The sequence below is a fragment of the Grampus griseus genome (genome assembly GCF_964374135.1).
Source record: "Grampus griseus genome assembly, chromosome: 4".
Lineage (NCBI taxonomy): Eukaryota > Metazoa > Chordata > Mammalia > Artiodactyla > Delphinidae > Grampus > Grampus griseus.
Window position 1 is genome coordinate 42,607,982 of NC_138997.1, and position 288,358 is coordinate 42,896,339.

General features: G+C 36.4%; 1 protein-coding gene across 2 annotated transcripts; it reads left to right on the forward strand.

Annotated features, from left to right (window-relative positions):
- Positions 1-1,298: 1,298 nt before the first annotated feature.
- Positions 1,299-166,942, forward strand: ANTXR2 (ANTXR cell adhesion molecule 2; the record flags this gene model as incomplete). Of its 2 annotated transcripts, XM_082652808.1 has the most annotated exons (17): positions 1,299-2,046; positions 2,700-2,771; positions 4,806-4,877; positions 19,357-19,438; positions 19,930-20,037; positions 20,171-20,239; positions 21,027-21,107; positions 37,844-37,904; positions 39,743-39,841; positions 42,174-42,243; positions 57,863-57,941; positions 75,012-75,107; positions 96,006-96,050; positions 96,889-96,981; positions 102,308-102,475; positions 102,792-102,872; positions 162,916-166,942. In XM_082652808.1, the coding sequence occupies exons 1-17, from the start codon at positions 1,895-1,897 to the stop codon at positions 162,952-162,954; spliced, it is 1,467 nt and encodes a 488-aa protein (XP_082508934.1). In that variant the 5' UTR covers positions 1,299-1,894. The 2 variants fall into 2 exon arrangements, with proteins under 2 accessions (XP_082508934.1, XP_082508933.1); XM_082652807.1 differs by lacking the exon at positions 162,916-166,942 and having other exon boundaries at positions 102,792-102,941.
- Positions 166,943-288,358: the final 121,416 nt, after the last annotated feature.

The following is a 288,358-nucleotide window of genomic DNA, read 5'->3' on the forward strand; positions in this document are numbered from 1 at the left end:
GCTAATACTTATGGAAAGTTGGAGCAGCTGGGAATGTTTCCCCCTCTAGTTCTTGGAATGGCTACCTTCTTTGTGTTAGTCATCTAGCTGGTCATTCTCTATCGTATTACCATATATTAAATCTCTGCAAACTACCTTCTAATACAGACATTTACTTACGTATTTTTGTCTGTTTTTCCTCCTCAACCAGACTGCAAGCTTCATGGAAACTGGGGCTTGTCATCTTTTTTGGAGCCTTAACTCTAGGTCCTAGAACAGTGCCTAGCACATAGTAGGTACTTAATAAATCTTTGTTAAAGTGGCAGGTTTCTATCCTCAGAGAGCTTGCAAATCTGGTTGTATGTCAAAGATTATGTAAATGAAAAGTTAAATACTCAAGACAACCAATATAATTGCTAAGACAGTATGTGATTAGGTAGTATATGAACTTTTGATCGTAAAGCCTTGATTTAATTCAAATGAAAAGGAGGAGGTGACACTTCACATTACTGTCAATTATTGGTGTTTATACCAGTGAGATTGGTAGCTTCTAAAAGCCAGTTTCTGTCAGGGGAAGGCAGGTGTCACAGGTGTGGTGGGGGAGGAGGTTGGGAATGCAAAATGAGTAAGCAGAGAATCCGAACTCCTGCAAACTTTTGCTCTTGCACAGTTTGGCAAGGGTGGCCTAGCTTGCTGCAAGATGCAACGCTTAATATCTGGAGCTTGAGATAAATGACAGTGGGATGAAATATTTTGAGGTACAACTGTCCACTGCTGAAGAGTTCAGTTCCCACCCCCGACCCCACCCCCATTCCCACCACCATGCTGGTTTCTAGGCTTGGTGAGATGAAACAACCAAGTAGGTTTATAGAAAAAGAGGAAATTGCCTTTCTTAGGTAGCGGTGCAGCAAGTGTGCTTGTGGTCATAGGGGTGGGGCAGAGTGCGGGGGGGGGGGGGCATCGCCTCTCTTGGGATGGCTGGACTTCAGTTTCCCAAACCATGGCGAGGGCTGCTCTGCACAGCTGCTGAAATAGGCCGAGGCTGCAGGATACATGGAGATGTTTAGTTTCTAGAGGACATCTGTTTTTCTAAACTACTTATCCCCTTTCCAAAAACTGACAAGCGTTAGTCATCTTCAGCTCGGCACGAACCCACAAGCGTGCGTGTGTGTGGCTCGGCGGCCTTCGGATCAGGCCCCGCCCTCGGGCGCACACTGACACTGCGGGCACCCGGCCAGATCGCGCTTTTGGCCTGCTGTGAGTGGCTTCTCCGGAGCCACCAGTCCCGGGGCCAGTTCAGCCTCCTCCCCTAAAGGGGACCGCCCGGCTGCGCTGTGCCGGAGTGGAGTACGAGGAAGAAAGTTTGGAGTGCAGAGCGGAGTTGGGCCGCCAGAGGAAGGGAACCAGAAGAGAGGGGTTTCCAGTCCAAGTTTCCGCGGCGGCGGCCGCGTCCCGGGGGTGCCTGTCCCGCTTCGCGCTGCAGCAGCCGGAATCGAGCCCTCCCGGCGGACTGGAACTCTCGGTCCGGGTTCCAGACGGGCGCTAGAGGCTCGACCAGAGGCCGGGGAGGAACTTCTCTTGCAAGCTGTCGCCGAGGGCCCTTATTGTCTGCAGGAACTCTCCGGAATCGGGAGAGGGAGGACTGGATCGCTCTTCCACTGGGATTCGTCAAGAGTTCCGGCGGCAGCTGCGGCGGTTGCGGAGTCTCCCTTTGTCCTCCTAGGACCTCCCTCCTTCCTGGTCTCCCTCCTTCTGTCAGTTAGTAGGTCCTGCTGACCCAGGCGCCGGCGCCCTAGCTGCTCGCAACCCCCCACCCCAGGGTGCGTCCCTGGTAACTCCTACCACCCTAGCGTCGCCACCGAGTCGAGCAGAGGGGGCTGTGAGCAGGAGGGAGTCGCAGACCCCTGGCCGCAGGATGGTGGCGGGGCTCTCCCCGGCGCGCAGTCCCGGGAGCTGGCTGGTCCCCGGGCTGTGGCTGTTAGCTCTCAGCGGTCCTGGGGGGCTGGTGAGCGCCCAGGAGCAGCCCTCCTGCCGTGGAGCCTTTGATCTCTACTTCGTCCTGGACAAGTGAGTGCGGGAGAGAGATGCAGGGTCTTCTGGTGAGAGTGGCACTGGGTAGTGAGCTGTGGCTGGGGAGGCTGAGATGTATGTGCGACCTGGGGAGGGGTGTGGGTAACCCGGTGATGGGTGCCCTGTTGCTATCTCTGTCCGAAAAGCTAGCGCTTTCGGATCTTTGCGGGCTGCGGGGTGATAGGAGGATCCCTGAGCTGCTAGGCTCGCTGGGAGATGGGTACTCACTGCTGGCCAGTTGTGGAGTTTCTTGGGAAATGGGAGTGCGGCCACTTGGGATAGCCTTCTGCGACCCTGTAACCCAGACGAGACTCTTTCTCGGCCCCTCTGTCCTCAGCGCCTCACGCTGGCTAGAGTTTGCCTGGTTTTATCCTGATCACAGCGCTTTCATTGTAGCTAGGCAAAGTCTAAGGTTAACATACCCAGTGTGGTTTACGTTTCCTTCTAAGGAAAGCTGTGTTTATTTTGAAGAGCTGGGATCCTACTCCAAACAATTAGCAGGCAGGTGGTCCCTGAAGATGGGTTGATTTCCTAGATTCTCGTAGTACCTAAGTTTCAGATGCTGACGCTGTTACTTTGCTTGAAGAAGAGATCGCATTAGGCCCCAGTAAATGTGTTGCTTTTATGATCAGTTCAATTTCCTTTTTCAGGTCTGGGAGTGTGGCAAATAACTGGATTGAAATTTACAATTTTGTCCAGCAACTCACAGAGAGATTTGTGAGGTATTTCTCCCACTTTCCATTTCTAAGCAGGGGAGTTTAATGTGGAGGGAAGTTGGAAACCATTTGCAGGGAAAGCCTTTACTGAAATGTTGATTTTTAAGTGCCTCAAGGTCTTATCACACACATGCTGTTATTAGGACAGCCCTTCAGTTGTTGAGGGCTTTTTTCATCTGGATCCCAGAAACTTGGCTCAGGCTCTGGGGAAGTATCTTCAGATACAATTACAAATGTCTTTTCCTTTCTGAATTTTCATCTGTTCTGAATTTCAGTTATGCTTTCTCATAATTTACCACATTAAAAATTTTATGCTAATAGTATCCATAACATAGTTTCCTTTCCATACAATTCTTAGCATTGTTGAGGTCCTCATTAAAAAAATAATAAGTGTTGGTAAACTTCAAATGAACACATGTTAATAACCCACTACCAGGAAAGACACTTGTGTGTGTTTAAAGAAACGACTTGTGTTTACGCAATATGTGGGCGTGTGGCTGGTTTAAAATTTAACTGTTCTATATATGCAATAAGCCTTACTAGGAAAGATTGGTTTCTCTCCTATAAAAAGCATAACTGCTATGAAATCCAGCTTACTCTCTTATTTAGAGGTAACCAGGAATTAGTGGCATCCCTATTTAAAAATAACCTTAGGACACTAGTCTTTTGAGGCTTTTTTTTTTTTCTCCTTTTTTTTTTTTTTCAGAAGAAAAAATGCAATGAGCAAATGCAAGTTTATCAAGATAATGGAAAGGACATGAAAAGGAGCTGTATCATTAAATATTGCTTCTTTCAGTCTTGTTAGCCCAAATGTTTTCTGTAAAACAGGCTTGGATGATCAAAACATTTTGAAAGTCATGTTGCAAGTAACTTCAAACAATCTGTAGAGGCCTAGGCAATCCTTGCTTTTAGTTATTGGCAGCAGTAAGTTTATCCCTATAAAAATGTATGCTTGTCCATGTTTAATCATCAGTCTCCTGCTTAAGAAGCCAAGTATAACACTCATTTCTGGACAAGGTCTGAGGTAAACTTGTCTAGGAGAGAAAAATAAACAAGGCCCTATATCCTTAAATGTCAAAGGCAGAAGAAAGAGTTGTTTATAAATTTTCTGATTTAATCCAAGAGTGTGCAGAGTCCCATAAATTTTGATCAAAAGCAGTGGGTCATTTCAGTATATTTCCAAGAAGTGGGGCTCTTGTTTGGTCTGGTTTACAAATTGGAATTCTATAATACACAGTTCTCTGGTTCAAGTTTAGTTGCTCAGTTACTAACCAACAGTGCATTGTAGAAAGTAAATAAAGGGTGACTGCTGAAGAGAATGACTTTTCAAGTATGTATAACCCTTTGATACCATTCTGCTCTTCAGTTTGTAGGTCTTACTTTCACATCTTCAGTTTCAGATCTTAGTAAGAGTTGCATAGAGTGTCTTCGAAACTAGAACCATTCTGTGAGATCAAGGCTTAAAGCTTAAAAGGTGTAGCTAACCAGGGCAGTTGTTGCCAACTGGAGTGTGATATTTGAGACTTGGAAAATTGAAAATGTGATTTGTTCTTCTGTTTCACATTGCCCATGACACTCTTTAAGTAATCTTACTTCAGGATAACTTCTGTATGAACTCCTTTTCATAGCTGTGGTAGTTAAATCAGACGGACTGCTCTCCAGCCCTAAAATTGCTAATGATAATCACTCTGAAGGGATTGGCCTCCTAGAAGGAGATGAGATAGAACATCAAAGGAAGAAGCACTTTCTACCAAAAAGTTTTCCATTGGCCTACAATTCATCTTTCTAGTTAGCCTCTACCTAAACAGTCCTATGGGTCAGGGAGGAGTGCTTGAGTGCTGAGAAGCACTGACTAAATCCAAAATGACATATGCAGTAATGTTGAGCAGAGTTAAGTGTATCTGCTTAGGGAGTTCCATTTAAAAGAAGCCTGAACCATTCAGTGAGACTGATTTTAAATGAGACTCCCTAGCTATACATCTGTATTATATCAATATTTCTTTTAAAAATGTTTTAACTGCCTCTTTTCTTATTTTGCAGCCCTCAAATGAGATTATCTTTCATTGTGTTTTCTTCTCAAGCAACCATTATTTTGCCATTAACTGGAGACAGGTTAGTGCATTATCGTTTCACTGCAGGCTTTTAGTAGAGACTAATCTTAAAGGAATGATTGATATTTCCAAGTGGTGATTCAGGCCTCTCAGTGGAATCAAGCAAGTGCACAGACAATTTCGTTCTCTTCACTAATAGAGGGAAAAGGAAGTATGAATAATATAAAAGAGCAGGTAATCTGAAAATCGATATCATTCATATTGGCTGTGGAATGTACAATGAAACCCATATCTCTGCCTTAGTTGTGTATTTACTACCTCCCACTTTCCCCCTCTCTGTTCCCCTCTCTGTTCTACATCTTTCATGTTTAGATGTAATATATTAATCAACCAGGAATTGGAAGAATTTTAGAGAGGAGAAAGATATGGATCCATTTGGATAATCTACTAGATTGAGCAGACGTCCTGAATCTCCAGTCTTACTCTGAGGTCCACTGATGCTGAATATGTTTACCTTTATAAAGGAACTTGCTTTCATTTGTGTGTGTGTGTGTGTGTGTGTGTGTGTGTATGTATTTTTTTTTCCCAAACCAATATCATAGTATTTTATATGACCATTTCTGTGTCATTTGGACCCATCACTGTGGCAAGTTAGAAATAGTCTTTGACATATTTTAAAGAGTGGTTCTTTCCATAGTGGGAAGGGAGATTTTCTACTTCATTTTTATGTCTACTTCATTTAACACAAAGTATGCAAGATAGTTCTTGCTCAATTCTTGTTGAATAAATGAATGGGTTAGTGTTATTTTGAAATCAAATTTCTCCAAACTGTAGTTTTAGCAAGGGAGGCTGTTGTATCTTTTTTCACATATGTGGATTTCTGAAAAGTTTTGTCTTTAAAGTTTCTTTTTTTTTTTTCCTTTAAAAATGTCAAGAGGGCTTCCCTGGTGGTGCAGTGGTTGAGAGTCTGCCTACCGATGCAGGGGACACGGGTTCGTGACCCGGTCCGGGAAGATCCCACATGCCGCGGAGCGGCTGGGCCCGTGAGCCATGGCCGCTGAGCCTGCGCGTCCGGAGCCTGTGCTCTGCAACGGGAGAGGCCACAACAGTGAGAGGCCTGCATACCGCAAAAAAAAAAAAGTGTCGAGAAAGCATAATATTTAAAGGAACTCAGGGAGATAACATTTAAAATTCACATAATTGATTTGGAAAATCAATCAAACTTCTAATTTCTTTGTGCTTTAAGTTTTACTTTTCCTGGAGAGGAAATCTCTCTGTAGGTGGGGAGTCCATCTTATGACCTCAGTCTCCTCATTTATATTTCCTCTCATACATTTTTATGTGCATCTGGGTCTCATCAAGGGCCAGAGCAACAGTAGTCCCTAACAACCCATATACAACAGCTTTTTATACCATTGATATAACAGTCCTTGCCTTCATGAAAAGAAGTTTTCTCTATTGCCCAGCTTAATTTCCAAAGAAACAACTTTTGATTCAGCCTATCCATTAGGACAAAAAAAGAAACAAGTTAACATTTATGGAGTATGTATAGAGAAAAGGATTTAGAATAATGCCAGACACACAGTAGACTCTCAGTAATTGTCAGCTGCATACATTGTGCCAGGTTCTCTGTTAGGTACTTTACATGTGAATCCTTCAGCACTTTGATAAAGTACAGTCACAGGTCGGCAAGATTGGTATTGCATAAACATGCATGGAAAGGGCTTAAATCATGTTCATCTCAACCAGAGATTCTTCCCTTATCATTGGTTGAATCTGATAGGGGAGAGGTTAGAATGGGATAAAGAAGCTTCTATTTCAAAAGGCAGCGTAATGTTGCACCTAAAATTTGCTGAACCCATTTACTTGCCAAATGGTCATGGACAAGTTACTTAACCTCTTTATGCCTCAGTTTTTTCCATTTATATAATGATGGTGATGGTGGTGGTGATAATAATAATACCTACTTCATAAGATTGCTGTAAGAATTAAAGTCAATGAATGTGGAGAATGTAGGAGAGAGTCTGGCATATGTGTATTCAAGAGATGAGGGCTCTTATGTTGCTATTATTATTATCTGCAACTAGGGAGTATGTAGTATTTTAATGATCAGGAGGAATTATGCTTATATAAAGGGATTATTATCCTGCTTGAAAGGATTTATAATAAAATTCCAGGAGGAATTTTAATAATGCTACTTGCACTTTTTTTTTTCCCCAATATAGTTGGCTCCTCTGGTTCTTTTTAAATAGAAATAAGTTCAGTTTTAACAAATTGCACGATTTGGCACGTTGCATTACTTTGGGGTGGCAGAATGTACACTGAGAAGGCCTGGGTTAGAGCTCCAGTTTTGCTACTTACTGATTAGAGACTTGGGGTAAATCATCTACTCAATGTGTTAGTTTTTATGTTTATAAACTGCAGACATAATCTACCATGTTTTCTTAAGAGATTTGTGAGGATCAAAAATAAGACAATGCATAGAAAAGTTTTTTGTATACCACAGAACAGTCTGCCCTAAAGGATTATTTTCTAAACCTAGTTTTTCTTTTACTAATTTTATTCAATTAAATCAATGACTTTTCAAATTTCTATGGTCCTCTATATTTGGATATAATGTCACTTTTCGTCCGTTATACAATTTTAAGTGTGTAGAAACCATTCACATATTTAGATGCAAGATCACTGAACAGATGTTTCCACAACTATTGGGGATCCTTGTTTCAAGAGCCTAGAAAGGGGAATTCTATGTATAAACTTTCTCGATGTCACACTAAGAGATCTGAGTGCATGGAAAATGCAAAGGTCAAATATAGCAGGTTTCACAATTTTGGTTCTATTACTTATAATTTGTCAGTACCTTGGTAAATATGAGAAGTACCTCTTTCATGTTTCTCAGAGTGTTGCTAAATATTTTCAGTAGAGATGAAGCAAGATTGGAAGACAGTAAGTCCTTACAGTAGGGCTGTGTCTTCTGTTAGGGTTTCAGCATGAATTCGGTACTATGTAAATGCATGAATAGAATAATACACATGGCAAGAAATGATCAGTTATGCATTTAATATACTCATGATTTAAAAATATTATTATTTTGAATAATTCAATTTGAAACACTCTCTTTTTTTCTTTTGCCCCCATGATTTTTATCTTCCATATATCTGTTAGTCCATCCATCTACCTACCTACCTACCTGCTTTGCCTGCCCTATCTGTATATGATGTATTGAGCATTGTAGACTCTGGAGGTAACACAAGGATGAATAATCTATGTGACAGTAGGGGACTGTTTGTGTACACAAACACATACACAAACACATATAGCTCAGGGCTGTATTATAGGATCAGGTAAGAGAAAAGTGCTGACTGTTGATTCAATATGGAAATATCCAACCTCTCAATATTAGAGAATTTGAATCAGGACTAATTTTAAAGGATATTCTTAGCTATTGTGTTGGGGGTAGTGAATTATGCTTAGTTCTGCTTAATGTAATCTTAATGATGTAAAAGTGAGTTAATCGAAAACATTTAGTGAACAATTATTATGTGCTAGATATTGTGCAAAATGCTTTCCATTCATTACTTCACTTAACCCTTATATCAACTCCATGTAACAGATACTGTTATCTCAACTTTATAAATGAGGAAACTGAAGCTGAGAAAGGTAATGTAACTTGTCCAAAACACACAATTAATCAGTGGTGGGCAGTATATTAGCCAGAATGGTCTCTTAAAGCGTAAAGTAGATCATGCCCCTCTTGTGCTTAAGACAATCTAACGGCTTAGGATAGAAAGCACACATTTCCCAATGGCCTAAAAGCCCTACCTGCTTGCTCACCCAAACCTTTCCTACAACATTGTATGCCATAGCTGTGTATACTGGCCCTCTTTCCATTCCCTGAACAGATCAACCTTCTCTCTGCACTAGCAGTTTTGCTCTTTGTCTGCCCCAGATCATCCCCTGACCAGCTCATGCTTGTTATTGAGGCCTCATCCCACGCATCACCTCCTTTGAGAAGCCTTTCCTCACCATCAGGTGTAAAGAAATCCTGCCTCACCTCCCTGGTAACGTCTCACAATACTCTATTTAGTTATCACTTTTTGAAATTGTTCTGTTAATCAATTTATTTTATCTCCATAACCCTAATGTAAACTGCATGAGAGCAGAGGGCTCCTCTTTGTCTTGTTTACCTTCACCCATATATCTAACACCTAGAACAGGGCTTGGCCCATAGTAGATGCTTGTAAATATTTGTTGAATGAATGATTGAGTTGGTCTGACTCTAGAACCTGAGTTATTAACTGCTATCATATATTTTCTCTCCTTGAGAGGTGATAAATGATGACTTATATTTGCTAATTTTCTCATTTTTATTGTTATAGATCAGTTACAAACATTTCCAACTCTCTTTTTGATATAATTGTCCCCAAATTGAAAAAGTCATATAATTGTTTGACCTGAGAATAATAATCAATTACTTAGGAAAAAATATTCCTTAGGCAAACTTGTGGGAAATTAAAGAGAAGTCGTTTGATTAAATTTATATGAAAATTTAAATAATATACACATTTCTATTATTTGAAAGGATTTCTTCTAATTCCTTTAAATCTGAATTAAAAATTTACTTGTGATAAAATAATCTTTTATAAGAGTTGGCAATTTATAAATTGGTTCATTCATTTTGCAGTGAAATTTGTCAGTATCTGTAAAAGTTTAGAAGTCTGTTATCAGCAATTCTACTTTTTAGGACTATACCCTACTGAAATACTAGCACCAGTGTGCAAAGATAGGTATGTGCAAAATTAAATACTGCAGCATTGTTCATTATAGTGAAAATTGTAGTAAAATCTAAATGCTCGTCAATTGATGATACTATAATAAATTTAGACATAGAATGGGATACTATACAGTCATTCAAAAAATTGGAAAATCCATATATATCACCATGAAAATATATCTAAGATATACTAATTGAGAAAAGCAAGTTGCAGAATACTCTGTTAAAGATGATAAATCAAAACAAACCAAAAATTTACCTGTTTTTATGGTGTGTGTGTGTGTATAATAATGAATGCATGGAAAAAAGTCTGGAAGTTGAGCAACAAGTTGCTAACAACAATATTGTCTTAGCAGTGAGATTCAGGGTGGGGAGAGCCTTCATGTTTTTAATTTCCATACATCTAGGTTATTCAATTTTATTTCAATGACAATGTAATACTATTATTAAACAAATATTTAAATTAAAAATAAATGTTATTGACTTCTGTAGCCAGAGACAGCTATTTTGGAATCAAAATGGAACTCAAGGGTTGGAAAGAGTAAGCATTAGGAATAGAGCATATTCAGCTGTTAACTTGGAGGATCCTGAAGGCTCCTTGTTAAAATGAAAACACCAGGATTGGACTTTGGGTCAGAAAGACATAGGAGTTGTATACTAGCTGTGTGACTTTGGACAAGTTATTTCACCTCTTGCTGCCCAATTCGCTTGTCTGCTAAAAGGAGCTAATCATTCCTACCATATAGAAATGTTGGGGTGATAAAATGCATGCAATGCATGAGAAGGCCTAATTGATGACTGGTTGGAAAGGAGACTGAGGTTGAAATGAGATTTGGAGGTTATCATTGTACCGCACCATCACCATCATGTGTCATGATTCTGGCAGAAGTTTGGAGAAGTCAAGTGACTTTGCTCAAAGTGACACAGCTAAGGAGTCAGAGCCAGAATTCACACCTGGGTGTGGCTCGTGAGCGTGACTACCTAACCACTGCACTGCCTCAGACTCTCTCTGTTCCCCCCTTCTCCATTTTTCACAATTAGTCAGAATTGTCATAATTCAAAGACATATTCATCCTCTAAGTGTATTCTGTTCTCTTACAAACCAGTGACTCAGTGAGAGGAAGTGACTCTATTGTTTTTGTTTTGATTCTATTAGGGAACTAATTATTCCTGTTTAGAAAAGTCAGTTTTGGCCACACGTTTGGTAATCCTGAGAGGTCTGGGCATGGCAGCATCTTGGATTCTGGTTGTGCATATGTGAACAGTTACTTTCAGTGAAGTCCCATATCTGCTTAATGAGTGTGTTCTAGAAAATTAAATACATTGTTGCTTGTGCCTGGAAGACAGACCTGGCACACTGAGGTGGTAAAATGCAGAGGTTGGTTTCTCGTGGCCCAGCAAGGCATTAAATGGGGACATGGAGTGTAAGCATTCAAGATACAGCAGATGTGAACTTTAGATGTGATCTGTGTACCACACTTTGGTAAGCGTAGACTAAATTGGAGAAAAAATTTTCACGAACCCAGATTGTGTGGGGCATTTTTTAAGCAGATATTTTTGAATCTAGGACTTTACCTTGGATTCATTGGTCTGGAATCTGGACCACAGAGACCTTGGCATATATTGGCTTTAGAGTGACATGTTAAATAAAGAATAAGCAAGTTTTTATATAAAGTACAAGTTACTAAGATGTAACTTGGGATGTATTAGAAATGTTTGTGTCTGGAAAAATCATCTTTTACTCTTTTGAAAACTTTAAAAAAATTTTAAGTTGAGGAGCTAGTAGGGAATAATTTTTTTTTTTTTTTTGGCAATTTGTCCTTCCTACATACGTTGTATAGCAGTATATAATGACGCAATTAAATAGATAGCTAGGATGGGTATAGTATTTGAATGAATGAACAAATTTTCCCACATGTAATTTTTCTAATTTTGTCAGACTGATTAATATTGTGGTTTATTTATGGAAGGAGACAAAAGTAGTAGATAAAGTTCATTGAGCACTTACTATGTATCAGACATTTTGCTAAATGCTTTATACGTAATAGCTCAGGTAAAGTACAAAGCTAAGCGGATTCTAAATCATTTCTATAGACATGAGTAACATCTTGAGAACATTGTTATGTTTCATATTTTACTCAATCAACTAAGTTTTACCTTCCAAGAGAAATTTAATTATGTTATGTAACTGACTAATTATAAAATTCTGGTGTATTCCTACATTTTGTTTGCAGTTTTGTTCATTTCAAGGACTAATATCTCTGGCTAATATTCTCTTGAGGATAAAGAACAGAATTGACCTATGATATAAATACCTATAGCATTTATGATTATGCAGTTATCTAAATTGGCATTTGATAGCGTAGCTGCATGAAGCTTTTAGCTTTTGTGATAGATTGCTCTTCTGTGACCTCCAATGAAACACAGAATACATACAACATATATGCATACACGTGTATACATGATTATACATGTAATATGTATAATATATAGAATATATGTGTATATAAGTATTTTTTATTTAAATATATAATTTAAAAAATCTGGGTTGGGCCTATGGCTTACTAAATTTAACCAATGGAATGCAGCAGACATGAACATGAAACTGAGCCTCCAATAACAATTTGCTCACTGCTCCTCCAGTCTTTACTGTCAGTCTTCTCAAGGTCATTTATCTTTTACCTTAGTCACAATTTCTATTTTGGTTATCTATTACTGCATAATAAACCACCCTAAAATTAGTGGTATAAATACAATTTATTGTTTCTCATGATATTGTGCATTGAATGTGCAGTTCTCATGCTTCACATGTTGTCAGCTGGGAAGCTGGAATGGCTAGAAGAGTTGAAATGACCTCACCCAGGTGGCTCGCAAGTTGGTGCTGGTGCTGGCTGTTGTCTAGGAGCTCAGCTAGGACTGTGGACTGGAGTCTCCATTCTCCTCCATGTGGCTTCTGCACATGGCTAGGTTGGGTTTCCTCCTCTGCATGGTGGTCTCAGGATAGTTAAAGTTTTTATATGGCAGCTAACTACCAAGGGTACAAAAAGGAAACTCCCATGCCTTATTAAGGCTTAGGCCTGGAGTTGGCACAGTAATCATAGAAAAGCACCCCAAAACTTAGTGGCTTAAACAACAATTTTGTTATCTCTCACAATTCTGTGAGTTGATGGCTCAAATGGAAGGTTTCTCTGTCCCATATGATGTTATCTGGTGTGCTATAGTCATAGAGGGTGGTTGTTGATTCTGAAGCACACCTAGAGCTGGAATAACTTGGTTCTCCTCCATGTGACCTCTGCATGTGGCATGGACTTCTCACAGCATGATAACTGGGTTCTGAAAGAGCATTCCAAGAGCAAGTATTATAAGATGAAGGAAACAAAGTCTCTAGTTCTCTTAAGGGTTGGACTCAGCTGTCTAAGAATATCATTGTTCTATTGCCAAGCAGTAACAGGGCTGGGCCAGATTCAAAGGGATGGGGGATAAATTCCATCTCTTGATGGGAGAGTGGGCACATATAGAATGGGAAGGAATTGATGGAGGTCATATTTGGAGATTATCTACCATAGTTTATCAGGAAAGTAATAATGAAATTCCAAAGATGAATCTCTTTCAGAAATAAACAAGCCAGCTTGGAGAAAAATAAAATAAACCTTGTGTGTAACCAAAATAACAAAGTAGATTGGTAATTTTGGCACTGGTCTTTAGATTTTGGTGTAACCCATAACCTATGTCAGCAAATTTTGACTGACAGATTTTATTTACTTTTATTATTAACCTCTCACTCTCATTTCTCTTATTCTTTTATATAAATTAAAACTGTTTATTAGTAACATTAATACTTTCTCTTTTGTTTTTATTATTTTAATATTAACATTATTTCCTTCTTGAGTTAGTTTAGAATAGATGGGCACATTTCCTTTTACCTTTGTGATTTTGAAGAGTATTATTAAATTCAAACTCTCAAAGTCTTAAGAATTAATATGTAAAAATGTGAGAATTGAAGTTTTATTCATTAGAAATGACAATTTTCCTAAAATATTTTAAAATTGTGCTATAAAAGGAATACATTTTAGGATTGTTGGTTCTCAACTGTTCAAGAGCAATACTGAATACTTGTGCATATGATTTGGAGTTTGTCTAACTTAATATAAAGTTTAAAAATTCTATGTGTTTTATGAGGGGCTAGTGAGGGAAGTTCTCAAATGAGGCTCCCAACTATGACAAACAAAGCCGATAATTCCTACTTACATTCCCTTCTATGGGTAAGAGACAGGGGTACCGTGAATTGATATAGACAGTTGGTATTGATTATTGAACACCTAGGTGCCATTCAGTGTACCAACTATTTACATGTAATAGTCTCTTTAATTTTTATAACAACTCCACTACATAAGTACTATCAATATCCCCATTTTCAGATGGGAGAAATGCACGCCCAGAGAAGGTACTTAACTTACCAAAGTCACAAAGTTACTAAGGCTAGTAAGTGTTAGAGCTGGGAATTAAGGTGGCCAAGGCCCCATGCTTGACCTGTGGGTTGTGTTCATGGTTTGATATGTAATGAAAGAACTGAGGGTGAGCTGGCAGATGACCTTGCTCAGTCCCTGACACGTTATGTGTTAAAAGAACAATAACTAATATCTATGTGACACTCACTTTGTACCAGACACTTTATATGCATTAACTCCTTTGATTTTCACAGTAGCCCTGTGGAGTTAGTGTTGGTGTTAACTTTGCTTAACATGAAACAACTGAAGGATGCAAAGGTTAGATAATTGGCTGGAGCTCTCTGGCTCCAGAGCCTGGAGTCTTATCTATTGTGCCATCTGTTGCCTCAAATCCAGCCTGCCACCATTTATAGAAGAGCAACATAGCAGTGCAGAGGACAAACTGTAATGAAGAGGGTTTGTTTTGGGTACTATTCACTTCCTTTCTCCTGTCTATCTCCTCTAACAGTCCTTCTGTACAGGTGCCCACTACTTTCTGAATGCTCAAAGCTGCCAAATAACATTATATTATAAACATGATAGTAGGCATCTAATAAATCTCTATGGAATGAGTGAATGAAAAATCCATTGGGACAGCCATTCTTATTTACATTTTATGGATATGGAAAGTGAACTCCAGGAAGTTAAATAAGTGCAGATGGTTACACGGTTTATTTGTTGCAGAACCAAAGTTTCAGTTCATCTCGGATTTACTCCAATCCCTGAGTCTTCCCATCTCATTCTGTAGCTTTCCATGTAATTCCTTTCTAAGACCTTCTCCTTATTAAAACTTCAGTATAACACTTTCTTCCCTCTTTTCTCTTTTCCTTTCCCCTCCTCCTCTCTGGATCTATATCAAATAATTTCAACCCTCAGTTTACTGAGCTTGCTCACCTTGGAATCAAGAAGAAAGTAAACTGAGTGAACAAAATCCTACTAACAGGGGAGTGATGAATATCAACAATAATGACCATAGTAGCTGCAGCTAACTCAGTACTTATTATGTGCTGTTTAATCATCACAATGACCCCATGGCGTGGGTATTTTCATCCTTATCTTATAGATGAGGAAATGAGATTGGGCTTGGAAATAATCCATGTTCTCTCTGGCTATAAACCATATGATTCCAGAAATTGTATTTTACAGTTTAAAAGATTATCCTAGTTACCCCAAAACTCCTTTGATTGAAGAACTGACTGGAAAAATAGATAAGGAAAAGAGCATTCCAACAAAATGGAAAGGTTTTAAAATTAGATTAGATCAGAGGTTCCTAATTCTGGCTGCACATTAGAATACTATGGGGAATTTCCAAAAAATACCCTGACCCCAGCACACACCAAGTGGATTAGAATTTCTTCCATTAGAGTCCAGAAGAGATTTTTTTTAAAAGCCCTTCAGATGATCCCAGCATCCAGCTCGAGGGAGAACGACACTACATCTGTAGAGATGGGTGTAAAGGTAGCTGTGGACTAAGCATGAGTCATTCTCATATCACTGTGTAGGATCACAGCATTCACATGTGGTAGGTGCTCAGCAAATGTGTGTAGACTGATTGACTGAAACCTGGAAAGAGCTTTAAAATCTGGAAAGTTAAGATGATGCTCATTGAAAAGTTCAGGTTAAATATACAGATATATTTATAAATGTATATCTTTAGTCACAAGTAGAAGGTACTTAAAATTATGCCTTAATTGTGCTAGTTGGGCAAGTCAGAATTTTCTGCCAACCATTTTATTATGCCACTATTTATAAAATACATCTTTATTTTAGTTATGACATCATGCACACCTTCCACAGTCCCAAGTGTTCTATGGATGGAGAAAAGCCCTTGATGTGGCACTGTGCATGGCAGTTGTGGTTTCCTTCCCTTCCCTTCTCTTGTCTTCTTGTCCTGCCTCTTCCCTTTTATCTCTTCTTTTCCCTACTCAGCAGAGAGACTTGAGAGATACTAACAGAGCTGAAAGTGTTAATTTTATAGATTAAAAAAATGAGTCACTGTGTTTTTGTCTCCACCTCCCACCCCCTGCCTCATTCTCTCTTTTCAATCAACATAGTTATAAAGTCAAGAAGAGAGTTGATTAGTCCCCTGATGTTCAGCAACAACAAACAATAACTGCAAAACAGTAGTTTCATATCCTATTTTATTTGTTTAAATTCTGCCTCTTTCCAAAAAGTATTTGAAGCTACACAGAATATAATAACATTGCAGAAAATTAATAACATATAAAAAGAAAATTTAAGATCTTGGAAAAGAGGGTGTAGCAATATGATAACCATATGAGCTTAGCAGAATTTTCTGAATGAGTAAGAAATTTATCATGGGGTTCCTGATAGGGCAAGAAACAGTTTACATAGCTGTAGTTAGCAGAAAGGAGGAAATATATAGTGATCACTCAGGGGTGGCAAAGAAACTTCTGCTGTGTGACCTCATAGGGGACTTTGTGTGTCTTGAGCAGCACCCTTAACGACAGCTTCACAACAAACACCCAAGTAGTTTCGATATTGCTGTTCCTCGTAGCTGAAGACATAACCCTGAAGCCATAAGACTCAGTGAAGCTGATCTTCTAAGATGATGTTGGATTGGAGCTGATCTCCTTAACATACCCATTTTTTTTCTTCTTTTATTTTTTATCATTTTCTCCCTTGCTTTCCCTTAGAGTTTTCTTTAAGTCACAGTATAGATGGATGAGTTGTGTTTTTCACCTGCTACATAATTTTGTTTCCCCCTTAGTTTACCATTTACTAATAGAGAAATTTAGAACTTATTTTTAGTTTCTTGGGATCCTTCAAAGACCCTATCTTATTTTGGTTTCCATTTCCCATTTGGTGACACTTGTTGATGGAGGAGAGGCTGACAGATTATGTAGTTACTCTGGAAAGTGACAGACCAGGACTCAATGTATGTTGATGTTATTGGCTATGGGCAAGGAACACTTTTCTTCTTATGACTCTGCAGCTGTAAAAGTAATGATGCAATTCAGAGCAGCTTAGAATATTATGGTGGCAGGTATGGGTACACATAGAAAAGCAAGAGGTGCTCTGCTTCCTCCGGTGAAATGAGCCAGCAGAGACCTACCTTCCCAAACACTCTGAATCCCACATTTGTCAAGTTCTTTCAGCTTAGAGTCTTCTGCTGGTGTTGTCTGGTCCTCAGAAGTAATGATGAGCTGAATCTGAACTGAATGGAGAAGGTGATTTTCACCATGCAAAATTTGTTTGCGTAAACTTGGATTTCAGTTGTCTTTTTCATTTCTCTTTTGGCAACAAACGTTAATGCTTGAGGACATGCTGCCACTCAGTTTTGTGAAGTACCAAATATTTGGTTTTTATCTGCATTCAGACAGAATCAGTTTCAAGTTGTTTCTGTAGATATTAAAACATAAATATTTAGATAAAACAAGTTTATAAATTATGTAATTTACTCCATCATCTGTGGAATTATGAATTTTTTTCCTATGGTAGATTGAAAAATTTATTGAACACTTACTTTGTAAAAGGCATCATAATAAGTAGTTAGCGCAGAGTTAGGGGATACATTAAAAATAATAGACATGGTGATAGTCCACTGTAAACTTCCAGTCTAGTTAAGAAGTAAAAAAATTAAATTAAATTCATTAAATTATTTTTAAGTAGAATGTTTTTAAGAAACAGAATTATTCAATGTAGTAAAAGTTGAACATGAATATGTTTGCGGCACCTTAGAAAAAAGAGTACATTGAAGTTAGAGATAGGTTCAGAGTAGGTAGATTTTAAACCAAGGATTAAGAGACAATCAACATGGGTTGGTAGAGATGACTGAATTAGGAAGGAGGAAGATTAGGATTATACTTTGAAAGTTGTCTTGTGTTATCTGGAAATTTCTTGAGATGGAGAACTTGTTTGATAATAATTTTCATTACAATATTAAAATAGAATCAATAAGTTACTTTAAAAATGTGAATGTGGCTCTGGTGAATGACTCATTTATTTCAAGTATTGGAAACACAACATTGCAGATGACAGAATAATTTTTTTTTTACTATTTTTGACATTTGTTTTAATAGTGTATGATGTATACATATCATACACATATGTGTATGATATACTTATGTATGTATATACACACACAAATATATATATGTATATAAAATTTTGTATGTGACCCCAGTAAGTTCCTTGATGTTCAGATAATATACTTTTTACAGTTAATTTTTTAATCTATCATCCTCAGGAGTGTGGATGCTCTTCATGTTTTATTTAAAGCATTATACTTCAGTTTACCATATCATGACTTTTTTATTTAGAAAGATATTTTTTTTGCTTCTATTTAAAGGCTAAAATTCTGAAAATAATATTTTTCAGATCTCTCCAGATCTTTTAATTTTAAAAAGAAAATTTGACTTTGTTTTGGATTGTTTTTGCAACACTTGTATTTGTGTCTTAAGATTCTTGTGATTTATTTTCAAAGGGGTGTCTGGAATCTATATTTAAAAAACCTGAAAAATGAGTCTTTTACTTATACACACAAAATAGCTGTTAATATTGTAGTCATACTTTGTTTATACATACTCCATTGAGACAGCTAATTAGTCATGATGAGAAAGATTATTCTATGATTTTTCCTCTTTTTCATTTATATTGTCTCTGTCAAGAACCATTATCATCCATCCATTCATTCATCCAATCATTTATTCTTTCATTTGTTCATCGAATATGTATTAAGTACCTACAATATTCAAGAGAATGAGCTGGTGTCTGGATGGGTGAGAAGAAGCCACAGAAGTGACTAGATCATGAGACTTTGGGAGACAAATATAGGAAATGTTAATTTCCATAAGTAAGGGTTAAGTAACGTGCCTTAGGAATTTGCAGATAACACAAGATTTCTGACTTGTAGGGGGGTGGGGTGAGTGCTGCAGAAATACTTTTTCACTTAAGTTGACCTACTCCATCCTTGTTTTTTTTGAATGCAGGAAAATGTTTACTCCTCAGCATTTAGTAAAACAAATGTGATAGAAGATATCTGTTCTCAGCTCAAAATGCCTAGAATATGCCTGGCTTTTTCAAGACATTTCCCATTGTTAGTACTTTTATTTTTTATGGTTACAATACAGATATTGTTAAATACTCATTAAAATGACAAAAAGTATGAGGAGCTATCTGCCCTCAAAGCCCATGTTCTTTCCTTTCCTTCTTACTAAAGAAACTTTAGTTGCAAAATTGCCATGCTTTTTGAGAGGTGCTTATGATGGTCTTTCTTCATTTTTCTTTTGTTTAATTTGATATTATATTATTTTCAGAGGCAAAATCAGTGAAGGCTTGGAAAATTTAAAACGTGTTAGTCCTGTAGGAGAGACATACATCCATGAAGGACTAAAGCTAGTAAGTTCTTTTACATTTATGAGTATGGGAGAGAATGTTTTCTTACTCTGTAATGAAATAAATTATAACTCTCTAGTAAAACTCAAAGACCCCATTACATGTTTATCTTAAAATTTAAAAAAAAATGCTTTTAGTTGTTCTAGGGATAAGACAGATAGAAAACATTTACCATGGTGATAAGAAAAGTTTGGTTGGCATTTTGCCTTTTATGGAATTTTCCATTTTCTCTATGGCTATATTCAGAGAACCACATTTTCTTTGTGGTTATAGTCAGCCAAGGCTAAAATCTTTATCATTTAAACCCTATACTAACTACTCTATAATGTGAATATATGTATATTTCAAATTAAAATAGTTAACACAAAATACCCTGTTTTAAAAGCCAGTTCATAATATTTTGATTTTGTCAGACTTAAAATTCAGCTTGATGGAACATGCTGGTTAAAAGTTAAGATTAACTTATGAGTTGGACAATTATTCTTCATTTTCAGGCAAATGAACAAATTGAGAAAGCAGGAGGCTTAAAAACCTCCAGTATCATAATTGCTCTGACAGATGGGAAGTTGGATGGTCTGGTGCCATCATATGCAGAGAAAGAGGTGAGTATTGAACTGAAACTGTTCTTTACACCCCAGTGTACTTTGCTGTATGTCTCTGCATGTATTAGCCTGACATTTGAATAATTCACCTCTCTGTCTTCCTCTCTCTGTCCCTCTCTCATTCTCTCAACAGGCAAAAATATCCAGGTCCCTTGGGGCTAGAGTTTATTGTGTTGGTGTCCTTGACTTTGAACAAGCTCAAGTAAGTCCAGCAGATCTGCAGCCTTTAATCTAAATCACATAACTGTCTTAAGGAGAGTTTATCAGATTTTTCTCACTGATGACTTATTATGACTCAAATCAGTCATTAAAGATTTTCTATAAAAATGGCCCCATGTCTTGAGCTCTGGGTTAATAATGTCTGAATTTGACAGGCTTCATTACCTAAGCAAGCTGAAGACAAAGCTCTAATTTTCTTGAACATTTATTCCATTTGAAGGAACTAATATTGGAAAAGCTGTCGGGTTAAAACAATATGCATACTCCTCTTCTTTAACTCAACTGACAAGATTATCATGACAAGTCTTGTTCAAATGTTTTAGTTTGAAAACTCAACTCAGGAGTTCAGGGATTTGGGAAGTCTGTGTAGGAGAAATCTTTAATAATTTTCCCTAAAGAACCAATTTTTTTTCATGAATCTTTGAGGGTTTATGTATTAAATTTATTTCCCACTCACAAAATGATTTTACATTTAAATATTTGGTTGAGTGTGACTGAGGCTCCTGTGTCTCATGACATTTACAGCTAGTAGAACTCTGAGCTGTTTGGAAATTGAAACTTGATGCCAGTGTAAAGGGGCTGTGCCTGATCTCAGTTTATTTTTTTGTGATGCATTTAGAGTAACACTAGTCCCATCACCTTCAGTTCCTGACAGTGAATTAATCCTCTGGTGTAATTTTTCAGGTGAATGTAATTGACATGTAATGAAGCGTATAAAATGTTGTATGTCTCAACCACCTCTCAATTAAAATGTCCTCCTTTTTCTAAAGCTCGAAAGAATTGCTGATTCTAAGGAACAAGTTTTCCCTGTCAAAGGTGGATTTCAAGCTCTTAAAGGAATAATTAATTCTGTGAGTATTTCTCTGGGGTCAGGAAAGGCTCGTAATTTTAGATATATTTTAAACTATAGGAAGTAATCTTGATATACAGCTCAGTGGGTCATTATCTTGAAGAAAGAAGTTAAGAAGGAAGTTTGTTGGGTATTGCAAATGCAGGGAAATTGTAAAAGATCTGGATTTTGTTTGTTAAGTGAGATTTGGTATTAATTCTTGCAAATTGAGCTCTGTGAGCCTGGGTTTGTGATTTCAAGTTTAAGATTTTCATAAGCAGTCTCAGAGCACGCTTTGAGCATGGAGTTCCTCACTGTCTTGATATCTTGAAAGTTTTATGGGCTTTATAGAAGAGTAAAATAAAAATTTGGATTGGAATGTGTGATTGCTTCCTCCTCCAAATATGGTATTTCTTAGCTATCAGTCAGGCAACTCGAACGGGTGGCAGAGTATTTGACTGCGATTGTTGTTCTTTCCATTTTAATGATTAATAGTTTCACTGGAGCTCATAATATTTCTGTTTGGAATTCAGTTGAGCTGCCTCTGGTGATCATTAGAATCCGCGCCATCCTAAACAGGGTATGGGGAAGTGGAGTGATGAAACGCAAAGCAAAACTCTTGGGCTTTCACAGCTGAGGTTTATGTTTCGTTTTACTGCCTTTTGCTAGAAGCACCAGGAGCAGTTGCTATTAAATATTTATGATATTTTGGTAAACAACATCCTAAAATAGAAGTATTAGAATTATTAGAATTAAAAACCTAGAATTAGAATATATTCTCTAAGCCAAAGCTTTTTCTTTAATCTTTGGGTATTTCTTGAAGGAAAAAAAATCTCAGGTTTTTTCTGACATTTGGTTCTGGAATTTAAAATTTGTTTTTAAAAATCATGTTTTTCAGAAACTGAGATTTATTGAATTTGCTTTTGGTAGTATGTAGGCTTTTTTCCTCTTAATAAATGGATCTTTTCAGGAAAAATATACAATTTGATTCTAAAACATATCAGTACGACTAGTGGACAGGCCAAATATAAGTGCAGAATGGAACAGAGATTCAATTATTTTAGGAGTTTACGTATGTGTTTAGTTTCAGGAAAAAAATTCAATGTAAAAAAGTAATAAATACTTTTGTAGGTGGATTCAAGGTACATACTCTACAACTGTGATTTGTTTTACAATATAGGAAAATGTATTGACAATGCAAAAGGGAGGATAATTTGACCCTGTAAAAAACAAATCAGTGTATTGTATTTTAAATAGAATTTTATTGTACTTGGGAATTTGTAATTATTTTTATATTTATACTGGGAAGGAGAAAAGACCTCTGTGGGTTTTCCCCTTTGCAATTTTTTTTTCTCTATATAAAAGGATTAATTCAAAATTCTCCAGGTGACTAACTGGCTTTTGAAAACTCTCTTTTTGTGGGTTATGACTACAAATATCTCCTTCAAAGAATTAGTAGTTGACTACTGGAGGAGATAAAGTTGTTATTGTTTTATTATATTTATTTGTTCAATTTCACTTTTTAAATTTGTATAAGAAAAATTTAGAATGGAATTTCGAACTACAGTGTTTCTCGCCTGAAGTTCTTGATGGACTTTAGCTCAAGTATGTTATGTCGAAAGATTTAGCATGAACTTAGACAAATTTGCGTTATTTTAGCTACACATTATGAACAAAGCCTCTTGAATTTCATCTGGAGGGGGCTGATGGGTATAGCTATCATCTCATTATAGTTAAACTGCAGCTATTTTGTCACAAAAGGAGTTGTAAGTGATCCTGAGCGAAGCCAGACTCTGGGGAAACCCTAGCAGTAACTTGGGAGAGTAGGCAGGTAGACAAATGGAGCATTACAATCAAAGTTGATCTCACTAATGGTTGAGATTTCTATCAACATGATAATAGCTTGGGATTTCTGCCCACTTTGTAGAAATTTAAGGCACTAAATCAAGCACTTTATCTCTCTTCAAGGCAGAGATTGTACCACCTCTGGTAATAGACAAAAGCTGTACTTCTGCCTCAAATTTGAATTACCCTTTATATTTACAAAGTACCATCATATCTTTAAAAATTATATATGGTATTTAAACACATATAGTGTATTTCAGGGTAAGAGCTGAGAGAAGAGAATCTCTCTCTGTTCTTTATGGTTTACCAAACTAATGGGTAACACGGTACTGTGGAATGTATTTACACAAAGCTAAGCAAATGGAAGAAATCAGAAAATTTAAATCTTTCAGATGTTTGGTACTCTGAAGGCAAAATATTTGCTAAATTGATTGATAATTTATTTTTCCTGCTAGAAGTTACTTAAATACATCTGGCATTATTGTCAGTGCATTAATTTCCCTGAAGTTAATCTTTAATTGAGAAAAAGTGATAAATGGTTTTCTTGTTTTCTTTGTCCTCCCTTCCCCTGCCCACTAAAATCCAGTGACCTAGATGGTCTGGTCCCCTTATTGTAAAAGACATCACATTTTGTTAAGGCATAGTTTGTTTAGAATCAATTTTTTAATCAGCAAGGATAAGAGTTTAATTTTGGAGCCTTTCTTCATTATAGTTTTTTGGAAAAAGAAGAAACACTATAGTAGTTCTAACTTTTATAACTTCAAAACAAGGGACTGTAAAAGGCCTTTGTTATGAACATATTAACAACTTAATACCTTTTCTAAAATTTATTTGATTCGGAAAATCATTTTAATGCTCTATTTTAATTTGGAGGGAAATGTATCATTTCAAAATTTTTAGATTTCTATCCCAGCAAACATGATACGTACATAACATTTTTTGTACTGTTGGTTTAACCTCTACTCTTAATTAGCATATATGAGGGTTTAGAATTCATTATCTCAAGGAGGTACTTGTGAAAACCTTTTCCTCTTTTTTACCCTCCTTTTCCTGTTGTATAATGTATTCTTTCATTTCCTCATTTATTGAGCTCTTACTATGTTAGGGCATGGTATTAAGCTTGGAAGAGGGGACACAAACTTATATAAGACAAATTCTTTATTCTAAAGAGGCTGGAAAATGACGATTCGAGGTTTGGAATATGGTGGCGCCCTGAGAGAATTACAAAGTGTGGGAATTTGGAAAAGGGAAATTTCAGTGAGTCACCCTATGTGATAAAAAGGAATCCTGTCATGCAGTTTGTGTTAAAATACCAATATGGCTACAGTAACGTTGGCAGAGAGGTAGAATGAGTTTGGTTATATGAAGTCATGGGAGGCTTTTTGTGGTGGGATCTGAACTGTGCTCTGACAATTGGAGTAGATTTAATTAGAAACAAGGAACACAGAACTTCAGAAACAGCCTGGGCTGAATGGCTAAGGCACAGGAGGGTTTGGCTTGGATGGTGGAATGATGTGGGGGATAAACATTGGTAGGTAGGTTGGATCCAGATTATGGAGACCCTCAAATGTTTGAGTGGTGAAATGGCTCTTTTTGCATAAGTAGTCGAGGAACCATGGAAGATTAATTTAGAGCATGAAATTTATAACAGTGAAAGTTTAGGTGGAATATGCTTATGGTAATGTATGGGATGATTTGAAAGATGAAAAGCTGTGTTATGTCTCTTTCAATAGTGCTTGTGAAACATGGTGAAAGGAAACCTAACATAGTGAAGACGACATGAGATTGGAAAATACGAAGACCTGAGTGTGGGTTCCAACTCTGCCACTGCCTAGCCATGTGACCTTGTGTACCTCCTATAGTGTAATCTCTCTGAGTTTTACAATTCTCATCAGTCAAATGAGGATAATGATATCTATATCAGTGAATCGTTTTGTGAATTAAATTAGATAATGATTAAGAATGATCTAACTCAGAGGGGCTGACTTTAAAACATGTGGTAGGAAACTAGGAATGGCTGGAAGCTAGGACCATGTAGGATGGGATTATTGATCCTTCTGTAGGGTAGTCCACTGAGAGAGATGGCCAACATTCTAAATGATCAATGACTTAGATCTAAAGAGGGGTGGTATTGATATGTGCAAGGATCAGATCTAGCAAATGGGTCGTAACAACAAGGATTTCTAGATGGTGTAGCTGCGCAAAGTCAAGTATCTGGCTGTGCCCTAGTTCTGAATTCTCAGGGCATAGGTCTAGGACCCAGCCAACAACTGGAAAAGAAGATTCAGAATTCCCATGGCAAACGCTATGTAGAATTTCAGAATCCTCCATTCAGAAAAAAGAGCCACAATTCTTGTGGGGGAACTTGTGGTGCTAATTAGTGATTCAAAGTAGAAATGTTACTTTGTTAAGGGGAAACCACAGGCCCAATGGCCTATAGTTCCTTAGGGCTAATTTCAGGCACTGGGATTCTGGGTCTTTCACAATAAAACTAGGTCAAGGACTGCAAGGGAAGCAATTAATAAATTCTCTGCTCTGGTCAGAATTATGTCAGGAACAGGGTGGGGCTGAACCTCTAGGTATGAAACTGTTTGATCTTTCTGAGCCAGGCTCTGAAGCGTCTGGCAAATATTAGCTGGCAAATGCTAGTTGTTGTTGTTAAAATTGTGATGGCTGTGAAAACTGGAAATAAAAAGGTAAATGTGGGAAGCTTTAAAAAATTAATAGAACCTGGGAGCTCACTGGATATAGGATGAAAAGGACGGAGAGGGCAGTCAAGTGTAACCTGGGCCTTCCAACCCTGATAATATGAGTATCTAGAAGCATTGAAAGTGAACGCTGTTTTCACAGAGGGGTCAGAGTGTTAGAGGACAAAGTGGAATTGGGCAGGAGGGCAGGGAGAGAAGGTGAATTGGGCCTGGGAAGAAATCCCGGTGGGGGATGTCACTGAGGGAAGTGGAGATCCAGGGAAATGTTCAAATCAGAAAACTGCAGAATTGAGTCATTCTTCCTCCTCTTGTTCTTTCTCCTCTCCCTTGCCCACCAACACAAGGATATAATTCTGTTTTCCACAGATCTTAGAATTGTTAAACAATTATATTTGGTTTCTTGGAAAGGTGATTGTAGAACTTTTATTAGAAAATAAAATTGTATTCAAACTAGGATAGGTCAGACTAACCTGTGAGTACCATGTGGTTTGTAGTGCAGTGTTTCATAAGGCAGTGCTGTGTAAGAGAACATTAAAAATAAAACAAAACCACGATTAGTGAGTAACAGGGAAAGAATAAAAATCAAAGTGATGTGGAAAAGCCCCTCCTTTTTTTCTAAAAACAAGACCATGAGATGTTTTACTCTTTCCAATTATTTCCATAATTTGTTTTTGATAGCACACCTCAAAAATATTAAGCATAAGAGATAAATCAGTTGTGAAGCTGTTTTTATAAATAACCCTGATCCAAAAGAATTAAGAACACTGCATCCTAGGGGATGGCAGCAAAGTTCCTAAGTGCCTAATGGGGAAGTAAAGGAGCCTAAATAGGAAAGGAATGACTCACACGTGTAGGAAATTTAAATAAAACTGTAATAGATTGTTTACTTTTTTACTGAAAAAAGTAAAATATACATTTAAAAAAGTAACTTCATTCATAATGCTGGAAATATAAGCTTCATTTGATCTTTGGAGCCAAGTTGTTTTTCTCAGTAATACCTATTGTCGTTATTATTATTTTTAAAAAGTATCTAAGAAAGGTGTCTATGTTTTAATGGAATGAGAAGACATTGCAAAATCATTTTCTCTACAGGAAAATCATTTTCATAGAAGAGAGTACCTAATAAACATTCTGACAAGACTTTAGCTTAAATGCTTTTAGCAGGTTCTGCTATGAATGTCGACTGCTTAGTTGTGGAAATGTCTATTTATAAAATTATGGTTTAATGGAAAACCTAAAGTCTGAGCTAACTATAAAGATATATTCACAGGAAAAAAAAAGTCAAACTGGTACAACTTACTCAAAATTGGAAATCAGTTTCTAGGACTCCTTTTAAAAAGGACTGGCTGTAGCATGAGGCTCACTGTGCATCAGATTCTTCCGGGCTTCCATTTATCCAAGGATCTTTAGTACTGAATATAGATAAGGTGTCTCCTTATAACATCTTTCACATTAATGGTTAGGAAGGTTGGGACCATATTTCCCACCTCCTCCTTTTTTTGCCTAATACAGTGTTGGGTTAGTAGTTATTGCCTAATTCATGTTTATCAATGAATGAATAAATAAAATCCATGCTTCTTGAAAATATTTTTATATTTTTAAAATATAATTATGGTGTGTTTAAGCATTAAAAAAATCAACTCCTTTTTTCTGCCAGAAAATACTTTATTTTGAATTGACTTCTGATTCCATATTATTTTGACTTTATCCTCTTATTTATATTCCACTGTATTAAGACTTCTGGTTACAAGTGACAAAAAGCAAGTTCATACTAGCTTAAGGGAAAAAAAAAAAAAAAAGAGAGAGGTATGGGCTTATCTAACTAACTGGGTGGTCCAGAGGAGGAAATTGCCTCAGGTACAGTTAGATCCAGGGAACCAATCCATGTTCTTAAGGTCTCTCTTTGTAAGTTTTGCCTGTGATTCTATTTGCCTCATTCTCTCCTTGTTCCCATGAGTGGCTGTTGAAAGTAATTGCCAAGTGTTTCAGCTTACATGGGCCTCAATTAGCAAGCCCATTGGAAAGAGAGAGCTGTTGTCTCTGGGCATCAGTATATTCTGTCCCAGTTAAGGACTCTGATTGACTCAGTTGAGTCAAGTGCTTATTCCTGTAACAATTACATAGTCAACAAACATATTTGGACCAGCCTGAGTAACATGCCCACCCCTGTGATGAAAGATTGGGAGCAAGGTGGAGAGGGCTAATGATTGACAGCCTCACCAGGACCACATGGAGTAGAGACCAGTTTTCCCAATAGAAAGGGAACACTTCATAGATGTGTAAGGATGAAAAAATGTTCTGGGTAGGGAAGAAAAATCAATAGTATTACAGTTCACTGTACTAAAATACATTTAAAATATTTTTGACATATTCTAATAAGGCACTCCATTCCTTCTAAATTCCAATTAACTAAAAAATACAAATAGAAAATTTGCTTTAAAATAGTCATTTAATTTACTGAAATTTTATAATCTTGACATCCTTTGTCCAATGGTCTATTTGCATTTGCATGATAATTTTACTTAATAATAACATTATTCTTTCCTTCTTTCTTTAGTTGGGATTGTAGTATAAGGAAATCAAATCCATTTTGGAAAAATAATTACAGTTTTTTGTGATATTTTGTGAGAAAACTAAAGTGGTGGCATTAGGTTACATAGCGAAAATTAAGTGCCAAATGTTTGCTTCTTAACATTAATCTGTTGGGCTACAAAAGAAGATGACTTTAGAGCCTCACTTGTTTTTGAAAGCAAATTCAGTTGAGTCGAAGGACATTAAAAAGGGGGATAAAATGGTTAAGATTTATGATTAAATGTACCATCAGTGTAAATTATGATGCGTAAATGCGTAATTTCTCAGTTATATCTCATTTTCCCTCCTGAAATAATAATTCCTAATTTATTTGGAAGCATATTTTTGAACTTACTGTGTTCAAGACACTTTTCTGATGTTGGGTTACAGAGATGGATGTGGTACCCTTGACTTTTCTGAGCTTACAAGTTTTAGGGATATGTGTTTGTAAAGTCAATAGAACTGATAAAGCTTTTTTTTTTTTTTTCTATGCTTGTTGCATAGGGAAATAGTTTATTTGCCACTCTGGATTTCTGAAAAATCAAATAGAACAAGTATAGATTTATCATGCTTGTCAGGTCTATTTCATATTTTATTTAATGAAACAAGGGAGTGGGTAAAGAGGACTAATATGAAATAATATATGCATCAAAATGAAAAACATGTTGGGACTCAATTTCTTTAGATTCTGAACAAATAGTACATTTATTATTACTTTACCCCATAATTTCAGTGCACTTTTTATGGAAAGTCTATTTATCCTTTAGGAAAGCATTAAATGATTATTCTGAGTTTGTGCTGAACAAAAGAAAGGAAAAAAATCAGAGACATATAAACTTTTGTTTCATATCACAATCCACTTTGGGGCGTATTTCTATGGTATAGTGAGAAAGGAAGACCTGCTATTATGATTTGTTATGAAAACGCAACTTAAGAACTTAAGAACTTAAATGTCGTTTCGCTATTTTCTTTCACAATTTGTGATATGGGCATAATTTCACCAACAGTATAATCAGAACTACTCATCTGTTATGTTTGGAACAGAGAGGAGTAAAAGGCAATGATTATAACTTACATTCTTCCCTAGATTTATTAGAGTAAAAGTTTGTTTAGAATTTGTCACTTGTGCTTATACTACTCACTTACTTGCAAAGGGAGAGAAAATCCATATTTAGAAATGGGTCAGTGCAGAACATGCTGTATTGAGCAACTGGCATTTTGGAGCTCCAAGCATTTAAAAAAAACAAACACAACCAAAACACATAACTACAAATTGCAATTGTTTTTCATTGACGTATTACCTCTTAGAGAAAAATATATTTGGTAGGAATGTTTCACACCTAGAGAGAAAATAAAATCATATCTGAATGTTGAAAGGTAAAAAAGCAAACAAGAAAAGATTGTGAGAAACATCTTTCCAGTTGTTTTAGCTGCTTATTTTATGCACATGTGTGGCTAATTACTAAAGCTTCATTTTAGGGAGATCTTTTTTGGGGAACTAATGCTGTGCAGTGATTTTTCCTTATGAGATTTAAACTTGGAATGCTTCATATTTGGGATGAACTCCTGTAGTGCTTAAGCTTCTCAGTGAGTCAGAAAAAAAGTAGCTTGTGTTTTTAGACCTTATTATTATTATTACTGATATTTTCTGACATGCTGTATGTCATGGAAATTAGCAGTTTCTATTTGTTAGGATACACTGAAGGTATTTGTAAATTATCTGTAACGTTCTGTTGTACATTATGTTGTATACTCAAAGTCAGTGTTAGAAAATTATTGCCAGAATGAATATTTTGAATTTTGAATAAGGTTAAAAATGTTGGAGATGTTTGGGTAGCATATTCAATTTAAGTGTGAAGAAATAATCTGTTTTTTGGGGAAAATTTTTTTTATTTAGAATTGACCTTAAAAAAGAAGGTCACATTCATTCAATGGGACTTAATATCCTTTTGCTCTTTCACATATACTATCCAGAATCAGCCCTCTTTTTAAAAGAAGATGCATATCTTAAATTTGTTTCTTTTCATGTTGTTTTTATTGTTTCTTTTTCTGTTTGTTAAAAAAAATTTATTTTTGCATTTGGCTCAATGCCTTATGAGCGCCATTGATTACCAAAATTTGAACTATACAAATAAGTTTTCCTTTCATTGTGTGTGACCAAAGATGTGATTTGATTGACTCAAGTAGCCCCTCATTAAGCTCTGTAATTTTAAATATACTTAACTGTTCATTGTTACATACCCCATTTATTTGTCTTATAGCCAAAATGCTTGTGCTTTTTATTAGAAAGTTTTGCATTTACTCTTCTATTAATTCAATAAATATTAATTGAGAAGCTGCTGTTTATAACATTGTGTTATATACCTTTTATATTAGATTGGTTTTAAATATGAAGTATTATTATTCATTATAAAAGTTTTTACATAGTTTCTTCTGGAATGGGCTCTATTTTCCAAATACAGTATCTTTACCATCACCATTTAGAAATTGCAAAAAATATAGATTTTTAAAATCTGTCTTGGTTTATACTAGTTGTAGGAAGTGGGTTTTTGTTTGTTTGTTTCATTTAAACTGGATGCTTGATCTTCAAATCATAAGACCTAGATATTGCTCCCAAATTCAACATGAACTTCCAAGACACTGTAGGTCCTAAGTAATATTTTACTTCATCCCCCCCATCTTAACTAATTCCATGCTAAATTTTATCTTGGATATAGCCCAACTATAATTCTCCACTAATTAATCCCATTTTATCTTCAATGCCAGAAGAAAAAGGCCACAGCTATATTCATTGTATGCATTTTTTAGGGCCATGATATGGCTTTTACTACTCCCTACATGTTCCATATTTGTCATTATAGCATGTCCCTTATGTAAACATGTTCAGGAACTTACAAGATCTCAATATGGTTTCATATGTATCTTACAGGATACTCAAAATATCGTTGTTTCATATGTATCTTAAAATATCTAAGAAAGAAGAAATCAAGTCTGATGCTATATGGTTGTTTCTGCTATAGATGTTTCTGTGATTAACACTGTCACTTCACCTGGTTATTATTCAGTCCTTATAAAGATCTGATCCTAACCCTATAGTCAAGCAGGATAAGAAATTGCTTCGTGGCCACTGGGATTCTTGGAAGAGTTGTGTCTCTGACTTAGCAGCGGTTCTCACACGGCCACAAATCTTGCCAGATCTGGCTCCAAAGTGCCTATCTGCCCCTTGTTGCTCTGTATGCAAATTGGGCCTTTAGTGAAATCCTGCAGCCTGACCACATGCACTAGACGCAGACTCAATCCAAATTAATTTGGAATATGCCTCGAATATCCAGGGTGAAACACCATTCTGATACTCCAAGTCGAACTTCTGGAAAGGGACAGCACAATGGAATCTACTTTCATCTCCTGCCAAACATCTGTATCTCAGAGAGCAGCAGGCAGAGCTGACTCCTAAGGCTGCATCTCGTCTTTCCACTAACCAAAACTAACCCAGAGGGGGCCATTACCAACCTTATCTTATCTTACCCACTCCCTTGACAAGTAGAGAAATTCATGTTTACGGAGTTCACCAAACTATTGAGAGGATTCTGATGATCTAAATTATACAGAGAACGTATCGAAATTGTATACAAGTTAGAAACAACAGAAAATAAATAGCTATAATTTGTAAGGATGAATGCTATTGTTCCGCCTGCAGTTTTATCCCAAACAACTCAGAAGAGGGGAAATAATTGGATTTTCACTTTCTTATGACATGTATTCAAGACAAATACATCTTAAATAGGATAGAAAGTTTTGATAATGAGAAACGACAGTGACTGTTATAGGGATTAAATATATAAAACCATCTTTAGGCATTTAATTCACAGTTTGGGACAACAAGCTGGAATGTAGACATTTTACACAAAGTAACAGAATTTAGAATTCTATATATTTCAGCCTCTTTTCTATTATAGATTTTTATTGGTTTATGAACACAGGTCTTGCAGATGGTCTTGTGTATACCATCAGCTGCTCTGCCTAGACCTCTCCCTCCTGGAAGTTCACACTTTTATCTCCTACCCAACCTGTGCCCTGTGGGTGTAACTGTAGGCTGAAAACGTTTAAAGACCCTGTGGTTCACAAATACTGGAGGGAAAGAGACTAAGAAAAAGAGTAACAGAGGGACAGACATGTAGGCAGACCTTGTTTTCCAATGTTGGCATCCCATTTTAGAAAATGTTTTCCCTCATGCTGCTTGCGTTTCTTGCTTTTCTAATGTTTATGTTGCCTGCATTTCCATGTATAGGGATTTTCATGGCTTAACAAAATATCCTCCTGAGGCTATAATCCTGTGCAGGTTGTTCGAAGGGTCATGCATTCACATGTTGACATTCATATATTAGTATGAATGCGTTCATGACATGAGAACAGCTATGTTGAAGTAGAATATTTGGGGAGATAGGGCAAACGTGGATCATGATCGTGATTAGAAAAAGAGTGTCTCTGTGTGTCTAGCAACCCAGGTGAGACAATGAGAGGGGAGGGACAAAGACTCATTTAGTCTGTATCAAAAATTTGCTGCTCCACATCAACAAAAAAATAGAGAAAAACCAAACCAAACCAAACAAAATCACCAAACTTCTGCCTTCTGGCTCTGAATGTGCCTTTCTGTTTCCAGGACTCAGGCAAATTCTAGAGTTTTAGAACTATAAAACCTAAATACCACTGACTTCATTACTTTTATGGGAAAAAAAAATCTGTCCTGGGCTTTCCTGGTGGCGCAGTGGTTGAGAGTCCGCCTGTCGATGCAGGGGACACGGGTTCGCGCCCTGGTCAGGGAGGATCCCACATGCCGCGGAGCGGCTGGGCCTGTGAGCCATGGCCGCTGAGCCTGCGCGTCCGGAGCCTGTGCTCCGCAACGGGAGAGGCCACGACAGTGAGATGACACATATAAAAAGTAATTTCAAACGGATTATACAGATTTGTATATAAGAGCTAAAATCAGAAATGTCTAAAAGAAAACTTAGGGAAAAATCTGTCCTAAGATCAAATAACAAATTAATTTTTCTAAGCACCGTTTGATTTTAGTTTCCAAGTGCTTGTTGTGTTCTTATACCAGTATTAGGACCTCTGGTATAGCTTGTTGTTCTGGTAGCCTGGCTTGTCTTTTAGCTTCTGGATGATGCTGAGAAGTAAAAAGTACAAGTGTTTTATCTGTACAAAACCAAATTTGAGAAAGAAAGCAGTAATAAAGTAAGACAGTAGAGAAAAATAAATACATAAAAAGAGAGAGGCCCCTAACCATTTGGGTATCCCATATATTACTAACTCATAGGATGGTCTACAATTTGAATTTATTCACAGTCAGTGGTGTTGGGAACTTTAAAACAAACCTGTAAAACCCCCATAAATAAAGGTGAAAGCTTAGTGACATAATTTTGAAGATAAGAAATAAGTCCGATTTTAGATTGTTTTTGATAGTATAAAAGGTGTCCAGGCAAAACAAGCAGGTGAATTTCACTAGTTTGTTGGATATTAGGTTTTGTAATGGGTAGACCATTTATCACAAATCTGGAGGGTGGCAGAGGTCACTGGTTAGAGGAATGGGCTTTGGACTCAATCAAACCTGGGGAGATCTGGCTCTGCTATTTAAAAGCTAATTGTTCTAGGACAATTTTTTAAAATCTCTCTTAAGTTCCAATTTTCTCATCTGTAAAATGGAGATAAAAATAGTACGCATTCTTAAGACTTGGAAGGATTAATTGAAGAAATTTATATAAAGTACTTAGCACAGTTCCTAGAACATAATAAGCACCCAACAAATGGTAATTATTATTATTGTTAGAAATTCTTTTGAATTTTTGACTGCTGCTAGTTGTACTGAATTTACAAAGTTTGACTTTTTTCATCCGTATTAACATTTGAGGATTTAAAAGTAGGGATTAGGTAATAATGTACATATTTTTTTCATTTATAAATATTCCTTAATACTAATACTATTTTTTAAGTGAACAGATGCTTCAGTAGTATACTATTTTCATGGTGATCATCAAGTTCTTTGCCAATTTATATATATATATATATAATATATAAATGGACTCCAAAGTCTCAAATGATGCAATTTTGCATCTAGTGTGTTGATGACTTAGAGAACCCTGGTTTTATTAATAGCATTTGGTTTGCCTTTAAATTCGTTCTATGGTGCTATTAGCTCTCTTGATGTCAACTAAGGCCGAACTTTATTGGAAACTATTTTCTGTTTCTGTTGAGACTTAATGAAGGCAGATGGCAACACATATTTGAAGAAACATCCTTACAAGGTCCTCTGTTGTACAGGTGATGAAAGTGCAGAGTATGAAAAATAATGCATCAATTATCATAGATGGGACACCTGATCCAATGTTCAGTCAATCAATAACAGTATTTAAGTTGGTAAAAATTAACTAGTGTTTAAAAGTAGTTGTCCCATCTGTCAGTTGTCATTTAGTGATGACAATTTTAATGTAATAGGTCCAGGTTGAGGTCTTGAGCATTTGAACTTGTGCAATTACTTGGCGAGACTAGATTATGAAGTGCTTTGTATTTATGGAAGTGCTTGTTTAAAAATTTAATGTAAACTATTTGCATATGAATATTAAATCACAGCAACTTCTAGTTGTTCTTTTCTTAAAATAGCAACATGGTAAACTCTAGATAGAAAAACCAAATTTAGAGCAAATTTTATTTTCTAAAATGCATACACTTTCTTCTCTCATTTCTTTCCCCACCACATTTTCTTGCTCTCTATTTATCATGTGAAGATGGTTTTGGTGAACTTAGTTTCAAATTACGGGTCTTTGGATTTCCAACCTTTACAATTTTTTGAAAGGCTAGATGCTTTTTCACATAAATTAACTTTATTTTGCTTTATCTTGGTCTTTTTATGATTGTTGATTTGCTTTCTAGATAGACATATTTAATATTCTCATTAATTCAATTAATGAGAATGCATTCAATACATTCAATCTGTATTCTCTAAGCATTTTTGTTGTTGTTGTACTGTGTGTACAAAGCAATGTGCTAGTCTTGGAAGGCTAGCACAGTATAATATGATCCCATTTCTATGCTCAGAGTTTGTCTTCTAATAGAGGAGGTGATTCAACACTCAATAAGATCCTAAGAAATAAAAAAAATCAAAATAAACTTTAGAGAAAGGTAATAGTGTTCTGAGGGGGATTCATCTAGATTTTGTCAGATGGTGATGCCAGTGTAATGACTCATGGTCTAAACTGCTTGTCTTTCAATGAATGTGTTACCTGAATCACTTTTTCATTCAATAATATCATTTCTATAGAACTCATTTTGTTAAAATAATTAAGTATGAATATTAAACTAATGTAAGGGTATTCTTATATATAAATGTATATTATACAAGTTACTGCAAGATGTAACCAACCTTTAGTTATTCTTAATCTCTGCTTAACGTAATTTTTTAATTTAATTAATCTCAGACTTGAATAGAACATAAATTTCTAAATTATCCTGAACTTATTCTTGAAAATCAAAATACTTTACAGGGGATAAACAGGGTCTGACTTCAGAACAGTAGACCATCAATGGACCTTGAAGGTGTTTATTCTCCAGTCTTAAGGAGAGATCCATTAGAATTGATCATTTGATCTTGCTATTAGAACTACCATTTTAGAAATATTATGATGAAATACATCAAATCAAAAGAGGAAGTCAACACAAACATTTGTCTTAACAGTTTGAGATCTGATTTAATTATGGCCAATATTTTTAGGAGAAAGAAAACCAACATAATTTCAGAAATTCACACAGGTCATTCTGGGTTGCATAGTCTTTGACACAGCTTTTGGAAAATCTCTTTATAATTTCTTGATTTACCTTATTCTAAGGAATTTTTAAAAAAAATGATTTCTATTTCCAATAGATGCAATCTTTAAGCCTCTCTCATAATTTTCTTGATGTTCAAAACATTTTTCTGTAATGCTGATAGAGGTGTGCCTAAAATAACTAGTAAAAAGATTGTAAGCTGTAAGATCAGTCCGTTTCCTTAACAGGATTTATTTTAAAATAAATTCTTTCAAGAATTGTCACCAGATAAAATAGATTTGGGGGGCTTTATGTTTTCTTTTGACCGTCCATTTTCGAGGCTCAGTTCTCATTTTTATTTCAAATTGGTCAAAACTAAAGCAATGATACCCCAATTTTGCCAGTTAGGGTATTATTAGCTTCATATTCCTTTGGCAAAACCTTTTTAGCTTCATATTCCTTTGGCAAATCTTTTGTATTCTGTTCCTTTCAGAGTCTTGTTATCTGAATTATGTCAAAATATTTAAAGATGATAGTGATTTGAGATACTTCCCTTCCAGGAGGACACATTAACCTTTGACAATGGTCCTCAATTCTTAAATGAAAAAAGGTACTCACTCGTCAAAGGAGTGTTGATTATCCAAGATAAAATAGCAGACCACAAGGTGTTTGGGCCCTGACAGTCTTTGGGTGACTCTGGAATCTCTTTGGTTATTTATGAGTTTAAATAGACCTCACTTGGAATTTCTCAGATATAATATTTTATTCTATTTGTTTCCTAATTACTAAAGCCTCAATCACTCAGTGAAAAGTGGATTCCCTGGGAAATGACCTTAAAAAGTGCAAATGTTTCCTCTTTCAGAGAGGCATATTCAGCAACAAAAATTCCGTGATTTGACCCAGCTGTATTTTAGAGTCTGACAATTTATATTTCCATTGTTATTAAAGAAAGCACAGAAAGCATTTCTATATCCTGCTACAGTCCTTCCTTCCTGTTTTAGTTATGAGCAGGAGATGCTAGAAACTACTGTACATCATCTGTCTTTAATGTCTGTCAAGAAAAAAATGTCGTTCAAAGATCATCTGGAACTTGTCTGCCTTTGCTAATGTAGTGCAGAGCAGTTCTAAAAATAAAGGCAGGATTGTTGAGTCCATTAGGAGCAGCTTATTTCATCATTGTTGTTTTTCGCTTGTAGCCTTGTGCCTTGTATGGTGGTTTCTGTTTCTCAGAACAAGCTAAGAAGAGCCATTCTTTTCCTGTGCTCTGGGAATGCTGGAGTAGAGAGTCTGTCTTTTTGAGAATAATATTTGGCTCATACAAGGGGCCTGTGTTCTGCAAGTGTAATGTTTGATGCATGTAAGGAGGATTAGCGTCCATGGGAATTGAGGCAGAGAAATTGAATAGAAATGCCAGAGTCAAATAAAGAAGTGTTTATTTATTGATATTCTGTTGAACCTTTTAATAGAAAACATTAAATTAGCATAATTAAATAGGAGGTCTGATTTTGCTATCTTGTTTTTGCCTGATGGGAAATTTTAGTTATCTTTTCATGTCTAAGGTTCCCAGACTTTGAGGCAACAACCCACTTTATCTGTGTTTATCTGTATTTATTCTAATCAAATAAGGGTTCCTACAGAATATAATCTTAGAATATATGCTGAAAGACGACACAGAAATTTCCTAAGAGCTTGGTAGCTATATACAAGATGGTTAATAAAATTTTCTCTGCCATCTATTGAAGTTAAAGGGAGGACCACAGATTATTAGTAACCTTATAATTCACTTTACATGTTATGATTTAGTGCTATACTTTGGTCTTCTTTTTTTCCTTTTTAGATACTAGCTCAGTCGTGCACTGAAATCCTGGAATTACGGCCCTCAAGCGTCTGTGTGGGGGGTAAGTGGTTAGAATTTAAAAATACCTTGTAAGAAGTTGTACTTTTTTCCTAGTTAAAATATACAATTTGAAACTCATGTTGGAAAGAGAATAGCAAAATTAATTTTTTGGCATCTTTTTCTGTAAGAATTTTTAAATAATTCCTTGAAATATTTCTATTTTAAATTCAAATTTTTAAGATTGGAGTGTTATTTTAAATAATGAACATATTGTGCGACAGGCTTTTAAAATCTTCTGTATATTTAGTTCATGTTTGAGACCTTTCCTATGACAAGTAAAATAGAAAATTTTCTCTTTTATCTGATTATACAGTCAGGTATCTGTAGACTTTGAGCTCCGTGCCTTGATGACCTGGCCAAAGTACAGTACATGCCAGCTCAGGGCCCCTAAAGAAGTGATTTATGGGTGGAGGGCAAGAAATAAGCAGGTGGCTTCATCAGCTGTTCTAAGAACAGACTAGGATTTTAGCACTTTCAAGCCATCCACCCCAAAAAGAGTGCGGTTCTCTCTGGCCTATACTATTTCTACTTCAGGTCTTACCTGGAGTTCATTTTAACCTGACTTTTCTTTCAAAAGGAAAAACATTGGGTCTGGTGGGGAAGGAAATGTGCTGTGCAATTTACTGCAGAACCTCCCAACTGCTGGACATGGGATGAAGTTCTACATCTTTTAGACTCCTCCATCAATGATTACTGAGACATTCAAGAGGAACAGTGCATTTGAACATTCCAGAGCGGGATGGCGTTCTATGCATTTAGAATTTTACCTAATCCTCATAACAACACTATTCGACAGTTTTAGAATCCCGGGTTCACGGATGTGGAAACTGAGACAGAGACATGTTCAGTACTTGCTATTAGTAAATATCCTGTTAGACTCTTGTCTGTCTCACTCCTAAAGCTCATGTTCTTTTTCTGAGCCACATTTTAAGTTTCACTTGCACTTTATTTTAACTTATAAGAAAATTCCTTTCATAATACACTGAATGGAGAGTGGCATGGCAGTATTTTCGTCCACAGTTAATTACTCTATGTGTTAGATTATTTCAGATAGGAGGTTTCCAAGAGGATTGAAAGTTGATCACTATTAAAATAGTTGACATACCACCTTGCAACTAAGCAGCAAACATTTAGTTGCCAATCAAAACATTGATTGGCAGCTAAAATTTTCTTCTAGCATATTATTTCACTTTCTAACATTTAGTGACTGCTCCTCTTACACAGAATACGAGTTCAATCAACCTCTTTTACCTATTGGCCATAGATTTTTATTAGTCCAAAATGCATGACCCTTGATGAGTTATAAGTTTGTATGCAACAGAAAATAAAACTGGAATTAAGGATGTGAAGAAGCTGTTAAAGAAGAACTATGTACAGTGTCATAGATTAAAGAAAATATAATGCATGACTGTTCTAAGAACCAGATAATATGAGGCATTAACTTCTTTACATTCTCATACCTCAGTTCCTAGACAAGAGGAAAACAAAGTTTTCTTTCCTGTGGATATTTTCTTCAGGATAGAATTTGGGCAAGTTTGTATGGTATTTGTCTGGGATGACTGTCATGCTTCAATTCTAAAATCTTGGTCACTATTGGAAAACACTTTGTTCAAATAATAAAATAACGCATCTCTACGTGGCAGCGAAGAGTATCTTCACTGTACATACCTGTAGGGTCTAAGAAAGCAAGTAGGACCATGTCTTTGTTGTTATTACTTGGCTGAATAGTACTAAAAAATTCATTCTTTGTACCTTGATACTTTTGTTTCAAGTTACGCTTTTTGTTGTTGTTTTTTGTAAAGTAATGATTAAATTTTTTATTTTTCCTTTTACTTCTAGAGGAATTTCAAATAGTTTTGAATGGAAGAGGATTCAACTTGGGCAGTCGGGATGGCCGTGTTCTCTGTACTTACACTGTTAATGAAACATACACAAAAAGTAGGTCTCCATAATTTCAATATTGCTTTAATATCTCCATAGTATATCAGCATCAAGTGTTTTCCTCTTTTCCCCAACTGAAACCAACTATGCTATATTTTTTTATCAGAGGGGAAAGAAAGGAAGTCCAATGATAATACAAGTAGTAATAATAATTACTTAATAGTTATTTAATAATGGCAACATTTGTTCATAAGTTAATAAATGCTGGACCCCATCCTAAGTAGCCTCATTATACAAATGATGCCCTTGTGGCTGAAAGAGTCAAATAACTTGCCTGTGGTGACACAAGTAATAATGGGCAGAGCTGAGAGTCGAACCCAGTTTTCCTGACTGTACTCTATACGGACTTTATCCACCACCTGATTTAATTGCCTCTTTCTCCAGATTTGTTTCTTGTCACTCTTGCCTGAAAATCTAACTGTCTTGGACTACTCTACTACTTATTGCCTTATTTTATTGCCACTTGTTATCTTTATCTAATTTCCCAATAATTTGTCAGCCAGTTTCCTGAAGACGGGCTTTTTGCCTTATAGATATATCTCCAATGCCCACCTGGCACAGTGTTTGTTGATAATTATCATATTTAGGGAATTAGGTTTTATTTTCCCTCACTTGGCTTTCAAAAAAGGAGAAGATGAGTGTAACATTTTTATCTTCATTTTGAGAAAAACTTCTGCTCTTTAAATAGATCTTAGTATGCTGAGCGTTTTGGGTCTCTATTAAGACATTTTCTCCTCATTGATGATTATATTGTCTTCTAAAATTTTATACAGTAAGACAGATGCTGCAACTCTGTGAACTCTGGTGGAACTATTTTTTGAGAGGTTCATCTACAATTTTGTTGTTTATCTGATGGTTCTAAACCCTCCAATTAGCACAGCTTTGGCTACATACACAGTCACTGCTCCATACTTTGTTGAATTAAAGTGGTGAGGATCTCAGCATGGTAAACGCCATCAGTAATTCCTCTCTTTCTTATTAAGATCATCATTTTGGTAAGGAAAGACAATAATATTAGTAAAAAAATTTCTTCCTAGTGGGTTCTACAACTGAAGAGGACAAAATAATTTTACCGTTTTTATTCAGTAGTCATCTGTATCTAAGCATTAGCTTTACCTTACTCCTTTTGATTACATATTTTAGTTGATTATAATATAAACATATTTTACACATAACTACATAGGATTGAATTTATTAAAGTAACTTTCAAATAAATTGAGTCAGATTGTATTTTCATCATTTGTATTCTAATATTATCCATCTAATTATGTAACTTTTCTGAGTATTTATAGTCTAGATCATTTTTCTCATATACTATTAAAATTGCAAGGCAATTTAAGCATTCTATAAAATGTGTTTATATATTATAAACCCAATTATTTTGGGCTTCCCTGGTGGCGCAGTGGTTGAGAGTCCGCCTGCCGATGCAGGGGACACGGGTTCGTGCCCCGGTCTGGGAAGATCCCACATGCCGCGGAGCGGCTGCGCCCGTGAGCCATGGCCGCTGAGCCTGTGCGTCCGGAGCCTGGGCTCTGCAACGGGAGAGGCCACAGCTGTGAGAGGCCCGCATACCGCAAAAAACCACCCCAAAAACCAATTACTTCATTAAACTCTCGAAAGAAATGTATTAGCCTTTGGACATTTGTCTTCTCTATCATTTTTTTTTTTTTTTTTTAATTTTATTTATTTATTTATTTTTGCTGTGTTGGGTCTTCGTTTCTGTGCACGGGCTTTCTCTAGTTGCGGGGGCCACTCTTCATCGCGGTGCGCGGGCCTCTCACTATCACGGCCTCTCTAGTTGCGGAGCACAGGCTCCAGACGCGCAGGCTCAGTAGTTGTGGCTCACGGGCCTAGTTGCTCCGCAGCATGTGGGATCTTCCCAGACCAGGGCTCGAACCCGTGTCCCCTGCATTAGCAGGCAGATTCTCAACCACTGTGCCACCAGGGAAGCCCTTCTCTATCATTTTTAAATTCTGCTTTTAAAATATATATAATTTTTCCTTGAAAATCTAATATATTGGCAAAATTGAGGGAGAAAAGGTGATAATTTTATAGTATCTACAAGCTGTATGTGAACTTTATCTATATCAAAAAAACATAATTTATGATTTACCAGTACTATATGTCAATGAGGCATATAATCTCTTCCTGTTTTTCATTCTGTGTTCCTTCTCCTCTTTCTTTAGATGAGTATCTTTTTGTTTTTTTCATGCTAATGTATCTAATGTCCCACACTTGAACTCTGATTGCTGCGTCTCCTCATATTTTTAATGAAACTATGTGAGATACATAAAACCCTTTATTGATTAAACGACATTTTATTTTATAGGTGTAATGCCAGTGCGTGTGGAAAGTAATTCTATGCTTTGTCCTGCACCTACCCTGAATGAAGTTGGACAGTAAGTACTTTATGAAAAACATTTAAAAACTTTTTAGCTACAAATTATAAGGAAATGGTCACAAAATATACATTGGTTGTTTTATTTTATCTTTTCTTGATATACAGATTAAACATGAAATAGTAAATCCTAGACAAATCATTCTGGTTAGTACTTTAACTATACATATTCTCAGTAGGTTGAAAAGGGTAAAGTCTGTTTTATCTTGTTTCTTAAATATTGATTAAAAGGCTCTATAAATATTTATCTGGATAGATTTGAGAAATATTGTTAGAGCCTTTAAATAATAAAGCCATAGCCATTACTTTGAACTTCAGAGTATTGAATTTACACACACACACATACACACAGAGTTTCAAAGTGGGATTTTGACTAATGACTGTAGTGTTTAAATATTAAGATTGAAGAGCAAAAGGAACATGGCTCAATAAGGCACAGCTTAGACTAGGAAATATTTGTGCATTAATTTGTGTCCCAGTCCTGTTAAGGAGTATATTTTCATGTTCTTTGGTGTGGCAATAAACCATGATAGCTGGATAAAATAAGGGATATTTAGTTTGGAAGAAGGGCTTTTATTTTAATCACCTATATACAGATAACTTCACCATCAACTTAATATTTCCACGTGTGATTGTTTCCCCCTGCCCTCTCTATTATGCAGGAAATGATTGCAAATAGTTCAACTGTTCTCTTGTCCAACAGTAGTAGATGCAATATGCTTAGGATAATGGATAGGATACAGTTTTCAAGAATCACTATATACTGATCTCAAACCTTCCTCTGGATCAGAGGAAACTAAAATACATAAGGCCCCAATCCAAATCTGGATTAGTGTTCAGAGACTGAAGATTATATTTTCCTTTGTGGAACCTAAGAAAATCATTTTAGTAGTTTGAAGTTCACTTGAGCACTTAACTTTTGTGGATGCTTAAGTATTCAAGGTATCTGTTGGACATCACTTCTGGTCATCCAAGTAAATTGGAGCAGTATCAGTTTTCTATTTGAAATTGATTGAAAAGAGCTGCATAATATAACTTATAAAAGCAAGACTATCAGAATGTATTTTCTTTCTATAAAAAAGTATTCATTTTCTGAGTCATATAATAATCTGGTATTGGTAACATGCTTATGGCCAAATTAGACTGGCCTTGGAATTTAAGGCCCATCCATTTTGTGTGGAGCCATCTGTACCACAAGGGCACAGTGGGACTCAATGGCTTTCTGAGTAATAGCCTTGTATTAGCAAAGATAGATCTGTTGACTTAGAAGTTTGGTCTTATTTTATTGAATCTATAAGTCCATATTGATTCTCCTGATTGTTCTCCCCAGTCTGCTTTCAGAGCTGTCTCCTCTCTCTTAGTCACTGGCAGCTCCATCCTTTTTGTTGTTCAGGTAAAAAACCTTTGACTCATTATTGATCTCTTTTATGCAGCCCATAAGCAAATCTCAGCTCTGATTTCAAAACATGTTCAGAATCCAGTCCTTCCCCACCACCTCCACCACCACCCTAGACCAAGCTACTGTCATTTCTTGCTTAGGTTATTAGCCTTTCAACCCATCTTTCTTCTTCTGTTCTTGGCAAAAGTGATCCTGTTAAAACAGATCAGTTTATGTCAGCCCTCCACTTAAAATCCTTGATATGTGTTCCTCATTACATTCAGAGTGCAAGTCTAATCACTGCAATGTTCTATAAGGTTCTACAAGATCTGGCCCTCACTGCATCTCCAACTTCATCCTCTTTTTGCCCCTTCTGTTATGGTCACACTGGCCTCTTTGTTGTTCTTTAACCACCTGAGCTTATTCCAGTGGCTTGAAAGGCTCCTTCCTTCTTGTCTCACTCTCTCAACTTCAAGTTTTGTTCAATATATCACCTTCTCAGTAAGCCCTTGCCAGTCACCCTATTTAATCATACAATCTTCCCCCTCCCATGAGTTTAACAGTCTCTATTCTCTTTTCATGGTTCACTTTTTCTCCAAAGCATTTAGTTGTTTGTTATTGTGTCTCCCTCCTGCTGGGATGAATTTGGTTTATTTTGTTTCTTTCTATATCTCTAGCACTGACACAATGCCTGACAGATAGTAGATTCACTAAATGTTTGTTGCATGAAAGAATGAATACATTTTTCTCAAACGTTTTGATTTACTATTTATATAAAGAGCTAAAAGAGTGCATTTGATTACTGGGTATATCAGGTAGGAGAAAGATGATCAGAATTCTGTTTGGGGGATCATACCATTTAAGAGGGCAGGAAATTATCTTGACCTTTTCATAGTAATGACTAGTTAAGGAAGACAGCTTACTTTCTTCTCCAAAGTAGTTATAAAATGCAATATACCTGTTCTATCCAACACTGAATTGTTTTCTCTAGAATTTGCCTTGGGGCACAGTCTCCTTTTTAAGAGACTGCCATAGATACTGCTGGTAATCTTTAGTGATTTGTAGATTGGCTAAATACTCAGAAGATGTGATTTCTAAAAATCGTATAAGACATAATAAATATCAAGCACGAGAAAAAATCATTTGTTTGCTTTTTGACATTAATATTTCACCTCCAAGCAAGCTGAGAATGTTTTGGAAAGCGATCTGTCTAAAATAATTACTTTTGCTTCTTTTTTGTCTATCAAGTACATGACACCACTGAGGCAAAATATGTGAAGATTTTATTTATTAATGTATCGGACATTTGGCGACATCATTATTTGTTCTACTAAGTATGTTGCAAGTAATTTGGACCTTTCCTTTGCCTTGAATTTCCTTCAGATACTTTTGTAGGCGATGAGCTCTCTTATGAGATTGGATTAAAATCAACACAACTGAAACAGTTTAGCCTTGTAAGGTGACTGTGCTTAATATGTTTGTCTAATTAGCTTTTGGCTAAGGATTCAAAACCATTAAGTAGCTAGTTAGCCTATGTTTCAAATAAACACATCTTGCCCAACAATGAATGAAAGTTTTTCCTGTGTGAGGGTGACAGATGTGGTGATGGTTCCCCCTGTCCTCTCACTTAAATAATTAACAGCATTCTGGTGAAGTAACCCTAGACAGACAGCCTCAAAGCCAGATGCACAGTCTCAGAGCTGGAGCCATGGACATGTGTCTCGTCTCATTAGTGTGCTCTATCAGTTCCTTTCTCATCTTTATGTTACTTCCTGAATTACATTTTCTTTGAGGATTATTCCTTTAAAAATCCAGGGCTCGTGAATTTTGGTTTGAAAGAGGCTTAACATGAAGATGTTTTACTTGGAGATGGGAACTAAGAATGTAGCAGAGTAGCTAGGACATAGGTTTGCATTTGGAAATTGATGTCGTGGAGTAAACAAAAGTTAAAGCTATCTGGGCAAATCTTATCCAGGTTTATCATTGCTTAGCATTGTTGGAATGGGTCTTTGGAGTCCTTTCTTTGAGAGACATCTCTATGTATTAAATTTCCTTATCTGGTATAGAATTTTAGACTAAAATGAACATATTTTTAGTTTTTAAACAGAAAGAATGTAAAGGTGAGATTGTTCTTTCTGAGATTGTTCTTTCCTATTTTTTTTCATTGGACACAATTTAATTTAAAAATGTCATATGGTTAAACAAATTGTCTTACCTAGAAAAATCTGTAGATTGTTTGGGAGTTAATTTCTGCCAGTGGTTCATTTGATCCAAAATGTCTTAAGTTTGAGTAGGAAGGACTCTGTGAAGCTCTGCAGATCCTACCCTTTTGAGGGCAGTGGCCTCCTGGTGTAATGTGCAGGTGTCACCCGTTCTTGCAAAATGGGCTTATTCTCTGACCCTTGTTTAGGAAGACATCAACAATAGCACAGCTGCTCTGCAATAGTTGAGATCTCAGACCTGTAATTTGGCAAGAAGAACAGAGCAAATTGGGTAAATATACATAAACACATTGTGAAGAAAGAAAAACAGAACAGAATGAACCAGAGCCTGATCCTACAGCTTGTTTGATAGATTTAAGGAGGCATATGGTATAGTTAAATGTGCTTTCAAAAACATTGGCCAGAATCTTCTGGCAAATATGAAATAAATATCTAAATCAGATGAAACTGATAGTATTAGTTCCCTTAAAAGGCAGTGTGGAAAGACAGTTGACAGAGGGTTTAAGTAAGAAGTGGTGGGACATCAGTGTATGTGGAAATTTTTAAGCATCTGATACTGAAGGATCACTGAGATGCATGTGTGGCAGACTTGGGGTTAGAGCCTGACTTGGTAATGGAATCTTATTTTCCTCAGTGTTGTGATTTTTTAAAATATAATTCATCTTGCCTGGAATAAATTAATTCCATTTCCCTTTCTTGGTTTGACAAATTCTGCCTTTAGCACAGCTTCTCACATGAACAGTAAAAGAAATATATATATACCTATATATGTATGGTTATGTGAATTTATTTTATCAATTTGTTTTTTTTGAGAGGGAGACATGATTTTTTTTTATTAGAAAAATTTTTTTTTATTAGAAAAATTCTTTAAAAAACTAAAACACTGAGGTGATGAATTGGTCGTCAACAGATGACTTGGTGGATGAGGCTGCTTTGGCTGCACTGATCTCCCACTTCCTCCCTTGTTCAGGGTCCATGTCAAAGCAACGCCATAGCTGCAGGGCCCCCATCTGGGCTCATGGTTGGACTGAGGACCTGAACTGTGTGACCTTTGAGCTCAGTCACCTTGGTTCGGTACTTACAAATAGCAAGCTGGTTCTGGGCAAAGCCATGACCTGAGATGAGCTCCTTGTAGTGAGGGGACCAGAGGATGGAGCACACTTGGAAGCATCCACAGCACTCAGGCCCCATAGTAGACATTCTAGATGTGAATGTGTCAATCACTGGGTCTCCTTCTAGTTGCCAGGACCTTGGTCTGTCAGGGACACCAAGCTACAGCCTTGATAGCCCCTTGACACTGGGTGAATGTCTTCAGGGGAACCCAGCCACCCATTCCAGGAGCACTAGGCCACATGATGACCAAATATTGTCCATCTGTACACCTACACAATCCCCAATTCCATTATCTTAGTAGCAGGTAATGCAACCATAACTTTATTCTTTCTTCTCTTCCTTATGAGGAATGAGACTGGATTTATTTATTTTTTAAATCATGGACACCAGGACATTTGTTATATCTTTATTTTGAATATAAACATTAGAATCTTGGTGAGATTGGTTAAGGCTGAGGAGCCTCTCAGTTTTTATATTTCTCTGTACCCCTCCCCCAATGGTGGAACATTTAGGTATTCATTCACACAGTGTATTGCTTTCTGATTATACCTATAAATGTGATAAGTTCACCTAATCTGCATTGCATCTCCATCCTAAATTATTATATTCAGTTCTAGAAATTGTCTCTTAAGAGGAACAATAGTTAATTCGAGTACGTCTAGGGTGGCCAACAAAATCTTGCCAAGTGTGAAAATACTGAATTAAAATACTGAAAAAGACACGTTTCAGGTGTGACACATCGGCTATCCAAATGTCAGGTCTGTCATGTGAAAAGATAGATTTGAGTTATTCTTTATTGCTCCAAGAACAAGAGAAAGAAAGAGTGGAAGGTAAAAGAAGGCACATTTCAGCTCAATATAAGAAAGATTTTTGTAAAAATTGGAATCATTTAGTGAGTGTTTTGGTAACTAAAGGTGTTCAAAGAGGGACAGCTATGTGATGATATGGAAGATATTCCTTAAATATGTATTTAAATCCTATTATATATCTGCTTTTAAATTTTATATTATTAGAGTTTTTACTATTACTAAAATATTTGACTTTTTTGGATGAAAGGCACTAAAAATTGAGTGATCATTTTGAAGCATCTTTTTAGTATTTAAAAAGATACACAATGCAGTTAAAATGGGGTTATTTTCAGTATGATGCTGAAAATATTTACAATAAAGGTGTAGGTGTGATGTCCAGTACAATTCTGATACAGCTTTTTTTTTCTTCTGAAATCTAGCAATCTTCCTGACTGCAGTGCTTGTTTTAGTTATATACATATATTGAGTATCTCAAAAAGAAATTATTTTATTCAATTATTTTATCCTTTTACCCCTTTGAAGAAAATATCCTTAAACAAAACATTAATTTATATATATATATATATATATTCATAACTAGAAGTAGAATCTTTATTCACAAATATGAAACCTTATTTTCACCTCATAATTTATTATGCATAAAGCTAACTTTTAAAAAGCTCTGCAGAGTATTAAATAGTAGCACTTGATTTCAAAATATCTTAAGTCACCATAATTTTAATAGCTTTTTGAGTAGTTGCCAGTTTAATTTTCAGTATGTGCAAATTGGAGGTAAATTATTTATTACTTCCAGCAAATGTCTTTCACAATTTTATTTAATTTTTTCATCTTTTTAAATGGATCATAAAATGGCAGTCTTTTATTGGACATCCATAAAGTCAGCAGCAAATAAATACTTTGCAAATAGGTTGCTATGATTGAAATGTCAACCATATTTTCTGCAATATGAAATTTCCTCAGATCAGAGTAGCCCTAACATATGGCAATGAGCTGTTCTCCTGTTCTGGAATTGTCTTACATCTTTAAACATTAAATTAAAGCACTGTGACCATTAGGACTTTGAATTTTATTTACTTAGTTATATATCAGAATACTATTTAATAATTTCTCATGTGGAATGAATTTAGTACCCTTGAATTTAGTTTTATCACTATTTTTTTTTTTTTTTTTTTTTTTTTTTGCCGTACGCGGGCCTCTCACTGTTGTGGCCTCTCACTGTTGTGGCCTCTCCTGTTGCCGAGCAACAGGCTCTGGACGCGCAGGCTCAGCGGCCATGGCTCACGGGCCCAGCCGCTCCGCAGCATGTGGGATCTTCCCGGACCGGGGCATGAACCCGTGTCCCCTGCATCGACAGGTGGACTCTCAACCACTGCGCCACCAGGGAAGCCCTAGTTTTATCACTATTAATTGAGGACCAATTGACATTAAAATGCACTTCAAGCAGTCTTTTTGTTAAGTTGTTCAGGTTTCTTCTATCCTCCTACTTAAATGGTCTGAGGATGGAGCAAAGAGCCGTTGAACATATTTGTAAGCAATTCTAAACAATGTAGAACCAACTTATAGAAAAGGGAGTTGAAGGAGTCCTCAGTTCTGAGCCTCGCCTTCCCTGACCACCCAGAATTATCTGCACTGTGGGCCAGTCTTGTCTCAGAAGAAGGTCTTTCCTTGTCTTTCACGACTTCATAGTCTCACCTCCGGTACTGTTTCGTCTCCAGTGTTACCTCCGGCTCCTCTTCTTACAGTTCCTAGTCAGTTTTCACCATGGCTGGATTCCTGACCCATAAACTCACCTTCTCTAAGCCTCCCTTTTCTTGCTATGAGTTCCAAATCTCCAGACAAGATCTTTCCCTTAGCTTGAAACCAACCAAGTGTCCACTATCCAAATGTCAGTTCATTAACTTGGATTTCCCTTAGGCAAATTAAACCTGAAGTTCCCAAATTAAACTCATGTACTTCTGTTCAAACCTGTTCCTTTCATGTTTCCTGTGCAAGATTACCCACCTTCCTGTGCAAAACACAAACTTTGAAGCCATCTTTAACTACTCTTTCTTCCTCACCTCCTACATCCTATAAATGTCCAAGTCCTTTTTAATCTAACTGCTTAATACCTCTCAATTTTCATTTCAGATTACCCTCATTGACACTATTTGGTTCAGTTCTACTTTGGTCCTTATTTGAAATTCACTGAGAAATTCTTTAAAAAATTTTTTTTTAATTGAGGTAACATTGGTTTATAACATTATATAAGTTTCATGTATACAAATATTAAGTTTTGACTTCTGTATACACTACAGTATGCTCACCACCAAAAGTCTAGTTTCCATCTGTCAGCATACAGTTAACCCCCTTTACCCATTTTGCCCTCCAGCTCTTCCCCTCTGGTAGCCATCAATTTGTTCTCTGTATCTAGGCGCTTGTTTTTGTTTTGTTTTGCTTCTTTGTTTTTATATTCCACATATGAATGAAATCGTACATATTTGTCTTTCTCCATCTGACTTATTTCACTTAGTACCCTCAAGGTCCATCCATGTTGTCACAAATGTCAAGATTCCATTTTTTTATGGTTGAGTAGTATTCCATTGTACATAGATACTACGTCTTCTTTAGCCGTTCATCCATCAGTGGGCACTTACGTTGCTGCTTCTATATCTTGGCAATTGTAAATAATGCTGCAGTGAACATCAGGGTGCATATATCTTTTTGAATTGGTGTTTTTGTATTCTTCAGATAACTACCCAGAAGTGGAATAACTGGATCATATGGTAGTTCCATTCTTAATTTTGGGGGGAACCTCCATCCTGTTTTTCATAGGTGCACCAATTTCCATTCCTACCAACAGTGAAATACACTATGACATTGTTAACTGGTCCTCTACTGTAGAAATTTACTCTTCCAATCCATGCTCTACGATGCAACAAGTGATATTTGTAAAACACAATTCTGACCATATTTCTGCCTGGCTTAAAAACTCATAAGACTAATTCTAAATATCTAAATATGGCATCCTGGGTTCTTCATTATCCTTCTCCTACTCTCCTTTTCAGCCTCAAGCCATATATTCTCACTCTCACATTCTGTGTTGATGCTATATTGAATGGCTTTTATTCCTTGACTGTTCTGTGCCTTTCTTATCTTCCAGCTTGTCAAATAGTGCTCCATCTTCTTGGGTCCCTTTTTAATCTCTTTTCCTAACTAATTCTTGATCATTCTTTAGGATTCATCATAGAGGTGACTTCCTGCAGGAAATCTTTGTTGATGCCCCCGTGCAAGGCTCAGTCGGTTGTAACTCCCACATGATCCTCTAGTACCTTTGTGCTTATACCTATTTTAGTTAATATCACATTTTATTGTAATTGTTCATGTGGCTTCCTTTCAATTACATTGTAATGCTGTGTTTCATTTGTTATTGTAGCCCTATTACCAAGCACAGCCTAGGTTGGCCTATTGTAGGCAATTTATAAATATTGGAGTAATAGACTGAGTGATTGATTGAACTTACTGGCCAACATTCAGAAACCAATTTGGAGCACAGTTTTAAGTGTTAGGTTCAAGCACACAGCTCAACATAGTTGCAGTGCTGGGTTTTATCAAGATAACATTTTGTAACAGGAAGGAAATAGCTTTGAAAATTTTCTTTACATGAACTTGCATGCCATTATATGTTATACTAGGCATTTTTGGAACAATTTAGCTCTCTCTATTTTTATATGGAATTAAGTAGAAGAGAAATTCTTCAAAGTAAACAAAAAAGTATTAGGCAATTATTTCTTTGCTGCAATACATTCTTCTATATTATCTGTGCTGTTTTTTAATTTGGATCTAAAATGTTTATATAAAAGTACCTTGATAGCTGAATAATTTTTTTAGACAAATAGTCAGATGTTACAGTAATTTATAGAGTACCCGCTGTGTTCCAGGCACTGTGTTGGACATTTTATGTACATTATTTTATCAAGCTCTCCTCCCCAAAGCAACTCTGAAATAGGTACAGTTATCCCCCTTTTACACATTGAAGAATGCAAGATTGAGAGGGTAGTGACTAGGGTTCAAACCTATAACTCCTGATTCCCCAACACGTGGGCTGAATCTATTATCCCCTTTTTCAATTTTATTTTATTCTTGGGACAGATAAAGATAAACTCTTTACTCACCTCTCCTTTATGGAATTATGTGAAAACAATATGGCTTTAATACATTTTTGCCCATAATAAAGTTTCTGTAACTGAGAGTATGAGTTCTACTGTCCTAAATATACTAACCAGCAATAAAAGTTATATAGCAATCAGAATGAGAAATCCATAGATACTAGCGCAAGTTACATAAAATATGACAAAACATGATATACGTATATTGGAGTCTTGGGGCAAAGAAAGGTCAAGGTATTGAGTCTGGGTTAGAGGGTGAGATGGGTTTTATCAATCTGTTTGCCAGCAATGGAGTAGCAGAGCTTTGGACAAAAGTATCAGCTCATAGCAGTGCCAGTATCATACCAATAATTTCAAAATTTTTTCTAAAGAAACAACAAAATTTAAAAGCAGAAATAACTTTTAGAGTGTGTTTTCATGTTTGCAACACTTCTGAAAAAATTTCCTAGCAAATATATATACATATAAAAATATACACATATGTTCACAAATAAATATCATATAGTAAATGCCATTATAACTATGAGAAATATGTGAATATAGTAAGAAATTGGAAGAGTGACACTGGAGAAGTGAGACAAAGCTCTCGCCAGTGAGTGAAATTTAGATGTAAGACCCTAAAGCACTTATTGAGAATTAAGGTGGTATGCAGTAGAAGTGAAAGCACTTTGACTGCAGAGCCAGAGAAGTCCAATATTTGGGTAAGTTACCTTTTTAAGCTTCAGGTCCTTTATTTGGAAAATGGAGATAATGCTATAGCCGCCCTCAGTGGGTTGTTGTGAGAATTAAGTGAGAAGATGTGTTAATGTGTTTAGCTAATAGTAAGGAATCGGGGCTTCCCTAGTGGCGCAGTGGTTGGGAATCCGCCTGCCGATGCAGGGGACACGGGTTCGTGCCCCGGTCCGGGAGGATCCCACATGCCGCGGAGCGGCTGGGCCCGTGAGCCATGGCCGCTGGGCCTGCGCGTCCGGAGCCTGTAACTCCACTGTGGGAGAGGCCACAGCAGTGAGAGGCCCGCGTACTGCAAAAAAAAACAAAAACAAAAACAAAACATAGTAAGGAATCGATAAACACTGTTATTATGAGTACTGTTGTTTCTGGTAGTGGTTTGATCGTGCTACTACTGCTCTCAGGAAGGTGAATATTATATTGTTTCAACTGAATCCATGTGTCAGAAGAATCATCCGGTGGCTTTCCATGTCTGTGGAGACTAACTCAGTTTGATCAGACACCAGCTACATTATACTAGACTGAGATTTTAAGAATAATGTGCAAATTGGTTTGGTTGCCTACAAGACCTCATCAGCATGCTATGGGAAACTATAGAAAAGAGTGAATTTTGTTATAAAATACATCTTCTGTTCTTATTCCATTTGGATAAGCATTAAATGTTTCCTTCATTAATTAGAGAACTGGTTCATTTCTGGTGAGTTCTACGTGCCAGATTATAAACAACTTTGGTCAATGTCTACTGATCCCTTTAAAGTTGAATCAATAAGATTACCTGCAACAATCATACATTATTATGAATCCAGTAAACTTCCCCCACAAACCAAAACCATGCTTTCTGTGTCATATGCTTTCTGGTACATGCTTTAAAGTGGAGGAATTAGGATCTAGGAAACATTATTTTTGGATTGAACTATGCTTAATCTTCCAAAAAAACAAAGCAAAACAAGGTACTGAGTTCTGCAGAAAAAGCAAGTAGGTTTAAGTTTTCTTTCTTAAATAAGCCACTTGGCATTCTGTGTTGGAATAGTTCAGAAGTTTAGTTAATTTGATATAAGTACCCCAAGTTCTTGTTCTTTTCTGGATTTAGCTAAACTTTTTTTTTTTTTAACAAAATGTTTTAAAGGGAATATTTTACAAGGAATATTTTTAATAGGAGTAATCCTGAATTTTGAAGAAGAGTTCAGCTAGAAGTTTGCTAGTCCTGTCTTTCCTAGGGGTTCTAGCCCTGTAAGAATCCAAACTAAATATCACATTGAGGGAAAAATACACATTAAGAACTTTCATTTCTTCAAGCCTGTGTGGTATGATGGAAAGAATTCAGAATTTGTGAGAATCCTAGCTTTACCACTTTGGGCAAGGTAATTAACATTTTGGGACCTATGTACCCCAGCTGTAAAACTGTGAAACTACTTACTTTAAGAGTTCTTTTAAGAATTAGATGAGATAATATCCATAAAGTGTCCAGGATAGCATCTGGCCCATGGTAGGGACCGAATAATATTTCTCATCTCCTCTCCCTAGCATCATTACTGAAAATCTTACCAGTGGCTTGAGATTGCTTCCGTTTTATCCTAACTCTCAATAGCTAATAGTATTTGGCACACAACTCAAGGCATAGAGAAGAAATCGTCTAAATTTAGAGTAATTAAGGCAAAGTTTCTGGCTTTTAATTCTTGGAATTTAGAATATTTTGTGAGCATTGGAGCATGGTGTTCTATAGAAGCTAGATTAACAAAATGCTGCCTACTGCTTCCACATTAATAAATGGATAGCTTTGTTTTGTTGGTATACTGATTATTCTGTGGTAATATACTTCATAAACTCTTTTGGAAAAGAGCTGTTTCCTCAATACTTTAAAAACTCCTTGTCATCTTTTTCTCTTTGATATCTTCTTAGAGCTATGAAAAAAAAATCACCTACTGATCCCAAATGATAAATTATTAGAATCTGAATCAATGAAATTATAAATATTTTAATTGTATTATTAGTTGAAATCATATTTTCAGAATGAGAGCTATATTTCTTAGCAATGGACAAAAATTATTCTCCTTTTGTTCTACCTTTGTCAGGATATTTTAAAATCCTGAACATTTACAACAAATGCCTACAAATATGTAAATTGCGTTCCTTTTTTTTTTCATTTAGTTTACTCTGTCTTTCATGATCACTTTCTCTATATTTTATCTTTCAATGGTTTGTTATTTCCATTTTTTAAAAAATTTTATTTTATTGAAGTATAGTTGATTTACAATATTGTGTTAGTTTCTGGTGTATAGAAAAGTGATTCAGTTATACATATATACATTATTTTCCATATTCTTTTCCATTATGGTTTATCACAGGATATTGAATATAGTTCCCTGTGCTATACATTAAGACCTTATTGTTTATCCATTTTATATATAATAGTTTGCATCTTGTAATAACTATTTTTTTAATATCTTTATTGGAGTATAATTGCTTTACAATGTTGTGTTAGTTTCTGCTGTACAACAGAGTGAATCAGCTATATGTATACACATATCCCCATACCCCCTCCCTCTTGAGCCTCCCTCCCACCCTCCCTATCCCACTCCTTTAGGTCATCACAAAGCATTGAGATGATCTCCCTGTGCTGTGTAGCAGCTTCCCACTAACCATGCATTTTACATTTGGTAGTGTATATATGTCAATGCTACTCTCTCGCTTTGTCCCAGCTTCCCCTTCCCCTCTCTGTGTCCTCAACTCCATTCTCTACATCTATGTTTTTATTCCTGCCCTGCCACCAGGTTCATCAGTACCGTTTGTTTTAGATCCCATATATATGTGTTAGCATATGGTATTTGTTTTTCTCTTTCTGACTTACTTCACTCTGTATGACAGACTCTAGGTCCATCCACCTCACTACAAATAACTCAATTTTGTTTCTTTTTATGGCTGAGTAATATTCCATTGTACATATGTGCCACATCTTCTTTCTCCATTCATCTGTTAATGGACACTTAGGTTGCTTCCATGTCCTGGCTATTGTAAATAGAGCTGCAATGAACATTGTGGTACCTGACTCTTTTTGAGTTATGGTTTTCTCAGGGTATATGCCTAGTAGTGGGATGCTGGCTCGTATGGTAGTTCTATTTTTAGTTTTTTAAGGAACCTCCATACTGTTCTCCATAGTGGCTGTATCAATTTACATTCCCACCAACAGTGCAAGAGCTTCCCTTTTCTCCATGCCCTCTCCAGCATTTATTGTTTGTAGATTTTTTGATGATGACCATTCTGACTGGTGTGAGGTGATACCTCATTATGGTTTTGATTTTCATTTCTCTAATGATTAGTGATGTTGAGCATCCTTTCATATGTTTGTGGGCAATCTATATCTTCTTTGGAGAAATCTCTGTTTAGGTCTTCTGCCCATTTTTGGATTGGGTTGTTTGTTTTTTTGGTATTGATCTGCATGAGCTGCTTGTATATTTTGGAGATTAATTCTTTGTCAGTTGCTTCATTTGCAAATATTTTCCCCCATTCTGAAGGTTGTCCTTTCATCTTGTTTATGGTTTCCTTTGCTGTGCTAAAGATTTTAAGTTTCATTAGTTCCCATTTGTTTATTTTTGATTTTATTTCCATTTCTCTAGGAGGTGGATCAAAAAGGATCCTGCTTTGATTTGTCTCATAGAGTGTTCTGCCTATGTTTTCCTCTAAGAGTTTTATAGTTTCTGGCCTTATATTTAGGTCTTTAATTCCATTTTGAGCTTATTTTTGTGTATGGTGTTAGGGAGTGTTCTAATTTCATTCTTTTATATGTAGCTGTCCAGTTTTCCCAGCACCACTTATTGAAGAGGCTGTCTTTTCTCCAATGCATATTCTTGCCTCCTTTGTCAAAGATAAGGTGACCATATGTGCATGGGTTTATCTCTGGGTTTTCTATCTTGTTCCATTGATCTGTATTTCTCTTTTTGTGCCAGTACCATACTGTCTTGATTACCGTAGCTTTGTAGTATAGTCTGAAGTCTGGAGCTTTGTAGTATAGTCTGAAGTCTGGGAACCTGATTCCTCCAGCTCCGTTTTTCTTTCTCAAGGTTGCTTTGGCTATTCAGGGTATCTTGTGTTTCCGTACACATTGGAAATTTTTTTGCTCTAGTTCTGTGAAAAATGCCATTGGTAATTTGATAGGGATTGCACTGAATCTGTAGATTGCTTTGGGTAGTATAGTCATTTTCACAATGTTGATTCTTCTCATCCAAGAACATGGTATATCTGTCCATCTGTTTGTATCATCTTTGATTTCTTTCATCAGTGTCTTATAATTTTCTGTATACAGGTCTTTTGCCTTCTTAGGTAGATTTATTCCTAGGTATTTTATCCTTTTTGTTGCAGTGGCAAATCTGTTCCCTTAATTTGTCTTTCTGATTTTTCATCATTAGTGTATAGGAATCCAAGAGATTTCTCTGCATTAACTTTGTATTCTCCTACTTTACCAAATTCATTTATTAGTTCTAGTAGCTTTCTGGTGGCCTCTTTAGGATTCTCTATGTATAGTATCATGTCATCTGCAAACAGTGACTGTTTTAATCCTTTTCCAATTTGTATTCCTTTTATTTCTTTTTCTTCTCTGATTGCCATGGCTAAAACTTCCAAAACTATGTTGAATAATACTGGTAAGAGTGGGCACCCTTGTCTTGTTCCTGATCTTAGAGGAAATGCTTTCAGTTTTTCACCATTGAGAATGATGTTGGCTGTGGGTTTGTCATATATGCCTTTTATTATGTTGAGGTAACTTCCCTCTATGCCCAGTTTCTATTTCCATTTTTATATTCTTAAACAATGATCTTGTGATAATGGTAATGTCTAGAGACAGGGAAAAGCTGAGTCGGATGGAAGTATTTTCCCCATTTTAGGTTTTTGTGAACATGAAACAATCTCAGCATTTTTCTGGATTAAGGAATTTTTTAATTTAATTCTTTTCCTAAAAATGTATTACTTTAAACTGGAAAAATGACAACAACAGGAATTTCTTCATGTTTCTATTGACATTAATGCTTCTTTTAGGAACAATTAGATCACTTAAGGAATTTGCCTCTGGCTACTAGAACTAAGAAAGAAAAACGCTAAGATAACCGATCAAATGCTTTGACTTTTAAAGTAGACTCTCTGGCTAATTCTGAATAATTTAAGGAAAGAAAAATTTTCCACAAAACTCCAGTTTTTAATTACTCTTAATTATTGTTTCTGCCTTTTCTTTCAGAACTCTTGATGTTTCAGTGAGCTTTAATGGAGGAAATTCTGTCATCTCAGGCTCACTAATAGTCACAGCCACAGAATGTGTAAGTCACTGTTCACATAAAGTTACTTTTTAAAAAATAACTCTCTCCAGAAATAATTTATGGACCTTCAATATTGTTGCATCCTACAGTAAAGAAAGTACAAATAGTAACACTGGAGACCACTACAAGAAAATGTTTGTATAGAAGTTATTGTAGGTTGTTTTGTTTTTTCCTTTAGTCTCCTTTAAAGGGATTTTAAAGAGTATACATTATATTTTGATATTTATAAAATTGAAGTCATATTTAAATATTAGAATAAGGTAGGAAAATGATTTCCAAATGAAACATTTTTTTCTTATAACATTAACTATGTAAAGGAAATAATGTCTTTCTGTTAATGAAGGTTGCATTATAATATCTAAGACATTTATCATGTTTTTTAAATTATTAGTGCATCTTAATGAGTGAGCTTATTATTTTGTCCCTTTTAATGTTGGTGCTTTCTCAAGAGTAAGGAACTTGATTCTGAGAACTTTATAATATCTTGGTTTGAAACTACACTGAAACTATAATTTAGTTAAGATGGTTGATTTGCATTACCTAAGATGCAATATTTGGATATATAAGTTCCATTGATAAGAGAGTGTTTTCCTTATAGTTAATTTTTTTTGGTTTATCTTGACATTAGATTGTTGAACATGAAAACACAAAGCACTAAAAGGAACTGATCACATGGTTGATATTCTTATGAGTGCATTTTCTTTGTTAAAAATATATAAATCAATGCGAAAAAAAAAAAAGTCCTCCCCTTCAAAAGACCAAAATCCCAAACCTAAACATTTTCTCACATCTCATGATTTTTTTTTTAACATCTTTATTGGAGTATAAAGGCTTTACAATGGTATGTTAGTTTCTGCTATATAACAAAGTGAACCAGCTATACATATACATATATCCCCATATCTCCTCCCTCTTGCATCTCCCTCCCACCCTCCCTATCCCACCTCTCTAGGTGGACACAAAGTACAGAGCTGATCTCCCTGTGCTATGCAGCTGCTACCCTCTAGCTATCTATTTTACATTTGGTAGTGTATATATGACCATGCCACTCTCTCACTTCATCCCAGCTTACCCTTTCCCACCCCGTGTCCTCAAGTCCATTCTCTACCTCTGAGTCTTTATTCCTGTCCTGCCCCTAGGTTTGTCAGAACCATTTTTTTTTTTTTAGATCCCATATATATGTGTTAGCATATGGTACTTATTTTTCTCTTTCTGACTTACTTCACACTGTATGACAGTCTCTAAATCCATCCACCTCACTACAAATAACTCAAATTCGTTTCTTTTTATGGATGAGTAACATTCCATTGTATATATGTGCCATATCTTCTTTATCCATTCATCTGTCAATGGACACTTAGGTTGCTTCCATGTACTGGCTATTGTAAATAGTGCTGCAATGAACATTCTGGTACATGACTCTTTGAATTATGGTTTCCTCAGGGTATATGCCCAGTAGTGGGATTGCTGGATCATATGGTAGTTCTATTTTTAGTTTTTTAAGGAACCTCCATATTGTTCTCCATAATGACTGTATCAATTTACATTCCCACCAACAATGCAAGCGGGTTCCCATTTCTCCACACCCTCTCCAGCATTTATTGTTTGTATACTTTTTGATGTTGGCCATTCTGACCAGTGTGAGGTAATACATCATTGTAGATTTGATTTGCATTTCTCTAATGATTAGTGATGTTGAGCATCATTTCATGGGTTTGTTGGCAATCTTTGGAGAAATGTCGATTTAGATCTTCCACCCATTGTTGGATTGGGTTGTTTGCTTTTTTTGATATTGAGCTGCATGAGCTGCTTGTATATTTTGGAGATTAATCCTTTGTCAGTTGCTTCATTTGCAAATATTTTCTCCCATTCTGAAGCTTGTCTTTTCCTCTTGTTTATGGTTTCCTTTGCTGTGCAAAAGATTTTAAGTTTGATTAGTTCCCATTTGTTTATTTTTGTTTTTATTTCCATTTCTCTAGGAGGTGGGTCATAAAGGACCTTGCTGTGATTTATCTTATAGAATGTTCTGCCTAGGTTTCCCTCTAAGAGTTTTATAGTGCCTGGCCTTACATTTCGGTCTTTAATCCGTTTGGAGTTTATTTTTGTGTATAGTGTTAGAGAGTGTTCTAATTTCATTCTTTTACATGTAGCTGTCCAGTTTTCCCAGCACTACTTATTGAAGAGGCTGTCTTTTCTCCACTGTATATTCTTGCCTCCTTTGTCAAAGATAAGGTGACCATATGTGCATGGGTTTATCTCTGGGCTTTCTATCTTGTTCCATTGATCTATATTTTTGTTTTTGTGCCAGTACTGTACTGTCTTGATGATTGTAGCTTTATAGTATAGTCTGAAGTCAGGGAGCCTGAATCCTCCAGTTCCATTTTTCGTTCTCAAGACTGCTTTGGCTATTTGGGGTCTTTTATGTTTCCACACAAATTGTGAAAATTTTTGTTGTAGTCCTATGAAAAACGTCAGTGGTAGTTTGATAGGGATTGCATTGAATCTGTAGATTGCTTTGGGTAGTAGAGTCATTTTCACAATGTTGATTCTTCCAATCCAAGAACATGGTATATCGCTCCATCTGTTTGTATCATCTTTAATTTCTTTCATCAGTGTCTTATAGTTTTCTGCATACAGGTCGTTTGTCTTCTTAGGTAGATTTATTCCTAGGTATTTTATTCTTTTTGTTGCAGTGGTAAATGGGAGTGTTTCTTTAACTTCTCTTTCAGATTTTTCATCATTAGTGTATAGGAATGCAGATTTCTGTGCATCAATTTTGTATCCTGCTCCTTTACCAAATTCATTGATTAGCTCTAGTAGTTTTCTGGTAGCATCTTTAGGATTCTCTATATATAGTGTCATGTCATCTGCAAACAATGACAGTTTTACTTCTTTTATGATTTGGATTCCTTTTATTTCTTTTCTTCTCTGATTGCTGTGGCTAAAGCTTCCAAAACTATGTTGAATAATAGTTGTGAGAGTGGGCAACCTTCTCTACTTCCTGGTCTTAGTGGAAAAGGTTTCAGTTTTTAACCATTGAGAATGATGTTGTCTGTGGGCTTGTCATATATGACCTTTATTATGTTGAGGTAAGTTCCCTCTATGTCTACTTTCTGGAGGGTTTTAAATCATAAATGGATGTTGAATTTTGTTGAAAGCTTTTTGTGAATCTCTTGAGATGATCATATGGTTTTTATCCTTCAATTTGTTAATATGGTGTATCACATTGATTGATTTGCATATATTGAAGAATTCTTGCATTCCTGGGATAAACCCCACTTGATCATGGTGTATGATCCTTTTAATGTGCTGTTGGATTCTGTTTGCTAGTATTTTTTTTGAGGAGTTTTGCATCTGTGTTCATCAGTGATATTGGTCTGTAGTTTTCTTTCTTTGTGTCATCTTTGGTTTTGGTATCAGGGTGATGGTGGCCTCGTAGAATGAGTTTGGGAGTGCTCTGCTGTCTGCTATATTTTGGAAGAGTTTGAGAAGGATAGGTGTTAGCTCTTCTCTAAATGTTTAATAGAATTCACTGTGAACTCATCTGGTCCTGGGCTTTTGTTGGAAGATTTTCAATAACAGTTTCAATTTCAGTGCTTGTGATTGGTTTGTTTATATTTTCTATTTCTTCCTGGTTCAGTCTTGGAAGGTTGTGCTTTTCTAAGAATTTGTCCATTTCTTCCAGTTTGTCCATTTTATTGGCATGTAGTTGGTTGTAGTAATCTCTCATGATCCTTTGTATTTCTGCAGTATCAGTTGTTACTTCTCCTTTTTCATTTCTAATTCTATTGATTTGAGTCTTCTCCGTTTTTTTCTTGATGAGTCTGGCTAATGGTTTATCAATTTTGTTTATCTTCTTAAAAAACCAGCTTTTAGTTTTATTGATCTTTACTATCTTTTCTGTCATTTCATTTTCATTTATTTCTGCTCTGATCTTTGCTGCTATCTTTGGGGCTTTTTTGTTCTTCTTTCTCTAATTGCTTTAGGTGTAAGGTTAGTTTGTTTATTTGAGTTGTTTCTTGAGGTAAGATTGTATTGGTATAAACTTACCATTTAGAACTGCTTTTGCTGCATCCCATAGGTTTTGGGTCATCTTGTTTTCTCTGTCATTTGTTTCTAGGTATTTTTTGATCCCCTCTTTGACTTCTTCAGTGATCTCTTGGATATTTGGTAGTGTATTGTTTAGGCTCCATGTGTTTGTATTTTTTATAGTTTTTTACCTGTAATTGATATCTTGTCTCATAGTGTTGTGGTCGGAAAACATACTTGATATGATTTCAACTTTCTTAAATTTACAAAGGCTTGATTTGTGACCCAAGATATGATCTATACTGGAGAATATTCCATGAGCACTTGAGAAGAAAGTGTAATTTGCTGTCTTCAAATGAAATGTCATATAAATATCAATTAAATCTATCTGTTCTACTGTGTCATTTAAAGCTTGTGTTTTCGTATTAATTTTTAGTATGGATGATCTGTCCATCAGTGTAAGTGAGGTGATAAAGTCCCCCACTATTACTGTGTTACTGTCGATTTCCTCTTTTATATGTGTTAGCATTTGCCTTATGTATTGAGGTGCTCCTATGTTGGGTGCATATAGATTTATAATTGTTATATCTTCTTCTTGGATTGATCCCTTGATCATTATGTAGTGTCCTTCTTTGTCTCTTATAATACTCTTTATTTTAAAGTCTATTCTTTCTGATATGAGAATTGCTACTCCAGCTTTCTTTTGATTTCGATTTGCATGGAATATCTTTTTCCATCCCCTCACTTTCAGTCTGTATGTGTCCCTAGGTCTGAAATGGGTCTCTTTTAAACAGCATATATATGGGTCTTGTTTTTGTATCCATTCAGCCAGTCTTTGTCTTTTGGTTGGAGCAGTTAATCCATTTACATTTAAGGTAGTTATTGATATGTATGTTCCTATTACCATTTTCTTAATTGTTCTGGGTTTGTTATTGTAAGTCTTTTCCTCCTCTTGTGTTTCCTGCCTAGAGAAGTTCCTTTAGCATTTGTTGTAAAGCTGGTTTGGTGGTGCTGAATTCTCTTAGCTTTTGCTTGTCTGTAAAGCTTTTAATTTCTCCATCAAATCTGAATGAGATCCTTGCTGGGTAGAGTAATCTTGATTGTAGGTTTTCCCTTTCATCACTTTAAATATGTCCTGCCACTCCCTTCTGGCTTGCAGAGTTTCTGCTGAAAGATCAGCTGTTAACATTATGGGGATTCCCTTATATGTTATTTGTTGCTTTTCCCTTGCTGCTTTTAATATTTTTTCTTTGTATTTAATGTCTAATAGTTTTATTAATATGTGTCTTGGTGTGTTTCTCCTTGGATTTATCCTGTATGGGACTCTCTGCACTTCCTGGACTTGATTGAATATTTCCTTTCCCATCTTAGGGAAGTTTTCAACTATAATCTTCAACTATTTTCTCAGTCTCTCTTTTTTCTCTTCTTCTTCTGGGACCCCTGTAATTCGAATGCTGGTGAGTTAAATGTTGTCCCAGAGGTCTCTGAGACTGTCCTCAATTCTTTTCATTCTTTTTCTTTATTTTGCTCTACTGTAATTATTTTCACTGTTTTATCTTCCAGGTCACTTATCTGTTCTTCTGCCTCAGTTATTCTGCTAATGGTTCCTTCTAGAGAATTTTAAATTTCATTTTTTGTGTTGTTCATCCTTGTTTGTTTGCTCTTTAGTTCTTCTAGTTCCTTGGGAAATGTTTCTTGTATTTTCTCCATTCTATTTCCAAGATTTTGGATCATCTTTACTATCATTGCTCTGTATTCTTTTTCAGGTAGACAGCCTATTTCCTCTTCATTTGTTTGGTCTGGTGGGTTTTTACCTGCTTCTTCATTTGCTGTGTATTTATATGTCTTCTCGTTTTGCTTAACTTACTGTGTTTGGGGTCTCCTTTTTGCAGGCTGCAGGTTCATAGTTCCTGTTGTTTATGTTGTCTGCTTCCCATGGCTATGGCTGGTTCAGTGGGTTGTGTAGGCTTCCTGGTGGAGGGGACTGGTGCCTGTGTTGTGGTGGATGAGGCTGGATCTTGTCTTTCTGGTGGGCAGGACCACATCCGGTGGTGTGTTTTGGGGTGTCTGTGACCTTAGTATGATTTTAGGCAGCCTCTCTGCTAAGGGTGTGGTTGTGTTCCTGTCTTTCTAATTGTGTGTCATGCAGTGTCCAGCATTGTAGCTTGCCGGTCGTTGAGTGGAGCTGGGTCTTAGCGTGGACATGGAGATCTCTGGGAGAGCTTTCACTGTTTGGTATTATGTGGGGCCAGGAGGTCTCTAGTGGACCAATGTTCTGAACTTGGCTCTGTCACCTCAGAGGCTCAGGCCTGACACCTGGCCAGAGCACCAAGATCCTGTTAGCCACACGGTTCAGAAGAAAAGGTAGAAAAACAAAGAAAGAGGGCTTCCCTGGTGGCACAGTGGTTGGGAGTCCGCCTGCCGACGCAGGGGACATGGGTTCGTGCCCCGGTCCAGGAAGATCCCACATGCCGTGGAGCAGCTGGCCCCGTGAGCCATGGCCACTGAGCCTGTGTGTCCGGAGCCTGTGCTCCGCAGCGGGAGAGGTCACAGCAGTGAGAGGCCCATGTACTGCAAAAAAAAAAAAAAAAAAAGAAAGAAAAACTATAAAATAAAGTTATTGAAATAAAAAATTATTAAAAGTAAAAATAAAAAATAATTAAAAAAAGAAAGAAGAGAGCAACTAAACGAAAAAACAATTCCACCAATGATAACAAGCACTAAAAACTATTCTAAAAAATAAACAAAAAAACCCTCAAAAAATGGACAGACAGAACCCTAAGATAAATGACAAAAGCAAATCTACACAGACAAAATCACAAAGAAGCATACATATACATACTCACAAAAAAATAAAAAGGAAAAAATATATATATATATTTTAAAAAAGAGAGCAACCAAATTAATAAACAAATCTTCCAGTGATAATAATGTCTAAATAAAAAACTAAGATAAAGATAACACCAGAAACAAATTAGATGCAGAAAGCAAACCCCAAGTCTACAGTTGCTCCCAAAGTCCACCTTCTCAATTTGGGATGATTCGTTGTCTATTCAGGTATTCCACAGATGCAGGCTACATCTCGTTGATTGTGGAGATTTAATCCGCTGCTCCTGAGGCTGCTGGGAGAGATTTCCCTTTCTCTTCTTTGTTCTCACAGCTCCTGGGGTTCAGCTCGGGATTTGGACCCGCCTCTGCGTGTAGGTCACCTGAGGTCATCTGTTCTTCGCCCAGACAGGACGGGGTTAAAGTAGCAGCTGATTCTGGGGCTCTGGCTCACTGAGGCTGGGGAGAGGGAGGGGTACGGTTGCGGGGCGAGCTTGCGGTGGCAGAAGCCGGCGTGACGTTGCACCAGCCTGAGGCGCGTCGTGCGTTCTCCCAGGGAAGTTGTCCCTGGATCCCGGGACCCTGGCAGTGGCGGGCTGCACAGGCTCCTGGGAGGGGAGGTGTGGATAGTGACCTGTGCTTGCACGCAGGCTTCTTGGTGGCTGCAGCAGCAGTCTTAGCATTTCATGCCCGTCTCTGGCATCCACGCTGATAGCTGTGGCTCGTGCTCTTCTCTGGAGCTCGTTTAGCTGGTGCTCTGAAGCCCCTCTCCTCGCACACCCGAAAACAATGGTCTCCTGCCTCTTAGGCAGGTCCAGATTTTTTTCTGGACTCCGTCCTGGCTAGCTGTGGTGCACTAGCCCCCTTCAGGCAGTGTTCACGCAGCCAACCTCAGTCCTCTCCCTGGGATCTGACCTCTGAAGCCGAAGCCTCAGCTCCCATCCCCCACCCATCCCGGCGGCTGAGCATACAAGCCTCTCGGGCTGGTGAGTGCTGGTCAGCACCGATCCTCTGTGCAGGAATCTCTCTGCTTTGCCCTCTGCACCCCTTTTGCTGCGCTCTCCTCCGTGGCTCCGAAGCTTCCCCCTTGCCACCCCCCGTCTCTGCCAGTGAAGGGGTTTCCTAGTGTGTGGAAACGTTTCCTCCTTCACAGCTCCCTCCCAGAGGGGCAGGTTCCATCCCTATTCTTTTTCTCTGTTTTTCCTTTTTTCTTTTGCCCTACCCAGGTACATGGGGAGTTTCTTGCCTTTTGGGAGGTCTGAGGTCTTCTGCCAGCCTTCAGTAGGTGTTCTGTAGGAGTTGTTCCACGTGTAGATGTATTTCTGATGTATTTGTGGGGAGGAAGGTGATCTCCGCGTCTTACTCTTCCGCCATCTTGAAGGCGCCACCTCCATCTCATGATTTTATGGTTTTATATTTTAATTTGAGAGACATCCTTCCTCCAGCAAACAAAACAAAGCAACTCAATATTATCTGTAGAGAGATAGTTTGTTTCTTGTTGTAAGAAAACATTGCAGGGAAAACAAGCATCGATATGGACTCTTGGGTCACTATTGAATTCCCTGGATAACTCTTTAACAATGCCTGTTTTTATTTTGAAAATAGCTAGTTGGTTTTTTTCCCCTTTTTATCTTCAATTCATGTTACAATTTATAGGTTTTGTGGATGTTGTAATGTGTAAGTTTCCTGGTTCCTCAGGATGTGGTTGAGATTACAGACATTTGTGGTATATGGTATCTCAGTATTTTGCTCACTGAAATAATGTTCTTTCTCCATCCTCCTTCCTATTCTGTACCTCCAGCTGTCTTTTTTCACCTCTCTTTCACAGAAGCAGAAAACAAATCTTTGTCTGCATCCTATAACCATGCACAGTTTCTGTGTGCAGGGATGCTGAAGCTTAATGACTCATTTGGAATGTACAGGTTGTTTGCTTCCTGGAAAGAGGAAGTCTTTCTAGGTCTTGCTAGTTCTAAGGGGACCGTAACGTGACTCGAGGTGGTTTTAAGAGTAAGGTGATTTCAGAAAAAGGAACATCAATTGTGTCAGAGATGGAGAGAAAGTTTGGCGGCACGTTGTTATATTAAATAAGGCATCTGAATATTTTCCCTTGAGAAGAGATTTAAGCAAAGCCTTGAGGAAGGTGAGGGAGTGAGCCCTGAAGACCATGCAAGGGAAGAGTGTTCTTGCAGAGGGAGCAGCTCGAACAGAGCCTAAGATGGGAGTGTATGTGGCTGGTTTAAAGAGGAGCAAGGCAGCCAGTGTGCAGAGTGGAGGTAGCTGGGGGAGGAGGCCTGAGATGAGTAGGAGAGCATGGAGGGAGGGGAGAGATCATGGAGAGTTTTGTAAGTCATTGTAAGATTCTGAGTTTTTTCTAAGTGAAACAGGAGCCACTGAAGGTGACACGGTGTGACTGTGTTTTAAAAGGATCATTCTGACTGCTGTGCAAAAATAGACTTTGCAGGTAGGGGCCAAAGTGGAGACCTGGAGACCAATTCTGTGGCTAGTTCAGTAATCTAGGAGAGGGGATGGTGGCTCCACTGGGCAGATAGCAAGGGAGATGGTGGGAAGTGGTTAGATTTGAATATATTTTAAAGGTGGAGTCTACCGGATACCTAGACAGAGTAGATACGGGTGTGAGAGAAAGACAATAAGGACAGTTCCAGGCTTTTTCACCTGAGCAACTAGAAAGATGAGTTGTCATCAGGTAGAGACCTTTTTTGAAAAAGATGAGGAGGTCTGTTTTGGAAATGTTGAGTGAAAGATGTCCATTTTTCATCTCAGTGGGAGTGTCAGAAAGGCTGTTGAATACACAAGTCTGAAGTTCTAGAAAGAGGTCTGGATTGGAGGTGCACATTTGGGAGCTGTTGTATGGAATGAAAAAGTCAACCAAATTCCACAGGATTTTTAATGAAAAAAAAAAGGAGCTTTTAGTAGGTAGAGCAAGAAGGGAAGGAAAGCTAGAGAAATGTTTTGTATTTATGGAGGAACCGAGATAAACTGGGTCTTGAAATGAGAGCAGGTCTTAGGCAAAGAGAGAGGAGGGGGGACAATTTTACAGATAAATAGCAAACAGAAATTGAAGGGAGGAGGGACAAATTAGGGATACAGGATTAACAGATATAAACCACTGTATACTGAATAGATAAGCAACAAGTATTTACTGTATAGCACAGGGAGCTATACCCATTATCTTATAAAACCTTTAAAGGAATATAATCTGCAAAAATACTGAATCACTATAGTGTATACTTGAACAGAATATTGTAAAGCAATTATACTTTAATAAAAACTGAGTTAAAAAAATTGAAAGTAGATATATTTGGTTGGGGTAAAAATAGTGGAAGGAAAGCTTGGAAAGAGAAAATTTAGATCAGATTATCCATGGCCAAAAAAAAAAAAAAAAGAGCTTAGAGTTCATCCTACAGGTCTGTGGTTCCTAAACTTCAGTACACAGTGTTAAAATGAATGAAGGGAAGAAAATCTTCCACTTTCATGAGAGACTGAACTCAACTCTGCTGAGACAAAGGGCTAGAGTTTTTATTTTCCTTCCAGTTTTATTGAGATATAATTGACATACAGCACTGTATAAGTTTAAGGTGTACAGTATAATTATTTGACTTACATAACCACGGGATAATTCTTTTTTTCTAATTAGATTTAACCATTATATTGATTTAAATGCAAATATGTCTGGTGTGTGGTAGTAATATCACCATTTTATAGAAGTAGAAAGTGAGAATGGAGCTGATGAGAAAGTACCTGCAGATGTGTGCATTACACCTCTATTCAGAATAGAAGAAGACAGTGGATAATATTATGATAAATACCGCCCTTGTATTTATGTGATACCTAGCCTTTCAGGCATATTTGGATGTGATAATTAGGAGAGATGAAGTTAGTAATCTTATTCATTCTTGGATGATACTTTTGGCTCTTCACAGGCATTTGAAAAGCCAAACAAAATGAAACACCATTATTTAGCAATTGATTAATCCTTGTGGAAATCTCACAAATAAGGAACCTCCTCTGTTCTCCAAGAGCATCCAGGCTCGTTCTTACTAAGGCACTTATGTCACTGGGTTGTCATTTCCTGTTTACTTCTCGGCCTCTCTCTGCAGTCTGTGCCTTGCTCATCGCCTCCCTCTCAGTGCCTGGTCCTTACACGAGGCAGGTGCTCCAAAATTATTTGTTAAAGGAATGAATGACAGTACCGGCATATTCAGTTTAAAAGTAGGGAAACTAAGGTTTGGACTTAAAAGATTTAAGACTAACTAGAATCTGAGGAGGGTTTAGACTTAGGCCGTCCATTCTTTTCGTCTGTCTCAGAAGATCTAAATGTGTCTCCGCTTTAAAACATTCAGTGAAAGATGTCTTTTTTCCCCCCTTGGAGCCACTGCTCTTCTGATTCTTTTAGAATAATAATACTAAGAACAAATTTTATAAGCACTAATTAAGTGCCAGACACATGTGCTCAGCACTTCATGATTTCATTTAATTCTCACCACTCAAGAGGAGGCTATTACTATTACCTGAATTTTACAGATGAGAAAACTGAGGAACAGAGAGCCACCTCCAATCTTTAGTGCACATTGATGCAAACACATTAGAAGATGCTTCTGCTAGTAGGTGGATCCAACCCTCAGCATGCTACACAGCTTGATGAGCAGAATATTGGCTGATTTCAGCTTTTGCTGCCCCCGAGAAAGGGGAGACTTGGAGCCTGGAGGCCCTGGGGTTAAATTGCTTGCTCAGTTTCATAGTCGAGTAAATGCTAGAATTGGGAATTGAACCCAAGTTTGTCTTCCCCTGGCCTGAATACTTGCACAATCTTCCATTCGTTACCAGGTCCTAATTTGATTTATATAAGACAGAGGTTGGCAATTTTTTTCTGTAAAGGGTCAGATAGTAATTATTTTAGGCTTTAGGGGCTATACAGTTACACTACTCAACTCTGCCATTGTAACCCAAAGGCGGCCATAGACATATAAACAAACGGACATGGCTGTGTTCAACATACCATATACACTAGAATTTGAATTTCATGTGTTGATAATATATTTTTCTTTCTATTTTTTCAGCTATGTAACAATGTAAAAAATTTGTTTTAGCTTGCCAGGCATCTTATGAAACAGATGAGCTGATCTGGCCTTTCGGCCATAGTTTGCTAGTTCCTGTTATGGAATATTTCAAAAGAATCTAGTAAATGAAATCATCATCTATTTTATGACTATTTTTTCTTCCCCTAGCTCTAAATTCATGGAAGCAAAATTGTGGAGGTTTAGTTCCCCATTTCTGTGTCTGTTTTATTCTAATGTGGTTGCTGTGATTAATTATTTTCTAGATAGATTGCAACAGGCTATTCACACACGTTTGAAATTTTTGAGTGATTCCTCTTTTCCCATAGTTGTTTTGCAAGTACAGTAGTGACTCTGATTTGTTTTCATACATCTGTTATTCTGTTAGCTAGAATTTCAGTTCTATTTGGCGGAGTGAAGTTTTTCGTTGTACATTATAACTTCCTTTTAATGAAGAAAAGGAAATTAGATGCAGATGAAGTTCAAAGACTGAATGTGTCCAGGATGACTAGAAAATATATTCCTTTTACCCTAAAATCAAGCTCAAGGTTCTGGTATGTCCCCAACTTAACCCTTAAAAGAGTTTTGGCTTCAAAGCCTTGGCCAACATCTGGGTACTAAATCTCCAACTGGACTCCTCAGCTAACTGTCTTTGTAGAAATCTGAAAATGCTACTTGTTCAGAACTATAGCTAGGAAGAATTGATCCAACAAATGGCTGATTGGAAGGTCATCTAACAAATGGATATTAACCCAACAATTGGCCAATTCTCTCTGTTATAAAGAGGATTACTGCTTTCCAGAAATTTGTGTTTCATTATTTTCTTCAGCTGCTTCAGGTGCTACCAAGCCCTCTCAAATTCTATTTTTCAGACAAAGTTGTCTTTTCTTGTTCTTGCAATGAGCCACTCATTCGACCTCCTCTCCCTTCCTGGGCTTTCTTATACTTTCTCAGGAGGTCCTTTCAGAACCCCAGACCAGGCTAGTTCCTGCTTTGCCCTGTTTCTGTTGTACTCTCCTTCCATACTTCTCACATTTATGATTGTGTGTTCAAGGGTTGTTCCACCAACTAACCTGTGGGCTTCATGAAGACTTGTGCAACATTATAGCTTTGGCAGCTTTTTAACTGCCTAGTGTTTAAAGAGCAGCACACCTAAACAGAGGTGAGAGGCTTTTAGTTTCCACCTATGATACATAACTCTGCGTAACCAGATCTAGTTTCATCTGACTCTGCAGCATAGTATCTGCTCATAGGACTGAAATCTGTGTGTTTGACCTTTTCTTAATTTGTTTATAAAGTTATGTGAGCAATGAAATTATTTCCCTTTCATGGCTGAAGTCTTTCATGCTCTGATAACGGCTCTGGCAAATCAAAACAAAGGAACTGGGAAAGCCTAGATTTGTATGCAGTGAACTGAGCTAATGTCTGGGACCGGGGCATCCAGGGCTGTGTTTATGGCAAGTTCGGGTTGCATTAAATTCTTTGCTTACTGTGACCTGTTTTCCATCATGCTTCTCTTAAATGTGATAAAGATTAAGTCTGTAGGTCTTCAGAAAGTGTGTATTTTCATAGTCAGTTTTCTTGTAGACTAATTTTCAGAATCAGTTGAGATAATAATATTATTATACTAAATGTATGTTTGCATCTGGATGTGCATAATGTTTTGTCAGTGTTCCTAACTGGGGCATTTTTGAAAGAAAATCCAAGAATTTTGACTGCCTATCATGGCCAGCCCATCTACTTTATATTCTGTCAGTATGATTTTCCGAATTTCCTGCTCATGACACATTTGTAAAAAGAAAAAACTAACCACTAAACTTTTAGCATATTCACACCCTCCAGTTTCACGTCCTTATTTCTGAACATAGGATTTGAATTCTAAGAAAAGGGAAAAACAAATGTTCATACAACCCTTTTGGAAGTGGTGTGCACAGCCACATGGTGAGCATTTCCATGGATGTCATGGCTCGATCCTCATGTGGGAAAGGTCTGGTGGGGAAGGCTGCATTCATTCCATACATGAACGGTCACAGGTCGGGGTTATCGTATGTAAGACCTCATATTTGAAGGTGGAATCATGAATTTATACATTTGACAACACTTCTCCCATAGGATATCATAGTTTTCTATGTATTTCTTTGACATTCTTTTCCCATTATATTCTTGTTTGTCTAGATTTCAGAGCTTAGTATAATCAAGCCTATGGAGAATTGTATGATTTGTTTGTGAACGTTTAGAATTCTGTGTAGAAAGTTGCACTTTGAGTGTTTTCATAAGTATCCTGATGTGTGCTCTGAATTACTTTCTTTGGTTTTGAGGACAGAGAACTTAGATATTTGCCAGGAAATTTCCTATAAAGTATTTATCTCCTCTCTCTCTCTCTCTCTCTCTCTCTCTCTCTCTGACACACACACACACACACACACACACACACACACACACATGTGCACACGCACACACACACAGAACTTTCTGTGTGCAAGACACTGATTTAGACGTTTAGGTTACATCAGTGATCACATGTTGAGCTTACACTTTCATTCTACCAAACTGTACATCAAGAAGTTGCAAGATGACTGCATGTCTTCTCATTTCTTAAATTTTAAATTAATTTTTTATGGTAAATATGTGGTAACATCTTGAAGTGCCTTAAGAATGGTCTAATAGTAAATATTAGAGCTTCATGAAGATTGTATGTGTATATGTCTGTGTGTGAAGTTTCTGTAGTTATTTTTGTTGTCTTCTGAAAAATAAATTAAATGACATACTCAAGGATTCTAGGTGATATTTTGGTGGTGTCTGTTTTGGTTCATTTGCAACCTAACATTAGTTACATAAATAGCTTGTATGGTTATTCCCTCTTGCATCCAGATGCAAAATTAGAAATCAAAGGATAGCTTTAATTGTTCATGTATACTTGATTCTTAATCTTTTCCTAAAAAAATTTCTGAAATTAATACATGTTTTATGGTCTATGCTGCTTTGAGAATTATTTTTAAAGTTATTTTTTTAATGGATTTACTAATACTGAAGTGCTGTTAGTAATCAACATCTTTGAAAATTGATCTGTTTGGAGATAGTTTCCAAGTCAATATATGGTAATCGCTTTTTCTTTTTTTTCCATTGTGATACTAACAAATGATATAGGGAAACTGTGACACACATTTCAAGATTTTTGTGATTAGCTATACCAAGTATATTTTGCTAGCACTCCCTAAAGTAATACTTTTGAAAAGTACCTTCTCTTCTCTTTTCAGTTATTTACAAATAACTGTTTACATAAAAATCATTATCTCTTTATGCATAGGTTATTATGTATTACAATTCAAATTCCATTATAAAATGTTCTAATTAAATGCTACCACCATTGTTGCTTCAACATCTGAAAGTCTCTTAGCTTTGATCAATCCTAACATTTCCCAAAATGGATTCTAGGAAATCCGAGTTCTATAGGATATTGATAATGTTATGAGAAAAAAAAATTGACCTGTGTTGATATAAGTTGGACTGTTCTTTTTTACTACAGAGCCATTCAGGGCTTTAAAAATATGCTAATGTGTGCAGTGCTTTTTTAAGAGAGATAGCCTGGTTATAGCTTTGCCACAAAGAGTTTATGCTTTGGGAACAACTGACTTTCTTATTTTGTAGCTTAGAAAATGGAGTCCCTGAGAAATTAAACAACTTGCTTAAAATTAGACCTCCAGACTAATATTTTTAAGACAATGCTATTCTAAGATGGAAACTGATAGGTTCTTCCCACTCAGCCTTTCTCTCTGTCAGCTCTTGGGCTAAATGTGGCTGTTGCCTTGACTTCTGGGCTTGTACTACTTATTTGTTTTGAATGATAGGAAATGTATCCCTGAAAAGCTGCCTTATAAAGGCCCAAATTTCCACCCAGACAGTGTATTGATTTATTTACAGTTTTTTTTTCTTCCTTGAAATCTTCCCCTCCCCCCCCCAAAAAAAACCCCACAAACCAAACATGATTACTGGGGATCCTGGAGAGCAGTGGTTTGGAAGAGACAGCTCGTTCTCTTGGAAACTTTATCTCTGCACTAAAAATTCAGCAAACAGTCTTCTTTGTTTTTGTGGCTTTTTCAGTCTTATTTATTTGGAGTTCATTCTCTTAGTAAATAGTTTTAAGTGCCAGACATGGAGTACACATTATTAAGTAGGTTGGGCATAGGTGCTGCCTTCCTAGAGCTCACAGTGAATATAGAAAAGACAAATTAAATAAAAAATTGTAGTTCATCATAAATAAATAAGCAAATAAATCAGTAAATATATTGTGATAAATTCTAAGATTAAAGTACAGAGAACTATGCCTTGTACAGTAAGGAGGGGCATTTTCTAGCCAGAAGGTACAAGGAAGTCTTCCTGAGGAAGTGGCTTAAGCTAAGCCTTATAGGATGTGGAGGTATTTGGTAGAAGAAGGGGGTCAGAGGCAGAGCCCAGAGCAGGGGTGTTAGACCTGGAGGAGATCGTCATTAGAAAGTGAAAAAGCACCAGTGTGGTTCTTGTGTGGGTAGTGAGTGAGCTGCCCTGAGGCGTCTTCTGATATATGAACGCATGAGGTTGCATTCTTTTCTGATGCATACAAGAACAATTGTTGTTGGTTTGCCACCTGATTGGTGATTTTTGATAATCATCTTGTCCTACCATTTAATAATTTTCCATTATCAAAAAGTCTGGGAAAATTCTGCATAAATTCTGCCTAGAGGTAATCATGCTTGTAACCAGAATAATCCTTTCCCAGAGACAAAAGGTAGGGACCGTACAGACCATTCGCACAAACCCAAATTGTGATTTTTCCTATTTTTTTTTAAGGCATAATTTCAAACAGTTTGGAAGATGTTTATACTAATTACTGCCTATCTTAATATACATGAAATATAAGATAAGGAAATTTAATACAAATAGATTATAATATACTTAATATATTATATAAATGTAATAAAGTAAAATATAATATAAATAGGGTATAAGGTAATTTATAGAATTTAAAGGAATATGAGAGAAATCTGGTTTAAGATTATGATGTTTTCTGTAACTTTTTCTGATGTTTCCTTAAAAAATATGTGTTTGGGATTTGACCCTAAATTTTGCTGACATCCTTGTTTTTGTTTTGTGCTTCCTCTAGTCTAGTGGGATTGCAGCCATCATTGCTATTTTGGTGTTACTGCTACTCTTGGGCATCGGTTTGATGTGGTGGTTTTGGCCCCTTTGCTGCAAAGTGGTGAGTGAGGATTTGAAATCTTACTCTTTTTTTTTTTTAAACATCAAGATGTAAAGTAAGGCTGAAATATGAATCAATATTCAACAACAGCAAAGTTTCAATTAGCAAATTGAATTTTAATAGTTTTTGTCATTATAATAAATTGTATTCATGCATGCCAATAAATGTTTATTATAAAACTTCATCACAAAAAGGCTTCAAAGTCAGATTTGGGGGAAGAAGGGGAAAAGAAGGTAGGACAGGTTGTAGGAATAAAGGGTTTTCCATGCAAGTACAAAAGAATTTCAAGAAAATTGAATGATATGTTCTGCTGGATTCATTGAGAGAGGTTGATAATCTGTCAGTTTGTTTGGTTTTTTTTCAGTGCTTATTGAATGTTTCATTACTTCTTTGAAAGATCTACTATTTCAGGACCTTCTCTGTTTGCCTCTTAGAAAAACATTTTAGAAATAAGTCATGTGCAAATGTTAGGGTATCTGTTAAACAGTCACTTTTGAAGTTACGACAGCTGATTTCAGGTTGTGTCATCTTTCATGTTTGAGTCAAACCGCTGAAAGAATATGGGTAATAAGCTTTCTAGCGCTACTGTAACAAATTGCCACACATTTGGTATCAAATTTATTATCTAAGTTATGTAATCACAGATCCAACATGGGTCTCACTGAGCTAAACTGGGTTGAAAGGTATCCGCAGTGATACATTCCTCTCTTAATGCTCTAGAACAGAATCTGTTCCCTTGCGTTTTCCAGCCTCTAAAAGTCACCTCCATTCCTTGCCTTGTGAGCCCCTTCCTCCACCTTTAGAGCCAGCCACGTTGCATCTTTGTCACCATTATTCTGTAGTCACATGTTCCTCTGACTCTGAGCCCAGCTGGGAAAGGACCTCCAGTGTTAAGGAACCATGTGATTAGGTTTGACCCACCTGGATAATCCAGGATGATCTCCTATCTCAAGGTCCTTAACCTTAATCACATCTGCAAAGTCTCTTTGGCCCTGGAAGGCAATTTATTCACAATTCCAGGGAATTAGGATGGGGACATCTTTATAGAGCCATTATTTTTCCTGCCACAGGGCGGAACGTTGAGTAAAAAACATCAGCACGTTTCAAGCAATACAACTTGGATTGTTCAGGCTTCGTAGAAAAGGTTATTCTGAAGAAGCGCTCCTTCAAAGCATGCTACTACCTATTTTGATAATATTCCTTTCCTTATCAGCACTTTATACAGAACTTTATATTCTGTAGGTCAGAGTAGTGTTTTACATAATATTACTAGACTGCCTTTTTCTCCCTCCCCGCTGCTGACTGATTTCCGCTTCCTTGCAACTTCAGGCAGTGCTTTGTATTACTCCTGCATTTATTATTCATTGTACTTCAGTCTGCTTTCATGAGACAACTTTACAATCCTTTATCTCAGAGCAGTTGGCCCATGGAGGAGGCACAGAATTAACTTAGACAACAGTAGAGACAAGAAACATCCTGTCTCTTTGCTGAACTAATCAGTTTCCTGCTATAGCAATTTATGCTCAAATGGTTTCCTGTAGTAATCTTGATTGTCTTAGATATGGTGATTTTAGGCTAGCTAGCACTCTTGAGTCTCAAATTAAAAAGCAAAAAGGTGCCTTAATGTGATGTGTGCTCCTTGTTTTTCTAATTTAAACTTCACAATGGTGGATTTCCTTATTTCATTACTTTGCAATTTCATATAATACTGACCAGAGGGCTCAAAAGTGTCAAAGTGGTATTTTATTTTATATTATTATTATTTTTTTTTGCGGTATGCGGGCCTCTCACTGCTGTGGCCTCTCCCGTGCGGAGCACAGGCTCCGGACGCGCAGGCTCAGCGGCCATGGCTCACGGGCCCAGCCGCTCCGCGGCATGTGGGATCTTCCCGGACCAGGGCACGAACCCGTGTCCCCTGCATCGGCAGGTGGACTCTCAACCACTGTGCCATCAGGGAAGCCCCAAAGTGGTATTTTAAAAGGACGCTTGTGAAGACTGAAATGGGCTTCTTTGGGAGGTTGCTAGATGTACTCAAATGAAGTCTCCACCATCAAATGAGGTATGATAGAGAAGATTCAATCATCAGGTGGTGAGAATAGATCCATTCCATCCCTGGGTCTCTGCAGACTGGGAATCATGCAGTATATTTCTTTATGCAAGGCACAGAGGGACACCATTAAGGCATGTTTTTACAATGTCAGGAGGGCTTCCTATTCTCAGAAGCATCATGAATGCTTACTAATTTCTGCAACTTACTTAATAGAGAGAAACATCTTTATTTTACATTTAGAAATACAGACTGTAGAGCAGCTAGCCCTGAATATGAGCTTGCATTTAGACCTAGGAATAAATGAATCAGAGCATAAAACTTAAACTAGGTTTAAACTAGGTTTAAAAGCAGGGAGAGAGAGAGATTGGTTCAAGATAGTGGAGTAGAAGGACATGCGCTCACTCCCTCTTGCGAGACCACTGGGATCACAGCTAACTGCTGAACAGTCATTAACAGGAAGATACTGGAACTCACCAAAAAAGATACCCCACATCCAAAGACAAAGGAGAAGCCACAATGAGACAGTAGGAGAGGCACAATCACAATAAAATCAAATCCTATAACCGCTGGGTGGGTGACTGACAAACTGGAGAACACTTATACCACAGAAGTCCACCCACTGGAGTGAAGGTTCTGAGCCCCATGTCAGGCTTCCCAACCTGGGGGTCAGGCAATGGGAGGAGGAGTTCCTAGGGAATCAGACTTTGAAGACTAGCAAGATTTGATTGCAGGACTTCGACAGGACTGGGGGAAACAGAGACTGTACTCTTAGAGGGCACACACAAAGTAGTGTGTGCGTCAGGACCCAGGGGGAGGAGCAGTGACCCCATAGGAGACTGAACCAGACCTATCTACTAGTATTGGAGGGCTCCTGCAGAGACGGGGATGGCTGTGTCTCACAACGGGTACAAGGACACTGGCAACAGAAGTTCTGAGAAATAATTCTTGGTGTGAGCCCTCCCAGAGTCCACCATTAGCCCCACCAAAGGGCCTGTAGGCTCCACTGCTGGCTCAACTAAGGCCAAACAACCAACAGGGAGGGAACTCAGCCCCACCCATCAGCAGACAAGTGGATTGAAGTTTTACTGAGCTCTGCCCACCAGAACAACACCCAGCTCTACCCACCACCAGTCCTTCCCATCAGGAAGCTTGCACAAGCCTCTTGGATAGCCTCATCCACCAGAGGGCAGACAGCAGAAGCAAGAACTACAATCCTGCAACCTGTGGAATGAAAACCACATTCACAGAAAGATAGACAAGATGAAAAGGCAGAGGACTATGTACCAGATGAAGGAACAAGATAAAACCCCAGAAAAACAACTAAATGAAGTGGAGATAGGCAACCTTCCAGAAAAAGAATTCAGAATAATGATAGTGAAGATGATCCAGGACCTCGGAAAAATAATGGAGGCAAAGATCGAGAAGATGCAAGAAATGTTTAACAAAGACCTAGAAGAATTAAAGAACAAACAAACAGAGATGAATAATACAATAACTGAAATGAAAAATACACTAGAAGGAATCGATAGCAGAATAACTGAGGCAGAAAAACGGGTAAGTGACCTGGAAGACAGAAGGGTGGAATTCACTGCTGTGGAATAGAATGAAGAAAAAATAATGAAAAGAAATGAAGACAGCCTAAAATACCTCTGGGACAACATTAAACACACCAACATTCACATTACAGGGATCCCAGAAGGAAAAGAGAGAAAGAAAGCACCCGAGAACATATTTGAATAGATTATAGTCGAAAACTTCCCTAACATGGGAAAGGAAATAGCCACCCAAGTCCAGGAAGCGCAAAGAGTCCCAGGCAGGATAAACCCAAGGAGAAACATGCTGAGACACATAGTAATCAAGTTGACAAAAATTAAAGACAAAGAAAAATTATTAAAAGCAACAAGGAAAAAACAACAAATAACATACAAGGGAACTCCCATAAGGTTAACAGCTGATTTCTCAGCAGAAACTCTACAAGCCAGAAGGGAGTGGCATGATATATTTAAAGTGATGAAAGGGAAGAACTTACAACCAAGATTGCTCTACCCAGCAAGGATCTCATTCAGATTCAAAGGGGAAATCAAAAGCTTTAAAGACAAGCAAAAGCTAAGAGAATTCAGCACCACCAAACCAGCTCTACAACAAATGCTAAAGGAACATCTCTAAGTGGGAAACACAAGAGAAGAAAAGGACCTACAAAAACAAACCCAAAACAATTAAGAAAATGTTGAAAGGAACATACATATCAATAATTTCCTTAAATGTGAATGGATTAAATGTTCCAACCAAAGGACACAGGCTCACTGAATGGAAACAAGAACAAGACCCATATATATGCTGTCTACTAGAGAGCAACTTCAGACCTAGGGGCACATACAGCCTGAAAGTGAGGGGATGGAAAAAGATATTCCATGTGAATAGAAATCCAAAGAAAGCTGGAGTAGCAATACTCATATCAGAAAAAATAGACTAAAAAAAAGTAAGAGACAAGGAAGGTTAATACATAATGATCAATGGATCAATCCAAGAAGAAGATATAACAATTATAAATCTATATGCACCCAACATAGGAGCACCTCAATACATAAGGCAAATGCTAACACATATAAAAGAGGAAATCGACAGTAACACAGTAATAGTGGGGGACTTTATCACCTCACTTACACTGATGGACAGATCATACAGATTGAAAATTAATACGGAAACACAAGCTTTAAATGATACAATAGAACAGATAGATTTAATTGATATTTATAGGACATTCCATCTGAAAACAGCAAATTACACTTTCTTCTCAAGTGCTCATGGAACATTCTCCAGGATAGATCAAATCTTGAGTCACAAATCAAGCCTCGGTAAATTTAAGAAAATTAAAATCATATCAAGCATCTTTTCTGACCACAATGTTATGAGATGAGAAATCAATTACAGGAAACACAAACACATGGAGGCTAAACAATACATTACTAAATAACCAAGAGATCACCGAAGAAATCAAAGAGGAAATCAAAAAATACCTAGAAACAAATGACAACAAAAACACAATGATCCAAAACCTATGGGATGCAGCAAAAGCAGTTCTATGAGGGAAGTTTATAGCAATACAATCCTACCTCAAGAAACAAGAAACATCTCAAAAAAAATATAACCTTCCACCAAAAGGAACTAGAGAAAGAAGAACAAACGAAACCCAAAGTTAGTAGAAGGAAAGAAATCATAAAGATCAGAGCAGAAATAAATGAAATAGAAACAAAGAAAACAATAGAAAAGATCAATAAAACTAAAAGCTGGTTCTTTGAGAAGTTAAATAAAATTGATAAACCTTTAGCCAGACTCATCAAGAAAAAGAGGGAGAGGACGCGAATCAATAAAATTAGAAAGGAAAAAGGAGAAGTTACAACAGACACCGCAGACATACAAAGCATCCTAAGAGACTACTACAAGCAACTCTATGCCAATAAAATGGACAACCTGGAAGAAATGGACAAATTCTTAGAAAGGTGTAACCTTCCAAAACTGAACCAGGAAGAAATAGAAAATATGAACAGACCAATCAAAAGTTATGAAATTGAAACTGTGATTAAAAATCTTCCAACAAACAGAAGTCCAGGACCAGATGGCTTCACAGGTGAATTCTATCAAACATTTACAGAAGAGATAATACCCATCCTTCTCAAACTCTTCCAAAAAATTGCAGAGGAAGGAACACTCCCAAACTCATTCTACAAGGCCACCATCACCCTGGTACCAAAACCAGACAAAGACACTACAAAAAAAGAAAATTACAGAACAATATCACTGATGAATATAGATGCAAAAATCCTCAACAAACTACTAGCAAACAGAATCCAACAGCACATTAAAAGGGTCATACACCATGATCAAGTGGGATTTATCCTAGGGATGCAAGGATTCTTCAATATACACAAATCAATCAATGTGATATACCATATTAACAAATTGAAGAATGAAAAACATATGATCATCTCAGTAGATGCAGAAAAAGCTTTTGACAAAATTCAGAACCGATTTATGATAAAAACTCTCCAGAAAGTGGGCATAGAGGGAACCTAGCTCAACATAATAAAGGCCATATGTGGCAAACCCAGAGCAAACTTCATTCTCAATGGTTTGAGAGCATTTCCTCTAAGATTACTGAAAGTGTTTCCTCTAAGATCAGGATGAAGATAAGGGTGTCCACTCTCACCACTATTATTCAACATAGTTTTGGAAGTCCTGGTGATGGCAATCAGAGAAGAAAAAGAAATAAAAGGAATACAAATTGGAAAAGAAGTAAAACTGTCACTGTTTGCAGATGACATAATACTATACATAGATAATCCTAAAAATGCCACCAGAAAGCTACTAGAGCTAATCAGTGAATTTGGTAAAGTTGCAGGAGACAAAATTAATGCACAGAAATCTCTTGCATTCCTATACATTAACAATGAAAGATCAGAAAGAGAAATTAAGGAAACAATCCCAGTCACCGTTGCAACAAAAAGAATAAAATACCTAGGAATAAACCTACCTAGGGAGACAAAAGACCTGTATGCAGAAAACTATAAGACACTGATGAAAGAAATTGAAGATGATACCAACAGATGGAGAGATATACCATGCTCTTGGATTGGAAGAATCAACATTGTGAAAATGAGTATACTACCTAAAGCAATCTACAGATTCAATGCAATCCCTATCAAATTACCAATAGCATTTTTTTGCAGAACTAGAACAAAAAATCTTAAAATTTTTATGGAGACACAAAAGACCCCGAATAGCCAAGCAGTCTTGCGGGAAAAAAATGGAGCTGGTGGAATCTGATGCCCTGACTTCAGAATATATTACAAAGATACAGTAATCAAGACAGTATGGTACTGGCACAAAAACAGAAATATAGATCAATGGAACAGGATAGAAAGCCCAGAGATAAACCCATGCATCTATGGTCAGCTAATCTATGACAAGGGAGGTAAGGATATACATTGGAGAAAAGACAGTCTCTTCAATAAGTTGTGCTGGGAAAACTGGAAAGCCTCATGTAAAAGAATGAAATTAAAACACTCCTTATCACTGTACACAAAAATAAACTCAAAATGGATTAAAGACCTAAATGTAAGACCAGATACTATAAAACTCTTAGAGGAAAACACAGGAAGAACACTCTTCGACATAAATCACAGCAAGATCTTTTTTGACCCACCTCCTAGAGAAATGGAAATAAAATCAAAAATAAACAAATGGGGCCTAATGAAACTTAAAATCTTCAGCACAGCAAAGTAAACTATAACCAGGACGAACCCTCAGAAGGGGAGGAAATATTTGCAAATGACTCAATTTACAAAGGATTAATCTCTAAAATATACAAACAGCTCATACAGCTCAATATTAAAAAAACCAAACAAACCAATAAAAAAATGGGTAGAAGACCTAAATAGACATTTCTCCAAAGAATACATACAGATGACCAAGAGGCACATGAAAAGCTGCTGAACATCACTAATTATTAGAGAAGTGAAAATCAAAACTACAATGAGGTATCACCTCACACCAGTTAGAATTGTCATCATCAGAAAGTCTACAAACAACAAATGCTGGAGAGGGTGTGGAGAAAAGGGAACCCTCTTGCACTGTTGGTGGGAATGTAAATGGATACAGCCACTATGGAGAACAGTATGGATGTTCCTTAAAAAACAAAAAATAGAATTACCATATGATCCAGCAGTCCCATTACTGGGCATATACCCAGAGAAAACCATAATTCAAAAAGACACATGCACCCCAATGTTCATTGCAGCACTATTTACAATAGCCAGGTCATGGAAGCAGCCTAAATGCCCATCAACAGATAAATGGATAGGAAGAAGATGTGGTACATATACACAATGGAATATTACTCCGCCGTAAAAAGGAACAAAATTGGGTCATTTGTAGAGACTGTCATACAGAGTGAAGTAAGTCAGAAAGAGGAAAACAGATATTGTATATTAATGCATATGTGTGGAATCTAGAACAATAGTACAGATGAACCAGTTTGCAAGCAGAAATAGAGACACAGATGTAGAGAACAAACGTATGGACACCAAGGGTGGAAAGGTGGGGAGAGGTGTGGTGGTGGTGGTGTGATGAATTGGGAGATTGAGACTGACATATATACACTAATATTTATAAGATACATAACTAATAAGAACCTGCGGTATAAAAAATAATTAAAATAAAATTCAAAAAAAAAAAAAGCAAGGAGAAGGTAGAGGTAAATTCTGCATTCAGCCCTTTGCAATCTAGTATGTGCCAGTACTGGCTTGGAACTGGGGTCCAGAAATGACTATCATATGATATGGAAACTCACATTTTAATATGAAACACAGAAGAGTGGGCAAAGTGTGAATGGAGGGTTACGGGCACCCCAATAGCAACATGTGTAAAGAACACAAAGGAGGAGGGATTTGCCAGAGTTGAGGGATTGTTTCAGGGAAACCGGATGGAGCTACTGACTCCAAACTGAGTTTTAAATAATGAATAAGATGTTGGCAGTTGATGAGGGACTTTTCCCATGAAGTGTGTGTGGAATTACAAGTTATTTCGGCATGCTTTGGGAAGTCCTAGGCTGAGGCCAAGTGAGCCAGGGAAAGGGAGTGGTGAAAGATGGTTTAGGATCCAGGCGTGAATGCCATTAAGGAGGGCCTCCTATGTCTTTGAGGGAATTTGAACTCACCCTAGGGATGAGGAGAAGCCACTGGAAAGATTTGATCACTGTAATCCCCTGAAAGAAGCTTTGCTTCCTGTATGTGTTGCTGAGGTCTGGTCCTGGTGGGGATAAAGTCTTATCCATCTGAGTTCCATCAGCAATTGAAATGCAAAGCCCGTTACAGGTAGTGCACCTTAGATATGGCAGTGGGGAGGGGAGAGGAGCAATATAGGGGCTGGGGAGAGGCAGGTACAAACTACTGGGTGTAAGATAGGATACAAGGATGTATTATACAACACAAGGATTATAACCATTATTTTGTAATAACTTTAAATGGAGTGTAGCCTTTAAAATTTGTATGAAAAAAGAAATATGGCCTGAGCAAGTATCTCTAACAAAATGTAGAATGTTGGAGTATAAAAAGGAAGCTAAGTGAACTAGAGAAAAATGAGGAGGTGATGTGAAAAGAAGGGGAAAAGGAGACTATAACCTTGTGAAAACAAATCTCTTGAGTGTACCAGAAGGTGTTATGGTACAGTTGCAGGTTATTTATCTGGTTATGTTAGAGAATATATTTCTGCAGTGTCGGTATTAGCATGTGGTTAGTTAAAAAATTTTGTTTTTAGTTGGGGTATAGTTGTTTTACAATGTTGTGTTAGTTTCTACTGTACAGCAAAGTGGAGGTCCCTGTGCTATACAGCAGGTTCTCATTAGTTATCTATTTTATACATATTAGTTAGTGTATATCTGTTAATCCCAATCTCCCAATTCATCCCACCCCACCTTTCCCACTTTGGTATCCATATGTTTGTTCTCTATGTCTGTGTCTCTATTTATGCCTTGCAAACAGGTTCATCTGTACCATTTTTCTAGATTTCACATAAACACATTAATATATGATATTTGTTTTTCTCTTTCTGACTTACTTCACTCTGTATGACAGTCTCTAAGTCCATCCACGTCTTTACAAACAACCCAGTTTTGTTCCTTTTTATGCTTGAGTAATATTCCATTGTATATATGTACCACATCTTCTTCATCCATTCGTCTGTCTATGGACATCCAGATTGCTTCCGTGACCTGACTATTGTAAATAGTGCTGCAATGAACATTGGGGTGCATGTGTCTTTTTGAATTATGGTTTTCTCTGGATATATGCCCAATAGTGGGATTGCTGGGTCATATGGTAATTCTATTTTTAGTTTTCTAAGGAACCTCCATACTGTTCTCCATAGCGGCTGTATCAATTTACATTCCCACCAGCAGTGCAAGAGGGTTCCCTTTTCTCCACACCCGCTCCAGCATTTGTTGTTGTAGATTTTTTTTTTTTCATATCAGCCTATTCAGATCACCTACTTCTTCCTGTGTGAGTTTTGGCACATTGCATCTGTCAAAGAATTGATCCATTTAATCTGTTATCAAATTTGTAGGCATAAAATTGTTTATAATATTCTTTTATTATAATGTTAATATCTGTGGAATCTGTATTGATGTCTCCTCTTTCATTTCTTTTTTTTTTTTTCTTTTTTTTGGTAGATTTTTTTATGATGGCCATACTGACCAATGTGAGGTGATACCTCATTGTAGTTTTGATTTGCATTTCTCTAACAATAGTGATGTCAAGCAGCTTTTCATGTGCCACTTGGCCATCTGTATGTCTTCTTTGGAGAAATGTCTATTTAGGTCTTCCACCCATTTTTGGATTGGGTTGTTTGCTTTTTTTAATATTGAGCTGTATGAGCTGTTTCTATATTTCGGAGATTAATCCTTTGTAAATTGAGTCATTTGCCATTATTTTCTCCCATTTTGAGGAGAAAGTGTTGAGGGTTGTCTTTCATCTTGTGTACAGTTTCCTTTGCTGTGCAGAAGCTTTTTTCATTAGGTCCCATTTGTTTATTTTTGTTTTTATTTCCATTACTCTAGGAGGTGGGTCAAAAAAGATCTTGCTGTGATTTTTGCCCAAGAGTGTTCTTCCTATGTTTTCCTCTAAGAGTTTGATAGTGTCTGGCCTTACATTTAGGTCTTTAATCCATTTTGAGTTTATTTTTGTGTATGGTGTTAGGGAGTGTTCTAATTATATTCTTTTACATGTAGCTGTCCAGTTTTCCCAGCACCACTTATTGAAGAGACTGTCTTTTCTTCATTGTATATTCTTTCCTCCTTTGTCATAGATTAGTTGACCATAGGTGCTTGGGTTTATCTCTGGGCTTTCTATCCTGTTCCATTGATCTATATTTCTGTAGCTTAACAATTTTTAAGCAGCGTTAAATTATTAGGGATCATTTTGCACTTTATCATTATCAGTCATATTACTTTTTCATGGGAAATGAAATGTATTTATTTCAGCTTGGTGTTTTACAAATTTCTTTGGTTTGATTGTCTTTTAAGTACTAGGGCCAAATATTTAACCTTTCAACTAAAACATGATTAAACAGCTTATAATGTCTGTTTTCAGGCACATTTAGATTATGTCAGCAATCACCTCTTTGGGAATCATATGCTCAGGAGCTCTTATCAAGATAGAAATACTGGAAAAAAAAACCCTGAACGGAGGCACCAATATCTGTCACACATTCTTCATTCAATCATTTCATATTTTTAAAAAATATCTTATGAAATAATTTAACCATTCATTGTTCAGCGATTAAAAGTTCACAGATATTTAATTAACGACTCAGAGATGACAGTGTTACTTATATCTTAAGCAGTGGTTCTCAGGTGTTTTTCTGTTCCTAATAACTGGAAGGCTCTCAGAGTAGTAGCTGTCAGATTTCCATTGGTAGTGCCTCTCTCTGAGGGGAAAGGGTGATTGGGTGAGACATCTCCAGGGATCAGCATGGTTTAGGAAAGCCCCTCCATTAGGCTCAATAATGATCCCTAAATATATCCAGGTCTTAATTCCTGGAAACCGTGAATGTTATCTTACATGGCAAAAGGGACTTTGCAGTTATGATTAAATTAAGGATCTTGAAATAGGGAGATTATCTAGGATGACCTAGATGGCTCTAAATGCCATCACAAGTGCCGTTATAAGAGGGAGGCAGAGGAGATAAGACCACAGAAGGGGAATAGGCAGTGTGACCATGGAGGCAGAGATTCAAGTGATGCAGCTTCTAGGCAGGGAATGCTGAAAGTCACCAGAAGCTGGGAGGGGCAAGGAGCAGATACTCCCCTGGCTCTTGAAGAAACAATCAGCTCTTCTAACACCTGATTTTAGCTTTGTAAGACTCTGTTTGGACTCCTGGCATCCAGAACTGTAAGAAAATAAATTTCTGTTGTTTTAAACCACAAAGTTGGTGGTAATTTGTTGTAGCTGCTTTAAGAAACTAATAGATTTCCTAAATGATTCTGATAATTGCCAGAGTTGAGAATCACTGCTCAGGGCTCTTGATTTGGGGAATTCACATGTAATATGTTTCTAGTTCAACTCATTACAAAAACTGTTTATGAAGTACAAGAGGTTTTAAGATGGTAGATGTTTCCACGACAATTAAAACCATTATGCATTCTTTAAAATTAGAATTACCATTCTGTTTTGTTTTCAGTAACTGTAAAGTAAATATGCAATGCTTTACATACTGAGTAGAATTTACTCACTGTTTCAGAGTGACCAGGGATTTGTCGAAGAAACAGGTTTCTAATTTTCAGAAGTATCCAACTTATATATGTTATTAGAACCTATTGACAGCAAAGCTCCATGGTCAGCTTTCTCAGGGTGCTTGTTATTTGATGTAAGAGGCCAGAACAATCCCATTCATATTCAGATACATATCACTACTTCAAGATTATGACAGACGAAGACAAATACCGTATGTTTTCACTTATATGTGCAACCTAAAAACAAAGGAACAAATATAGCAAAACAGAAACGGACACAGATACAGAGAACAAACTAGTGGTTGCCAGAGGAGAGAGCAGGGGTGATGGGTGAAATAGGAGAAGGGGATTAAGAGGTTCAAACTACAAGTTATAAAATAAATTAGTCATGGGGATGTAATATACAGCACAGATAAAATAGTCTATAATATTGTTATAAGTGTGTATGGTATAAAAATATTGAATCACTGTGCTGTACACCTGAAACTAATATACTATTTTAAGTCAATTATACTTCAAAAAATTATGATAGTTCCTAGACCTACTATTATATTTCATAATTTAATGAATTAATAAAGAAGCACATAGTATTTCTGTATCACAGATTTGGTTTCTTGCTTTTAAAAATAGATTTTTACAGTTATATTTCAGTACAGTTGGATTCCTTTTAATCCTGTGTATTTTAATTTAGCTTATTTATTCTGGGAAGGGGTTCATAGGTTCACCAGATTGCCAAAGAGGGACATAGAATAAAAAAGGTTAGAGAAACCCCCCTGCAATAGAATATCTGGCCACCAACGATGCTTTTAATATGAGACTATTTTAAATTTTTCAATCTTTCAGTTCATTTTAATGAGTAATTTCAAGGATAAAGGAGAGAGATGATATCATTTTAAATGTTGCAGAATTGTGTCCTCTGTGTACCTAGGTTTTCCATGACAAATAGGATCTAAACCAGTGATATTTGGAGAACTTTATCTGATGATAATAATAATAGAACCCTTATGCAAAGCTGGAATTTTAGGTGCTACCATTAGTGAATTACAGAGTATGTTGAGTTTGCAAACTATTCCATAAGGGGGAAAGTTTTCATTTTTGTGTGAAGTTATTTCTCACCGTCTGTTTACGAGTCTGTATCCTGCTCATTGAGTATCCTCACATCCATCCTTTAACCGCTTCTCTATAACAAACATCAGCAGCATCCTTCCTTTTCTCTTAAATTAAAAAAGGGGGTAAGAACGGTTAAAAAAATAATGTACTGAATCATGAGTGAGATATCAGAAAATACAGCTCTTTTCATCATTGTTAGCTTAGAATGTATGTTGAGTTTATGGCAGATCTGTTTTACTATCAGGATGGCAGAACTGACAGTCCTATAGTTGCATCATTTGGAGTAACCAGACATTCTCCAGAATTACAGATGTAAGGCTAATGACGTGGGAAACAAAGGCTTTCTGGAGTGTTGTCAATTAGAGTATGTTATCCAGCTGCAAATAAATGTCTAAATATGCTGGAAATGATAAATGTTCACTTTGATCTAGTGTCCTTGGCCAAAGTTCTCCATCTGCAAGGGAAAATTGCAAGCTCATTTTTCCTTAGTGCATTTAAGACATTACAGAAAGATCTCATAAATCTTAATTTTAAAAAAACATTTAAAAAGTTATCTTTTTAAAGCCCAATTTTCTTATAAGTAAGTTGAGCTTTCGTGATGAGGATATATCTGACTGGAGCTCTATGGAATCATTTTCTTAGCCAGCAACAGCTGTGCTGTTCCTTCCAAATAGTAATAATGCTTCTACATTGCACTTGTTTTTTATTGTTGAGGAGGGCTGTTGGTGCCTTTATTGAGTTACTTTGAGAGCAGCCTGATTTTTTTTTAGAATGCACAATAAAACAGAAGTAATTTAAATTTTTAATATGCCTTCGTTACACCATTAATTAAAATGATTTATGTTTGGTTGCCTCCTTGAAATAGAGTGTGTTGTTAGTACTTATTGCTTCCATGGTGATGTTTTCCAACAGAGCATCATTTACAAAACAAGGTATCAAACCCTTGCTGGTCTTAGTTTATTTGCTTTGACAGCAGCACTTTACTTAACTCACACTGTTCTCCCTAGTCCTCATTTGACCTTTAAAATTATATTTATTGTCCAGACTTCCAAGTAGCTATTTATTTGTTCAAAGCAGACTCTTTGAACATTGATGAGTCTGTCAAGGAGGAAAGGAAAGGGAGGTGAGATAACCTCGACTATATCTTGGTCTGGATGTTGAAAGCACCTAACTTTGTGGGATTCAGAAAAGGGCTTCCCAAATATTTATGTCAGAGAATTTTGTATTCATGAGAGGAAAAGCACTACACTTGCTCTCTGATTTTATCAAAAAGAAAGGGAAGGATGAAAGGAAATCCTACATATATTTTAAACAAGTTTTTGTAAACACTAAGAATGATTTGTCTAAGTCTGTGGGCTCTTAGGCGCTTAGATGACATTGCTGATAAATTGGGCATTTGTTTCTGTCACTGGCAAGAACTGGTTCTGAAATACTACTTGATCTACAGTCGTTATACAGTATCTTTTTTTTTTTTTAATCCAAGGCAGTTCACTGTTGACAGTTCTTTTCACTCTTTTCTGAATATTGGAACATATGATTGCATCAAGCTGGCTGCAGGCTCCTGTACTGACATTTTCTAGCTCAAAGAATGCCCACATCACTCGAACATTTGAAAAGTGTTAATGAGCAGATCAAAAGGACTGTTGCCTGAAGCAGCTAACTTTTTTTTTTATTTAAGAAATCGGCTCTCCTCCAAACTGAAATCTTCATTCTAACAGCTAAGTAGATGAGATGTAATCCTCCCTGATGATGATAATAACAAACGAAAAAAAAACTTGGAGAAGAATCAAAGTCTGCATATGGTTCACAAAGTGGTGAAAGTGTTTTCCAGAATCTTCAATACCGAGCTGAAGGATGCTAAGTGGAAAAAATCCTGGCAACTAGGCAATATTATGCCTTTTAAAATCTGCAAATTCTCATAAAATATGGTGCTTATGAATACATCCTTTTCAAAGATGAATGTGTTCTTGCACTATTTAATACAAGAATGGGATTCTCATGACTGTTATTTTTAATGTATTTGGACCAACAGTCAGGTTTCCTTTTCTCCTGCACTAATTTTACTGAAATGTAGAAATATCAGTGGACACAGACTTTTGCCATTTTTGGCTTTGGGGCTGAATTGTTTCAAATTATTTTCACTCTCCTTTGTTACTTATGAAGCTGTGTGGTAGAATGGAGAGAGGGAGCATTTTGAAACATCACACACACACACAAAACTTATTTCCTTTTCCAACATTTCTAGGGCAATGATGGTGGGCATATGAATGAATATGTTATGTTCCTATAAAATGGAGATGATAACATCTATCTCACACAGTTACCATAAATATTGATCTATATCTGTCTATCTGTATCCATCTATCCATCTATCTATCTGTCTATCCATCCATCTATTTAACCATCCATCCATGCATGCATCCCAGCAAGTAATAAACTCTCAACACATCTTAAGCCTTTTCTCCTGCACCCTTTCCCTTTGCAATCCAAACCTTATTTTAAAAGGATGTCATGTGGCAGAGGAAGTTGAACCCAGAGTTTCGAGGAAGATGGACCAGTTTAAATACTAATTCTAATGTTTTCCCTCTGTGTATCCTTGGACAAGTTACTGAATTCAGGCCTCCCTCTCCTTGTATTTAAAATAAGCATAGTAACTGCATAGGATTATTATGAAAATGAGAGAAATATAGAGTGCGTGGCATATGGCAGCACTAATAAATGTCGTTATTGTTGATAGTATTAACGGCACACAGATGAGCCTTTGCTCTGCTTCAGTTTCTGAAAGTGCTATTATTTGTTGTCGTGGTGGTGGTATCTCTTAATTTACTAGGTCAAAATTTGATTTATGTAGAGTATTAAGGGTTTTGTTTTCATTGTTAACAATGTAGAAAATATACTTGCCAGGATTTCAAAATCAATTTAAATTTATAATAAGTAATGCATTTAGTCATACATAAGATTAATTACACATTATTGGAAAAACAAACCCTAAAGTTCTTTTCTGGAATAAGGTGAATACAAATGTATGTAGACATATGGCCTACTTAATTATGTAAAGGCATAGAAAAAAAGACTTGGTGGAAATATTGTGATATGTATTTTGTTTTATCATTCTATTAGAGTTTTCATTTTGGAAAGGACCTACAGTGAATTAAATTTATTTCCCAGATGAAGAAACTTAGCATGGTCTTACATTTTCCCATCTGTCTTTGAGTTCATTAGCTCTCTGACTTTACTGGTTGAAAGAGAAATTTGATACTTCATTTTCTTTGGAACTAGCAATATTTTAGTTTCATGGAAATCTTTCTCTATTGGTTATCATTTATATCTTTTTTTTCCCTCTGTATTTTTCTTATAAATTTAGAGGTTGGCTATGAGCCTTTGCGAACATTCTCAGCTAGTTTCTTCAGCTCACTTTCAATCATATTTTTAGTATCTGTTGTTTGCAGAGCACTTTATTAGGTGCTGTGATATTTTCAAAGAGGGAGAAATGATATTGCCCCTAAGAAATCTACAGTTTTGAGGGGTAATTGAAAAATTCCAAAATAAACATACAAACCCAAACTGATGAAGCATGAATTGTTCAACTGTGCAGCACGTGTCTTGTTTGAAGTTTTAAAGCTTCTAGATAAAGCGATAGAAAGTTGATAGACTACTCTGTAACGGCTGGATGGGACTTAATATGGAAATGGTCATTTTTTGGGGGGTAGCAAAGGGATCTTCAGTCAGCCTGGAGTTAGAGGTACACATGCAGGGATGTTTGTACATAGGGTGTTAGGGTCGAACTACACCGTGCTGAGGCATTTGACCAATGACAATTCAAGAGGTGGCTCATGTAGATGTACTGAAAAAGGAGTTTGCATTTTCCAGGTTGTGGCTTATGATAACAGATAAAGAGTCTCTGATAAAGAAGGCAAAGATGCCTCTCATTATCCTGCTGTGAGTTTGTCACCAGTGGTCATATGAGGATTTTAAATTGAGACTCAGTTTACCCATATTAATGCTAAAAATTGATGCTGTGCAGGATAATCAGCATGATAAATATGACATGAAAAAGGAAGTGTTATGGAGGGGGATTTCTGTAATTCTTAGGAGATATAACATAGAACAGGGTTAGGAATACTATTTAAGTCCTCAGAAATTTATATATCAGTACAAGATGTACACGTAATAAGTAGAGTAAATTTGAAATCCTCACAAGGAAATCAAAATGAGTTCGAGTACATTATACTCAGACTTAGTGGAATGAAGGATGTACCTTGGGCTTTTTCTAGTGAGAGAACTCTGGAGAGCACTTTATGTTAGTTTGTAAAACTGAGTGGTAAGCTTCTTCCCAAAATTCAGTAATTCCTCAAGTTCAGTTGTGGCCACTGGAACCTTTGATCCATTTTGACTAGAGAAACCATCAATTGAGCTTCTATTAGAAAAATAGTGACCTGGCTACATAGGTTAGAATGAAGGATGAGTTAGAGATAGAGGAACAAGCTAGAGGTCTAATTTAGCTACAAATAAAGCACGTAGACATTGATGTCAAAATAAAGCTATGGCAATTATAGACTATCAATCAATGTTATCAATATGTTATTAGTTAAAATGCATAGAATCAAAGTGAGGATTGCTCGGGTGCATCTGTTTTGCCTGAGCACCATGCATTTAATTATAATGGATCGGCCACACTTAAAATGTTATTTATCGGTTCTGGAAACCACATTTTGAGATATTGTTCAAGTGAATATATACTAAAGAAACTGACCAAAATGACCCAATAACTCAGACCGTTACGCAAAAAACGGTTGTGATGTTTCGCTTCCAGATGTGTAAGTTCAATAGATATATGGTTATTATCCAAGTATTCAAAAATAGGAACTGCTCTTTTCTGGAATTAAAAATAGTTGTGTGTATGCATGTGTTTCCACACTCTAGGATCAGGACTAAAGTGTGGAAACTACGGAGAAGGAGACTTTGGCTTCTTTGGGGGGAAAATTTTTCAAAAGATGTGAGTTCCTTGCCAATGGAATAAATTGCTTTGTGAAGTTGTGAATTTCTTTTTATTGCAGGAATTCAAACATAGTTGGACTACAGCTAGGTGGGAATTTTTCAGAAAAATGAAGTTTTGGTTGGATGTGTATTGGAGAAGTTGAAAAATATTGTACTAGATATTTTTAAGGTCCAGAGATCTTGAGTTCATGATTTTAGGTAGTGATAGTAGGAATGGAATGCAAAGAATCCTTCCTTCTTCCCGTGATCTTCCTTCCTTCCTCCTCCTCTCCCTTTAACCGTTCCTCTACCTTTTTTTTCTCTTTCCCACTTTCTTCCCTTTTCTCTCTTCCTAACTTCCTTTCTTTGCTTCCTTTGTGCTAGACACTCTACTAAGTACTGGGAATACAGTGAGGAACAAAGCAGACATAAAATCCACCCTCTTAGAAGTTACAGTGTTTTGGAGTTAGAGAAAATTATCAATTGTGACCAGTGCTAGGGGAGAACAAATAGGCATCTGTACATATTAAGGTAACCTGATCTGCTTTGGGAGGATTGGGGGAATTCGTGGTGGGGAGGAAGAAAAGAGGAAAAGATAGAACAGGAAGAGGGAGAGAGAGAGAAGAATATTTCAAAGAATCTTTTGAACATGGTAAATGATTTGGTGAAGTCATTTAGAAGTGAGAATAAATTATAGATTATGAGAAAATTTTAAGGCTGCAACTTTAAGGAAAGAGTGATTTACTTGAAAGAAACAAGGAAGATAGGAAGAAGAGTTGGCTCTTAAATGAAGCTTATTAGGTTGGTTTTGACCCTGTTGACTGTGAAATATTGATAGATCTGGTTTTCATTGATTGATATTGGACGTGCAGGTTGATAATATGAGTGCTTCCTTTTTATAAAGGAAATGCACCTGTAGCTTGATAACCTTTATTTTATTTTCCCACAGTATTATTTTAAATCTTTATCCTCTCCTGGCATTTGTTTCTGGGCTAAATGTAAAACTTCACAGATTTCTATCCTTCAATATTAGTAAAAAGAACTGGGATTTTATGTTTATTGATAAGACAAAATTGAATTAAACAGAAGGGTTAAATAGAAATAACAGCATTTCTTGTAGCATTCAAAAGTTTGAATGCTACAATGAGCTAGTTCAAGATTCATTCAGATTAAATTACTGTCCAGTTATATCTATGTAATTGTAGTTACTGTTTGCATTTTTTCCTGAGATTTAGATCTAAACTAAAATTTGAGGATGAAAGTAATATATATGAAGAAAATTATGAGTCAATTCACTAAACATTATCAGTAACAACAACAAAAAACTTTCATTATGAAAAATTTCAAACATATAAAAAAAGAAAGAGTGAAATAATGAATCTCCCATGTCTACTTAGTTTCAATGATTCTCAATTTATGGCTAAATTTATTTCATATATAACCTCTTTACTTCCCCACCCCAAATTATTTTGATGAAAATATCAGAATTATATCATTTAATCTGGAAATGTTTCAGTATATATCTTTAAAATATATGCAGTCTTTAAAAAACATATTCATGATAATAGGAATATACCTGAACAGTAGTAATAATTCTTTGATGATATTCATTTTCAGAGCTACTATTGTTTTAAAATTTTAAAACTTTAATGAGATAATTGAAACATTTGACTTTAGATGAAGTGAGGCAGTTATATTTTCAAACAGTTTTTCTTCTTAGTATAGAGACTTGGATGTGTACTCGAATTATCAGACACTACTGGCCCTTGGTCAGTAATTTTCTATCATGATGGTATGAAAGTCCAGATACCCCAGTACCAGTAAAGGTCATTTAAATTTGATCTCAGTCTGTATTCCTCTCACATAAAGAATTAACCACATCAAATTTCATGAAATAATATATTGAGTAACGATTCACAGGAAAGGACTCTTGGCTAAGAGGTTGATTTGTTTCTAGGTTAAAAGGTGGGGAAAGAGAGTATGTTAATTTCTCTATTATCTCATCCAAAGCAAGCTAACTTTGTATTGTCAATTTGTGAAAAAGTCAGTGAATCATAGCAGGAAGACTGTAAATTCCTACTCCATTTGAGTGGACATACTGTAATCTAGTGAAAAATGTTTGCATTAGAAGAGCCACTTAGTGCAAGGTATTTGACAATTTTTGCTCTTGTTATTTACCTGAAAACTGAAGCTATATCTGTATCATAAAGATAAAATGAATGAATGTGCTAGTTAGCTAGCTAGTTAGTCAAAGAAAACCTAGTAGTTGCTAGTTAGTCCAAAGCTAGTTACAAACAAGCCCAGATTCAAAAGGGAGGCATATGTTTTGGGAGGCTAGCTTCATCGGGGACATCTTTGGTGCCACCACAGTATTTTACTAATCTAATTATTTTTATACATCCTTTCTGTCTCTTCCTTGTGCCACTGAAGTTTCTGCATTTGATTGTTTTTTTTGGTTTTATTTTTTTTGGTACAGGTTATCAAGGATCCTCCTCCACCACCACCCTCTGCACCAAAAGAGGTAAATGAGTGCCTAATAAGTGATGTGGGTGTATTTAGATATTATCCCTAATTTGATCGATTACATTGTTATTAGATAACTGTGATACCTATGTATTGACTTTTGAAATTATGAAAATCAATTATATTTTGTCTTCTCATGATTTCTTTCATGTGCTAGAGGAACGGGGCTTTCACACATTGATAAACGTAGACTAGCCATCAGGATAAATAGTACATAGAGATTTAATTTACTTTTTATAGCAATATATCAATAGTTCTGCTGTCACTTGTCTTATTTACAAAAAGTTGGAAGATCCAAGCTGGCAGCTTAAAGATAGTATTACTTTCTTCAAAATGATTATTACTTTTACATTACTCTGTTAGCCAAAATTGTGTTAGCAACAGAAAATATAGTGTGCATTTTCAAAGCTTCTTAACTACCTATCTTTTCAGTACAAATTTCGCAGAGTTTAAATTTACACATACATTGAGGCTTTAAATTATCATCTAAATGCGGTCCTAATTTTAATGTTTTATCTTCTTAACTATGAAGTGATGAATAAATCTGGAAAAACCAAATGATGCTCATAGTTAAGGAGCAACTTCTGGTAGCCTAGTGAAATAAGGTAGATTCCTCAAATTGTGGAATGGAAGGAGTCCTCATATTCTGTAGAGCCTCACTTGAAATTTATGCACATAAGCATAAGTACATCCACATGTGCTATATGTAATTTTTACTATATTTTGTCCATATCAGTGTCATTATTCAGAAAAATATTTAAATGTGAGTTGGTTCTGACTAAGCAATATTTTAAGAAATTAATTAAACTCAGTTTTAAAAACTTGTATCCACATAGGAGGAAGAAGAACCTCTGCCTACCAAGAAATGGCCAACCGTGGATGCTTCTTATTATGGTGGTCGAGGGGTTGGAGGAATTAAAAGAATGGAGGTTGGTATCTTGAAAAAAAATTAGAAGCTGCTAATGTGGAATATGTAGTTTTAGAACTATCAAGCTGTGGAAACTGTACTTTTCACAACTCAGTATCCTAATATCATCCATTTTTACTTAACACTAGGTCTTTTTTGGACAAATTTTTTTTCTATGGAATAATCCTAGCCATTTCAAAACTATTCAAGAAGAACTGACTTCATTAGTCAAAGAACTACATTGATAAGATTTCTGAATTCTAAAGGGCAAAACAAAATTAGGGGTTTTTTTTTTACTATTTTGGAAAAAATTCCTACGGAGAACATGAACTTTGAAGAAGCCAGATACTTAAAGTTGCAACAATGCTTGTCTTTGAAAAGATCCAATAGTTAAGTACTATTTGAGGAGAAAAATATTAAAATATTCAATATCATGGATAAGACCCTATCACAAATGCAGAGGAAGTACATTTAAGGCTTTTTTTTTTACAGGTTTTAGTTACCACTTATGAATAATCATAATTAATATTAAATATCATTTATAGACTATTAAATTTTTAGACTGGCAAAACATGTGGACTAAAATTGAACTTAAATATTATATCTTGAAGATGAAATGAGGTCTTCTTATCACCACAGAAGTATTTTTCAAAGTGATGGATTAATTAATAATAAGCAGGCACTGTCAGCACTGAGCCCTTAACAACAGTATAGATAGGCCAACATCCCACCCGAAGGAGAAATTGGAAGAATTTTCTCATTGATATGGTGACATTATTATTAAACACAGATCCTGGCATTTCTTTCTTATTAGTTATTCTTTAATTTTATTTCTCAATAAGAAAGAATTTTTAAGTGTTTTGCAATCATTGCACGTCTCCTACTGTCATATCTGCTTTGTCCCATTACTGCCAGCAAAAATCAATAAGCTAATTAACAACCTCACAACTGTTGCAATTTTCTTTTCTTTCTTTTTTTTTTTTAAAATTTTTTTGTTGTGCCACGTGACATGCAGGATCTTAGTTCCCCGGCCAGGGATCAAACCCGTGCCCCCTGCAGTGGAAGCGTGGAGTCTTAACCTCTGGACCACCAGGGAAGTCCCACAATTTTCTCTTTTTATACATTTAAATAAAATTCAGATTCCCAAGGAGAATTTCCCATTTTCAACATAAATTTCAGTACTCTTCAAAAGAAGCCCAGACTTACTTAAATGACTGTCATTACTAAAGTGGTTATCTGATAGTGATTCTCATTTTCTTGACCACATTAGATCTTAAAATAATGCACATTTTCCTAAGAGCTTGCCACTTTATTGCTGATATCTTCTGAGACAGGTACCTCATTGCCAATAAGCCATGAAAAAGGCAGGTGCTAGAACTTACTACATTTGTCTTTTGGAGAAAATATTGCTTCTGTGTTTGCAGGTGGGTAATTGGGAATATCAAGCAGTACAAGAGAACATGGTGAGGCTAGCTCTTGACATGGAAGGAAGGTCATTTTCCTTTCATTTGCCTTTGTTGTGTCATTCTAGGATTGGAGAGGTTGGGGAGAGTGTGGACTGGATGTCCCTACGTATTAAAAAATACAATTGTAAATAAAATCATTACATATGAATATCCAAATATGATCTGTCATAGCTTATTTTTAGTTTATTTAGTCTCGTTCCAAAATGTGTGTATAAAAAGATGTATGCAGGGGGAAAAGAGTTTGACAGGAAATAGCACAACATGTTAGTAGCTTTCTCTGAATGGAGTGATTTTCAATTTGTGTTATATATTTCCCTGTTTGTTCCCAACTTATTTGACAGTGAGCATGTACTAATTTATATTCAGAATAATAAACTTAATTCCATTTTGAAATCCACACATATAAAATACCACATGACAATGAGATTCAGATATATTAGTTCTTGCTAAAAACACGAGGAATTGTGGCAGGTTTTTGTTACTCCAATATTCCATGTTCCAAAGATTAAGATCTCTTTCTACAGAAAAGAAAAGTTTATGCATGAGCTACTGAATGGGTTCTGAGTTAAAAGGCATATTATTGGAATATGGTCAAGAAAGCCAAGGGCCCATGGACGTTCTTGAGTAACTCACATTTCATGTTTTAAGAGTTATTGACTCTTTTACTTAAAATGTAAAATTTAATTTAATTTAATTCAAATTTAATTGAAATTTATTTATTTGTGTTTTACTTATTGACTGTTAATTAATGTGAAGTTATATTGCCCTAGCTTTTTAGCTGAAGAAAATTTATGAGAAGGACTCACTCACTTTTAATAAATCAGAGTTCATTTTAGCCATGGATAATTTTGGCTATGTTTTATGTAGTACTCCATCAACGAAATGGAAATGAGAATGAAGAAAAAAATGAGGAAGTAAATGTGGGCTTCACAAAGGGGAAACACAGTATGTAAAAATACACAATAAAAAATAAACTGAGGGACTTCCCTGGCAGTACAGTGATTAAGACTTCATGTTTCCACCACAAGGGGCACAGGTTCAATCCCTGGTTGGGGAACTAGGATCCCATATGCCACACAGTGAGGCCAAAAACAACAAAGAAAAAATAAACTAAGAATTTAGTGCCTTTAGACTTTTTCAAACATCAACTAATTTAAACTTGGAGAGGAAAAATAGAAAACATAACTTGTTTTAAAACAATGCCTATTCAAACCTGAAAAGTATTTTCCTTAAAAAAATTCCTCAGTTTAAACTGGGGAAAATGAAAGGAATTATAGAAATTATGAGCACATCTGAATTAAAGAATAAATCTTCATAACTCAATGTTATTTTAAGCCAGTATAGGGATTTTACCTAGAAATTTTTTCTTCCTCCTAAATATTTAAACACTATTATAATCGCAGTTTGCAGAAAGCTGGAACTGAGCTGATGTTAATAACAGCTGTTAGCACAACTGATCCACAATACCTAATGGCTTCAAATGTGTGTTTCTGCCAGTTCCGCGTGAAACTGTTTTTGTTTCTTTTCTCAATTCTGAAATTGCTCCTTTATGATACAACCTCCAAATATGCTGTGGAAATTATGGAATTTCATTGTTTATCATGAAAGCCAAGTAGAATAGGAAGAATTTAGCTATCAAGCTTGCACTTTTTTTTAAATAGTAAAAAGTCAGATATATTAATTCTGTTAAGGCTGCCTTTAGCAATCCATTCTTGTTATTCTTTTATCCTTTTTGACTATCTCAATGTGGTCAAACTAAAATATTAAAATTTATACATATAAGTGTATATATATATTTATTTGCTTTTAAGAGTTTTAGGAAAACTCTATATAAAGTGTTTCCTAGTTTGAGTGAGATTGAGTGAGAATTGATTGTTGTATTATCTGTGGTGATGGTGATAATAATGATAAAACAGCTACTTCATGAACTAACACAATGGATTTATTTAATGCATTTCCTTTATACCTCAGCAACTATGTATCATATGTTTAGAAATGCAATGTTGGGTCAGAACTCTAGTTCAACTGTCTTCGTGTTCTTTATCTGAGAATGGTACAATGATACTTGGAGGAAGAATATGAGTACCATTACCTCTAGAATATCAGCTGTGAAGGCTGGGTTAGTTAAAATCTAAGTCAAAAATCCATCATTTCTGAATGGATCTAAATTTTACCTACTTATGTTTCTACTCTGAATTACTTCTCTCTGTTACGATACTCATATGTTTATTTGACTATGTATCTTCATTTGTTTTTTATTTTTTCCCTTAAAATTGAGACTTTACAACTGCAGGAGATGTGTCCTGGTTTTAGAGTTTCTTAGTTCAATTTAGATATATCTAAAGATTTTTAAAGTTTTACCTTATCTAGGTGAAGACACTGTGATTTGAAAGAGAAGGTCATTTCTCTGGAAAAAAAGCCAACTATCTAGTTCTAAAGGTTTAATGATATTTAAAACAATTTTAACGACCTCATAAAGAACATTCTAGTACCACTGATAACACTGAAATATACAGATACATTTTAATGACTCAACAGAGTCCACTTGAAATTGAAAACCTACTCTAAAATTGTAGTAAAAAAAAAGGTAAAAACATCTAAGTAAGCCTTATCAAAAAGCTATGAATAGATCTTTCTATGAACAGTAATCATCTGTATTCCTACCCACTAATTCAGGTCATTAAAATGCTTTTAAAAAGCATTTAATCATTTTTTCTTTGTAGAAATTATTCAACTCTGGTGAACCACTGTGTACCCTTCCTGATTCTTTTTAGAGCTTCACTTATCTTTGTCTTCTTTGGTAACATTCTTGGTTTTTAGACTTCTCTACTGTTCCTCGTTGGACAAAGCCTTTCTCCAGGGGCCACAACTTCTTCACATGCCCACACATGAAAAAATTTGGCTAAAATGTAGCCAATTTTCATTGAAAAGTAAAGAAAACATCATTTGACCTTTTTGTTTTCAATGTCTAGGTTTTTCAGAGAAAGGAATCCTCCCAAATTTGTGGAACTCCCTGGTGTCCCTGAATTTTTCTCTTCAAAGCAGAGTCTTTTCAGATTTGTCTTCCTCAATGAAAAACTGATATGTCAAATAACCATACCCATATGAATAGAAGAAATAAAGACTGAGAGCTACTTTACAAGAAGTTGAGAAAAATATATATAATTATTTTATTTCCAAAGGCTAAAATTTAAATCATACTTTTTGCCTTAGTCAAACTTGATGGAAAGTTTGGAAGGAAAAATTAACTCCTTTGTATAAAATATATTTGTAAAATTCAAACCTATTTGAAACTTACTGCACCCTTCAGACTACATATGTTCAAATCCCTGTCCTGCTGCTTACTAGCTGTGTGGCTTTGGGCTCATCACTTAACCTCTCTGTGTCTCGGTTTCCTCATCTGGAAGCAAAAACATAGTATCTATCTCATTGCATTTTTGTATGGATTAAATGCAGCTTGGCACATAATAATCATTCAATAAATGCTAATTATCATCATCATTATCATCTATTTCACCCAGTGCCATCAGTATATACAGGTATGTCTTTAGCTAGAAGGAGAACATACCTAATTAGAGAATAGAATTACACACTGTCATGCATTTTGTATGTAAAACACAAATTAACTCCTTATTTGAAACAATGGAGAAATGGCTGCATCAAATTTAATAGATGCCAGATTTTTATAAAGGATCTTTATTTCTAGAATCTTAATATTAAATACATGAGAAACCTATTAAATCTCAGAAGAGTAGGAATTTGGAGCTAGGATACCTACTTATCTTTGGACTCTGAGGTGGTGAATCAAAGAACCAACTAAACAAGAGCCTGTGCCTCTAGGCCACTATATGTCTGATATCAGTATTTCTCTTTGTTTTAAAGGTTCGTTGGGGCGATAAAGGATCTACGGAGGAAGGTGCAAGGCTAGAGAAAGCCAAAAATGCTGTGGTGACCATTCCTGAAGAACCAGAGGAGCCCCTTAGGCCCAGACCACCTCGACCCAAACCCACACTCCAGCCTCCTCAGACAAAGTGGTACACACCAATTAAGGTGACTGTTCAAACTTTGTGGGATTTAACGGCAACTTCCTAGAGAAAGTGTAATCCTTTTAGTCTCCCTGCCTGCCCCCGCAACCATCTGCAGGAGGACCAAGGTATATCAAATAACAGACATTCAATTTACCTTATAACAACTGAATATTTCTCAGTAACAAGAAACTCCATTTTTGTTATTTATTTATTCGTTAAATTTATGAAAGAAATGAGAGGAGAAAATAAGGCTTTACCTTCTTCATTTTAGCTCATTTATTTAACAAGCAGAGGCCGAGTACATTCCCCAGGTATTTACAGATCACGTTTCCCTTTAGGGTCGGCTGGATGCGCTCTGGGCTTTGTTGCGGAGGCAGTATGACCGGGTGTCCTTGATGCGACCTCAGGAAGGAGATGAGGTTTGTATGTGGGGATGTGTTAGGAAAATAGTGACCGCTCAGGTGTGTATAAGGAAGGGAGGGAAATAATAATCAAAAAGAACCTAAGGTCCTCATTACAGCTGAAGAAGGAATTATTATTGTCTCATGCAAATTCCTATTACGTAGGGTGCTTAATAAATGATTATCTATTGTTAGAATATGTCTTCAAGCCACAGTTTAACACGAGGCCCTTTTCAAGTAACATAAAAATTAAGGTCCACTGTACACATACTTTAATAAGCACACTCAATGCTTCAGCCTTTGACTTGGACGGCGTCACATTCTGTTCTGAGGTTTTTTACCCAGCGGGGAGGAAAGAGTGGGGATTAGTAAGTCTTGCTAACATTTACTAGCATTGAGGCCTGGGGTACATGCCTCAGATCCTCTGTTGCTTTAGGTATAAATAAGTATTTTCCTGCCTTCAAAGTTGATTTAATCTAATTTCTTGAAAATGTGAAAGTGCTTTGAAAGTTATAAAGCGTTATGGACATCTGCAATGGTGAGATACACACACACACTTATGTATAAAAATACATACATAAATACATACACACATATATGTGTATGCATTTTCCCTATCAAGGAAGCCTTTTTTAAAAAAATATTTATTTAGTTAGTTGTGCCAGGTCTTGGGGGCGGCTCGCAGGCTCCTTAGTTGAGGTACATGGGCTCCTTAGTTGTGGTATGTGAACTCATAGTTGCAGCATGCATGTGGGATCTAGTTCCCTGACCAGGATTGAACCTGGGACACCTGTACTGAGAGCACAAAGTCTTAACCACTGTGCTACCAGGGAAGTCCCAAGGAAGCCTTTTTGAGGCTTTTTTATTATTGGAAATTTGGCTAGAATTACTCCAGCTTTATAATTTCTTTAATATATAAGCACTATTTCCTGTTGTATCGATATAAGAAAAATAGTTTAAAACCTTTTCATATGCAACAATGAGCAGGTTTGGTTCAGAGACACAATACTGTTAGTAATAATAACAGAATCTTTTCATTGTGTGTCAACGTGATTATCATTCTGTTTTAACAAGTGCATGAACTTCATTGATTTCAGCTTCAAAGGACATTAGGTTATTCAGGTCTGATGGGCTTTTTTTTTTTAAGGATGAAGTAACTGATGAGATTAATATTTATTTTTCAGTGCCAAGCTATATTTAGTGTTATATGATTCTAGCTAGGTGTTTAAAATACCAAAACATCTAAATTTTTAGATCTTACTTCTATGAGATGGAGGTAGTTTTATAAACATCTGAGTTCAGCCATTTGGAGAAGCAATTTAAGAAAATATTCCTGGAATATTCCCAACAGATCATTTACCCTTTGCTTGGACCATAAGTAGAGAGAACCAGGTGGTTTATGAAGCAGCCTCTTTCATTACCAAACCACTGTGGTTAATAGAAAGTTCTTATATGTAATGAAATTTGTGCCTCTGTTTAAATTAATGCATGATCTGGAGTTCTGCTTCTGGAACAACATATAACAATACTATTCTTCAATATTCTAGACTTCTACTTTGCAGGTTTTAAATTGTTTTCATGTATTATCTTAGTTTTCTGTCCCCCAAGTTAGACATTGGTTCATTTGTTCAATAATTTTCATCTTTTTGAGTGTTGGGTATAGTGCTAGCACTAAAGATGTATTAGCAAAAACAGAGAGTGGTTCCAGCACTCTTGTCAGTACTTTCTGTATTCTTTTAACTCTCATGATTAAAATTTAGTTTTTTGGCCTTTTTTCACTTGTACTAATTTTGACTTAATTCAATAATTTCTGAATTATAAATATGCACAAGTAATGGCATTAGGTGATACTGGGGAGTGGGTACAAACTATAACCTTTGCCCTTAAGAAACTAAAATTTGTTTGGGAAACAAGATACATACAAAAATAAAATTTATTCCAGAATGTGCTCTGGGCCATTTATATGTAGGTGTCAAGTACTCTTGAGTGTATAGAGGAAGAGAGATTAACTCTTCCTGGAGGAATTTGGGAATGCTTCTTCAAAAATACAGGCCTTCTATCTTTGAAAATGAGTAGGGATTCATCAGGTGAAGTTAGGTGGAATGGGTATTTCCACAGATGAAGCATCATGAATAAAATCTCTGAGGCAGCCAAGAATAGTGGTTTGTGGATAGTCTGGGGCAAATATGACCTTCAAAGTCCAGGGGAAGAGAAATTTTTGACAATACTCTGTGATAAGTGTCTTTTGGTGTCCATTTGATCAATCTTGATGTTGTGGTTTATACTTTGTGTCCTATTTAATTAATCTTTCCCTACTCTGATGTCATAAAGATGTTCTTTTGTATTGTCTTCAGAAAGTTTTAAAAAATTTTACCTTTAGTCCATCTGGAATTTATGTCTGTAAATAAGGTAAAGCAAGGAACTAATTTTATTATTTTCTTGTGTGTGTTAAAAGTAAGCTGTCCCAGGACCATTTATTATTTTTATTTATTTATTTTTCCATGTGTTTGTGTTTTTTACGTTTTTGTTTTCCCTGTAATTGATTTCTAATCTCATAGTGTTGTGGTCAGAAAAGATTCTTGATATGATTTCAATTTTCTTAAATTTACTGAGGCTTGATTTGTGACCCAAGATGTGATCTATCCTGAAGAATGTTCCATGCACACTTGAGAAGAAAGTGTAATCTGCTGTTTTTGGATGGAATGTCCTATAAATATCAATTAAATCGATCTGGTCTATTGTGTATTGTCTCTATTTAAAGTTGTGTTTCCTTATTAATTTTCTGTTTGGATGATCTGTCCATTGGTGTAAGTGAGGTGTTAAAGTCCCCCACTATTATTGTGTTACTGTCGATTTCCTCTTTTAGAGCTGCTACCAGTTGCCTTCTGTATTGAGGTGCTCCTACGTTGGGTGCATATATATTTATAATTGTTATATCTTCTTCTTGGATTGATCCCTTTATCATTACGTAGTGTCCTTCCTTGTCTCTTGTAACACTCTTTATTTTAAAGTCTATTTTATCTGATATGAATATTGCTACTCCAGCTTTCTTTTGATTTCCATTTGCATGGAATATCTTTTTCCATCCCCTCACTTTCAGTCTGTATGTGTCCCTAGGTCTGAAGTGGGTCTCTTGTAGACAGCATATATGTGGGTCTTGTTTTTGATCCATTCAGCAAGCCTGTGCCTTTTGGTTGGAGCATTTAATCCATTCACATTGGAGTTTGCTTTTGTAGGTCCTTTTGTCTCTTGTGTTTCCCACTTAGAGATGTTCCTTTAGCATTTGTTGTAGAGCTGGTTTGGTGGTGCTGAATTCTCTTAGCTTTTGCTTGTCTGTAAAGCTTTTGATTTCTCCTTCGAATCTGAATGAGATCCTTGCTGGGTAGAGTAATCTTGGTTGTAGTTTCTTCCCTTTCATCACTTTAAATATATCATGCCACTCCCTTCTGGCTTGTAGAGTTTCTGCTGAGAAATCAGCTGTTAACCTTATGGGAGTTCCTGTGTATGTTATTTGTCATTTTTCCCTTGCTGCTTTCAATAATTTTTCTTTGTCTTTAATTTTTGCCAATTTGATTACTATGTGTCTCGGTGTATTTCTCCTTGGGTTTATCCTGTATGGGACTCTCTGCACTTCCTGGACTTGGGTGGCTATTTCCTTTCCCATGTTAGGGAAGTTTTTGACTATAATCTGTTCAAATATTTTCTCAGGTCCTTTCTCTCTCTTCTCCTTCTGGGACCCCTATAATGTGAATATTGTTGCATTTAATGTTGTCCCAGAGGGCTCTTAGGCTGTCTTCATTTCTTTTCATTCTTTTTTCTTTATTCTGTTTCGCAGCAGTGAATTCCACCATTCTGTCTTCCAGGTCACTTATACGTTCTTCTGCCTCAGTTATTCTGCTATCGATTCCTTCTAGTGTATTTTTCATTTCAGTTATTGTATTGTTCATCTCTGTTTGTTTGTTCTTTAAGTCTTCCAGATCTTTGTTAAACATTTCTTGCATCTTCTCGATCTTTGCCTCCATTATTTTTCCGAGGTCCTGGATCATCTTCACTATCATTATTCTGAATTCTCTTTCATGGAAGGTTGCCTATCTCCATTTCATTTAGTTGTTTTTCTGGGGTTTTATCTTGTTCCTTCATCTGGCACATAGCCCTCTGCCTTTCCATCTTGTCTATCTTTCTGTGAATGTGGTTTTTGTTCCACAGGGTGCAGGATTGTAGTTTTTCTTGCTTCTGCTGTCTGCCCTCTGGTGGATGAGGCTATATCCCAGGACCATTTATTAAAGGTTCTTTTTAAAAAAAAAAAAAAAAAGATAGTCTGGAAGTTGGGGATTAAAACCAGAATGGAAGGTTGGGAATAGACGATAAGAAGTCTTTGAGTTTGGGTAAATTGATATATTTGTGCTTTTGAATGATGCATTGTACTCATTCTTTCATTCATTCAACAAATATTTATCTAGTGTCGAACGTGTACCAAGCACTTTGTTAGATACCAAGTAAATCTAACATTCTTCTTAGATTATAGTGCTAGAATATTTTACATGTTGCCCCAGCAGGTTAAGTCATCATTCATTTTTCCATAATTGAAGAATGTTGCTTCCTTTATTTTGACCAAAGTTTCCTTTGTTTTTTAGTAATTTGGTCACACTTCTGTCTTATATAATCCTAAAGCCTTTTATTCTAACTCTTGGGGTTAAATTGTTTCAAAATTCAGAATTTTTCAGATTTTAGGAATCTGATACAGTCCATATATCATATTTCATGTAAAGCATCATCTCCTCAGCTCATTACTGAGACATTCTGCTACAGAAATATTAATTGTTACAAGTGGATAAATAAAGACCATAAATACTCTCAAGTTAGTTCAGGTCAGGTTTTGGTGACAAACTTAACATAAAACTTTCAGTTGTCAAAGATTTTGTATTTCAAAAATATAGACAAAAGATAGTAAACTTTTATTGTGTTATTAACTAAAATTCCAATATTTTCACTCTTCACCTATAGACATGATTTATGGTTTTTTAGTTTGTTTTTATTTAAATGCAGGACTTTAAGCTTAGTAAATATCAATTGTTAGTGCAATCAATTGATTTGCTTTTCCATCAAATATATGATTCTATATGTGCCTGACACAGTCTTACTTAATCATTTTTCATAGTACCTATTCTTGATGGCTTTGCTGCTTCCAGAATTTTTGTCACTTAGTTCAAGCCACTGTTCAGACCTCAGTGGAGTACTCCATGAGAGCCTTGGTTGTCTAGGTTGACACTCTACACAGTTAATTGACATGAATACGGTAAAGCTAGGAGCCCACCAATACTATAAACTCAGTTTACCATCTTACTCCAAGGATATTTAATAAATTTTGTTAAATAGTTTGCTGAATTTAATTTGTTTAATAGTTTGCTGAACGTATATTTATGTATTCCCCCATCCAACCAAACCAGTGATCCAAAATTATTTGATCATGGAAATTAGGTAAGTGTGACATGATTAGCTCTTTTGCTTCTGATTCTTGCTATGATCCTTTATAATATTTATTATTTTTTTAAACTGGGGTTTGATGTCAACTCTATAGTTACCAGCATATAACTTTTTTCCTTTAGACAACCTGAGAGATCTTTGCCATCCCCTTTCTTTTTCTCATCTCCCCATTTTTCATGTTTCACAAAGATTATTAAGAATATCTGAGTTTCTTTCAACTCCACATCATCTGTCAGATCCTCTTTATTTGATGGAATTAATGCCAATGTAAAATTCCCATCCCCCATACATACATGACTATAACCTGTATTTTTTCAGAGACTAAATTATAGAATTACACAGCAAGAATCATTCTAATACTGTGGCAGAATTAGTGTTCTGTATTTTATTTGTACAACTGAAGAGTCCCTACATTTGTTATATATTTACATTATGTTTTAGGAAGTCAGCACACTGTTTCGGTTGTATGATCTCTAGAATGCTTTCCTTCCCCCACTCCTTCCTTCCTTCCTCCCTCCCTCCTTACCTCCCACCCTCCCTCCCTCCCTGCTTTCCCTCCCTCCCTCCCTTCCTTCCTTTCATTCATCCATCTAATCTGTTTCTTCTCAAATACATTTATCTTCACTATGCTTTCACTTAACACAGTTGCTAATTTCTTATACCAGTTTATGCATTTCTTATACACTGTGCTGATTTTCTTTTTGGCTTCTTCTTCTGAATGAAGTATTTCAATTGCTCTATTCTTTTCCTTATGAACACAGTAAGTATTGTTATTGGTAAGGCCAACCCATGTGACTCTGTGTACTTGTGCCCCAAAGAATCTGAACCAATCATAGGACACTTACTCATAGTAAATATTTGGTTGATTTTATTTAAAAGACTTTATAATAACTGGAATAATCAAATATTATTATCCAAAAAGTAATATTTAATTATTTGTCTAAATAAAATCATGTTTGCATGGTGCATGGCATAATCTGTATTATAGTAGACACTCCAGCATCCCACAAATTTTATTTTAAAAAAAGGACATATAATATTTTTAAAATTCCAGTACTTTTTTTGCTTTAAAGTAGCTTTCATTTGAGAAACTTTATTTACCTAGTAAGAAATTGAGGACCCAGAGGCAGAAAGAGAATAAGGGATTTAGAGGATATTTGGCCCAGCTAATTTTGATGTATGATATAAAGCTGGGGTGATTTGCTTTATCTATGTATGAGAAAAAGACCATGGCTCACTGTTACCTTCTGTTGGTGGTAGAAGTCACCGTGGCTAGTTAGTTAAGCTCTCAAAAATTAAACTGCCTGAACTCTATGGTTTTTATCAATTTAGTTTATATAGACATGGTTTGTCTCATAGGATTACATGGGGTAGAGAAAAATTTAAATTTAGGTGACTAAGATATCCAAGTAGCAGTGTCCTCTAGTTTTCTGGCCATTCTTTGCTTTGGATTTTCTAGGCAAACCAGAGCATAATCGTTGAATGAGAAAGTGTCTTGGAGTTTTTTCTGATAGCTTTAGATAACTAGACTTCCCTATGATTAGGTTCCATCAACATAAGGAAGGGTAAAATTCTGTCTTCAAAGTTACTCCCCTGAAACCAATCAGTACTTGATTAAACTAAGTTAAAATATTGATCTCAAATTACTCAGACTACTCATGAAAGATTTCATAAATACTATATATACGGTATGTGTACTATATATACGGTATATGTAGGTATATATATGTATTGATATTGATTCCACTAAAAAGGTTTGTCTCTGCATATCAAATAGTTCATTGGAACAAATGTTATTAGCTATTCAAGTCCAGTTCTTTTTAAGAGAAACTTTCTTATCAACATATCAATTGGTGAATAAATTTTGCAAATAATTTTGTTATTTTCCTGTGCTTGTAAAGGCTTGTGTATGTTTACTTCTGATTATGCTTCTTATGAAATGTGTGTATGTTATAGGAGGGGTGTGGTGTGTGTGTGTGTGTGTGTGTGTGTGTGTGTGTGTGTGTTTAAAGCAATTTGTACATTGTAGAGATTAGGAGGACTTTTGGAAACATTTTCATATCATTAGACATGGATGCAGTTTGCTTCATACTGTCAAGAAACAAATGAGAATGCTTTCTCATTTCTGAATTTTAAAGATATAGTCACGCTTTTCTTGAAAAAAAAAAAAGACACAACAAACTACACTGCTGGAAAGACAGTAAAACACAATTGTTTTCAGGTTGTGGCTGATGGTTCCAAAATAACACAACCTCTGCCTAATCAACGGCGTGTTTTCTACCTTGGAAACCAATCTTGTCATTTATTTATAAATTGTTTACTGCAGATTCTGCCTCTTGAGAGTTTAGTTTAATAAACAAATCAGCGTCCGTAGGACTAAACCGGGAGTTACGCACACTTACTGTGCAAGTCCCGTCACGCTGAATTTCAAGCCAAATACTCTCCTTTTATGGCTCAGAGACCGCACCGGGCTCATTTGCAAGATTCACCGCTGAATTGAAGTCCTTGATCAAGTAATTGAAGTTCAGGCATCAAGAATCCAAGTGGCGCGAGAGATCTCTTGCTCTGCCCCTCACTCCCGCTACCTATGGACGCCGCCAGCCCCTGCCGAGGTGGCGGGGTCTGGCAGCCGGGCCTGGGCTTTGATTGTGGCTGCAATTCCTCGCAGTCATGAATGTTGCAGCGCGCCGCGCGCTTCCAGGTGTGAGCGAGCAGGTTGTCACCGACATCTGTTTGCAGCGGCGGCAGCGGCCGCCCCGGCCCGCAGGGAGCGGCCGGATTGTCAGCGGAGGTAGTTGAGAGCGGCAGGAACGTTTTGGTCTCACGCTCGCTGCCTGGAGGCTTGAAACACCAAAGGTAGGAGCGGGGGTGGACACAGCTGCGCTCCCTAACTTGCCTTAGGCACAAATAAAGAGATCTAATGCAGTTTGACTCCGTGGCGGTGGGGAGACGAGGACAGAAAGCCACTTCAGAGACAACTTAACGCTGCAACATCTGCCACCAAGTTTCCAGGGAGTGACGGGGGACAGCAGGTACAGATCGAAGTCTCCACATAACCTCCATTAAGCCGTGGACTCTTTTGAAGGGCCTCCATCAAACATGCTGGAGTCCGCAGCAGGAGTTTTGTTTGGTTTTCAAAGCGGTGTTTTGTTTTTGCAATAACAAGGTAATTTATAAATGATGCATTACCATGCGTTCTCCTTTTTTATCTGAAAAGAGAGAGCCAGAGAAGCAGCAAAGCGAAGAAAGAAGAAAGCGCAGCACTAGTTTGGGAGTTGTTCCACAAACCAATTAAATCTCCAAGGAGCTTCCTGTCTGTAATCGAGGTTATGTTAACCTTCAGACCGCAGTCCCTCGTTCACCAGTAAGCAGACAAATTTAAATACGGCAATAAAAGAATCCTAGTGATAGTAACATCTGTGAAGTACGCCCACTATGTCTGTTTTTAAACTTAGGGCTTTTTATTACATGGAGATGAAATAGAATTAGATTTTTTCCAATGTATTTCATTTTTTAGTAAGACAAAATTTAGAAAATTGCATTGACTTTTTTCCCCATTTATAAAGGTTTCATACTGATAGTTGGATATTAAAACTCAAAAGTAAGAATCACACATTAATGGAAGCATTTTTCTCTTTTGAGGAAGTTCCCCCTCTACCACCTAGATCCAGCTGGAAAAAAATTTAAGGATTTGTATAATTTTCGCTGGGAATATTGCAAAAACTCATAATTGTGCACACACACATCTATGGCATAACAGATTTGGTTAAAATATTAGTCTGGCAAGTAAAGCTCCAGGGTATGGTAAGGTAATAAAGATTCCATGGTCATGTAAACTTTTATCATTAATAATATTTAGGCTGCCTCACCTGAGGAAATAGCTGTGCCACCACTGAGATAAAGGAAAGATGCTGACTTGAAGGTAGCCTTTGGAGTGGGTGCAGCTGGAGAGCCATGGCCTGGGGAGAAACGCGGGCATGTGGCAAAGTTTTCATCAGTCAGTGGTGAAGTAAGCAACATAAATGCATAGTGAGTTTCCAATTAACCTAAATTTATTACGTGGAGAGGACTTATGTTAATTGTGCAGATATTTTCATTTTTTTAAATGATTGATGGTACTTTTATAAAGAAAAATGTTCATTGTAACAGAACTCAATGCCAGTCCTCTGATTTTTAAACAATCTACAGAAAAAAAAAAAAAAACCCACAAAAACCCAACCTGAGACCATAGGTAGCACAGGTTCGTTTAAAAGGCACCACAGAAGCCTGATAACCGCAGTGGCAGATGATTCAGGCTGGACCTCTGGCTTACATTTCCAGTTCTAGATTTATGTTCACTCCTCTGTCAGTCCTGCTTCTGAATTCTCATGCTCAAAACAAATGGCCTCACCCTCTTCAATGGCGGCTTCCTCAAGGATTCTTACCCTCCCAAGGATCACTCTGAACTCTGTCATGCTTACAAATCACCCAGTGCTCTGTGCTATCAAACCACTTCATCTTCAGATTGAAGAAGCATCTGGAAGGCAGAGATTTTGTGCCACACTGCCTTTAAGTTCCCCATCACATTTGCAAAACATAAACCAGTTGTGTGTGTTTCTGAGCAGTTTGAAACCTTCACTCAGATGATTTGATATGTCAGATGTTTTCAGTGCTTGGAATTATGATGCTAATGACTGCATTCTTTTTTTTTAAATTTTTATTCGAGTATAGTTGCTTTACAATGTTGTGTTAGTTTCTACTGTACAGCAAAGTGAATCAGCTATGCGTATACATATATCCCTTCTTTTTTGGATTTCCTTCCCATTTAGGCAACACAGAGCATTGAGTAGAGTTCCCAGTAGGTTCTCATAGTTGTCTTTTTTTTTTTTTTTTTTGCGGTACATGGGCCTCTCACTGTTGTGGCCTCTCCTGTTGCAGGGCGCGCAGGTTCAGCGGCCATAGCTCACGGGCCCAGCCGCTCTGCGGCATGTGAGATCTTCCCGGACCAGGGCACGAACCCGTGTCCCCTGCATCGGCAGGCGGACTCTCAACCACTGCGCCACCAGGGAAGCCCCGTAGTTGTCTATTTTATACATCATATCAATAATGACTGAATTCTTAAACTTAGTTTTTCGATTCTATGAAAATATTTTGTGTCCTATAGCCAAACTTTGTAATAGATTTTAGGTGCTGTAAGATAGCCCTTTATTTTAGCCTTATTGACTCCGTTCTATTGAACACAAAATGCCACAGTGCTTTCATACTTTTCCTTTTTTATACTTAAATGAAAGAAAAATATCAAAAATTTTAAAAATTGTAAAGTGATTGCTTACATTTTATTTCTATAAGTTCTGAAATTTTGTATGGTCCTTTAGGCCAATTATGTTGCAACATCACTGGGAAAAAGTACCACTAGACTTTTCTATCCCTTATGTTACTACCAGTATCTTTCATTCTTATTATCTCTTGTCAATATATTTCAGGGCATCCTTAAAATACCTTAACTATCCCGTTTAAATTAGTAGAAGGGATTAACTTTAGTTTATACATATTTGAAAGGCAAATTTTTACTAGAATAACTCACGTCATGAACACGCCATTGTTACAATTCCACTGTCTGATTTATGAGTGTGTGTGTATGTGTGTATATTTGTATGTGTGTGTAAAATGTTTAATATAAATATATGTGTATATATATTCCTATAGAACATATTTTCTCAGTGTGTATGTCATCAACTAATGTCTGTTTTGGTGGAAAATAACAAATTCGTGAAATAGAGTGCTTTTTGATGCCATTTCATAATTTAACCAAAATCATCTCTTAATTATGCATATAAGCTGGCAAAAGTGTTGACTCAGTTTGGTTCCCTAAAGTGAAATACAGAATATGCAAATTTTAATCATTTAAATTACCAAAAAAGCTTTATTTTTTTCAGAGAAAGTATAAATAGAACTTAGATATTTAATTGGCTTTTTACCTCTCTGATCCAAAATAACTTGTATTTAGTGGCATCATATACATGTTATGTATTAACTTATAAGTTTAGGTAGAGATATTTCTTGGTTAATATTGATCAACAACGCTTTGATAATCGAGACAAAAATTATTAAATTAGTTTAAATATCCTCAAATTAATGCACTGAGTTTAGAAATAAACCTTTTTTGTCAACAGTGAGCACACTAAAAGAATACTTTGAAAATATCAAGAGTTAGCATTGGTTGTCCAGGGCTAAGTATATTATTTTCTTAGGGTCAATATACAGCTTTGATGTTGAGCCCCTTGAGGACATCAGTTAAATCATCCAGTTGGGAGCAGAAATGTCAGCAAAGATAGAATTTTTTTTTTTTTTTTTTGAGGTAAGCAGGCCTCTCACTGTGTGGCCTCTCCCGTCGCGGAGCACAGGCTCCGGACACGCAGGCTCAGCGGCCAATGGCTCAAGGGCCCAGCCACTCCACGGCATGTGGGATCTTCCCGGACCGGGGCACGAACCCGCGTCCCCTGCATTGGCAGGCGGACTCTCAACCACTGCGCCACCAGGGAAGCCCAAGATAGAATTTTTAACCTTTCTTTTCCTGTGACTGAGTACTTTTTGTGTAGCCTTTATTTAATTTTAATTACAGAAGATTAGATTTGTAATTATTTAAATAAATCATTTTAAAATTTCTAATAATTTACAAAAATCTATATTATTTTGTATATTTTAAATATTCAGTTTTAAATTTAGAGCTCAAAGGATATAGTCCAAGGAGGGGAAAAAGTACATTATTTTGTAGACAGTTTATTACTTTAACAGAGTGAATAATGATGGTGTCTTTATGTCTACCAGACCCCCATTTATAAGTTTAGTTTAAGGCAACCTGCATAACGCAGTTAAGAAAATCGGCCTGAGTAGAAAGCTTTTATTGCCCCCTTTTAAAAATGAATTTATATTAATACATTACATAAATATATACTTTTAAGGAGAAATAAATGACATTTTGGCTAAATAGCTTTCATTTCCTTTTCTTTTTCCAAATAAAATACTATAATTTTTATAATATACACTTAAAATCTAAGTAAATCATCTTTAAAATTGCTTCACATAGGGCTTCCCTGGTGGTGCTGTGGTTGGGAGTCCGCCTGCCGATGCAGGGGACACGGGTTCACGCCCCGGTCCGGGAGGATCCCGCATGCCGCGGAGCGGCTGGGCCCGTGAGCCATGGCCGCTGAGCCTGTGCGTCCGGAGCCTGTGCTCTGCAACGGGAGAGGCCACAACAGTGAGAGGGCCGCGTACCGCAAAAAAAAAAAAAAAAAAAATTGCTTCACATAAACATATATTCTCCACTAATTCTGCTCTAAATCAAATCACAGCCTCTAACATTTGAGAAATTTGAAACTGTTGTAAACTTTGAGGTATAAAAAAATGATTTACTGTTCAAACTTTGCAACAAATTATGTTTGAGTGCAGTGGACATTCACTTGTTTACCATTTTATTTATCTGACTTTGGATTAAAAATTAACTGTTTTTTTATTTCAAAGGGTTATAAGAAATTTCTTTTTTTTTCTCCTAATGCTTTTTTTTTTCAGTTAATGAAATTGGGATAGTTTGACAAACTCCCATTTCAAAATAATTTTATTCACTGATTATACTTCATATCACTCACTCTAGAGAGCTCTTTTCACTTAGAAAATATGTGAAAAAAAGATGGTTCTAATTTCCTAAACTTTAGAGTCCCATGATTCTTCTTCAAAAGCAGGTTAGTGTACTGAAAATAATACATATTATATATTGAATATTTTTTCATAATCCTGTCCAGTATCAAGCACATTTTGGTTTGCAATCACACACATATCATATTATATCATATCCTATCTTAACTGACAGAGTCAGTAAATCTGTAAAACATACTTCAATAAAAAATTAAAATAGCACATTTATATACATAGCATACAGATAAGAGGTCGAGAATAAAGAGCAATTACTCTCCAATTATCTTTAACACTTTCATTTCTCTCCTTTCTTCTATCTCCTAACATCAGTTGATTCCTACAGTTTAACCCTTGACCTTATGTTTTCTCTCATCCTACTTTCTCTAGAGACCATATAGAGTTTCACTGCTTTGCTATCATCACTATACACACCATTTTTAGACAATTCTATCCTCCCTCCTCCATTCTACTTGCATGTCTTTGAAAGCTTATATGAATTTTCATCTTGGATGTCTTATTGTCACCATATTCTCTGTGTTTAACTGGATTACTGTATTCCTTATGTATGGCTTTCACATTTTAACTTTACTGCCAGTTATTCTAATTACCCTTCACCTCATGCATCTAAGCTGAGGCCTGCAGACCCCATGGTTTCCACAATGCAGTGAGCAGCGTTAAGACCTTAACCTTCTAAATCTGGGTATGATGTCCTATGCCAAAAATTCTCAGTATTTCCCTATAATGTGCACAAGATGTTGATTCAGTGAACAGGATTGTGTGTACTAATGTCCCTTTTAGTTTTATTATAATTGATTAAAAGTAAAAATGAGCTGTGAATGAATTTATGCGTAAACTCTACTGATTCTTAAGCGATACATCATTTTGACTTTGTAGAACATAAATGTTTTTTGTTATCAGGACTTATTATTGTATCTTCATGACTCCACCCTGAAACTAAGCTAAGACATCAGAGCAATTCTTAAATTAGACAAACTTAAATTATCTCTTATAAAGATATGGCTGAGGATGCTGATACATAAAAATGCAATTTCTGTGGAGCTAAGATTTATCACTTTGGGATGATGATTAATTTTTAATTTATAATTAAATCTATTGAACATTTTCTGAGTTATAAGAACATGACACAATTATTTTCTCTTAGGTTGAATTCTGAATAGATGAAGGCTTATAATTTTTATTAATTCTCTTTATCAGGATATGTTATTTTCTTACTTGCAGTTGCCTTTTTCTCATTTTTTTAAAAACAGATTTAATCTTTGTTTCATATTTGGTCCAAGAGAAGTTTTCAGTGATTGAAATTCTTGTAAGATATATATTTATCCAGGTGAAACCGTACATTGCAATGTCAGTCTCTCGCATTATCATCTTCTGTCCAGGCCTACATGTGGCTTATGCCAGCTCTGAGCGTCTCATTAGTCCAGTTTATAGAAACACTGGCTTCTCAACAGTGACAAGAAGGCTGGTGACTGAACTCAGTCCCTACTCTCCAGAAGAAGTGTGATGGCTTTATTTGTCCTCTGAATCCAGATTTATGAACTAGTCCTATGCTCTTAACTAGATTAGTTTCTTTTCCATTAACTGCTTAAAGTAGGGCAGCTGAGTTCTTGTGTGTAAATTTGCTAATGTCTACTTCGTTAATCTCAGATACAATAGGCAGCAGATAACAGGATCAAAGTTTCAGGACCTCAGGTTTTCATGCTGAAATAAGCATGGAAGGGTCAGTGGAGTGGGGAATTGAAGAGATGGGAGGAAGTGTTACATTGGGGAAAAGGGGCTGACTTCTGTCATTAATCTTAATTAATTGCCATGAGTTTTAAATCTGAGTTATTAATACTGAAGTTAAGCCCTTAATACACTGTTCATGCTTTGGCATCAGATGCTCTTTTATAAGATGAGAGGTTTAGGAGAGAGAGAGGAGTGTGTGTGTGTGTGTGTGTGTGTGTGTGTGTGTGTGTCTTACATAAATATTTTCATTTACATCTTTCAAAGATTTCCCTGGGTTAATATTCAGGCCTTCACCTTTTGACAGTTACTATAGGGCAGTTAGGAATTATAGACAAGTAACAATAAATCCAAATAAAATTCCTAGGCATAGCAACAGCCGTAAATGTGAATAATGTTACTTTCATGTTTACCAGCATACAAAATACTTCACTGAAGAGGAAATGTCAGATTATGAAATAGAAGAAGGGAAGATTAGGAGCAGAAAGGGGAAAAGAAGCAAATAAAAAAGGAAAAAGGAATGAAGAATGGGGAAGAGGGCTTCCCTGGTGGCTCAGTGGTTGAGAATCCGCCTGGCGATGCAGGGGACATGGGTTTGTGCCCCGGTCCAGGAAGATCCCACATGCTGGGGAGCGGCTGGGCCCGTGAGCCATGGTCGCTGAGCCTGCATGTCCAGAGCCTGTGCTCCGCAATGGGAGAGGCCACAACAGTGAGAGGCCCGTGTACCACAAAAAAAAAAAAAAAAAAAAAAAAAAAGAATGGGGAAGACATTATTCTTCTGAAAAACTTGCAGGCAATAGGAGAATTAAATGTTTATTTAAGTAATAAACTACAAATTGTATGTTTGTATGGTTCCATATTCCACTGTTGCAAACCTAATCATTGGGAATTAAACAGATTGAACCTTGAAATGACTAAGCAGCCTTTCCTTAAAATTCTTATTTTCTCCCCACTGTGGCTATTCCACTCATGTTTGTCAGGTTTATCTCCCTTTACTATTAAATCTATGTTATTATTCCGTGATACTTTTCAGTGTGAAACTACAACTAACTGTATTAATTGTGAGTATTTTGGCTAGGGAGGCTATGAAAAAATGGCTTGCAGTTCTTCCAGGGGAAATCTTCCAAAAGCAGATAAGGCTTAAAGCTTCAGAATTATGATTTCGGAATTATATTTCAAATTCTCCATGTATTTGGGCAAAATGAAAATATCTGTAATGAAAATATACAACACACTAAATTAATTTTTACAAGTATATCTTACTTCTGATGACTGTGAACTAAATTTCAGTAGCAAGTTATAGCCAGTGACTTAAATATTATTGTCTACAAATTTAAAATCACAAATTTGGTTTTGAGATATATTATGTTTACTCTTTTTTTTTTTTTTTACAAAAGTTTATTCTTAAATGTACAATAGGTTCCAAGACAACACTTCATTCTAGCTATAGGTGGCAACAGATGTTATGGCAGGGAATCCAGATGTTTAATCCAGATGTTTAAACAGGAATGGAACTAAGGATTATCATTGCCTCAGGCACAAGGAACAGCTCGAGTTTCTTTTGCTCCTCCTTCTGTTTCTGCTTGAATGCCTTATCTCGTCCATCTCCTTGGCTTGCTTCTTGGGCTGCTTCAGGGGCTTCTTCTTGCCACCTCCGCGACTATGTTTACTCTTTACAGCAGTGCTTTCTTCCTTTTATGATTAGCTTTAAATATAAATAAGATAAAACATGAAAATGAAATAGCATTTCTTTATCTACCTATTTATTTTTGCACACTGGAATTATTGGAGAGACAATGCAAAAATCTGCATGTATCAAGAGTTTAAATTTTCATTTATAGGCAGTGGAGAACCAGTAAAGTTTTGGAGCTGGGTAGTAACATGACCAAATGAAATTTGGGATAGGAATGGAGATAATATGTGTTTTTCTGTACAATTTTACCTGGTATCAATGCTTTTATATTTATATCTAGTCTTTCATCATGAGTTGCAAAAAGAATCATATGAAAATGATGATATAGTAAGCCTGATGGATTGTCAAGTGGTTAAGTGGTTTCTTGGATAAAATAACACATTTTGCTATTAGAAATCCCATTTTTTTTGAACACCAACTTAGGTTTATTAGCTAAAAAAAATAGAGATTCATGGCTTCATGTTTTTTTCCTGATTTGTCAGGGGCCTAAGGATCTTCCTTGCTTCTTAGGAACATTTAGATAGGTAACTGAAGCTCAGACTGGCAATACAGAGGTACGTGAATGCATGTATTTATTCACATGTGCATGCATGTGTCAGGGTTGTTTATGTGTCTGATGGGGTGAAAGCACGGCATTGTGCTTGTTGAGAGCACTCATAATTTCAGGAAAGAGGGGACACTTTCTCCTCATGGGAAAGACTTAGGACTCAAATCCAGCTAACAGTCATTGAGCACCTACTATGTCTTAGGTATGTTCAGTTAGGTGTGGTCAACTCTTAGTGCTAAGAGTTAGGTGTCATTTTATTCCCATTTTATAGGTGAAGAATACGAGACTCAGAGAAATTTAGTGCATTTGCCAAGGTTACACTGCTGAAAAATAACAGAGCCTAGATTCAAACCCAGGTTTTATTTATTTCCAGTCCAATGAGTGCCCCATCGTGCCATGTCATCATTGTCCAGTGCGGCACTTTATTCTTCTCCCTGTTCAGTCAGTAACTGAGTGCATTAGGGCTTTTATACAAGTAGAGAAGTGCTTTCTAAATTTCCAGCTTTGAATCTGATTCTCTTGGGGCCCAAATGATCAATTTTTATCTATGTCTGTATCCATAAATTGTTTTAGCATGTACAGTTGAAATTCATTCCACAGCTGGTTGAATCTGCAGATATAGAAATCGTGGGTAGGGAGGACCAACTGCTTTGCCATTTCATATAAAGGACTTGAACATCAGTGGATTGTGGTGTCCTCATGGATCTTGGAACCAATCCCCTGTGGATACTGAGGGCAGAGGGACAACTGTATTCCGAATGCATGCATATTACCCTATTATTTATATATATATACATACTTTTAAAAATAATTTAACTTTGTATGCATCTATAAATAAAAGATAATATTTAGAAGTGGCAGTAAATTCCACAGAAAATTCATGAGCTGTGTGGAATAAGGAACTTCTGCATCATAAAGGACCTCAGAAGTTATGTAATTTAATGGCTTCTTATGCTGCAACTTACACCGCCACCTCAATTCTGGGCTCCGAAAGGAAGAGCATGTTCAAAGGCACAAGATGGATGAAATAGTTTGTATGTTCCATGAATTGCAAGTAGTTTTCTAGGAGGTAAGTTATGGGATGAAGGCAGAATTACAGCAATTCCTAAAGCCCTTGGGGGCATATTAGAAAGATCACTACATTTAGAGTCAGATGTGTGATCTCTATACTGTCATTGATTAGCTTGAAACCTGGCACAAATTTCCTCATCTCTCTGGTCCTCAGTTTTCTCATTTGTATTTAGAGAAATAAGTGATCACAAAGATACCTTTGAATTCTTGTCTTTTTATGTAATTCCAATCAAAGCAGCTCCATGAAATGGGACTTTTCCTGTCATGCTCACTAGGATAACCCCAGGACCTTGTGCACTGGCTCTCAGACAGTAGGCTATAATAATCTTTGAGGAATGAAACAATTTTATGTAGGTTGAATGTTTTGGTCCATTGTTTACAAATCTGTTTAAATTAATTCATACTTTTTTAGTAATTAGACATTTCATGAGGTCATCAATAATTAATAAATACATATAAACATTTTACAAGTTACTGTAAGAATTAAAAATGGCATATATCCCTCAATATCCTGAAATACGCTTGAATAACTATAACAACACTATGATTCTAGATCCATAATGGATATTTTACTACTATTATGCTTTAAATAAATTGAAAATAACTGCATATGGAAGAAAGTAAAGGGGATACGTATTTAAGAGAGTAGCATAATTAAATTTTATGCCAGTTTTCTGTCTATATATAAGACTTGTCTATTTCTTGCTGCTTCTTTCAAAAAAAGAGAAGATATTAATATGTGATTTTGGATTAGCTCCATTGTCATTTTGATATGTGGCAATTTGCTGCCTTGTGTTACAACTGCAAAATAATTTAAACACAAAGTTTCTTTTATTTAATACTATTATAAGCATTGAAGTACTAATATGTTCTTGTCATTAAATATATATAGCTACATGGAACTGCTCTCCCAGTGGGTCATTCGGAAATTGATTTTCTAACTTGGGCTAACGATAGTGGACAAATGTTAAATGAAAATCAATCACTTTGATTTAAATCAGCTAAACATACTCCTTTTATTAAGTGATCTTTTTCCCTACAGCTAACTAGATGACAAATTACATTTGTGGTAACCTCTAGCCTTTGAATGCTTTTAACTTAAACCTCTAAGGACAATGGTTTGATTTTATAAAATTTTATTCTTTTTTAAAAATAAATTTATTTTTATTTATTTATTTTTGGCTGCATTGGATTTTCGCTGCTGCATGCAGGCTTTCTCTAGTTGCGGTGAGCAGGGGCTACTCTTGTGGTACGCAGGCTTCTCATTGCTGTGGTTTCTCTTGTTGCGGAGCACGGGCTCTAGGCGTGCGGGCTTCAGTAGTTGTGGCATGTGGGCTCAGTAGTTGTGGCTCTCGGGCTCTAGAGCACAGGCTCAATAGTTGTGGCGCACGGGTTTAGTTGCTCCACAGCATGTGGGATCCTCCCGGACCAGGGCTTGAACCTATGTCCCCTGCATTGGCCAGCGGACTCTCAACCACTGCACCAGGGAAGCCCCATAGTTTTATTCTTATATTAGAATTATCTTACTCTTGATTAGTTAGATAAAAGTATTTTTAGATATTATTTATAAATAGAAAAATTCTGTATTAATATTATTTAAACAATAAATTGTTAGACCTTTAATATTTCAAATCTATATCAGAAATATTTCATTACGAATACAATGTAGATAGAAATAGCAATATGTTATTGGGAAATACAAGGATCTAGCAAGACATGGAAACACAGTTATCTTTAACTTTATTTTTACAACTAGAAAAGATAAAAATCAGGAAAGACCCCAGTGTAACATATACCTTAGATAACTGCATTCATGTTGTGACAAGTGTCAGGATCCAGAACTGTGATGACCAGTGTAGAAAGTCAAAACCTGAAGAATATACTTAACTTAAAAATTAAAAATATAGTTCCATGGAAGTCAGTGTACACTGTCGTCATTGATAATATCATCATCAGTAATGAAAAACCAGCATAATCACTAGAGCAGCAGCTATGTGCCAGGCACTGTACTAATGACCTTACATGTGTTACTGTAATTCTCAAAACAGCTCACTTTCCTTATCTCCATTTTATAGATAAGGAAACTGAGGATCAGAAAGGACAAGTAAGTTGCCAGCATCACACAGAGAGGTGGTGAGTGAGTGTTATTAACTTTGAACTTTAAATAGGTTATAGGAAAATTAGTGTACTATTTAATTATGCTTTATGTCTTAAAACTAATTTGCCAATTATACAGATAATGCACTGCAGTTCAGAATTGTGCTTTAGTTGTAGTTTATAGACCCTTGCACTGAACTGAGAAAGTTATAAGAATGAAATCAAATTGCAAAGTCAAACATAGAAATAGGAATTAATAGTCAACTATTTAAATAACATACGAATCATTAGTGACTATTTAAATACAAAATATCCAGAACATAAATGTTAAGTATTTTACTCACGTTTTTGTAAATATTGGGGTCAGAAAATTATCTGTAGATTTATTTGGGGGCACTTACAGACATTATGCAGGGGCCAAGGTTTAGGAACAATTGTAAAACATATAGTTTCTTTTAAAAAAAGGAATAAAATATAATTAGTGGTAGAAAATATATTGACAGGTTATTCTTAATATAAAACTTTAAATATTTGATTTTTGTTTCTAATCTATAAAATCAAACTAAAAAGAAAAGTTCCATCCAGAGGCTAAGATTATGACACAATGCCAAGTTATGTTTTCCAAATGTGCTTCATATCAAAACTCATATTCACTATAGAAAGGTCATAATTTTTAGATTAGGATACTGTTGGCACAGTCAAATAATTTATTGTTTAGAATCCCTCTTAATATCTAGTTTTCAGACTATTTCATCATCATTTGCGACTTCAATTAAATTTATATTGAATTTACTGTTTATTTCCTCGATCATTCTCTCTTGCTCAAGCTCTCGTTTTGATCTACGAAGCAACTGATTCCACTTGTCAAATTTATCCCTTGATCTAGCTGCAAATAGCATGCCCCAAATCATCCCAAAAAAGCCCACTGAAATGGTTTTTAAAGTGTCTTCTCAGGTACATTAGTGAAAATTGAAGCAAACAGGCTTCCAGCCGTTACTTTTAAGACAAATCACTAGCGTGTAAGTAGAGGGAACTGAAGGTTGAACTTCTGTAGGTTGATGGCCCACAGTGTAAGTGGTCCTTATGTTCCTTTCACTTCACATGGGGAGGCCAGGGTTTCCTCATCATAAAGCTGCTTTGATCAGGCATCTTGAAAGAATTTCATTGTCATGACATGCTGACATTGTCATTATTACTGTTGCTGTTGTTATTTTGCTGAGAAAATACCTTTTTACCAAATTGCAAGAAATAATATTTCCCTTATTTCCAAGGTATCATTCTCTGTACTCCCTCTCATATAAAAATACTAATATCAAAATTAATAGTAATGATAAGACAAATTTATGTAACTGAAGGCATAAGAATAATATCCATATAAACTATGTTTCAAAGCTTAAGTTACTATATTTTTAGTAAACAGTTCTTCTAATTCTTTACAAACATTTACTGATTTGTTTTTGAAATCTTTTTAGGAATAAGAAATGGGGAAAACACTGGAATAATGAATGGCATTAATGAAAATGTAATATATGGCCTATAAGATTGCAGGTGAATATCTCTTTGAATTTAAAAATTATTAATGCTAGAATTTTTATTTTTGGTGTGTTGGAAAACATGCATTTAAACACATTTCTGACTTTTGTCTTTTCTGAATTTTTGGTTGAAATGTTTTTTAGTAAAATTAGACTGAAAGGAAAATGAAATATAATCTTGTCAATAGTCTCTTTTTATCTGAATTAAGAGAAACATTTTTAAAAATTTAATGATGACTAGATAGTCCCTAACCTTCTAGAAATTTATGATCTATTTGGGGCAGAGGATAAAGTAAAGCTTCAAACATTATAATTCAAAGCAGAGCAAGCAAATTTCAGTTAAAAAGAAAAAGTAAAGCCAATTGTACAATCTGGATGGATTCTAATTTCTAATCCAATTCTCTACCATTGTAAGGCCTTGAAATCTAAGGTAGTGCTGCTTTTGATAAATACCGTATTTGAAGAATGAATATTTTTGCTTTATGTTAATTCTTAGTAATGCATACACAAAGGTATTACAGATAATGTATACTATATATGAATACAGCAAAGAATGGTATAAATATATATAATTGCACATGTACATATATATATATATCCACAATTATAATTCCACTTCAAACAAATGGTAGTTTGAAAAAATGAGGTGAGGCATAAAAATAAAATTAATATTTTTTTCTTGAGAACCCTGTATTTTTAAGCAGTCTTTGAGACCCCAAAATAGTTAGTACATAGTCTTCCATAAATTTTTAATCTATTCAAAGGACCCAGAATACATATATAGAAAATAAAATAATGAAATATTTAAGTATCAACTCAAGGCAGTAACAAGAGATGTAGCAAATTAATTAATTTCCAAATGAACAGTCTAGACATTAATTGCTATTTGAGTTATCAGGGAAGAGCACTTCAGACAAGGGGGTAAGATGACAGTTTACAGAGGAAGAAAGATTTGAATTAACCTTGAAGGATTTGTATAGGTAGAGAAGGCAGAAAAGTTCACATTTGTTCCAGGACAGTGGCTCAACTATTTGTTTTAATCACTTCCAAGCTACAAGTGGGAAAATAATGGGGAATAAATCTACATCATATCCATTTCTGAGGGATCTAGTATATTAGATTCACATTTAGCAATCAATGTCCAGCAAATATTTCACTGTACTGTTTCTCAAGCTTTTAGGCTTTTGCCCCACCAGACAAATCATTTTATTGAATTTTGTTTTCTAGTCCTGTATTAAGACCTCATGAAAACATTTTTTTAAAGAGTGTTAGCTTCATGACAGGCAGTATACACGGATAGATTGAAGGAAAGAACAGAAGGCTGAGCTAATGCAGGAACCACTGAGTGAGGGCACCAACCAGGGCAAGGAACAATGAGTTTCCATCGGAATGGGAAATAGTTGAAAAAGGGCCTCTAACCGGACTTGATTACTAAGGGGAGCTAGATGTGTGGCAGGGAGAATAAGTAGAAGAGAGAGCACCTGGGGATGGTGCCCTGGAATTGAGCTTGAAGAAAAAGTTGGAAATGCTCAGGAGAAAGTAAGAAATATTGGGTTTTGGGGGAAAAAAAATCACACCTGGACATGAAGACTGGAGAGGCTCCTTAGATAATTGAAACTGTGTTTAAGAGACTGAGGATCAGTTTTCTCCTACTTTAGTACTGGGTATTTTTTCTTGTGGATCAAAATTAACATCTAATTTTAAAATTAGAATTAGCATCCCAACCTCTCATTGGCATATATTCTTATTTTCCAATTCTTTGCCATTTTTGATAATATGAAATATACAGAAACTGAAGGACTGTTGGAATAATCTACGATGGAGGGTGGGTCAGCAGAGGGAATGAGGGAAAAGGGAGAAGAAGAAATATTAGCTTTGGTTTGTAAAATTCTGAAGCTATTAACTTGCTCCAGCTATTTTCATCAGCTTAATTCTCTCAAGAGATGTAGACCTGTAGCTACTGGAGATGTAGTTTTTTTTTTCTCCTAAGGTAGTAGGATTTTCACAAGTCGACAGGGAATAACTGAGAGATGAGGGTCTGTGGGCTCTTGTGAACCATTGTATCTGGAAATAAAGTGTTAAAGAATAATGTGAATGATGATATTGGATGTTTTGAAAGGAATGGTTCAAATAGTAACTACTTAAGTCTTAGACTAGGGAAAGAGTATAAGTAAAGACATGATACAGGAATTTTTGGCTATTTTCTACAGCTGTTACTAAGATTGATGATCCAACAGAGTCTTAGGATGACTGTTTAGTTTAGAAGAATGTGAACAGGTACTGAATAAAATAATGAATATTGAGTAATTTTTTTAAGAGTAGAAGTTTTCTAGTAGTTTTATAGACTTAGTTGGAATCATGCATATTCAAAGAGGACAGCGGTGATATGATAGCTGTTCTAGTCCTTTCCTAATCCTAAAATTTTGAATATAGTCATCAGTTATGTGCCTTATTTTTTAAATATCAGACCATAATTCATAAATTTTACTATTTGTAAATTGATGTATTTTCAGCAAATCTTTGTAGGAATGATACACATTCACTAACAGAAAGCATTTAGATTCGACCAACTCGTTCAGTGGCTTAGGAAATAACCAAAACTTATCCCGTACCTTCAATGTATCAGCTATGTTGCATTCATTTTTCACTATAGTCCTCATAAAAAGTAAATTCTCCATTATGCACATAGGATGTTAAAAAAGGTTAAACAGCTGGCAAGCAGTAAAGTTTAAACTCAGTTTGATGATACCAAAGTTTTCATTTACATTACACTGGAGTTAGTGACTTGTAAAGATATAATCTACCAAGAAGTAAATTCTTGGGGCATTGAGGGCACTGAGAGTTTATGTGCATGTTTTTGTGTGTATATTATTTATATATTTTAACCTGCAGTATTGGCTTGTGCTTTCCCAGGAAGGACCTCCTTAGAGATAGGGATTATGGCAGTATGGTCACCCACCTGGGATGGTGACAGCTGCTGCAGCTGAATCCAGCCCTTGTCATCATTAATGACCTGCATTTGACACTTTATCCCAGCCATCCTTGTTTAGTGTACAATGTATTGCATTAGAATAATTACTACCTGTCATCCTCTATTTCACAGGCAGCTCTTAGTCATCTCAGACATGTAAGTGTCATGTGATAATATACCAAACCCTTCTTAGCTCCTGTGTTCTCATCCTGTTTCTGGATACCTGTGTCCTCTGTCTTTCCTTTTTTCTCATGATATTCAAAAATATTTTATATCTAAATTGAAACATTTTCATTCTGTCACTCATATGGAAAGGATTCATCTCCTTAGTTTTTAAATACTAGCCAGACATTTATTAAGGGATAATATCTTCTGAACATAAAGCATGGCCAACAGATTTAGAGTCTCTATTCGTCCTGCTAAAAATACCAGAGAGCTAGAATAGAAATCAGAGAAAAGGATAGTAGTGCTGACTCAAAGAAAGGGATGACCAAATCCAAAGGGTATAAATTATATACAGAAGGTATTATAATGCCTTTATTAAAAACATTTTTAAATTTAAAGATCTGAGTTACTTCCAAGGACAATTTCCTCTCTTCCTTCCTTCCTCCCTCCCTCCCTCTCTCCCTCTCTCCTTCCTTTCGTTTTTACATTTAAGTTTAAGAGAGACATAGGGGATTCACTAAATTACTGAAATGGAAAGGACCTCCATCATGATTTTAAGTCATCATAATATTATTACATATTTATTTGAATGGGTTTAGAAATTCCTTTGTTACAAAGATTGAAGACTGTGACTTTCTTTTTAAAACTTGTATTATCTTTGTTTTGCTTAAAACTCATAAGCATCTGTTTTGGTTTATCTTACTTAGGAGAGTTAATCTAAAATGTGCTTCTGAATTTTTTTGTGTATCTTAATTTGACACTTCAAGAAAACAAAATGTCATGCCTGAAATTTGGAATAACACGTGCCTTGTATTCATTATGTAATTTACCCCAGCTTTATTGTCAAAAGACCAGGTTCACTTATCAGCTTTTGAATTTACTGATTGTCCCCAAGCAAATTGTATAGCCTCTCTGAATCTTTTTTTTAAACAGGATTTTTCAGCTGAGGCTTTTTATCTGAACCAGAGAACAGGAAAGGTAATTTAAGGAATTATTTTCTCATTCTCCCAAGGATGCTACACAACTAGCATGAAGCTTGGGTGAGAAGTTAGCTTATCATATACAATGGATGCCTCCAAAGGTCTTAAGGCACTCATAGAACCCCTGTTGAGAAAGGCTAATGAGGATTAATAAAATTCCTCTATACATATTTTTGCCACTATTTTTCTCATTAACTGAGAAAAAGCTTTGGTTTTGTAAGCTAGAGGTGAACGCCATCAACTAGCAATTTATTTTCTTTAGTTCCCAGATTATCTCTCAATGAAGAGGAGATTTCTCTGAAGCTAAAATTAATTTATCATTTATGTACCTTCTGGATAAATTATAACTTTATAGCAATAATGAACAGAGAGGACAGGACAGAAATCTGTTTTTACATGGGCTTATTCACATATATACTTGTGATATTAAGTTTATGTATACATTATATTAAGTTTGGAAAGCAAACTTTTTTAGAGTTTTGTAATGTTGACTGACAAGATACTTAACAGTAGATAGTAATTATTGTGCGTGCCTATACATATTTGCAATAAGTTGTATCATCACTCAAAAGTGACCTTGTTAGGTGAGGGGGAGAGCAAGAGACATACAGTGCCTCTTGAGAGCAAGTGGAGTGATGCGTATCAGGAGAAGACACTAAAGATTTATTGTCGGTGGCAAAGGAAACACAGACCTCTGCTTGTGCAATAAGTATTTTTGACATCGCCCACAGTAAAAGGTGATTGGAAGCTGTAGGTTAGAAAACGTTCTGCTGGAGCAAAATAATAAACATTTTTATGTTGTTGTTTGTATTTTGAGCTTGTCTTGCTATTTAGTCCCTGTAGCACTTAAAACATGAATGATGGTCATGCCAAACAAATCCCTGTTATAAATAGGACCTTGCTACCCACATAATCAGATTTACCTAATTGAAGCAATATGCAAGAGCAGATTTGGTTATGAGAAGAGGTAGCAATGCAGAGCAACATAATTATTATTTCTTCTTCCAATTTCATATTTTGCTTATGAGCACTCTCTTCCCTATTTACATATGCTAGTTTAAAACAAGACAAATGTGGACAGCCACATGTAAAAGAAGGAAATTAGAAGATTCTCTAACGCCATGTGCAAGAAAATAAACTCAAAATGGATTAAAGACCTAAATGTAAGACCAGAAACTATAGAACTCCTAGAGGAAAACATAGAACACTCTTTGACATAAACCATAGCAGTATATTTTTGGATCTGTCTCCTAAAGCAAAGTAAATAAAAGCAAAATAAACAAATGGGCCTAATTATATTTAAAAGTTTTTGCACAGCAAAGGGAACCATCGACAAAATGAAAAAGCCTACTGAATGGGAGAAAATATTTGCAAATGATATGACAAATAAGGGGTTCATATCCAACATATATAAGCAACTCATACAACTCAACATCAAAAAAAAAAACCAGACATTCCAATTTAAAAATGGGCAGAAGAACTGAATAGACATTCTTCCAAAGAGGAAATGCAGATGGCCAACAGGCACATGAAAAGATACTCAACATTGCTAATCATCAGGGAAATGCAAATCAAAACCACAATGAGATATCACTTCACACCTGTCAGAATGGCTATCATCAAAAAGTACACAAATAACAAATGTTGGTGAGAATGTAGAGAAAAGGGAACCCTTGTACACTGTTGGTGGGATGTAAATTAGTGCAGCCACTGTGAAGAACAGTATGGATGTTTCTCAAAAAACTGAAAATGGAACTACCATGTGACCCAGCAATTCCACTCCTGGGTATATATCTGAAAAAAACCAAAAACTAATTCAAAAAAGATACATGCACCCCTGTGTTCATAAAAGCATTGTTTACAATTGCCAAGGTGTGGAAGCAACCTAAGTGTCCATCAACAGATGAATGAATAAAGAAGATGTGGTATATATATACAATGGAATACTACACAGCCATAAAAAAGAATGAAATTTTGCCCTTTGCAGCAACATGGATGGACTTGGAGGGGTATTATGCTAAGTGAAATAAGTCGGACAGAGAAAGACAAATCCTGTATGATATCACCTATATGTGGAATCTAAAAAATACAGCAAATTAGCTAATATAACAAAAAAGAAGCAGACTCACAGATATAAAGAACAAACTAGTGGTTACAGTGGGGAGATGGAAGGGGCAATATAGGGGTAGGGGATTAAGAGGTACAAACTACTATGTATAAAATAAATAAGGTACAAGGATATATTGTACAACATGGGGAATAGAGCCAACATTTTATAATAACTGTAAAGGGAGTATAACCTTTAAAAACTGTGAATCACTGTATTGTGCACACCTGTAACTTATATAATATTATACGTGGACTATACTTCAATAAAATTTTTAAAATAAAATTAAGAAAAATAAGACAAATGCGAATAATCCACTTAGCCTGAAATTTGGAGAGAGGAGAACAATTCTAATTGGAAGAACTGCTTAACCCTAGGGTAGCTGTTCTTAGTGGTCTTAAGATAGCCCCATCGGGCTGAGAAGTAGGGATTACAATTCAGTTGTTATAGTTGGTTCCCATTTGTTTCTGGCAGAAGAAGTAGGCATCTTACATATAGAAGAGGCTCATAGCAATTTGGAATATTATCTATGTGAGTATATAAATTTTCACTTTACTGAGAAAAGAGGTAAAGCATTGTGCCCTTTTTATTGTATATGATATCTAAATCCTAAGGTGTTAGGATAGGACTTTAGTTGATAGGACATAAACTATCTGGTATAGATCTTCAGGTAGCATTAATCATCCTAAAAAAGTACATGCCTTCAATTAATTAAAAAACAAAACCAGGGAGGGTTTTGTGCTTACTACCTATTGTCATTCTTCTTTTTCAAATTTTGGACAGTTCGTGAGAACTGTAGGAAAGCTGTATTTCCTCTGAAGTTTCCATGGGAACAGAATAGGGCAACCCACATTCGATGACTGACTGAATGTGGGCTTGACAACTTGAAGCTCCAGAAATCCCCATGGAGTTGGTTGAGGCCTCTGTTGAAACTGCAACACAAAACAAATTCACACTTTGCCCAGTCCTACTCTCTTCACAGAAATAGGGGTTGTTTCTGAAAGCACTCCTCAATAAACATTTTGCATACAAATATTCATCTTAGTCTGTTCACAGGGGCACATAACCTAACTGACTTATGATACCTGGGTTCCATTCCTGATTGTACTGTTTACTCTGTGCCCTTAAGCACATTCTTAGGCTCTCTAAAACTCATTTTCCTTTTTTTTTTTCTTTTGCGGTACGCGGGCCTCTCACTGTTGTGGCCTCTCCCGTTGCGGAGCACAGACTCCGGATGCGCAGGCTCAGCGGCCATGGCTCACGGGCCCAGCCGCTCCGCGGCATGCGGAATCTTTCCAGACCGGGGCACGAACCCGTGTCCCCTGCATCGGCAGGCGGACTCTCAACCACTTCGCCACCAGGGAAACCCCCTTTTTTTAATATTAAAAAAGAAAATTATTTTATAATACCACTTACCACACAGTGTAACTGAAGATTAAATGAGATAGTAAAGCACATAGCCCAGTAATTGAAACCCAGAAAGTTTTTAATAAATATTTGCTATCATATACTTATTATATTTCCAAAGTTAGTAATCTCTGCTTCTCAGTTTCCTCCTCACTCTACATTTTACCACTTTATATATTCTGCTCTAGGAGAGAATAAATTTAAATTAGGCTCTAGTTTGTGTAATTCAGATCTTTTATGACTGCATGGGGCTCCTTCACCCATTCTCCTTCTATCAGAAGTATGATGGCTAAACCTTTTGGAGAAGTGCCAAGTGAGCACCACAAAGCCCATCTGAATGGCCATAATGCAAATGGATCTAATGAAAACTGAATATGTTGGTTTCAACTTGTATTGAGGATCTCAAATCTGTGGAGGGTAGGTTTATTAAGACAAAACATAAAATTGCCTCTGTGGCATTATTTTATGTCATATAAATACCCTGCTTCATTTTTGGGAAGATTGTATGAGTTAATACATGAGCAAATGCTTGATAAATGTTAACAAATATTTGAGCCATTAATAACAGTACATGGGAAATCAGTGCATTAATTCCAAAGAAATGATGTAAGATGGATGATGATTGATTTAAAAATCTGGAAGCTGGAATTGCAATGGGAATTTTGAGGAATATGGTTATTCCATCTTGAGGTTAACTACTACTATATAAAGAAACTTTGGGGTATATTCCTAAAAAAGGAATTTCCAGATTGGACTTTTGTACATATTACTTAACGTACTAAGTTGTCTTCTCAATCTCCACCTATTTGCCTTCTCACCTTTACCTTCCGTGGGTGATTCTCTGTAGGAGAAATGTGGCGGAGGGCTGAGGGAACCTCACACTCATCATTGAAGTAGCCCTAGTGTGGACAAGTCTGTCTCCACCAAAACCACTTGAAACTAAGCCCAGATTCATGAGTTAAATAATTCGGGTAATGTTTGAAAAAACAACAATGATCTGTTTGAAAAGCACTTATGCTTGATTTTACCAAGTTTAAGAATAGAAAATAGTGGTGTTACTAGGCAATTACAAAACAACTCTGTAATTTTAACTAAACTTCTTTACCTTCCTATTGGCAGGAATCACTCTACTGCAACCTCAAGCCCTAGGGAGAAAACACTCGGCTAAGAAGGAAGGAGAATCAAAGGGGCAGGAGACTCTGGCAGCAGGGGTGGACATGCTTAATGTATTTAAAAGATTAATAGACTATTGAAATTAAAATTGCCAACACAAAGCATGTTCTACTAAACTCAGGAATATATGTATAACAACCGTGCAGGCTACAGCTTAGGCCAATGGCTAGCTTCTATATTGTGACAGACATATCGTAGGGCTTTTTTAAAATTCTGAAGTCTGAAAGAAATACCTTTTATTTGTCACACAAATTAGAAATATACATTTAAGTACAAGAACTCATATTCACGTTTTTTTTTCTCCTAAGTAGTACAGTACATCATTTTTTTGGTGTGGTGCCAGAATACAATACTGTAAAAATCTGAACCTTTTTTTCCTACTGCAGCAGTTTAAAATGGTCGTGTGATTTAGTGGTTTTAATGAGTATAACAGTAGTAATGATTCCTATATATAATACAATACATTAACCGCCATGGATAACAAAGTAGCAATACTTAAGGTAATGTACTTCTTTTTCAGCATTATTCAAATTTTTCTATAGGGACTGAACTGCGTATAGAGAGCTTGGCATGAAACTGCAGAAGCATTTTGGATACACTTAATGGGCTTGAATCGTAGAGCTCTTCTCTTTCCTGCTTTTACGTTGCTGTTCTGCAGCTCACAAAGATATCCTCCGGAGTAAAATATTCTGTAATTTGTATGAGTAGCACTACTGGTGAGGTTAGGCTTTCCCAGCCTCTAGCAGGTTTTAATTAACTTGATTCAAACTCAGAAGTGAATGACACTCTGCCTTCAGACTTAGCAAGAGAACTTGCCATTTCGTTCAGTGTTCTTTCCTTCTGACCATCTCTGTCTAAATGGGCGGTAGTAATGTTTATAATCAACCTCATGAAAGCTTTGCAAAGAGTTGAAATAGCAAATTCCTAAAAAAAAAAGGAATGGATAAGGTAGTCATTTATTAGTAAAAACTAGAATAAAATAGTAACCAGGTGTCAAAATATCATTTCTTGTTTTCACTGAAAAGCAATGAAGTATTCAAAAATATTAGGGTGCTTCAGGGCTTCCCTGGTGGCGCAGTGGTTGAGAGTCCGCCTACCGATGCAGGGGACACGGGTACGCGCCCCTGTCTGGGAAGATCCCATATGCTGTGGAGCGGCTGGGCCCGTGAGCCATGGCCGCTGAGCCTGCGCGTCCAGAGCCTGTGCTCCGCCATGGGAGAGGCCACCACAGTGAGAGGCCCGCGTACCGCAAAAACAAAAACAAAAATATTAGGGTGCTTTAAAGACACCAGCACAGTGCTAGGTAGCATGGTTGATGTTCAGTACAAATAATTGGCTCCATGTTAATTGCTTAATTGCTCCACTTAATTGCTCAAGGTGTACTTTGTCAGTGACACAGCATTTGATGATTTCTTTATTTGTGGTTTAGATAATGAAACAGAAATCTGTTGTTTGAGAATGGCACAATCCAGGCAGTATCTCTATCAGGGTAGATATGAGTTGCAAATTAGAGTTGCAAAAAAGTGGCCCAAGTGAGTGGCAGAAAAGTCACTTGCAGATAGACAATTTTCTGCAAATATACTATAGTAAGAATTTCAATAAACATACATCCAAAGGCATATAATCAGAAACTGGCTGCCCTAGCCTAAACTTTTATGGATATTGCAAACAATCTTCCAGAGAATTTCTTCTTCTGCCTTTTTTTTTTTTTTTTTTTTTCTTTTGCGGTACGCGGGCCTCTCACTGTTGTGGCCCCTCCCATTGTGGAGCACAGGCTCCGGACGCGCAGGCTCAGCGACCATGGCTCACAGGCCCCGCCGCTCCGCAGTATGTGGGATCCTCCCAGACCGGGGCACGAACCCGTGTCCCCTGCATCGGCAGGCGGACTCTCAACCACTGCGCCACCGGGGAGGCCCTTCTGCCTTGTTTTGTGCTATTTTAGATGGTTATATGAGATTGGTTTTCAAGGAATTTTTGAGCCAAATCTGAATCTTTTGAGGTTTTCCTATTACTGGTGATTGCCTCATTAAGAAACTGAAATGGGCACTTAGTTTTCTTAATGCTACTGTTGAGACTATAGTGAGTGATTCCCATTCTTTATAACTGAATTAAAAGATTAATTAAATGTATGGGTGTTTTTAAGCTGTATAAAATTAGGGCTCATTCATTCATTAATCTCAAGAATAAAGCAAAAATAATTATCACTAATACATTTTTCCTTCTTTCTAACAAAGATTAAAATGAGAAATGCTTCCAAGTGATTGAATGAGTGCAAAGTGAAATTATTCCTTACTTGCTGACTTTGTGTCTAGAGTTGTGCAAGAAATAGAAAAATAGAAAATATAAAAATAGTTCTTATTCTTGTGTAGTACTAGGTAGGAATGATTATAAGTGCAAAAGTCATTATAATCCAGAGTGTAATAAATGGCCGGAGCTTAAAGTGAATTATTTTAAATATTGTGCAATAATTTTTAAATTAATTGCTTTCTGATTGTTTCATGTGTTAGTTTTTTTCTCCTTCAATATCTTTTAGGTTTAATAAGAGATTTTTATTTCTTTTGCATCGTTCTCCAATTCCTGAGACCAACTTGAATACTGTTGAAATATTTCACTATTTCCTTCCATCAGCAATTATGCCTGAACTTTTATGAGGAAATAAATTATCTTAAAAGGAAAAGAAACTTCGATAGAATTAGAAAAATGTGAGAACATTTTGGCTGTTCGTTTAGATTTTAGATGTGTGATTAAGGGGGAAACTTCTTGTGTGGGAATCCTCTAAGCAGGATTTTAAAGTACATTTATCCCTTGGTATCTGTTATCCACAGAGGACTGGTTCCAGAACACACCCGCACCCTGCCTGCAGATACCAAAATCTGCAGATGCTCAAGTCCCTTATGTAAAATGGTAGTAGTATTTGCATATAGCCTACACACATCTTCCTGCATATTTTAAATCATCTTTAGATTCCTTATTATACCTAATACAATGTAAATGTGCTTTCTGGAACTTCCTGGAATTTTTTTCGAGTATTTTCAATCTGAGGTTGGTTGAATTTGCCAATGCAGAACCCACAGATACGGAATTGTGGATAGGGAGGGTTGAATGCAATGCTTCCAATTATAGTGCTGATTTAGGAAAGAGAATGGTAAGAGTTTTGAAAGAGAATAGCCAAGGTTTGATGACAGAAGATCTGAAAATAACAGTTAAATAGCATTGTGTCATTTAAAAATGTATCTGAATAGAGATTGATTAAAAATCCAGTGAAAAAGAATGCACCTACGACTAAATAACTAGGTCATTTGTAGTACTTTTTTAAGAGCTATGATTGAAACAACTGAACTCCTGGGACTTCCCTGGCAGTCCAGTGGTTAAGACTCAATGCTCCCAATGCAGGGGGCACGGGTTCGATCCTTGGTTGGGGAACTAAGATCCTGCATGTAGCAGGACTCAGCCAAAAAAAGAAAGAAAGAAAGAAAGAAAGAAAGAAAGAAAGAAAGGAAGGAAGGAAGGAAGGAAGAAAGGAAGGAAGGAAGGAAGAAAGAAAGAAAGAAAGAAAGAAAGAAAGAAAGAAAGAAAGAAAGAAAGAAAGAAAGAAAGAAAGAGAAAGAAAGAAAGAAAGAAAGACAAACAACTGAACTCCTTTAAAGAGAAGCATCATAGTGATACTGGCAATGATGTGGTCACTCCCTACATTTAGGACTATGAATAGCATCTTAATATTAGAATGTGTGACCTGTAATCAGGTTGTACATATGTCAAATCCTGATAAATCCTATTTTCTTACAACTTTAGAATGGGATCAGAGTTTTTGGTGCTTATTTCTCCGAACAGGAATTTATCATTTAAGAAGATATATCCTACTGGAAGCTAAGTCATCTCCTTAGAGTACATTAACTCAAATGTCACTCTTCAACATGGCTCTACAATAGCTAGACAGCAATAGAAATGCACTACATATTAATGCAGTGAACGTGAAATAGTAAATGCTCCTTCCAAAAACAAGTAGCCAGTGTACACACAGTTGGGCACAGCATTCTCATTCTAAGTCACCTTAGATTCCTGTCCTTTGATTGAATTGTAAACATCTTAAACTTTCTTCACATCACATTACATTTTGCAGCCAGGAGAAATAAGACTTTCTTCCCACTTGATGTCACATACCTTAGGCACCTAAGCATACATGTCAATGTGCTGTCTTGCTCTTTGGTTTCTACTTTGCTTCCTCATATTCGTGTTTGACCCAGCTTTCACCCAAGCTGCTGCTCCTTCTGGCATTTCCCCCAGTTTTAGGTTCCCTTTTTTCCAGTCCAGCTGGCCTTTGAGCTTCTCCTTTCGTGTTCAGTATTTCTCCCTAGACAATGTGCCCCCCAACTCCTTGTCACTACTTCATTTTTACATTTGTGGTCCGTGATGTGCCACCACAGGTTATATATAATTTCAGGACTGCTGTTCCTAGTTGAGTAAATTATGTTCTGCATAAAGGTGGAAACCGAGGGACTAATGGGGGCAGTCCCTGAAATCCAGCCCACTTTGTGCTGCCAAGCTGAGTCTTAAGGAAAGGGTGCTTGTTTTGATTGACAAATGCAGTGCCTTTTTTTTTTTTTTAAAAAAAAAAAGGACATACAGTTTTTAATCTCTCCACGTTGGTGGAGAGCATGCATTTTAATTTTAGGAGCATGTTACAAACCTGTCATTCTTAGCAATGGCCAGCACTATTTCGTTGTTTTCTAAATAGAATGTCCGGGGTCAATCCTCTGAAAGCACACAAGATCTCACTCTGATGACTATGTCTCTTTCATGAAAGAACCACTGAATAGATAGATATTTCTTTGGTTTGGAACTTGACTAATGGAGGCTTTTTTTTTTTTTTTGGCTCCAATATCTGCTCTGAAGTTTTATTTAAAACAATCCTATACACCAGACTATTTGCCAGTTCATGTGTGTTAGACAGAAACAGTGGTAGGAACACATGGCACTTATTAGTGTCCATCATGTGTGAGGCATTGGACTTCCTGGGCATGTTCATGGTCCTCCCACTGACTCCGTGAAGCTGTGACGTTGTCCACAGTTTATAAATGGGAAAATAAAGTGGAAAAGATACATTGCTCCAAGTCAAATGACTCAAATGGTAGATTTGGTTTTCAAAGTTGGAAAGAGACTACATGCTCCTTTCATCTTATTCAAAAGCATTGACAGTCATTTACTGATACTATTTGTCACAGAAATTCTGTTTTACTGTTTTTTCATAACACACTTTTCATGTGCCACAGTTCATATCTGAGAGAAAACTCAATATTAACAGCTATTTAGTTTCTTTAGGTAATTTGATTCAATGGTAAGATTACAATTTAGAAAAAGTTAACTTTAATTTGTGGGGGTGTGTGTGTGTGTGTGTGTGTGGAATACGGTGGGATAAAATATGTAAATAACTAAGGCGGTAAAGTTTTCTTTTAACTCTTTGTTATAAAACAAACATACTTATTAAACAAAAATTGTAAAAGTTTCAGGACAGAGAAGAAAAAAGTATCTTCTTATATGTATCACACAAACCAAAGCTATTGAAGAAAGTATTGGGTTGGCCAAAAAGTTCATCTGGGTTTTCACAAGATAGTGTGGAAAAAACCCAAACGAACTTTTTGGCCAACCCAATATTACCTCAAATTTTTCTGAACTTGTTTTTTTAAATATAGATGAACTCACACTATATAAATACTAATTTCTGCCCTGCTTTAAAATTGTATCATTATTGTTTTTTATATTGTTACATAGTTTATATGCTAACATTCACATAATATTTTACTAAGCATTTTACTGTGGTCAGTGTAGGAATCCCTGTGTTTGGATATTTAATAATTTTTCATGGTGGGAAGGGTAGCATTATAACTAATGCAGCAATGATTACTTTTATTCCAAGCTGGGTATTTTTGAGGAGAAAATAAATAGGTTTATAATGAAGAACTAGGAAGGAATATCTTTTGCCAAGGAAAATGCACCACTCTTTTATTAAGAATTGTTGTGAGCCATTAAATAATTATACGAAGAAATTCTTTCTGTACTGCTGTTGCGACCCTCCTGGAATGCCTCCTTCACTAATCTTCCTGCTTCCTCTAGGCTGAAGACCTTCTTCTCTTCTTGGTGGCACTTTTCATGAAACAAACTTAACTCTAGGGGCTTCCCTGGTGGCGCAGTGGTTGAGAGTCCGCCTGCCGATACAGGGGACACGGGCTCGTGCCCCGGTCCGGGAAGATCCCACATGCTGCGGAACGGCTGGGCCCGTGAGCCATGGCCGCCGAGCCTGCGCGTCTGGAGCCTGTGCTCCGCCACGGGAGAGGCCACAACAGTGAGAGGCCCGCGTACCGCAAAAACAAAAACAAAAAAATCACTTAACTCTAGGGTAAGGCATAGGTGTGATTACTAAACACAGTTAATTTTATTAATGTTTTGCTCATATTTAAAATTTACCCAAGTATGAATATTGAAGGCCTTAGTTAATTTACCAAATAATGGATATTTTGTGAGCATTTTAAATTTACAGTATGGTGATATGATTTGGTCTTAAAAAAAAAAAAGAGAGATAAACTATGGTCAAAGTAACATTATACCAGCAGTTTACAAAAAGTTTGAATGGATATCGGAATACTGTTATTTAATGTGTAACCACACGTTACACCTGAGTGCCTTTATTCACTCCTTTCTTCTTTGATATTCATTCGGTCAACAGTTTACTACTTTGCACTGAGACAAGTGAACGAGATAGGTCAAGTCTCTCTTCTGGTGGAGTTTAGCTCAGGAGACAGAAAACAAATATTTAAAATAACTATGAAATGTGAAGTTCTTTGAAGAGTGGTATGAATGAGAGTAAATAGGGGAGGCATATTTTTGTATGTTAATAGGCACACGATAATTTCAGGTAGCAAGAGCTATAAAGAAGACAAAATGATGTAAGGAAATAGAGAATGGCTGGAAAGAGGCTACAGATACTCAGATGCACGTGAATTGTGAATGCATTCAGACAGTTGCAGGAATTAGATTATCCTCATTTAGTGTTATTTCTAAAGATATATCACTTATCTAAATACCATCTAAATTAATACATTTGTGGCAAATAAAACAAATTAAATATGCTCGTTTGTTCAAGAATATCTAATGTTGATCTGGGAACAAATAGTAAGCTCTTACAGTTGCAGCTTTAACCTTGCCAATCACAGACTTCCTGTAAGTGCACTGCAGTTATTTGGAACCTTTTCTGGGTTGGCGTTGGCATTCTTTTGCTAGATTACATTTATGCATTAGTACCATCTGCGCCTGCTGTACCTTCTGTGAGTGAGCCCTGGCCAAATGACTGGCATTTATCTGAAAGTGGAGAGAGAGAGAGAGAGAGAGAGAGAGCGAGTAAAAGTGAAAGAAAGAGAGGGAGAATGAGAGAGATCCTAGAGGATTTATTCTACTCACTGTTGGCACAAGTGCAATTTAGGAAAGGATAAAATATTCGCAGCTGGTGTCCCTGACTTCAACCCTTATAAAGTTAAGTCTACTCATTTGCTTTCTCTTAAAAATATATATATATATATATATATATAAGCTATTTACTTTCAGCCTGTGATATGCAAACAAGGTTAAAACCAAGTATTTAAATAAGAAAATACAAAAAAGCACATTTGCAAAATTTTCAAGTTGAGAAAAATTATGTACAATTTGAATATATGAGCACTTCTTCTATGACAGAGAATATACATAATGTAAGTTTGGTTTTGTTGATTAGATTTGGTAGACTGCTTGAATTGAACTCTATTTTGGTAAATGTGTTGAAATCGAGACTTAAGAATATTACAGTGATATGTAGGAAAAGTATGGAACATATAATCAGTGTACTGAATTTATTCTGTAGAATCTTTCTGAGAGTATATCATTTTAAACTATATGGTATTGCAAAATAGATCAGCAACTTTCATGCCTAAAACACACTTTAGAGCTGTAAATGGAAATAAATAGATAAAAATAATTCTCTGATTAGTAAAAATAGATGTGGAAGAGTCCCAGCTCATTTACACTATTATCTGTTTTTACCTTATACCTACTTTCAGTGGACTTGGTTATCTGGTTTCCATACTTGTGGCAAATTAGAAGCAGTACAGTAGAATTGGGGGCAGGGGCTGCGAAAGGTGGATATATCACAGTAATGAGAGGAAGGAGTTGCAAGGAAGAGAATGAGAAAACTGATGGACACAAGACTCAAACACTGCAATCGGAGTTGTTTAATGTAAGAAAAAGCAGCTTCACATTCCCCAAAATGCCCTAAGGACATTGCTGGACTACCTTCTGGTATAATCATCGATATTCATCATTACGAAGCTTTGTCTTGGATATGAGAACATGGGCAGATAACTCAGTGTAGGAAGATAGAAATGTGAGTATGTTATTGAAAAGAGTTCCATCCTAAACGGAAAGTAGGTAAAGCTTTAGGATTTAATGTAGTTGATCCACACCTATCCTTACATACTAGTTTGTATTGTGCAGGTGCTAAAGATCTGAGTTCATTTTCTATGGTCATAAATATGTAAGGTCTCTCTCATATAAGTTCCTTTTGAAAATTTTATAATTCTTTTCATAACGTTCTTCAGATTTAATTTATAAGGTATTTAATTTCTGAATTCTCACTGGATTTAAGTTTCATAAATGTAGGCATTTTCCCTATATTCCCATCCAGTAATATTTCATCATCTCTAATGTAATTTTAAAAGATCTATACATATATACAAAATACAGAATTTTATTAGTGCTTTAGTGGTGATGATTATGGGTGTTAGAGGTTGACTCTCCTGGGTCTGGAGCTGCTGTTTACTTGCAATGAACTTTAAAGTAAAGGATTTGCCTTCTCCAAGCATCAGTTTCCTCATCTATAAATTCAGGATATTAATACCTGCCGCATCGGAGAGATGATTAAATAACCCCAGTGCTTACAAAGTCCGTAGAAAAGCACTTGGTAAATAAGGACTAAATTGTATAATGGTTAGTCATAATTCTCATAGCTGTTGTTGTCAGAAAACTATTGGTTGTATTCATGTGGAATATTGTTGGTTATGGTTCAAATTATACTTTTAAAAGTGACTGTAACTGGTTTCTCTGCTTTACTATTTTATGTATATTGAACCATGTATCAGTTTGGAAAGGTCTTCAGAATCACAGTGGTATTGCCAAGTTAGCACTAGGAGAAAGAAATGCCATAGTAGTTGCTCCGGTCCTAGGCACTGGGTCCTGTCTCATTTGGAGAAACTAGTGGTGGCAGCAATGTGAAGGACAACTAACGAAAACTTTTATTCTTTCATTAACAGTTAGAATCTTTACATTTTTGTCTTTGATGGCTGAGTCTGTGAGCCCAATGGTTGTCACCTATGTCCACCAGATGGTAGGCAAATAGGGGAGAAGGGCCAACTTGAATGGCTGAGGAAACAGAACAGAGGCTGGGGGAAAACCAGCAGCACCTTTGTCTCCCAGTCTCAATTACCAGGATAATTGTTCCACTCTGAATTACTTATTCCCAACTATTGCATATAGTCAAGACTTTGTTAGCACTCTACAGGGATTCAGATAGTAATATATATATAATTCAATTTGAGTTAACTTTTTTTTTTTTTTTTTTTTGTGGTACGCGGGCCTCTCACTGTTGTGGCCTCTCCTGTTGCAGAGCGCAGGCTCTGGACGCGCAGGCTCAGCGGCCATGGCTCATGGGCCCAGCCGCTCCGCGGCATGTGGGATCTTCCCGGACCGGGACACAAACCCATGCCCCCTGCATTGGCAGGCGGACTCTCAACCACTGCGCCACCAGGGAAGCCCTGAGTTAACTTTTGAAATGTCAAATATTTTCTTGGCTATATGTCTTGCAAAAATACTAAGCAATAATTATTTTTTTCATGCTATCATTAAAATGAATTGACTATCATGACAGATAAAATAATTATGATAAATATATACATAGATAACCACATATTAGTAATGTATAATAAAAGTCTGTTATATATTTTAAAGTAAATTAATAAATATTTTTATTTAAACATATCTTCCATAATATTCCTAACAATTATTACTGGTCTATGAGAACTTTTTGATTTTTTTTATATCTTGAATTCATCTATCACTATAATCTATAAATTATGGTAATAATTCAGTTGATTTTTAAATCTTGTAAATAATAATTATTTACTATGGTAAATATGTATAACATAAGATTTACAGTTTTAACCATTTTTAGGTGTAAAATTCAGTACCATGAAGTACATTGACACTGTTGTGTAGCCATCACCACTGTTCATCTCCAGAACTTATTCAACACTCCAAACTGAAACTGTGTACCTATTAAACAATAATTCCCCATTCTCCCTTCCCTCTAGCCTCTGGTAACCATTACTTCTTCTTCTGTCTCTATGAATTTGACTATTTTAGGTACCACATAAAAGTGGAATCATACAATACTTGTCCTTTTTTGTCAGTCTTATTTCACTTAGCAAAGTGTTTTTAAGGTTCATGCATATTGTAGCTTGTATCAAAATATCATTCTTTTTCAGCCTGAGTAATATTCCACTGTATGTATATACCATATTTGTTTATTCATTCGTCTGTGGATGGACATTTGGGTTGTTTCTACCTTTTGGCTATTGTGAATAGTGCTGCTGTCAACATGGGTGTACAAATATCTCTTTGACTCTCTACCATCAATTCTTTTGGGTATATATGCAGTGGATCCATATGATCATCCTATCTTTAATTTTTAAAGGAACTGCCATACTATCTTCCACAGTGCACCATTTTACATATCCCTCAGCAATGCATGAAGATTCCAATTTCTCTACCTCCTTGCCAACTCTTGCTATTTTCTGTTTGTTTGATAATAGCTATCCTAAGAGGTGTGAAGTGGGATAATGACAGTTTTGTTTTTCAGCTTCTACTTTTCCACTTATTTTTTTCCTGTTTGTAAACAGGTGGTATGTACTTCCAACTCAGGCATTTTGCTTAGCATAAGAATACAAAGACAAAAGACTTATAAGTTATGATAACCTCATAGCAGCTTTTCCATATAAGAAACACAGTTGGACTTCTTAGTTCATTTAAAAATATCTACAGACATGTTATGTTTAGCTGTCTCCACATTTGCTGAAATTGAAATATTTTAAAAATAAAATTGTTACTTTCACATGCAAGTCTTTACAGATCTTTAAAAATTCTCATTTTCCTTTCTAAGCTTAAAATCAAATCTCTTTTTGCTTTAGTATGGCAACAGTCTCACTCATCTTTGCAGCCACATAAGCTAAAACTTCTAGATGGAAGTTGACATGTGGTTTGTAAAATGGTAAGGTTGTAACTACAACCTTCGGACATCAAGTTAGACACACTCCTAGCTCATTGATGACATGGTTTAATAAACTTTTTTAATAGACATGATTGGGATTGCTATGTTTTGGTAACAAATATTCTGGTTAACCAAATCCCCTCAAAAACATGCACAAGAAAATATGAATGATAAATAGTTATTAATTCTTAAATAAATTGTATCCAAATTCTCATTTCAAAATATTGGTTGATTTATTCAACACATATCAATCATTGTTAATTCAGCAGACCTTTGTCCATCTTGAAAGTTTTCCAAAACCATAATTTTGAATCAATTTTAAGTCTGCAGTTCTCCCAAGGTAAAGAACATAGGACATTGAAGTGATTGTTTAAGAACACACTGATTGGTGGTAAATTGTTAAGATCATTTTGTTAGGTAAAATTTGTCTTTTTCTCATAAAAGTGAAAAGCAACCAAAGAAAAATGCTTTAAAATTTCTTGTCTAGATAACAGCTAAAGGATGTTAAATTTTTCTTTGCTCAGTACTGACTTGTTCATGGACATCACCTCTGTAATAATGCAGTTAAGTGGATAGATGGAAGTTGTTAACACTGGTAGTACTCACTGGTTGCTGCTAATTAATTTATTCAGTGGCTGATTTGTAAAGATGTTATTTTTAATATTGCTCAATAAGAAAATGACCCCAAGTCACACAAAGGGAAGGATTCTCTTGATCTAATCCTTTTAAAATCTGGGATGAATTTTGTAGAACCTGAACAATGAGCTATCAACTGTGGAAATTCTAAGTCTTGAAGGTTAGTATGATTATAGCAGAGAGATTATATTTTTGTTGATTCTGAGTCTCAATAACTGGTATGATTTGAAATTACTATAAAGTAAAATTTGTGCCTGGATTTCGGATTTGCTTTTTTCTTATTTCCATATGCTCTGTCTTAAACATATGTTAAGTTGTATATTTAAAGCTAGAAGTACCAAAAACCCACATAAAAATATGTTTTCTTCATTATCAAAGGCTTCAATGCCATCATCATTTAGAAAAAAAGAGAAACAGTGAATATAATTTAAGTCTGTAAAACAGACTTTTAATAGCACCATATAGGAGGAACATCTGGCTTTCTTTTTGCAAGGTACATTGATGTTGTCAGTAGAGACTGAATAAAAATGCTGATATGATTGTCCAGGTTTGGGGTTTGCCAATACAAGCATATTTCATTCAGTCCGTCTTCTCTAAGTTCTAAAGATAGGTGTTGACTTTGAAGAAAAAATACAATGATATATATTTAGAATGACCCATCTTCCTCATTTAAATCTAAAAATGTACTGCTGCAGTTGGATTTTTCTCAGGGATGCCATTCAAACCACACATTACATTGTCATCTCACATAGGCTTTCTATCTGTGACGGTGGGATGGTAGGTTAGAGTATGACAGCTCAGCACAGCTTTCATTGTGCTGTTGTACAGATGCATGACTACCAGCGCCTCTCTTTTGTTTCAGTTAAAGAGATATTTTCCAGTGGCAAGGTTTTGGCATTGAATTTTCATTGTCATATTTTAAAAGTGTGACAGAGACTGAACTTAAAGAAAACAAGCTTTATGAACACTAGATTTTTTGCAGTTGCAAAAGGCAGTTTCTTGCCTTTTCCTTTCACGTTCCTGACTCTGAAGAATGTTCTGTTTACCAGTCCTGCCATAGAATGAATACTTTTCTAATAATCTCTTACCAACAGAAGAACAACTCCAATAATGCATTGTAGATTAAAGACTTTCTCATTAATTTTAAATAAGTAGTAACTGAAATTGATTTATCAAGTCATATTTTATTCTTTTAAAGAATGTTTTCATTCTTTTCAAGCCCAAATCTCTACTTGTTGATAAAGAGTTCAGTATCCACTAAATATTAATCTTTCACATTTGTCAGCAAGTGTCATCAATTTTAAGAGGGTTTTAAAAATATGTGTTTTGGGAAATCTGCATGAATTGTGCTGTATTGTTTTCAAATCTAATAATGTTAGTAATCAGAAAATATAGAATAATTCCTCCTGATACATAACTTGGTCTCTGGAATTTTTATTGACACACGTAGAGAGAGTAAGTGGTATGCCACTTGCGTGAAGAAACACCATGTTTCTTCAAATACTGATTTCTTTGACAGGGAATAACAGAGTCATAAAGGAAAATAAACACCCACAAAATCAATTAATTAATTGGGCACTGATTTAATATTTCAGTACTTCATGACATGTTTACATGTGGTTAGGTTACTCGTAATGACCACTTCTTGCTTGTCAAACATGTGTTGTATTTAGATCTAAGAATAATAATGGACTCAGAATACATACTTTTATCTTCTCTGCCTGTTGGAGGTTTCAAGCTTGAAGCAGACCTCACTTCCTACCATCTGCTCTCTATTTAAAATTGATATCACGTTCAGTTCCTCCCTGATGCCTACTTGTTTTCCAGCTTAGAACACTTCTATCCTCCAGTTCAGCCATTTCCCTATTATGCCTAGCATTGGGCTGACATATAGGAAAGGAGACCTCTAGGACCTCTAGAATATCCATGTCACAAAATAAGCCAGGAAGACTTTTGCCCTGGAACAATTGCCACTATTGCTTAATTACAAGTCAGTTAGCAAAAACTGAAGTGTAGTTTTATAGTTTTGTGTTTATATGTGTAGGCAAGTGAACCACTGTCTTTTATTTCATAGCTTACTAATCATTGTGTAGTTAGATTGAACTATCTCAATATTCATATGAATATCTATTATCAATATCAATTACATGTTTTAGAGAGATGTTAGCTGCATAGATCAAATTTAGTATTTCAAACCCAGTAGTTATCATTAATTCAGAAAATATGTTTAAACACAAACTGTAGGGTGAACACTGTCCTAAGCATTTACAAAATGGTAATGAAAAAAACGATCATGGAACTAATAGTCTGGGGAAAAAGATAGAGTTTAAACAAATACTTAAGATTTTTTTTGTTAAAAAAAATTAAAAGATTTGTTATACTGCTGAACAAATTTTGCTATCATCTGAATCTAATTATATTTTGTAGTAGGATATTAGGCTAATTATATTATTTTTAATTTAGAAAATCATTTTGTCTTTGAATATCAGAATTTGTTTTTCTGAGCTAACTGAAAATTTATTTCTATATTCACATCTGTCTATCTATATATCTTCCTATCTATTTATCTATTTGTCTATCAATATCTATCTACCTATCTACATATCCATCCATCCGTAAATCATCTATTTGCCCTAACACAAGACCCAATACCTGACTTGTAGATAGACCTAAACTCCAGTTTCTGGATCTGGGATTTATGTTGAATAATTACATGTAGACAATCAAATGGAAATTAAATAATCAAATCCAATCATTTTTAATTGTTTGACTCTTAAATGTACATTTCTTCAGCATTTTTGAGTTCTATGGCCAAAGAAGCAAACTGTCATTTGTATATAGAGGTAACTTATTACACATGAATAAGTAATTAGTATTCTGAAACACTATCACAATCATGTTTGTCTACTTATTTGAATGTATCTATATGCTTATCTGTGTATAAATGTTTAAACTTTGAAAGTTTATACTTTCCATTTGAGGGAAATTATTTCTCTAGAGATGGTTTAATATTACCTCAATTATTTTAAGAGTCAGTCTTGTTAGTTGAGATGTTATTTAGGCTAGGAATGTCTGTATTGGTCAAGGGACAAAATTCATGTTTAGTTTCTTTTCAGAGTGTGAAAAGCAAGGGATTCCCATTAAGTGCCATCGTATACTCATTGATAAGTGAAGTGACATCTGGGTCACAGTGGCATCTATCTTTGCAATATAAATCCCTGTGGCTATATGTGAAAGGCACGTTCAGACTTGCATGTGCACATAAAAGCAGGGATAGTCTTCATGTTGTTATTGGCCTAATTTTAGTATAAACGATTTAAGGTGCTACTTGAAGTTTTGTTCTCTTTGGTATAAATTTAGCAGTAAATGTAATCATTTGCCTGCTGCTCTAGCAGTTTAGAATGTAGAAGTGTAATGTGAAGAATTTTAATCCACATTACTTATGTGTTATAGAAAAGCATATATCATCTGATATCATACATCTAAATATTAGTCTGTAATAAATACTCAAAATGAAATCCTGACTTTGGGGATTCGTATGTCATTATTAAATATAAAAATGAGTTCAGCAATTGTTTAAAATTGGTTTTACCAAATGTAATAAAAATACCTAAAGCATAAATTTGTTGTGCAAAAGTTGAATACATATGTACGTCTTCCATTAGGACTGAATGCCTGGAATGAGTTCACTAAATACTTGCTGTGCTGAAAGAAAACAGCATCACAGTAACTAATTTTCCAGATAAAGCATTAGGTAGATTTTTAATAAAATTTTTTCATTTATAATCTAGAAAGTTATCTATAATTACCCTTCAAAATGAAGCTTTAAAAACTGTACATTTCTTTAAGGTATTTTTAATTGGTATTATCCATCAAGTATTAATTTTAAAACTTAAAGTGAAGTTTTTAATATTTGTTTTTCTTTGAAAGAGGCTGTTAAATGATTGGACTTAGTCTCAAATTAGCTGGGAATTTAGCTCTCTGACAAATGACCCAAAGAGCTGTGAATACTTTTGAGTAGAGATAGCTAATGAAATCATGTGAAGGCTGAATTCATCAACATGTTTTAGGTATTAATTATTTTTTTAACTGGGACAACAAACACTGTTTTAGAGTCCCAAAAGTGAGGCTTTAATTCTTAGAAACTAAACTTAGCTATAGAGAAATCATTGCATTCCTAGGCTCGTATACATTAGCAAAATGTCTCAATAAATGTTTTTCAGTGATAGTGATGTATAAGCGTTCAGGGTTTCTCTTTAAATGTGCCTAAAGCAGTTTGATAAGACAAATAAATATCTCAATGCCTAATTTCCTAGGAAAAAGGCAAATGAATTGCATGTAAAAGTTTTGCTCTCTGATGTTAACAACTGAGGTTAAAATTTTAAGTCTAGAAATACTCAAGTGAAAATTAATATTTTCGTGCATCATTCTTCCACACTGAGTCAATTAATTTATTCTATGTCCCACCTGATTGAACAGTAGTGATATAATAAACCTTTCATTTGGATTTGTCTCACATTCATCTAAATACATAATTAAAATGTGGATTAATTAATAACTAAATAATTAATATGGATTAATTATTATCTAAGTCAGCCATTATTTGACATAATATTTGGAGTTTGGGTTTTTATTCTGATTGTTGAGTGTGTGGGGGAGAGAGAGCTTGAGAGAAAGTTTGTGTGTGTGTGTGTGTGTGTATGTGTGTGTGTGTGTGTGTGTGTGTGTGTGTGTTGGCCTTAAGAACTTCGAAGAGTAAATCACTTAACATCTTATCTCAGTCTTCTGTGAAAGAGATGAGAAGGGATCCAGATGTTTACTTTTAGTAACTTGGCTTTTAAAAAAGAATTTATAACAGCTACTGCTACAAGGCTTTGCATCATAGGCTCTCTGCTTCCTGTCTGACTTTATCTTCCACTTTCTTCATTGCTCAGTCTGCTCCTGCCACACTATCTGGATTACTTGTCTACAGATATGCCAAAGACGCTTTCACCCCAGGGCCTTTGCACTTGTTGATTTCTCTACCAGAATTATTCTTCCCCAGATAGTCATAGTTTCATTGACCTCCTTATAATCTCTGCTCTATGTCACCTGAACATCTTTATAAAATTACAGCACCTCCAGCACTGGTCTGCCACACACATGATCATATATACTGACATCATATATACTGACTCTACCCCCTTGCTATGATTCAGAATCACCTTTTTCTTTTGGAATGGATTATTCATAAGTGGTGCTGTGCACTGGGTAACACATCACACCAATTGTTCTACTATTTGTGATGCCAAGTTTGATCAGAGAAACCATATTGTAAAAGCCTGATTCATCATATTGATTATTATATATTTTTGACATGGTGCACATTAGTCTTTGATAAATTTCTTTAGTTTTGGCATAATATGTCTGAGACTCATCTTTTACATTTTTTGTTTCAAAAGTAGAATAAACCATTCAACTCCAAGGAGCATTAGATATTTTTAGTAGATAATGGCATTTAGAGAACACATTTGGATACTAGGGGTGCTAATTTTTATTGGGTTTTCATTGCTTCTAAGCATTTTCAGCAGGTAGAACTAGGAAATTCAATACTTTTGAAAAAATCATGAGTTTATCGTATACTTTTTTTTTTTTTTTTTTTTTTTTTTTTTGCGGTACGCGGGCCTCACACTGTTGTGGCCTCTCCCCTTGCGGAGCACAGGCTCTGGACGTGCAGGCTCAGCGGCCATGGCTTATGGGCCTTGCCGCTCCGCAACATGTGGGATCTTCCCGGACAGGGGCAAGAACCCATGTCCTCTGCATCGGCAGGCAGACTCTCAACCACTGCGCCACCAGGGAAGCCCTATGGTATACTTTTAATTCTGATTTAGCATTAAAGGATCTTAATGCTGAATGTTTTTGAATTTATACTTGTACCCCTTTTCTCTTACATGAAAAATCTTGTCCTTACCAATATTAAAATACTTATTTGCTCTATCCTATAATATATATAGGTACAAATTAATAATAAAACAGTCTTAGTAAAATTAAGACTAATGAATGAAATAAAACATTTTTTGCTGGTCTATTTATCCTTAAATTATATTCTGTAGTTGGTATACAAACACAATACTGTGTTACGTCACTTGAAGTAGTTCTTTTGTCAATGTGGTTATGTATCCAGTTCATTTGTTTCAATTTATTTCCAGTTCTTTTGTCTACTGTATTTTATTTCTATCTGTCCTACCCATTCTTTGTTCTTCTGTTTCTCCTTTTCTGCTCTCTTTTGGATTAATATAGTGTTTTTTTTTGTAATCTATTCCATCCCCTCTATTATCTTTTTAAGCTATACCTCTGTGCTGTTTTTCAGTGGTTGCTCTAGAGATAACAATATGCTTCTTTAACTTTTCACAGTCTACAATAGTATACTAGTTTAAAATAATATATAAATATTACCATGGCCTAACTTCTATTTACCCCTCTATTTCTATGTGCTCTTATTATCATATGTTGTAGTCTACATAAGATATAAATTCAATAATATATTTTTCCAAATTTTAATATTATTGTTTTTGTAATCAGTAGTGTCATAAGGAAATTTTCTTTTATATATTTGTATTTCATGTTTATGCACATATTTACTTCTGTTTCTCTGTATTTCTTCCTGCACATCTAGGCTTCCATCTATTGTCTTTTCCTTCAGTTTCAAGAACTTCATTTAGCACTTGCGGTTGTTGAAGCCTGTTGTAGATAAATTATGTCAGGTTTTGCTTGTCTTAAAATGTCTTTATTTTGCTTACCTTCTTGAGTGGTATTTTCTCTGGATATGGAAGTTTAGGTTGACTTTTTCCCTCCCCATTTAGCATTTGAGAGAGTTCCACTGTCTTGTGTTTTCCACTGTTTCTGATAAAAAGTTGGCTGTCATGCTTACTGTTGTCTTCTCTGTACAGAATATCTTCAGCTGGGGGATGATGAGGGACAGAGAGGTATACTCTTAGGATTTTCTTTGGCTTTCATAAGTTTTATTATATGTTCCCTGATAAGGTTTTCTGTGTATTTATTCTGCTTAAGGTCATTACGTTTCTTTGATCTGTATGTTTATGCCTTTCATCAATTCTAGGAAATTCTTAGCCATTATTTTTTTCAAAATTTTCTTCCCTATTCTTTCTTCTCTCTTCTGGGACACCAATTACTCATGTGACAGACCATTAGATATTATCCCACTGGTCTCAGATTCTCTTTAGTTATTTGTTGTTTTTCAATTTGAACAATTTCTATTCTCCTACCTTCAAGTTCAGTGAGTTTTTCTTCTGCTATGTTCAGTATATTTTTACATGAATCAGAAACATTCTTTATATCTGGTATTGCATTTTTGTCTCTAGTTTTTCCATTTTGTTCTTATTCAAAGTTTCCATATTTCTGTGGAGATTCACTATATTTTTATGCATGCTGTCCACCTTTCTCATTAGAACTTTTAACATTTTTATCATAGTTATTTTAAAGTCCTTGTTTATTAATTGTAGATTTGCCTATATTAACTGTATTTTCCATTGATTATGGATCATATTCTCCTGCTTCTTTGTGTATACCATAATTTGTGATTTTATGCTGGATGCTGTCATAAAAAATAGAGACTAATCTAGATAATATTTACTTCTAGAAAGACGTATACCCTTCCTCTGTCATGTTGCTAATCTGTGGTTGACCTGGGTCTTGGTTTGTTGCCATCTTAGTTATTTTTAGTTCACTACTGGTTTCCAAAATTTTGAGAGTAAGATCAGGGATTTTCCTTTAGCAGAGCTCTCTTTCTTTTCCTTTTCCTGTCTCTGTCTCTGTCTCTCTCTCCTTTACAACCCACCTATGAGCTTCTTGGTTGCAGGGGAGTTCTCTTTGCTATTCAGCTATGAGGACCATACCTTCCCTATGCCCACCAACCACCACTTTCTGTACTTTGAGAGACCTGTTTCCATATTGATTTCCTGCCTATAGTCTTTGACTGGCCCTGTTCCTTGCACTCTCAGAAGGCCCCATGAGTCTTGGAGAGCTCTTTCTCAGTTCTCTTCCTCCCAGGTTTCAACAGGCTACTGACATGTGGTTCAAGAAGGCCCTGTGTCTCTCAGGGCTATTTTTCTCATTCCTCTTGCCATTCCCCAAATCTTCAATAAGCTGCTTCCTTTCCCTTAGGGAAGGCCCATGTGTCTTTGAAAAGGTAATTATTTCACTGCCCTCCTGCTTTTCTCCCTAGCCTTCAGTTGACTACTTCTTCTATGTAGGGGTCTCTCTTAGCTTTCCTGCTATGTCTCCAACTTTTGGGAGGGTTCTACCTTGCACTTAGTGAAGGCAATTTTAGCCTTCATATCTTACTATTATGAAATATGAGTTAGATGTTTCATTAAATGCCAACTATATGCCTGAATCTCAAAAAAATAAAGGTGCATGGCTATTTGCAAAATAAATATTAACAGTATGTATATAGTCACTAACATTTTGCAGATGCCATAAGAGAATGAAGAGGAAAAAAAATTTGAAGGTGAATTTATCAGGCAAACTCAGTACTTCCCTTCATGACATTAACTGAATATCCATATGGTGTGTTGTCTCCACTGTAAGGTGGAACATTTATAGGTTGAGCTTCCGTTAGAAAAAAGTATATGGAACTTATATTTCAGCTCAAAATATTTCAGTTTTTTCTAAAAGCAGAGGATAACACAGATTCTTTTATATATTATATATGTGTATATATATGTATATATATCTTTCTCTTTGTGTGTGTATATGTAGGTATATATGTATATGTTTGTATATATATTGCTGATAGTTGCACATAGTCCTATTATACTGTTAGTATTAAATACGTAAGGACTACTAACTTGTCCTTTTACTTAAAAAAATGAGGTAAACCTTTCAAGAATTTCTGACATTCAGAGAGAGAGAGAGAATAGTAGGTGCCTTCTCTTCACTCTGTACCTCCAGTTGCTGCAGGAAATCTTCACTCAAAGAGCCTATTGTGTTAAGTCAACATTCTTTCCTGATATTTGTGATTTCCTGGACCTCTTGAATTGTCTTGTGTTTGTTTCCTTGTGTATCTGTGCTTTGTATACAATTTTAAATTTGAATCACTGTTCACTGTTGCACAAAGCATGAAGATTTAGTAAACTCTTTTTTAAAGTGGAGATATAAATAAATCAGCTATCTGTGTTTGAAAAGTCTAAACCAAAGTGTAGTTGTATGCTTCAGCTTGTCAATGGATATTTATGAGGTGAGCATAATACTATTACAGTTATAGCAGTGAAATATATCCTGTGCAGATAGCTAGTAAAGGAGCTTGCAAATGTTAATGTCTGCAGAATTTTAATGCTCAAGAGATGGGAAATGTGGCACTTGCTCTGGCTAATACTACTCTGGTCACAGTGAAAATGAATTGGCAAAATCAGTTTTCAAATATTGCAACAGAGTTGGGGTCTATATACTTAACCAACAGCAAATATATTGGTTCCTACTGTTGTCTAGTTTTTATCTCTTGATTTAGTTAACTGAAGAACAGTAACAGCATTGGACATTTTTATTTTGGGCACCAACTTTCCGCTCCTACTTATTATGAGACCTAAGAGAAGGTATTTCCAACAATGAAACGTCAATTAACTTCTTACTCTAATAGATACTTGGTGTTGCCTGAAAATCACTTAAGTGGAGTTAAAACTGACAGGTTCTAATTGTGAGTTTAGCCTTTGTTATGACCAGAGTTCTGTTTGTGATGTATCCTTGGTATATTCTGTTCCTTCTTATACTGATGGAAGGTGAGTAATGGAGTAAAGCCTCTGCACAGACCACTGCTCTAAGAGATGGATTGGGATAAAAATAAATTTATAGTTTATAAAGAATCATATTGTGCTTATTTTTCCTAGCAGTCAAAGAAAATGAGGTTAAGCTCTCAGTCTTTAGACCTAGGGGTTTTATTCTTGCAGAATAATTTTTGGGATTTTATGGAATAGTATAGTTTCAGCATGCTTTCATGTATAAGCTTCAAATTCATATTAATTATCTGTGTTAACTTAGTTAAGATTAAATTCAAATTAATTATCATTTGACATCAGCTATCTGAACAGTACCTCAGTAAGTCCTACCAGAATAAGAAAAGACAACAAAGAAGGGAATTAGACATATGATCTTTTGTATAAGGTAGAAGTTGAAGTAAAACATTTGTTGGAGGGTTTTAAAGGTTTAGATGAGTGTGGAGTCTTTGTGATTAAGAAAGTTGAGAATTAAGAAATATATATTAGTTTCCATTTACTTATACCTAATCTACCTGTAGAGAAATATTGAGAAAAAAATACAATAAAACTTAAGGATAAAAATAGAGAAATAATCATGGGCCAAAGTTAAGATAGCTATACCAGAAAATGTACACTAAGAGTAGCAATGCTTTTAGAACATGATGTAAGTCTGAGTTTTTTGAAAGTTAAGGCACAAAGAGAAAGGCTGAGTTACATAATTGGCATTATATAATAAAAGGGAAGCACATGAGCTTACCAGAAGTGACATGCTTTTTCCTAGCTAGCTCTGAACTCTCAGAATTGATCCCTTAATATCAACATCCTCAATAGCAATTTTCCAAAATACAAAATTCTCTGTATGTAACCAAAATTCATGTGAGTTCTAGATATGACCAAAAGTTGAAGGGATAATGCTGTAATGTTGTCATAGATTTATTTAGGAAGGTATTTCTAAAGGAAAGTAAAGAAACCAAGTCCAGGTATATTGACAGTTTACTGGTGATCTGGCTTCACATAAGTATGAATAGCTTGAATAATAGGTATCAAACCACATTTTTAGGGTCAACAAAAACAAAATATTATACTGAACTGAAATTTTAAAGGGTAGATGAGAGTGCATCTTCTTGGTTTGGATTAGGGGAGGCTTGCATGTGCCTGCTTGCTCCATTCTTGTGCACCATTCCAGCCATAGTGGTCCCCGATGCACCTTGTAGAAGCCCCAGGACTTCATGGACTATAATATGAAAAACAAAAAAACCACTGACCTAGAGAAATCGATGGCTAGCATTTCACTTAGAACCTCACTTTCAAAGATAGTTTTGCCAACTGATCTGGAGAGAAAGGGTTCAAAAATTATTATTGATAAGTGCCTGAGGTATAAATATTCTATGTTGTTGATTGAGTGCAGATATATATGTGTGTGTGTGTGTGTGTGTGTGTATATATATATATATATATATATATATATATATATACCCTAGATACTGTGCATGTCATTAGAAAGTTTGATGTTGTATGAAAATTAAAGATTTACCTTATATTTTTATTTAAATATAGTCAACTCCAGTATGCACAGGGCTTGAGGTAGGCCATGTGTGCACATGTACACACACATGCGTGCATGCATGCACACACACATACACTTTTTAAAATAAGATTGCTGATTGCAGCCTGGACAAATGCTTGAACAGGCATTTTATGAAAACTCTTAGAATTGTGTACCATAAAAATGAAAATGCTGACTGTGGATTATAAAATTTATTAATCAGTGGCTTCTGCCATACTCACACACTCTTGAGTAGAACTGCATACACGTGGGTTCATCAGGATATTAACTGTAAAAGACAACCTAGAGACAAGTAAATGAGTTTACCTATGGGAACAATGAATGCTGAAGAACTTTGATATAGTTGGTAGATGGTGGTGATTCCTGAGAGTAGTCAATTGGTTCCTGTAATGACTTTTAAAAACATAAATATAGATGTTTAGAAAAGGCTGCATTTTTGCTGATTGAATTTGGTCTTTGGAAACTTATTTTTAAGCTATCAAATATATAAATATACAGAAAAGATATAAGTAGAATGTAAGAAATAATATGCAATTCCACTACTCATAGCATGTTTGGTGTAGTCTCTTAGTCTTGTCTTTTACTCTTTCGATATACATTGCATAATTATAATTACGTATACATACAAGTTGGCATTTTTTCACTTATTTCCCTACATCTTTAAAATTTTTTTAATTTCTATTTTAATGGCTACATAACCATTAGATTAATCATAATTTAATTATTCTCTGATTGTGAGACAGAAATAAATATAAATGTACTGATTATATTTTTCACATTATAAAAATCGCATGGTAAACATTTTGAAATCTTTGTCTAGATACTTTACTTTACAGATACTTTGCTGAATTCCCAACATGAAATTACTGAGTCAAAGAATATAAGCTTTTAAAGACTATTATTACATATGTTGCTTATATATAGTTTTTGCCAATTTATATTTTCCCTAGCAATGCATGAGAATTCTTTTCTTGCCACAGAAGCTCACTAATTAGGTAATGTTGCTCAATATAAGGTGCATAAGATGGTTTACATTCAATGGGAGGCAGTTTTATTCCTTTTAAACCATAATTTTTATTAGGCAAATAAAATGTCATACCCAGATTACAATACAATGATGTCAATTATTAATATACAAATAATTCTAATATTCTACAACTTATTTAAGTAAGTAAATATGCCAATAATAATCTTGTAATAGTAATAGTAATAGTAATAGTAATTTGCCTGGTTGTTTAATATGTTGAGAAGGTAAATTATAACCTGGTCAGTCATTATCTGAATTATCACAATTTTTAAATTAATGTACTTTAAATGTACTTGGCTATAATCTAAAGTCAGTACTTAAATTCTATTTGTTCTACCTAGCTTTATTTTTTTTAATATTTAAGAAATTTTACTCCTAATCTCTATGTAATACAAAATGAATAAATTTTACAATTATTTCATTGCATCCAAGGAATTCTATATTCCCAAGGCAAAAGAATGGAATACATACATAGTTCATTTTTAAACTAATGCAGTTCTAAGGACACTCATTTAATTCAATTTTACATTGACTATATGTTCTTATTGTTGAAATTTATGACCTAGTGACTTATGCGGCATGATACCAAATTCAAGTTGGTTGAAGTGATTGCCTAATTGAATAAATAATGTGGGCATTACCTAAAGCATCACGACAACAGTATACTTTGATTTTACCCATAATTTAGATGCATGATTAGAGCATGATTTTAAGTCAAGAAAGTTATTTTTAAAAATATTTAATTAAAAATTTGAAAATATAGAGAAAATTAATGTTATTTCTCCACATTAATAATTATGCTTTATATTACATGCTTTATTATTCCTTAAAAACTTATGCCACCTGAATTCAAGTTTTTTGAATTATTTTGTAAAATATAAAGCAAACATAATGTTACACATTTGTTTTAACTCTTGCTAGCAGAAATCTTGTGTTCATTTGTTTTAGCCTATTACAAGTTTAGTGGTTTATTTTAGAGACTATATAGTCCTGTTACCTGATACTAGTATTAACCTCTATATAGGGAATAAAGTATTAAAATTATGTCTCTATGTATATTTCTGTATATTTAGGTTGCATTGAATGGTTTATTATTAACCTACTCAATTAACTTTTTAAAAATGTTCAGAGCTTGTATTATTTGTAATTAAAGTGAAATAGTCTCAGAAAAATAAACACTATTACTACTAATATTTTCCATTCTGTACCAGCCAATGATGAGTTGTATGCTCAAGTTATTTTACATTGCTTTACTTGTTACCTTGATAACATACCTTTATTGTATAGGCATTGTAAGCACGAGGATATGGCAGACCTGTAAACCCTGTCATATCCCATTTCCTGTGAATAAAAATTGCTCTGCTGTGTTCTGGCCTCGACTGCTTGCCATGATATCAATGGCAGCCTAACATTCTTGACCTTAAACATAATTGGCATTATATTGATGGGTTTTGTAAGATAGTATTGAGCAGTATTCAAAGGGCCACAGACTCCTAATCACAGCCACTTGCAACCAGGGTATGGTGCTTTGATTTTAGAATATTCTGGTAAGTGGATGGTAGCAGCTAGCATGAAATAATCCCCTGGGAGTAAGGTACCTGATGGAATACTAAATAAAAATTTCCTTTGGCCAATAGTTTCTTTTTTTCTTGATTATTCTTTATCTATCTTTTCTCTTTAGAACTACTCTTTTCTATTTTCTCCATATTATCTTCTCTCCTTTTCCACTGTTGTATTTTTCTCCTTTGTAATCTCTTTTTTCCTCTCTCAAATTCATACTTTTTCTATCTTCCCATTTTTAAGGTCTGGCTCCTCCCCCAGTAGAGGTCCAGTCATCACATATTCATTCTTTTATACATCATCCATCCATCCACTTGTTTCTAAGTGAGGATTTATAACAAGTCTGCTCTATGTTAGACACTGTGCAATGACATCATAGAGGGAAGATGGATAATAACTATTTGCTTTTTAAATGCAAGTTTACTATGTGCCAGGTACTGTTCTAAGTGCTTTATAAATCTATATTAACAGACTTAATCTTTATAACAGTCCTAAGAATAGGTCCAATTTTTTTAAATTGTGATTAGTCACTTATTTCTTATTTATTTGTTTGTTTGTTTGTTTGTTTTGGGTTGCATTGGGTTTTCATTGCTGCATGTGGGCTTTCTCTAGTTGTGGTGAGCAGGGGCTACTCTTTGTTGTGGTGCACAGGTTTCTCATTGCGGTGGCTTCTCTTGCTGCAGAGCATGGACTCTAGGCATACGGGCTTCAGTAGTTGTGGCACGTGGGCTCAGTAGTTGTGGCACACAGGCTCAGTAGTTGTGGTGCAACTACAACTTGGGCTTAGTTGCTCTGTGGCATGTGGGATCTTCCTGGATCAGGGCTCCAACCTATGTCCCCTGAAGTGGCAGGCAGATTCCTAACCACTGCGCCACCTGGGAAGTCATGAATAGGTCCAGTTCTTAATCCCCATTTTATTGATGAAGAAACCATAAGTTGTTCATGGTCACACAGTTAATAAATAACAGAGCTGGGATACATATTCAGGCTTTGGAGCTCTCAGATTTAACTACTGTTACTCTTCCTTTTGATCTTGAAGCCAGCAATTATGGTGTAATGTAGTTTGGCTGTGGTAGAGATGCAATTTGGGGGAAGGAGCCCCATGACTGGGAGGGCTGGGAAAGGCTTAACAGAGGAAGTAACTTTTGAATAGAACTCCTCTAAGTTACCAACTTCTAAATTCCTGTAAAATAAAACATTATCAGGTCTTGATAAAAATGAAAAACACTGAGTCCATGATTGAGGGTGAGGAGATAGTTGGTTGTTTTTGTCAATGTGTGTGGTAAAACACGGGGGTGTATATTGCATGTACCAGGGTTTTTGGGTACTTGAATCAACAGACATGCGGCAGCTGATGATTAATACTTAATCCCAAGCTTTGGAAGAGCTGAAGTAAGGACCTCAGGGTCAAAATCAATAGGGCTTTCTTCATTTGAGTTGCTAGATCTTTAATTAAACTACACCAAATGAAATAGAAAATAATTTAGGTCTGGAATAATTTAGGTGTTGAAGTGATTTTGAGAATTCAGGCGAACTATGAATTTCACTTTTTAAACCCTCCAATTGCATAAAATAAATGAATCAGAGTCACCAGATTAATCTGGTGTGTGGAACAGAAATGGTCCGAAAAAGAGCCTTATATCTAAATCTAGTTAATTAGTGATAAAATGCAAATAAAAGTAGAAATTCATGGTAACTTCTTTTCAAAATTACGCAGAAGAGAAAAAACTTTTACTTTTTTGGTCCATAATAAATACACAAGAAAAGATGTCATTAATGCATATCTTTGTTGTCAAAATGTCACTCCTCATATATTTGTTTGATTCTGGAAAATTGCCAGGAGATAATATTTTTAATATTCATCACTGTTTTAATATTCATAGTTAAAATCTATTTCTCATTGTATGTATAGTTATACTATCACACTGTCATGGCTTAGAAGGACTGATTTGCCCAAATATTTATTAATTATGTCATTTTCCTGCCCTCTGAAAAAAATTTTTAGAAAAGGGATATATCATGAGAATAACATTTTTTAATGTTTCCTTGGCACATGATGCCAAATGTAGCTAATCTGGAGAAGAGCATCTTTTCACTTAATATTCATTCTAAAAATCTTCTTTGAAGGTTCTAGGTAATACAAAAATACAGTCTGAGTACATGACCTATGACCATTGCATTACCAAGGAATTTTTAGTTCATTCTAAGGTAGTCTTCTCCATGCTTTTCTCCCACTTCCTTTTGCACAGATATTATTTGTAGACATTAGGCACAAAGTAAGTAATAAATTTGACAATTATAGTAATAATGTTACCTCCAAAATTATTAGAAGACAGATAATTTGATGAATATTTGCCTTTTAGGCAAGAGTAAATGTAAACTAGTTTGCTTTTATGCTTTTCTGTTTTTTCATTAATTTCTGAAATTTCCAAATTTGTTGAACAGTCGCTTTTGAGAGGAAAATAGACCAAAATCTTGTTTTTACATTCCAGGCTTTCTTCTCCAACAATATTTGTTGTTCCTTTTGAATGTACCATGTACACTGGATGTACCAGATATTTGAAACAAATGTATTGTTCACATTTAGAGGGAAATAAAGAGAAGTTCTAAAATATGAAGTTAGAGAGCAGATATTATGAGAAATAGGAAAATCTCAATAGGGTGATGATCTGGACCCTAAATTAGAAAGCAATATGCTACCTTTTGGCTTATTAAGGGATCTAGACATGATTTATATAGTACAAGACATCAGCAATGTCACACCAAGGAGAGGGAAGAAGGGGATCTTTTATTACTAACTGGAAACTTTATTTTCAACTAATTCTTAGATTATTTATAATTACATATGAAACAATGTGTTTCCACACGCTTCATTGAACTGCTAAGGAATTGGAATGGCAAACTCTCTTTGGAAATGTGGAATGCAAATAAAGTCACCATATATAGAGACCACATAATGGTGGTGTGCAGTTGTGAGAAATGATCAACAGTGGACAAGATTGCTAGTAAATCTCTTGCAAAATCCTATTATAAAATGGAATCACAAAGAGATGGCATCTCTTCCCTTTCTCCCTGACTTCTTATCCTCAATCTCTTCCGACTTCTTAAATACACTTCTCATGCATACATTTTAGAAGCACCAGTTTTATATCAGTTTTAAAAGCACCAGATTGTATAAATGGGACACTTCCATTTTAATACATTGTAGAAACATACAGGGTTGTGGCTTTGATATTTTTATTGCTCAGATAGTAATGCTATTCTTTAAATAGCAATAACAAAGTTCTGTTTTCCGTAGTGTTTTTTTCACTCTAATTTTACCATACCATCGTGTAGGTGAACTTGCTGTGGAAAAGATCTGAATGAACCATCATGCTTTGACCCAAAGAATAAAATTATGACTTCATGTTTCATCCTAACATTGACCTTACCTTGGGTAATCATTTGTTATATCATAGTAGGAAAACTAGGTGTTCTCATGCTTTTTTAAAATAATTACCTCTGTATTTCAATAAGGATTTGTTTCTTTCCTAGGGCCGGTGCATAAACTTCTCTCGAGTTCCCTCTCAGTAAAAGGAAAGCAGGAAGACCAAGAGGTATGAAGATGGTACATCTTCACGATGCAGATTTCCAACCAAAAGAAAACAAAGTGCATTTCAGAAGTTTTTGGAAGAGCAGCTTTATTCCTCTCAGTCAGGAAATGTTTTCTCTGCCTTCTGCTTTGCTTGCATCAAACATTTTCAAACCCTGGTTCTGCCATCTACATGGGAATTGATGAAACTCAATGGTAACACATGATTCAGGACATTAAAAATAAAAAGGAACTTTAATGTACATGCTGTGGTTTATACAAGAAAGTTGTTTTGAATGTGTAAAAGAGGAAGAAACAAAAGCATGAAGATGATATCAAAATAGGGAGCACAAAACAATTGGCCCTGGTGAATCTTTAATGGAGAAAGGAGCATTTTACATGGAAACATGGCACTTGTGTGTTTACATGGCAAGATTCTTAGCCAAAGGCAGAGTATGAAATCTCCCACCAGGCTAAGCAAATAAAGGAGTCTATTGCCTTATAGCTGTGTCAGATCACAAAATCCTTCCAAGTCCACTACCACGATACAATGTGCCTTCCGGGAAGCTTCTGACTGGAAAATCTTGTCATTCTAACACTGAAAAGTGCACACGTATGACAAAATGTAGACAGGATGCCTCAAGGTATCAGTAGCAAGCAAGATTTTGCCCTTTAGTTTTTGAAGGCACCTTTCTTTCATTATGAATTTGAGAAAAGAAGAAAATTAATAGAGCATTATTCCACAGGAAGACGGCCTCTAACTAGAGATCTTCAGTGGAGCTTAATGGACTCATGATTTGAGAACTTGTCCCTGGGATTGGTAGATTTACCCCTCTTTCTATGTTTAGGGCTTAGTAGTACATAAAGCAGTAATATCTGTTAACATACCTAGGAGTTTGTTTTGCTTTTAATTTAAAGGAAGCAATAACCACAAAGCTTCCGCTCAGGGTATTTTCTTCCTCCAAGTCTCCAAGGGCTCTTCAGCGTCACAAGCCAGCAACTCTCTTTGCATGAAAATTTCAAAATTTAATTAATATAATTAAAGGCAACAGCAAGCAGCAGCCTGTGAAGATTTTGCTCATCCTTTTTATGCCTTTTGACATTGAATGACCTATTACTGTATGCGCATTACTTGGATTTTGAGGGGCACTCTACCTTGGTTGTGATTCAGTAGAGAGAGAAAAAAGGCCTCCTCTCATCAAGTTATAAATTAAATTTCAGGAGGGTCTACCACCACAAAACATCGAAAATGTATGTATTATAATTTTTTTAGAAAAACCACCGTGTCACGTCAACGATGCCAAATTATGTTAGCGTGAGCGGAAACACTGTGGGGGAGGAAGAAGGCAGCAGCTGATGAAAAAAGCTCAAATGATCTAGTCACTTTCGATACTGTACTTCAGATGCGAAATGGATATTCGACTGGAAACCTGACAAAGCGCGCCTGCTTTGATGTGAACTGGTATAGACAATGACCAGTGGCTGGGTCAGTGGGATGTCTCTCTGCGAGCACAAAGGCTTATCAAATGACACTAAAAATAAGTTCAACAACCATCACATTGGAAGGGAGAAGGCGAACATTTCATGTTTGGCGGGCATGTGAGTGCACAAGATGGAAACAGTGATTCGGAGCATCCCAGTATAATTACCCCCATTGCGCGCTTAATGGAAATCTCAAAGGATGGGAGTGATTCTGATGGTTGGTGTCCAGATTTGTTGCACTGCTCCAATAAGCCTTGCTCACACACACAAATTTTTATACATAGATATGTGTATACATATATATCCTCTAGCTTGAATCTTTTGCTCAAGTTTATTTATGTCACTGGCTGGCTGGATCCAAAGTCATGTGTCTACATATTCATAAATAAAATTTTACCCGTGCCTCAGCTACCATTTTTCTTTAAGCCCACATGAACTCAAGCCTTGTTTGGTTGAATATTTAATTGTCTTGATTAGTTTCAGGGACAGAATTGTATCCAGTTCCAAAATGTCCATTATGTTCACAAATGGTAGTGTTGGTACTAATTATCCACGTTTGCAAGTGTGACTTGGAAACCAGATATATACCCATTGAGTTCTTGTAGGCCATCGTTCTACATTTGCATCTGGGGCAGGGCCTACTGCGATTTTCTTAAATTGGCACTTCATTTCTAACCAGTGCACACCCCGAATTTAAGAGCCTCAAGGGTACTACAGAAGCTAAGGCTGCTTCTTTGGTAGTTCCTTTGAATTTGTCTAGTATCATGGCAATTGTATGATACTTTTATTTTGTACATGAGCAGTGTAAGTAGACCTTTGCCCTTAAATGGCAAAATAGCTTTCAGTAGATTGTAATGAAAATGGATTTCCAGTTCTAATACCACTATGAAGAACTCTCAGTGAAGAGGGACAGGCAATGGTCTATGTAGAGACTAAAAAATATCATTCATAAAGTTCAAAGACAGATGGAATTTTATTGCACTTAAATATATGAACAAGATCTAGGTTATGATTTTCTCTGATTATGCTAACTAGCAAATTGAGAAGAATTTGCTTTAAAAAGTACTGTATTCTCACCAAAGGACTAAATTGAACACCCCTACACTTTTCAACCAGGAAAATGAAAGGTTAAAATAAAGCCATTTCTATAAGTTTAGTAACATTTTATATTTTATATAGAGAAACAGTTCCTGTTTAATTTTTTGGACATAATGTCAGTCAAGATCTACTTTCTGTGAGTAAATTAGTTAAGTCTTTATCCATAATCCATTTGTGTTGCATAAGGTTGCAAAAACAATTAAGTGGGAAATGACTCCTAACTTATGTGTCTACTCTGCCTGGAAAGAAAGTTTTGAAGGCATCTATATATATTTCATAACAATGTCTGTTCTTTATGGATTTGATCCATAAATATTTATCTATCTGAAAACTTTGATACTTGGAATGTTTTCCTTAAAGCATTTGGTGCTCCAAGAAAAAACATTTGGTGCTAAGAGTTGCAGCACTGATGCCTTTCCCCAAGTTAATTCTATTTTAAATTTTTATATTTCCTTCCCAATGAGATGCAGAGTAAAATTTGAGACCCTCCATTAAGTAGGGAGCAGCATCTGTCATCCATGGATAATTACTCTTTTGGCAAAAATATATAAGGTTTAAACCTCCTACATTTTAAATTGTTAGAAAAAAATGATTTGCTTATATTTTTCCTGAATTTTATTCTAACCACTTTAAATCATAAGTTATTCAGTATTTGTTTTTCTAATAAATCCTTACTGGATACAAGATCTGGGTGTCTCTGTGAACTTAACTTTATTATATAAATATCACTGACCATTGTTTACTGCTCAGAGGCAATTTATTAGGTTATTTTAAAAATTAAAACAGCCTATATTATGACCAAGAAGGTGTCTAAAATATTTTTTTGATTGATCTGCTTACATATATTGTTTTTCAATCTTAAGAGGGCAAAATATAAATGGGTAACATTTATGAATATTGTAAACATTGTAACTTCCTCTTCTATCACAAAGCCTTGTGGTTACTAGATTTTGTACAGTATCACACTTTAGGAAGTTCATTAGTATTTTATTGCTACTGGAAAATTTCGGTGGGTATATGTGCACAGGAGAGAAATATATACATTATTTTAATATGAAAGGAAATATATATTCTAGAAGCAGAAAATAACTCTGGTACATCTGTTGTATGTTTAAGGGAAGAAACAAGCAGGTGAGGCTGAAGAATGTTGTCTATCTGCAGGTGATGAAGTGGGTGCAGCCATGTACTCTAGTCTCAGAGTTAAATTAATATTTCACTTAGTGAATTTCTATTGCTTATTTCTGAGAACACTTCAATTTGGGTATATTTCTACACTTATTTGTATCTAATTCAGTCAATTTGATAAAAGAAAGAAAAACTTGTTTTCTTTCTCATAATGTAGCAATCCCTGTGCTGGATCTTTTATGCACTTTAATTTTGGGCTCTTCTGCCAAAAGAAAATGCTGATAAGTACACCATGCAAATTTATATTAAAATGTGCTTGTTCAGATTGCTTTGCAGGAACTATATTAAGGTAAAGTGTGTGTGTGTGTGTGTGTGTGTGTGTGTGTGTGTGTATGTGTGTGTGTGTGTGTGAGAGTGTGAGAAAGAGAAAGAGAGAGACATGGAGAGATTGAGAGAGACATGGAGATTGACTCAGAGTAATGTGCTACCAATTCTCTTGGCTGAAGAATCAGATGATGGAGGGACTAGACCTAGACCTAGCCACAGCTAGCTTGATTATTAAAAGAAACACCAGGAAATTAAAAGTAGCTTGTACTCTATTTGCTTAGGTACTTGAGTAACTGGAAAAATAAACTGCCTTTCTACTCCTACTCTTTGTAGTGAACTACAGAGCATGACAGCCTTTGTCTAAGAATGTTACTCGACCAGGAAGGGTCTTGCAAGTCATACATTCAAAGCTTCAGCTGAGTTCCTCCAGGGAAGTGAATCTCAGATCTGAGTTTTGCCATAGAGGCTGGACAAAACTGAATTTCTCTGCATAAAACAAATCTTGGAGGGATTCTCCACTCACCCCACCCACCCGAAATTGAAGGCAAATAAAATGGAGAAAAAAGACCAGAGAGAGGAGGGCTGAGCAACATTATAGGAGGTAAGAGCATCAATTTAGAAAATGACAGAGGAAGTTCTGTGTCTTTAAGAATGGAGATGCCTGCTATTCCATTTTAAATGGCATTGCATTCCTGCAATGTACACCCTTCCATCTCACAACTTCAGTTGCCTGCTAACTCACATTTTCTGTCACTTAAGGAAGTTGGCTGACTTCAAAAAGAGCAAGATGATCCCTCAAATTAATATAAAAAATAACCCTCTGAAAATTTGCAGATATTGAAGATTGGTTGTTCCAAAACTGATGAATGGATTCGAGGTAATAGTATATAGATCTTAAAGAGCAAGCTTTCCTCATCTGTTCACTGTTTTTTTCACAGAATAAAAAATATTTTGAAAGAAAAGAGAGTGATTTTAACATCAATAAAACTAACATCTAGGGCTTCCCTGGTGGCGCAGTGGTTGAGAGTCTGCCTGCCGATGCAGGGCACATGGGTTCGTGCTCCGGTCCGGGAAGATCCCACATGCCGCGGAGCGGCTGGGCCCGCGAGCCATGGCCACTGAGCCTGCACATCCAGAGCCTGTGCTCCGCAACGGGAGAGGCCACAACAGTGAGAGGCCTGCGTACCGAAAAAAAACAAAAACAAACAAACAAAAAAAACAAACAAAAAAACTAACATCTACTTCAAATATTGTTCAAGTAGTAACCTTGAACGAGACATCAATAAAACTGATAAACTCTAAAATGTTAGAAATAAAAGGGATCAGATTCTCTAGCTAGATTTCCCCTCAAATACAACATCATGTACCAATAGGTCTTGAGTTTTTAGGAAAAATTATGAAATTCTATACATTATCTAGGAATTGTGTTCATGTTGCTCATATTTTTTGTTACTTTATGTATCTATGTCCATACACGCACACACACACAATCCTTTCTAGGGAAAAATGCTAAAAGTGACTCACAATATGGACTTTTATGTGCTTCACAATCCTAAAGATATCCTTGATTATTCATGTGACACAATATGACATCTGAAAATGATTTCTCAGCATGTTTATAGATAACCAGGCAAATTACCTGAAAATATTAATAACTTGCACTTATATATCATTTTATAATTTTCCAAAGTACTTCAACACGTGTTATTCATTGTTTTTATTTAATAAACAGATACTGGCTGCATGCTATATATTCAGCTCTAATTTGGCCAAAACCTAGGCAAATTTAAGTGTGAAATTGAGGTGTAAGGGAATGGATGGAAGACAGAAGAGATGGCCTTCTCAGGATGCTCAGTAAAAAAAAAGTCTTACAGCATGAATCCTGAGTGGCCCATTGGAAAATAAACCCTGATCACATAAAATGAGATTTAATGCTAAATGAGGCCTGTTTCATATGGGCAACCCTAGATAAACTCTGTACCACCGAGAGTATCTCATTTTGCTACCACACTATTTCCCGTGTATGTTTAACGGCCTTCTTGAGGGAACAGAATACTTTTAAATCATTCTATTTGTTGCAAAACACTACTTTAGTCTAATCACAGATAAGTTAAGCCACATAAAAATGTAATATCCTCTAAGTGTAAACAAAACAAAACAAAATAACAAAAATGATGAGGTTAAGATTGAGATGTTTCCTAGGAAAAAAAAAGGAGGTTTCTGTGGGAAATTGTTTTCAGGGCCAGCTGAAGGACATTATGATAGAGATCATTGCTTTAACATAATTTCAGAGGCAGTTAATGTTAAACAAGAAAGGAAAGAAAACCCAAGATAGTGAAAGGATAATTAATTCAGTCTTAGTTTTAATTTCCAAGGATAAAGTGACCCTTAACAGTGGACAACTGAACGACTAGGTTTATATTTTGCTTTTCTACTTTGTGATAATGAAACTGTTCCAGGTGTTTATTCTATTTTGACATCTGTGTTTCCTCCCCATTTTACCCACTGACCTACACAAAGCAGGTGAAGAACGGTAATGTTTAGGGTAAAGGCAGGCCCCGCAAACCTTCAACCACACCCAGTACCCAGATTTTCTGAAAGCCCCTGGAGGACAGCAGAAATGACATGTCTGGGGTGGAGTCCTGGGGGTGGAGGAAGTTAGTTGTGCTCAGTAGTCAGAAATGTAAAGACTCCCCCCTCCCAAACCCTTGCCAGATGAGTGCAAACCATGCCTAAGCTTAGAGAGTTCGTTCTGTTGCCAAGAGAAAGGAGCCAAGAACCGACCAAGAAAGTCAGAACTCCTGCAGCAGTTGTACCAGGGATGAAAAACAATGGTAAGAACAAAGCCAGAGAAAGGAAATTGCACATTCATTAGCTTAATTAATGAAGATTGGCAGGTGCCTACCTTGTGCCGTTCTCTGTACTGGGCAATAGGATACTGCAGCAGGAAGGACAAGTTGGTCTCAGCAATCTTACTGGCAAGTGGAGCCAGACCCTGAACAAGAAGATGCGAGACGAGGAGTCGCGTAAAGGAGAAACACAAAGTGCTATAAGAACTTGTAATGGGAAGGGACTAACCTAGGCTGAATCATTAGGGAAAGCAGTGAAGTTTTTGCTGAGACTGGGAGGATGAGTAGTGTTTCCTCCCTCCCTCCCTTCCTTCCTTCCTTCCTTCCTTCCTTCCTTCCTTCCTTCCTCCTTCAGTCCTAATCACTTAGCAACATAAGTAGAACATAAAATGGCAGAGTTTCTGGCACATAATAGGCCCTCAGTGATTATTTGTTAATGAGTTAAAAAAATGATTATTCGGACTTCTAGCTCCTCCAAGACTGAGTAATCCCATTTCTCCCATGTCCTCATTACAACTAAAAATCCCTGTACCTAACAAATGGCAAAAAACATAGGAAGTCTCTGCAAAGTGGAAAGGAGAAGGCAGACTGCTTAGAACTTGAGGAAAAACCTGCAGGTGAGTCTCCTGGCTGCCTGTATTGCCTTACCCCAAAGAGGGTACTTCAGGGAGAGACCCACCGGTCATGGGGGACTGACACCCCAATTGAGGTTGATCTTTCTCTCTCTCTTCTCTAAGAGTTGTTCCATCCAGTGCTTGACTGCATTGTATTTTCCTTGGCATCTCCAATACCAAAATGCAATGGGCAGAAAGAAGTGTTTAGAGTCCTCCTGTGGGACTGGTAACAGGTACTCTGCTCCACAGCTATTTTCAACTTTTTTATTGCGGTAAAATACACGTAAGATAAAATTTACCACCTTAAGCATTTTTAAGTGTATTATTCACTGGTGTTAAATACATTCATAGTGTTGTGCTGCCATCACCACCATCCATCTCCTAAATCACACAATTAAGCATTTTTGGACTTGCTGCAATATTCAAGCGGTTTGGCTACTTTCATCATTTTTACAAATTGACTGATGTGCCATTTCCTTCTTTTTTCTGATTGTAGCATAAGCTTTAAGCTTTCCTCTGCAAAAAAGTATAATTAACATATTTGGGTGTGTGTGCGTGAGCATTCTTTTGAACTACTTCAACTTGTTCATTCAGGTTCAACATTAAAAGTCCTCAAGGCCACAGTTACAATGAGATTCCCATTTTGGAGGCTACATTAGTATAGTAATGCATTTCATGCTGTTGTTCCATAATTTGCCTAATCAAATAAAATGAGATCAAGCATTACATTGGAAGGGTCCGAACTCCCCATTCATACAGTTATATTTAGCTAGTTACATAAGAAATTACTTTTTTCCTAAGGTTTTGTTTGCATTTTTTTAAGCTAGTTAGAAGTCAGAATTTAATCAGTATACTTTATTCCTCTCCTAAAATCTAGTGAGACGATTTCCCCTACTGAGTAATGCCAAAATATATGAGAACAAGGTATGCGGCTTAATTAATTAATGTATAGATATTTACTGATTACTGGCTACACACCAGGCACTTTGTTGGCCACTTATTCACAGCAGTGAAAAAGGCAGAGACATGATCCTCACCTTTCATGAAGCTTCTTATCTCCAATTTTAATAGCTATTGCTGCTGTAACAAATTATCATAACTCTCTTGTCTTAAAGCAACACAAATTTATTCTCTTAATGTTTTGGGGAGTCAGAGGTCTGACTGCATTCTTTATGGAGGCTAGAGAATCTGTTTCTTTGAGGTTATAGGACTGAAGTGTCTGTTTATTGCTGGCTGTCAGCTGACTGGCATTCCCAGTTACTACCGGCGCCCATCCTTGGCTCGTGGCTCCTTTCCTCCATCTTCAAAGCTAGCAACGGCAAGTCAGATTTTTCTCACTTTGCATCTCTTAACCTACTTTTTGCCTTTCTCTTCCACTTTTTTAAAAAATTTATTTATTATTTATTTTTGTCTGCGTTGGGGCTTCATTACTGCGCACGTGTTTTCTCTAGTTGCGGAGGGCGGGGGGCTACTCCCCGTTTCCGTGCGCGGGCTTCTCATTGCTGTGGCTTCTCTTGCTGCGAAACACGGGCTCTAGGTGCATGGGCTTCACTAGTTGTGGCACGTGGGATCAGTAGTTGTGGCACAGGGGCTTAGTTGCTCCGTGGCATGTAGGATGTTCCCAGACCAGGGATCATACCCGTGTCCCCTGCATTGGCAGGTGGATTCATAACCACTGCGCCACGAGGGAAGCCCCTCTCTTAAACTTTCAATGAATGATTAGGCTGGGCCACCTAGATAATCCAAAATAATCTCATTTCAAGGGCCTAAACCTTAAATAATATCTGCAAAAAATTTTTGACAAGGCACCATATTCACAGGTCCCAGATATCTGTGGGTGAGGAGAGCATTATTCTGCCTCCCTCAGTAATGTGGAGAATGAATTTAAGAATTAGGCCTGTGAAAATATCTTCTTGAAATAATTTTATTTTGACTAACAGTTTAAATTCATATCATATGCTTTGAGAATGGAACTAAATTAAAAATTACACTAATTCTCATAATGCCATTTAAAAGTTTCTGTTAGTTTTAATTTCAGACAAATCCAATTTATTGAAATCCATGTGGAAAAATTCTGTTTTTCCTCATCCCAACTGAGATCTCTTTTCTAACAATTTTGAATATTTATTTATTTTGGCTGCGCTGGGTCTTAATTGTGGCATGTGGGACCTTAGTTGCAGCATGTTTAGTTGGGGCATGCAGGATCTTTAGCTGCAGCATGTGGACTCTTAGTTATGGCATGCGGACTTCTTAGTTGTGGCATGCATGTGGGATCTAGTTCCCCCACCAAGGATCAAACCTGGGCCCCCTGCATTGGGAGTGTGGAGTTTTACCCACTGAACCACCAGGGAAGTCCCATCTTTTCTAAAAATTTTGAAAAGCTCAACATTCTCAGATTCTTTGTCTATAGTCAACTGGCCACACCTACCATACTAATTCCTAGTTCTAAATTATAGCTTTCAATTTTCCCATTGCAAGTCTAAAGGACACTGATGGAGGAGATATATATATATATATATATATATATATATATATATATATATATATATGCACATATCTATGCACAAGTTTCCAGTATCATATATAGCTCTACTGCAATTGAGAATAAATGACTCTTCAAGAAGGCAATTTTGATATCTGACATAAAATCCTTAACATGAGCACTCTCTAGACTCAAATAGGTTTGCTTTATGTTTCCTAAAAAAAAAAAAAACAGTCAGAGGTATGAACAAATATATAGCCATATGATTGAATACCATAGAACTACCAATAATAATAAAATATTGGAACCTGACTAAATAACAATAATAGGGTATTGGTAAAATAAATTCTGGTACATATGATATATTGAAGAATACTTGATCAAATGGGAAATGTACATGCCAACAAATATATATATATATACTTGTTGAAAAACACTAGGTTATAAAATGTAGGTACACTATGATTTTCATCATAAAAACAATTAAAATCACAAAATAGAAATAAATGCAGATAAAAACTTAGAAATATAAAATTTAGATATTGAAATAGATGTACACAAAAAGGTTGAGTTCAACATGCAAATTCTTGGGTCCCGCTCCTGACCTGAAACAGAAATAGAAATTCTGAAGGTGGGACCCAGCAATCTGTATTTTAACAAGCCCTCCCAGAGATTTTGGATATATGCAGAACTTGAGAATCAGTACCTTGTTTTGGGTGGTAGTTACACAGGTGCAATAAATTATCAATAAAACTAATGTTTAGAAACTTTTATTTTATTAACTTATACTCATTTTTTTTAAAAAAAGCCAAAAGATTCACTGTCACTCCCCCCAAATACAATTACTTAAATTTGGGCATGAAAATAAAAATAACAAAAATAAAACCCACCAATCAATATAAATGCCACAAGAACATAAAAATTACCAAAGAATATATAAAGTTTTGCAAGGAAATCACAAGTGATAACAGAAGAGTAGATTTCCAGGAAGCACCTGAAGTTAAAATAATGTGATGCACTATGACTGGTTTAAATACTCAAACTTGAAGAAAAGTTAAATGGTTAAATATTTTGGAAATATTTATTGGTTAGTCTGTGATATGAGGTTAATATATAAAAGAAAAAATGCAAGTCAGTTTTAATTAATTGGACAGAATTCTGTATAATATTTAATGCTCTTGAGAGAATGAGATATCAAAGACCTCTTAAAACAGAGGTTTCTTCAATATCCTGCTCAAGGTTTTAGCTTTAAAGCCAGGATTAGTTGTATGGAACAGGGAACATCTTTATATTCAGATAATCTAACTAGTCAATTACTGGACAAGTGCTAACACCTGTACTGCATTATAGACAAAATATGAACTCTAATGTAATCCATCATACTTAATATATATTTGTACAAGTCCCTGAATGCCTATTTGCAGGATAAAGTGCAGTAGTCCTGAATGTATTGAAACATTTAAGGAACAGTGTTGTTAAAGTGGAGGTCAGTGTCATACCATTCTAGGAGGAAATTTTAAAATCCTTTGAAGTCTTTATGGGCAATGTTTTTTTTTTTTTTTTTTTTGCGGTGCGCGGGCCTCTCACTGCTGTGGCCTCTCCCGCCATGGAGCAGAGGCTCCGGACGCGCAGGCTCAGTAGCCATGGCTCACGGGCCTAGCCGCTGTGCGGCATGTGGGCTCTCCCCAGACCGGGGCACGAACCCGTGCTGAATCGGCAGGCGGACTCTCAACCACTGCGCCACCAGGGAAGCCCTATGGGCAATGTTTTAAAAATTCAAATCCTTGGTAAATTTTTATACATCTCCCTGTATCACTATCATTCTGATTTTTTTCTTAATGGTAAATTTAATCCACAGGTGGGAAAAACTCACTTTTGAACGGGGTAAAAAAAAATCAATGGAAACCAATGGATTGTCACAAAACTCATTTATTCTAAATATAGGGTAGCATAAAGAAAATAAGAATCCAACATTATTTGGAGTGGTTCTCTAAACTAAATAGTTGTAGAAACAGGGAAATTTATGGAGACATATCTCCTGGTATAAAAGCAAGGTATGGAACAGAGTTTTTGATATTAACTGTGGGCAGTGACTTAGGAAATATCCACTAGGATGTACCACTGTCATCTCACAGTCAGCAACAACAAAAACAATTAATAATCTCTCATCTTGACGCCTACATAGCTTGGCATTTCCTACATCCATCAATTCATCAATCAATCATGACATCTAGAAATCATAATCAATTTCCTCCTCTCCTTATTCTCCTATTTCTTACTAGTACTAGTTTTTCCTTTCTCGTCTTTGCTACTCCTAGTCCTGCCAATTAAATCTTAGGCAGTACTGTTCAACAGAACTCTCTGTGATAATGAAAAACGTCTATGAATCTGCACTGTCCAATGTGGTAGCCACTAGCCACGTGTGGCTATTGAGCACTTGAAAGATAGCTAGAAAGAGTGAGAAAATAAATTTTCAATTTTATTTATTTTAATTTAATGTAAATCTAATTCATCTACATGCTATGACTAGTGTCTACTGTATTGGATAAAACAGATTGAAGGCTTCATAAACTCACCTCATCCATACACACATTTAGTCATTTAAAAATACCTTTTAGGGAAAACCTCCTGTGTACCCAGGCATAGTGAAAATTCAAATTCCCAAAGGGTCTAATGGCAAAGAAAAGAAAATGATAGAGGTATGTGCACCGGGTGCTGTGAGAGAATGGACAAATGCCATCTAGGTGCTGAGAAAAGGCTTCTTGAGGAAGGTGGTGCTTGAAATGAGATTTAATGGGTAACGAGTACAGAGGAAAGAAGAGCAGATAGAGAGGCATGTAAAATGTTAATGAGGTAAAAGAGAGTATGGTCCATTTGGGGGGAAATTATAGAAGTTCAGAGTCGATGAAACCTGAAGTAAGGAAAATGTCATGAGATGAGATTAGAAAGTTAATCAAAGGCCCAAATGTCATGTCTAACCTTTTTTTTTTTTCTATTTTAAGGTTCTTAGAACATATTTATTATGTAATGGACTAATTGAGGTTATTTTGCTTTTTATTTGTTTATTTTTAAGCAAAAGAGAGATATAATTAGATATGCATGTTAAAAAGGTTATAAAATGCAAGACAGAGAATGGATTGGAGGGTGCAAAATTTGTAGGGATGTCAGCTGGGAGATTGTTGCCATGATCTTAGCCTGTAATGGCAGTAGACAGAGAAAGTAAAATGTACTGGAAAAAATATATTGCAGATTTAGAATCAACAAAATTTGGTGATTGATTACCTGTATGATGCGAAGATAGGGAATCAAGACATCCTATACTCTGACTCTGGCAAAGTTGGCTCACAAGAGACTGGTGATGTCATTCATTAATGTAGGAAGCTTTGACCTGGGCTAAAAGTCATTTCTAAGATAACTCACATTGTTGGCAGAAGACCTCAGTTCTTTGACAGAGGAACCTGTTGTTAGAGCTCCTTGAGTGTCTCCATGGCATAGAAGGTTTTTCTTTTTTTTTTTAACATCTTTATTGGAGTATAATTGCTTTACAATAGTGTGTTAGTTTCTGCTTTATAACAAAGTGAGTTATACATATACATATGTTCCCATATCTCTTCCCTCTTGCGTCTCCCTCCCTCCCACCCTCCCTAGCAATAAGAGAGAGAGAGAGAGAGAGAGAGAGAGAGAGAGAGAGAGAGAATGCTTTCTATGACCCAGTCTTGGAAGTTGTACACTATCACTTCCACCATATCCTACTTGTTAGAAGGGAGCCACTAAGTCCAGCTCATGCTCAATATGAGGGTATTTGGCTGCACCTTTAGAAGGAAGGATGTCAAAGAATTTGTGGACATATTTTAAAACTACCTACACTACTATAAGGGGAAATATGAGCTTATCTATTATAATAGTTAACTTTGCTCTAAATAGGGAAACAATGAGTTTAGTTCTGGTCTCACAAGTTTACCTTTGTGAAATATATACATGACAATTTTCAGTAGAGTTTCAGATGTATGGTTTTATATCTGAGGAGAGAGATTGATTGAAGCCATGGGAATGGATGAAAATAACTCAAAGAAAGTTTGGAGAGTATAAACAGAAGAGGGCCAAAGACACAACCTCTTCTAGAGAATCTTTTGTAGGGAATACCTACAGTAGGAAGATACTGATGGAAGTGGAGCCCAAAAATGATTCTAAAAACTAACAGTCAAACTGTGTGAGGAGAATGAAGAAAGAGTGATAGTATTTTGAAAAGGAAGGATTGGCTATGATGCACATCACTTTAGGTTATATGCTACTCTGGGAGACGAAGATTCAGGGAAAGGATGGTGATTTTTAGTTATCTCTTATATTTTATTTATGTTTTCAATAAGACAGAGTTCAAGAAAACATGGCAAAATGTCTACATCTGTTTAATTTGAATGGTAAGCAATGAATGTCTCATATTGTTATATGTACTTTTACATTTGAAACACTTGTATATTTGAAATACTTATATTAATAAAATTCAAAAGAACTGATTAACTTTGCCAAATCCTGCAGAAGGTCAAGAAGGGCAAGCACTGGAAAATGCCCATTGGATTTAGTAATAAAGTGGTTAATAGGATTTAGTAATAACGTAGTTAATAGGGTCCTTGATAAAAATAATTTCAGTGAACTAGTGGTGGTAGAAGCCAGATTCCAGTGGGATAAGAAGTTAATATAGAGAGGTTGGCTCAAAAGGTCAGAAATACATCTTTGTAGGATCAAAATTATAGAAGTTATTATACTTTTGTCACTGCTCCCTTTTAAAGCAAGGTAACAAATTTATTTAGAAACTAAGGGGAAAAAGCAAAGAGGGAAGACTTGTAACACCAGACCAAAACCCCTAAAGAGCAGAACAAGATCCAGAATGCAGACAGGAGCCTTGCCATAAAAGGACGTGGGTCTTTCTCTTTTTTGTGTGTGGTGGGGAAAAGAAAAGTGAGTGGGTAAAAATAGTGGTTCCTGTCACAGTAGGAAAGTGAGGGAGCCACTGAGACAGAGACAGATGAGAATGGATAGCTTGATGAGTGATGAAAGTCTGGTAACTGTTTCAGGAATCAGAAACTGACTTGTCACCAAACTGTTCCTAGTGCCTGGGAGTAACTGCGTGAGTTACACAGGCTGGTTTCTCAGAAGCAGATGGTGAGATGGAGCTTGGGATGTGAATGTTTATTGAGGATCACTACCTATGAAGGACTGGAAATCATCGAATGATTTTTTGCAGGCCACTGGGTGAATAAGCTGTGGATCATTCCTATAGTGAAAATAAGTCTATCGATATAAATCAATTGCAAGAATTTAACATTGAGTGAAAGAAAAAAGCAGCCAAATTTATCTACGATATGATAAAATTTTTCAATTTAAAAAACAAAACAATAATGTATTTTATGTTGTGGATAAATATAGAGAGTAAACGTATGAGAACTTTCCTGGGAATTATGCAAATTAACTTGGTTACCTCTGGTAGCTGATGAAATGTGAAGGAATGGGAGGCTCTGTGAGGCAAATAAGTTAAGCCTTGTGCTTGACACATAGTAAACACTATAGGTGCTAGCTAATATCATAATAAAACATGTTAACATATGTTTATTCTTACTGGTGTACATGCAGGCGTCTGTTATATTGCCTCTTTGTTTGTTGTATGTTTGAAAACTGCCATACTAAATGATGAAAAAACCCCAGCACCATCAGGGACCCTTTCCTAATTATACAAGGCCAATAATACTAATTTCCAACATAACACGTGACTTCAATCTCAACTATCTGAGGGTCAAACCTCTTTGAATTGGTGAACGAGTGAAAATGTCAAGTCAGACATATTCTTTGGCTGGACACACACATGCACACGCATATTCACACACACGAGCATCCTCTTGGTGTAACATAAACACCAATAACCTCATTTAAAGGCTAAGGCCAAGCGCATTTGTCTTTTCTCTTTACCTGATGAATTTTTCAAGGGCAGGACAGTGTCCCTTGATGCTCAGCCAGCCCTCCCTGGCGTATTGTGAGTACTCAATAAATAATAATTAATTCAGTAATACTTAATCCATTAATAAATAAGCAGGCATTTACTCAATAAATAATAATTAATGACAGAATGACTGAAAAGAATGGCAAAACTTGAATAAAATGTTATAAATGAACTAAAACTGTTTAAATCTAACTAAATGTAATTTTTGCGGAAGATGTACTTAGAACTTGAGTCCTATGAATTTGATATAGATATTTATGTCTTAGATTTTAGGACACTCTTGTTCTTTTAGTTCATAGTGCCATCAATGTCTCAGCTGTATTCACATCATTTATATAAACCCATATTATGCATGTGTGCATATATATATATGTATATATACATATCCCTACATATATACACATATATTTATGTATTTGTACATGCATAAACACATTTTTTTCCATCTCAGTCTATATACAACTGACCCTTGGCAAATCTGTGAAGCATTGCATTTAATCTTTGTGGGTGTGTATACAGGAATAAGCCACTCCATCTTATAACCCTGCTGACCCTGTGATGGCCTCCTTGTGCCCCAGATCTTCTATGCCCTATGTCCTCAACTATCATAGGTGTTAGCTAATATTATTACTGTCAGATTACTATTTAGTTAATCTCATAAACTAATTTGTCATGAGGCGTTAGTAGCTCAATGTATTACTTTCTTTCCTTAATAAGGACTGTTGATACTTTCCTCTGAAAAAGTGGTTGCATGAATTCCAGAAATACCTCTGTTGGAATTACAATTAAACAGGGATTCTTTTGATGCTACTCAAATTATGGCATATTTACATACGCTTGCTACTGAGTTCAGACGGCAAGTGAAATATAAATTCACCATGTCATCTGTTTTCAGACATCTAGCTTTTTCATCGAATAGATAAAACTATTGGAAATATTGATTTTGCATTATTTTACGTTACTTTTAGGTTGTACAGACACAGTCTTATTAAAAGTTAAAACAAATTTCAAGAGACCATTTGGTAAACAGAGCAGCACTTGAAAAATCATGTGATATGTTGTAAATCAAGCTAAGTTGATATGACCACAATCATCTACCAGATTTCCAGTTTGTTTTTCACTTGGATATTTTATCTAAGACTCATTCATTTACTCCTTTCCCCTCAATAACTGCAACTGAAATGAATACTGTTCATCTCATTCAGGATCCACTATGTGCCTCTTAGAAAAACAAATAAATGTCTGTCTTTTCTGAGTTCATTCCATAAAGTAACTACCAAGAGTGAGTACCACATTCGAAGAAACATGTAATTCAGACAAGGCTTTTACTGATGAGAACAATTATGCTAAAGCCTGAAACCTTTTTTAAAAGAGGATAAAGTAAGAAATAGATGTAATAAAAGGAATGAGTCCTTTAGATGACAATGGGGTGATAATATGAACTTGATGCTGTGCTTATGAGTTATTATGTTATTTTAGTCTAATGGCCCAAAAGGTCCTTTAAAAATCTTCTAGGTGAATCGATATATATCATGCGGAGACAATAGCGTACATGGTTGTTTCCATTTGGCTTTAAAATAAACTTCAAAGTCAGAGAACTTTCTGTATTATGTTGGGCTGTCAAATTATGTACTTTTGAAAGGCATGGTTTTCATATGCATATTTCATATGCAAAATATCTTCCCAACATGTGCCTATTTTAAAAGAATTCTTTTACTTGAAATGTAAAAACACAAAAATAAATACCTTAATTTAACCAGGGAAATTGGTTGAGTCCTCTAAAGGAGTAACGAGACAATTCTGCCCCGTTAAAACTCACCTTTGTCTCTAATGCCTGAGCCAACACTGAAGATTAAAGACAGGATTCAAAGAGGGCTATTCTTCATATTTTACCTGCTCATTAAACGCCAAGATAGTTTTTTACTCAATTATACATCTGCCAATGAAAATAGTGAGCAAAGACAACCTCAAGGCCATGTTTTCATTTCGATCATTGTTCCCTAGTGAATTACAAGGTTGCGAGCTCTCCTAAGACAATTTATATTGATCCAGGCTTCATAAATCTGGTACAGTAGACTGAGTTGCTGAGCTGTATGTTGTGATCACGTCTTTATACCAACAACATTAATCACTTGCTCAAGAGGAAGTAGCAGTTCAAGAGTGTTCTGTCTCACGGTTTCATCAGAAAGGACATCTTAACAGAAGCCTTTAATGTTGCCCTTTCTCCCCAGCGGTTTCAGTACTCACTCCTCTCTATAGGTTTCCAAGCTCTAATCTATCTTGTCCTGCTTCTTAGGCAATGTAAAATGAGCAAAATATTTACAAAGACTTATATACCCATGAGAAAAATATTTATTTTGTAAGCTACAATTTCTAAAGATGGAGATGCAATTAAAAGGACACTAGATGCACTTGCCTATGGAAAAATTTAATCCTCCATGTCTACAGTCAGTCAAAGTTGAAAATGCATCTGAGAGAAAATGATTTTTATTTAATTTTCTCCTTCAGGAAATATTAAACTTAACCGGAAACCAGCCAACGCATCTGTCTCTGAAATGTTCCAGGGCAGAGATACAAACAATGGTTCCAATAGATTATGCATCTGGCCACCAATATTTTAAGTGGAGAAGAGGAGGGCTGTGACTAATACACAGGAAATTATGTTATTTGACACAATATTATATTAGAGAACAAAAAACCCCCAAAATTGGGCTAGTATGAATGAGATGAAATAAATGAGATTGTTTTAGGTATCACATACTGTAATCATACCATTTCTTCCCATTGTTCTAGTGGATAAACAGAAGGAAGTGTCACTTTATGTTTTTTACTAAAGAATCAATAAAACTAAATGCATTACATGCCCTTTTACAAACTGATTTTTCATTTGCCCTCTTGTAACTGTTATTAGGTAACTCTTATGGGAGACTGAATTTCTTTTATTTGTAAAGTAATTTATAATCACGTAGTCAATTATTTTAAAAAGTAAGATACATTTTGTTGAACACTATTCTCCCTGACACTACTGGCTAGTCCATAGAACATTTCTTTCTTTCCTTTATAGTAGTCTCTTAAAAAAGGAAAAAAAATCTTCCATGAAGTACAAAGTATGTAGGGGACACTTAGTTTTAATTCTTAAGGCAAATATGATGGCATTTTATTGGGGAGAAACAGAAGAGTTCTCAACCTTTTTTTTTCTTACCAGTGTGGAACACGTGTCACACTTTAAGAAAATGTTGCTCCTGTCCTTTGTTCCATCGTTTGTGATAATTTTAGAAAACCACTTAAATAAGAGTTTAATTGTATACAATTTATCAGACTGATTTCTTTCATATTGATGGCAGTTTTAATTACTGTTGATAATATTGATTTGCCAATTATACTGAGTCTGGAAATAGGAAGGTCAATTGAATTGACTTTTTAAAAAATATAAAATGGTAATAATTTTCCCCAGCTTTTTGTACAAAAGACTAAAGTTTTAATCTCATTTCTGCCACTAACTGGCAGATTTTAAAGCCATGGATTCTCTCAGCTTTATCTGTATGATAAAGACCATTTTTAATGCTACAATCTAATATAGAACCAGATTGCTGAAAGATTTGTTCACTGCTTATTAAGTTCTTTTTAAACCATCTGTACCTGAGCTGCATTTTGCTTACAATAAAATTAAAATGAGTCTGTAGGTAATAAAGACATTTAGAAGAATGTTGGATAATACAATTCAAAGCACTAAAAACAATACCAGCACTAATATTATTTTGTACAAATACAATGCAATATGATAGCAAAACCATTGTAGCAATAAAATTTTTATGCTGTAGAATAAGTTTACAAACAGTCTAATAACTACCAGGAGATTCTGACCTAAAGAAGAAGGTAGATTGAGATTTATGATGAGATATGAATCCTCCCATTAGTAGAATCCATCAGCTTTGTCAGGTCCTGAGTTTGAACTCTGCTGGAAGGCTGGAGAATCTTCCACTTTGGAGCTTGTTTCTGTTGTTTTTCTGTTGCAGCCTGAAGGATGCTAACTTCCAGGGCACAGGGCAAGCCTCATCTGTTTAGCCTCATTATTAAGGGAAGGGCGTTTCAGCTTTAGTCTCTCTGGGAAGGGTGGGGATGTAAATGGTTTATGCTCTTACTTGTTAATTTTAAGTACATGCAGAAAGCCAGTGGTTGAATACTAGCTTTAAGACCAAAATCAAAATGAGACAAATGAAAATTAACAAGTTCAAGACATCAGACTAAAAGATTTATGTTTTTTCTAGAGAGATGCAGGAAAATAAAGATTAACTGCACAGACCTGGATAAATATTTGAATCAGCACTTTCTTCTTGATACCCATTTACATTCCTTTTAAAGGCCCTTTTACGTCTTCCAGTTTCCCTGACATCTTTCCGCTTCACCTACCACCTCTGGAAATACACTTGCTGTATTTCTCCTGCTAAAAGCTCAATTTATTGAGCCCCAATACTAGCATATTACCTCTATGATAACATTAAATCTATATAATAACTTATGATGTATGTACTATTAATAGTCCTTATTTACAGATGAAAAGACAAAGACACAGAGAAGGTAAGTGCCTTGCCCCAAATTACACAGCCTCTAAGAGTCAAGATTTTAACTCAGACAACCTGATAGAGAAGGGATGCTTAACCATCCAGCTAAGCTATTGTCATCTCTTCCTTGCTCTTTGCTCCCTCTTACTCAAGTATAACTTTGTGCCTTTAAATATCTAATATCTAATATCTAATTTAATCTTTGCAAATGACTTTGAAAGGTAGGACTTAAAATCTTCACAGATTAAAAAAACAAAAAAACCCCAAAACATTAAAGTTCAAAAGGTTGATTAACTTGCCCAAGTTTGCAGGGCTAGAAGGTGTTGCCGACACCTGAATTTGAACCCGTATCTAGCTACCTCCAGACTTGTGAGTCTTTCTACCTTAGAGACAAAATTTTAACAACAGAATTTCTTCCCAGGCCTATTTGTGTTTAGATAAATTGCTAGTCCACAAACTGTGACAATTCAGGCATCTGAGGAAGTTATTTGGGAAGACGGCGTAGGATGAAGGCTCCTTAAGTGACACTTCCTAGAGGTCACTTGTTCCCGGTCTTGTAAGGCTGGTGCTGAGCTGCGGTGTGGAGCATATGCAGTGGAGACTTCTGGGCCACTTCTGTCTTCACCCACGTGCACTGCCAGGTAGTCAAGCTCTGCTTGGCATACAGGGATTGCTATCTAAACTTGTCATTTGACATTTGTTTGGCCACTGGATGACATTACCACTCCATCCGTTTGGAATCTTCTAAATTCGGCTCTTCTTTCCATCTAACCTGGACAGTTCAAACAAGGTGGCTCGTTGTAATCAAGCTTCAGCAAGTGCTGTAGAGAAGGGATTTTTAATGGATCTTTGGAATCCATTTCCGTATATGATTTACCTAATTAGGTTTTACTTAAGCTAATTTTAAAATAGTTTGCATTCTTTGGGAAAATATATATGAAAGGAACCCAGAAGTGAGTTGGAGGTCAAGAGAGAACCAGGCAGTGTGAATGTAATCGAAATAGTGTGGCATCCACACAAATTGTATACGTACTTTTCAGAATCTTGAAACCTCGGTACTGTTCTAGTCAACTGATATGTTAAATTTCCCTAGGTCTTATTTTCCTTATCTTTAAAGGCAAGACATTGAACCTGTAGAGTTTTAAGATCTTTTCCTAAAAAACATTTATCTTCTCTATACTATAATTAGCTGTACTCATATATTTTTACTTTTTAAAATATGTATGTTATCATTTCATGTATTCATCACTATTTCATATATTCATCTTTTTGTCATCTCCCCAAATTTATTGAGAGCCTACTAAGTGCCAGGCACTGTGTTGACTGGGGTGCAATACAGATAAATAAGACATAGCCCCTGCCTTCAAAGAGATCTCTGCAAAGAATAGGATAAAACTATACAGACGGCTAATGAAATTCTCACGAGTGACAAACTTGCCAGAGATGACAGAAGACAACTGCTTTTCTTTTCATCACAAAAACATACAAAAGGTCCATTTACTTCATAAGCCAGCAGGCACAAGCCATTCTAGCCACAGTCCTACCTTCTGTGCAACTTCCTCAGAACCAGAAGTTTTTTCTTTTTCGCTTTTTTTTGGTACATAAATGAATAATACAAGAGACAACTAATAGCCAGTTTATACTCCCTGCTGTCCTTCCAAAGTTTCATAGCCCAAAATAAAGGTGCTGCGGAGGTGGAGAACCCAATTTCCATTCTAAGTTTCACACAGTGGGTTTCAGTCAATTAAAATTTCTGTTCCTAAGATACAGTTGCTTATGGAGGCAAGCAGCACCCACATTTTTTTGGAAACAATGGTCTTGATCTGGAGGAACTATCTTCCCCCAGTCCTTGCTGAGACCCCAGTCAAGGGAGTCTAGTCAGTTGCTGTGAGGATGTCGTAAAGCCAATTTCATTTCCTTTCCCAGGCGTCAACTTCTTATTACCTCGGGTTTTGACTCCTCTCAGTGACACGATGAACATCTTGGGAGTGGGGGAACAACGTGTTTGTCGTTCTTTTTATCCTCACTAATGCATTGGAACTAGGCCATCTGGCTGCCTTTTGGGTAAATCCATTTTATAACAAGATTTGTGTGTGTGTGATTCAGTAATTAAGCCCCTTTGGATAGAGTTCAAGATGGACCTGCCTTATGCTGAATTTTGCTTTATAACAAACTGTTAGCCACAGGTGCCAGTGATTTATAAATCAGGATGAGAAATCTCTTACAGATTTCGGAAAATTAGTCATCTCTCCAAGTTTCCTTTGACCTTAGTTTCACTCTTCTTCAGAGGTGAGCGAAGTAAGAACATGCTTAGAGTTACCCCTGGTCTAGCATTGCTAAGATTGTTATCTGCCAACTTTATCCTAAATCTAACCAACTAGTGCTAAAATGTTGAGATTAAGACAGGAGACTCTTGATGTTGTTACTCATTGCTAATGTATTAACATCACAATAGACTTAACTATTCACTCATTCATTTAAAAATCATTGCTAGACACTAGGCTGAAGATTCAGAAATAACTAGAGAAACTCATGAGTTCAGCTTCATTATAACATGATTCATTAGACACCCAATGGCCCTTTCTTGTCATCGTTACATGGGGGCTTCAAACATCAAAATGTGACATGACATGATATCATCTTTGTAATATTTTCTGAGAATAATTTATTTTGAGCAAATTACCTTGCCATGTCTTAAACTCAAAAAGTGTAAATATTACAAAAATGTGGTTAAAAGTCAAGTGATCAGTCGTGGTTATTTCTGATATCTTGTGGGGAAAATTTCAACTTGGCTAGTTGTGTTCCCAGTTTCTTTGGCCATGGGTAGTGGAAAGTTATAGTCAGTTTGAGAATTTTCTTCTGGTCACTGATTCATATGAAAATCCCTTTGCAAAACATGATTAATTTGATTGGACTCCACTTCTTTGGTTTTCTTTTTGCTGTCTCCTTTTACCCACTTTCTGGTTGATGAGATGAGCCGTCTCTCAACAGGTCTGCATGTTTTCTTAGCTACGATGTGGTTATAATGTCATTCATATCAGCAACACTGAGAGCTTCTTTGACAAGGAAAGCAACACTTTGTGACAGTTAATTGGGTAACAATTCACTTTTTTTTTTCAATTCACTTTTATATCGAGCTAAATTGTTGGAATCTTTTAAAAAGATAATGAACTTGGAACCTCTTCTCAGGCATAAGAAAAGCTTGCCTTGGGAGAAGTAGGCTATTTGAGTTCTGGCATTTTCCCCGCTTGGACATAGATTTGCTTTCCTTTTTAAGACCCTATGAATGGTTACTGTGGTCTAGCCTCCTTGAGTAGAGACAGAATGATCCTGGAAATTCACCAGATGGTAACAGGCTTCAGAAAACAAGGTGACTTTGACCTCCTTGTACTTCTGTGTTGGCCGACATAAACCATACCCTCACGAATGGTTAGCTGATGTTTGTAATTAGAGAAGAATGTGCTATATGGCTTATGTGTTGACTCTGCAAGGACTAATAGGGTTACTTAATGAGTTTGGGGTCCTAGACCCATTACTGGAATTACATTTGGGGTCACATTTGGGAAAGGTTTTCATCTTGCTCTCACTGAGGTTCTTAAAAGCTGCTTATACAATTGTAATTCACTTTGAAACTTCCTGAAAACAAACTTCGTCGAGAGATTTTTTAGGGCATATTTAGTTCTAGTTGGGTCTCAACTAAAATTATCTAAATTATCTAAGTAGATGCCAAGACACACTGCCATCTAGACATGTTCACAAAAAGGCAAATTATTGCAGGTGCAAAACACTCTCGAGAGCTCACTGAGTTAGATAAAATTAAACACAGTTCATTGCAATATTGTGAAATGTATTTTTGTCACACTTTCTTGTGAGTACTATGGCATGATCATTTCAAAGGATTATCAAACTGATCTTGTAATCACAGTATTTTTGTGTGGTAGTGGTTTTTGACTTGTGGGCTTTATTCTTCTTGACCACAGTTGAATTCTGTGGGGATAATGATAACTGGATGACTATTGGAAGGGATTAAAAAGTATACTGATGAATTTTACAGCTTGTTAGCTGGAAGCCCTCCTTATTAGTAAGGGGATAAACTCCAAAGATTCTCCTGATGAGAGTACATTCCTACAGACCTGTGCTTCCTCTGGCCAGTGTAAGGCAGTGTTTGCAGACTACAGCACCTAGTGTTAAAAACCTGGGCTTAATTCAGTGACTCTGAGCTAACGAAGCCTCAAGTGAACACGGGTAGGAGGCAGAGTGAATATTTGGAACTGCAAACAGAAAATGTACATCAAGAGGACTGCCTGTGCTGGTCAAATTAGTGACCAAGGCAATGGAGTGTGTCACTGTATAAACAAATGACTTGTTTTTATTTTTTTTAGGAGTCAAACCTGAGATTAAGAACCAGCAGGAGGTGGGTCAAAAAGGATCGTGCTGTGATTTATGTTATAGAGGGTTCTGCCTATGTTTTCCTCTAAGAGTTTTATAGTGTCTGGCCTTACATTTAGGTCTTTAATCCATTTTGAGTTTATTTTTGTGTATGGTGTTAGGGAGTGTTCTAATTTCATTCTTTTACATGTAGCTGTCCAGTTTTCCCAGCACCACTTATTGAAGAGGCTGTCTTTTCTCCTTTGTATATTCCTGCCTCCTTTATCAAAAATAAGGTGACCATATGTGCATGGGTTTATCTCTGGGCTTTCCATCCTGCTCCATTGATCTATATTTCTGTTTTTGCTCCAGTACCATACTGTCTTCATTACTGTAGCTTTGTAGTATAGTCTGAAGTTTGACCACCCCCCTTTCTAGAGAAATGGAAATAAAAGCAAAAATAAACAAATGGGACCTAATGAAACTTAAAACCTTTTGCACAGCAAAGGAAAAAATAAATAATACAAAGACAACCCTCAGAACGGGAGAAAATATTTGCAAATGAAGCAATTGACAAAGGGTTAACCTCCAAAATTTACAAGCAGCTCATGAAGCTCAATATCAAAAAAAAAACAAACAACCCAATCCAAAAATGGGCAGAAGACCTAAATAGACATCTCTCCAAAGAAGATATACAGATTTCCAACAAACACATAAAAGGATACTCAATATCACTAATCATTAGAGAAATGCAAATCAAAACTACAATGAGGTATCACTTCACACCAGTCAGAATGGCCATCATCAAAAAATCTACCAACAATAAATGCTGGAGAGGGTGTGGAGTAAAGGGAACCCTCTTGCCCTGTTGGTGGGAATGTAAATTGATACAGCCAGTGTGGAAGTTCCTTAAAAAACTACAAATAGAACTACCATATGACCCAGCAATCCTACTACTGGGCATATACCCTGAGAAAACCATAATGAAAAAAGAGTCATGTACCACAATATTCATTGGAGCTCTATTTACAATAGGCAGGACATTGAAGCAACCTAAGTGTCCATTGACAGATAAATGGATAAAGAAGATGTGGCATGCATATACAATGGAATATTAGCCATAAAATGAAGCAAAATTGAGTTATTGGTAGTGAAGTGGATGGACCTAGAGTCTGTCAGACAGAGTGAAGTAAGTCAGAAAGAGAAAAACAAATACCATATGCTAACACATATATATGGAATCTAAAAAAAAAAAAAAAAGGTTTTGAAGAACCTAGGGGCAGGATAGGAATAAAGACACAGACGTAGAGAATGGGCTTGAGGGCATGGGGAGGGGGAAGGGTAAGCTGTGACAAAGTGAGAGAGTGGCATGGACATATATACGCCACCAAGTGTAAAATAGACATCTAGTTATCAAATGTTCTATCCAATGTTCTATCAAATCTCTTTCTTTGATGCTTGTTCAGACCATTCTTAGTAACTGACCATTTCATACTTTCCAATTGGGGTGACACAGCTAAATCAGGAAGCTTTTCTTTTTCCCATTTGAATCATAGATCCCTACTAAATTTCTCTTTTACTGTGTTGCTTTTAAACAAAATTTAATATAGTTTATTTCACAAACAGGCTAAGAGAAAGAGAAATTATTCCTCATTCTTTGAGTGTAAAAGAAGAGTAATAATCTGATACTGAATGTCTTTACAATAGTGTCTAGCTTTAAAGTATTTCAGAAACACAAGTGTTAGAAGAGAGAGAAACATATGTCTCAGCAAGCAGGTGGCTGTACAAAAAAAGGATCTCTATAATGACTTGTCTGCATTTCTGGAACCTTGAAATACTGTACAAGCACAGCCTTAATATAACCATAACAGACAGCATAGTGTGACTTAATGATCAAATAATAAATAGCAAAGAAAAAAAAAATAATCTACAGGTGTTACATGGTGAAGCATGAAATGGAAACCCTGAACCATGGGGCAGAACTCAGCCAAGTAATTTTAGCACTTCTGCAGGATTTAAAGCTCTCTGGATTGAACTAAAATCCTTTTAAGAAAATAAATATTATGTCTTTATAAAAAATGTTTTATTCATATGTACTCTGTCTATTATGGTAGAAATTATTTCTAATTGGCTGATACTCATTTATTCAGTCATTTACTTAACAAACCTTAACTGAGTGCCTATTCTGTGCCAGACCTCATGTGAGGCACAATAGAGGCAAAGACATCTCACAGTTCATAGTCTAGCAGTAGAGATGAATAGCAACTGTACAATTACACTACAGGATGATGAGTTCTGTGATGAAGGAAGCAAAGGATGCTGTGTAAGGAGGGCCACCTAACCCTGCCTAGAAGACTCTCAGAGGGAGCTGATATTGAGCCAAGTGAGACTAACGTAGAAGAATGGTTAGGAGGGTCCTTCTGGGGAGAGGAAGAAGCAGGTACAAAAGCATGAGAGACTTGGGTCAAATCAGTCATTTGGAATTGAGTACACTGGTATACAGGGTGCAAGGACTGGGCAGGTAAACTTAGATAAGTGCCATTGTAGGATTTAGAAAGATCAAACTGGTGGCAGTGTGGCTTGTAGGTTAAAGGGATTACAAGCGAAGGTAGAAAGACAAAAGTCTATTATAGTAAACAGAGTGAGAACTAATACGGTTCTAAACCAAGGTAACGGCAGTTGATATATGCAGATGTCAAGATCTAAGGAATAATTTAAAAAGTAGAATCACCTGAAAATCATGAGAAATTTGATATGAGATAAAGGAATAAAAGAAGGTGTTGGGTCAAAGATGATGTTCAGGTCTCTGATCTGAACCATGGGTATGGGTCTGACCATTCACCTAGATAGGGTAGTCTGGGAAAAGAAGCTGCTATGGAGGGAAACTGATGGGTTCAGTTTGAGTTGGGTTCTGTTTACAGTGTCTTTTTAGGCATCCAAGTGGAAATTCCCATAGGCGGTTGTTTATGAAAGCCTAGAGTTCAGGAGGGAGATCTGGGCTTAAAGATGTATATTGGGAGTTATTGTATAATAAGAATGGTTATGCCATTATTATGAATATATTATCCAGGAGGATTGGCCAAGCGGTAAACCTAGAGAAATACTGATTCTTAAGGAGCAGATAGAGAAAGAGGAGATTATAAAAGAGACTGAAAAGCGATAACTGATGAAGTCCAAGTGTAACCATGTGAGAGTTGTCTCCTGGAGTCAAAGGGCTTCAAAGAAAAACCCTGGGTTCCAGAGGCAGCTACTTCAGCACAATCACGTGAGTTAGGGTTACAAAGTGGAAAGAGTGATGGTATAAATTATCATTCAATATAGAATATAATTGAGAATTAAAGGGATTGTGAGGGTTGATTATATGACTGGTGCCCAGTGTTTTGGTTAAACATCCTGGATATGTCCATGAGGGTATTTCTAGATGAAATTAGCATTTGACTCAGTAAACTGAGTAAGGGAGATTGCTCTCACCAGTGGGAGTGGACATCATCCAGTCAGCTGAAGGTCTGAATACAACAAAAATGCAGAGGAAGGGAGAATTTGCTCTTTCTCTGCCTGACTACTTGAGCTGCAACATTGGTTTCTCTGGCTCTCAGACTGGGATTTATACACCATTGGCATTCCTGGGTCTCAGGCCTTCAGACTTGGATTGAAATTTACACTGTCAGTTCTCCTGGTTCTCAGGCCTTTGGACGTGGACTGAAACTACACCACCAGTTTCCCTGGGTTTTCAACTTACAGACAGAGTTCTTCTCAGCCTCTATAATCATAAGAGCAAAATCCTTATAATAAATCTCTTTCTATATCTCTAATTATATCATCTATCTCTCTACCTCTCTCTCTATCTATCTATCATCTATCTAAATAATCTGTTGGTTCTGTTCTTTTGGGAAAATCTGACTAATACAAAGATTGTTATTAACAATTATGACAGGACAACAAGTGTAAAATAGATGTTTTGCAGGACAGCCAGGATGCATGGTCATCCTACATTTGGAAGAATTATTTCAATGATGTGGTAAAAGTGAAGCCTGTGGATGGCGAGAGTTAAGGAGTGAGGTGAATGATAAGAATTAAAGTACTTGTGTACAGACTTTTTTTTTTTTTTGCAATAGCTTGTATTTAAAAGGGAGAGACTAGATGGGAGTTAGTAGGGGATACAGGGTTAAAGGAGAGTGTTTTGCATGGTAGAGGCTTGAGCAATCTTGTATGCAAGAGAGAAAATGTCAATGGAGAGAGAGAAGTCAGAGAACTTACGATAAAAGAGAATAAATGACTGAACAACTTCTGTATGGAAGCTGGAGGGGATGGCAGGATTAGCTTCAGAAAAGAGGATAGAATATTTTGTCTAGAGAAACAGGAGAAAAAAATACAGAACAAATGTAACATATGTGAAGGTGGGTGAATGTGAAGTTGGATAAGTTTTCGCCTGATTGTGTTTTCTCTGTAAAATTGGAGAGGAGGTCTTGTGCTGAGAGTTAAGGATGAAATTATGGGATAGGGAGCTTGTGAAAAGCAGGTAAGCTTGGAATTGTTATCCTGGATAGCGAGAGGCCAGCTGATTAGAAACATACTACAGAATTTTCAGGCAATATTAAGGGCCAACTGGACACCATTAACTTACAGTGACACAGATCTACACAGTTTTATGGTTTATTCCCACATCCCAATCCATTTTAAGTAGTGGGGATTGTGGCCTTGACCAGATTGAGGTTATGGCAGGCAGATGCAGCAGAAGGGAGCAAAGAATCGAGACACAAAGAAGTGCCTCAAATGCTGGATTATGGCCCACATGGGAAATGGGGACAGGAGGAGGCTGATAGATGGGCAAGAATGGAACAGTCAATAAATTTCAAGTCTAGTTAAGGATTAGAAACGAAGATGTTAATAGTACAAATAAGAAAGCTAGAAGAACAGGAAACTGTGCTTCGAGAGTGGACATAGAACTTCAAGATTTCAGAGGTGCATCAGCTCTGGTGGGGTCTGGTGCTTATGGTGAGTGTCTGCAGCAAAGAGGAGGTGCTGTTTGATTGGTGTTTCCACATGCATGTGGGAATCCCTAATTATTATGATAAAACTTAGAGCAAAGAGGAGAACTTTAAACCAAATACAAAATTAGATAACCGAAGTGGACAAAAATATGGAGAAGATGGGAGTGATATAGCCAGACATATTTTTACAAGTATTTAGAGAAACAAAGATTTGGTGTCGCCAAGTGGAGTTGAAGCTACAAATGCTGCCTTTCAGCCTAACTCCCAAGAAGCCTCCAAGAGGTATGATATCATCAGAGTCACATTTTCACAATGACATTGAAATCAAGGGACCGTTCTGTGATGAGGAGAGTGGAAGGGTTGACAAGGGTAAGAGGACTGGTTAAGAGAAAAGAAAAGAAGACCAGCTTGGACATAAGCATATGGAAGAAAAAAGTGTAACTGAGAGTTCTGTCTGCATTTTGGGAGGCGGGCAGAGATGATGAGGAGTTTGTCTAAATTTCTACCATGTTCTCTTCTTCATTCCTGGTGAACTTAATAGCACCTGATATATATGTGCAGAATGTGAGACCTAAGCTCCAAGAAAGCAGGAACTTGTAGTATTCTGTTTGCTGCTGTATCCAAAGCACTCCATAGCACACGGTCAGTGTGCCACAAGTATTTGTGGGAGAGAGGAATAAATGGTTCCTGGGAGGTGGACAATATAAAAGAATAATTAAGACCCTGAGCTCTCAACTCAGAGAGCCCTGAGTTAGGATCCCAGCTGGGCCATCTTGGGTAAGTTGTTTACTTTCTTTAGGTTTCAACTTCCTCATCTATAAATTATAAGTTATATTAGTAACTATGCTTCAAAGTTTCCAGAAGCACCTGGCACCTAGTTAGCACTCAATAAATGGCAACTATTGCCACCACTATTGCTTTTAACTGTTTTATTTGGTGGGAAGAAATATAGTGTGACAATAGTTTGAAGCTAGAGCTCTGATTAAAAATTAGATTTCTAAGCAGAATATTGGTAAGAAATCCTTGTGCCAGGTTCAAGATTAGTTAAACTCTTAGAAAGAGAGAATGCCTTCCTTGTACTTTAATAACCACTACAAAATTTCTACTCAGTTACTCTGAACAAGTGCTTTTGGGGATACCAACTTCCTGGGTAAAACTTGGATCCTCTGGGCAGAATGACAAGGATGCTTTTTTAATTCAGTGAATAGTGCAGTTATTTCTCCTGTTTCAAATCTACACTTACCTTTGAAGGAGGGTGTGACTGTGGTTTCTAGTTAGTCTGTGCCTTTCCTGGATTTTCTTTGATTTTGTAAACTCTTGTGTTCCAGTGATAATCACTGTCTAAAGTATTCACTTTTCCCAGAAATCCTGAGTCATGAATAAGAAATCTTCACACAAAATAATTTAAGTCATTTAATTCATAGGAATATTATACTGTATCAAATGGGCATGTGGAGAATTTGGCTGTGATCTCTATCAGCAAACCCATTTATCTTAAGCAAGTCTGACATTTTATTCTTTTCCTGGGTTCGCCTTGAGATCTTGTACCTTAGTTGCATCTTGGCTTTCTTGACTCTATACTTGGCTCTAATTCATTCTCTATCAGCCCTGGAAACATCTTTGCTGGGGATAAGTAACTCCTTCCTTCTCCAAAACTCACTCTAATAACCTTAGAATGCACATGACTCATGGGGAAGCTATGAAAATCACTTCCAACCCTTTTACACTGATTCTGGGGCAGCCTACCGTTTCCTCATGCTGGGATCCTTTTGCTTTCTTGCTTTAAAAATCCACAGACTGCAAAATAGCCCTTACCCATCTAAGCAACTTTCCATGCAAGTCATCAAAATTTACCCTGATTTTCCCAAATAGTGGAGGTAATTTGATTCCTTTCAATGTTGAAACCACTTTGGTGTCACTAGATCTCTCATTCCCCCTCCAACCCATCAGTGAACTTAGGAGCCTTCTCAAGATTTTGATCCAATGCTAAGGATGCAGTCCAACCTTCCTGTGACACTTCCTTGATTTACGGTTGTGGTGTTTTTCAAATAATGTAAGTATTGGGCATGAATATTTTTAAATGAAACTTGAGATTTTTTTTTCAACAGAGCCAAAGCCATGAATCGCTCATGTCTGCTCTTCTGTCTAGTTTGTGCTGCTGGATACAAAGCCCTCCTAAAAGCCCTGACAGTTCAGGGGTCTTGAAATGATGAGGTGACTCTGTTGCTATGGTGATTCTGTAGCTGGCTAAGGGGTCACAGGTTGGTTTACCCAGCAGGAGTTTTTGCAAAAATAACTTTGATGAGAGTAAAATAAAACTCCTATTTTTGTCTCCCTTGGAGGCTGTAGTAAAGATGAATCAATAAATATATTTTCCTTAATTAACCCTGAAGAGAAAATGGGAGAGAAGTACAGAAGGTCTTTGGTAAAAGAAGTTGCTGGAACTCTACTGAAGCAAGTGCTGATATTGTTTTTAAGGTCAAAGACTAGAAGACTGGAGTTTAACTTGACTTGTTTCTCCTGTGATATGTGCTGAGAACAGAGGTTCAGGGAAGTTGAACCCCCTTTATACAGAGATTGAATTATGTGGTCATGAATTTCTGTAGGACTAATTAGCTTTAATCCAATGAGAAATAACTTGATAGAGTAAGCTTATAATGCCCAGAACAACCAGAGGACCTGACAATTTTTTCATGCTATGTTGTGGCTCTAAAGAGCATTACAATATTAAGCAGAATGAGACAAACATTTTACTTATTTTCTTTCTGCTGCTCAATTTGTTACTTAGCATCCTGACAGTTGTAAGTGCAAAATAATCTGTGAGGGAATTAGAATCTAAATCAGGCTTATATAACTGTGTTTGTAACTGCTAAACTTATTTGGAGATAGATGCAATCTAGCCTGAAGGATTCTTAAAAAATGTGTTTTACTGATTAAAAGATAAACTCATACACACACATACATATGTTCATAAATTGATCATTAGATAAGTATTAGTATGTAGTTATTAGGTTGTTGTGTATGAGCAAATAAATGGAGAAATTTATGGCACTGAAGTAGTCTCAATGGAAGCATAATATCTTATGTATATTACCTCTTCAAAACTGTCTAATGAATGAAGGAAAATATGAATGAAAAATGCATACTCCTCTTAGGGTATTGGGGCACAGTTTTACCTGAAAACCTCATGTGAATTTGTATTTTACTATGTATTCATATCTGTCTTAGAATTATAAGTGTAACATCTCGTAATAACTTTTAAAGAGGAACAAAAATAGTGAAATCTTTGAGTAAGATGGATTTTCCAGAAAGATGTGTTCAGTCTTTATCCTATACTTTTGTGTGCCACTGGGCACCTTGTAGTGTTGCCCAATTCAATGCTTGTTGCTCTAATTCAATTGTTGTAGAAACACTAGGGTACCTTTTTGAAAATGTCATTGCCTGGGCCTCACTGAAGTCTAGTTAAATCTGAATCTCTGGGAAAGAATTTTCTACTCTCCCCAGATGAATCTAATGTGTACCCAGGGACAAGAGCCACCTCTCTACCTAAAGACTTAGCCAGTTTGCGAAACATGGATGAGGTTATATTAGACACCATCTACCTGTCTCCACGTCACACCTCTCTTTGAAATTGTTTGCTTCATCCCTGGAACCTTAGGACAGCTGTAACTACAATGGGGAACTGATTGTAGGGAAGTGGAAACCTGGTCCTCATGGAAACCCAGGCCTTGTGTGTAGCCCCCTTTAGATCCTGGCGAACAGTATCCAAGCTACTGATTCAATAGCAAACAAACAGGGCTACTACTTCTTAACGCTTGGGTCACTGATTTTTCTTTTTTGAAGTAACTTCCTATATCTTAAGAAAATTTTAATTTGACAAAATCCAAATTGTTGATTCCTGGAAATCTTTAATAATTATAATTTTATCCGTTTTAAAACCCCACAAAACTCTCCTACAATATTTTCAGTATTTGCTGAAGGATAACATCCCCCTTGCCTTAATCATGTGCCAGATTACTCGTAAACCTGGACCATATGCCACTGCAATTTGCTGATGGGCCCAAGCTGCTTTGGTAGATAAAAAAATCCAAGGGGATTAGAATGGCTCAGTCCTCACTGTGAATAGAGCAACGACAGTAGGCCAGCTCCATGCTCTCCTGTCTTTCCTTCTCTGTCCATTAACTATAGTCTCTGCCCTTAGGTCAATAGTAACTCAAAACCCAAGGGTCACATCAGTGCCTGCAAAAATGTATTTCACCCTAATAAGGTCTTTCTTTAGACACTTAGACAGAAACCAAGTTTCAGATAAACACAGAGCATGCAAGGGATGAAATAGAGATCGTTATGTGCAAAAGTAGGAAATATTTCCCCAATTTTGGCTTTAGGATGATCCTGAGGGGAAAACACTCTAAAATTGATGAGGGACATAAATTGCATCTTTCTCCTTTACTTGGCTCCTGTGTCCTGTCTAGCACAGTTAATGATGTTATTCTCTGCCATCAACGTTTGAATGACTACAAGTTTTTCTATTTGTAATAAAATGGACCTCTATGACTCTTGACTTGAAATCAGAATCAGGTAGTTGATTAAATTATTAAAATTTAAAATGACCTTTGGGAAAATTTAATTTTCTGAAAGACACTTTCCCACACTTCCATTTTTCCTTTCTATTGCAACTGAAATTTGCCCCAAATAAGGAGGTCATTGTGATTTATCTCTTGTATTTTGAGATCCGTTTTCTTGATAGCAGCCACTTGTTTTAAACATTTGACATGGTGTCTCTAAAGATAAAGCAATAAAGTATATTGATTTGAAGTATACTAGTTATTCATACAACTAAGAGTGCTTTATACAAATATAAAACAGTAGGAAAATGCTAGTTATTCAGATATCTGTGTTACTATTAAATAATTTGCATACTGAACAGTCATGTGTGGATTTTAGAGGGTAGGATACTTAAAGTTTAGAGTTGGAAGCACTGTAGAACTCATCCAAACCAACGCAGGAATGATCTGCATTTTGTTCTACTCAATTCAAGAGTCTGCTCTAAATATCCCTGAAAAATATTATTTGAACACTCCTAATGATGAAGAATGCAAGAGAATCATTCTTTTTATTGAATTTGAATCTTACACCCTATAGCTATTATTTATAGTTCTGCCTTTTAGAGCTCAGCAGAATAACTTTAATTTTGTTTTTCTCCATGACCACCCTTCACATACTTGTCTGAGAGACACAACTCTATCCTCAGGAATGTGACAGTCACAATGGCAAACTTTGTAAAAGCATTTGCCTTTCACTAGCAATCCCACTTCCTATATACAGGGAACAATGTTCCAACAGCATTATCCAATATTACAATCAGCCAATACCAATATATGTGTTCAAAATGAATCACACACATATTGACTGAGTGTCTTTTCTTGGCAGTCAGAAAGGGATCATGCTCTCCTGGGAATCCTCCTTACTTTCTTTTTTTGTGTAACATTAAAGTACAGCTTAATTAGAAGATCATGAATCATACTAAAAAGCAACTCAGATCCCTTTCATATTCCCTGTGGTGGGGAGTTCTTTCTTAATCACATGTAAATTTATTAATAAATTAATTCATGAACTTCTTACATTGTCTCTTAATCAGTTTCTTTTCGTTGACAGTGACACAAACATAACTCCAACTCCCATTAGAAGCAAAGGGATTATTACGAAACATTATTGTTATTATTGCACAAGCAAGATTCAGGTAAAAGACTGCAGGTTTCTAGCAATGTAACCAAGACTTCCTTTCTCTTGATCTCTTGACATGTGGGGGAAAATGCACTGTTTTTCTTTACTCTCACGTGACCATCACACTAAAAACATTTCTGACACCACATGTGTAGGTTTATTTCCTCAATGATCAATTCTCCAACACCAGCTGGGTGTCTTACAATTCAACTCAGTTCTGACACTACTTACCTGGAATTAGCGTCAGATCACACAAGTTAAGGGTTCAGTGCCATAAGACTGTCCCCACTTCAGGTGCCAATCACAAGCCCCAGGTTGTCTGACTAACCAGCTATCAAACAGCCTTTCCACAACCATCTCCTTGGGTTAGATAATTTGCTACAAAACTCACAGAACTCAAGAAGTCATTTACTTACAGTTACAGGCTTACTATATGATAAAGGATATGATCGAAAGGATAAAGATGAACAGCCAGATGAAGAGATACAGAGGGTGAGGGCCAGAAGGGCCCCAAGCACAGAACTTCTATCCCCACGGAGCTGGGATGCACTGCCCTCCTGGAACGTGGATGTGTTCACCAATCATACTTCAGAAAATTCTACAGCAGCTTTACCATGTACACATGATTAATTATTAACTGATTTTCCAGCCCCCTCCTTCTCTGGAGAATGGGGGGATGGGGCTGAAATTTCCAAACTTCTAATTATGGCTTGGTCTTTCTGGTGACCATCCTGCAACCAGAAGCCCACCAAGAGTCACCTCATTGAAACAAGAGATGCTCTTATGACTCAGGAAATTACAGGGGTTTTAGGAGTTCTGTGCGAGGAACAAAGGTCAAAGACCATATATTAGCAGGAACAAGAGGCAGAGACCAAAATACGTATCTTCACACAGAGGGAGAGCGTGAAGATGGCACCTGCCTTCCAAAGTCTCTGTACAGTGAGCATTTAGATGTGTGTTTAATCAGAAGCCTGCCCTTGGGCTGCAGCTGTGAGGATAAGCAAATAGACCTCTTTCACAGGAAGACTGGGTGTTTCAGTCAGCTTCTTCTGCACTTGGCTCGGGGGGTGTAGCTGTGGTGAGTCCTCACTAGCCATTTAAGAACTGGTTCTCAGTTCACTATAGCCTTGTGGGTCTTGTGGACACAAGCCCCGTGGACTTTCAAAGCTAGATGTTTTGGGTGTCATCTCTCAGGTGCCTGGTCTTAAAAGTTTAGCTGCCATATTTGAGGTTGAAACCATTCGCTCCTCAGGAGAAGTTTGGGGTTGTAAGCTACTACCTGATTGTGTGGGTTGCTGTGCTGGGGCTGAGGTTTATGATGAGATAGTGTCTCAGCCTCTCCTACCCATTTTGATGTGGGTTTTTCTTGTTCATCCAATGTGTGGGAGTTGCTTAGCTAGTTTTGGGGTTTCTCTCTTAGGTGGCTGTAGAGTTGGTATGTCCATGGGAGGAGGTGAGTTCAGGATCCTTATACATTGCCTTCTTGAACCTGATCCTCTCTGGTTGTCACATGTCTATGTGCAGGTTGGTCCCTGGATCCCCAGCATGTCCAACTTGGGCTGTAATCCAGTTTGTATGGGTTGGAGGGAATTCAGGTTTCTCATTCTTCCAGATTATCACTTGATCTGTTATTGTCCCATTTTCTCCAGCTATAGCACAGGCTATAGTATAGAGAGGGAAGCAAAGTGTCTAGAAGAGAACTATAGATTCCTCATTGTTTTCCACTTGTTTTTGTAGGTCTCATTCTGTCCTACTCTAGATAGGTGTTCTCCATGTGGCAGGTGACATGTTTACATAGCCTTGAATTCATAACATCCCAATTCAGTGGGCCTTATAGGAATGAAAAAGTTCTTGTAAGCCTCTGCATCAAAAATTCTAGGGTTGCTGGGGCTACATATATACAGCTGAACTGGTGACCATGACCACTGGATTGACATCATGATTGGTCAGGCCAGAGTCACATGCCCCACTTTATACCCAGGTTCCAGTACCTGCATTCTTACCTGGTCTCTCCATCTCCTTTCTATATTGATATGGAAGGCAAGGTGGTGTGGTTTAATGTGAACACCATGACCTTAGGACTTGAAATTCCTAGTGATTTTTGGTATTTTGAAAGCTGAAAAATATTTTTTTAAATTACTATGATTTTACTCTACTGAACTCCATCCATGAAATAGCCTAAAAAAGTGAATACAGGGCTTCCCTGGTGGCGCAGTGGTTGAGAGTCCACCTGCCGATGTAGGGGACACGGGTTCGTGCCCCGGTCCGGGAAGATCCCACATGCCGCAGAGTGGCTGGGCCCGTGAGCCATGGCCGCTGAGCCTGCGCATCCGGAGCCTGTGCTCCACAACGGGAGAGGCCACAACAGTGAGAGGCCCGCGAAACGCGGGAAAAAAAAAAAAGTGAATACATTTCTGAAAATAGTTTTGTTTTTGTTCTAAGATTAATTATATCATCAAACCCATACAAAACATCTGCCATGAAGAAAAGATATAAGGTGGATTTCTTTACAGTGATTAGAAAACAAAACAACAGAATTTATAATTAGGGCTCTGAGTTATGAGAAATGTCTTTAAGCTATTAACTTAAAAGGATTTCAAAGTCCCATTTTGTCCAATGAAAGCTTAGCAATACCAAACTGTATAAAGATGTATTTATTTAGTTTTGATAGTTAAATAACCATTAAAAACTCTTAAAATCTTCAAACATCTTAAGCAATTCTTATAAACAGAGTACAAGATGTGGGAAGTGTGAAATCAAAAATGTTTTCACTCATTAGAGATGACCTTATATAGTTTCACCACTTATGAGTTATCAGGACATCTGTAACTTGTGAAAATGATTTTCCTGTCTTATTCCCAAATATTATATATTTTCCTTTATTTTTGAAAACATGTATATATGCAAACACACATATTGAGGGATATATTTTTCACATTTACTTAGTTATACCAAGTTGTCAAAATAGGAGTTAAAAAATCCATTTGTTAAGACATCCCAACAAAGACATAACTAAACATACCACCAAAATTATGCATGGCCTGGCTCCTTCACAGAAAAGGTCACCTTTACCAAGGCATAACAAACTGGTGCATTGGAAGTTAGAGAAACATCAGTAAAGGCAAGTACATTTTTCACATGTGTACTGAAGGTACAGGAAAGTGAGCATAAATTTTAAAAAGTTTTAAAAAGAGAAAAATGGGGAATGGAAGATCAATGAGCTGGATGAAAGCGTTAAGCAGATAAAGAAATGGAAATCTGTTTCAAATCTGTTTCCACACAATCACTTCAAGAAGAAGAGAGAGGCAGTGTTTTAAACAGACAGATTGGAAAATTCAGGCTGACTTTTGGGTATAATTATGCCAGTTGGCATCTGTATTGGGTGCATCACATGCACTGCCTCACACCTTCTTGGGCCACTTTTTACTCCAGCCATTGCTGCAGCAACCAGTGGTGTGCAGCCCTAACAGGACTTGGCCTCAGCTTCACAGCCATATCTGCGTCTCCATGGAGTAGGGTGAGGCAGAAATGATGCCCACTGGTGCCATCTGCTATGGGGAAAAGTAGAACACGAGAGCAGAAAAGGGTGTCAGCGTATGGAGCGGGGCGGCTTGCAATTTTTAGTAAGGTGGTCAGTGAAGGCCTCACTGGGAAGGTAATATCACAACAAAGACCTGAAGAGAGTGAGAGAGTGAGACACTCTGGGACAAGGGCCCTGTGGACACAGGAAACAGAGTGCAGCAGCTTTGAGGCCGCAGCATGGCTGGAAGGTTCATAAGGAACCTTCATAAGGTTCATAAGAAACCAGTATTCCTGGAACAGAGTGAGCCATAGAGGCAGAGAAGCAGGATCTGAGGGAGGAGGTGATGGTGCCAGGATATCAAGAGCCTCATAGGCCTCTCTAAAGATGACGGCTTGGACTCTGATGGGATGGGAACTCAATGGACGGTTTTGAGAGAGGAACCAACATGTCATGACTGGTGTTGAGATTAGACTGGAGAGCATGGGTCCAAGTGTGGAAGCAGAGACATCTGTTAGGAAACTATTGCAATCATTTGGTAGAGAAATCATAGTAGCTTTGCAAAAGTTGGGAGCAATAAATGCAGGAAGGTGAGGTGAGATTCTGGATTATTTAGAAGGTAGAACTTGTAGAATTTGATAACAGGAAGATGTGAAACCTGAGGAGAGGAGTGAAAAATAATTTCAAGGTTTTAATTGAGATACAGGAGGAAGAAATTGCTATTAACTGAAACTGGGAAGACTTTGACTTGGTTGTTGTGTTTGGGATTAAGTTTTGGATACAATAAGATTGAGATACCAATTAGACATCAGAATGGAAATATAAATTAAGCAGTATGCTTAATTTGTTATGTGTATGTGTCTGGAATTCAGAAGAGTGCCTGGGATGAGTTGTAAACTGGGGAGTCATCATCATCTAGATGGTATTTAAAGTCACAAAATTGGATGAATCACTGAGGTAGTGTGTGCAGGGAGAAAAGAGGTATGTGGACTGAACTGTGGGTCACTCCAATGTGTAGAGGTTGGTGAGCTAAGGAGCAGCCTGCAAAGGACCAGAGAAGGAGTGGACATTGAGGTAGAGGGTAGAAACAACTTCTAAAGGGAAGACCAGAATGAAATTATGGCTGAAGGGGATCTGTGAGGCCAAGAGAAGGATTCTTTGGTTAATTTTGGAGAGATAATAGCACGCGTAGAAGCTATTGGTAGACAGGGAAAATTGGTGATGCAAAAGAAAAGAAACAATTGTGGGGCTATGGCCTCGAGTAAGCAAGAGGCCATGTGACTTCATATACAAAGGACCTTTAATAGGAACACAGGTTGTACAAAATGACAGGATAACAGGAAGCAAGCTAGGAAGGATACGTGGGCACAGATGCCGAGAGGAGGTTAGATGTGGTGATTCAAGCTTTTGAGAGTTGTTTTTTCATGGTTGCTATTTCCCTGTTAAACAGGAAGTAAGGTCAACGGATGAAGTGATGATTGGGAGGAGGTGTTGGGTGCATGAGGACAGAGGAGGTTTGAAATGGTCCTCTGGAAGTGTGGGAGAGCTAATGGATTAGGGAAACATACATGGTCGCTGAGCTACATTAGGGACCTGTTTGATAGTGGGGCACATGCATTTAAAGTTGTGTTCTTTTCTCAGCCATGTTCAGCTGCGGGGAGGAGCAGAGCCATCAGAGTCGAATTTAACCAAGATTGGGGTTTTGCCAGTTTAATACGGTAAAATGAGAGAGAGCAGGGGACTGAGCGTGTACACAAGGAAGGAATTTCACAATAGCAATGGTTATATACTGCATCTTCATGTTTTCTTTCGAGTCAATTCCCTCATCTGACTTTAGCCTTTCTACTAAGGGTATCACCTCTTATTTATCCAACTTTGGAATCCCAGAATCATTGTTGTGTCTTCTTTCCTCTCACTCTCCAAATATACCTAATCACCAAGCAGCAGCTGTCACATCATTCCCACCCTCACCAGGGTCACTGTCACAGAAGGCAAGTGTAGGAGCTGCTGATGCATGGAACAGAGAGAACAGGGTGAGGGGGACACAGCAGTCTAGTGTCAGAAGATGGAGGGTCTAGAAATCTGAGTTAAAGGACACTACGCTTAATTAAATTCTCCATCCCAGGAGAACCAGGAAGAAGTTGCACGGTTCTTTCTGACCTAACCTTAGAAATCTGAATTAAAGAGTAATCTGTTTTCGTAAATGACTTTCATTGGAACGCAGCCACATCCATTTCTTTACATGTTGTCTATGGCTGTTTTGGCACTTCAACAGCAGTGTTGAATGATTGCAGCAGAAACTGCATGGCCTGCAAAGCCTAAAATAGTTACTATCTGGCCCTTTATGAGGAAAAGTTTGCTAACCTCTAATCTGAAACACAAAGGAGTGTCCTAAGTGGAAGCTTTCAAACTGATCAGCCTTGACCTTTGTTGTATACTGACCCTCATAACATGTAATGGAAACCTACAGTATTTATAGAGCAATATCTACCCAAAGATCAAATTCCTCAGTGATATTAAAGGGCCATCACTACCCCTCATTTCCTATCTCCAGAGATGTTCCCTAAGACAAGACAAAACACACGTACTGCACCCAGATTTAAACATTAATTTTGGGATGTTTGCCAGACCAGATGTTTAGAAAAGTTAAATACCATTGATTTATTTCTTACCCTTTATGAGGCAACATTAGAGACAATGGACCTTATCAGAACAAATGAGAATAAACAACAGAATGCAGATCAGAGGAGAATTAGGAAGAAATTCTATTGGATTTTATGATGCTATAATTAATTTTGTATGTAGAAAATCGCTAATTATTAGCAAATTGTAACCTGCACCAACCGAATTTTATCTCATGGCAGCTGTGCAAGGATGGACTTTTCTGTTTCATGACTGTCACTCTTCCTTGTACAGTACCGTGAGCATAATTTCCAGTACCCTGAGAATGCTCTTCTGCAAAGGCAATTAATCACCCATCAAATGCCTTTTGAGCACTTAGTACACAGTAGAGGCTGGGAAAACAGAGATTAATAAGCCCTGATTGCCACCAACAATATTGCAGTACAGTGGCGATTTGCACCCAGAACTGCAACTATTGTTCTTAAGTTGTTTTGGATCATAGACCCTTATGAGATTGTGATCAAACATACAAATCCTATTTTTAGAAAAAAAAAATGTGCCAAGGCACATATAAACATAATTTTACATACAATTTCAACAGATGTTTTATTTACTGAAGGTAATTTATGAAAGTCCATATGGGAGTTTACCCCGTTTTTAGAGTCCTTGAGGTATGTAGCATGGGCACAACTGAAGAAGTGAGCTGGGGTGTGTGTGTGTGTTTGTGTGCATGTGCAAGTGCCTTATTTTCTTCAGGAGATTAAGATGGGAAAATATAATATTTTCTAGGTGGGAGGAATGGTTTATGCAAAAGTAATGAGACATGATACAGCAGGGGAATCCAGAAAGTCAAGGCAGTTTGGTCTGACACATTCCTAGGTTTTGTATATTGTATAGGTAGACTTGTCACTTTTCCTGAAGAACTGTATGTCCCTCAGGGGGACACACACTATGAGACATACTGTTTATCACATAACACTTAAGGACACATATTTATTTGCCTTTGGCTGGTTGTTTATTGCTGATTTTCTTGATTTTTTTTTTGCTTTCTTTCTTTTTTAAAAAAATTAAAGTATCAATTTATGCTACAAAACAAGGATCTTTATACATACTATATCATAGAATTTAATCAAACTTCATAGCAATCTCGCTAGGTAAATTTTATATCACCTCTAAGAAAACTGAGATCCAGAGAGGTAACGAATGTGATCAAGCCCACACAGCTAAACATGGCAGAGCTGGTAACAGGACACCCTTTTTTCTGACCCTAGGTTCTATACTCTTTCCTCCGGGCTTAAGACACTGCTCCAAGTAAATTTTGTATTGTAGGATAACTGATCATTTCTGGCTAATGTAGAATACTCCCTTAGAGTAAGTCAGGATATTAATGAAAACCATACTTTTAATTTAGTATTTTACATAGCAATTTAGTTTGGGCCAAGAATTTTGGAGGGAATAGGACTTATTTCTAGTTTTCTGTGATCTTTCACTCTTACCTACCCTGACTCTGGTTTTTATTTTGGTAAAGAGGAAGCTGGAGGAAGGCTTATAGCTGGGATTGAACTGAACAAGTAGGACAGACTGGTGAAGGCTTGGAAGGGCTAACACCTGGATTACAAAGCCCTGGGAATTCCTCCAAAACACAAATGCCAAGCAGTAGACAAAATGACTCAACATCATAAAGAGAATTACACGTTAAGAAGTTTCTAATACATGTTTTTAGCCTTCTTCAGGGGTAGCGAAAATTTATAATGACAAAACCACAAAGCAGAGAGGGCAATGATGGCCGAAGGACAGGAGAAAGTCTATATATTCATTCACACATAGAGTCCTCTCCCATGTCCAAATGTGGCTTGAATCCTGTTAGCTTTGTTTTTCGACATAATAGATTATTTCTACAAGGTCTTTACAAAATTTAAACACAGTTAACAAATGAACTCATATTGACATTTACATGCCAATTAAAGACTACAGGTTCTGAGGTGATAGAATGAGAAGGAAGTGACAGCACCCAAGTCCATCTTGGCTGTGATAAGATTCAGGGAGACCAGACTTAAGAGTGGTACTCTGACATCATATGAGGGCAGTTTTGGGATGTCTAAAATCCAACAGAAAAAGAAAAGTGATTGAAGATGTCAAAGGGAGGAGGCGTCAGTAGATTCATCTGTCTTGCTTCATAAGTTATGCTGAGGGCCTGCTCTGGATACAGTACCAGAAGATCCATCGCTTGGTGAAATAATTTATAATGAGACATTGGATCATAGTCATAAGAAAGGGAAAGAAAATGTCAAAGGCACCTCCCAGTGTTGCATAAGTGACAGGGAAGCAGATCTGGAACAGAAAGTGTTGAGCACTGTTTGTCTGTCCCCAGTTGAAGAACAACCTCTAACCCCATTAACCCAGAGCCAGTCAGGTCACAGCTCTGTTTATGGGAAAGTTTCTGTGACCTTTCCGGCAGCATTTCCCCTCAGCTGGATCCCAAGCACAGTCCCGTTTCACAGCCTTGCATCATCTCCTTGGAACCAGGCCAGGTGGAGAGGGAACAGCTGGGAAGGGATGATTGTAAAAAGCCCCTACGATTCTACAGAGGGTCCAGAAATCCCCTTCACTAAGTGAACTTAAGGAGCCTGAGGGCACTTTCATCAAACACAATGGCAGTGTGAGGAGAGACACAAAATGCAAGTTGATTGGTGTGACCACAGTGCAGGGCAAAAGACATTTGTAATGAAGCTAAAAGTTTTATATATTTCTTAGCATTTGGTAATATGACCACAGACATGTTCACTAAAGCCTAGGAACAGATGCTCTTGATTCAACAGTAGGGCATAAAGTCCCACAGCAAATACAAAAAGTCCCACTGTATTTTCGTAATTGAAATATACAGTTTAAAGACACTTTCAATTGTTCAATGTCACTGCACACATTATGACTCATTTAAAAAAGAATCTCAGTTTCTAAAGTGACTTTTTAGTGGGTTTTCAGTAGGTCCATAACATGAGCTGAAATTATTTTGAGTATCAGTTGGTATCATTTAATCTTATCTCATTGCTCTAAATTGAAAGCCACTGTTACTCAAGCATATCTTGGAGAGATATGATGCCATTTTCCCCCTCTAATTTGGTTATTTGAATACATTTCATTGCTGTTTCATGATTTACAAGCTGGGTATTACTGTGGAACTTTTAATTCTCTCTGAGCCTGTGTAATTGCAGCTACAAGATGGAGATGCCATCAGAATCTACCTGATACAGTTGTTTGAGAATTAAGTGGGATAATATATGTAGTGCTTAGCAAAATGTTGGGACATAGAAAGTGCTCCGTAAGTGCTGGCAATAATAATCTTTATCATCACCATCATTATTCATCTAAATTCAGGTTAGTCAGAGGATACATTAATTTTAAAATGATAAATTTTACATTTGAAGATAGCTTATAACTTCTGATTATTAACTTAATGCAATTAACAATACTGTCTAATTTGAAAATGTACACAAATTTCAGCATCCTCCAAATCTGCTTGGTAAGGGAGTCATATGTACAGAGGGAGAGGTGCTTTTTTTAATTATTTAAAATTTTTTAAATATCCAGGTTTAATTTTCAGGCATGATAATGTTTCATATTTGGGACCAATCTAAAAATCTCAATGATTAAAATTTGTTGATAATCATATTTGCATTAAACATTTAATCTAATCTTTAAATCTAATATGCCAACATAGAGTCTTTGATGTTTTAAAATTTGTTTATTCAAAGAAAACATGGAAATGTTTGTATACCAAAGTGGAATGCTTTAAAAAATGTGCCACTCAGAGGAAGTTGGGAACAATGTTTGACCTCAAACCCATCTTTTTGGCCCTATTTTAGGGCAGCAGATTCTCAAGCTTTATTGAGAAATGTTCAGAGATGAGTAGAAAGTGTTTTGAAATCAGAAAAAGAAGATGTGTGTCAGTGCTTATCTGCCACAGCAAGGAGACCTCCTTTGTTTAAAGGCCAGCCAAGTATTGTCTTTGGATCTTCATGTACGCATCCCAGTGACATAAATGGGAGTGTCAGGTTGAAATCCTTCCAGACTTGGAGACCTCATATTCTGGATTTTTTAGACCTTGATATGAGAATAGTTTCCAGGCTTAGAATCAGATGTAATGAGAATGAAATAGTTTTCTAAAAGCTTCAAATCTAATTTAATCAGGGTAAGTCCTGACATAAACTTTCCTAGGCCCCTGTGTAGAAATACAATGCCTCAAAGTGGTTCACACTTTCATGTTTCAGAAACTTTTCATTCTGGCTTACCATGGCCTTGGCTTCCCTAATAGTAATTTTTCTTAGACATTCTCTGAAGGCAGATTCCAAGACAAAGGTTTCTGTATAGGTAGTTAATTCATGTATGGATGTAAAATGAGAAGCAAGTGATTGCAGAAAGCAAGAAGAAATGGTGGAGGGTTGAACAGGAAGAAGGAAAAGCCAATGCAGGGACTGAGTTGGCCACACTCAGTTCTGTGGTTCCTTCTGAAGAGCTTTCTCGTATGTGTTTCAGAACTGATCAACTGGGTATCAAAAGGAATATCTATCCTTAGCTTCTGCCCCTCATTTGTCAAGAGAAACTTCACTGATCCTCCCTTGCAGTTTTGAATTATGTATAAGTATTTAAAGACTTCCCATGCAGGTGCATCAAACCCAAAACCAAACATAAAGCAAAAAACCCAGACAGGAATTGAGAGATATTAACACAGGCCTGAGTCAAGTGCTGTCAGGTTGCACCTGTGGGAAGCTGGTTGAAGCCTTCGAAGAACTGGTCACCACCATAGTTCTGGAGTAAGATGTAGAGAGGATTTGAGGTAGAGCCCAAGAGGTATCTGCTACTCTTCATCCCTTCCACCCCTCGGTTTCTTTCATTCCCTTTACAGTGTCCCTTTCAAGGTAGTGGCCAAACTTGCAAGGACTTAAGAAAAGAGGGTTAGTTGAATGAGCTGTAGCCCTCACTGCTGTAACTAATCCTAAAGCCATAATCAGTATCTCCTCTCCTCCACGGTCCATTCTGAATTTCCCTTAAATGTGGCAAGACAGTCTAGTTGTATGCCCGGTGGAGTGACCCTAGACCCTTATCCTCAGGGTTCAGAATAAAAAACATATTTTGGAGGTCTACGTGCCATCCTCACAAGATGCCGTATCTGACTGGTGCCTTTGCCGGGCAGTCCTATTCTATTCTATCGTTATCTATTCTACTCAGGCAAAGTGCTTCTGAGTGATGAGGTGCATAATAAGTCTAATGCATTCTGTGAATAGGTACCCATTCTTATGTCTCTTTTGCTGTAAAACTGGTCTGTAAAGAATTCTTCTTTTCAAGGTGAAGCAGACAGAAGAGGGCAAGTATATGATAAATGCACGTGCAGCTTTCTTTGTAATCTAAATAATGATTTTGGGAGGGATGAAACACACAAGGGTAACAAGATTCCTTTTGCGAATCATTCTGTAAATTCAAACTGCTATGCAAATGTTATGATGGTTAATAGTTATCACAGGATAGGGATTTTTGGTAAGAGAGCCATCCACACTGGTGAGGAGCTGTTTTTTTGGTTACAGAAAGAGCTAGGCTGATGCCCGGAAGTATGTGGAAATCCCTTGATGTTTGCTACCTATTCCTCTCCTTTCTTCTTCCTGTAGAACAGCTGTTCTTAGCTTCCTTAGCTGTTCTTAGGTGTTCCTTAGCTTCAGGAACCTCAAGTAGTCTAGGTAATTTAGAAAAAGAAAATGCAGTTTGAAATTCTGCATTTGCAAAGTCCAAGAATAATTTATAGTCATGGGTTCAAAAACCAAATTTTTATTGCCTTCTCACCAGCTTCAAAGTGTTTTGTACCAGAAAAAAATTGCAATAGTGCAATATGGTACATTTTTCAACTTTGAATAAAGACTGCTTGAATTTAGACAGAGCACAAGACACAGAGAGAGAGAGAGAGGCCTCGGGGCAGGCACCTCACAGCAAGTCTAGGAGGCAAATGAAGTGGGTCTGTGCTGCCGCTGGAGCTCAGACAGTGAGCACTGTAGTTACTCACCAAGAATCCAAAGCACCAACTGGGCTACAAGGGCCATGAAGTAGCTGGAGTAAAGTGAGAAACTGTGTTTAAAGACAGTAGCTTCAGGAGGCTGAAAGCAGGTGTATTAGCTCGCCCTTTCTGTCCGATCCTCGTGGAGTTTATTGTAAGGGTGTCTTGGATTTTGAGCAGTTCTCCATGGTGAAAAGAGTCTCCCTGGACCCTACAGATGACACTTTCTACACTCAATTTATTACAGGGTGTGGACATATTCCCCTGCAGAATGAGATGATGAAATCTGAATGTTTCAATGACATCATTGAAAGTGAAAATGAGGAAAATATGGCATTAGAGCTAGAAGAGAAAACATGCCACCCAGCTCCCGGACCAAAGAGAAGTTTCTTCTGGAGACTCCTCAGAAGACGGGGCTACCTCATCAGTGGCCCCAGGGAGGAGGAAGGACTGCCCCCAGCGCTGCACCCGCTCTCTTCGCAGAACCAGATCTCGATGCCAAGGGGCACGTTCTCAGTGTTTTGTCCTATCTGAGTTGTAATAGGGCACATCTTAAAATGTAAAAAACAAGAACCAGTCTGTTAGCGTGAGGCAATGCTGTATGTGATACCATGTCGATAGGCAGGCATTAGGTAAATCCTCTAACAGTCGTGCTGGAGGAGACTCTGTAACTATAAAAGGAAAACCCAGGTGTCAAGTCTGGTAAAGACTGTACAAGGTGGAAAAGGCCCAAAGTAAGGACGTTGGCATCAGATGGTTGGCTAGTCTCCTCAGGGGTGGTTGCTTCTGGTGGAGGGCACTCCGTAGTGGCAGTAGCTAGACCATTCTTGATGAAAGAAAACTCATGCTAGGTAGTCCGTGTATAGCCTCTGTCCCTAACACGATGGCCACATCATTCACAACTCACTGCATCAACCACCCTGGGCTGAGTAAATAAGGTGATTGACACTAGTAGGATGGATCATCTTGTCCAGTTGGTTGTTGAGTGCATCTTTTGTGATGAATGCATGTCAGGGGGCATTCATGCGAGACATAAGTATTTGCATACTCTATGGCCACTTCCAGAGTTCCGTCTACCTGCTTCTTCGCCAGACTTCCTTACTTCTGATCATTGATCGTTTTTCCTTCAGGCACAGGCGTCAGTGTGTATTCATAACTCAAACCACTATCCCCATCACACATGGTAAACAATAAACTGTACTGCTCACAATTTTGAACACAGACAATCTCATTCACCTCAGTCTTTTGAGGACACCTCTGTGGAAGGCTGCAGTGTGGCAGCAGTACATTTCCTGCTAGTCCTGATGTATTACATCTTCCCATCCATGGACCAGACCTGAGTTTTTCCTCCTCTGTCAGTTGATCATAATTGTTTCAGGTTGGGTCTCCCAGGATGCACACTCTGTTAAAGGCATTTAACATGCAGGGGGGTTATTAGAGTGTGCTCTTGAGGACAGTATCTATGGAAGGAGAAGGGGTGAGGCACAACTGGGCAGAGAAGGGAGCTGTGATGCAGTATCTCTGGAGTGCCTCCACCAGCCCTGCAGAGAAGACTGAAGACCAGGAGACTCCTGAGAGCTGTCCTGAGCTGGGACAAGAGAACCAGATATTTATATGCCTCTGCCAGTGGTCACTGAATGTCGGCTGCTGAAGGAGGGGAGTGATCTTAGGAAAGGAAGCTTTATCCAGCTAAGGCAATCCCCAAAAGGGCTGACAGCTGAGAGCTGGACATTACAGTGTGTGGGATAATGAGTCCTCTGTTCCTGAAGGGAGATCTGGGTGGTGAATCTCAGCATACGCCAGAGCAGTCAACATCTAGAAGGTATGATCTGAGTGAAAGGCATTGGTACAGCAGAGATGGTTTTCAGGGGAGTCTCTTCATGTAATTTGCTTGTTCTTTCTGAACCTGCTCAAGTCTGAAACCAAATAAAACTTTGTTCCCTTTCATACACAGGATTGTTGCTGTGCCCACTGGACTTTATGGCCTGGCTGATTTTATAATACCCAGCTCACGATGGGCAGCTCTGGCCCCATAGTCATCTGGTATCGCAGGTACGGCTCCAGATCTGAATACTCATATTTTGAATTTATGGGAGACAAGCAAGCTAGATTACCATCTAGAAATGTATCACATTCGTGAAGGAAACATGTAGCTCTGCTTTCAATCTCTGTGGTTTATTGATGACTCTAGCAATTCCATGGAGAATTAGGGTGTTAGAACACTAGGGTACAAATCAAAGTTGAAAGTTAACATACGGTGGAACAAAAAAGAACATACATGATATAAGGTAGGAATCCTTACAAGGTATCTTCAGCTTGCTCTTTTGGAAAGCAATATCTGAAAGTCACAGTTGAAGTTTCTTTGTTTATAATGTTTTCTTCTCAGAATGTAGTTTCATAGAACGCTTAGATTACTACAGATCTTAGCATCTTAACATCCAGAGATCTTAACATCTTCCAGTTAGTGCCTTTGTCTATAATTAAATGCCTATGTTTAAAAAATCAATCCTCTGGAAGATATACCAATCTTTTAATAATCTATTTTAATACTTGATACCTGTAAGTGAATACTTCCAATATCTATACCTGACCAATAGATGTAGATATTAGGAGAATTTATGTATAAATTATTTATAAAGGTATATAATAAGTAAAGTATATAAATACATACATATATACCTCCAATATATTATATACTCCTGGTATATAAATAGGAAAACTTGAGAGAAAATTAACCTAAATTTCATGGCCTATGCATATCTCAAATCTGCAGTATTACATGGTGATTTTAAGAGCAATTATTTGAACTTTGCCCCATCAAGATTTGTAGTCTAAAGTTCCCTCCCTTTGAACCTGAGCCAGCTTTAGTGACTCTCTTATAATTAATAGAGTTTAGTAGATGTGAGCTCTCTAACTTCAAGGCCAGTCAGAAAAGACCATGAAGCTGGCTACCTGGCTCTCTTGGAAATCTCACTCTGAGAGAAGTCAGAAACCATGTAGTAAGTCTGATTATACTGATACCACAATGCTACAAAAGTAGACACTCTGGTCAACAGCTAAGCCTCCAGCCTATAATCAACTCCAAGTGTAGCATTTGAGAGCCGTCTTTGACAGTCTACCCATTCAGACTTTCGTCTGACTGTGTCCCAACCAACATCTGAGTGCAGCCATATCAGAGACCCTTACGGTGAATGGCCCAGCCAAGCTTTCCTCAAATTTAAATCTGTAACATGAGAAGCAAAGTGAAATGTTTGTTTCTATAGTTTGGGATTATTTGTTAGACAGCAATAATACCCGATCAGTATGTGCCAAGTGCTCTGCTCTGCGCTCAATCAACTCCTTTAAATCTTGACACTGATGCAGTGTAAGTGTTATTTCATTTTAGAGATGAGGTGATGAAAGTGGTCATCAAGAAGATGTAACTGCCGGTTGACCTGGGCACCTGGGCAATCTGGGCAATCAGACGTTCCCCATCCCTGGGCAATCAGACGTTCCCCATCCCCTCCCCTGTCCTCAGAATGTATGTTCTGCCCATCATTCCCACAGCAGGAGCCAGTTTCAAGGATGGACCCTTGAGAGATCAATGTGTTGTTAAGACCATCTGGACAGTATGTGACTGAACCCTATTAAGACCTCTATATGTTTTTAAGATTCTAGCAGGTGGGTGTGGAAATTTACTCTTCTTGTGGCTGTGCAAGACAAGTCTTCATGTACGTTCCCTTTCTTCTTAAACCTACCACCTACCAATATAGAGTGGTCTGCCTCTTTCTTCAGTCTCTCCTTGCCCTCCATGGATGGGGGCCAGTTTCAAATTTCATCTGGGAAACTCCGGGGGTCACAAACCAAGATGATGAAAGTGAGTTTCAAAGAGGTTAACACTCTCCTAATGGCATGCAGCTAAGAAGAGGCAGAGTTGAAACTCAAACCCAAGTCTTGCTAACTATAACCTGAAAAATAGGATCTAAAGAATCTTATATTTGTAGAGTAAGGTCCACTCCTTAAGCAGGCAACATATCTGATATTGATTGAATTAGAAGTAACCATATTTAAATAAAATAATTAAAACACTTTCTAGAGTTCAGCATGTGCAGGCTGGAAATGAAAACTTTGGATGAGAGGGCCCTAGTGAAAAACAAATTTAACTATTACCATATGAACACTGTTGCCTGAATAATGATGATGCCAAATGGCTGAGCAAAAGGTATTGGAAATAATCTGTAACAATTTTTGTAAAGATGTTTTGGCATAAAAATGAAGAGCAATTTTATTTTGAAATACTGAGAAGCATGAGTGAAAATATAATTAGTACCTGTAAAAAGTGAATAATTCCGGCGCTTTCCTTTAAATGACTTTTGATTAAATTCTAGTTCTTCCATATGCCATTACCCACTTAACCTAACATAAAAAAGGAGAAATCAGTTGTGTTTTTTTGCCTTTCATCTCCTGTATACATCTACTGTCAAAACAGAAATATCAAACTTAAACTACCGTATCATATGCCAAGACTGATTGAGGGACTATAATTATCCTTGTTCACACATTAAATGTATTTTTTATTTGTTCTGATTATGTATGTGGTTTGTAGTGTATTTATACCAAATAAAAGCTCTTTTCCATTTCTATATTCTACTTCACTTATGTAGTCTTTTACATATTAACTCTGAATACTGGGAAAGGAACTTTTTATCAGTAATTACCCCTTTACCTCTCTGATTGCTCTTTTATCTCCTTCTGAGGCTTTTTACGTTATCCCTGTATGATATTTAACATTTGGGGAATAGGTTGGATGTTTAGGGTACATTTATTAGGATTTGGTTTGTTTGCTCCATGGTTCTTGAGTATTCATACGTGTAAGAATCACCTGGGGAGTGCATGATTAAAACTGTAGATTCCTGGGCCATATTGCCAGAGATTCTGATCTGAAGGGTGCAGGGTGGGGCTTAGAGATTTATATTTGTAAGGAGGATTTTAGGACTTTCTCTTGCAGATTGTCTGAGTATCATATTTGGATAAACTGTCTTAACTATAATGCCAGTAATTTCAGTAACTGCTATCAGATTGCATGATGCCATTTACTATAAGTTGCTAAGCATGTAGACCTCATCCATATAAAGGTATAAAATTTCTTAAAAATAAAAATCTTTAAAAAAACCTTTCATACTTTAAAAACATTCCTCAGAATAAATAAACGCTGAAAGTAAAAGCAAATATATTTATTATAGCTATTTGAATTATTACTTAAAACACAATTTTAGCAAAATTTACAGTATGCAATAACCTTAGCACAGAATGTATGCTTTATAATACTGATCATAATTATATATTATTATATGTTTTATTACATAAAATAGATTATAGATAATATATATATTATATGTCATAATTATCTAGAAAACATAACAGTTATAATTATACATTAATTAAAATAATCATTGTTTAATGATTATTGTTTTATTGTTTAATTCATGACAGTCTGCAAATAATAAAAGGTAGTCAAGGTTTAAGCAGTTACGTAGTGCTCGCAAGCTTGTTGCTTATTTATTCACGTGCTTGCTATTGTTTTGAAATATCAGAGGTTGCTATAAAACCTATGAATGCTCTTAATGACTTAACTGCTCTTAGAATTGGGCTCCGAAGGCGCAGGCTCAGCGGCCATGGCTCACGGGCGCAGCCGCTCCGTGGCATGTGGGATCTTCCCGGACCGGGGCATGAACCCGTTTCCCCTGCATCGGCAGGCGGACTCTCAACCACTGCGCCACCAGGGAAGCCCTAGAATTGATTTTTTACCTGTATACTCTTGTCTTTCAGATTATTTACCTCCAGTGTTTCTACCTAAAATTTCTCCTCATAATCTACAAACTTGTCATATCTTATCTTAAAATGATCATCAAGTGAAATTAAAAATGGAAAGGGCAAAGCCAGTAAAATTTCCCTCACCGCAATTCATTTTTTATTAATTCAGCAACAAACCTATTAAGTAATCTCTATTACCAGATAGTCCCTCAGTACTCAGAATATAAAATAACACAAAGCAACTTCTCACTAAGATGTTTAATATAATAGGTCTCTGTACTTCAAAATCTGTTTTCCTAAAGTAATCATTTCTCTTCTATATCCCTTCTTTGCTATTAAATTAGTTAATGTAATATATTAAGAGAAGGAGCTTTGAAGTCTGCATTTGTAAGGACTCGATTCAAATCCTCTCTCATCAATGAACTGTGATGTGGAATAAGAATAATTTCTTTATCTATAAAATAAGGACAATAATATTTAATTCACAGAGGTTTTATTTTCAAAGTATTTCAAAGTTTTCAAAAATAAAATAAGGCAATGTGGAGGGCTCTACCTCCAGTATGACAGTGCGGAGAGCTCCGCGAACCTGCTTCCCAGCGAAACCAATAAAAAATGTTAAAAAAAAAAAAACCAAAAAAAATCAGCCATTTAAAGCCTCTGGAAATGGATCTAAGGGCATACAGTAAATGCAAAAGTATTCATTCAAGAAAATCTACTAAAACTTGGCAAGAGCAGCAAGAGTCAATGGTATTTGAACCAAGATCCACTCCCTTCTTTTCTCTCGAATCTTAGCAAGATAGAAATTCCACTCCAGACTTATATAACCAAAAACGCAAGACTCCCTCTCATTCTAGCTCCAAGTCAGAGGGTTAGTTTCCTAGAAGGGGCAGGACAACAGCATTTCCCACCCTGCTCCTGGTTGTCTCTTGCTGAACCTAAGTTCTGAGCAAGTGTGACTGACAGGTGGGAGCTCCTTTCTTCTACTCAGCCCCCACTCATGGGACAGAGACTACCCCGGGTATAGCACCACTGAGAATACAGAAGCCTGTCCTTTTCCTTGCATGTAAGGTGGAGGTTCCACGATGAGAGAGGCAAGCTGAGAAAACCTGAGGCTACAGTTTGCACTCAGCACTCTGCTCCAAAGCTGTATGTCTTACCATTGTCCTCACACCTAGCACCAGAACCCTGGCTAATATATTTTGCCTGAAAGGAGAATCAGGCTCTATGTTAGAAAGCTCTGAATCTTTTCCCAAAAGAATGACTTCATTTGCAACAGAGTGTGGAAAAATTTGAACCTTGGGGAGTTCTCAAAACCAGCAGGGGTTGTGGGAACAAACATTTGATAAGAGATTGGTAGATTCATTGGGAATATACGCAGAAGTGTTGGCTAGCTCTTTGCCAGGGAGAGCCAGGGAAAGAGACAGTTGGGAAGAGCACTCCTTGGGTCAGAGCAAATCTCAAACACTGATCTTAGGAGCTGCCCCTTCAAAGCAGCCTAAATTTCACTGGATTGGTCTGTTAAACAATTCATGCCCAGGACATGGTTGAAAACAATAAAGCAATTAGCTGGAAATTATTGCAGTTTAACAGGTAGGTGTAGGCAGGGAAAGAGACAAAGAATGTCCTGCCAGATCACTGTCATCTGAGGGTGATGTGGGCTATCCAAGGCTGTGTGTTTTGATGAACAGCATCAGAGACTTCATGGAGTTGTGGGTGGCAGTGAGATGGGTGATATACTTCACAAAAATAGTACAGTCAATAACAATAACAAGCCCTGGAGGGGAGGGAACAGTACTAGAATTGCTTCAATGTATTATCTATAATGTCATTTCCAGCAAAAAAATTATACAAAGCAGCAAGAACATAGGATCCATACACTGGGAAAAAAACAGACTGTAAGTGACCAGATGTCAGATTTAATAGATAAATACTTCAAAGTAGCATTATAAATATGTTTAAGAAACTAAAAGGAAACTATGATTAAAGACATAGTGGAAGGTATAAAGACAATGTTGCAACAAGTGGAGAGAATCAATAAGGAGCTATAAATGATAAAAGGAACTAAGTGGAAATTCTGGAGTTGAAAGTTGCAATAACTGAAATGAAAAATTCATTGGAGGGGATCAGCAGTAGACTTGAACAAGCAGAAAAAATAATTAGCAAAATTTAAAATAGATTGATAGAGATTGTACAATCTGAAGAGCAGAGAGAAAAAAAGAATGAAGAAAAATAAACAGACACTCAGAGAAATATGAGACAGTATAAGTACACCAACACACACGCAATGTGAATACCAAGAAAGGAGACAGAGACAAGAGCAAAAAAATGTGTTTGAAGAAATAACTTGCCAAATATATTGGAAGACATTACACATCAAGGAAGCTCAACAAACTCATAGGATAAATGCAAAGAGATCCACAAATAGACAAGTCATAGTAAAAATGGTGAAAGCCAAAGGCATGGAGTAAATCTTGAAAGCAGAAAGAGGAAAATGACTCATTGCTTATAGGGAATCCCAAGAAAATAAACAGTAAATTCTCATCAGAAATAATGGAGGTCAGACAGCAGTGGAATAACATTTCCAATGTGCTCAAAGTCAAAACTGTCAACCAAGAATCCTACATGCAGGAAAGCTATTGTCCAAAAATGAAAGTAGAAAAAAGACATTAAAAGGTAAACCAAAAGTGAAAGAAGGTATTATTCACAGACCCATCTTTGAAAAATACTGCAGGTAGTTTTTCAGGCTAAAAGCAAATGATCTCATTTTTTCAAATCCACACAAGAAAACAAAGAACACTATAAAGGAAATTATGTAATTGTGAAAGAGAAGATAAATGTATATTTCTTATCTTTTCTTCTCTTAACTAATTTAAAAATCAATTATATAAGACAAAACAATATGTATATAATGGATTGCTGAGCCTATGACTCATAGAAAAGTAATATATTTTCCATTAACAGCACAAAGGAGGTAGGTGGGAACACAGCTTAGCTGGGCTAAGGAAACGAATACAGATGCTAACTTGAATCCACAGAAACAAATCAATACATCCTGAAATGGTAACTGATGAATATTCTTGGCGTTTCCCATAATTCCTCTTTGCTGAATGTGACACTGACTTTACATGCTCTGTTTCTTACCCTTTCCTGAAATCTCAAGTAGTTGCTGCACTGGTGTGCTTTTGCCATGCAAGAGGGAAAGAAAAGAGAGAAAAGGTCAAGAGGCAGGAGCCAAGGATCAACAAGGGGCCCCTCTGCCGCATTTCTCAGGGGAACTGAAGATGGGGAGTTAGGAGAAGTATGTGAGGAAAGAGGACTTAAAGAAGGATAGTTGTGGAATCCCATCAGGATGTTCAATCAATTTGTGTAAAAAAAAGGGAACCTATTTTGAAATTAACTTTTATTTGCTCATCTGCTCTTTTGATAGAAAGCTCTCCAAACTACACTAGGTCTTAGGAAAATAGTACCCACTACATTCTCTACTAGCTTCTGCTTCAAGTGTTTCATTAGTGATATTTTTCATCTTATATCTTAGACATTTTGCCACTTGGCTTGAATGATAGTTTGTATTTTTTACATCAATAATGTTAAGTAATAATCATTTCATTATTTTATAAATAATATTAATCATTAACATTAATTATTAACATTTCCTAGACAAATAAGAAGCAGTTTGGGTAGTATAGTCATTTTCACAATGTTGATTCTTCCAATCCAAGAACATGGTATATCTCTCCATCTGTTTGTATCATCTTTAATTTCTTTCATCAGTGTCTTAAGTTTTCTGGACACAGGTCTTTTGTCTTCTTAGGTAGGTTTATACCTAGGTATTTTATTCTTTTTGTTGCAATGGTAAATGGGAGTGTTTCCTTAATTTCTCTTTCAGGTTTTTCATCATAAGTGTATAGGAATGCAAGAGATTTCTGTGCATTAATTTTGTATCCTGCTACTTTACCAAATTCATTGATTAGCTCTAGTAGTTTTCTGGTAGCATCTTTAGGATTCTCTGCGTATAGTATCATGTCATCTGCAAACAGTGACAGTTTTACTTCTTTTCCAATTTGGATTCCTTTTATTTCTTTTTTGTCTCTGATAGCTGTCGCTAAAACTTCCAAAACTATGTTGAATAATAGTGGTGAGAGTGCTATACTACCCAAAGTAATCTACAGATTTAATGCAATCCCTATCAAACTGCCAATGGAATTTTTCACAGAACTAGAACAAAAAATTTCACAATTTGTATGGAAACACAAAGACCCCAAATAGCCAAAGCAAACTTGAGAAAGAAAAATGGGGCTGGAGGAATCAGGCTCCCTGACTTCAGACTATCCTACAAAGCTACAATAATCAAGACAGTATGGTACTGGCACAAAAACAGAAAGATAGATCAATGGAACAGGATAGAAAGCCCAGAGATAAACCCATGCACATATGGTCACCTTATCTTTGACAAAGGAGACAAGAATATACAGTGGAGAAAAGACAGCCTCTTCAATAAGTGGTGCTGGGAAAACTGGACAGCTACATGTAAAAGAATGAAATTAGAACACTTCATTATACCATACACAAAAATAAACTCAAAATGGATTAAAGACCTAAATGTAAGACCAGACACTATAACTCTTAGAGGAAAACATAGGAAGAACACTCTTTGACATAAATCACAGCAAGACCCTTTTTGACCCACCTCCTAGAGAAATGGAAATAAAAACAAAAATAAACAAATGGGACCTAATGAAACTTAAAACCTTTTGCACAGCAACAGAAAACATTAATAAGACAAAAAGACAACTCTCAGAATGGGAGAAAATATTTACAAACAAAGCAACGGACAAAGGATTAATCTCCAAAATATACAAGCAGCTCAATATCAAAAAAACAAACAACCCAATCCAAAAATGGGCAGAAGATCTAAATAGACATTTCTCCAAAGCAGACATACAGATTGCCAACAAACACATGAGAGGATGCTCAACATCAGTAATCATTAGAGAAATGCAAATCAAAACTACAATGAGGTATCACCTCACACCAGTCAGAATGGCCATCATCAAAAAATCTAGAAACAATAAATGCTGGAGAGGGTGTGGAGAAAAGGGAACCTTCTTGCACTGTTGGTGGGAATGTAAGTTGATACAGCCACTATGGAGAACAATATGGAGGTTCCTTAAAAAACTAAAAATAGAGCTACCATACGACCCAGAAATCCCACTACTGGGCATATATCCTGAGAAAACCATAATTCAAAAAGAGACATGTACCACAATGTTCATTGCAACACTATTTCCAATAGCCAGGACCATTGCTACACTATTTCCAACAGCCAGGACATGGAAGCAACCTAAGTGTCTATCGACAGATGAATGGATAAAGAAGATGTGGCACATATATGCAATGGAATATTTCTCAGCCATAAAACGAAACGAAATTGAGTTATTTGTAGTGAGGTGGATGGACCTAGAGTCTGTCATACAGAGTGAAGTAAGTCAGAAAGAGAAAAACAAATACCGTATGCTAACACATATGTATGGAATCTAAAAAAAAAAAAAGGTTCTTATGAACCTAAGGGCAGGACAGGAATTAAGACACAGACTTAGAGAATGGACTCGAGGACACAGGGTGGGGGAAGTGTAAGCTGGGACGAAGTAAGAGAATAGCATGGACATATATACACTACCAAATGTAAAATAGATAGCTAGTGGGAAGCAGCTGAATGGCACAGGGAGATCAGCTTGGTGCTTTGTGACCACCTAGAGGGGTGGGATAGGGTGGGTGGGAGGGAGACTCAAGAGGGAGGGGATATGGGGATACATGTATACATATAGCTGATTCACTTTGTTATACAGTAGAAACTAACACACCATTGTAAAGCAATTATACACCAATAAAGATGTTAAAAAAAAAGACAATGACAAACTTGATTCAGGATTTAAGAAGAAGTTAAAGTTGATAAATTTAACTTGGAGGCCAGAATAATAGTGATGTCGTTAATAAAGAAAGAGATGTTGGGAAAAGAATCAAATTTACAGAGGGAGACAATCAGTTTTGATCACATAATCTTAAAGATGATGTCCAATAGAAAAGTGATGCACCTAATTCTCCTGATGTGAGAGAATCATTTATAAATAATTAATAAAGAGAATTGCAGTGTGGGGATGGTCAGGGTATGTTCATAGAAATTTGGAGTTTTGTAGTATCATGCTTTTAAGGCCATGACAGGCAGAGTATAAAATGGGATTGTTCTGATCCAACATGATAATTCATAGACATTTTTAAAATTTTATAGCCACTGAAGTCTGAGAACTGTGTTATATATCTTAGATTCTCAGAGATTGTTCCTGGAACACAGTAGGTACTCATACTGTCTGATGATGATTAGATTATTAGAATTATGCAGCTCTCTGAAGAGGCAAAGATACGTTTCAGGGTCATTTGAACGCTGATTCTGCTTTCTTCCTCTGGGTGGTATGTAGCCTTGCAGATGCTGGATTTGATAAAAAAAAAAACAAGGAAAAGTCTCATTTATGTCAGCATTCACTTAAGTGGAAATGTATTGATTTTTTAAAAAAACCCTCTATAGCTGCCACTGCTAGCACTCTAGCCACATCTCCTCGGCTCTCTACCATTTCATATACACAAGGCTGCAGTCAGCTTTTATTTCTAACAGCCAGCACCTGTGTCTCTTGGTAGACGGATGTTCTCAGACCTTCAGATTCCCCTTTCTTACCTGCACAGAGATCTCCAATGCCTGGGCGCTACTCCTCTTGCCTCACCACCATGGGCAATGTGTAAGTGATGTCTGGTCAGAGAGGAACTAATAACTCAGTCCTGTTGCCATCTGATCTAGGATGATGTTGAGAAATGACCCACACTGTCTCCAGAGCTCCCTTGTGGAATTGAGCCAAAGTCTTTCCTGGGACTTAGCTTGCTATGGTTTCCTTGCGTGGCCTCCTTTCCTTCCTGATTCCTCTTTCCTACTCCCGGAAACAATTTTTCCTGGGAACACTTCCTAATAAAACACTTTACATAAGTCCTCATTTCGGAGTCTAAAACCAACTTAACTGAGGTGTATTAGTTTTCCATTTGCTACTGTAATAAATGACCACAAATTTGGCGGCTTACGATAACACGAATTTATTATCCTATGGTTCTGTATGTTAGAGGTCCAACAGGAGTTAAAGCCAAGTCACTGTTAAAACTAATGCCTGGACTAAAACCAAAGTGTTGCAGGGCTGCATTCCTTTTTCAAGGTTTAAGGGGGGAATGTGTTCCCTTGTCTTTTCCAGGTTCGAAAGGCCATCTATATTCTTTGGCTGATGACCCCCTCTCTCCATCTTTAAAGCCAGCAAAGGCTAATCGATTTCTTCTCACATCACTCCAACTTCCTCTTCTGCTCCCTCTTCTGCTTTAAAGGACACTTGGGATTATGCTGGGCTCACTTGGATGACCCACCATAATCTCATGTTAACTTCAGCTGATTAGCTAACTTAATTACATTTGTGATCTTCATTCCCATTTTTCCAGGAAACAGCACAGTCTCAGGTTCTGGATGTGGGGGGCTTCATTATTCCACCTATAGCAGTTGTTAAACCCCGAGTATAAAAAAGGCTTGTGGTGAGAAAAATCAGACTGTTTTCTCAGATCAGGCATTATTCTACTCTGTTCAAAGTGTTATCAGTTTCTGCCTTTTTTGGGGGAACTGGAGGCCCAGAAAAAGTCACATCAAGATAAATTACGTCTGTTTCTAACTTGTTTGGTCCATCTTGCTTCTGTTAATTATTTGTGTCCTTGGCTAATTAAGTTTGGAGTTTAATTTGTGTGTATCTGGGGAGGGTAGGGGAGTCTATTCTTGCTAATCCGCAACTAACACAAAAGACTGTAAGTTCAGCAATGATGATTGTAATGCAGTATTTTTTTGAGCTTGGACATAAAGAATAAAAAGTGTGAGCAATACTCCTTTGCAAGCAAATTCTCTTTCTATCTCAGTGTTCTAAAAGAGATTGAGTAGCAACTGCTGGAGGATATTGTAATAAGAATTCAAAGTTTGACACTTCAAACTAATATAATATTGTATGTTAATTATAACAATGAAAAAGAATTCAAAGTACGATGGGAGTTACATAAGATTGTGTCTGAGATATCTTCTATCATATGTTTTATTATTGTAATGATAGCAACACAATGAAGTTAATAATGATTTGGGAGCTGTCTTTACTTTACAGTATAACTCAAGTTGCCATCAGCAAAGCAGAAAGGAGACCGTATCTGCAGCCAAAATTGCCCACATTCTAACCAATGAAGTAATGGAAAACAAACTGAGAAAGGACAGAATTCTGAATCATGTTACCAAGGAAGCTTTTAGGTTTCCAGGGAAGTTTGGAAAACTCTCCTTGGGATACTCTTTTAAGGGACACCGAGCCATGAATTAGGTGCTCATGTGAAAGAGGACTTTTTGAAGCCAGAAGAAGACAGATGTTTACATATGCTTATGATATTTTATTTGAAGCCAAGGAAGGAGACACTAGGAGCGTTTGTCATATATTAACTGTTGCTGAGAAACTAAGAAAGGTATTTCCAAAGTAAGATGACAGCTAACTCTGGAAACCCCTGGGGCTGCTTGCCAAGACTGCAAACCCATTTGTCACAGAGCCTGTGTAGAACAGAGCTGCTTCTAAATTTATCGTTTCCATTCGTTTTTGTCATAGAATTATAAACAATGTGAGGTTAGACACATGAAATTGCTATATGTGTTGCTTCTTTTAGCTCTGTCAGAAGCAGCTTTGTTTAATATCAACTGCACTGCTAAAGTCTATGAGGACTCAAATCCCACTAGATCCTAAAGTTTTAAAAGACTTAGGTATGGTTATCTTGTTCCTTTCTGTATGCTTTAAATTGCCCCAATGAATGAATGAAAGAAGAGAATGATGAATTGTTGACTAAAAATCAGTGTAGAGGTGCTTCTTCAATGTTTTGTGAAATGTGATGTTGAACAGATATGGTAAATAGAACCATGTGAAATTGTCTATATATTATTATTACTGATCGACACAAGTGGTGATTTCTTATGGTATCTGAGTAGATGACTAGTTAGCAGTTCACTTGTCTTTCCTCTCCCCAAAATATCTTATTCAGAATAAATCAGTTTATTAGGCCCCTATTAAGGTCCAGATATTCAGATAAATGTTTTTCCATGTTACCTTATTTAACCCTTAAAACAACCCAAGTAGGCAGAATTCTAAAACGGCCTCTGAGATCCCTACCCTGGTGTACATTTTTGTACATTATCCCTGGGACTGTGAATCTTGTAGATTTTACTTACATAATTACATTATGTTAAGTAGCACCACTGACTTTAAGAAAGAGAGATTATCTGGGTGAGCCAGACCTAATCACATGAACCCCTTAATAGCATGAGTCTAGAGATCAGACACAGGATTTGAAGCAAGAGAGGGATTTGATGTGAGGGAGATTCTTCTGTTGCTGGCTTTGCAGATGAAGGGAACATGTGGCAGGGAATGTGGCAGCTTCTAGGTATTAAGTGTGGTCCTATACCTACAGTAATAGGAAAACAAAAGACTCAGTTCAACAACAGCAAGGACATAGATTCTGCCAACAGCCCATGTGCTTTGAAGAGGAGCCTGAACCACAGATGAAAACCCATAGATATAGCTGACACCTGGGTTTTACTGGGTGAGACCCTGAACGGAGAACCCAGTCATGTGTGAGCTATAGAAAGGAAGAGATATTAACTTTATGTTGTGTTTAAGTTCCTAAGTTTGTAGTAGGTAACTGGTTACACAGCAGTAGAAAACAAATACAGATCCTTTAAGCCCTTTCATTTCATTTTATAAAAGAGGAATGGAGACCTAGTAGTAATGCCTAATTTTCTCAGAGACAAACAGAAAATATTTTAACACAAAGATTTTTGACTATGTGGTTAATATTTGTTTTTCTAATATGCCCTTTGTAAAGAAAAGAGGTTTGGAAGAAGTGAGAAGTAAAGTTCTGTCAAGTCAATGGTAAATTCTCTGTAGATGAGAGGTCACAAAAAAGTCATAGGGGGACTTCCCTGGTGGCGCAGCGGTTAAGAATCCGCCTGCCAATGCAGGTGACACGGGTTCGAGCCCTGGTTCTGGAAGATCCCACATGCCGCAGAACAACTAAGCCCATGCGCCACAATTACTGAACCTGCTCTCTAGAGCCCACGAGCCACAACTACTGAGCCCATGTGCCACAACTTCTGAAGCCCTCACACCTAAAGCCCACGCTCCTCAACAAGAGAAGCCACCGCAATGGGAAGCACACGCACCACAGCGAAGAGTAGCCCCTGCTCGCTGCAACTAGAGAAAGTCCACACAAAGACCCAAAGCAGCCAAATAAATAAATAAATAAATTTATTTTAAAAAAAAAGTCATAGGGAAGGTCCCTTACTTGTGGCTCCACTAGACCTTTTACATTTCTGTGTGTTTTAATCAGGACCACAAAGAGCCTCTGTGAACTCAATGTGAGTATGATCAAAAGTGTTTGGCAAGAAAGAATCACATGGTGTCAGATGAGCTTAAATATCTTTCGAAAGTGAGAGATGAATTTGCGGTTTGTGGCAACTTCCCAGAGTTCATGTGATTTCTCCTTATTTCTTTCTTTCTTGCTGAGAAAACAGCACACCAAACCCAACATGTGATGAACTATTTTTCTTATAAATCACATACTATTTCATCACATGTTGTTGTGTTTCCTGTGGATCTCCAGGACTAAGAAAAGCAGCATATAGCAAGATTGCCAAGAAAAATCCATATCTTATTACATTAAATGTTTTGCGTGTGTGTGTGTTTGTGTGTCTGTGTGTGTGTGTGAGAGAGAGAGAGAGGGAGAGAGAGAGGGTGTGTGTGTGTGAGTGTGTGATATCATTCTGACTTCTAAAACTATGGCATGTGATGGTCATATTTTATATAAATCATGTAACTAAGAAAAATCCTAAGAAGATTATTTTTCAAGTTACTCATAATCCCAATACATAGAAATTTACTGGTTTTTAAAAATTAGCTTTATTCTAGACATAGATTATTTATTTGCAGATAAAATGATAGACAGAACAAAAATTAATATACTATAATAACATTTTGAAATAAACAAAATAGAATTTTACTTGGAAGAAAAGAAATTAAAGCTATGCTGAACTTTAGATAATTAACTTCCTTACCCCATGACATGTTAGTTCTAGAAGAACCTCTGAAGCAGAAGTCGGAAAACTTTTTCTGTAGAGAGCCAGATAGTAAATATTTTAGGCTGTGGGCCACACACGTTCTCTCTCATGTATCCTTGTGTGTGTTTAGGGGAAGGGACATGTATTTTACAACACTTTACAAATTTAAAAACCACTCTTAGATCCAGGGCTGAACAAAAACAGGCCATAAGCCAGAACTGGCCCAAGTAAGAATAAAATATTATGACAAATATTAAAAGATTAATTTTTAGGCAAATTCTTTTATTAAAGCAAAATATACTAAGAAAATACACAAATCATGAGCACATAGCTCAAAACATTTTCATGAGGTGAACTCACTTGAGGAATAAACTGAACTGGAGTAAAGAAAAGGTACATTTTTAGCAGCTCTGAAGCTACCCTTCTGCCTGTGGCAGCCATGGAGGTGTTGCCCCCATCTATCTTCAAGAAAAGACTTGCTTCAGCTGCCTGGAGTGCAAAGAGTTGACTGCCCTGAGCTGCAGCTTTTTCAGCATCTGTGGCCCCTGAGGCTCAGTTCTTCTGGGGCAACCCCAGCCAATAGCTGAACATAGTGGGGTTATTAGAGCCTGACCATTTCTGGCCAATGTAGAACTCTTCTATTTGGCAGTCTTTTTGTGGAGCTTCTCATTGCATTGGCTGAGACTTTCTCAAATCTGCGTTATGCTCTGAAGCTTATCTCAATTCTGTTTTCTCGCACAGGTGTCAGAGCCGCACAGGGTATAGAGACTTTCACTTCTCAACCACACTACCACCTACTTATATTTTTCAAGTGTTACCTCTCAGAAACCTATTGTCATCCTAATCCGTCTCAGCATCTGCTTCCTGGAGGGCTCAGACTGACACCTGTCCCCTTCCATCCTCTCCTCCATCATATCAAGCATAACCACTACCCTCACTTTTAACTCCCTAGGTAGTTTCCTGGATTAAACTGAGTATCAATTGAATCATATACTATGTAGTAGTTTGTAACTGGCTTATTTTATTCAATATTTTGTTTGTGAGATTCATCTTTCTTATTCTTATAGTTGTAGGTTGTTCATTCTTTTTCATTAGTTTTCTATTGTATGAATATACCAATATTTAGTTATCCATCCTATGATAGATGGACATCAGGTTGTTTCAAGTTTGAGGTTATTATATAGAGAGTTGCCGTAAACATTGTTGTTATGTGTCTTTTGGTGAACATTTGATTCATACCTTTTGCTTGGGTTTATACCTAGGGGTGCAATTGCTAGGTAGGTATACTATATGTATATGCTCAGTTTTAGTCAATTTTGTCAAACAAATTTCCGAAGTTCTATTATGAATTTACACTCCCAACAGCAATGTATGATAGCTCCAGTTGCTCCATTAAAATTTTTTTTTTTTAGCCATTCTGGTGGGTGTAAAGATATATTACATTATAGTTATAATTTGAGCTTTATTGAAAAATGAATGCAGTTTATATGTTTAGTGGCCATTTGGATGTTCTCTTTTGTAAAGTGTCTCCAGGCATTTTGCACACTTTTCCTTCTATTGTATTCATTTATATGTGTTTTTCATATTGATTTTTTGATGTTCTGGAGAAGAACAAAGCTGTTATTTATATATATTCTGGATAGTAATCATTTGTTGAATATATATATAGTTCAAATGTATTCTACTCTTTTTTACTCTTCTAATGATGTCTTTTCATGAAAAGAAGTTCTTAATTATAATGTAGTCTAATTTATTATTTTTTCTCTATGGTTAATGTTTTTTTGTATTTATTTGCCTACCGTAGGAGATAATGTCATGAAGATATTTTCCAGAGTCATGAAGATATTCTCCTATGATTTCTTCTAAAAAGCTTTATTGTTTTTTGTTTGTTTGTTTCTTTGTTTTGCGGTATGCGGGCCTCTCACTGTTGTGGCCTCTCCCGTTTCGGAGCACAGGCTCCGGACGCGCAGGCTCAGCGGCGATGGCTCACGGGCCCAGCCGCTCCGCGGCATGTGGGATCTTCCCGGACCGGGGCACGAACCCGTGTCCCCTGCATCGGCAGGCGGATCCTCAACCACTGTGCCACCAGGGAAGCCCCAAAGCTTTATTGTTTTAACGTTTACCTTTTGACTATATTTTTTGTGTATTAAGTGAGGTAGTGATCATGATTCACTTTTTAATATGAATATTCAATTTCCCCAGCACCATTTATTGAAAAACCATCTTTTTAGCGATGCATTAAATAGACATCCAGATCATAAAAGAAATGATGCTTTCTTTACCCTCAATTTTGTTTTATTGGTCTATTTCTACTTCTTTGCCTTATTACCCTATTTTCCTAATTATTACAGATTTATAATATATCTTGATATCTAACATTGTAACTTCCAGCTTTGTTCTTCTCCAAGAATGCCTTGGCTATTCTTGGGCCTTTACATTTCCATATAAATTTTATCATCAACTTGTCAATTTTCACTCAGTTCTATAAATTAAATCTATGGATCAACTGAATGACAATTGATATTTTTACAATACTAAATCTTCCAAACTGTGAACATGGTATAGACTTGTGTATATTAAATCTTCTTTAATTACTCTTACTATTATTGTGATTTCTTTTTTTGGTGTGGCAGTCTTGTACATATTTTACTATATCTATTTCTAGATATTTATTAGTTAAAATAATTTTTCTGTAGATTTTTTCAGACTTTCTATATAGCCAATCAAATTGACTCTGAATAATTACAGTTTTATTTCTTCCATTCCAATATTTGCAACTTGTATTTCTCTCTTTTTTTTTTTTTTGTCCTTTTTATCAACACTTAAGGCTACCAGTGCAATGTCTAGCAGTACTAAAATGATGATAACAGGCATCCATATCTCATTCTCAACCTTAGGAGAAAAAGTTTCAGTAATTTATTATTAGGTAGAATATTTGGTAGATTTTTTTGTAGATAATCTTTCAAAGATAAAAAGAATTTTTTATTATTATATAAATGTTGAATTTTATAAATGCTTTTTTGCATCTATTGAGATTATACCATGAATTTTCTCCTTTTGCTCATTTATTTTCTATTAAGCCAAATTTATATTCTGGAGTAAGCTCCTTTTCCTATATTGTTGTATTCAGTTTTCTAATAACTTGTTTAGAATTTCTGCATCTATTATTATGAAAAAGAATGGTCTGTGATATTTTTCCTTTGGTATCCTTGACAGTTTTTGTATAAAGATGACCTTGGACTCATACATGAGTGTTCCTTTTCTATAATTTCTGTAATAATTTTGGTAAATTATTTTCCTTAAAATTGTGGAAAAATTCACTGGAGAAAACATCTGGATCTGGTGCTTTCTTTGTGATTTCAATTTCTTTGATAGATTTAGGATCATTAAACATTGGTGTCAACATTGGTAATTTGTTTTTCTAAGGAATTTATCTTAACTACAGAGTCAAATTTTTTGGTGTAAAGTTGTTTCATTGTAGTTTATCCCTAATTTTTTTTTATATCTAGAATCTGACTCTTGTTTATTCTTTCATCACTATTATTGGCAATTTGTGTTCTTTCCCTTTTGGGGGAGGACATTTTTCTAGGAGTTTATCAATTTAATTAATTTTTTCTAAGAACTGACTCATGGCTTTGTTGATATTTCTCTACTGTAGTTATTTTCTCTATTTCATTGATTTCTGCCTTTCTAATTTTATTTTATTTTTCCTTCTACCTCATTTGGGTTTGATTTACTACTCTTCTAGCTTCTTAAGGTAAAATAGTAGGTCATTGACTTACACTTTTCTTCTTTTCTAATATAAGCATTTAGAGTTATAAATTTTCATGACTTTAGCTATTTCCTAGAAATTCTGATATTTTCTAATTTGAATCTTTTCTAATTATCTATTTTCTTATTTCTTTTTTAATGTATGAGTTCTTTAGGAATATGTTGTTTACAGGTATTTGCAGCTTTTCTAGGAATATTAGTTTTAGCCATTTCTGTTTAATTCTGTGGTGTTAAGAAAACTTACTCTGAAATATTTGTTTTCTTGATATTTATTGAGAATTTTTTTCTTGGCCCAGCATATGTTTTAGTCTGATGAACATCCTTTGTGTACTGGAAAAGACAATATTTGTGCCACTTGTTAGGTTAAATGTTTATTAACATCAAGTAAAGTAAGATGGTTGATAGTATTATTCAAATATTCTCTAACCTGTTTGATTTTTTTGACTACTTAGTCTATCAATTACTGACAGAATGGTATTAGAGCTTCCAGCTATGAAGCTGTGTTTTTCTATTTCTTCCTTTAGTTCTATCTGTTTTTCCTCCATGTAGTTTGAAGTTCTGTTATTAGGTGCATGTACATTGTGATTTTTATGTCTTCTCGATGGTTTGTTTCTTCTACCATGACATGTTCCCTTTATCTCTGGTAATACTCTTCAAAATCTATTTTTTTAATGTTAATATAGTCATGACAATAGCATGTGATATAGCATAATTTTCTTGTGCTTATGGTTTTCATGGTATATGTTTTCATATTTATTCCAGTTTCTGCCTTAAAATGAATCATTTATAGAAAGCATATACTAGTTGAATCTTACTTTTTTATAGTCTGACAATCTCTGATTTTTTTTCTTTTTTTATTAAATGCAAGATTCTTTAAATTCTATAGTGTTTTACAAATTTCAAAAATTTTTACACATATGATTTCATATAATCTCATAATAACACTTTTCCCCCACCCCTATATTGCCCCTCCCCCTGACAATCTCTGATTTTAAATGGAATCTTTGATCATTTTTTATAGAGTTCAATTATTTCATTTCATTGGATTTATATCTACCATTTTGCTATATGATTACTCTGATTGTCATTTTATGTGATTTTCTCTATTCTAACTGAAAAGTTTTTAATCACATAACTTGTAATTTTTTGTTGTTGTTGCTTTCAGTGTGGCCTTCTTCTCTAAATGTATCTGTTTTTCTCTTACAATTTGTTTTTTTAAAAGCTTGCTGGTCCAGTCTCATCTCTTGATTTTGTGTAATTTCATCTTTGAAAGTTTTGTAGTATTTGTTGGGTTTTTTTTCATATACAACAATGCCTATGAAGAACTATTTTTATGATTTTCTTTTCTGTTTCCGTAGGTATTTACATCTGTGATATGTGTCTTTCATTTGCATTCACCCAATGTTCCAGTCCTTTATTTATCCCCTTCCCTACCTAAGAGTTTCATGCTGATTTCATTTGTTATCACTATTATTATTTTTTATTGATGTATAGTTGATTTACAATATTATATTAGTTTCAGGTGTACAGTACGGTGATTCAATATTTTTATAGATTATACTCCATTTAAAGTTATTATAAAATACTGGCTATAGTCCCTGTGCTGTAAAATATATCTTTGTAGCCATTTATTTTATGCATAATATTTCCCACTTTTTAATCCCCTACCTTTATGGTTCCCTTCCCTCCTTCCCTTTCCCCACTTGTAATCATTAGTTTGTTCTCTATATGTGTGAGTCTGTTTCTGTTTTCTTATATTCATTCATTTGTTTTATTTTTTAGATTGCACAGGTAAGTAATAATATAGAGTATTTGTCTTTCTCTGACTTATTTCACTAAGCATAATACCCTCCAGGTCCATCCATGTTGCTGCAAATGGCAAAATTTCATTCTTTTTAATGGCTGAGTAGTATTACATTGTATATATATATTGGGTTGGCCAAAAGATTTGAGTAAAAATAAAAGACACATTTTTTCATTTTCACCAAGAACTTTATTGAACAACATATTCACCCTTTTGTTCCACTACCTTCTGCCATTTTTCAGGCAACTTCATAATTCCATCTTCCCAAAATTTTTTATCTTTTTGAGCAAAGAACTGTTCCAGGTGCCTTTTACAGTCTTCCAGGGAATTGAAATTTTTTCCATGAAAAGAATTTTGTAGACAGAAATAAATGAAATCTGAAGATGCAATGTCTGGTGAATATGGAAGATGAATCAGAACTTCCCAACCAAGCTCTAACAGTTTTTGCCTGGTCATCAAAGAAACATGAGGTCTTGCATTATCCTGATGGAAGATTATGCATTTTCTGTCAACTAATACTGGATACTTTTTGTCAAGTGCTGCTTTCAGTCAGTCTAATTGGGAGCAATACTTGTTGGAATTAATCGTTTTGTTTTCCGGAAGGAGCTCACAATAGAGGACTCCCTTCCAATCCCACCATATATACATCGCCTTCTTTGGATGAAGACTGGCCTTTGGTGTGGTTGTTGGTGGTTCATTTTGCTTGCCGCATGATCTCTTTCTTCCATTCCATGTTATTGTACAGAATCCACTTTTCATCACCCATCACAACTTTTTTTAAAACGGAACATTTTCATTACGTTTAACTAGAGAATCAAATGAGGAAATATGGTCAAGAAGGTTTTTTTCACTTAACTTATGTGGAACCCAAACATCAAAGCAATTAACATAACCAAGCTGGTGCAAATGATTTTCAACACTTGATTTGGATATTTTGAATATGTCGGCCATCTCCCACAAGGTATAATGTTGATTGTTCTCAATTAATATCTCAATTTGTTCGCTATCAACTTCAACTGGTCTACCTGACCATGGAGCATCGTCCAGCAAGAAATCTCCAGCATGAAACTTTGCGAATTACTTTTGATGAGTTTGATCAGTCACAGCACCTTCTCCATACACTGCACATATCTTTTTTGGCGTTTCAGTTGCATTTTTACCTTTCTTAAAATAATAAAGCATAATATGCTAAAAATGTTGCTTTTTTCTTCCATCTTCAACATTAAAATGGCTACACAAAAATTCACCAATTTTAATGTCTTTTTTTAAATGCACACTGATATGACAGCTGTCACAATCTAACAAAACTGTTTCAAATGAAGTTAGACAACTAAGTGCTGCTAGAGCCATCTTATGGAAAAAACCGAACCTTTTGGTCAACCTAATATATTCACCACGTATTCTTTACCCATTCATCTGTTGGTGGACTCAGGTTGCTTCCATATCTAGGCTGTTGTAAATAATGCTGCTATGAACATCAGGGTGCAGTTATCGTTTTGAATTAGTGTTTTCATTTTCTTCAGGAGTGGAATTGCTGGATCACATAGTAGTTCCAATTTTAGTTTTATGAGGACCCTCCATGCTGTTTTCCATAGTGCCTGCACCAATTTACATTCCCACCAATGGTGTAGTAGAGTTCCCTTTTCTCCACATTCTTGTCAACTTTTGTTATTTGTAGACTTTTTGATGATAGCCATTCTGACTGGTGTGGGGTGATATCTCACTGTGGATTTGATTTGCATTTCTCTGATGATTAGCAATGATGAGCAACTTTTCTTGTGCCTGTTGGTCATCTGTATGTCTTCTTTGGAAGAATGTCTGTTCAGTCTGCCCATTTTTAAAATCAGATTGTTTGTTGATATTGAGTTGTATGAGCCATTTATATACTTTGATTATTAACCCCTTATCAGTCGTATCATTTGCAAATATTTTTTCCCCTTCAGTAGGTTGTCTTTTATTTTTTATTTATGTATTTTTTTTGCTGTACGCGGGCCTCTCACCATCATGGCCTCTCCCGTTGTGGAGCACAGGCTCCGGACATGCAGGCTCAGCGGCCATGGCTCACGGGCCCAGCCGCTCCGCGGCATGTGGGATCTTCCCGGACCAGGGCACAAACGCATGTCCCCTGCATCGGCAGGCGGACTCTCAACCACTGTGCCACCAGAGAAGCCCCAGTAGGTTGTCTTTTCATTTTGATGATGATTTCCTTTGCTGTGCAGAATACTCTTCGGTATAAATCGTAGCAATATTTTCTTGGATCTGTCTCCTAGGCAAAGGAAACATAAGTAAAAACAAACAAATGGGATTTAATTAAACTTGATAGCTTCTTTTATTATTATTTTGAATGAAGCTAATTATCTGTTAAAGAATCATGTGGGGAGAAATGGAGGTAGTGAAATAAGCCAGTCAGCTTCTTCATAGGATTACTGTTGCAAATATACTCAATAGATTTGTCATTTCCTTGCCCTAGGGACAACTTTCCTGTTGCTGTTAGTTGTTGTTATTGTTTAAGAGGCTTATTGAGGAAGTCTTTGGGTCACAGCTCTCTGTGTTGCTACCAGACAACCAGTTTGTACTTTTTCTCCTTGATCCTATTTTACCTTCTAGTGGCTCCCTGGGCTACCATGATGTTCGTACAAATACCTGATCAACACATTTTCTCCTTTTGCTACACCTCCCTTCACATTCCCTGGTCACACACAACATCTCTAACAGGGTCTTATCCATTTTCTCATGTGATACACACATGCCCCTAGTTCTCTTCTCTCTCAACAAGAGATATTTGTATAGATCACTTGAGATAATGCTTCTTAATTTAGGAACAGTATTTTAAAAATTGGTCAAATTCATCTTTCTTCTGCATTTTGGTCCAGATTCTGAAGGATTTTGCAAGTGTGCTTTGAGTTTCACAGTTTCTATATTTTAACTATTTATTATTTTTCATGAATTTTAAGAAAAAAAAAGAAATTAAAAAAAAGCTTTATTCTGCTATATTTAACTGAGTCCAGCCAGTACTTTTTGAAGTTTTCAGTTTATATTGCACCCTTCAGATAAAAGTAATAAAGATAAAGTGATGTCAAAGATTTGAGATGCTTCCTTTGAACATCACAGGTGTTTTAGGATTTCTTGAATCCTGGGGTACAAATTTTACTGCATCTTGAATAAAACCCTCAGCTCAAGCAGTATTTACTGAAGGAGATATAGTGTAGTACAGAGGTTAATATTGTTTTGAAGTTACACAGGCCTGGGTTAAAGTGTTAGATCTAACACAGACCTGTTGTACAGTTAGGAGAAAATTCCTTAATTTCCGTAACTCCTAATTTCTCTTTCTGTATGTTGGTGATGAAAATACCCACCTCACAGAGATGTGGTAGGAATTAAATGAGATAACTCAGAAAGAACAATTGCTACATAATTGTTGCTAAATAAACAGTGGAATTATGATTATTATTCTACATAAAGATGTCTGATAGAATCAAATTGTGAAATTCTTATAAAGTTTTATTGCAGAATTCCACCTTTCATAATCCTTGGGTAGAGAGATATATGTAACTCTCCACATACAAGTAAAATCATTTTGCTGGAGAAACAGAAAACTGGTAAACAATAATTCCTATGTCCTAGGACATTCGTATATGAGGGTTGAGCTTACTGGGAGAAAAGTTTTTCTCATGGAAGTGTATGCCAGCTGGTGGTATGTTATCTTTGTCTTGTCTACACCCTGACCTTTCAGCTTTATAACTTCCAAATGTTTATATAATGAGAACTGCCCTTTTAAAATTGACCCAGTGATTAAAACTGAAAATGAGAGCTGAGACTGTTCTCTAATAAATAGGCTGGATCTGAGCATACATCTGTCCAGCAAAACTCTTCTAAGCAAGCAGGCACACATTTCTTTGCTTGTATCTAAAAAGTGAAGGTGGCATTTATACCGTTCAATAATTTTTCTCTCCGTTGATTCAATGGTGAGATCTAAGTTGGCAAATGCTACAGTCCCATTTATACTACTCCTAGGCTATCTTTCAAGTATTCAGCTTTCAGATGGATGCATCCAGAGCGTTGTTGGCACATACATTTCTTATAAATTTCAACTTATAAGAAAACACTCCTTCAAGAAGAGAACTGTAGTCAAAGCAGAACCCACTCTACTCTCTTGGCAGTTCATCTTGCCAATAGATCTCTCAGTTCCATCAAAGTTTCCCAGATCCTATAACAGGTTTTTTTAATGACTTTCTAATCATACATATAGCTTTCTTCATACCTGAATGGAGACGTGTTGCAATTATTCAAAACCATCTTTCTCAGTGACTAACAGATAAAAAAAATCCCCACAGCATAATAGAATACCCATAGTAACTTCAGCTTTATACTTTTCAAAGAGCATAAAGATTTATAGGAAAGATTAAGTAACAATACAATATTTTTAATCAAATCTAATTGAAATCAAGTCACAGATGTGAATTGGACACAGGGATTTTAATTTCTTCTTTTTCTTACCTTGCTTTCTTCTACCTAAATTCTAGTTACAGTGGCTTCTTATTTTTTAGAGCATGCTAAGTTAGATCCTTTTGACTAGTTTTTAGGACCTTTATCATTAGCTGATTCCTCTCCTTGGAATACTCATTCTCCATATTTTAATATGACTCTCAATTCAAAAGTCACCCCTTCAAGAGGCCTTTCCTGACCATCACTGTTTAACCCAATGCCCTGTTTTATTTTCTTCAGAACACTTAAAATTATATAAAGTTTTTTTTTTTTTTTTTTTTTTTGCGGTACGTGGGCCTCTCACTGTTGTGGCCTCTCCCATCGTGGAGCACAGGCTCCGGATGCGCAGGCTCAGCGGCCAAGGCTCACGGGCCCAGCCGCTCCGCGACAATGTGGGATTCTCCCAGACCAGGGCACGAACCCGTGTCCCCTGCATTGGGAGGCGGACTCTCAACCACTGCGCCACCAGGGAAGCCCTATATAAAGTTATTTTATTTGTTTTTTTCCTACAAAAACATTCTCCCTCCACTAGAATGTAAACTACATGACAGCAGGTATTTGTGTTTTTCACTATTTCCCTGTGTGTAGAAAAGGCTTGTAATATAGTAGGTGCTCAATAAATAGTTATTGAATAGAGGAATGAATGAATAATATTTGCCAACCAGATTTCAGCTTTCTTCTAAGCTTCACTGAAATTTGATTCCAACACCTTTTGTTTTAAACTAGGACCTCAAGCTAATCACATTAAGCCATCGTGACCACACTTATTTCATGTGCTCTCTGCTTTTCAGGGAAATAGAAGGTGGTTTCTTTCATTTCAAAAGCCTGAATCTCCTACTTGTCCTTCCACTAAGTCCTGTATCTGAATTTGAGGGATGCATCTAAATTTTACTCATTTGTTAGGAAAAGACAATTGAAATCACTGGGTCAAATAAATGTGACTCGCTGTTCACTTTAAAGTAGTTCTGTCTCCCTCCTGTGGGAAACAAAATGTTCATGACATCTGAATATCCCTATTTAGAATATTTAATCATTTAAATATTCAAGTAATAATAATAAGTTTTTCTATCATTCAGTAATCTATAACAATCCTGAGAGAATAGTGAAGTCTCATCACTTTGTAAATGTACTTTACTATCGGAGCACAGCACCATTTTGTGTACTTTAAGAAATACTAATTGATAAAAGTTGAGGCATATAAGGGATCTCAAAATTATCCAGTCCAACTACTCTTCCAGTTTCTGGATTCTCTGCATAAGATTTCTTCCAAGTGATTGTCTTGTGAGTCTGTGTCTAAACACCTCTCTTAACAGGATTGACATAATGACTTGAGACAGTAAATCCTATCTTCGGACAATTTTGATGGTTTAAAGAAAATTTTCCCCTTATGCTAAATATTTTTCTGAGGTGTACTTCAATTGGTTCAATTTATACTCCATGGTACACACTGAACAACTTTATTTCCATTTACGAAAATAATTTTTCATTTGATATTCCTATTGTGAAATAACAAGGACTTACTGAAATAATATAAAAGTATATAAAATTAAAAGTATCTCTTCCTCACTCCATCTCCTAGCCCTAGTCTCCAGAAGTAGCCACTATCAAAATTTTCTTGGGGAGTCTTTGAGAAAATTCTCATCTAAAAACATATATACCTACTTATACAGATATAAATTATCCATATTTTTAAGTACAGATTGGAATGTAACATACACACTATGCTGCCTTATTTTTTATTGTACAGTGGATTCATATTTCCCTATGAAAATGTACAGACCTACTTCATTCCTTTCATTAGGTACAGAGTATTCCATTGGAAAAATCCTGATTGATATAAGTTTACATGCATTTATGAGTCTACGTGTAGGATAAATTTTCCAAAAAGTTTTGTTAGATTAATTTTTCTTTTATTTCTGAGCAAGAATTTTGCTCTTTTTAAAGATAATTAATTACTACTTTGTTCTAAAGTGACATAACACAATTACTTTTTTTTTCAATTTTCATAGCAAGTCTTCTCTTTGATAGGAAAAAGCATGAAATAAGTATATTGTGCCTGAGATTCAACCTTCTTTGATTTTTAGAAAAATGAGATGAAATTTTTAACATTGCTTTTGGTTAGTACCTTTAAACTTAGAGCATATATATATATATATATATATATATATACACACACATTGGAAATAATAGCATGTTTTTACAGTAAAATTGTGAGAAATTAGTTGTTAAGGAAGTGACTGTTTTCTTTATTGGCCTTCAAAGATAAATGTCTAGAAATGTATCAACTTATTCTTCCATAATAAAACCATTTTATTTTGAAATAACTTTAAACTTACAGAAAAGTTGCAAATATATAGAACAGAGAGTTCACACATACCCTTCACTCAGATTCCCATAATGTTTATAATTTTCAAAACCATAGTACAATGATCAAACCAGGAAATTAACATTAGTATGCTCCTATTAGCTGAACTAAAGACTTATTCAAATTTCAGTTTCCCCCTTATATCCCTTTTCAGTTCCACAAACCAGTTAAGATCCCACATTACATATAGTTGTTGTGTCCTTTGTCTTCTCCAAGCTGTGACAGTTCCCGAGTCTTTCCATATCTTTTGATACTTGATAATTTTCATACTCATGGTCAGTTATTTTGTAACATCTGATGTTTTCTCATGATTAGAATGAGGTTATGCATTTTGGCAAGAAAACTACAGAAGTGATGTGCCCTTTTCACTGCATTATATCAAGGGGAAAATGATTTTTATATGCATTATAACTAGTAGTGTAAACCTCAATCACAAGGCTAACATGGTGTTTGTTAGGTTTTTCCAGTGTAAATTTACTATTTTCCTTTGGCAATTGGTAAATATCTTGGGAGAGTTATTTGAGGCTCTGCAAATATTCTATTTCTCCTCAAACTTTCATCCACTTCCTTTTTCATCCACTGGTGGATCTTGCTGGCAACCATTGTAACTAGGGTGTTTACCTAATGATAATTCTGTATTTCCCTGTCTTTCTACATTTATTAATTGGAACTCCTCTGTAAAAAGAGCTGCTACTTCCTTTATTTATTTACTCAATTACTTATTTATACCGATATAGACTCAAGTACATTTATTTTATTCTATAGGTTATAGTTAAATACTATCATTATCTTTTGTTCATATTGCTCCAAATTTGGCTATTGGGAGTGTAACAAAATACCACAGAGTGGGTAGTGGTACATATCTCACAGTTCTGGAGGCTGGAAATCCATCAAAGTGTAGGCAGGTTTGATTTCTCCAAGACCTCTCTCCTAGGCTGACAGATGTTTGTCTTCTCACTATGTGCCTTTTGTCTGTGAGGCACATCCTTTGTGTCTCTCTTTTTATAAGGACACCAGTCCTAGGGCCCCACCCTTATAATCTCACTTAACTTTAATTACCTCCTTAAAGATCCTATCTCCAAATGTAGTCAATTGGGAATTAGAACTTCAAGGTATGAATTCAATATGTAACTGCATTTATTTATCTTCAAGCGTTTAGCAGTCAAAGCTGGCTGCTGCCCCTTAGCCTCTCCTTCTACTCTGACAATCTGCTTCTGTTCGGGCTGCCTTGTTTCCTTGATTCCTCATTCTACCTTTTCTCTCCGATTCTCTAGGATGAAAAGGGCGATGATGAAGCTCTCACATTTTTTCACTCTTTGCATTCTTATTGCAGAGTCATTGTTTGAGCACTTCAGGCCTGGATGATTGATTATAAGGAGACTGCATAATGAAAAGATTGGTAGGTGTTGATGTCCTCTCAGAAACTTTTGTTAGTTTGCTATAAATTCTACCGGGTTTGGCAGCCTTCCATCATAGTACATGGCTGCTCTGTGCTTTCCTAGTTCTACTGCAGATGGAGTTTTCCCCTCTGTTTTTCATTCTCTTTATTGTTTTTAGTTGGCTTTGAGAAGAGCGGTGTGAAATGCCTTTATTTGGCCATTATCATTAATTATGGATAAACTAAGTTAGTCATTGATATTATTAATATTATGGAAATTCTAAAGAGAGAACTGTGAATATTAGTGGAGATTACATACTGATAAATTTTAAAGCTTTCCTCAAAATATTTGTTTGTGATAAACATAATAATAATTAAAATAAGAGCCACCAACGTTTATTGAACTCTTACACTATGCCCAGTATTGTGCTAAGTATTCATAATGAAAATCTAATGAACTCTTATGACCACTCTAAGACAGAGATAATAGTGTTACATTTTACAAATGGGAATACTTGTTCAAGGTCACAAGTATGATAAATATTAGAGCTGGATATCAAATGCTTGTCTATCAAACTAAATAACATATTTTCAACCACGATCTTGTAGAGATTATCTTAAAAGAAACAAAAACAAAGAAATAAATACAAAAGAAACAACAACAAAACACCCCTCAATATCTTATAATACCATTTTCTTTACTGAGTATTCTATTTCCAATAACTTCCCTACAATATATGTTAACTCATAAATGTACTCATAGAATAAAACAAACACATATATGTCATGGTCACTATTATGTGTAATTTTTCACTTACAAAAGCAACATATTGTCTCTACTCTGAGTAGCCTATCTGTTTCATAGTTATTTACTTCCTTATACACAAAATCTACACGGGAAATGAACCCTGGCTCTGGTTACTTTGTACTAATATAGCCAACACAGATTGATGCAGTTTTCTCTCCATGCCCAAATATCTATTAACATGGAGAAAATCTGGATTATCTGGTACTGAATGTGCAAAAATGAGTTTAGCGCTCTGTGCTGGATGATTGATTGAATCCTTGGATCAGCCTATCAAGGTTTAATTGAACTACAAATCCAATGATAATTGGAATAGAACTCTGGTCCAAAACAGGACACCAATAATCTAAGCTTTAGTTAATGAACAGAGGCAAATGGAGATTTCTGCTGTATTCATGGCATCCTTTGATTTTATCAGTCATTCAAAAACTATGGCATTGTAATATTTACAACGAAGAGTTATATAACAACAATTATGCAGTAGTTACTTTGTACTCAGTAAATGAGTTTAGAAAAATAAGATATAACAATGGAATATTTAAAAATACCTTCATCTGTGTTTCAGCTTCCTCAAGGCTCTATGTTTCTTCATACAGTATTAATGCAGCACTAGGTACATAGTAGTTGCTAAATTCATGTTTTATTTGTTTGTACGAATGGTTAGTCTTTGGAGGAAATAGATGAGTAGATGAGGTATAATAGAATCCATTCATGATAAAAGTTTTATCAGTTGATAAAAAGGTTTGCTTACTGAATAAGATGTACATCTAGTTAGTACTGTAGTTGCCACTGTCAGCATTTTCATCTGATATTTTGAGTGAGCTCATTGGTTTAGAATTACCAAAATTAGTTAAACTGCATGCAAATTCATCTAACATTGTCACTTTGTCAAGGTTTGAGAGCTGTGATGCTTATTTCTGAAATATTTTGGAAAGTGTTATTACTTAAAAAATTCACATTTACAAATGTTCAAGAAACTGAAGATAAAAGTGATTGAATAAATCAAAATGACAAAGTTGTAGAGATGGAGAAAAGATTAGAGGTTAGGAGGGGTTAGATATGAGTGAGAAGAGGGAGAAGGTGTGACTATAGAGGGTAGCCTGAAGGAGATTGTTGTGGTGATGGAATAGTTCTGTATCATGAACGTGGTGGTAGTTGTAAGAATCTATACACATAATCCACATGTCTTAAATGGCATGTGTAATAAAATGGCACAGATACATTGTATCAATATCAATTTTCTGGTCTGGATATTTTTCTATTGTTACATAAGATGTAATCATTGGGGGGACCTGGGTAAATGATACACAGGACCTCTCCACTAGTTTTCTTACTTCTTGTGAATCTATAATTATTTCAAAGTAAAAGTATAAAAATGATTGGTCAGAGTTAATCTTGGCTTAGTATAATAGTTGTATGTTTCTTTTCCTTACCGTTTACAGGTAAAAATTTCTACAATTCTAGTTTGAGTGATGCTATTTACAAGCTGTACATACTTGGACTTTTGACAAGAAGTTGCAGGTGGCATATCAACTCATCAGCTGCCTCATGGACTCTTGTTGCTAAGTGATAAATGCATGACATTCAATCTGATACTTTTCTTTAGATTGCAGAATATCTCAAGTGTTTGGGTCCAAACACTGTTGTGACACTTGCTGGTTTCTACCTTTATTGCAAATATGGTTTTATATATTTCACCAGTATAATAAATGTGAAATACTGTAGTTGTACTGATTTTATAGGTATCTCTGTGATGTCAAGTATACTTTGAAACAATACATTCATATTCTGTAATTCACTGATTCTTTCTTGTGTTTATATATATATTACACTTACATGAATGGTGTAGATCTTCCCCATAATACATATATAATGCTGCAAGAACACTGCTAGGATCTTAGTATATATGTATAAAAGTAGATGAGAGGGCTTCCCTGGTGGCGCAGTGGTTGAGAGTCCGCCTGCTGATGTAGGGGACACGGGTTCGTGCCCTGGTCCGGGAGGGTCCCACATGCCGCGGAGCAGCTGGGCCTGTGAGCCGTGGCCGCTGAGCCTGCGGATCCAGAGCCTGTGCTCCGCAACGGGAGAGGCCACAGCAGTGAGAGGCCCATGTACCACAAAAAAAAAAAAAAAAAAGTAGATGAGAAAGATATTAGAAATCTCTTTCCTTGCCTATCTCTGTCAATACTAGGAACCCCAAAAGCAAATATACTATCTCATTGTTTCAATTTGCAGTTCCTTAAAAACTAGTGAAACCGAGAAATAATATTTATTTCCATTTGTGTTTCCTAGTTTATGAATTGCCTCTTTGTAGTGATTTGCCTATTTTTTTCTACTTAGATAATATTCTTTTCCCAAGTGATTTAAGGAGCTGCTCTGGCTAATTATATGGAGCTTTTTTTTTTTTTTTTGCCGTATGGTGGCCTCTCCCGTCGCGGAAAACAGGATCCGGATGCGCAGGCTCAGCCGCCACGGCTCACAGGCGCAGCCGCTCCGCGGCATGCGGGATCTTCCCGGACCGGGGCACGAACCTGTATCGGCAGGCGGACTCTCAACCACTGCGCCACCAGGGAAGCCCTATATGGAGCTTTTGTTGTATACGTTGAAAATATTCCTCAGTGTATCTTCAATGGGAGGAAGGTAAACATGGGTGTACTCAAGAAATTGATGAAAAAAGCAAGCAAACAATCAAGCAAGCAAGCTTGCTGTGGCTGATGCACAGAGAGTGAAAGGAAGCAGGAGTGGAAAACTGTGACAAGTATAGAAACATGTAGGCTGTGTAAAGGATTTTAGTTTTTATCCTAAAGCAATGAGAAGCCACTGAAATGTTTTAAGTTCAGTGTGGGTAGGATGAAGTATGGAGATGATGGTGGTGTTGTAAATGAGGTTTATTATAAAATATCTTTAAAAATAGTTTATCTAAAACTTTTAGCAGGGCTTCCCTGGTGGCGCAGTGGTTGAGAGTCCGCCTGCCGATGCAGGGGACACGGGTTCGTGCCCTGGTCCGGGAAGATCCCACATGCCACAGAGCAGCTAGGCCCGTGAGCCATGGCCGCTGAGCCTGCGCGTCTGGAGCCTGTGCTCCACAACGGGAGAGGCCACAACAGTGAGAGGTCCGCGTACCACAAAAAAAAAAAAAAAAAAACTCTTAGCAAAGAATGGAACACAGGGGACTTCTCTGGTGGTCCAGTAGTTAAGACACCGTTCTTCCACTGCAGGGGGAATGGGTTCAATCCCTGGTTGGGGAACTAAGATCCCACATGCCACACAGTGTGGCTAAAATTTAGGAAAAATAAAAAAGAATGGAACATAGTAAATATTTAACAAATATCTGCTGTTCATTGTTAATATGAATGTAATGATTACTATTAACATTTCTGTCAGAAGGAGACTGAAGTCTGGTGAGGCAAAATAATTATTCCAATGACACAGCTATAAAGAATCACAGATAGATGTTTCTAGGCTAGATCTCATTCTCATTCTGATATCCAGAGTGTAAGAATGTCTACAGCGAGAAATTCATGAGCTCACAACCCAAATCTAGCCTGGGGAGTGATCCTGTTACAGCCTAAACATTAGGAGTATTAACAACAAAAATTAAACCATGCATTAGGTCACTCTCACAGGCGTCATACCAAGTGCATGTGATTAATGTATTGGAGGCCAAAAGACTCGGTTACAATAGTGTTTACACAGACTAGGTCTTGGGAAACAGTATTATCCTCATTGTAGAGTTAGTCGGCCAGGATTTACAAGTGCCACTTTTCAAAATGAAATAATCTACAAGCTTTGTGTTCACAAACACGCACATACTCTATGGGTCCTCAATAAATGTTAGCTGACTGACTGGCAGATAAACACCCCCATAAACAGATAAACACTTCTAAGTGAAGTGTAGCCATATATTTAAAGAGGCAGTATCAGATCTACGTGTATAAACTAGAGATTAAATATATGAGAAACATAGCAAAAATGCAATAGTGGGCTGCTTAAATAGCAAATGAAGATAAATTACAGCAATTATTAAAGTATCCCAAGTGAAAGTTTTATAAAGTAACTCTACTCCACAAAATACATGCTCTTCAAAGATCATAAACAAATCCATTTTTGTAACTTTAAATCTTTACCCCGCCTATCAATTAACTTGCAAATAATGGAGACAGTGACCTTGTTAATATGTGTGGTATTTCTTGAGAAGGAGGTATAGCATAAGGAAACAGCAGAGACAAAACTAAATTCGAGAAGTGGACATTTGATGACACCCTCTCCTCTCAGTTTACAGTATGCTAAAGTCTTATTAAATATTCTTACCTAAATTAATGAGTAGATTCTTAATAACTGAAATGCAGCAACACAAACTAACACTCTTGAGTTTAATACTTAACTAGTTTAATGAGCTTAGGCCAGATTTAACCTTTCTTAACATTTTTTGCTCTCAATGGGAATAATTTAGTAAACTCTTCCTTTAAATGTTTCATTAAATATGGGTAATATCTGGTACAGTGCTGGATATTTAATGAGCATGAAATAAGTCTTCTTTGCTGATATTATTTACTAACTCATAGTGATGATGACAATTTCCCCCGTAACAAAGCTCTCCTGACAATGGGACTGTAGTGAGGAGTTCTGGTTGAGGGAGTTTAGCTCACAGGATGAGACAGTAGATTAGTCTCTGGAGGACAGGACAAGTCTGGTTACAAGGTGCTCTCCAGGCTGGCATAGGCTGGATGCTTGAAGTGTGTAAGTTACTGTGGCCAGACCCAAAGGAGAAACTGAAGACCACAAGCTCACCTTAAGGGGGAGGATAAAGGAAGTAAAGAACTTTTAAGTATGAGTTAAGAGGAAATCCAAACCCTGGAACGAAGACATGATCCAGCCTATTGCATTAAAGGGCCAAGAAGAGGGTTTTGTTGCTGTGGTCATTTGTATGTTTTGTTTTAAGAACTTGGAGGCCCCATTCCTTCATGTTATATTGTGTATTGAGACTAACCGAACATTTTTCAACATCACAGTCACTGCTTCATTTTCTACAGAGGTTAGAGGTTCTTTGTAAGAAGCAGTGAAAAAATATAGTGACATATTTTAAAGGTTGATGCAAGTAGTAAAATTTGTGAATACCATATTAATAGAGTATTAATGAATACTATTATTGGGGTAGAAAGTGGCTCATAAATATCTAAAATTATGCTCTTTCTATATCCATTCCTTCACTTCCCTTCTTTTGCTAGAAGTGGGGCTAAGATTGAATGGAATGTACAGGCCTGTTGTGCTAAGCGTTAAATTTATCTTCTAAAATGAAATCAGATGTTTTCTTTGTAGAGTTCTTAATAATCCTGTAAGAAGTTATTTTTAGGCCAAATTTAGCTGAAAAAATTGATGTTAAGGGAACAAAACTAACAAGCCTAATATTAAATAACAAGTAAGAGATGGAATTTGAAACTAAGAATGTTTAAAATTCAGAAAGACATACCATGTTTCTGGTTGGAAAGACAATATTACAAGGATGTAAAACAATCCCAATCTATATACACACAATAAAACTGCATCAGAATTCCAAAGCAGCTCATTTTAGCTGATCAAAATAATTTCAAGTCTGTTCTCTATGTCTGTGTCTTTATTCCTGCCCTACCACCTATCAGTACCTTTTTTTAGATTCCATATATGTGCATTAGCATACGGTATTTGTTTTTCTCTTTCTGACTTATTTCACTCTGTATGACAAACCCTAGGTCCAGTCACCTCATTACAAATAACTCATTTTTTTTCCTTTTTATGGCTGAGTAATATTCTTTTGTATATATGTGCCACATCTTCTTTATCCATTCATCTGTTGATGGACATGTAGGTTGCTTCCATGCCCTGGCTATTGTAAATAGTGCTGCAAAATAAAACAAAGTGAGAGAGTAGCATTGATATATATACAATGCCAAATGTAAAACGGATGGCTAGTGGGAAGCTGCTGCATAGCACAGGGAGATCAGCTCAATGATTTCTGATTACCTAGAGGGGTGGGATAGGGAGAGTGGGAGGGAGGCTCAAGAGGGAGGGCATATGAGGATATATGTATACATATAGCTGATTTACTTTTCTGTACAGCAGAAACTAATGCAACATTGTAAAGCAGTTATACTCCAATAAAGATAAAAAAAGAATGAAATTTTAAAACATTATTACAAAATATATATGGAACAATAAGAGTGTAAGAATTGCCAAGAAATTTTGTAAAAGAATATAAGGGAAGAACTTCCCCTATCAGTTAATAAGACATTATAAAGCTGCAAACAGAGCAATATGACAGTGGCACAGGAATAAGTGGATAAATGAATGGTTCTGGCCATAAACTAAAATTACATGAATAAATTTCCTAAGGACTACTTACCTCTACCTATCTCTATTTCTATATCTACTCCTAACCCTAATGCTATCATTACTCCTATTCCTACCCCACTCATATCTCTATCTCTTTATTATACCAGGACCAGAACTCTCCCTCTCTCTTCTTACCTATCTATCAATGTCTATCTCCATCTATCTATCTATCTATCTATCTATCTATCTATCTATCTATCTACTTATCTAATATATTTATATCTATGCATAGATATGGAGCAGGGAAGAACACAACACAGATGTATTGGAAAAGACTGAGAGGTTTGATTACAGAGAATATTTTCAATGTTTTTAGAGAAAATACATCAGCAGCAGAATCAAAAGATAGATAATATAATTTAAAACATCTCCAACACATACGATAATGGGCTACTCCTAGTACACAAAGAGATTTTACTAATTAATAAGAAATAAATCAAGCAGCTCAACTGTAAAATGTATAAAGGAAATAAATAGGCACATCAAAATCTATATGGCATGTTATCTCTGCAACAATGTCTCTTATTCATTAAGACACAATTAGAACCTCTGTCAAAAATTAGTCAGAATTCTGCCACCTCTATTCCTCACAATTTTCCTTTAGGTTCTCCTCTTACCCTATGACCAGAGAATTCAGTACTCTATAAAATTGGCTCTTCCCTAAAATTCTTTCTTCTCCAAAATTTCTAGACCTTCTGATTAAAATCCCCAGTTGATTAGAGCTACTAATATCAGCTAGATATTGATTTTTCAAAATACACACTAAGGTAAAAGAAGGCTTATGCCTTTTAAGGGATCTGCATTTGCACAAGTAAAAGACACAACTGTTTGATCCTGTTTTATAGGTTGAGGAGACAGAAGGCTTCTACTGATTGGTTTTACAAGATTCTGGAAAGGGCTACTTTTAATATTAGAATTAAAATTCGGGGATAATTATCTTCTAAAGAGGTTATTCCTTATCTTCAGAGATGTAAATACTCAACATAAAGTACTCAAGCTTATCTTTTAAAAACATGCAGCAATTATCAGAGAAGACCCAACCCCAGAGAGATTTGTGCTATATACATTGGATTGACTTTATACTGTGGCCCAAAGGAAAAATGCCACAGCAGTGATACCTGATATTGCAATAAAGTCAGAAGAACAGTAAAAAAGAACTATGCAGTCAGAAGCAGAAGTTGGATCACTTACGTACCTGGGCTAAAAGACGGCAAATGCCAGAAATCAACGCAGATAAACGTAGAATATTTAATCTTGAGAAGAAGCAGAGTGAATGTTCAAAAAAGTAAAATAAAACAACAACAACAACAAAAACATTGCATCATATTGCCCGAAGAACAGATTTGAGAGTTTTGGAAAAATTCTCTAAAGTGGGCAATACATTGTATAGCTCTCCAAAGATGAAGGCAAAAAGATGGTGACACAGTTCCCCTTGAAATACAACATAAGCCACAGGGAAAAGGGAAGGTTTTCAGATTCTCTCTAATGAAGTATCTAAACCTCTGGAGCACATGGCTGTTATTAGCCAGATCTATGGATGGAAAAGCCTGAGCGGTGAACACTCATCATAGACAATTTTAATGGCACCAAAAATTAGAATTTAACTTTCTTCCATATTTTTTGTCAAAATATTTCTATGAATTCCCCATAGGCAGTAAACCATGTATCATTTTAAGAGTTTGAATATGTCAATGACCTTGTTGTTAAAAAGAATAAACATTTTTATACAACACTAACCTTCTAACCCAATCATCCCTCTCAAAATATTGAATTGAAAGATGTACAAATTTTTTCTACTTTAGAAACACATTATTTTGAAAATAATTCCTGTTGATAAATGCTTATTTCTTCTCTCCCTAACTCCTTCTTCTCTCCCCTCCCTAATTTTATCTTTTCTTCCCAATAGCAGTTGATAGACATTTGTTTTCTTTTCCCTAATTTTCTACTGCTGCTATCTTTTGCTGTCCTTAGGAAGATCCTAAAAACTTATTTACTAGTTTTTATTTCCTACTGTATTACATTCTTCGGTATCTTTGCCATAACAGATATGTGATTAACATTATTGGTGATTAGAGAATAAATTTTATAAGATCAATAACCAGTGAAAATCTTATAGAAATTTTTGCATGCTCACCGTGTGCCAGGCATTAAGGGCTTTATTTTTTTTATTTTTATCACAGTTTATGAGCTAGATCTTGAAATTACCCTACTTGCAAAGGAGAAAACTGAGGCTCAGAGAGATTAAGATTACAGGGCTAGTCACAGCTAGAGATGTGGTTCGTAAAGGCAGAGATGTCTGAGTCTAGATTAGTACTTACACCCTACTGTACCACTGCGAGATAAGTCCTGGAAACAAGACTTTTAACTCTTGTGGGGACACCATATTCATTAATAGTTTCAAACAATTCAAGGCATTGAGAAATAACATTCCACTGTGCAGTCCAATGATAAATGAGGAACTGTGCCAAGTCCTGGGAGAGAGAGGGTTTTCCATCTCTCTGCCTACTGCTTCTCATTTCTTTATACTTGTTTGTAAGGTCAAATGCAAATGGATGAAATATTTAGTGAACAACTTGGCTTTATAAAGAAGACATGCAGCCTGCTGGTTTCATAGATTTTCCAGACAATCATTCTTCAGACGTATTTACTTTTTGCTGTTTCAGTGGATAAAAGGGACAAAATTGAAACTCAGCCCTCATCTTCATCTCCTGGTTGGGACAAAGGTAAATATACCTTCAGGTTTGATTCAGTAGGAAAGGCACATCCAATCTCATTTCAATAAGCATCTGAGCAACTATCAAAGATCCATTACCTTTAGAAGGAGAGGGAAGAAATGAATGTCAAATTATTAAAGACATGACATCCTAATTAAAAGAGTCTGTGTAGAACGCCAGAGCGGGTATAGACAGAGCCAAAGTGACTGTGAAATCTTGTCTCTGCAGATGTCAATAGCCTAAGAGCAGATCCTTTAATTAGAATCTTCTTTTATTTTGTCTATGCTCTAGACATGAAAACTCATTGCAGTCACCCTGCCTAGAAGCTGAGTTGCTTAGAACAAAAAGGCCTGTCCTGGAAAAAGAAAATCACGGTCATAACAGTCCAAGTAGATAAATACGTATATAGACTATCATTTTCTTGTAGCAAATGGTGAAAAGATATGCGGGTGACAGTGAGAGAGTCATGCGGAGGGCCTGCTTTATCACGTACCTCTGACTATGTTTCCCAAGAAGCGCTCCTCACCTATCCCAGGCCCTGGCCATCATTAGTCCTTGCACATGGAAGCAATGAAGGTGTCTCTTCAAGTAAATCATTTGAGGATTTTTATAATCTCAAAAAATTTTTTCTAATATTTTTTTCCAAGTTTTCCAGGTTTAAGGTTTTAATGTTTTTTTACAGGCTCCAGACGCGCAGGCCCAGCGGCCATGGCTCACGGGCCCAGCCGCTCCGTGGCATATGGGATCTTCCCGGACCAGGGCACGAACCCATGTCCCCTGCATCGGCAGGCGGACTCTCAACCACTGCGCCACCAGGGAAGCCCTAATCTTTTATTATTTATTGAGCAGCAGTTTCGTAGAGCATGGTGAGAAACCCTGGGTAAATAGTTGGATGCAAAATCTGTGCCGTCCAATGCTCTATTAAAAACTAATGAGTTCTTTCTTTTTCATATTATCACTGTTCTATCCTCTGGTGCTTAAAAACTAATAACATGTGGGTTTATAAACCTTTGGCTGTTGATCAGTAAAACTGCTGATAAATATATTTTAGAGATTGCACGGGAAAGTCTGCATATAAGTTTTTTCTTCAACCACTGGAAAGATCATAGGCACCTATTTCAGCTGAACATATTTTCCAGTGTTTTTTTTTATGATATCAGGATAAAGAAAATTACATATCAACATAACAAAATAAAATAAATCTATTTCAAACTGCAACTTTGAAAATTAATCAGAAAAGATATAAATAAGACAAATGCTATGGAATAAAGTTAAATATTTCTCACTTCACTACTAATGAGGATCTGATAAAATATTTGCAAATCATTGCAAATAATGTCTTCTTGTTAGAATTAATGAGAATAAAATGAATAAGGAAGAAATTACACTGTTCTAACTTCTTTTTTGAAAGTCTTATGTCTGTATTTGTTTCTGGTATCAAGTAGAATTGATTTGCATCTGCCTTTTAAGTCTTAGAACTTAAAAGCTTCTGGTGGTTAGAAATTTATGAAACCTGAAAGGGTCTGACCCTTATCTAATGAGGAAAAAATAGAAAGCAGGCACACTGAGAATCAGTACAAAATATGAAGTCATAATGACTTTGACTATTGAATTATTATTCTTGTATTATCTATGCATTTGTAAGTCCAACATATATAGGATAAGGGCAGGAAGAAAGAAAGAAAGGAAAGAAAAGGATGGAAAAAATGAAGAAGGGAAGAAGGAGGAAGGTGAATGACGAGTGGTATGTGATGAAAACTGAATCAAATATAAAAGGGCTTTAAGTCCTATGCTGCTTATTTAACACAATTCTAGCTGTATTTTTTCTCAGTTTTATAATGAAATATCACATCTATTCTTTCAAGATAAATATCATTCTTCCTTCTCTTAGACTATGATTTTGAAAAAACTTTAATTTTGGATTATGTATGCCATTTGGACCTTCAATTTATTTGTGGCAGCAAGCACTCTGATGAATGTACTGTTTGTCCTATAATTGCTGTCTTCCAGTGAGCATTTTGTTCCATTATGATCTCCTAGAACATTTTATTCTCAAAAAGATATGGCACAGACTGATTCTTCATTTTAAGGATGCTTCTTTAACTTCTCCAGGTTTTAAACTAGTTAAAATTATATTTTGAATAATAAAAAGTGGGGGAGAAAAGAATTATCAGGACTGGGATACATTTTAAAATCCATATTGAATATTTCTTTTTATTTTGGAAATGCAAATATATCATGGAATGTAGCCTAACACTTATAGACAACTCATTCATGACATGCATTATTAATATAAATATGTGGATGGAAACAAATTTTGTTGTAGAAATACAGAGTGTTTTTTAGCAAACTATGTTTTTTAAACCTTTCCTTATGCAAGCTTTGTCATGAATGCAGTAATGCTGATTTTAAAATAAAGGCTATCAGTGAAAGTATTGCTGGCTTTTTTGATAAGTAAAGAATAATGACTTATGTGTTTTATGAATGTTACATTGTTTCTTACAAGCCATCTCTGTGATTTTTGAAAATGAAGAATGAGTGATTAGGAGAATGTGCATTTTATTTCAAGTATATTAAGTAATTTAATTCTCAGCAACATTGTATCAAGGCCCAAGTGAGACTATCTTCTAAGAATTTACTATAGAAATAAGTATTTTCAATGTATATATACTTGTAAAAAAATGATCTGTGGTGACACACAGCATAACAGGATGGTTGGAAATAAAGTTAGAGAGGTCAAAAAACATATTCTTCAACAAAATGTGGTTGATGAAAAAAATTACAACAGGCCCAATGATTTATATTTAAATATAGCTCTGGGCTTACAGATTGCCAAGTCAAATAAGAGTATATTTCTCAATGTATGACAAAAGAAAACATACCAAATCTTCTGACAAGAAAGATGCAAACAATGTGGTAAATAATCCTGCAAGGAAGAGGCCAATTCTCAAGGCACAGTTTATAGATGGACTTATGCAAGTATTTAGATAGAAATTTCCTAGATGTTTCAGGAGAAGGAGGGAATATTATTGCTTCCCATGACTGTTAATTTTTTATATCCAGCTAATTTTTTACATCCATTTACTAATGTATTATATAACAATGTTCTATACATTGGGGTGAGCAGCACCTTTCTCATTTGTAGTTAGTTCTCTGCCTGAAATGCTCTCCTTTCCTACTACATTTCAGTAACTTCTCACCCTTTAAGGCTCATCACAAACTTCATCTCTTAAAGGAAGGTTTCTCTAGACATCCTGAAGCTTTCTCATAGCACCCCAGTATGGTACTTTTCATTCTATATTGTTATAGTTGATTCACTTCTCCTCACTAAACTATAAACTTCCTGAAGGTATGGAATATCTTGGTTAATATTTTATTCCTAGTACTTAACATGTCTTTGACACCTAGTAGATGCTCAATAAATCTTTGGTGGATGGATGAATGGATGAATGAGTGAATTTAGGGTTGCACTGAGGAGTCTTGTCATCAAGAAAAATCCTTGTCATCAAGGGTTTGGGGCCAGGCAGTTGGGTGGGGAGAAGGAAAAGAGGGGGAAAGACAACACTGTGTATGGAGAGGGGTGGGCTTATCTCAGCTTAGAGCTCAAATTTCACCTACTCTCTTGAGTAGCTTCCCGTTCATTAAAAGCCAGCAAGGATATTGATTCTTGTGAGTGGAATTAGGTGAGGGATGAGAAAAGGTTTTACTTAATCACAGTTCCAAAGCTCAAGCTGCTGTATATTTGGAGGCTGAAGGAGAGAATCAGAGAAAATCTTGATAAAATTCTATTCTAGAAAATAGATTTTTCGTGCATTTGTTTTTAAGTGTCTTTATCATAGTTGCCTTTGAGGAAGGCAATTTATATTTAGCAAGAACTGCTATTAATTAGTATTCACGTGCATGGCCTTTCTTTCTGTTTGTTCTGATGTTCCAAAATTGCAAGGAAAAAGTGCCTGCCATTTAATTATATTAAATCAGATATGTGAACAACAGAATTCTGGCGTCAAGGACTGTATTAGCAAATTGTGCCAATTAGAAACACACAGCAAGTACCATGCACTTTCCTTTTGCATTAGTGGCTTTTAAATCATATAGTGGCACAGTAACAAATACAGCTAGCATGGTATGACTGTCACATTTTCCACACGTTCATTTTTAGCTACTTTGCCTTTTAAAGAAAACATACAGTATGCTGTAGGCCTACACATAAAATGCTTCCCAAAATATGAGATAATTATATGCTTAAGGAGTAATATGCAAACACTCTTCTTCAGATAATTATGAACACTTATTTTTCCACATGGGAAGCTAGCCAAGAAGTAAAGACATACTGCACTTTGGGAAGTCATCCGTTTTTAATACACGAGACAGTGCCCTATCAAGTATCACAAAAAGAAAGTTAACAAATTTCTTGTAATCAAATGAAAAACCAAAAGTAAAACAAATTTTTAAATGACAATTAATATCCATCACACAGTGCCCCATTAAAAAACAATGCTATGAAGGGACAAAATCTGCTATAAGAATAAATTTTGTCAGCCATAAATAAACATTCGATTTTTAAACAGATTCTGAAGATATATATATCTTCCTCCAAGAATATTCTTTGAAAATTAATAGAAATTGAAAAGTAAGTTTGTGTAAGCCATACTTTTGGGTATCTGTTATTTACACTTAAGTAAATCTTGATTAATTATGGTAAAAGATGGTAATTATAGCATTGAATGAAGAAGATGGATAATTGAAATATACAAGATGCTAACTTACATTTTTGTCCATTGCTTAAACATTCTAAAATCTAAACTTTTACCAGGTCTCCATTATGATTTTAAACTAATTTGAGTATTAAGAAACTTTAAATTCTATTGCTTTGGAAATTTTATTTATTTAAGGGTAAAATAAGCTGATGATTAATTTTAGTTTCTTTTAAGGTGTTTTTGTACATATTATTAATTTATTGTCTCTTGGTTTTAAAATTTGACTAATATTGTAATACTATCTGCTAAAGAAATTTTAAACATTCTTTTATTATTTTAGGTAAAGTTTATATAGAGTTAGATTCGCAGCCAGTACTTTAATGAGTTTGACAAATTCACACAAATATATAACTAACACCCCAATCAAAGAACACTGCTATAACCCAGAAAGTTTCCTCATCCTCCATTGCATCAATCTCTCTCACCCACAGACACTCTTTTGTTTCTATCAACAAGAGTTTAGTATGTTCTTGAACTTCAGATAAATGGAACTACCCAGTATGTGTTTACTTATGCTATTTTTTTTGAGAGATTTCTAGTTGCATGTATCAGTAGGTCATTCTTTTTTTATTACTTAATAGTACTACATTGCATTATATGCAGCAATTTATTTATCTTCCTTCCTTCTGGCACACTTTTGGATTGTTTCCAGTTTGGAACAATTATTAATGAAGCTGCAATAAAAATACTTTTACAAGTTTTATGTGGACCTATGTTTTGATTTCCTTTAGGTAAATATTAGGAGTTGAAAGGCCAGGTCATATGAAAAGCATATGTTTAACAAACTGACAAACAGTTCTCCAAGTTTGGGTCAGTTTATACACTCACCATCATTATATAAAAGGGATTCATTTGCTCCACACCCTTGTCAATATTTTGTGTTTTCAGTCTTTTCAGAAGTGTGTTGCTTACTTTTCAAATATTGGAGAATTTTCTAGATATCTTCCAGTTACTGACTTCTAGTTGAAATCCATTATGGTCTTAGAACATGTTTTGTGTGAATTATTTTCTTTTACATATGGTAAAGTTTGTTTAATAGCACAGAGTATTGCCTATCTTGATGAAGACTGAGTTTATGTTCCAACAATATTATACCCCCTCACATGTAGTAAGGACCTTATAACAGTGTATTCCTAATTCCTTCCCCTCATCCTTTGTTGTACTGTGTCATATATTTTAGCTTTTACATGTGCTATGAACAACACTGTTATCTTTTGCTCCAGTTATCTCTAGAGCAGTAAAAGTTAAGAAAAACATAAATTTAATTTACTTAATTTATTCCTGTTTCAATGCTCTTCATATTTTGTGTAAATCTAAATTTCTTACATTCTTTCTGCCTGAATAACTTTCTTGAGTATTTATTTTCAAGATGGCCTGTTGGCAATAAATTCACTAATTTTTAAAAATTCACTAACTTTTTGCTTGTTTCAGAAAATATTTATTTCTCCTTAATTTTTGGATTATATTTTACTGGTATGGAATTCTAAATTGATAGTCTTTCTGTTTCTTCCAGTACTTGAAAGATATCACTCTATTGTATCTTTTCTTGCATGGTTTCTGATGAGAAGTCTACTGTAATTCTTAACATTATTTCTCTGTAGGTAATGTGTCTTCTTTCTCTGCAAGATTTTCTTTTCGTCTTTGGTTTTTAGCAATTTGAATATGATATGTATAGGTGTTCCCTTCCCCCTCCTAAACCAAATGCTTTTCTGAGATTCTTAAATCTGTGGTTTAGTGTCTTTTCACTAACTTTGGAGAATTCTCAGCCACTATTTTTTCAAGTAATACTTTGACACTGTTTGCTCTCTTCTTCTAGAATTCTAATTATACATGTATGTTAGACTGTTTGATATAGTCCCACAACTCATGGACACTCCCTCGGTTTTCACTTTTTTCTCTTTGTGTTTCAGATTGGGTAATTTTTATTGACTTATCTGTGAGTTCACTGATCTTTTCCTTGTTTGCATAAAGTGTACTGATGAGTCCATTGAAGGCAGTCTTCATCTCTGTTTTTGTTTTATATTTCTAGCATTTCCATTTGATTTTTGTAGTTTTTATTTCTCCCATGAAAATATCTATCTGATCTTACATGTGATATACCTTTTCATTAAGAGCCATTAACATGTTAATTATAGTTATTTTAAATTCTTTGTCTGATATTTCCAACATTAATGTCATATTTGACCCTGGTTCTGATGAAAAAAGTCTTTTCAAACTTTTTTCTTTTCTTTTTTTTTTTTGCATTTCCACATGCTTTGTAAATTTTTGTTAGAAGCTGGACATATTGTATACAAGAGTAGATAATGAGATAAGTACTCTTTTTTACTTGGATATGTGTGTACCTAGTCTTATGCTAGGATTTTAGTGTGGAGGATTGTGTTAATATACTCAGGATTTGGGCTGGGTTTGCAGTTTATTGCACAGGCTTCAAATCCCCTAGTTATAGGGTGTGGATGAGCTTTCCAGAACGTTTTTACTCAATACATTCTCCCCAGAGAGAAAACAGCTCTCTAGCTACATCCCTTTGTTAAAATTACCAATGCTTGCTGGCAAGGTGATGGAAGATGGAGGAGGAGGAAATGCTCTCTGCTGTTCTGATTAAGCCTCATTCTTAGGCAGGGTGAACATGCATCTCAGTGTGGGGTGGCTTTCACAAGTGTTTTTTGCTCTTGCTCCAGTTAGAGTACATATAATTTTGCTTAGCACACATTCCTGCCCCTTCCACAGAGGTAGAACTTAACTTTTTCTCTGTTTCTTTTCTCTAGCTTTAATGGGTTCCCAACAGTGCCCTAAGCAAGAGTTTTGTGACTATTCTCCCTGCAGACCATCTCCCTCTAGGGGAGGTAGGGGAGATGGGTTTGGGTGAAGTTTTGACAGTGGCTGCAATTCCCCGCCCCCCTCCCCCCCCCCACAAGTGTCATGAGGTAACTATTCTCAGGAATCTACACAATTTTCTCTGAGCACCTGGTGTGGTTCATGGAGAAAAAATTACGTTAGAGGGCACAGACTCCCTTATAATTGCAGCCACAAATGCCTTTATACCTTCCTATCAATAGATATTTGGCCTTTAGTAGTTCATTTAAACATATTAACTGACTCTTTTTACAGCCTTATATGGCATCTGGTGGCATTTGACTCAACTATACAAATTCTGGGCTCCTTTTTATCCATGAAATTTCTGCCCTGAAGTTAAAGTTTTCTGATAGATTCAAGAAAAAGTCATTAATTTGAAGTTTGAGATTTTTTTTTTTTTTTTTTTTTTTTTGGTAATGGTGAGATCAATGTTCTTTACTGCTCTCTATATCTCTGAGATGAAACGAAGTTTATCTATGTTTTTAGTATATCTATTTTAATGGGGGTGAAGTGGTATCTCATTGTGTATTTTAGTTGAATTTTTGATGGCTAATGATATTGAGCAGCTTTTTATATGGTTATCAGCCATCTGTATATCTGCAGTGTAGTTGAAAGAACTTTATGTGCAAGTTTTTTTACTTGGTTTAAAACTTAATTGGTTAATTGGTTTTTTGGTCTATTATTGATTTATAAGTGCTCATTACATATTTTGGATACAAGCCTTTGTCATATAGATGTATTGCAAATATTTTCTCCCTGGCTATGGCTTGCCTTTTTATTTTTTAATTATTGACGAAGAGAAGATTTTCATTTATATGAAATTCAATTTATCAGTTTTTATGGTTCTTGTTTCTTATGTCCTTTAGAAAAAAATATAGCCTATTCCAATAACAAAAACATTCTCTTATTATTTTCTTGTAGGAGCTTCATGATTTTAGATGTTTAAGTCTATGATCCATTTCAAATTAATTTTTGTGTGTGGTACAATGTAGGAGTGAAGGTTCAATTTTCTTTTCCCTAAATATTTATGTACTTGTTTCTAAAAGCATTGGTTGAAAAGTGTTCCTTTTCTCATTGAATTCTGTTGATACCTTTGGTGAGAAACCGTTGGCCACATATATGCGTGCCTATTGCTGTATTCCATATTCTTACCATTAATATACTTGTCTATCCTTAAGCTGAAACCACATAAGTGTGATTACTCTAGCTTGATTGTTCTTCTTTGAGGGTGTACTGAAGTTGGATGGTGTTTTATGTTGTGGTGAGAGGGAACTGGAGTTAGATTCATAAGACTCAGAGTCTTGTGTCTGTTTCAATTTCATTAGCCGTGAAATGAAACCAAGACTTTTAAACCTTCTGAGCTCTTCTACCTTCTCTCCCACCCTCTTTTCTTTATTGACTTTCTTTTTTCCTTTTTATTTTACATACTAAAATATAATATCTATCTTGCCTACACATCATGTAAAAATGCTTTGAAACAGCATTGCTCCATATAGAGTTATAAAGGATTTTGTATTTGCGTTATGTGAAAGGTCATGTGTACCTCTTTAGAAGCTTCAGATTTTTTATTTCTGATTTTGACTTAAAGACAAGGAGAACCAGGGACACAAAGCCATAGCAGAATGACTGTTGTATTTCAATTAAAACGGGGTCTCTTTTCTTCTCATCACCCAATACTTCTAGCTATAGTCAGGTAAAAACCCAATTAATTATTAATTGATGTGCATTAAAATTCATTAACTCTTCATGTGAGGCCTGGGCTATAATTAACTGTCTTTCTTACCTTTTGTTCTGAAATCTCTAGGTAGAAGATCCCATCACTAATAAGAAGGAGGGAAACAGTTTTGCCGCCTGTAGTTAGTCAGAAGCAAGGTCTTCAGAAGGCTGGGTGACTGAGTGCCCAATGTCTGATCATAACCAAGCAGCATTGTCAAATCTCCTAAAACTATTTTCCTATATGAAGTTTATCTTTGACATATTTGAAAAGGAAAAAAGAGTAGTAATAGTTACAATGTTCTGTTCTCATGATATTTGCACATTAAATTACACTTTGTGTATGTCTTCAACCTAATAAAAATTTATATTCAAACTTAAGATCCAAAAAAAAAATACTCCCTGAATGTGCAGTTTCAAATAGATAGTTTTAAACTTATCAATTTTAAACTAAATGTATTGAAATCACTATATATTTTCTTAAAAGACACGTTACAAATGAGTGATAGACAAAATAAATTATCTCAGACTCAACAGAAGTAAGAATTTTCCTAAATAGCTTGCATTAGCTTCTCAGCATGACATTTGGACAGATTTACAGTCACAGTTATGTTGGAGCTTTGGTATCTGTAATCTACAAAAATAACCAAAAAAAAAAAAAACCCCCCAAAACCCCACTGTTATTCCCTATGATCTCAAGCTCCTTAAAAACTAATTATGCACAGACTTTAAGGGAAGATGTTAACCCATTTTACAGTGAATTCCATCCATGTGTATACTCAAAAGAAGGAAAATCATGTGAAATGAGAAAGAAATCTTAAAATTTATAGAAAATCATTAAGAATTTTCAGTCCTTCCATTTCTCCACTCTCTAAATTGGACAACTGGGGCCCCATGATTTAAATGACTTTTCCAAAACTATAATTCTGGTAAGTGCCAGAATTGTAGGACAAACCTGTTTTCTACCTGGTTCACAACTAGTTCTCTCCAGGACATAAAAAAATTAACTCTTAATTCATTCCTGAATCTAGAAAACTCTCACTCATTTTTATGTTAATCTGGAGATACTATAGACAGCTCAAGCTCCCAGAAGATAACAACTACGTGTGATGCTCATAGCTGATATTTATTTCAGTGCTATTATGTTCTAGGCTTTGTTCTAAGTATTTACATCTACTAAATAATTTAACCCTTAGATTAGTCCTGTGAGATAGGTCTTATTATTATTATCTCCATTTCACAGATGAAAACACTGGGGCTCACAGAAGCAACCTACTCAAAAAAAAAAAGTGAAGGTCTGTGCTAAAAGCCTATGCTGCTAACCTCTGCATACGAACGTCTGTATATAATAATGACCTACTGTGGTTAAGTATACATATGAGTCCAATTCCATAATATCAGCATTATGAGAAATTTCTCCAAACTTTTAACAAGATTTTCATATAATTACCTATTGAACTACAAATTAGACAATATCCTCTTAGGTCTTGCTGCTTTAGATTCTCACTAGTGCTGAGGTGAGAAATGATTGAAGAACAGGGTTCTATTTCACTACTCATATATTTAAATATTGAGAAATTATTGAATAAGATGTATTCTGATTCTTCTGGGTCTCTTTGCTGACTCTTCCTCCTCTCAATGTCAATTACCCAGAGCTAGGTCCTGGGTCCCTCTTCTCCTTCTACATTCTCTCACTAGGTGTTTCCATTCAGTCACTGGGCTTTAAATCCACGTATATGCCCATGGCAACTAAACTTCTATCTCTAGCCATGACCACTGAGTTCCAAATTTAAATATTTGTTGATGTGCCTTTTGACATCTCCACTTGAATTAATAAATATCTTAGATTTAATATAACCTAAATAGAATTCTGTAATCCCTTCTGTTCTTAAACACAGATCAGAGAACAAAAGCAAAACCAAAACTTATTCTTAGTTCAATATTTTCCATGTCAGTTAATATCACCCTTATCCACCCCCCAAATTAGAAGTCATTCTTAATCTCTGTCCCCTCATCTTCCACATTCAGACCTTTAGCACATGCTCTCAATTATTCTTCCAAACCATACTTCCTATCTATTGTCTTTATTTCTTCTGTCTGCTATCATTCTAAGCCAAATCACTTACATCTCTCACCTGGATTACTTGGGAGCCTGATATTTGATGTCCTCGCTTCCACTCTTTCCCCCTTATAATAAATTCTCTATATACCAGCTAGAGGTACATCTTTAAAATGTAAATCTCAGTATGTTGCTCATATCACTTCCCTGCTTAAAGACCTCCAATGGTTATCCATTGCACTTAGAATAAAAACCAGCTCTTCACTATCAGCTCCCATAATCTATAGGATCTCAGTCTCGTTTACATGTCTGATTTCATTGTCTGCCACTTCCCGCTCTACTAATTATGTTCCAACCACAAAATTTTGGTTTCAGTTGCTTGAAAAAGCCAAGCATGCTTTACCTTGGTGCTTTGCCTCAAGACTATGTTACTAAAGATTGGGAGTTTAAAAAAAAAAAGTCACCAAAGTACTCTTGAAAAGGGGGTTCCTTCCCCAGCCTCCAAGTCAAGTAGTTTCAGAAACCTCCTCAGAGTACTCAGTGTGGGGTGGGAGGGGATGAAGAATACAGAAGCTGCTGCCTGACTTTCATCTGAAGATGTCTGAAGGCTAATAACCTGAGAGTGGAGTAGAGAATATTACAGAAAAAGGAAGTTGGGCTTCCACTGATGGAAGGATAGTGTGAATTTCCCAGTGGGGTTAGTCAGCCCTTGAAGGATAGGATTTGAAATTGAACCCTGTCTGGAGGGGCAAGGTATCTTCAACAGACTGTCTGTGTGGAATGGACTGCTGAAAGCCAGGGGTTGAAGGGCTATCATGAGCATTCAGCTGGAAAGAACATTTCCGACACCAGGAAATCCTTAGTGAAAGGTTAACAGCAACAGTAGTGCTATGGACTGAATTGTGTCCCCCTAAAATTCATCTATTGCAGCTCTAACTCTACCTGGAGGTGAGGCTTTGGTAGATGAGGTAGGTTTAGATGGGGTCCTAAAGGTGGGGCCCTCATGACAAGATTGGTGCCCTTATAATAGAGACATTATAAGAGAGACACTAGAAAGTGGTCTCTCTCTCTCTCTCTATCTCTCTGCAATGTGAAGACACAAAAAGAAGGAAGCCACTTACAAGCTAGGAAGTGAGCTGTCACCAGAAACCAACCATGCTGGCACCTTGGTCTTAGAATTCTAGCCTCTGTAAATGTGAGAAAACAAATTTCAGTTCTTTGCCAGCAAACTAGGAAATTTTGTTATGGCAGCCACAGTTAAATGGTTTTCATTTAAAGATAAAAATTTTCTATAAGCGAAAGAACCCATTATTTATCATTTGCTGGACTCAAAGAGATAATGCCATCCTAAACTTGAAAGGCAGCTAAGATTTTACTCTTTTCATGTAATCCTACCTCCTTTGCTTGATCTGGCTGGGCTTGAAATGGCACCTAGTGAGTTGGGGAGGAGACAGTACGTGGAAGAGGAAGAATCTGACCAAAATCCCCTGCTACTTCAAGGGGATTTTCTGAGTCTGAGTCATGCCTAAACTAGAGGAAAAGAGAATCTTTAAATTGGATAACAGATTAAAGGGTTTTTTTAAATTAAATAACTTCAAGCTTTTCCACACATGAAAAAATATGAGAAAAATAATAAGATCCACCTAAGATTTGATCCAGAGTCAAGGAAGAACTATTAAACAAAATCAGCTTAAATGGATAGTGATAAAGTTGCTCTCTGTTTTTCTCTGCAAAATACAGATTATTGAATTAACCAGATATACAATTAAAATAATGCAATACCTACCACAGAAAAGCATGGAAATGCCCTATAGGAATACACAGATTATTGAATTAACCAGATACACAATTAAAATAATGCAATACCTACCAAAGAAAAGCATGGAAATGACCTATAGGAATACACAGAAGTGGTGGGAGGGGAGAGCTTGGAACAATTCATGTTGCCTGTTGGGTCAGTAAGGCTACAGAAGGAAAAGTGGCTTTGAGCTGGGCCTTTAAAAATGAATAGAATATTCTAAGATATAAAAGGGGGGGGGAAGATAAAGACATCCCAAGAGGGGTAAATAATGTAGCCAAAGGAAGAGAAATTTGAATGTCCCTCAGGGCTCATGACATGGTGCTTAGTCAAGCAAGCCTAGAGAAGAAGGTGTTTGTGGCAGAGAAAGTTGGAACTGATTCTGCCAAGGTAGGCTGGGGCCACCTGTGCCTTGTTAAGTAATGTGAACTTGAAGGATAGATGTAATGGAGAGTCACTTAAGATTTTTTAACAGAGAAATAACCTTGAAAATTATGTGCATGTAGTAGTAAAGGAAATTACTAATGGAACACATACAGAGAGATTAAAGTGGGAGGACTGAGAATGGAACCTGGGAAAAACTCTCCTGTATAAGTTGAGCAGAGGAAGAGGATCCAGTGAAAAGTCAAGGAAGAGTCATAGAGGGAGAGAAAACCCAGAAATACAGGGTCATAGAAGCACAATGAGAAGAGTGAGTTTAAGAGGGAAGTGGACAATGTCAAATCCTGCAAAGAGATCACAAGAAAGATGACTGAGAAGAGACCACAGGTTCCAAACTTGTTTTTAATTTCCATATTTAGAAAAGAAAGACCATTTTTCAAGTATGGTGTTGCAAAACAAACAAAATGAAACCACACAAAACTAAACACTAAGTTCTAGGAAATCCAGATTTTTCAAAAGTAACTAATAAAGATTTAAATTATTTTTTGCACCCTTAGAGAATCATAGAGTATGATGAGTATGCTGTGAACCATAAAATATGCTGTGAAACTCAGAGGTTTTTTTATTTAGTTTTGTTAACATTGTTTTATGTTTCCTCCAATTTTAAAGAGTCATCCCAAGATTTGGTAACTGAATATATAATAAATTTTTTAAAAGTCATGCAAAATTGTCATTTCACCAAAAGTTATATTAAAATAGTAGAAATAAAGTCCTTTCTTTATATGTAAATGTAACTGGGATTTTACAGCCAGGGGGACCTTCGTGTCATTTAGTACATCCTCCCCACCCAGAACTCCCAATTCTGTTTTGCAGATGAGGAAACTGAAATTCAGAGAGGTCAAAGGACTTTCTCAATATTACTTGGATAGTTATTGACAGAAATGGGAATAGAAATCAAGTCTCATGATACCTTTTTAAGGGCATTTTTTCACTATATCACACTGGTGCTTCTTAAAAATTAGTGACTGGAAAGTAGAAAATGATCATTAGCAATGGGATGAAGCCCAAGCAGATGCTCTGATGAGGTAAAGCTTATGGCACGGAGCAGAGACACAATTAACAAATACTGTTGGATTTGCCATGGAAGAAGTGAGTTTTATGACTCATAACAAAACTCCACAAAGAGGATTTTGGCAGTCTCAGGTCAACTTTCAGCAGCCCTTGCTTAAGACTCAGCTTGCTTAATGGGCTGAGCTACCCTAAGTCCTCCTGGGGCTCAATAGATAAATGACTATGGTCTTTAGACCTTGAGATTTGGAGCTGAAGCTGCTTGTGCTGGAAGAGGCAGATTAGCAACGACTGTTAATATAAAAGAGCAATAGATCAGTGGGATTTAAATTAGGGGAAGCAATGCCAGTTCTCTTCTGAGGGCATAGAGACATCATACAAGGAATGGGATGAAAGTATGTTCTCAACTATATCTTAATCACAGAAACTTGAATCAGCAAAGTCATGTATGAGCTATGTCTTCTCATCTTTTTGCCCCTGCATTCTGGGTCGCACCAATAAAAGTATTATTTTCTACCTATGCCAAGAGATAAACGTTGCATTAAAACAAAACATAAAGTAAAAATGGGGGAGTTATTTGTTTCTCTGAGTAGCACAAACAATGATGAAACGGCAACAAAATCTAACTCACAAATCTACAGGGCAGGTAACTCCTACATCATTAACTCAGGCAGCCCTTCTAATGGTTGTTACCAATTTAACATCCAAACCACAGAGCCTTAAATTTGTGTCTTTCTTCTCAAGACCTCTAGGGTTTCTGGAAAATTAAATAATAATTTTTTTTTTAATGGGAAAAAAGTCTTCTTTAAAACATATGGATACATAAATAAATGAAGGCATCTTTCACCAGCCGCATGGTCTCAGAGCCTGGTAACTGGTGTCAATAAGATGTTCTAGTCCTGGGGGAGAGGAACTTGGTCTTGCTGTCTGTGTGGATGACCTTTCAGAGTTTAACCAGTTGAAAGAAATTTTGCTGAACTTCCTTCACAGTCAGTGATACCGGTGAGATTGGATGTGCTTGACTGCATTCTCTTTTACCCCTAGAAGGGTTTCTCCTCAAAGGGGGCTGCATTAGCTTATTTAGAAACATTGCAAAAGTGATGCTAAATCAAGTAAGAGTTCGTTTCTTGCAAAGCCCTCTGGGGAACTTAGATGGTTAGGTTTTCAGTTTTAGACTGAAGAAGAGAATTCGTGAAATAAGAAGATGGGGCTGAGCCTTGCTAGTCTTATAATAATAAGCACTAAGAAGTGTGCACTAAATCTGCTGACAACTGATGCATTTTAGTTATGAAAATCTCTGAACGAATAACGTACTGTCACAAGTTTGCTGCTTGTATTGAATTCTAACTTCCATTCTGTTGCGGAATTTTCACATTGGACTGGGTTTGATATTTCACTCTGCCAAGAATAATCGTTAAAGAAAGTGGTGCATACAGACCACTGTAATTCATTTAAAAATATTAATCCTACGATCTCTTTCCACTCAAGACTGTTTTTACAAACCCTGACAATATTATTTTCTCTTGAGTGATAGATCGATATCAGCAGTCTTGAAGGGGGGGAAAAGCGCTATTGGGAGAAGTTTTGAAAATGTAAAGCTCAACAAAATCCTTAAAAACATAAATCTATTGTTATTCTTATTTCACTAATCCTAAATTTTCTAGCATGGCCTGTGATGTCTTCTTACTTTATTAAGCAGGAGGGAGCATGCCAGTTAGAACAATAATTAGCAAAGTGATGAAGCCAACGTTTCTCATAAGTTGCTATCAAAATACACCTATTGAGACTTCCCCAGTGGTACAGTGGTTAAGAATCCACCTGCCAATGCAGGGGACACGGGTTCAAACCCTGGTCCAGGAAGATCCCACAATCCGTGAAGCAACTAAGCCCGTGCACCACAACTACTGAGCCCGTGCTCTAGAGCCCGTGAGCCACAACTACTGAAGCTCACGTGCTTAGAGCCCGTGCTCCATAACAAGAGAAGCCCCTGCAATGAGAAGCCCGCACACCGCAATGAAGAGTAGCTTCCGCGCGCCGCAACAAGAGAAAGCCCACGTGCAGCAACGAAGACCCAAGGCAGCCAAAAATAAATAAATAGGTAAATAAACACACACACCTATTTTTCTTTGATTGCTTTCCTGCACTCTCCACTGTTTCTGAATCTGGAAGTTTGAGGCCAGCAGAGAGATCAGATGGATTTGGTGGCTGATGTGAAGGCACAGGACAGCAGCAGACACGCGCTTGCCATGGATGGCCACACTGAGACCTCTGGACAAGTTGCTTCTGCTCTATGCTCTGTGGCTGTCCAGTGGGATGACCACATCCTCTATTTCCCAATTACAGCTTGGTTGCTGTAAAAATGATGACTAATAATTGACTCATGTTGATTGTTCTTCATTTGTTTTGAGACACATTTTATTAAGTATACTTTCCCAACTTGTAAGTTATATTCTATGAGAGGTAACCCCAGAAAGTCACCCTATTTGGAATGTACCATGGAAAGGAAGGAAAGGGAGGGAGGAAAAGTGGGTAGTGCATTCACTCCATGATTCTTCGAGAAATGAAATTGCTACCAACAGGTGTCACTCTGACAAATTCCTAAGCAAATTTTAGAGGTTTGGAGAGATGTTTAAGGGGCCTGCATTAGCCAGCAGCTGTGAAGATCACCAGCGAGACTGAACGATCCTCTGCATAAACTGGGCATAAGCCCAATGAACAGAAAGATGGGGAGTGGGGAAAACAGGCATTTTTTTCCATACTTCTATGATTCCTTAGAGATTACTGAGGTGCCCTGTGAAGACCGAGAAGGTGTGTAGGGCATATTGCTCTAGTCATTACTATCTATAAATGATGAACAGCCCCAAATGACAGTCTCTGTCTGAAGGAAAAAAGACAAATTTAGAAAGTGTCCTTTCAGCCCACTGAAGCAATGTCATCACCCAGCATTTAAAAGAGAAACAACCACAAGTAATAAATAGTGATTATTCCAAATATGCAGAACATAGAGACCGCACATTACTGCCTTGAAAGCAGAAAAGTTTTCTTCTTTTCTGAAATCAGTGACCCCCAAACTCTGTCATTAGTAAAAATAATTAAAAGGTGCTCTAAGAGGGAATGGATGGATGATTGTCACTAAGAGGCACATTCTCATTAATTTATTACTGATTTTAAACTTTGCTTCATTAGGACATGTCTGTTGAAGGCCATTTAGGACTCAAGGGATTTGCCTGTACTTCACGTTGCCTCTATATTGGTTCCAGGGAAGGAGGATCATTTCAGTTTGTTGTACTCCATGGACCTATACGTACAGGGAGATGGAGGGAAATCTACTGCCTTGTAAATCTTCCAATCAAGGAAGTGGTCAACTTCTTTAGGATGTTCTTGGGACTGACTGGGCTTTTAGGAGTCAGTTCTGGGAAACAATCATCAGCTAAGCAAATTGTGAAGCAGTTCACATGTCATTTATGCTTCTGCCTCAGTGAGAAGTATGAATAAAATTTGACCCTGTCCCAGATAAATTAGGTACATGAAAGCGCACTAGGCTTAAATTCCCTCCGTAGCTTTAGCTCTGTCTGTGTGTCCAGCTGTCACATACTTCATGAAGATTGCCTCATGGGAGAGGGGGAGCTCCCCTAAATTTCTGATCTTAAGCCCATGCAACAGGTGTCATCACACCTGACAGTAGAGGGTTCATCTGAGAAATAATCTCTAGATGAGTTCACAGAGCAGAGATCTTTTTTCTTTTTAAAATACTCTTGGCCAAGTAAATTATTCTAATCATGTCTCTGCCTTAGGGTTAAACATCTACATCTATGTCTCTTGGTTTCCCCGTGTATATCTCTTGTGATGGGGGTGTAAAGACGTAAATTGATCTATCCCAGAGTTGGGCTACCACTAAGGAGACTGGAATTAGGCATTTGTTGGCTGTCTATGGCATAATTTGCTAGAGCTTGTCTTTGTCTCCTATAAAATAGCAAATGCCATACCAAATAGCCTTGAACTTTATTTGAAAGGATCAACTATTTAGGAGTCTCTAGAGTGAAATTTTCCCCATTGATATCATTGTTTTCATTTCCACAAAGCCTAACACAAAACCTGGTATAAAGTAGACCCTGAGTAAATGAATAATTGAATAAAGTGTTCGTTCATGTCATGGATGCAGTGGCCTTTTTTATTCTTTTCCACATGGTGTTATGTATAGAGAATGAATCTAAGACCATCTGAAATAAATTCTTGAATAAAAACTGGAAATCATATTTGCTTTAGTCATGTAAATAAAGTATTGCTTTGTTTAATTTGGTGGAAGTCTTGGAAATCTGGATTATGCTTTTAGGTATTTTTTAAATGAACTTGTTTATGACAAGAGAACATCCAAATTGCCATGGTAAAATAAATGCACAAAATGAACCCATTATCTAATACTCATAGAGCACTGTTTGTCAATGATTAACAAATCCAACTGATATTAAGAACTTAGCCCCCTCTAATGGAGCAGACCACAGGGAAATATCAAAGAAGTGGTAACAGCTGGCTTGTTAATATTCTCAGTCTTTTTTCTTTTACAAGAGAAAACAAATGGGAAAGCACAAAAGTAATTATACAGTAGTCCTCTTTAAGATAAACCATAAAAAGTAAAAGTACCGACTAGACTGAGAGCGTTACCATATCCCAGATCATAAATTCTAACATTGGATATCAGGAATATAAAATGTTATTAGCTTAAGGAACACTAATAGATAAGGAATTGATTTTATTTGGTAAATACTTTACTATTAGAAAGACACAATCACAGATCCTAATGGAGAGGAGCATTTATCTCATTAAGTCACTACTACATGCCATCTGTATCCAAGTCAAGCCCCTATGAAGGAGACTTTCGAATAGCAAAAAAGAGCATAGAGAATGCCAAATCTTACCTTGCCCTCGTGGTTTTAAAAAATATCTCAGTTTATTTTGAACCATTATGAAAGTAGTTATTTGAAATGGTAAAAATGAAAGATAAATATAGAGCTAATCCTTTCAAGAAAAAGGTGCTACCATGTCTTTCGTATTCCCTCTGTCCTTCCTCACTCCCTCCTGAACACACAAACTGGGTCAAAGTTCACTTGGTCAAAGAAGTCTTCCCTGACTCTTAGATATGAAAAGATCCCCGCTCATATAGAGTACATGTTGGCTAGATCATAATACTCATCATATGCGAGTTTGTTCCATTCTTTTTAGTTCCATTCTTTTTAGTACTCAGTAGAGTGCCTGGCACATGGTAGATATCCAATCTCTATTTGTTAAATGAATGAACAAGTGGATGAATGAAACACTTAAATGGTAAAGGTTCAACTGTCCCAGCAACACCCTAAACCAAGTAGAGATTTTTAGATAATATTTTATTAGTATTAACTGAAAAGATACATTTAAAAACACTTTTTAATCAGCAGAACTTTATGCCTATTAGGCCTGATATACATAAAGCAGAGAGGGCAGTTAGATCCCTCTATAGCCTCTGGCATTAAGATACTACTTAAATTCCTAAAAGATCATTTGTGGAAGATAATCTTTCTCTGAGTCATTGTAAGTGCCAGTTCTCAATGAGTTCTTGGATCACCTGAAATTTGTTTTGGTTTTTCAACATCTTTATTGGAGTAATTTTCTACAATGGTGTATTAGCTTCTGCTGTATAATAAAGTGAATCAGCCATACCTATACATATAACCACATATCCCCTCCCTCTTGCGTCTCCCTCCCACCCCATCCAACCCACCAGTCTAGGTGATCACAAACACCAAGCTGATCTATCTTTGCTATGTGGTTGCTTCCCACCAGCCATCCATTCTACATGTGGTAGTGTATATATGTCCATGCCACTCTTTCACCTCCTCCCAGCCCACCCCTCCCACGCTGCATCCTCATGTCCACGCTCCACATCTATGTCTTTATTTCTGTCCTGCCCCTATGTTCTTCCGAAATTTTTTTTTTAAGATTCCATATATATCTCTTAGCATACATTATTTGTTTTTCTCTTTCTGACTTACTTCACTCTGTATGACAGACTCTAGGTCCATCCACCTCACTACAAGTAACTCAATTTCGTTTCTTTTTATGGCTGAGTAATATTCCATTGTATATATGTGCCACATCTTCTTTATCCATTCTTCTGTCGATGGACACTTAGGTTGCTTCCATGTCCTGGCTATTGTAAATAGTGCTGCAATGAACATTCTGGTACATGACCCTTTTTGAGTTATGGTTTTCTCAGGGTATATGCCCAGTAGTGGGACTGCTGGATCATATGGTAGCTCTATTTTTACTTTTTTAAGGAACCTCCATACTGTTCTCCATAGTGGCTGTATCAATTTACATTCCCACCAAGAGTGCAAGAGAGTTCCTTTTTCTCCACACCCTCTCCAGCATTTATTGTTTGTAGATGGTTTGATGATGGCCATTCTGACGGGTGTGAGGTGATACCTCATCGTAGTTTGTATTCTAGATTTGCATTGTAGATTTGCATTTCTCTAATGATTAGTGATGTTGAGTATCCTTTCGTGTGTTTGTTGACAATCTGTATGTCTTCTTTGGAGAAATGTCTATTTAGATCTTCTGCCCATTTTTGGATTGGGTTGTTTGTTTTTTTGATATTGAGCTGCATGAGCTGCTTGTATATTTTGGAGATTAATTCTTTGTCAGTTGCTTCATTTGCAAATATTTTCTCCCATTCTGTGGGTTGTTCTTTCATCTTCTTTATGGTTTCCTTTTCTGGGCAAAAGCTTTTAAGTTTCATTAAGTCCCATTTGTTTATTTTTGGTTTTATTTCCATTTCTCTAAGAGGTGGGTCAAAAAGGATCTTGCTGAGATTTATGTCATAGAGTGTTCTGCCTATGTTTTCCTTGAAGAGTTTTATAGTGTCTGGCCTTACATTGAGGTCTTTAATCCATTTTGAGTTTATTTTTGTGTATGGTGTTAGGGAGTGTTCTAATTCCATTCTTTTACTTGTAGCTGTCCAGTTTTCCCAGCACCATTTATTGAAGAGGCTGTCTTTTCTCTATTGTATATTCTTGCTTCCTTTGTCAAAGATAAGGTGACCATATGTGTGTGGGTTTATCTCTGGGCTTTCTATCTTTTTCCATTGATCTATATTTCTGTTTTTATGCCAGTACCATAATGTCGTGATGACTGTAGCTTTGTAGGATAGTCTGAAATCAGGGAGCCTGATTCCTCCAGCTCCATTTCTCTTTCGCAAATTGCTTTGACTATTCGGGTTCTTTTGGGTTTCCATACAAATTGTGAAATTTTTTGTTCTAGTTCTGTGAAAAATGACATTGGTAGTTTGATAGGGATTGCATTGAATCTGTAGATTGCTTTGGGGAGTATAGTCATTTTCACAATGTTGATTCTTCCAATCCAAGAACATGGTATAGCTCTCCATCTGTTTGTATCATTGTTAATTTCTTTCATCAGTGTCTTATAGTTTCCTGCATACAGTTCTTTTATCTCCTTAGGTAGGTTTATTCCTAGGTATTTCATTTTTTTTATTGCAATGGTAAATGGGAGTGTTTCCTTAATTTCCCTTTCAGAATTTTCATCATTAGTGTATAGGAATGCAAGAGATCTCTGTGCATTAATTTTCTATTCTGTTACTTTACCAAATTCATCGATTAGCTCTAGTAGCTTTCTGGTAGCATCTTCAGCATTCTCTATGTATGGTAGCATGCCATCTGCAAACAGTGACAGTTTTACTTCTTCTTTTCCGATTTGGATTCCTTTTATTTCTTTTTCTTCTATGATTGCTGTGGCTAAAACTTCCAAAACTATGTTGAATAAGAGTGGTGAGAGTGGGCAACCTTGTCTTGTTCCTGATCTTAGTGGAAATGCTTTCAGTTTTCCACCATTGAGAATGATGTTGGCTGTGGGTTTGTCTTATATGGCCTTTATTATGTTGAGATAGGTTCCCTCTATGCCTACTTTCTGGGGGTTTTTTATCATAAATGGGTGTTGAATTTTGTTGAAAGCTTTTTCTGCATCTATTGAGATGATCATATGGTTTCTATCCTTCAGTTTGTTATCACATTGATTGATTTGTGTATATTGAAGATTCCTTGCATTCCTGGGATAAACCCCACTTGATCATGGTGTATGATTCTTTCCATGTGCTGTTGGATTCTGTTTGCTAGTATTTTGTTGAGGATTTTTGCATCTATGTTCATCAGTGATATTGGCCTGTAGTTTTCTATTTTTGTGACATCTTTGTCTGGTTTTGGTATCATGGTAATGTCAAGGCCACAAGGGTGGTGTTGTAGAATGAGTTTGGGAATATTCCTCCTTCTGCTATATTTTGGAAGAGTTTGAGAAGGATAGATGTTAACTCTTCTCTAAATGTTTGATAGAATTCGCCTGTGAAGCCATCTGGTCCTGAGCTTTTGTTTGTTGGAAGATATTTAATCACAGTTTCAATTTCAGTGCTTGTGGTTGGTCTATTTATATTTTCTATTTCTTCCTGGTTCAGTCTCAGAAGGTTATGTTTTTCTAAGAATTTGTCCATTTCTTCCGGGTTGTTCATTTTATTGGCACATAGTTGCTTGTAGTAATCTCTCATGATCCTTTGTATTTCTGCAGTGTCAGTTGTTACTTTTCCTTTTTCATTTCTAATCCTATTTATTTGTGTCTTCTCCCTTGTTTTCCTGATGAGTCTGGCTAATGGTTTATCAATTTTGTTTATCTTCTAAAAGAAGCAGCTTTTAGTTTTACTGATCTTAGTTATCATTTCCTTCATTTCTTTTTCATTTATTTCTGATCTGATCTTTATGATTTTTTTCCTTCTGCTAACTTTGGGGGTCTTTTTTGTTATTCTTTCTCTAATTGCTTTAGGTGTAAGAATAGGTTGTTTATTTGAGATTTTTCTTGTTTCTTAAGGTAGGATTGTATTGCTATAAACTTCCCACTTAGAACTGCTTTTGCTGCATCCCATAGGATTTGAGTCATTGTGTTTTCATTGCCATTTGTTTCTAGGTATTTTTTGATTTCCTCTTTGATTTCTTCAGTGATCTCTTGGTTGTATGGTAGTGTATTGTTTAGCCTCCATGTGTTTGTATTTTTTACAGTTTTTGTCCTGTAATTGATATCTAGTCTCATAGTGTTGTGGTCAGAAAAGTTACTTGATACGATTACAATTTTCTTAAATTTACCAAAGCTTGACTTGTGACCCAAGATATGATCTATCCTGGTAAATGTTCTATGAGCACTTGAGAAAAAAGTGTATTCTGTTGTTTTATTCTCTTATAAGATTGAATGTCCTATAAATATCAATGAAGTCTATCTTGTTTAATGTATCATTTAAAGCTTGTGTTTCCTTACTTATTTTCATTTTGGATGATATGTCCATTGGTGAAAGTGGGGTGTTGAAGTCCCCTACTATGATTGTGTTTCTGTCAATTTCCCCTTTTATGGCTGTTAGTATTTGCCTTGTGTATTGTGTTGCTCCTATGTTGGGTGCATAAATATTTACAATTGTTATATCTTCTTCTTGGATTGATCCCTTGATCATTATGTAGTGTTCTTCTTTGTCTCTTGTAATAGTCTATGTTTTAAAGTCTATTTTGTCTGATATGAAAATTTCTACTCCAGGTTTCTTTTGATTTCCATTTGCATGGAATATCTTTTTCCATTCCCTCACTTTCAGTCTGTATGTGTCCCTAGGTTTGAAGTGGGTCTCTTGTAGATTGCATATATATAGGTCTTATTTTTGTATCCATTCAGCCAGTCTATGTCTTTTGGTTGGAGCAGTTAATCCATTTACATTTAAGGTAATTATCAATATGTATGTTCCTATTACCATTTTCTTAATTGTTTTGAGTTTGTTATTGTAGATCTTTTCCTTCTCTTGTGTATCCTGTCTAGAGAAGTTCCTTTAGCATTTGTTGTAAAGCTGATTTGGTGGTGCTGAATTCTCTAAGCTTTTGCTTTTCTGTAAAGGTTTTAATTTCTCTGTCAAATCTGAGTGAGATCCTTGCTTGGTAGAGTAATCTTGGTTGTAGGTTTTTCCCTTTCATCACTTTAAATATGTCCTGCCATACCCTTCTGGCTTGCAGAGTTTCTACTGAAAGATCAGATGTTAACCTTATAGGGGTTCCCTTGTATGTTATTTGTTGTTTTTCCCTTGCTGCTTTTAATATTTTTTCTTTGTATTTAATTTTTGAAAGTTTGATTAATATGTGTCTTGGCATGTTTCTCCTTGGATTTACCCTGTATGGGACTCTCTGCACCTCCTGGACTTGATTGACTATTTCCTTTCCCATGTTAAGGAAGTTTTCAGCTATAATCTCTTCAAATATTTTCTCAAACCCTTTCTTTTTCTCTTCTTTTTCTGGGACCCCTATAATTCGATTGTTGGTGTTTTTAATGTTGTCACAGAGGTCTCTGGGACTGTCCTCAATTCTTTTCATTCTTTTTTCTTTTTTCTGCTCTTGTGGTAGTTATTTCCAATCTTTTATCTTCCAGGTTACTTATCCATTCTTCTGCCTCAGTTATTCTGCTATTGATTCCTTCTAAAGAATTTTTAATTTCATTTATTGTGTTGTTCATCTTTGTTTGTTTGCTCTTTAGTTCTTCTATGTCCTTGTTAAACGTTTCTTGTATTTTCTCCATTCTATTTCCAAGATTTGGGATCATCTTTACTATCATTACTCTGAATTCTTTTCAGGTAGACTACCTATTTCCTCTTTAGCTGTTTGGTCTGTTGAGTTTTTACCTTGCTCCTTCATCTTCTGTGTATTTCTCTATCTTCTCATTTTGCTTAACTTACTGTGTTTGAGGTCTCCTTTTTTGCAGGCTACAGGTTTGTAGTTCCCGTTTTTTTTTGCGCCTGCTCCCAGTGGGTAAGTTTTGTTCAGTGGGTTGTGTAGGCTTCCTGCTGGAGGTGACTGTGTTCTGCTGGATGAGGCTGGATTTTGTCCTCTTGGTGGGCAGGGCCACATCTGGAGGTGTGCTTTGGGCTGTCTTTGAACTTAGTATGATTTTAGGCAGCTTCTCTTCTAGTGGGTGGGGTTGTGTCCTTGTCTTCCTAGTTGTTTGGCATGGGGTGTCCAGCACTGGAACTTGCTGGTTGTTGAGTGTAACTGGGTCTTAGTATTGAGACAGAGATCTCTGGGAGAGCTCTCACCGTTTGATTTTACGTGGGTCTGGGACCTCTGTTGTAGACCAATGTCCTGAATTCGGCTCTCCCACCTCAGAAGCTCAGGCCTGCCACTCAGCCTGAACACCAAGACCCTGTCAGTCACACAGCTCAGAAGAAAAGGCAGAAAAAAAAGAAAGAAAAAAATTAAATTAAATTAAAAAGTTATTAAAATAAAAATTAAAAAGTTATTAATATAAAAATTAAAAAGTAATAAAAAAGAAGAAAGCAACCAAACTATTAAACAAATCCACCAATGATAATAAGTGCTAAAACTATACTTAAAAAAAAGGACAGACAGAACCCTAGTACAAATGGTAAAAGCAAAGCTATACAGACAAAATCACACAAAAAAGCATACACATATACACTCACAAAAAGAGAAAAAGGAAAATATATATATATATTAAGAAAAAAAGAAGAGATCAACCAAATAAACAAATCTACCAATGATAATAAGTACTAACTACTAAACTAAGATAAATATAAAACCAGGAACAAATTAGATGCAGAAAGCAAACCCCAAGTCTACTGTTGCTCCCAAAGTCCACCGCCTCAATTTTGGGATAATTTGTTGTCTATTCAGGTATTCCACAGATGCAGGATACATCAAGTTGATTGTGGAGATTTAATCTGCTGCTCCTGAGGCTGCTGGGAGAGATTTCCCTTTCTTTTCTTTGTTCGCACAGCTCCTGGGGTTCAGCTTTGGATTTGGCCCCACCTCTGTGTGTAGGTTGCCCTCTGGTGTCTGTTCTTCCCCCAGACAGGAGGGGGTTAAAGGAGCTGCTGATTTGGGGGCTCTGGCTCACTGAGGCTGGGGAGAGGGAGGGGTACGGTTGTGGGGCGAGCTTGCGGTGGCAGAAGCCGGCGTGACGTTGCACCAGCCTGAGGCACGTCGTGCGTTCTCCCGGGGAAGTTGTCCCTGGATCCCGGGACACTGGCAGTGGCGGGCTGCACAGGCTCCTGGGAGGGGAGGTGTGGATAGTGACCTGTGCTTGCACACAGGCTTCTTGGTGGCTGCAGCAGCAGTCTTAGCATCTCATGCCCGTCTCTGGGGTCTGCGCTGATAGCCGCGGCTCTCGCCTCTCTGTGGAGTCATTTAGGCGGTGCTCCGAATTCCCTCTCCTCGCACACCCTGAAACAATGGTCTCTTGCCTCTTCAGCAGCTCCAGACTTTTTCCCAGACTCCCTATCGGCTAGCTGTGATGCACTATCCCCCTTCAGGCTGTGTTCATGCAGCCAACCCCAGTCCTCTCCCTGGGACCCGACCTCCGAAGCCAGAGCCTCAGCTCTCAGCCCCCACCCATCCCAGCAGGTGAGCAGACAAGCGTCTCAGGCTGGTGAGTGCTGGTCGGCACCGATCCTCTGTGCGGGAATCTCTCCGCTTTGCCCTCTGCACCCCTGTTACTGTGCTTTCCTCCGTGGCTCTGAAGCATCCCCCCTCTGCCACCCGCAGTCTCCACCAGTGAAGGGGCTTCCTAGTGTGTGGAAACCTTTCCTCCTTCATAGCTCCGTCCCACTGGTGCAGGTCCTGTCCCTATTTTTTTGGCTCTTTTTGTTCTTTTTTCTTTTCCCCTACCCAGGTACGTGGGGAGTTTCTTGCCTTTTGGGAAGTCTGAGGTCTCCTGCCAGCATTTAGTAGGTGTTCTGTAGGAGTTGTTCCACATGTAGATTTTTTTTGTTTGTTTCTTTTTGGGTTTTCTTTGCGGAACACGGGCCTCTCACTGTTGTGGCCTCTCCCGCTGCGGAGCACAGGCTCTGGACGCGCAGGCTCAGTGGCCATGGCTCACGGGCCCAGCCGCTCCGTGGCATGTGGGATCTTCCTGGACCGGGGCACGAACCCGTGCTCTCTGCATCAGCAGGTGGACTCTCAACCACTGCGCCACCAGGGAAGCCCTGTAGATGTATTTTTGGTGTATTTGTTGGGAGGAAGGTGATCTCCATGTCTTACTCCTCCGTCATCTTGAAGGTCCTCCAAATCCACCTGGAATTTTAGTTTCAGTTTTAAATCGGAAGAGAATCCAACTAGTTATTATTCATTTAGAACTCATTCCTTAGGCCCTCTTCTTCCAGCTCTTTGAAATAATAAACTTCCTAATCATATCAGAATATTTCCCTGCACACAACAACTTACACTAGGTCTAGGGACCCATGCTGAAAGAATCTAACTGTATGTGGAAACTATTTGAGGATAATTTAGTCCAGCAAATAAAATTTAAGGCAAGAGATTGGTAAAATCCAGTTCTGCTAAATGGAGAAGCATTATGATTTATCACCTTATACTTTGTGTAGTAATCAAGCTCTTTCAGTTTAAGTATGTCTGAAACAAGTATATAAAAATGAAAATTAATGTTCACACACCTTCATGAATACTAAATGGCTTAGATGGTGAAATAAGACAAGGAAGGAAAGAAAGGTGTAAAATATCATTCACAATTGCTTCTATTTCACTCTTTGGTGGAAGAGGAATTCTTGGTGTAGTTTCCAGCTTTTAGTTGTGTTGGCTTTGAAAGATGGTGACAGCACAATGAATTAAGAAGCTGCTGTAAACAACTTGTTTTGAAATGGGCATCCACTCATATTTAATTGTACATTGTTGAAAATGGTTTGGGGTTTTTTTTGATAGTTATATTTATAATTTTTATATTAACAAAATGTTTTAGAAAGCTATTATGTGGCAATCTTTTACTAATCATCAGATCTGATTACTGTTTTCTTTTTAAAATTATTTTTATTGGAGCATTGTGGCTTTACATTTTTGTGTTAGTTTCTATGGTACAGCAAAATGAATCAGCCATACATATACATATATCCCCTCTTTTTTGGATTCCCTTCCCATTTAGGTCACCACAGTGCATTAAGTAGAGTTCCCTGTGCTATTACAGTATGTTCTCTTAGTTGTCTACTTTATGCATAGCATCAATAATGTACATACGTCAATCCCCATCTCCCATTTCCTCCCATCCCCCCTTTCCACCTTGGTATCCATAGATTTGTTCTCTACATCTGTGTCTCTCTTTCTGCTTTGCATATAAGATCATCTATGCCATTTTTCTAGATTCCACATATATGCGTTAATATACATTTGTGTTTTTCTTTTTCTGACTTACTTCACTCTGTATGACACTCTCTAGGTCCATCCACGTCTCTACAAATGACCCAATTTCATTCTTGAGTAATATGCCATTGTATATATGTACCACATCTTCTTTATCCATTCCTCTGTTGATGGACATTTAGGTTGCTTCCATGTCCTGGCTATTGTAAATAGAGCTGCAATGAACAGTGTGGTGCATGTCTCTTTTTGAATTATGGTTTTCTCAGGGTATGTGCCCAGTAGTGGGATTGTTAGATCTTATGGTAGTTCTATTTTTAGCTTTTTAAGGAACCTCCATACTGTTCTCCATAGTGGCTGTATCAATTTACACTCCCACCAACAGTGCATGCGGGTTCCCTTTTCTCCACACCCTCTCCAGCATTGATTGTTTCTAGATTTTTTGATGATGGCCATTCTGACCAGTGTGAGGTGATACCTCGTTGGAGTTTTGATTTGCACTTCTCTGATAATTAGTGATATTGAGCATCTTTTCATGTGTTTGTTGGTCATCTGTATGTCTTCTCTGGAGAAATGTCTATTTAGGTCTTCTGCCCATTTTTGGATTGGGTTGTTTGTTTTTTTGTTATTGAGCTGCATGAGCTGCTTGTATAAAAAATGGTTTAGGGTTTTTAAATTGCTCCTGAAGTTACTTTTATTTCATTCCAAGAAAAAACCCTCAACTTTGCAAATATTTCTTTTCTGTTTTTATGTATATGTGTGTATGATAATTGTTCTTTGTTTCATCTTCACTTTTGTGTTTATGTTAAGTATATGTCTGTGCATATGATAATTGCTATTTTGTTTCATCTTCTTTCAGCCTCTTTTGTTCTTTTTGATTACAAAATAAGTAAACTTAATAAAAGATTATTGGAAATAAGCATTAATCTTAAACCTTTTAAAGGAAAATAATTAATGATGTCTTTTCCTTGTGTCTATTTTCAATGTATAAATATTAACATGGATTCAGCACTTAAAAGAATAGTGCTTCCAATTTATACGGTAGTGTGAGAAATTACTAAATACATAGATTCAAGCATCTATCCTACTCAAGCTAATATTCTTCATATTAAATACCTAATGATCCCTAAAGGAAAACTGCAATGTACCAGAGAGTTTTTGCACTTAACAACACTCTCCACTGGGAATGCAGCAATATATAATGTAGCTAATTTCAGTATGATTTAACTTTGCTCCTATAATTATAAGTGAAAGTTTTGCTATCCCAATATATATGACATCATGGTAATCTTTTTAATAAAATTTCAGAAGAATGGAGAAGGGAGGTTTATGCAGTGATATGGGTTGAGGGATCTTAGAGTGAGTACAGCAGAATAAAAAGAGGATGAGGCTGTCAAGAATGTTTATAAATACTGATAAAAGGCTGAAGTGTGTAGCTGATGAGAGAAGAAAGTAAATTCAGGTGGGGTTAATGAATGAGGAAAGTTGTCTTCATTAAGTCTAAGGCCTAATGAAATAGGAGTAATGGACTGAAAACTGGATGAATGAGAGTATTTTCAAAGTGGGATAATTAAGTTTTCAGAGGTGAAGGAAATCCCAGTAACGATTAGGCCAGGAAGCATCAAGAAAATGTGCTGTGAAAATAGAGAAGGGATAACAGAACTTTGAGACTACTTGATTGAAAAAGCAATGACCAAAATAGCAGTAGCATTTGGGGCTGGAGGAAACCTGTGACCGAGATGCCACGGTTATCAGGGAATTTGTTAAGGGTCACTTGGAGGTAGGCAAAATCGCAAGGGGTAAGGCAATAGCAGGAGAGCCAGAGCTCAAAGAGGGACTTATCCCTGGGGTGTCAGAGCAATGGCTATATGATCTAGAAGCCACAGTGAAGAACTGTAGAAAGCTAGTTTTGTTGTAGACAGAGAAAAAGCAGGCTCAGTTGTGAGACCTGTAAGTGTGGGTTCTTTACCCATGGGCCAAGTTTCCATAATGGAAGGAAGTGAAGGAGCATCGTGTGAACAACATAAGACAGTACAGGATGCTAGCAGACACCATGCTGGGATCCCACCCAGATCCCCTTTGATCCCTTCTATGGGTTCTGTGGGACCCGCTGCCTACATCCCCATCCCCATGCCGCCATCCCCACAGCCCTTAGGATGAAAGTCCTGCAAACTGACCTTCATAGAGTTTCCAGATTAACTAATAAAAATCCAGGATGGCCAATTAAACTTGAACTTCAGGTAAACAACAAATATATTTTTTTTAGTATAAGTTTGTTCCATGTAATATTTGAGACATACTAAAAAGAATTCGTTGTTTATTTGAAATTCAAATTTAATTGGGTGTCATCTTTTATCTGTCAACCCTCCGAGGGGACCAAATTTGCAGGTGTAATTTAAGCTGCAGAGCTCCTCTGAGGGACCAGGTGAGGCCAAATCTGTGCCTGAAAAGAAAAGGGACCCTTTCCTGACTTCTTCCCTCTCCCTGCCCTACTTCCCGGAATCTCTGACAGGTCTCTCCCAGTACCACAGTGGGTACCTTGTACACAATTCTTGTCTCAGGGTTTATTTCTCCAGGATCTGAATTAGAATGAGGAGTTTACTTTGAGAGAAACTGAGTATAAAATTGAAAGAGTTTGCAGGGACCATGAGTCAGGAAGGAGACAAAGGAGGGAAATTTGGCCCAGTTTTACGGATGAGGAAGTTTCTTAACTTGCCGGGCTAATAGAGATAAAAAGTGGCGTTGCTGAGGTTCAAACATAGGTCGGTCTAGTGCCTGAGCCTTTGCATATATTTCCACCTACACTCCCTCCCTAAGGCAGAGAAAGGAGCACGTAAGGGACTGGCTGAGCACAGGGCCTTGACAATAGACCACTGACTGCCATCCACACGGTGAACAATATGCTTATGTCAAAGGAAGGAGCCTGGTTTGTATTTTGTGTGGTGCCTCAGAGGAACAGAGATCAGAGCAATGGATGGAATGAACTGATTTCAAGGTCTGAGGACTGAAAGGAAAACTTTGGTAAAATTGTTAGAGTCCAGAGGTAGAATGCTTCCATGTGCTTCCTGAGCACTGAAGCCATTGGTAGCATCTCCCTGTGGCACTGGGAGGACCAGAAGTGGAATGGAAATCAGCTTTCCAAATGCCCTTAATAGAACATACACGTGCTCTCCGAAGACTTTCCAATACGAATCACTTCTGTGCTTATAGGCACATGTTTCTCCCTTATTAATTAAATTTTCATTATGAAACAAGTTCCAGGTTAAAAATCAGAAAGATTTTTAGGTGAAAACATGAGGACATTATTTTTAAAGTAAAATGTAGTTACTTAAGGTGCCTTAGTAATTTATGTAATGCTCTTTGTGATTTCTTTAATATGACCTATTTTTTAAATTCTCAACGCACATTCCTTAAATATGAAATATTAATGATACTTAATAAATAATAATAGTTATTGTTTTTCAATTGGAGGAGATTAAAAGTTTGGGGAATATGTGGCTAGGGGATGTGGAATACATCTTTGGCATTTGGACAGCTGTGGTTCCAAAATTTGGAGCTAAGAGGCAAGCAAAGAATGTTTTATTGCCAGTATCTAAAACAAATTTTATTGGAAACTTTTATGTTTGTAGCTTTGAGTAGTTTTTATAGTGAAGAGTTCTGAAAACTGCCATAAAATTTTGCCTTGGGGGTTATGATTACATTTGTATATTTCTCAAACTTAGATAAATAAAAAAGACAGTTTTTACTGTGAGAGCTTAAAAGGTTAGAGAGGTATTTGGTCTGTGATGAACTTTTATAGGTTTGATGTTATAGAAATTTATTTTTAAAATATCAATAAAAGTACAACTTTAGAGGCCTTGATAAAGAAATTTCAGGAAACTTGATGTTGAAGTTTCCATTCAAATAGACTCACCAAGATGATTTAATTAACTTATTGTACTATGCAAACTATCTTTAATATTGGCTGATGCTACAATTTTATATGGTTGTGATATGTACTTTATAATGTTTTTGGTGGCTAGATAGTAACAGAAAGTAGAATTTTTCTTGCTAGAGCTGTTTAAGCATCGGCTGGACAGCCACTTGGCTTGGAAATTATAGAGAAAATTGACATCTTAGAGGAGACCAGATCCCTTTCCAAACCAGACATTTGATTTTTCAGCTGTAAGGAGATAGTTTAAAAATAAGATGTGGAAATGTCCCCCTTTCTTCCTCTTCTTCACACCCAAGGTTCATCTTGAAAAACAGGTTCTATACCAAAAAGATAAGAGGAGGTAGAAGGAAGAAAGGGTGGGAGGGAGGGAAGAAAAAAGGGAGGGGGTTTTTACAGTATAAATCATGTATCACACGTGATCTAAAATAACTATGTAAAGAAGGAAATATATCCTCATTTTCTAAATAAGGTAAATGAGTCAGCATAGAGCTAGAATTCAAACTCGAGTCTCCTTGATACCCAGACCTGTACGTTTCCCCATTATATCAGTTTTTAAACTTTACTATTTAGAGTGAAAGTTGAGATGGAAAGTAAGGAAGTGATTGTCAATTTATTATGCATAGTAATTAATATATAATAGAGAACATGGATTTGGGCTTCAAAGGCAATTGTCTGGAAACTTCTGGGTGAGTCAGTCAATCAACAGATATCTACCGGGCACCTATTATGCATAAGACACTGTTCTAGGCATGGAAGACTCTGCAGTAAACAAAGTAAACAGAGTTCTTGACCTTAGAAAGTTTACCTTCTAGTGGGGAGGAGTCCAACAAACATAAACATAAGACAATTCCAGGCCTTGATAAATGCTTTGGAAAGAAAAAAACTGAGCAAAAAAAGTAAATTTGGTTTGGCTAAGAGTGTAAGGGAGTGAGGATGGCAGGAAAGGTTGAATGTAATTCACTGAGAGCATTGAAAGCTATGCTAAAGATTTGGGGCTTGATCTTGCAGGTAGTGGGGCATCCCATATGATTTTTTTTCCTGGAAAACTACAGGATTAAATTTGTGTTTTAGACAATGGCCTCTACTGATAGTACACAGACTGGAATGGAAAGGCAAAACACAAAAGGAAAAAGCAGGAAGCTCTTCTGGTAATTCAGGAATGAATGATGAAATTACCAAGGCAATGAGGTTAGATTCATGGACTATTAATGAAGAATAAGGGCAGGTATTAATGACTGGGTATAGAGATGAGGGAGACGATGAGTTGCACAGGCTGAATTTGCTATTCTTGGATAGAAAGATAGCTCTCTTAGTCTTAGAAAGATGAAGGATATAGAAGGAGGCAGAGAGAAAAACAATAAGATGTTTTCCCAGAGATTGTAAATTTGGTTCCAGACAGGTTGAATTTAAGGTATTTGTGGCATCATCCAAGTTGATTTTTTTCAGTGGTCATCTGGAAATATAGTATTCTGTTGAGAGCAGTTGGGTCTGTAGATAAAAATTAGGGAGTTAGCAACTTAGATGTATTAACTGAAGCTATGAGAATGGATTGAAGATGACGTTACAAAATTTAGGAGAAATGGATATTACGTATACATTAAGAAATGTTTGTGATCATCCTGCTTTTCTTTAGAAACTAATATAGTAAGAACCAAAGCTACTTGAAAAATATGCAACAAAGGAAGTTTCCCTGGAGTGTGCCCTCATCTTTTGCTGCCTTGTTACCAGTTTTCTCATCCTCTCTTTCACTCTTACTTACTATTACTGTGCAGCTTCTTCATTCAAGATAGTTCTCCCCCTCCTCTTTTCTCTTCAATCTCATTCTCTCCCTCCCCATATGCATACAACTTCTCACTTGGTTCTAATGGCATTTTATAAGATACTCAGCATTTTCATTTCCTTTGTGTTAAAAAAAAAACTCTTAAAGAAAATTAAAGTTATAGGAAGAAGAATGCTCTTATATCAACCTTGTACAGATGAATAAGAAGGTTACCATGGTATACTGGAAAGATCAAGAAATACGCTGTCAAAAAACCTGGGTTTCCAGTCCAGCATTTCTACTATGAGCTAGCTCATTTACATTAACCCCTTTGAATTCTGTATTCCTCTTAAGAATACACACTTCACAGGACTGTAAGAAGTATTAGACAAAATGATACATTTAGATGTGTTATATAGAGGGCTATACATATATTAGGTTTTCATCCACTGTCTGGTTTACTCAATAAATGTTTGTTGAATGAATGATCACCTCTATTAAGGATTCTTGGATCTTCCGTTATAGATCTGTCACTCTCTACAAGATTGTTTCATTAAGACTTTATAACTGCCAAGATTTCTGGCCTTAAGTATGTGTTTACTACCCTCCTGTATTTTTGGTTGCACCAGCTTTATCTTAAGTAGAAAAGGTATTAAATTATCATATAAAATGGGTATCATATAATTATTATTAAATTATGCTAGCAATAATACGAAATTTTTCTTTTTGGGTATGCCTTTGCAAATATCTTGATTTCTCTTTTTCTCTAAATCTTTTTCATTCAGTTCTCAACTATACACAAAGAACATAAAAATATTTTAAATACTCTATAAAAGTAAACATAAAGGTATAGCAACCAGAGAAGACTATCATTTATTTAAGTTCTCGTTCAGCCATGATTTTTATATTGCCTACTAAATCATATTTACCTGATAATATTTTTCTTTACTGTAAAATATTCAAAACTGACTTGGAGACTTGTATTAAAAACTTGAGACTTGAAAAAAAAATGATCATTTCTTAGACCTCCTGATGGACCTCTCAGTATAATGATTTGACCTCAGAAGGGCATTGCGCTCCAGTCTGCAGCTTGCTTTCTTTTCTATGAGATACCATGAAGCTCCATTCCATGTTATGCTAATAGATTTGGTTAGATCTAAATCGAGTACAAATGAACTGTAGAGACTAATGATGAGGAAAACATAAAACTAGGCTATAGGCTTCATGAAAACAAAGGCAATGCCAGATATCTTTAAAATATTTCAAGATCCAGCATAGAAATCATTCATAAAAGCTTATGTTGAACTAATAAATGTGTGCAGCAAGTTTTAGATTATGATTTCACAAATATTATTTCATGCAATTTAGAGTTTCTTTCTCAATAATTAGAAAGCATGCACTTGCTGTCCATGGGCTTCTTGCTGTTCTGTCAATATACCCAGCTTGTTCTTATTTGGGGAACTTTGCCTTAAATAGTCTTTCTGAATGGAATTATCTTCCTTCATAGACCTATATATAGTTTGGTCTCTCACTTTGTTCAGGTCTCAAATGTCTTTTAGAGAGTCACTCTTTGACGACATTTAAATAGTGTTTCCCTTCCTTATCCCTAATTACCAGTCTCTGTCTCCTTTTTCTAAAAATTTTTATTTATAATTACCAGAAAGTAAACATTTACTTTACACTTTTATATTGTCTGTCTCCCCACAACCCAATAGACTATAAGGTTCACGCAGGCAGGGTTCTTGTCCGTGGAGATTACTGCCATATCTCCAAAGCTTAGGAGAATACCTGGCAAGTATTAGGCGCTCAATAAAAATTTGTTGAATTGATAAATGAATTCCTGATATTTATATTTAATTTATCTCCCAGGAATCCTGGAAGACCTTTGAGAGAAGAAATTAAATCCTATATCCTACCGATCCATAGAGCATCAAATTCACTGAGTAAATATTTAAATAGACCATTTATTGAGGACTTATAAGCCAGGCACTTGCATTTTCCCACTTAGTCCTTGAAACAACTTTCTGAGGTAATTATTATTGTCCCATTTTTATAAGGAAACTGACACAAAAAATTAAATAATTGCCTCAGAATCATTCTGTTGTAAGTAGCAATGCTGGCATACAAATCCCATTTAGTTTGACCCAAAACCCTATGTTATCTATCCCTAAGTTGTATTCCACTTCATATGGAAGCCTTTAGAAGCCTCCTGAATGGAAACACCACATTTGTTTCTATTCTACAATCCAACGGCAAAATTTTCCACAGTCTACCTAGAACTAAATCTTAAATTCGATCTTGAGTTCAACAAGTCAGCCTGATGCCAATGCTCTCAAGATTGTAAACATGCTTTCCAGCCCCCAAAACCGATACTGCAAAAACAGCTTC